The 288,358-nt window shown below is 38.7% G+C and overlaps 1 protein-coding gene across 1 annotated transcript; it reads right to left on the bottom strand.

Moving 5' to 3' along the window:
* Positions 1–76,800: 76,800 nt before the first annotated feature.
* LOC150083781 (EF-hand calcium-binding domain-containing protein 6-like) lies at positions 76,801–284,938 on the bottom strand. Its single transcript, XM_090378599.1, has 17 exons — positions 284,881–284,938; positions 283,959–284,086; positions 262,771–262,890; positions 251,322–251,422; positions 234,299–234,350; positions 213,396–213,532; positions 209,932–210,102; positions 208,750–208,849; positions 193,837–193,985; positions 186,489–186,587; positions 176,658–176,763; positions 172,715–172,897; positions 168,467–168,610; positions 157,473–157,661; positions 126,478–126,711; positions 113,931–114,335; positions 76,801–77,079 (listed from the first exon to the last, which is right to left on the bottom strand). Exons 1-17 carry the CDS (start codon positions 284,936–284,938, stop codon positions 76,801–76,803), a joined length of 2,655 nt encoding a protein of 884 aa, XP_090234725.1.
* Between the last annotated feature and the right edge of the window lie 3,420 nt (positions 284,939–288,358).

Genomic DNA, 288,358 nt, shown 5'->3' with positions numbered 1-288,358 from the left:
AAATGCTCTAAACAAAATTCCCAAAATCGCCACTACAATTAAGCACCCGTTTACTCGAGCAGTAGATTAAAAACAAACAGAAATGAAATACTCACAGTGAATAAAACTATTTACACCCCGTTCTGTTGAAATTCTCAAAAAATAAAAAAGGACACGGAAATGCTCTGACTAAGCACAACATAACACTTATCGACTACAGAAAAAAAAATGCACGGAAATGCTCTCACTGAATGGCAACACAGTCCATTAACCTTATAAGACATTAAATGGAAAAAAAGGGCACGGAAATGCTCGCACAAGCCCCAGCACACAGAAAGCCCTTTAGAAACTTGCCCTCTTATTCCACTTAACCTGAATCACAGCCGGTCAATTCTGCTGCCGGGGGGCTTCGCCATTCGTGAGCGGGCTCATCGACCGTGCACCTAGGTTTTCTAAAAGAGTACTGTCGTACTCAACATTGAGCTTGCCTCGACCATCGGCCGGAAAACTCAGCCAAAAAAAGGACCCAGAAAGTCAACTACTCAAGAGCGACAGGATCAGCTGTGTAGACCAACAGGCACTACTCGCGAACGGGACGGGAGGTCTAGAGACACAGTGAAGCATCGTGCACAAAGACGAATCAACACGCACCACATCGACTGCTCGCCTTCTTTTTCACTTTTGGGGCTTTCAACACCCACCATTTCAAAGCCACATCCACAACCAGCGATTTTAGGCTGCGATGGCTTCCTCTATCTCTCTAGAAAGACCCCGCACCCAGCGATTTTAGGATGCGGTGGCCTATTCTGTTTCGAGACTCGTCCCTTTCATCGGCGGTGTATTTACACCCCGTCTTCGGCACCCTAGGTCGTGCCTTTCTTTAACGGATTAATCCGTTTTTCTCTCTGAAGTGTACACGGGCGGAATGTCACGTTCAGAGCGGCTCCCTCTCTAAGCCGGACAATGCACTGCCTCATTGTCTGTCTGGGACGGTCTGCTTTTTCACCACCCACTTTTTAGCAGTCTTTCGACGGCTGCTATTATCGCTCATTGCCGTCGGCATGTCAATCTGCTCCCCGTCTCCGTACTCTCGTTTCACATCATCGCCTCCGTCCTCCGTCTGAGGCTCACCTCCATCATATATACGAGTGCGAACATCTATAGGTTGCTCTTCCCATACTTCGAGAAAAGAGTCAATGAAAAAGAGTTGAAGAAGTAGCCGTGGACTTCCTCCAAACTGACCCACCTTCCGTCCCCTTGCCTAAAAAGTACGGTCAAAAAATGGCCAAAAGCGTTTTCATTTCAGCCTCAAACTTGATATTCTTATCTCTGCTTTCATTGGAAAGCAGAAATTAGAGGTTGATTGCCTCAAGCGATGTAATCTTATTTTCTCCTTCCGGTAGCGGAATGCAACGGCAGTACTCACTCCGCCGTCGTCCACTGACGGGTACCAGGGCAGTTCTCCCCACAGCTTCTTTTAATTGTTTCAGTGACAGTGACCAAGGCAATTCTCATGCATTCGTAATGCGCTGACGAGGTTCAGTGCTCACGCGCCTCGTTCCCTTAACTTAATCCGCGGCAGTGCTCTTTGCACATCTGCAGTGCTCACGCCGCCGCCATCCACTGACCGGGAGCAGAGGCAGTGCCCGCACACCTTGTTCCGTTCACTGAATCCAGGGGCAGTGCTCTTTGGACGGCACCCCAGCCGTCGGCGCCACTGTCGCCACGTTCCGTTTCATTCAGTAAGGGAACGACCGTTCTGCTTCCACAGGGGGGCCAACGGGAGCGTCACTGAAGCAAGCCGACACGCTACACGCGAACTTTGTACTGTCGCCAGAACGCGGTAGCTTTTTGATTTTTTTTTTTTTTTGATTTTGGTAGTTGTTGGCGCATCGGCTTCTGTGGCCATATTGCACCTCCCAAGGTTTTTGCAGTACTTTGATCCAAGCCCGAGGCGGGAATCGAACCCGCGACCTTTGGGTTGCCGGGCAGGTACTTTACCCACTCGGCTAGCCCGGTCGGCGAACGCGGTAGCGTCAGCAGCTCCAAGCAACCACTACTCCCTATATATACGGGTGCGAAGGTCTTTAGGTTGCTCAGCCAAAGGCTTTTTTTTAAACTATTCGTCGCAGGCCAATAATTTTAGTCTCATTCGATGCAGAACGTTAACCTCACACATAATTGACTGTTAAATTTTACATTTTAAAAAATGATTTTACATTTTTTATACGAAAAAGACAAGGTTCACAAGCATTTTCAGTGGTTTTTCGTGAATAATTTTTAAATTTCATGGAAATCTTCCAAAACAAAGAGCGGCTTTAATTAAGCTCATTATTCCGCTTCGAACGGAACCAAAATATAAAAGAAAAAATAAGGAGAAATGCGAAATCGACGATTTCCGAGCAGCCTCTAGAACTAACTTTTCCCAAAAATGCACGTTCATTTGACATGCCCGTTCTGCTCAACCGAAGGAGAGAAATTCACGAAACACACGGCATTCAAACCGAATAGTGATTCCCTTCACTAATGACAAGTTGAAAAAAGAGTAACTTTGACAGTTTTTTGTAATCGGGAGAAAAAACCGGATTTTTCCAGTTTTTCCTTTACAGTTCTTAAATTTCGTGGGATATATGCGTACAAAAGGTACATTATTACTGTCCTCGACAGTCCACATCGAACCCCACCAAACTTTGTTCAGGGAAATGAAGGCAAAGGCAAACAGCGATTTCGAACCAACCCTGAGAGAGAACTGACTTCAGTAATTCTAAAGCAGGGGTTTTTAACCTTCTTGGTTCCACGGACTCCTTGGCCAGTCAGGAGAATGACACGGACCCCTTCTCAGAATATTTTTAAATGCATAAAATAAAATTTCAAAAAAACCAGTTTAATGAAATAGTTACCAAAATAAAAAAAAAAAAAAAAAACATTATACAGTAATGTGTTTCTTTCTTAACACATTGAATAATACATTACATTTAAAATATAGGAAAATTTTATTTTTTAAGGACATATCAGTGTGAAGACTGTTGTTTATCTTGAATAAGAACATTAAACTGTGATGTGGTATTTGACAAGTCAACACGCATGTCATGTTGGACATCTAATCGATTTCGAATTTTTGTTTTCATTGTTACAAGTGCTGAAAATCCCGATTCGCACAGATATATTGTTGCAAATGGTATCAAAGCTTCCATAGCTCGCTTTACAAGACTAGGATAGGCTTCTCTCAGGGAGCACCACAATTCTCCGAGGCTTTTTTAGGTAAACTCCAATGGTAGTAAGTTTTTTGACTTAAGATTAATGAGTTCATCTTTGGTTACGTCAACATCTTCGTTACAGTTTATATCAGAAAGAACAGGATTTCGGATCCATGGTTCAATTTTCATGGCATCAAGATAGAAATAACTTTTAAAAGAGTTCTGTAATGTTTCCAAGTTCTTCTCTCTCAAAAAAATTGAGAGAGAAGTTTGCATTTGAACTACATCTTGGTAAAGCACTTCCTGCAACAGTGGAAAGTTTGCAAGAATGTCGGTCTCTACTCTCTTCTTCCATATTGGTAACTTAGCCAAGAAAGCTTGTAATATTACAGTTGAATCCATAATGGTGACTTCATGACCTTGAATGGAAAGATTTATCTCATTCGTATGGTGAAAAATATCTGCCAGGTAAGCCAACCCATGGATAAAATCCTTCCTTTCAAAATGTTCCAAGAGCGGGGTTTCTCTTTCTTCCAGAAATAGTGAAACTTGTGCCCTTAGTTCGAACAAGCACTTCGAGATTTGTCCTCTTGAAAGCCAGCGCACTTCTGTGTGGTAGAGAAGCACTTCATATTCTACTCCCATTTCTTGACAAAATCTTTTACTGATACGATGATTCAGAGAACTTCTTTGGATAAAGTTGATAACTTTTATGGCTGTTGACAATACTTCTTTCAGGGTTGTTGGAAAAGTCTTTGCTGCCAGTGATGTCTGTGTAAAAAGCAATGAGTGACAACAACGAGGAGCTTCTTTTTTCACTAAAGTAGCAAAACCAGATGTATTACCAAGCATCGCAGGAGCTCCATCAGTGCAAAAAGAGAAAGAAGTTTTCCTTTCCATTCAAAGTTTCGTTTGTAAAAAAACCTTTTTGCCATTTCGAAAACGTGGACGGCCTTTGTAGTTTCCGAAAGAGACTCACAAAATAAGAATTCTTCTTTGATGGCGTCAGCATGCACATAGCGAACAAAAACAAAGAGTTCGCTACATTGAGAAATGTCTGTAGTTTCATCCAATTGCATACTGAAGGGGAATGGCGAGGCTGCCATTTCCTCGATGACCCGCTTCAAAATATTAAAAGACATATCAACTATTCTAGAATGTATTACATCATTTGAACAGCTTCCAGTTCTTTTTCTATGTTCCAGTCCACAGACCAGTTCGACCATTTCCAGTGCACATGGCTTTACTAAAGTATCTCCAATAGTGTGGGGCTTCTTTTGCTTGGCAATCTGGTAAGCAACTTTATAAGATGCTTCAAGAAAAGGTTTTCGTGAAATAGCAAATCCAAATTTTGGAAGTGTCCCTGCTTGAAAAATTGAGATTTTTTTTGCACGAAAAAAACCGGCATCTTTAGATGCATTTTCAGCATGGACAGACTTGAGATGGCTTTCAGTTTTGCTGGCTTCATATTTCCGTTCGCAAGAATTTTTCCGCAAAAAAAAAAAACACTGCGGTATTTGAGTCCCGTCAAGTTCATCAATGCAAGTGGAACCAAATAATACATAGTTTTCATTATACTTCCTTTTCTTCGACATTTCAACTTAAATTTGGTCTGCAACAAATGTTAAATAATTAATGCAATATTAGCAACTAAGAAAGACATATACGAAGACTGTATGCATGGACAGATACAGGGTGGGGGTGCATAGACGCCTGTAGCACTGCAGGGGCCTCCACCGTTGGACCGGTATACACGCACATAGCGGCGAAAAGGTTAAATTACACACTTCAACTGTTATCTAAACCGTAGGCCGTGTTTGAACATACCTGGTTTACACTCGTAGCCAGCGTGTCTATTCGTGTTCAAAGTGGCCTACTAGGCGCTGATTTGCCGGATAGTCTGTCCACAGCAGGAGTGCGATCTAGTGGCAGGTCTAATAACTGCCGTAATTTCAAAGTAACGATGAGCGTAAGGGATTTTTCGAGATATGCAGTAACTATAATATGATATGAAAATATCTGTTATTTCTATTGGCGACTACAGATACAGCTAATACAATTGTAATTTATTACTTACATTCATAAGTGAAGGAAATTAATGAGTTGATTTTTTTCCCATCCAAGCTCACGGACCCCCTGAAAATCCTTCCACGGACACCCGGGGGTCCGTGGACTCCTGGTTAAGAAACCCTGTTCTAGACGATGCTCGGAAAACGCCGTTTACGCGAACCGTACGAAGTAATTTGACGAAACCATCGGCATTTAACTTCGCTTGCGATGCACTTCATTCTTCCCAGCTTAGAATCGTAATTTCTTTGTAATCCGGCCAAAAAACCACATTTTTCCAGTGTCTCCGGTGGGGCTCCAAAATTTCGCCAACTTCCGCATAAAAAGTTAACATTTTAAGTCGTCTGCTAAGCTGACATCGGATGTTACCAAAACTTTCTCGAAAAAGATGAAACGAAAGATGAAATCAGCGATTTCCGAACAGCGCAGAGAACCGTCTTCAAGTAATTGTAAGTTGCTTGAGAAAAGGCGTTTTCGTGAACGGGCACCGATTTAAAAATGGAAACCGAGATCTAGGAACTGGTTTCGAATCGCTTCCCGATTTTAAAATAGTGCGAAGGGGGCCAGACACTCCCGCCGCACTCTTTTGCTTCTCGAAAATCTTTAAAAAGGGCACCCCCCGCGTTTCCGTGTACTCTACCGCAATCCACCTGTAATTTGTGCAGCCGCGGTGTAATCCGTTGGTGCGCAAAGTGTGTGGCGCGACCCCTCTACCCCTAGAGGGGTTGCGCAAATGTTTTAAATAAATTTATCGTTCTGCGCAGACAGAAACTGAAAACCTGTTGTTACAATTACTTTTTCGACGCTGTACGCGTGCAGATCTTCCTCCTCGAAGTGACCTTACTCCTCGTGTGAGATACGGACGAACCTTCCAGCTTCTGGAATTCTCCTTAATTTGCTCGCTCACCGCGAACACGCAAAAAGCGAATTCTCAGTACAGCGTCTGTTAACACTTCTCGGTACTGTACTAGAAGTCTGTTCGCTCGGTTCCTTTACTGAAATCCCTTTCGCTCTTAATCCGCGCTCGATATCCGACGGCGCAAATTCCGAAATTTCCCGAAACGTACAGCGAGTGTGTTGCGCGCGCGCTTTATTCCGCTTCGTAATTCGGCGCTTTCGTAGCAACTTCACGATGCACGTGTCATTTCTATTACGATCGTTGGTTTTAAGAAGAAAAAAATTCGTATTGTACGTGGACAACTCGGTAATCGGAACAAAAAGGCCGAGGAGTGGCGATAATAATACCGTTGCACGTATCTCAGAAATTAAGAAACATTAAATCGTGAGAGAATTTGTACCCGAACATTGTTTCGAGTGTACCGCAACCACCAATTTCTGGTAGAGAGCCACCATATTGGAATTCGAAAGGAACGAAGAGAATAGAAAAAATGAAGAGGAATTTATGAAGGACGGCTTCACGTCTAGTGTCCTTGATGACGAGCAACGTCCTGTGAGCGTAATACAAACGGTATACAGCTGACTCTCGATTAATCGGGATCAGATTAACCGGAACGAGACTCCAAATTTAAAAAAAATCAGCCAGAAATCAAAAAAATTCAAGAAATAACTAGGATAGGTATAAACAGATATTTTGCAAGTCGTAAATAAGCGACAAGCGGCATTAAAAGTCGTCATTGGGAGATTAGAGTGTAGCTGTTATGATATTAATGGGAGATCAGTGTACCTGGTCGTATATGCAGACGACTTGAAATATTTCATCCCCTCGAGCGACCAAAACACATCTTTACAACGCAACAACGAAATAAACACCAAAATCGCCGAGTTGCAAGAATACCTTAATTGCATGGGGCTCCGACTAAACGAACACAAAGACAGCACAAATTGTTTTCACCAACAAGGTAATAAAGAACCACATATCAATACGTGTGAATGGCAGCGTGGTCAAAAAAGTCAGGACACATATTGATCTTGATCTGAAATGGGACGGAAACCTAAACTTCACACCCCATTTCGGATAATGTAAAGAAGAAAACTTACGCAGCGCTATGGACCTCCAGAGAGGAACTGGTAGGTATCATGAACCCTGACCTTGTAAAACAATATATTTTAAGATGCGTCATCCCCATCCCGCTCTACGCATCTCAGATTTGCTCTTCTGCCTCAGATGCTACCATCGAGGCTTTCCTGGGTTTAGAGTACTGGATGCCGAAAGGGTTAAACAGGATCACTAAGCAGCCATTTACAATCTCAAGGGCTCTTTTATATTAGGCCTTGGTCTCACATAATTGTCACCAAGAACATTCTCACGCTTGCAAAACTGCTGACCGGGAGACTCGATTCGCCGAAAACTGACTACCAGCTGACTCAGCCCCGCAAGACGCAAAGGCGGGCAAAGAGGACACCATCCCCTCCACTCAGTAACGCGCTCACGCAGCTGGGAAGCCTTAAACGATTTTTCTAACACCATTAAGATGTACAACGATCATCAAGCAGACCCAGAAAAGCTTTGCACAGAGAAGAGGTGCACGACTGAAATGTTTCAGAATGCATTACTCCACCTATAAATGTTGAGTGAAGCCCACAGATGAAAACAAAAGAGAATGCAGGAAATGAAGAATGAACTGGTCGGGATTGTTTTTGCTCCGCACCGGTGCTCCTGTTATGTTTATATTGGACGTCTTGTCTTTCTGTTATCTCGCTGTAAATCGCTTTCTATCTGCCTGACATGTAAAAATAAGGCAATGATATTAGTATTAGTAATGGCCGCATGGCGCAAGAAAGCCTATGGCTAATGCTGCTTCCGCCAAAAAAAAAAAAAAAACGAATAAAACAATTATAAAAAAATAATAATACATAAATAATAATAATATGTAATAAAAGAAAAGGAAATTAAACCTATCGTCCTATGCACTTCCCTCACCCGAAGGTGCTGTCCAGATGACCTTTGAACTGTCAGCCTCTACCACCCATGAAGGCAACTTATTCCAGTAATTTATAACTCGCTGGCTAAAATAAAACGTCCTGCAGTCCAATCTAAACATTTCCCCCCGTAACTTGAATTTATGTCCCCTAGTTCTAGCATCATTTATAATCTTGAAAATTTTGTCCTCATTCATTTCACTGATGCCTCTCAGAGCCTTAAACATCTCAAACAAATCTCCTCTAAGGTGTCTAGTTTCCAAACTCTGCAACCCACATATTCGAAGTCTTTCATCATAAGGACGCCCTTTTGCCCGATCTCACCAGGCGAGTTACCCTTCTTTGCACCCTTTCAAGAAGCTCGATGTCTTTCTTTAGGTGCGGTCTCCAAACTTGAACACAGTATTCCAAGTGTGGTCTAACAAAAGTCTTATATAATGGGATTATCACGTCCCTATCTCTACTTGCAAAAGTTCGATAGATCATCGATAGGACACCATGGGCCTTCCTTGCAACCTGTTTACAATGCTCAGAGAATTTCATGTCTGACCGTATCGTAACACCAAAGTCCCTTTCCTCCAGTACTGGGTTTAGTTGAACTCCACCAAGTGAATAAGTTATTTTGGGATTACTGTTTCCCAGGTGTAATACCTTACACTTTGTTGGATTAAAGCACAGCTGCCATTTTTCTGACCATTCCTGAAGTCTATCTAGGTCTCGCTGAAGAAGCTCAGCTTGACAGTGATCATTAACCACTCTACCAATTTTAACATCATCTGCAAATTTAGACATCATGCCCTCTATCCCTTCATCGATGCCATTTATGAAAATTAAAAAGAACAGTGGTCCTAATACTGATCCTTGGGGAACCCCACTTCTTACATCAACCCAATCTGAGGAATAGCCATTTATCACAACCTTCTGCCTCCTGCCCTGAAGCCATCCTTCTATCCATCTGAGGATTTTGCTAGTGATTCCAACCTGTTCCAGCTTATAAAGCAACCGCTCATGTGGGACTGAGTCAAAAGCTTTGCTGAAATATAGATAAGCAAGGTAGAAATTATTCCCTAAACGCAGCTCGTGAGTGACCGTTTCAAAATAGCGAACCAGATTTGTTAAACATGATTTTCCCTTTACAAAACCATGCTGAGTATCCTTGAGAATTTCAATTCTATCCAAATGATCCTGAATTCCACCCTTGATCAATGCCTCCATGATTTTCCCTACTACTGAAGTCAGACTGACAGGTCGATAATTTCCCACTTCACTTTTAGAGCCACCCTTATGTATGGGAGATACATTTGCACTTTTCTAATCCAAAGGAATCTCCCCAGAGTCTAGTGATGCTCGCATAACCAGCCTCAGTGGTTCAATGCACTCGCTTGCCGCCTCTCTCAAGATTATAGGGTATATTCCATCAACTCCAGGAGCCTTACTAGTCTGTAGGCTTGAAAGTTTTTTCATTAAATAATCTTGGGAAATTTCAATATCATTAATTACATATTTTTTAACTTCGCTCCCACAATTTCCCATTGCCACAAAAGGCTTTTCATTTGTAAATATCGATGCAAAATAACTGTTGAGTTCATCTGCAACGGCAGCTGGTGTATTTATTACTATCCCCTTTCCCTTACGTAAAGGTCCGATCTGGTTTGTCCTGCTCTTCTTGGCATTTATATATGTGAAGAATTCTTTATCCCCCCTCTTTGCTCTGTTTGCTAGTGATTTCTCATAAACTGCCTTTGCCTGTCGAACCTTTTCTGTGGCTCTATTACACACCACCTTGTAGCTGTTATAGGCTTCAGTACTTTTTATTGCTCTGTAACGTTTCCATGCCACCTTTTTCTGCTCAAGTAATGTGGCAACTTCACTATTCATCCAACTTGGAACCCTCCTCGTGGAGTATTTTTTTAATGGTATATACGCATTCAAGGCATCTGTGATTAATGTTTTAAAAGCGTACCACAGTTCAATTGTATTCATTCTCTGCGCGATATCTACCCAGTTAATAGAGGCCATGTAGTACCTTAAGGCATCGTAATTTCCTTTTCTGAAATTAAAACCCATTCCTTTGCCTTTTACTTCTGCTACCTCTCTCGTCATCATCCACCGTAGAACTCCGTGATCACTTCCTGCTACTGGTTCCTCTACTGTATATGTACAGTATAGTTAATTAGACAATGTTTAATTTGTATAATTTATTAAGACAACGATATTTATAAATTATAAATGGATAATTATGTATATAACTGATATTTGTATATATGAATGTGCAGCCGCTGGTTAATAGCTGTAAGCGGGTGTCTCTTAGGAGAAAATAATAATAATAATATTATCTTGTAATCCTCGCTGTCTTCACATCCGCCGCTCAAAACAAAAAAAATAAATAAAGAGAGAGAGAGAGAGAGAGAGAAGAAATGTTTAGTTTGTTTTAGTGCGTCGCGTCGATTGTCCTGTTCCGCTGCAGCGCAAAAGGACAAATTTTATTTCGTTATTTATGTCGGGGATGTCGGTATTTTTTTTGTTTGTTTAGAAATCGCGAAAATGACGGGTAAACGCAGAAGAGTTGCGTTTTCAGTTAAACAAAAACTTGAAATTATCCAAACGTTTGAAAACGGTGCATCCGTTAAATGTCTAAGGAATCGTTGTAATAAGGATGTATCAAAATGGCCAAACATTAACAAGTATCGCGCGGAATTCAGATTTGTCAATAATAATGAAGTAGCAATATGTTATTAGTCATTTCCGAGTTACGTAAAACTCGACGAAATGAGAAGTGCTGGAACGTATATCCTACGTATGTCGGGGACTGCTGTATTTTCGGATTAACCGGGAAATCGATTATCCGGAATTTGTTTTTTGCCATCTATTCCGGAAAATCGAGAGTCTACTGTACTAACGAAAGTGTGAAACGTATTAAATTGAAAGACACTTACGTGTGAAACATCCGGAGTTAATAAAAAAAAAAAAAACGAATCCGTTTTCAACTAAACAACTTTCCATTTGAGAAAGAGAGTGAGACAAGTCCGACAGCATCCTTGAACGCTTAAGCCTAAGAATTATTTAACTGCGTTGAAATCAGTGGACATTAACGTTCCAAATGCTGTTCGTCATCTCTCGTTGTCGGTTTGAAAAACAATACCCTGACAGAGACAAGAAGAAAATGATATACAGAAGGAATAATTATCGTTCACTTTATTTTATCCTCTCAGTACGCAGTCGTGATAATTTTCATTCAAATACTTCTTAATGTGCATTGCTGGAAACTTCCAGAAAAGATGGCGTCTCTTTGAAGCTCCTGTACAGAGGCGATTAAAACTTGAAAGCAGTCATTAATGTAAATCGGGATCAGGGGGTAACCACACGGTGGATAAATAAGATTTCGTGTTGTCCAATGAAATGAGGATTAACTGAGAACCTACAACAAGGGACACGGTTATCTGTTTTCAATATTAACTGTATAAAATTTAACGTAGAATAAATTATAATAATTATTATTATTAATATCAATTTATTTCCGAAGAAATGTCCCTTGACAGCTATGCAGCTAGAGGACATCAGTTACATACAGAGATGAAACATAAAATACAGACAAATACATTGTATACAGAGCCAGATACAATATACGGCCTTAAACAGCCACTGGTGAAGATACAAAAACATAAAGTTACAACAAGTACAAAAACATAAAGTTACAACAAGTACAGAAACATAAAGTTACAACAAATAAAAGTGTACGGATTCATCGGAGCGTGGATAGTTCGGCATCACAGAGAGTCCACCTACAGCATGACTAAGGCATACATGTCTGCAAAATGGAAGCTCTGTAGGTTCTGTCATTGCAAAATTTCTCAACGTCTATGGCTAATCTATTAAATACATTTGTATTTGGAAGGAGTTATGTGGAAACACGTTGTCCAGGGAGGACATGCTAGGCAGCTTCGATCTGTATGGGGATGTGTAGGTCTGGCATCTTTTCCTGTCTAACGGTCTGGCGATGATATCAGGTGAGCTCAGTTTTCCGGATAGAAGCTTAAAGAGGGTAAGAAGGTTCCTAGAGATGATCAGATACCTCCAAGGAAGCGTATTAAGATTGGTGACCAGAACAGATTTTGAGATTGTAGGTGTTAGCCCGGCAACCCTATTTAGCCATTTCAAGATCCAGAATTACAGGGAGAGGAACCTGGCTTGGTATGATGAGGGTGCTGAGGACCATATAGTCGAGGCATATAATGGAATTGGGAAAATGCAACGAAGAATGTATTTGATGATAAGGTCCGGGTTATGGAAGTTGGAGATCTCTTGTTTTACTGCCCATAAAGCCGAATATGTTTTCGTTCGAGTGGCATTAAAGTGATGCAAGAAGGTGAGGTCTTTGTCCCAGGTGACACCCAAATCCTTATGTTGGATGACTATTTTAACTGGAGGGTTCGTTTTAATGATGTTCACATCGTTAGTATTTTTCTTCTTGGTGATAGAGAGTTGTGCAGTTTTCTCTTTATTAATGGAGAGCACAATCGCATGAAGGTAGTTTTACAGTTCATGCAGTTGTCGGTTGGAGCTAACAGTAATAGACTGGAGAGACTGGGGACATTTTGTGATGATGAAGAACTTAATATCATCTGCATAGGTGGTAAAATTAGTACGGTTTGATAGGAAGGGTTCTAAAGATGCGGCGAGGAGGGCAGCAGACAGAATCCCCCCTTCTTGGGGGAGCCCTCTGGAGCAGAGAATATGGTGATTATGGTTTTGCCTTCTGATCCATAGGGTCCTGGACTGAAGGAGTTTCCTAAGGAGAACTAGGATGTCGCCAGAGATTTTGAAGTAGTTGAACAGTATGGTACATAATGCATGGGTGGACAAATTGTCAAAGGCCGCCTTAATATCGAGGAACACAATATCCAGTTGCTGTTTTTAGCATTAGCATTAGCATTAGTAGAGGCATTTGATGCAAGAAAGCAAGCTTATGCAGCATCAGCCAAAAAAAAAAACCCACTTCCACTTCACCCCTCTGTTCGTTCAAAATACCTGTCCAGCTGAGCTTTAAACTTATTTAGGCTATCAACCTCCACCACAAGGGATGGAAGTCTGTTGTACCAACCAACCACCCGCTGGCTAAAGGCAAATTTCCGCACGTATATCCTACATCTGTCTTTCCTCAATTTGAATTTATGCCTTCTCAGGTGATTTTTCTGAGCTAGAGGAAGAATCCCATCAGCATTGAGCATGCTTAAACCATTCAAGGCTTTATACACCTCTATCAGATCACCTCGCTGGTGCCTAGTCTCCAGACACTGTAATTTGCAAAACTTAAGCCTTTCTTCGTAAGAGCACCCCTTTGTTCCATTCACTAATCTTGTTGCCCTTCTCTGTACTCGTTCCAGCAGGTCTACATCCTTCTTGAAATGAGGCCTCCAGACCTGTATACAGTACTCTAGGTGTGGCCTGACCATTGCCTTATACAATGGAATAATCACCTCCTTATCCCTGCTGGAAAAATTCCTGTATATCATTGACAATACTCCATGAGCTACTCTTGCAGCCCGTCTGCACTGCTCAGAGAACTTCATATCTGCCTGCACAACCACCCCCCAAGTCCCTTTCATTCTCTACCACTGTCAGTGTAGTACCACAGAGTTGATACGTTGCTCTGGAGTTGCTGTTTCCCATGTGTAGTACTTTATATTTGTCAATGTTAAACTTCATTTGCCACCTCTCAGCCCATCTGCTCAACCTTTCCAGATCCTGTTGCAGCAGCATAGTGTCAGTAGTGTCCTTGACAACCCTGCCAACCTTTGTATCGTCTGCAAACTTGGATATTAAGCTTGATATACCATCATCAATATCATTTATAAATACAGAAAACAATAATGGACCCAACACTGAGCCCTGAGGGACTCCACTAACAACATTAGTCCACGATGAGCAGTGTCCATTGATTACCACTCTCTGTCTTCTCCCCCTCAACCACCCCTTTATTCATAGCAGCAATTTGCCTCCAATGTCACACTGCTCCAATTTGTGTAGCAGTCTTCCATGTGCAACAGTATCAAAAGCCTTTCTAAGATCCAAGTATATAATATCAAAGTTATTCCCTGCATCCAGTTCTTTTGTGACTGCATCATAGTATCCAATCAAGTTGGTCAGGCAAGACTTCCCCTTAACAAAACCATGCTGTGTCTGAGCTATAACTGAAGTCTTGTCTAAATGATCCTGCAGTGCTTCTTTAACCAGTGCCTCCATTAATTTTCCTGGAACAGAAGTTAAGCTCACAGGTCTATAATTACTTGTGTCAGCCTTTGATCCTCCTTTGTGAATTGGGGTCACATTTGCACATTTCCAGTCTATGGGTACCTCCCCTGAGTCCAAGGAAGCTCTCATAATTATGGCTAAGGGTTTGCTTACTTCCTTTGCTGCCTCCTTTAATATAACTGGATAGATCCCATCCACCCCGGGTGCCTTTCTTGTGTTTATCTTCGACAGTTTCTCCTCCACTTTACTCCCAGTTATTTCAAGATTCTGTAGCTTACTGCTAGAGTTGAATACACCTCTGGCATTCCCCTTGCTGAATAACTCCTCATGTGTGAATGTCGATGCAAAATATTCATTTAGTTTGTTAGCTACCTGAGCAGGATCATCAACAGTTGACCCATCAATATCAAGTGGACCAATCTGATTCATCCCCTTCCTTTTAGAGTTTACATAAGTAAAGAACTCTTTGCTGTTTTTCTTTGCTTCCCTTGCCAAGGATTTCTCGTAATCTGCCTTCGCCTGCCTAACCTCCTTTGTAACTTGGTTGCATATCAACTTGTATCTATCATAGGCTTCTGTGTCATGTGTTAATTTGTAAGTATCCCATGCATTTTTCTTCTCTGCCATATGCCTCATTAGTTCATCTGACATCCATTTTGGCCTAAACCTTGAACAATATTTCTTAGTTGGTATGTAAAGCCTAGTAGCTTCCAAGATAAGTTCTTTGAATGCTTCCCATTTTGAATTTGCTGTTGGTAACATCATCAGTTGGTCCCACTGTATAGAATTTAAATACTGTCTCAGTCCATCGTAGTCGCCTTTACGAAAACAATAACCCTTCCCTTTATCCCTAATGGTAGTTACCTCTTTGAGTAAATCCCACTTCAGCACACTGTGATCACTGCCACCTAGTGGTTCATTTATCTGCAGATTCTTAATGCATGAAGAATCACCGCTGATAATCAAATCAAGAGTATTACTCCCTCTAGTTGCCTCCCGACCATGCTGATGTAGAAAACAATCATCCAATAAATCCACAAAAGCCCTGCTAGTGCGTGAGTAACCAGATCCCAAATTCCAGTCAATATCTGGGAAATTAAAATCTCCCATTATAAGACTCTCTGATTTACTGGCTCACGCTATTTCCCTGTACAGTTCCTTATTATACTCATCAGAGTCATTAGGCCTATAGCACACTCCTACTCTCAATTTTGATCTCCCAATGCTTATGTCACACCAAACTGACTCAACACTGCACTGTCCAGCGATGTCGACTGGCTTCACTTCCTTGGTTTTTATGTGTTTCTTAACTAATAGCATAACCCCTCCCCCCTTCCTATCCTGTCTATCCTTTCTGTAGACGTTGTACTCCCCAAATTGCAGTTCTGCATTCCTTATATCTGTGTGACACCACGTCTCTGATATCCCAACCATATCTGCCTTTGATGTCTTGACTAACACTTCACACTCATCAAATTTATTTACTAAACTCCTAGCATTGGTGTACACGCAAGTATACCTGCACCTGTTTCTATTCTTAGCTACCCTAACACAACCCATGTGTTTACTTGTACCGCAATTGCTCCCAGCAGTCTCTGAAATACCATGCATCTTGTTTTTCAGGCTTCTGCTCATTCTAATAGAAGCAGTGCAAGAATCTCTTTCACCTCTTCCAGTGGCTACTGTCAATCTATTGGTCTTTGTCTTCCCCCAAGCTAGCAGTTTTCCGACCCACCTAACACTGCCTCGATAGCATCAGCAAATATTCTTGCACCCTTTCTATTTAAGTGTATCCCATCCCTGTAGAAGCAATCTCTCCTGTTAACAAGTACAGTCCAGGCTGAAAAAAATTCTACCCCTTGAGCCTTGCACATTCTTTCCAGGGCCGAACTGAACGACATGGCTCTCATATCAAGCTTAATGTCCAAGTTTGCAGACGATACGAAGGTTGGCAGGGTTGTTAAGGACACTACTGACACTATGCTACTGCAACAGGATCTGGAAAGGTTGAGCAGATGGGCTGAGAGGTGGCAAATGAAGTTTAACATTGACAAATGTAAAGTACTGCATATGGGAAGCAGTAACCGCAGAGTAACTTATCAACTCCGTGGTACTACACTGATAATGGTAGAGAATGAAAAAGACCTGGTGGTAATTGTGCAGGCAGATATGAAGTTCTCTGAGCGGTGCGGACGGGCTGCAAGAGTAGCTCATGGCGTCTTATCAATGATATACACGAATTTTTCTAGCAGGGATAAGGAGGTGATTATTCCCTTGTATAAGGCAATGGTCAGGCCACACCTAGAGTAGTGTATACATGTCTGGAGGCCTCATTTCAAGAAGGATGTAGAGCTGCTGGAACGAGTACAGAGAAGGGCAACAAGATTGGTGAATGGAACAAAGGGGTGCTCTTACGAAGAAAGGCTTAAGTTTTGCAAATTCCAGTGTCTGGAGACTAGGCACCAGCGAGGTAATCTGATAGAGGTGTATAAAGTCTTGAATGGTTTGAGCATGCTCAATGCTGATGGGATTCTTCCTCTAGCTCAGAATAATCACCTGAGAGAGCATAAATTCAAATTGAGGAAAGACAGATGTAGGATAGATATGCGGAAATTTGCCTTTAGCCAGCGGGTGGTTGGTTGGTGGAACAGACTTCCATCCATTGTTGTGGAAGTTGATAGCCTAAATAAATTCAAAGCTCAGCTGGACAAATATTTCGGAGTGGTGAAATGCGCGAGTTTTTTTTTTTTTTTTTTTTTGTCTGTTTGGCTGATGCTGCAGAAGCTTGCTTTCTTGCATCAAATGACTCTGCTAATGCTAACGCTTTGCACAATTTCGTAGATGCTTCCTCGATTCCTATTGTATTTCTTTTCCAATCAGCCACATGCACCTTCAAATGTGTCCCTCGAATTCTTTTTCCTTCTTTGCTACATGAGTTTTAGCATTGTTATTTCTTTCCGTATCGTCATGAAGCTGGGTACTTTGGGTGTGGCTGACGTTCTGCTGTTCGCAGTCGGTGCTGCTTTGATATTTTTGGTTTGGCTACTACAATTCAAGTTGTTGTTTTTTTAGGATTGGGGGGGGGGGGTTTATTGCAATCTTGCGTTTTAATTTGGTTTCGCTGCGGACAGATTTGAGTTTGCGACACATTCTCGTGTGTTTCATGCAATTAGTTGTGCATTCCGAGACTTCGCTCTTGCTAGGAGATGCCCTTGAAATATCGTGGCTAGTGGAAGATTTGTTCTTTTGGGCGGCGTTACCCTTACTTTCGGGTATGTCGCGGTGGTTGCAATGAGGGATCACTGCGGTGTTTATGCCCGATATTATTATTATTATTATTATTATTAATAGCCATATGGTGCAAGGAAGCCTGAGGCTTATGCTGCACCAGGAAAAAAAAAAGTTCCCGAGTTACCCTGAGAGAGAGAGAGAGAGAGAGAGAGAGAGAGAGAGAGAGAGTCAAAAGTAGAAGGGAATCACCAAGAAAGAGAAGAATGATGATATCCAGCTCAGGACCCTGGGTGTGCCAAGCCCATACTCACCAGATGTGAGCCCCCGGAGTTAAATAGGCGCTTTGCCACTTTGTTCATGTTGCCGAGTACGGCTGTTAGTTAGTGAATGATTCATAATTCTAGTAAGGAATTGATTCTGTGAGTCGGGACTCTCAAGGACGAACAAAGGGGTTTCTTTCAGCTTCAAAACAATCGGCCCACGCAGTGAGAGGAAGCTCACACAGACGACCTTGAGAGAAGGTAATGGGACGGAACCAAAAAGCACGTTGAGCGCTGTTGGCTTTTGATATAGCTAAAATTAAAATCATAAATAACTTTTTACCGGAATCACTTAAAAATCTGGATTGGTGATTTATATTTGATACGTTTAATTCTTTTAACATATTTTATTTTAATATTTTAAAAACCCCAAAATAATTTGTTAATATTCTTTTTTTCTTTCTTTTGACTATAATGCTCATTTACAATCTGTTCGAGATAACGAACATTAAGTAAATCTGATCTGTGACTATGTCCGGCGAAAACACTTCTATCGAGTTTACTGGCAGAGCCGGAACTAGTCAATCCTTGCCTGTGGCAAAACTGTTATAAGTATTCCCCCATTTGTGCAGGGGGTCAATCTCTCAGTAGCGCAGCAAGGGTCATCGAGGCCGTGGGACAACACCTGGCGCCACTGATTGTGGTACATAGATGATTCCTTCAGTTTGCGCCCCTGAAGCTTGGCACCCGGGGGGTATTCACCCCCCCCCCCTTGATACGCGTCTGCAATCTTTATGAATTTATAAAAATTACTATTGCAACGGTCTACAATTTGCATATATTTATTAATAAAATAATACAATGAATATAGCAAAACAAAAATATCAAAGAAGAAGAACTATTGCAAATATTCATTTATATCTACAGAGAATTTAATTCTATATAAATTACAAAGAAAGAAATTAGAAAACCAGACGGTTTGTTTTATATATCTGTTATACAATCATAGAAACAAAATATTGCAAAATGCATAACATAAACTAAAAATATCCAGTGAAGGCGTATTATTTTAATTGAATTTTTCTCGCTTTGAAGAAGAGAGCTCAAGAAGAAGAGAGAAGAAGAAGAGCTTTGAAGAAGCTCTCAAGAAGCTACTGTTACAGGCGGGGTAAGAAAAACTCAGAGCGCTGTTTCTATATTTGGATAAGATTCTATTAGGCAATACTCGTGAACGAATTGGAGAAGTTGTAAAGGGGTTACAGATTTTATATCCTGCAGACAGAAGCGCATTTAACGGCGGGCGAACCGGGCGCACCGGGCGCGCGCCCTGGTCCCCGACTTCTGAAGGGCCCACGCAAAACCCCAACTTTATACGCAAAACCCCAACAAATTAGTTGAACTAATATGTTCAACTATTAGTTCAAAACTTTGTGATTATTATGCTATTATTAATTATATTATACATATATTATATTCAAATTTTATTGGAAATAAAACATTAATAGTACATAATATTTTTTATTTTTTTTGGGTAACATGTATTTTTATTTTCCGTCTCTCTCTTTTTTTCTGCGTCCGGGGCCTCAACCGACCTTAATCCGCTACTGCCTGCAGAATTGATACAACATAATTTTTTAAATATCGCTCGAAATATCAACAGATATTTGAAAAATTTTGTTCGTCCTCCAGTGGTTAGCACGGGAGGACAAACCAAAAAGCTCACAGGTGTGACGTTACAAAACGAGCCACACTTTATAATAGTTTGTAATTGGAATTTCTGTTATTTTCGAAATTTGTAAAATTCTCACAAAATTTCTAGAATCATGAGTATCACGTACAAAGGTAATGCGGTGTTTCTTTAATCCGTTCGTCACATGGAAATTTTCTTCGTTCCAAAGAAACATTTAAATGAAATTACCCAAAGGAATCCAATAAAGAAGATCAAAAAACACAGGTCCCGCTGTAATTGAATAAAAAATGAAGCAAATTTAAAATAAGTGGTCGAATGCACCCTTAAAATGCTTCAACTGGGGCTGGTGCCTCGCTCACCCCACCCTAGTTCCTGCTCTGATTATCAGCTGTGGTTATTCATGCATTAAGAATCTGCAGATAAAAGAACCACTAGGTCGCAGTGATCACAGTGTGCTGAAGTGGGATATACTCAAAGAGGTAACTACCATCAGGGGTAGAGGGAAGGGGTTTTGTTTTCATAACCATGACTACAGAGGTCTCACATAGTTTTTAAATTCTGTACAGTGGGATCAACTGGTGATGTTACCAATGTTGAATTCTAAATGAGAAGCCTTCAGAAACTCAATTTTGGAGGCTACTAAGCTTTTCATTCAAACTAAGAAATGCTGTTCAAGGCAGAAAAGAAAAATGCATGGGATACATATAAAGTATCAGGTAGTACTAGTGGCATGTGATGCAGGAAAGCAAGTGTATGAGCTTATGCAGCATCATCCAAAAAAAAAATTCACACGACCATTCCCTCTAAATTTTTGTCCAGTTTCTCATTAAATTTATTTAACACATCAACTTCCACAACGCCAGATGGAAGTTTGTTGCAGCAATTAACCACCCTCTGGCTAAAGGCAAATTTCCGCACATCTATTCTACATCTGTCTTTTCTTAATTTGAATTTATGCCCCCTTAGGTTCGTAATCTGAACAACTGGAAGGATCCCATCAGAATTCAGCGTGCTCAACCCATTCAAGGCCTTATACACCTCCATCAGATCACCGCACAGGTGTCTAGTTTCCAGCCACTGCAATTCGCAGAACTTAAGCCTCTCTTGGTAAGAGGATCCCCTCATTCCCCTCATCAATCTTGTTGCCCTTCTCTGTACACGCTCAAGTAAATCTACATCCTTCTTAAAATGAGGGCTCCAGATCTGTACGCAGTACTCAAGGCGTGGCCTGACCATTGCCTTATACAGAGGGATAATCACTTCCTTTTTCCTGCTAGCAAAATTCCTATATATCATTGACAAAACCCCATGACCTGCCCTGGCAACCTATCTGCATTGCTCAGAGAACTTCATATCTGACTGCACAATTACTCCCAGGTCTTTTTCATTTTGTACCACCTTAAGTGTAGTACCACACAGTTGGTACGTTTCTCTGGGGTTACTTCTACCCATATGCAGTACTTTGCATTTTTCAATGTTAAACTTCAGTTGCCACTTCTTAGCTCATCTGTCGAAATTATCTAGATCCTGTTGCAGTAGCACACTGCGAGAGGTAACACAGAAGCCTATGACAGATATAACTTGGTCTGTATTCAAATCACAAAGGAGGTTAGGCAGGCAAAGGCAGATTATGAGAAATCTTTGGCAAAGGATGCAAAGAAAAACAGCAAAGAGTTCTTTACTTATATAACTCTAAAAGGAAGTGGATCTGATTGGTCCACTGAACATCGATGAACCTGCTCAAGCAGCGGATAAACTGAATGAGCATTTTGCATCTACATTCAGACATGAGGAGTCATTCAATGAGGGGAGTGCTAGAAGTTTATCAAACGCTAACAGGGGGCTAAGTGATTTTGTAATAACTGAGAGGAAAGAGGAGGAAAAATTGTTGAGGATAAACATAAGAAAGGCACACGGGGTGGATGCGATCTATCCAGTTATATTAAAGGAGGCAGCAAAGGAAGTAAGCAAACCCTTAGCCATAATTATGAGAGCTTCTTTGGACTAAGGGGAGGTACCCATGGACTGGAGTTGTGCAAATGTACCTCCAATTCATAAAGTGGGATCAAAGGGTAACACGAGTAATTACAGACCAGTCAGTTTAAATTGTGTTCAAGGGAAAATAATGGAATCACTGGTTAAAGAAGCATAACTGGATCACCAAGACAAGACTGCAGTAATAGTTAAGACACAGCATGAGTTTGCTAAGGGGAAGTCTTGTCTGACCAATTTAATTGGATACTATGATGTAGTCACAAAGGAACTGAATGCCAAAAATAATTTTGATATCATATATTTGGATTTTCGGAAAGCTTTCGATACTGTTGCACATGGAAGACTGCTGCACAAATTGGAGAGGTATGGTGTAAGCTCGGGCTTACTAAAAAAAAGGGGGGGGGGAGAGAGAATTCCGATTATACTTATCTTATAAAATATTGGATATTATTCCTGAATATAGTTTAGTTATATTCAGCAATCATTTAAATAAATACGCCAAGAATTAGAATAAAATAGAAACGGGTAAGTAATCATTTAAGAAGGAGCGTAAAGGTAAGGAGAAATTCGCAGAAAAGAAAGAGAACTTTGACCCAGAGGTTTCCTCGAAAACTTAACCGTTTTCCTCGAAAAAGGATTAGGGGAAAAAAGGGAACGGTATAGAGATATATACAGGGTGTCTAAAAAATATTGGTACAAACGTTTAGGGGAGGTAGGTAACATCTAAAGGAATGTGAATCGCATAGGAACCCATAACCGGAAACGTCACCGTAAGTCGGTAGATGGCCCTGTTGATCAGTTTGCCAGAGGGAAAATTTCTGGTTTACTCATTCAAGCAGTAGTTGCCGCACGAAGAGCATGCATCGATAAACGAACGGTGAGCTGGCAGACATGCACCTAATTTATGGACTAGCAGAGGACAATGGACGAGCCGCTCAAAGAATTTGTGGAGAACGCTTACCAGAGAGATATGTACCAGACCACCATTTGTTTGCACATGAGCATCAAAATTTGTGCGATTATGGGTCATTTAAAGGTAACAGGAGTAGTGCGGGCAGACCAAGTTCAACGCGAACTCCCACCATGGAAGAAAGTGTGTTGAATGCCATCCAGAATAATCCTACTACCAGCACACGTGCTGCTGCCTCTGCCTTAGGACTGTCTTGTTGCAGTGTACAGCGTGTCTGGCACGACGATTCCTTATACCCCCTTTATCTCCAAAGGGTTCAATTACTGCTCCCTCAAGATCATCCTCCACTTGTGGCTTTTGCGCAGTGGTTTCTCCAAGAGAGTGTTCAAGATTGAATTTTCCAGCCTATGTTTTGTTCACGGATGAGGCTTATTTCACTCGGGAAGGGTTATTCAATCAGCACAATGCTCATGTGTGCGCCCCCATGCGGCACAACATCGCTTTGCAATAAATGTCTGGGCAGGTATGGTCGGCCCATACCTGTTACCATCCCGCATGAACTCCGCTAAATATCGGATCTTTCTTGAACAAGTTCTACCAGGGTTACTTGAAGATGTACCAGCAAATGTGGGACGCAACATTTTGTTTCAACATGACGGGGCGCCTGCCCATTATGGAAGGTGTGTTCGTGACCATTTGAACAAGCGTTTTGGGCGTCGATGGAGTGGCCGTGGTGGACACGTTGCCTGGCCCCCACGCTCACCTGATTTACCGAGCCTTGATTTCTTTCTGTGGGGGCCCTCAAATCTATCATGCTGCTACTGTCAAAGAAACACCAGGTGTGTTCGACTGTGTCTGCCAATCCATGCTGCGTCGGTGTGACGCATGCATCGCGTCTCATGCTGGAACCTTCAAGCATCTGTTGTAACATCATGAAATGCATCCATCTCGTACTTAACTGTTAATATTATGTCAAATAAATGTTTGCCACTAATTATTGTCTTCTGTCATTTCTGCTTCTTGTGCCTCTGCTACTACTTTCCCGTGACGTTTCCGGTTATGGGTTCCTATGCGATTCACATTCCTTTAGATGTTACCTACCTCCCCTAAACGTTTGTAACAATATTTTTGAGACACCTGTATAAAGATTTAGATTTAGATTTTATTGGTGCATTAGCAGCTTTGGCTATAATGCGCCAAGACCACCTGTATAAAGAGAAGGGCGCAAATTTGAGGGGTATTTTGCCCTTTTCGTTGTGTAAATGTGTCTCCATGGTTAGAGAAGTTAGTCCACTTCTCCACTTCTTCCTACTTTATTCTTGCTTAACTTCTTCTCACTTCTAACTATTGGAGAGTCCCTCTGTTGATTCTCCTCTATTCTATCCATTTACTTCCCCAGATCCCAAACTTCTCCCTCTGTATTCCTCTTTTTCCACTTCAGTCTCTTTTTCGGGCACTCTCAGGTGTTATGCCCTGGGCTTGCCCAGCAGGAGATAATTGATCCTGGCCGCCTCCACGTGGCGGGGATGGGGGGGTGAGACGTAGTGACCAGGTGTTACTGCTTCTTATCTGCTAAGAGCCAGGCACCGGCCGATAACATAACAACAGAACACATCATAACACTTACACGACCAACACACTACATACAATTGGCCGGTTTTGGCATAAGCTTCAACACAAGAAGTACAATAGCGGCTTATGGGGGAAACCCTGGGATCCGCCACAACAACACATGAATATCCCCGAATATCCCCCTGTGTAAATGTGTTGGGTGGTATGTGGAGAAGTCCTGTATAGGGTTGTACAAGTCGAAGTTTTGTGGAGTAATGGCGTAAAATGTGAGAAACGGAAACCCGCTAGTTGGGAAATAAAGCCGAAGTTTGTTTTTCGAGGAAAGAGAACAAGAAAACAGGATCCTATAACATCAGAGGTGAGCGGTGGACCTTTAGTTATCAAGGACAGATTAATTTGACAGATTAATGGCTAGTAAGTTGATCACGAAAGTAAGTTACCAATTTTCCTTTCTAATGTCTCCCGCTCTAAATTTATTCGGCATAGAAAAATTTAGTACCAACTGGATCTGCGTGAATGTATTCAGGGTTCCTGAGAATTAATATATGTTTCATAAGAGTATTGTTAAGGATAAAATGTTATATTAACTCTTTAGAAAGCGGTGTTTAATATTGAGATTGCTGGTGTTTCTCCTACGGAGATGGGGTACGTAGTTTGAATTGTAATTGGTGCATACAAGTAAAGTTTAATAACTGTGAAGTGGAGAGGTAGAAATATTCACGTTACTCTACTCAGGAAGACTGTATTTTATATGTATGTGTACACTGATGAGAATTTTGCTTTATAAGGTGATATGTATGATTAAGACCTAACAATATTATTACCTGTATATTAAATTGTTCTTTGATATCAACGTGTTTCGGGAGTAAATTTGTCTTCACTCTACTCTGTATTCTGAAAGGACAAGGAGCTTCCCTGCCGTCAGAGGCCCTAACAGATTTAAAATAAAGTAGGACAGCAGACATTACACAGCAGTGCTTTTGTGAATTGTTATAGGTAAAAGTTGGCTTTAATCAGCCAGTACAAACAATACCCCTACAATGGATAAAGGGATGGTTGAGTGAGAGAAGACAGAGAGTGGTTATCAATGGACACTGCTCTTCTTGAAATAATCTTATTAGTGGAGTTCCCCAGGGTTCATTGTTGGGTCCATTGTTGTTTTCTGTATTCATTAATGATATTGATGAAGGTATATCAGGATTAATGTCCAAGTTTGCAGATGATACAAAGATTGGCAGGGTTGTTAACGTTAGCATTAGCATTAGAATTAGCATTAGTAGTGCCATTTGATGCAAGAAAGCAAGCTTATGCAGCATCAGCCAAAAAAAAAATAATAAATAAATAAAAAAAAATAATAATAAAAAATAACCACTTCAACTTCACCCCTCTGTTCGTTCGAAATACCTCTCCAGCTGAGCCTTAAACTTATTTAGGCTATCAACTTCCACGACAAGGGATGGAAGTCTATTCCAACCACCCGCTGGCTAAAGGCAAATTTCCTCACATCTATCCTACATCTGTCTTTTCTCAATTTGAATTTATGCCCTCTCAGATGATTATTCTGAGCAAGAGGAAGAATCCCATCAGCATTGAGCATGCTCAAACCATTCAAAGCTTTATACACCTCTATCAAATCACCTCGCCGGTGCCTAGTCTCCAGACACTGTAATTTGCAAAATTTAAGCCTTCTTTGTAAGAGCACCCCTTTGTTCCATTCACTAATCTTGTTGCCCTTCTCTGTACTCGTTCCAGCATCTCTACATCCTTCTTGAAATGAGGCCTCCAGACCTGTATACAGTACTCTAGGTGTGGTGTGACCATTGCCTTATACAAGGGAATAATCACCTCCTTATCCCTGCTAGAAATATTCCTATATATCATCGACACCATGAGCTACCCTTGCAGCCAGTCTGCACTGCTCAGAAAACTTCATATCTGCCTGCACAACCACCCCCAGATCCCTTTCATTCTCTACCACTGTCAGTGTAGTACCACAGAGCTGATACGTTGCTCTGGGGTTGCTGTTTCCCATGTGTAGTACTTTACATTTGTCAATGTTAAACTTCATTTGCCACCTCTCACCCCATCTGCTCAACCTTTCCAGATCCTGTTGCAGTAGCATAGTGTCAGTAGTGTCCTTGACAACCCTGCCAACCTTCGTATCGTCTACAAACTTGGACATTAAGCTTGATACACCATCATGAATATCATTTATAAATACAGAAAACAATAATGGACCCAAAACTGAACCCTGAGAGACTCCACTAATAACATTAATCCACGATGAGTAGTGTCCATTGATTACCACTCTCTGTCTTCTACCCCTCAACCACCCCTTTATCCATAGCCGCAATTTGCCTCCAGTGCCACACTGCTCCAATTTCTGCAGCAGTCTTCCATGTGCAACAATATAAAAAGCCTTTCTAAGATCCAAGTATATAATATCAAAGTTATTCCTTGCATCCAGTTCTTTTGTGACTGCATCATAGTATCCAATCAAATTGGTCAGACAAGACTTCCCCTTAACAAAACCATGCTGTGTCTGAGCTATGACTGAAGTCTTGTCTAGATGATCCTGCAGGGCTTCTTTAACCAGTGCCTCCATTAATTTTCCACGAACAGAAGTTAAACTAACAGGTCTATAATTATTCGTGTCACCGTTTGATCCTCCTTTGTGAATTGCGGTCACATTTGCACATCTCTAGTCCATGGGTGCTTCCCCTGAGTCCAAGGAAGCTCTCATAATTATGGCTAAGGGTTTGCCTACTTCCTTTGCTCCCTCCTTTAATATAACTGGATAGATCCCATTGAAACCCCAGGTGCCTTTCTTGTATTTGTCTTCAACAATTTCTCCTCCACTTTACTCTCAGTTATTAGTTATCAGTGTCTGGAGACTAGGCACCAGCGAGGTGATCTGATAGAGGTGTATAAACCCTTGAATGGTTTAAGCATGCTCAATGCTGATGGGATTCTTCCTCTAGCTCAGAAAATTCACCTGAGAGGGAATAAATTCAAATTGAGGAAAGACAGATGTAGGATAGACGTGCGGAAATTTGCCTTTAGCCAGCGGGTGGTTGGTTGGTGGAACAGACTCCCATCCCTTGTGGTGGAGGTTGATAGTCTAAATAAGTTTAAGGCTCAGCTGGACAGGTATTTTGAACGAACAGAGGGGTGAAGTGGAGTGAGTTTTTTTTTTTTTATTTTTTTTGGCTGATGCTGCATAAGCTTGCTTTCTTGCATCAAATGCCTCTACTAATGCTAATGCTAATTAGCAGATTCTCTAGCTTACTGCCAGAGCTGAATACACCTCTGGCATTCCCCTCGCTGAATAACTCCTCATCTGTGAATGTCGATGCAAAATATTCATTTAGTTTGTTAGCTACCTGAGCAGGATCATCAACAGTTGACCCATCGATATCAAGTGGACCCATCTGATTCATCCCCTTCCTTCTAGAGTTTACATAAGTAAAGAACTCTTTGCTGTTTTTCTTTGCATCCCTTGGCAAAGATTTCTCGTAATCTGCCTTCGCCTGCCTAACCTCCTTTGTAACTTGGTTACAGATCAACTTGTATCTATCATAGGCTTCTGTGTCACTTGTTAATTTGTATGTATCCCATGCATTTTTCTTCTCTGCCATATGCCTCATTAGTTCATCTCACATCCACTTAGGCCTAAACCTTGAACAATATTTCTTAGTTGGTATGTAAAGCCTAGTAGCTTCCAAGATAAGTTCTTTGAATGCTTCCCATTTTGCATTTGCTGTTGGTAACATCATCAGTTGGTCCCACTGTATAGAATTTAAATACTGTCTCAGTCCATCGTAGTCGCCTTTACGAAAGCAATAACCCTTCCCTTTACCCCTAATGGTAGTTACCTCTTAATCAAATAAAGAGTATTGCTCCCTCTAGTTGCTTCCCGAACATGCTGATTTAGAAAACAATCATCCAATAAATCCACAAAAGCCTTGCTAGTGTGTGAGTGACCAGCCCCCAAATTCCAGTCAATATCTGGGAAATTACAATCCCCCATTATATGACTCTCTGATTTACTGGCCCACTCTATTTCCCTGTATAGTTTTTTATTGTACTCATCAGAGTCATTAGGCCTATAGCACACTCCTACTCTCAATTTTGATCTCCCAATGCTTATGTCACACCAAACTGACTCGACACTGCACTGTTCACCAGTGTCGACTGGCTTCACTTCCTTGGATTTTATGTATTTCTTAACTAATAGCATAACCCAATAGCATCGTACAGAGAAGGGCAACTAGATTGGTGAATGGGATAAAGGGGTTCTCTTACGAAGAAAGGCTTAAGTTTTGCAAATTACAGTGTCTGGAAACTAGGCACCAGCGGGGTGATCTGATAGAGGTGTACAAAGCCTTGAATGGTTTGAGCATGCTCAATGCTGATGGGATTCTTCCTCTAGCTCAGAAAAATCACCTGAGAGGGCATAAATTCAAATTGAGGAAAGACAGATGTAGGATAGATGTGCGGAAATTTGCCTTTAGCCAGCGGGTGGTTGGTGGGTGGAACAGACTTCCATCCCTTGTCGTGGAAGTTGATAGCCTAAATAAGTTTAAGGCTCAGCTGGACAGGTATTTCGAACGAACAGAGGGGTGAAGTGGAAGTGGTTATTTTTATTTATTGATGTTACTTTTTTTTTTTTTTTTTTTTATTTTATTTTTGGCTGATGCTGCATAAGCTTGCTTTCTTGCATCAAATGCCTCTACTAATGCTAATGCTAATGCTAACCCCTCCTCCCTTCTTACCCTGTCTATCCTTTCTGTAGACACTGTACTCCCCAAATTCCAGTTCTGCATTCCTTATATCTGTGTGACACCGCGTCTCCAAAATCCCCACAATATCTGCCTTTGATGTTTTGAGCAATACCTCAAATTCATCAAATTTATTTACTAAACTCCTAGCATTGGTGCACACGCAAGTATACATGCACCTGTTCTTTTTCTTAGCTACCCTAACACAACCCATGTGTTTATTTGTACGCCAATGATTCCCAGCTGTCTCTGAAATATCCTGCATCTTATTTTCCAGGCTGCGGCTCATTCCAACAGAAGCAGTGCAAGAATCACTTTCACCTCTGCCAGTGGCTATTGTTAATCTATTACACCTTGTATCCCCCCAATCTAGCAGTTTTCCGACTCACCTAACACTGCCTCGATAGCATCAGCAAACATTCTTGCACCCTTTCTATTTAAGTGTATCCGATCCCTGTAGAAGCAGTCTCTCCTGTTAACAAGTACAGACCAGGCTGAAAAAAATTCTACCCCTTGTGCCTTGCACAATCCTTCCAGGGCCGAATTGATCGACAGGGCTCTCATCATATACTCCCTCCTATCGTGTCTGGGCAGAATTGCAGACACTTTCAAATTCAACCCTAATTCACGGCTTTTTTTCAAGAGTGACCTGTACTTTGTTAGGTAATTCCGCCGGTCTCCTACTCTTAATATCATTAGTGCCAACGTGTACAACTATATTATCACCTTTTGTGCCCTTAAAAGATGATATCCGCTCTACAACGTCATCAACCTTTGCCCCTGGCAGACATACCCTGGTCCTGTTCCACCTATCCTTTTTACAAAGCATGTTTCCCGTTTCCCTGACAATAGAGTCACCAACAACTAGTAGTTCCTTTGGGACCAGCGCATTCTGCCTTGGGGGCTGCCGCTGTGTTGTGTGATGACCAAGTGCAAGCTCTGGCATTGGTGTGGGCAGCTGAGAACTCCTTCAAGCTCTCATATAGACCCATAACAATGCTGAGTTGTCACCTGATTTCCTTACACTCCTTGCATCGCGCGCACACACAAAGACATCCCCCATGGCAGTATCATGTCCCGTACCTGACTGCTCCACAAACATCAAGCAAGTAGTGCATTTTAATAGGCTGTGATTCAGAAGGCAACTTCCCCCCCTCAGTTCTGCCCTGAGCCACAGCACTCCCATTAGCTTGAGACTTTTGCTTTGCTGGTCTGGCCAGAATCATGATTTCGATTTAATTTCAATAAAATTTCAATTTCAGTACAAAATTAAAACCCTTCACTTATATCTCAACACAGTTATAACGCTATATTTATGTTTCAGTATCGAGCACCCTTTATATAACTTCGGTATCAAGTTAAGTATTAATTATTTATTTTTTACTAATTATTTATGTTACGTAACCCAAGTCGTTATATGTATAGTGAAAAGTACAATTTAATTGACAATGAAGTTCAACAAGATTAATTATCTGATTAATTTACAATATTATGTACTATACTATTTTAAGCTTATGCTATCTATTTCGAGATATTTTGTATCGCGAAACAATGGCGGCTATTTACAAACAGTAGACACGTGGATTTGATACCCTTTCCGATTCTAAGTAATACTTAATTACGATACTTACTAAGTAAGTATCGTAAATAAGAATATAAAACTACTCCAAATAAGTTAATATGCCAATTTAAGCTAATAAAACAGAAAATAAATCAGAAAAACTTCTCTGTTCCAGGAGCGGCAAAAATGTACGTTAGCACAGGCTACACTTGTTCTTAAAATGATGAGGACACTAATGACCATACGCTGCTGCAACAGGATCTAGAAAAGTTTAGCACATGAGCTGAGAAGTGGCAATTGAAATTTAACATTGACAAATGCAAAGTACTACATATGGGAATCAGTAACCAGCTGTGTGCTACTGCACTCAGGGAAGTGGAAAGTAAAAAAGACCTGGGGGTAATTGTGCATTGAGATACGAAGTTTTCTGAGCAATGCATACAGCCTGCCAGAGCAGGTCATGGAGTTTTGTCAATAATATATAGGAATTTGCTAGCAGAGCCAATGAGGTGATTATCCCTTTGTTTAAGACAATGGTCAGGCCACACCTTGAATACTGCGTGCAGGTCTGGAGGTCTCATTTTAGGAGAGTTGTTCAGCTAATAGAATGAGTACAGAGAAGGACAATGAGATTGGTGAATGGAACAAAGGATTGCAGTTCCCAAGATAGGGATAAATTCTGTTAATTGCAGCATCTGGAGACTAGGTACCTGCGAGGTTATCTGATTGAGGTGTATAATTGGATTTATTATGGGTTTAGTGGATGATTGTTTTCTATAGCAGCATGTTCCAGAGGATGAATTAATAAGACTTTTGGAAGAGAAAAGAAGAAAAATGCATGGGATGCATATAAATTATCAGGAGAGACACAAATCTGCGGCAGATATAAACCAGTCTGTAATCAGGTCACAAAGGAGGTTAGGCAGGCAAAGGCAGATTACATGAAATCTTTGGCAAAGGATGCAAAGAAAAACAGCAAACAGTTCTTTATTTATGTAAACTCTAGAAGGAAGGGGATGAATCAGATTGGTCCACTTAAGATAGATAGTTCGACTATTGATGATCCTGCTCAAGTAGCTGATAAACTGCATGAGTATTTTGCATCTACATTCATACATTAGCAGTTATTCATGGAGGGGAATGCCAGAAGTTTATCAAACTCTCACAGGGAACTAAGTGATTTTGTGATAACTGAGATCAAAGCGAAGGAGAAATTGTTGAAGTTAGATATAAAAAAGGCACTTGGAGCAGATGGAATCTATCCAGTTATAATGAAGGATGCAGCAGGAGAAGTAAGCAAACCCTTAGCAATAATTATGAGAGCATCCTTAGAGTCAGGGAAGGTCCCAATGCACTGGAGATGTGCAACTGTATCCCCAATTCGCAAAGGGGGTTCAAAGGGTGACACAAATAATTAGAGACCTAATAGTTTAACTTCTGTTCGGGGAAAATAATGGAATCAATGGTTAAAGAGGTGATACAGGATCACCTAGACAAGACAGCAGTAATAGTTCACACACAGCATGGATTTGTTCAAGGGAAGTCTTATTTGACTGGATACTACGATGAGGTCACAAAGCAACTGGATGCTAAAAATAATTTTAATATCATGTACTTGGATTTCAGGAAAGCTTTTGATACTGTTGCACATGGAAGACTGCCGTAAAAATTGGAGTGGTATGGCATTAAGGACAGGTTACTGCAATGGATAAAGGAATAGTTGAGTGGGAGATGGCAGAGACTGGTAATAAATGGACACTGCTTTTCGTGGACTAATGTTATTAGCAGAGTCCACCAGGGTTTGGTGCTGGGCCCATTGTTGATTTGTGTATTTATCAATAATATTTTTGAAGATACATCAGGCTTAATGTCCAAGTTTGCAGATGATACAAAGGTTGGCAAGATTAATAACGACACTAAAGGCAGTATGCTACTGCCACAGGATCTACAAAAGTTAGGCAGATTGGCTGAGAAGTCGCAACTGAAGTTTAACATTGACAAGTGCAAAGTACTGCATATGGGTAGCAGTAACCAAGAGAAATGTACCGACTCTGTGGTACTACACTCGGGAAGGTGGAAAAGGAAAAAGGCCTCGGGGTAATTGTGCAATTAGATATGAAGTTCTCTGAGCAGTGCAGATGGGTTGTCAGAGGCAGGTAATGGAGTTTGTGAATGATATAGAGGAATTTTGCTAGCAGAGAGAAAGAGGTGATTATCCCTTTGCATAAGGCAATGGTCAGGCCACACCCTGAGCACTGCGTACAGGTGGAGGCCTCATTTTAGAAAGAATATAAAGTTGCTAGAACGAGTAGAGAGAAGCGCAACATGATTGGTGAGAGGAACAAAGGGGTGTGCTTATGTAGAAAGGCTTAAGTTCTGATATGTGGCAATAAATCAGAGAATCTTATAATGGGGGATTTTAATTTCCCGGATACAGACTGGAATTTCTGGGTTAGTCACTCACACACTAGCATGGCTTTTGTGGATTTATTGGATGATGCTGATGTTTTCTACATCAGCATGTTTGGGAGGCAACTAGAGGAAATAATAATCTTGATCTGATTATCAGTAATTATTCTTCAAGCATTAAGAATCTGCAGATAAAGGAACCCCTAGGTGGCAGTGATCACAGTGTACTAATCTGGGATTTATTCAAAGAGGTAACTACCATCAAGGGTAAAAGAAAGGGTTTTTGCTTTCATAAAGGAGACTACGGAGGGCTGAGACAGTATTTAAATTCTATACGGAGGGACCAACTGATGATGTTACCAACAGCAAATTCAAAATGGGAAGCATTCAAAGAACTTATCTTGGAAGCTACTAGGCTTTACATACCAACTAAGAAATATCGTTCAAGGTTTAGGCCTAAATGGATGTCAAATGAACTAATGAGACATATGGCAGAGAAGAAAAATGCATGTGATACATTTAAATTAATGGGTGAAACGGCAGCCTACGATAGATACAAGTTGATCAGTAACCAAGTCACAAAGGAGGTTAGGCAAGTAAAGGCAGATTATGAGAAATTTTTTGCAAAGGATGCAAAGAAAAACAGCAAAGAGTTCTTTACTTATGTAAACTCTAGAAGGAAGGGGATGAATCAGATTGGTCCACTTGATATTGATGGGTCAAGTGTTGATGATCCTGCTCAGGTAGCTAACAAACTAAATGAATATTTTGCATCGACATTCACACATGAGGAGTTATTGAGCGAGGGGAATGCCAGAGGTGTATTCAACTCTAGCAGTAAGCTACAGAATCTTGAAATAACTGGGAGTAAAGTGGAGGAGAAACTGTTGAAGATAAACACAAGAAAGGCACCTGGGGTGGATGGGATCTATCCAGTTATATTAAAGGAGGCAGCAACGGAAGTAAGCAAACCATTAGCCATAATTATGAGAGCTTCTTTGGAATCAGGGGAGGTACCCATGGACTGGTGATATGCAAATGTGACCGCAATTCACAAAGGAGGATCAAAGGGCGAAAAGTAATTATAGAGCTGTTAGTTTAACTTCTGTTCCAGGAATATTAATGGAGGCACTGGTTAAAGAAGCACTGCAGGATCATCGAGATAAGACTTCAGTTATAGCTCAGACACAGCATGGGTTTGTTAAGGGGAAGTCTTGTCTGACCAATTTGATTGGTCAGACAAGAGTTCAATTGAAGATCTGGTCACAAAGGAATTCGATGCAGGAAACAACTTTGATATTATATATTTGGATCTTAGGAAGGCTTTTGATGCTGTTGCACATGGAAGACTGCTGCACAAATTGGAGCAGTGCGGCATTGGAGGCAAATTGCTGTTATGGATAAAGGGATGGTGGAGTGGGAGAAGACAGAGAGTGGTGATCAATGGACACTGCTCTTCGTGGACTAATGTTATTAGTAGAGTCCCCCAGGTTTAAGTGTTGGGTCCATCGTTACCTTCTGTATTCATTAATGATACTGATAATGGTATATCAGGCTTATTGTCCATGTTTGCAGAGGAGTGGAAGGTTGGTAGGGTTATTAATGACAATACACTGCTGCAGCAGAATATAGAAAAGTTAAGTAGATGGGCTGAGAGGAGGCAAAAGAAGTTTAACATTCACAAATTTAAAGTTCTACATATGGGAAGCAGTAACCTCAGAGTAACTTATCAACACTGTGGTACTACACTGACAGTGGTAGAGAATGAAAATGACCTGGGGGTATTTGTCCAGGCAGATATGAAATTTTCTGAGCAGTGCAGATAGGCTGCAAGAGTAGCTCATGGTGTCGTCTCAATGATATACAGGAATTTTTCTAGCAGGGATAAGGAGGTGATTATTCCCTTTTATAAGGCAATGGTCAGACTATACGGTGAATACTGTGTACAGGTCTGGAGGCCTCATTTTAAGAAGGATGTAGAGTTGTTGGAAAGAGTACAGAGAAGGGCAACAAGATTAGTGAATGGAACAAATGGGTGCTCTTACGAAGAAAGTCTTAAGTTTTTCAGATTACAGTGTTTGGAGACTAGGCATCTGTGAGGTATTCTGATTGAGGTGTACAAAGACTTGAACGGTTTGGGCATGCTCATTGCGGATGGGATTCTTCCTCTTGCTCAGAATTTTCAATCTATGCCCTCCTTAGAGGGAATACATTGAAACTGAGGAAAGGCAGTTGTAGAATAGATGTGTACAAGACTGCCTTTAGCCAACATGTAGTTGATTACTGAAACAGACTTTCATCTGTTCTTGTGGAGGTTGATAGCTTAAATAAATTTAAGGCTGAACGACACAAACATTTGGAGTGACTGAATGGGCAAAATGGAAGAGTTTTTTTTTTTTTGACTGATGTTCCTCTGCTAAATCTATTGCTAACCTCATTGTAACAAAGCTTCTAAAAGCATTGGTATTTTCCAACTCCTTTTTTCAGTGCAGTTTTTTTTTTATGAAAAACTGTTTTAAAACAATCACAACAAAGCAATTTAAAACAACTTATTTAACAAAAATATTAACATACAGTGGATAATGGTACTATGTACATAAACAGAGAAATTTTTTCTATATATATATATACACACACACACACATATAGAGAGAGAAATATGTATAATTTGTCCATGTATATATTTCTGCCAATAAAATGATGCACTTTACTTAAATCCGGACTGTAAATTTAAATGGAACTAAGAAAAGCAACGAGACAATCATAAACACTTTCAATGAATATGATGATTAATGAATTTTTAAGTAAATCCCATATGAATAGACTATGACCACTGCCACCTAGTGATTCTCGTAACTCTGTATTCTTTTACATTAGCAAAGGCACATGATGCAAGAAAGCAAGCTTATCACAGCCAAAAAAAAAAAAAAAAAACGAATCTTCTAATTTCACCAATCCACTCACTCCAAACGTTTGTCTAGTTCTGCTTTGAATCTATTTAAGCTATCAACTTCTACAATGACAGCAATAGCATTAGCATTAGGACAGACATATGATGCAAGAAAGCAAGCTTATGCAACATCAGCCAAAAAAAAAACCCAACATTCTCCCATTTCATGCCTCCTTTCGTTCCAAGTACCTATCCAGCTCAGCCTTAAATTTATTTAGGCTATCAACTTCCACAGCAAAGGATGGAAGTCTGTTCCACCAACCAACCACCCGCTGGCTAAAGGCAAATTTCCGCACATCTATCCTACATCTGTCTTTTCTCAATTTGAATTTATGCCCTCTCAGGTGATTATTCTGAGCAAGAGGAAGAATTCCTTCAGCATTGAGCATGCTCAAACCATTCAAGGCTTTATACATCTCATTCAGATCACCTCACCGGTGCCTAGTCTCCAGACACTGTAATTTGCATAACTTAAGCCTTTCTTCGTAAGAGCAACGCTTTGTTCCATTCACTAATCTTGTTGCCCTTCTCTGTACTGGTTCCAACAGCTCTACATCCTGATTAAAATGGAGCCTCCAGACCTGTATACAGTACTCAAAGTGTGGCCTGACCATTGCTTATACGAGGGAGTAATCACCTCCTTATGCCTGCTAGAAAAATTGCTGTATATCATTGATAAGACGCCATGAGCTACTCTTGCAGCCCATCTGCACTGCTCAGAGAAATTTATATCTGCCTGCACAATTACCCCTAGGTCCTTTTCATTCTCTACCACTGTCACTGTAGTACCACACAGTTCGTGCTTTGCTCTGGGATTGCTGTTTCCCATATATAGTACTTTACATTTGTCAATGTTAAACTTCATTTGCCATCGTTCAGCCCACCTGCTCAACCTTTCCAGATCCTGTTCCAGCAGCATAGCATCAGAGGTGTCCTTAACAACCCTGCCAACTTTTGTATCGTCTGGAAACATGGACATTAAGCTTGATATACCATCATCAATATTATTTATAAATACAGAAAACAATAATGGACCCAACACTGAACCCTGAGGAACTCCACTAATAACATTAGTCCACGATGAGCAGTGTCCATTGATTACCCCTTTCTGTCTTCTCCCCCTCAACCCCCAGCAGCAATTGCCTCCAATGCCACACTGCTCCAATTTGTGCAGCAGTCTTCCATGTGCAACAGTATCAAAAGCCTTTCTAAGATCCAAGTATATAATATCAAAATTATTCCCTGCATCCAGTTCTTTTGTGACTGCATCATAGTATCCAATCAAATTGGTAAGGCAAGACTTCTCCTTAACAAAACCATGCTGTGTCTGAGCAATAACTGAAGTCTTGTCCAGATGATCCTCCAGTGCTTCCTTAACCAGTGCCACCATTAATTTTCATGGAACAGAAGTTAAACTCACAGGTCTATAATTACTTGTGTCAGCCTTTGAACTTCCTTTGTGAATTGTGGTCACATTTCACATCTCCAGTCTATGGGTACCTCCCCCTGAGTCCAAGGAAGCTCTCACAATTATGGCTAAGGGTTTGCTTACTTCCTTTGCTGCCTCCTTTAATATAACTGGATAGATCCCATCCACCCCAGCGGCCTTTCTTGTATTTATCTTCAACAATTTCTCCCCAACTTTACTCTCAGTTATTACAAGATTCTCTAGCTTACTGCCAGAGTTGAATACACCTCTGGCATTCCCCACGCTGAATAACTCTTCATGTGAGTTGTCGCCTGATTTCCTGACATTCCTTACATCGTGCACACACAAAGACATTCCCCTTGGAAGTATCATGTTCTGTCTCTGATTGCTCCACATACATCAAACAAGCAGTACATTTTAAAAGAATTAGCAAAGGCACATATTGCAAGAAAGAAAGCTTATATAGCATCAGCCAAAAAAAAAACTCCCTCATTTCACCCATACACTCGCTCCAAACGTTTGTCAAATTCTGCCTTGAATCTATTTAAGCTATCAACTTCTACAGTGACAGATGGAAGTTTGTTCCAGCAATCAACCACCCGCTGGCTAAAGGCAAACTTCCGCACATCTGTTCTACAACTATCTTTCCTCAATTTGAATTTATGGCCTCTCAGGCTATTATTCTGAGCAAGAGGAAGAATCCCATCCGCATTGAGCATGTTCAAATCATTCAAGGCTTTATACACCTCAATCAGATTACCTCTCCGGTACCTAGTCTCCAGACAGTCATTTGCAAAACGTAAGCTTTCTTCGTAAGAGCAACCCTTTGTTCCATTCACTAATCTTGTTGCCCTTCTCTGTACTCGTTCCAACAGCTCTACATCCTTCTTAAGATGAGGCCTTCAGACCTGTATACAGTACTCAAGGTGTGGCCTGACCATTGCCTGATACAAGGGGATAATCACCTCCTTATCCTTCCTAGAAATCTTCCTGTATATCATTTACAAGACACCATGAGCTACTGTCTCTTGCAGACTGTCTGCACTGCTCAGAAAGCTTTATATCTGCCTCCAAAATTACCCCCCCCAGGTCTTTTTTATTATGTGTCACTATCAGTATGGTACCACAGAGTTGATACGTTACTCTGGGATTACTACTTCCCATATGTAGTAGTTTACATTTGTGAATGTCAAACTTCATTTGCCACCTCTCAGCCCATCTGCTCAACGTTCCCAGATCCTGTTGCAGCAGCATAGCATCAGCAGTGTCCTTAACAACCCTGCCAACCATCGTATCATCTACAAACTTGGACATTAAGCCTTATATACCATCATCAATATCATTTATAAATACAGAAAACAACAGTGGACCCAACACTGAACCCCGGGGGACTCCACTAATAAGATTAGTTGAAGAGAAGTGTTCATTGATTACCACACTCTGTCTTCTCCCACCCAACCATTCCTTTATCCTCACCCAACCATTCCTTTATCCTTAGCAGCAGTTTGCCTCCAATGCCACCCTGCTCCAATTTGTGCAGCAGTCTTCCATGTGCAACAGTATCAAAGGCTTTTCTAAGATCCAAATATATGATATCAAAGTTATTCTTTGCATCCAGGATGCAAAAAATAACTTTGATATCATATATTTGGATCTTAGAAAAGGCTTTGTGACCACATCATAGTAAGTATCTAATCAAATCAGTCAGACAAGACTTCCCCTTAACAAAACCATGCTGTGTCCGAGCTATAACTGAAGTTTTGTCAAGATGATCCTGCAGTGCTTCTTTAACCAGTGCCTCCATTAATTTCCCTGAATGAGAAGTTAAGCTAACAGGTCTGTAATTACCTGTGTCACCCTTTGATCCTCCTCTGTGAATTGGTGTCACATTTGCTCATCTCCCATCCATGGGTACCTGCCCTGAGTCCAGGGAAGCTCTCATAATTATGACTAAGATTTGGCTTACTTCCTTTGCCACTTCCTTCAATATAACTGGATAGATACCATCCACTCAGGTGCCTTTCTTGTATTTATCTTCAACAATTTCTCCTCCACTTTACTTCCAGTTATTACAAGATTATGCTTACTGCCAGATTTTAATACACCTCCGGCATTCCTCTCCCTGAATAACTCCTCATGTGTGAATGTCGATGCAAAATATTCATTTAATTTGTTAGCTACCTGAGCAGGATCATCAACAGTTGAACCATCGATATCAAGTGGACCAATTCATCCCCTTCTGTCTAGAATTTCCATAGGTAAAGAACTCTTTGCTGTTTTTCTTTGCATCCTTTGCCTAAGATATCTCATAATCTGCCTTTGCCTGCCTAACCTCCTTTGTAATTTGGTTACAGACCAGCTGTGATTCAGAGGACAACTGGCCCCCTCAGTTCTCTTGAGCCACAGCACTCCCATTGGCTTCAGTCTTTTGCTTTGCTGCTCTGGTCTGAGTCATGATTTCGATTCAATTTCAAATAAATTTTTGCTTTCAATACAAAATTAATGTGTGAAGGGTCACTGCTGATAACCAGGTCAAGAGTATTGCTTCTTCTTTATCATGCTGCTGTAGAAAACCCATCCAGCAAATTCATAAATGTTTTACTACTGTGTGAATTACTAAACTACAAGTTCCAGTTGATATCTGGAAAGTTAAAATCCCCTCTTACAATTGATTCAAATTTAGTGGCCCACTCTCTATGTCTGTATAATTGGTTTTTATGCACATTACACTTACTAGGCCTATATTGCACTCCACCACTAAGTTTTTTTCAGGTGCTAAATTCACATCAGACTAATCACATTGCAGTGACGAGGTATGTCATTTGGATGCACTGCCATTAGATTTAATATGCTTCTTAACCAAGTAAACTATGTATGCTTCTTAAACTGTTCCCTCTGTTGTCGTAACCGTACACATTATATTCCCCTTATTGAAATTCTGCATGTCTTATGTTGTTTGGCATCGTGTCTCCAATATCTCCAGAATGCCTGCATTTGATGATTCTGCCACAACTTCAAAATCATCCATTTTTTGTTCTATGCTTGCTCGCCTAGCAGTTATGTACATGAGAGTATACACGTGTTTTCTTTTTTTAGGTCAGTAATCTTAATTATTTGGCTCATGTGTTTGTTCCATTAAGAAACCCCAGCAAGCACCTTGGTGTCCCCAACATTTTGTTCCACAGGCTGTTAGATGTAATAACAATAATCGGTTTTAAATGCAAATCTAAAAGGAGGGTTGAAGATATGTGTTTGAAATTTGCATGAAGCCAAACTGCCATTAATTGTTGGTAAAAAAGCAGAATAAATTTAAGGTCTGGGGAAATTGTAAGGAATGAAAAATATTTAATTTTGGATTGCTCCATGTTTTTGTTTATATTTGTGTTTGGTTTTATTTTGTTAGACGCTTTGCTTTTTTGTATTATGGTGCTAATACAAAGGAATCCAACTTTCTTTTGTTTTCCCAGTGTTTTGTCAAAGGAGACTGAATCAGTATTACAATATTAAGTGAATGACTTCCTTAAATAAATACAAAATTTTAAAACAAAAATTAGCAATTGCAGCAAAGTAAACCAAGATTTAACATAAAATGGCACCAAGAACCATAGCAGTTATAAAATGAAATTTACAAGTGATAATACAAGAAAATTTCATAATTAGAAGCAGTAATAGTAAAGGCATGTGAGGCAAGAAAGTAAGCTCAAGTAGCATCAGCCAAAAAAAAAAAAAAAAAAAAACCCATTTTACACATCCATTCCCTCCAAACATTTGTCTGCTTCTTCCTTGAATATATTTAAGCTATCAACTTCTACAATGGCAGATGGAAGTTTGTTCTAGCAATGAACTACCCACTGGATAAAGGAAAATTTCTGCAAAACTATTCTATAATGTCTTTCCTCAATTTGAAATTGTTCCCCCCCACACATATGTAATCTGAGCAAGTGAAAGAATGTCATAAGAATTATACCTGTTCAATCTGTTCAAGGCCTTATACACTTCAATCAGATCACCTTGCAGTGACTAGTCTCCAGGAGCAGCAATTTGCAGAACTGAAGTCTTTCTTGGTAAGGCCACCCCTTCGTTCTGCTCACTAATCTTGTTATCCTTCTCTGTACTCGTGGAGCAACTCTACATCCTTCTAAAATGAGGCCTCCAGACCTGTAAGCAGTACTCAAGGTGTGGCCTGACCATTGCCTTGTACAAAGGGATAATCATCTCCTTTTGCTTGCTAGCAAAATTCCTATATATCATTGACAATACTGCATTACCTGCTCTGGCAGCCTGTCTCAATGCAAGAGTATTTATAAAGATATGTCCAAGCTAAGAAACTTTCCTGGCTTTGTTACATAACAAACAAATTGAGACAAATGCAATTGAGGGATTAGATGAAAAGGGGAATCAGAAATGGATGCCTCTCATAAATGAGATGGGTAACAATGAGTGAAATAGCGAACGGCATGGAAACCAGAGTATGAAAGGGTTCTTTAAATGCTTTCATTGCTCAAATATATTGTTCCTTGTTGCATTCAAATCCTGTTGGATTTATTAAAATGATATTTTTGATTAAGAAACTGTTACAGCATTTGCATGATGGTGTCCATTCCTTTATATGAGATTAGAGTAACTGGTGTAACTTGAAAACTGTTCATAGTGAGACTGTTAAAAATAAAGTAATGCCATGTAAAATGTAGAATTTTAAAACCTTACATTAATTTGTTAATTTAATTGGTGAGTTTTCAGTTAAGAGAACTGTGAGATAAATGATTTACAAAACATTCCAGTAGTTAAGATATAATTGAGACATTGTCAGTTTTTCTGCTCTGTATCAATCACTCATAAAGAATTGGTTCAAACCACGAGTTCATTTCATCTACGAAATTTTATTTGTTGTTTCATGTTGATGAGGCAAATGTTAATGGAATAGAATTTTTAGATTACAATTGTCCTGATTGTTTTTTTTTAAACCAGTAAGCTGATAATAAAAACAGAAGGAGCATAATAAATTCTTATAAGTGTACTTTCAATATAATTTAACATAAATTTAGTATTAGTGGTGGAAAATGATGCATGGAAGTAAGCTTGGGCAGAGTTAGCCAGAAAAAAAATTACTCACCTCAACTGTTCACCCTCTCAAAGGATTTACTGAATTCTTTCTTAAAATTATTTCATCTACCCACTTCAACAACAGATGGCAGTTTGTTTCAACAATCAATCATTTTCTGGCTGAAAGCAATTTTCAGCCATGTACCTTGCAATCATCCTTTTTCAATTTAAGCTTTTTATATTGTCAAGAGTTGTCTGGAAAAGAGTAAACACGCATTGAGCATTTAGTTGAAAATGCATTGCACCCTTCAATCATATATCGTTGTACCTGCCCACGTTTTCAGATGCTGCAGTGTGCAGAACTAAAGTCTTTGATGAAAGCAGTACCCTTCTGTATCCTCTTGCTTTTATCTTTACCTGTTCTTGCCCCATCCTTCTTTCTTTAAATGAGGCTAGAAGAACTGAAAGCAGTCCTGAAGATGTGCCCACACCATTGCCTTACATATAACAATCTCCTAATTGATCCTGACACCAAAAGGAATTCTTATATCGCTCACTGACCCTGAGGAGTTAACTCCAAGCAGCCTATCCGCACTGCTCAGAGAACTTTTTTTTTTTTTTTTTTTTTTTTATGAAAACCCCAAACACGAAAGGTATCAAAACCTATAGTACTTAGTACCGTGCATGGGTTGAAGGAGAAATATGGGGGGGGATACCGGAAACTTTGCTCTAGAGACTAAACATGGGTTTCACCACTTCAAGCCTCCAATAAGCAAAGTGGTGGTATTTCACCGGTCGATGAAAGTCATCTACCAACTTAGTGTTGTATTGCACAATAACTGCTGGGTCTTTTTCTTCTCAACCACCTTGAATGTGGTTTGACTGATCATTGATGCCCTACGCAATATTTCACATTTATTAACGTGAAATGCCCCAACTGCCACTTCTCAGCAAACCTGTCCAACCTTTCTAGGTCTTCTTCGAGCAGTACTCTATACACAGAAAAATAAACAGTACAAAAGAAGTTTTAAATAATATTGCACTTTTTGACATTGTGTATATCAAGTGTAGTATAAATTTGGCTGCACAAGAAAATCAATAGGGTTGTCATCAATATGTCTTCTGAAAGAAATGGAGAGACCAATTATAATTAAAGAGGTTATTAATAAGAATAATACTTTTCTTGTAGGTGAATAATTTTAATTTGTTAAAAAATTGGTGTGCTAAGTTGTTGAGTGGGATTGGACACATGTGAAGGCTAACACTCCTTATGGATTAACAAGAAGTTACTGGTCACACTTCACTTATTTTTTGGGCCACATATCAACTGACACAAAGAACATTTAAGATCCAATATTTTATTATTATTAATAATCCTTTTTCATAAATTAACAATGCTTTGCATAGAAAAATGGGAAGAACAATGAAATAAGCCACGATAAAGAATTGCAAACTTTGGATCACTGATGGGGATTTCGATCTGATGAGTCAGTGATAAAATATTTAGAAAATACAAGAAGTTCTCAAATGAAATGGGACATTACAGTAAGCTCAGTTTGCTGATATCAAAAGTTAAGAATACACTTGTCTGTTAAAAACCTATTACTGATTAAAGGAAATAATAATCGCTTTGAGTATAATTAATAAATCACAAATACTGTTACTCTGAACAAATCAGGTGAGAGACAGAACGATTTTTATTTTATAAACAAGACATAAAGATTATCCTTTTAAATTTGATCGAGTTTGCCTCTTACACTTGACATTATTCTTCTAAAGAATCTCAATTCATAATGTCACGAAAGCCAATTACTGCACTTAAGTAATATTACATACAACAAAATGTTTACTAACTCTATCTGACTCACATAAAATATTGAAATGTCTGTTTTTTTTTTTTTTTTTTTGAGTGGGGGAGAGAGAGAGAGAGAGAGACAGAGATACTATCAGAATTCCAGTTTTCACACAAGAAATACATACTGCATCATAAAGAGGCACTCAGCTTACGGAACATCAATTTGAATTCGGCTGAAGACAAATTGCAATATTTCAGGTTGCTTAAACCAGAACGTCCACGAAACGCACGTGGACCACACTCTTCGACGGATACTTTGAAGATGTCGGGAAAAAAAAATTCCTCTTCTATCATTTCAATCCCTACTACGTATTAACTACAAAACTAAACGTTCTCGTACCTTTCGTTTTTGGGACGTCTTTTCGATTATCCGAAAGAAAGAAAGATAGAAAAAAACAAAAAAAAAAAAACGGTGCGAGGTGTAGAATATTCATCATCCAGTACCCGTGAGAAGGTGACGAACAAATCTATTACGGGTGACCGCAATGCCCATTACGGATACTCGACAGGAGCCAACTAAGTGCACGATGAAACCACGCCATACTTCCATATAAGTTGTGTTCACACTTCTGATTTAACGCGAAAACGAACAGCACTCCTATTTCCTGCTTACTTTTCAACTCCTATTTATTAACGGTCCGGTTCCTGCTTTCCTGTTATTAGTTGTACTCCTTTCATTTCTTAACTCCACATGACCTTTTATGCTATGTCCTCAGTTGCAAGCAGTCGGGTTTTACACATTGTGTCTCGAATGTACCACGTGCTATATAATACAGAAAATTTCAAGTAGCGGATAAAAGTCATCCGCGAAGCAGTCAACCTTCAATCCCATCCCTTCTGTTCTTCTGTAAATCTGTTGGTCCAAGGAACAGACTACCTAAGGAAGACACCGGTACCGAACTGTGGTAGAAAGGTGTTCGGAATGAGAGAGAAAGAGATAAGAGGGCAGCGAACAAATTACTTCAGTTGCCTACGAAAGGTCACTGCTGAGTAGCAGTTGCAAACATTTCAAAAACACTAGCGGGATAATGAAATTGGTAGAGACGAAGCTGCTCTCAAAAGACATTAAAACTTCCCCCTAAATAAAGGGGGAGGGGTGATATGCGACACCATCACACACAGAAAAAATATTAAAAAGAAAAAAATTTCTAACAAAAAGAAATAATGTCAATAAGAGATTGACCTCGCTTCCTGTGATTCACGGACACTGATTCGTGCCGATCTACGAAGAGAACTGACCCCTGAAGTTTCCCACCGGAAAGTGAAAATCCGACAAAGACCAATGTACCAAGTCAGTTCCCAGTGGCGTAGGTGCTCGCTCGGTCGACTGTTCGCGATAACGCTGAAAGGACAGAGAGCACTGCCGCCAGAGAGAACTGTCGCAGGCCCCGTTCTCGTGAAACGAAAGCTAACAGAAGCGGGCGGAAATATAAACAAAGCCCCGGGCGTCGTAGAGCGAGCCATTATCGAATCGCACCAAAGCGACATTTCTCTTTTTCAACCGTAATAAATGACCTCGTGACCGAACGGTAGTTTTTCTGACGGAACGCTGCGGCATGTTTGTAAACGAACTCCCGTCGTATTCGCCTCGAAGAACGGGTAGAGCAACCTAAACACTTTCGCGAGCGTATATATATAGAGTGGTGGCGTCGATGCCAACGTGTTCCCTTCTAACTGAGCAGCGCCCGTGCAGCGTGCTAACTACAGGGCGGGTGCAACGCTACCGTCTGCCCAGACGGGGATGTATCGTTCTTCTTACGGAGAACTACGTTGAAGCGAGCACTACTTCGGTGGCTTGCGCTGGTGTTCTATCAGAGCAGAGATAAGAAAAACAATTTGAAGGCTGAATGAAAACGCTTTTTGCGATTTTCTGACCGTACTTTTATGGCAGGGGGACGGGAAACGGCACAGTTTGTCGGAGGGCTGCGGCTACCTCTTTGTATACGTTCCGATGACCTTTTATCGAAGTATGGGTAGAGCAACCTATAGACCTTCGCACTCCTATACATGAGGGAGGTGATTCTCCAAAGAGAATGGAGGAAGTGGATTGGAACTAGTACGGAGATGGGGGAGCGGGCTCGCACGCTGGCGGCAAGGAGTGAAAATAGCAGTCGTCAACGGAGTGCTCGATAAATAGAAAAGTGAGTGATGAAATGCGAGACCGTCCAACATGGACAATGAGGTGGTGCATTAGTCCAAAAAAAGGGGCGGCTCTGAACGTGACATTCCGCCCGTGTCACGTTAGAGAAAAAACGGATTAATCCGTAAAAGAAACGGCATATCCAAGGGTGCCGATAACGGGGTGAAATATACACCCCGATGAAAGGGACGGTCTCGAAGCCACCGCATCCTAAAATCGCTGGTTGCGGATGGCAAAAGGCTTCGGTAATGTGGGTGCCGAAAGCACAAAAATAAAAAGGAAGGCAAAGAGTAAAAGGGCTTGGCAGAACGAGATGGTGAGAGTAGTTCCGTTTGATGACCATGCTGAAAGCAGCACTCGAATGAATGGCGGGTGTGCTCGTCCGTTTCTCTGCCTCTGGAGTTTCGGCTTGCCTCTAGGCTTCCCGTACCGTTCGCGAAGTAGTGCCCGTTGGTCTACACAGCAGGCCCTGTCGTCCGTTTCGGTGTGTGCCGATCGGGTGGCGTTCTGGGTTCAAATTTCAATTTAAGGAGTTTGCTGCGTTTGCGACCGAGCGCCCAACTTTTTTCGAAGTCGTGAGCGAGGGTCCGAACGAGCACCGTAACGAAGTTACGGTGAGTAAATCTAAGCGCACGGGTCGAGAAGCCCACCGAAAAAGGCGGATGCCCCCGGCAAGCAGGATTGACCGACTCGTGGCTTAGGAGAGATGGGAGGAGGTGACTTTAATTGGGCTTTGTCCTGCATGCCGGGTTCATTGGAGCATTTCCGTGCCCTTTTATTTATTTATTTGTTTTAGTAGTTTCACGAGTAGTTGTGATATTGAAGAGTAGCATTTCCGTGTCCTTTTCCACTGTTTGTTTTCCGAGTAGGAGCATTTCCGTGCCCTTTCGGAAATGCACATAGTAGTGTTCAGTAACGAGAACTATTCAGGATCCGTTGAATCTTTTCGGGAGGGCCATTTTCTGTCGGTCGTGAGTCCTTATGTTCGTCTATCGGTTGCCTCATCCCAACCGTTCTTTAAATTTGGTTTTGGTCAATTTCCAGAGATTGATGCCAAAAGCGGCAAGTGCTGCATTTAAAAGAAGCGTTTTCTTCAAAACTTACGACATGCGATCGAGGGGAGGGCCTCGATCGACGGAACTCTGATGGGTTCGAGAATCGTCATCGTCTAACGTGTACCACCTAATAACTCCATGCCTACAGTTGGAGAATTGCAGTCAGAAAAGGTGCAGCATCGCACGAAGCCAGTCGTTGAAATCAGTTCTCAACGCTTGGCGTCTTTAGGCTTAAAAACAAACCGAGGTTTGCTGTGAAAAGGGGAGTAGTGCTTTCTAACGAACAGTTTCCTTCAATCCTTACGTGAGTCGATCGTTGAGAGGGCACATATCGACGGAGCACTGACCGATGGGAGAATCGTTGTCGTCTAAGGAGTACCGCCTAACTCCGTGCGGACAGTTGGAGAACTGCAGCGAGAGAAGGTTCGGCATCGTACGACGTCGACCGCACACGTCAGTTCTCAACGCTTGGCGTCTTATGGTTTACCAAACAAACTCAGAGTTTGCTCCGAAAAGTCGACACTTGCGTTGAACGAAGCGTTTTCTTCAATTATTACGAAAGTCGATCGAGTAGTGGGCCGACATCGATTGATCACAGTTCCGTCATCGTCGAACGTGCAGCACCTAACTTCGTGCCGACAGTTCGATAACTGCAGTGATGGAAGGATTGGGATGCTTATGAGAAGTCCTTCTTGCGGGGAAAAGGCGGCATTTGTGTTCTAATGAGGGGTTTTCTTAAAAATTTAACGGAAGGAAATTGCGGATATTTCAAATAGTGTGGTTTAGTAGAATTTGTGCAGCTGTCTGTGTGTTGTTCATTCATTTCCCTCAACATGAATTGTTGAGTAGGCGTCCATCCTGCAGTGGGTTGATAATGGCCGCAGTTTACCTTTTTACCACCCTGTGAAATAGGTACAATAATTTGATTACCATGACGCTGATTCTTGTGGGCTCTTTACCATTTATTGATATGCAAATAACTGTTTAGCGACTCGTTGTTGTTATTTGGTTTTTAGGAGCATCAGCAACTAGGGCCATATTGCTCTGTAGCGACTCTTCATTAAACATATACTCAGTGTAGTATTTTGTATACTGCGCCGTGCTACACTGGGACGGCCAGCGACGTCACACACACATACTGCTTCACCGTAGTAGACACTAGCTTCGCTGACCAATAACATCTCCTCTCCGTTTCATGTCACCTCATTCCCTACAGCAATACTCTACAGCAGGAGGTCCCGCACATACTTTGAGTTTTTTTGTGGCCACCAAATACGAAATGTTTCATTTATTTTGTCAATTACGGAAAGGGCGACTCGTCAAAAAATGCAGATATCTGCAGATTATGCAAAAAACGAAATCAACAAAGAGAAAACAAAGGTGTGTACATTAAATGCTCTAAATGCAAATTAAAAATTTGCCAGAGCTGTTCAGGTCTTTCCTACGTAAGCCTGAAAAAATTATCAAGCGCAGCCCGCGCGAAATTCGTTGCATTCTGCTGCCGAAAAAAGCCGGCGAATGGGCAAGGGAGCCCTTTCCACTCACCCTCCGAAACTGCTGCTTGACTCACACCTGATGCCGCCTTGTCCACTGCAGCCAGTGGTGAGCTGTGAATATTTTAACAATGGGCTCGCAGTTTTTCCGACTTTCTACCGAGTAAATTTCATCGGTCACGGAAATGACGTCTTCCACGGCTTCTACTAGAGACGCTTCGCACGGTCGCACTACTAGTAGTGGCCCCGAGTGCCAAGCGAGTGATCATAGCGATATTTCCAAAGTGATTTGAAAGCGTCTTTTCTCTAAGCAATAGATTGTAGAGATTGTTAAAACCCTTTCTTTATAAAGTTATTTAATTTTGCCTTTTTCTAAATAAAGAACTAAGCTTCGTGTCAAGGAAGGATGGAAAGACACCTTTCTTTTATACATATAACCAATTTCTCTAACACACTAACCACTAATCGCTTATCGCTTGGTCACTGGTGGCACCGCTCCTGCCTCCACGTGGCGGGGCTGGTAGCCTGAGTATTAATCTAATACTCAGGGCGAAAAGGAGCAATTATGGATCGATTAATATCACCGACTGTAGAGCTTACGTGCTCGCATGAACTTGAGTCCTCACAAGCAAAAAGAATCAAAAAAGTTGAATCTTCACTTGACCTACCTGCTTTTTTAATTGTACAGTCGTTATCAACGAAACCTCTTAGTAGCTTATCGCCATTTCTTGTGGAGAAAAGCATAGAGGCTGTAGCAGGTACTCCCAAAATTGTCAAACGCCTTTGCTCAGGAGATCTTCTTATAGAGACTTCCAATCCCAGTCATTCTAGACAACTCCTGAAGCAAACGATCTTCAGAGGCCTTCCTATTTCGGTAACCGCGAACAGAACTTTAAACACCTCAAAGGGAGTCCTTTTCGGAATGAGACCTCCTTAATATTTCCGAGGAAGAAATTGCCGAAGAACTTAAAGCACGTGTTGTCGGTGCTAAGAGAATTGTGACCAAACAAGATGGTGTCCTTACACCCACAAGAAATGTTATCCTTACCTTCAGCAGTCCGAATCTCCCAGAATCAGTAAAAGCAGGCTACCTTTCCTGTAAGATCCGACCATATATACCAAATCCACTTCGATGCTTTAAATGCCAGAAGTATGGTCATTCTCAAACAGCATGCCAAGGTAAGACAATCTGTCCCCTGTGTGGCTCATCAGACCATTCCCAAACAACTGAATGTACAGCAGCAACGCCAAAGTGTCCCAATTGCCAGAGTACTCATCCCGCATATTCTAGAACTTGCGAATCATGGAAAATGGGAAAGCAAATAATGAAGTACAAGGTACAGAAAAATGTATCACACCAAGAGGCACGTAAACAGATATTAAATGTGATGCCTGCCAAAACATATTCCAATGCAGTCAAAAACACTAAAGAATTTTCAACACAGACTTATATTACTGTTCCTCCTAAATTATCTCTTGATCAATGGGCTAGACCCATCCTTGCGGATGGTGAGACACTGACAGCAACAAAGACAAAGAGTCCATCAAATTCTACTAATAAAAAGCCATCCAAGCCACAAGACGTTCCCAACTCGGGCACATTATCAAAGGAGAAAGATGTTCATCGTACACAAAATAAACCAACTGAACGAACTATGGAAATCGATGAGAAGTTAGATAATGAAGATGCTGTTCTCCTGCTTCATGCAGATGATGAGATGGATATTACTCGCCCAGTCTTTTCAAAACGAGAGAAATATAAACAGGATCGAGGGAAAAACAAATAATTAGATCAATCCACCTAACCTAAACCCAAGTAATGCAGAAAATTATTCAATGGAATTGTAGAGGACTAAGAAGCAATCTTGACGATTTAAAATACTTAATGCACCAGCATGATCCTGCATGTATTTGTCTACAGGAAACTTATTTATCATCAAATTATACCCCATACTTCTCACGGTATACGCTATATAGATGTGATAGATGTTCTGAGTCTCCAGCAAGAGGAACCATCGAAACCCGTTCAGCTTTCCACTAATCTAGAAGCAGTAGCCGTTCGTATTGTGCTTGTAATTAATCTCACTCTTATCTCTATTTATATTCCACCAAACGTTTCATGTTCCATTGCAGAACTTGACAATTTACTTAAACAACTGCCCCAAACTGTATGCTTTGTAGGTGATCTAAATGCCCATCATCCTTTGTGGGGTTCCTCAAACATAGATCGTAGAGGAAGGATGATCGAAACTGTACTTGATAACCATCACTTAACACTACTGAATACCGGTGTGCATACTCATATCCACTTGAATACAGGTTGAAGCTCTGATCTGGATCTGTCCATATGTTTCTCGTTTATTTATCCTGGCTTTGATTGGACAGTATTAACTGACCTTCACAACAGTGATCACTTTCCTATTATTTGCAAAATACAGACGGATACAAACTATACATCTAACCAAAGAATTACGTGGAATTTTCACCGAGCAAACTGGGAGAAGTTTTCGAAAACAGTACCATTTGACAACCATTTGATTCTTACTGCATCTCTTAATAATGCCACTAGACATATAGCAAAAGAACAAGTTGGAGCTGCTGCCAGCGCAATACCGAAAGAAAACCTTACGAAACAAAGATATAATAGTTTGTGGACAAGGGATTGCTTTCTTGCCAAAAGGAAACAAAACAAAGCTTGGAACATTTTTCGCCGAAATGCTACAATGAAATGCTACCTTATAAACTATAAACGGCTGAAAGCTGAAGCACGCCGAATTCGTAGAAAAGCTAAACAGGATGTGTGGATTCGATTCAGTTCTGCTATCTGCAGAAACACTGACCCCAGAATAATTTGGAGAAAGATTCGTATCCCCAGTGGAAAGTGTCAACAAACCAAAGCCCCAATCCTGTCCTGGAAAGGAATAGATTTTTCTTCTCCAACTGATATTGCAGAGGCTTTAGCAGAAACATTTGCAGTCACCTCATCATCTCAATCTTATGAAGACTCATTTAGATGCAAAAAAATGTCCGTGGAAAAATATAAAATTAACTTTGTTACAAAACAATCTTATTTTTATAACCTTCCGTTCACTATGAATGAACTCAACGAAGCTCTCCAAAATTCTAGAAATAGTTCTGCTGGACCAGATGGCATTTGCTATATAATGCTTCGCCACCTCAACTCAAACTCAAAATCTATACTACTGAAAATTTACAATAGAATCTTTGAGGAGAATCTTTGCCCTGATACATGGCATTAGTCAGTTGTGGTAGCCATAGCGAAACCCGGGAAAGATGCTGCCTCCCCCAATAGTTATCTTCCCATATCTTTGACCAGCTGTTTAGGAAAGATAATAGAAAAGATGGTTCATAGGAGACTTGCCTGGATTGTTGAAGATCAAGATGCTATAACACGCCATCAATTTGGTTTCCGCCGTAATAGGTGTACAACTGATGTCCACATCAAGGTTGAAACTCACATTCGAAATGCTTTTCTTAAAAAACAGCACATGGTAATGATAACTTTCGATATTACCAAAGCATTCGATACAACCTGGAGAGTATAGTGTGTGTAGAGTGTGTTTAGTGTCAAACGGCAGCAGGGGTTCCCCCCATCTCCGCGTGCTATACATTGTGGGTGTGAAACAGAAGACTGTCAATGCCAGAGGTTTAAAAGTATATGGATTGTGTATTTGTGTAGTGTCGTGTACCGTTGTTCATCTGGTCATTTAGCCGCTGGGCCCCTACTGGGACCCAACGTTGCCCCACTCCGCCCCGTGGAGGCAGACCAGGTACACCACTATTATAGTTATTTACTCTGGCAGGTCCTGCCACCTAATTTCCTGAGATTTCAGTGGCAAGGACCTTAAAAAAAAAAAACGCTATAGGTAGGGGTCAGCCAAAACAAAGGGAGTACTAGTTGGGCGATTTGATGTTGTTAAGTTTTTGGGTGTAGGGCTCAAACAATTTGGAGTTGATTCGGACGCTAGTTGTAAGTTAGAGAAGGGGAGTGAGACTGAAGACTGGGGGGAAAAGACAGAGATACGGGGTCCATAGGGAAGATGGAATCCTCCAAGATTTATGCAAACTTGTACTGAGAGGTAACCTGCCTAGATTCATGCATTATAGCCTTAATTGCTAATGCGCCAATAAAACCCAGCCTAGATTCATTCAGAATATTCTTCACCTCAGGACCTTTCAAGTAACATTCCAGAATGAGCTGTCCAAAATTCACACGCAAGAAGAAGGTGTACCTCAAGGATCGATTTTAAGTGCCACACTCTTTGCGTTACGTACCAATAGCATTATACGAGACATCCCAGCCACGGTAGAAGTTTATATGTATGCAGACGATCTTGCTATTTCCTGTCAATCATCGAACATGGCTACCATTGAAAGACAACTACAGATAGCAATAAACAAAATTGAAACTTGGACAGAAAGCAACGGCTATCAAATAACCAAGGGGAAAACAGCAGCAATACACTTCTGTAAATTACGATCGCTTCATTCGGAACCCGTATTAAAACGGAAATGTAAAGAAATACCGATGAGAGACTCCATAAGATTATTGGGTCTGAATTTAGACACCAAATTAAATTTTCGTAATCATGTAACCTATCTACGAACTACGTGCCTGCACAAACTAAACATCCTTCGTGCAGTATCCTCAACATCTTGTGGTGCTGACAGACAGTCATTGGCGAATTTATATCGTGCTTTAATAATAAAACCGAATCCAGAAATATGGGAATCAAGCAGCAGAAAAAGTCGCAAAGAAGAGGTGATGCTTGCGAGATTACGAATTGGCCACACTCACCTTACGCATTATCATCTACTAGCTAATGAGAATCCCACTCTCTGTTTTCAATGCCAAGTTCAGCTTAGTGTCAAACACATCCTATTAGTATGCCCGCGCTTCAGACATTCCAGACTACTTTGCTTCCAAAGTCTGTGTAATAACCAAAATCCACTTACCCTACAACAGATATTAGATAACTCCGCAAATCTAGAGGACTTGTTTAATTTCATTCGGAAAATCCGATTTGACAAACGAATCTGAAAATAGTTACAAAAAAAAAAAAAACCTGGAAAGACACATCTTGGCCTTGATGCCCTTGTGCCTTCAAACCCTTAATCAACAACAACAACAACAACTGCTAGTAGTGTGATTAGAGCGCTTGACGCATTTTTCGTGACTGGTATGATGTCTTGAGTCAGTGGCGGATTTAGGGGTGGTAGTAGTAGTAGTGGCAAGTGATGCAAGAAAGCAAATGTATGAGCTTATGCAGCATCAGCCAAAAAAAAAAAAAAAAAAATCACACCATTCCCTCCAAATGCCTGTCCAGTTCCTCCTTAAATTTATTCAAGCTATCAACTTCCACAACGACAGATGGAAATTTGTTCCAGCAATTAACCACCCGCTGGCTAAAGGCAAATTTCCGCACATCTATTCTACATCTGTCTTTTCTTAATTTGAATTTGTGCCTCCTTAGGTTCGTAATCTGAACAAGTGGAAGGATCCCATCAGAATTCAGCGTGCTCAACCCATTCAAGGCCTTCGAGGTGGACAGATGCGACTTATTATCCCCTTAACCATGCGTATAAGCGAATGTGTAAAACGTTCCTAGGTTTATATAAAAAAAAGCAAAGTTAAAAATCTGGTCGTCATGCTTCGCTTTACGATGATAACTGGATACGACAGTGTCCGGAGTTCTAACTTTTTAGAATTTTTGAATAGTATGACCTCGCAACCATGCTTCCTGAAGTTACTACTGCAGTAAGTTTGATTGCAACAATACAAATATTTGTCGACAATTTCTTTTTTCGTCCCGCATTTTTGTTACATTCCATTGTTAGGTGCCCCTAACAGCTGCGTATGCTGTTTCAACTACTTCAATCGACGCTGTTTTCCAGAGACATTTAGATTCGTTGCAATCGCAAGTATACATCTCTTACTTTAGTTATCCTAAATCCATTGCATTTGTCTTCTAGAAATTATGAAAATCTGTGAATGATCAATAAAATATTTACAATAAGAAAGCTCTTTTATTTCGTAATCGATACATACAAATCAAAATAGCTAAAAGAAACGCGAAGGATATTTCGCATAAACCATCTACTCCGCGTGCTCTACACATGCGCCACTTTTTTATTCGTCCAATTTTTATAATGGATACCAGTAGCGTAGCTACCCTTTTTCGGGCCCGTACTTAATTAATGAAAATTGCAAAAACAGGAGACAGCCAAAGACGCCGGGCCCGGAGGCAATTGCCTTGCCTGCCTACATGGTAGCTATGCCACTGATGGATACATTTTTTTTCACGATAAAATTTTAATATTGAGAATAAAAAATAACACGAAATATTTCCCATATCACAAATAATACAAAAACTATCACAAAACATTCCACAATATAAAAACAAATATTACATAAATAACAAACTTTCTAGAAACAGGACACAAAAAATCACAGATTACATGAAAAAAAATTATTTCACAAATATTCAAGAAAAAAATTATTCTAAAAATTGTCAATTTATTTATTTGTTGTCGATCTCCTGCTTTGCTCAATAGCTCAGCGATGATTACACAGGAATGATTTGACGTAACGATCCGGATCAAATTGAAGCAATGGTTTTCCATTTAGATGTATGGTCATCATAATCTGCAACGCGTTTAATTGTCACAATATTATTCATTGCGCTGGAAGCTCACTCAGCTTCAGCACTGCTACTCGCAAAGGTTTTAAAGATATTTTCTGGCTTTCTTAATTGAAAAGGTAATTTCACTCGATTTTAAAGATAAACTATCTTCGACAAAATCTCTAACATCAACTTATTTTTATTTCATATTTTACCAGAAAACTTAAATTTCTTATTCAGTTTTCACCGTCTTCCCACCGAGACGAAAGTTCTTTCGCATTGAACGATTTCCAATAGCATATGTTTAAAATTTCTTTCAATGGTATCATTATTTTCTTTATTTAATTTAAAATCGTTCTGTTGCATTAATAACTTATCATTTAAGGATAAAACAATGCATTTAATAACTTGTCACGAGGTAATTTTACTGTTCTTACTTTCGATTTTGATTCATTCAAATTATTTCGACTTCAACATGCTCCCAATTTTAGCTTTATAATTTTTTTCAGATTTTTTCAAATGAGCAATAGCATTGATAGTTCGGTATAATAATTAATTTATCAGCTTTTACCATAGTGATTTTGTAAAGCTTCTGAAAGGTAAGAGAGCTCCTGCAGGATGTCGATCATTAGTGCTAAATGGTAAAGAAATTCCAAATTTAAAAGTCGATTTAATAATCCGGAATATTTAACTTGATCCAAAATGTTTGCACAAAGCGGGATAATTCCTCCAACCCACAATTACCGTCTGCAAGCTCAACGTGGCCCGAACACACGCCCCTCGACGTGGGCACCTGTACGTGGTGAGGGGACCTCCCAGTGACGCTGCTGGACTTCCATGCCAGCATCACTGGGATCTAACGCCCATACCTTGGTTCCAGGGTTACATCTTTGGAATCCGGCGTGTGCAGCCGTGCGCCGCGACCCGTGGAATGCGGAAAGGGGGATCCTGGTGGTTGAGGGGCCCAGCCTTAATACACCACTTTGGCCCCTGCTTTGACAAGACGGGAGGTCCCGGACCGGCCCGACTGGGATCAATCGGCGGGTGGTTTTTTACTGCTAGGGTCAACTGCGTTCCAATAAGTCTCCCTCCCTATGGTCCTGGGACGGGATAAAGACTTATTGGTAACGTGGGTATGGTGTTCTAAGCGAACTCGGCGTCCCATTCGTGTACGCAGTACCTGCTAGTTCACGAGTGGGCATCCCCTCATAGGGCTCCGTGGTGGGTGAGGTACTTAGGCATCAGACACTTTCTCTTTACTCATATGAGTAATTTAAATCCCCTTTCTTCTGGGGCCCCAACAAGGCCCCTACCTAATCGAGACGATGACAAAGAAAACACCTCTGCAAAAAGAGCCAGGACTGAGGATACACCACCACCATCAGTGACACCGCTTTTCCTCATTCTCCATTCCATCGGAGAACAGTCAATTGGAAAGATGTTACCCTTATTTATCCAGAAAGGATTAGAAGGGTTGGCAGGTTTACCAAAATCCGTTAAACGACTGCGTTCTGGCGATCTTTTGGTCGAAGCTTACAGCGCAAAACAAGCTGAAAAATTCTTGAATTCTACATCCATAGGGGGAATACCTATCACCGTAACCCCCCCCCCCACACACACACAAAACTCTGAATTCTTCACGTGGTGTTATATCAGAGTGGGACTTTCTTCATGTTTCTGAAGAAGAGATCTGCTCTGAATTGAAAGACAAAGGAGTGACAGCTATGAAAAGAATATCGATACGAAAGGATGGGAATCTCGTCCCCACCCGAGTTCTTATCCTCACGTTCAATACCCCACGGCCTCCAAGTTCCATCAAGGCAGGCTATCTAAACTGCCCAGTGAGGATTTACATCCCAAACCCACTGAGGTGTTTTAGATGCCAAAAATACGGCCACTCACAAACATCTTGTCGTGGTAACCCTGCCTGTGCTCGATGTGGTGTTAAAGACCACGAGAGCAAGGAATGTTCAGCTTCAAAACCGATCTGTATTAATTGCCAAGGAGAGCACCCCGCCTATTCTCGAGCATGCCAGCGGTGGAAGGATGAAAAAGAAATCCAAAAACTGAAAACAGAGCTGAATATTTCCTACCCAGAGGCCAGAAAACGTATCCAACCAATAAATAGCGGGAAACCTTCATATGCTCAGAAGATTTCTGCAAAGTGTACTATCGGTACTCAAACTGAGATGACTATACCACCGAAAGAGTCATTCACTCCGATTGCACGCTATTTATTGAATTAACAAAAGCCCACCAAAAAAACACAATCAGTTGCCACTCCTATATCCGAACCTCCTAGTGCTCCACCACTACCAAAACCAAGTGGTAAAAAAGAGCAAAAACGTTCGGAAGAGTCACCCGTAATACCAGAAACAATGGATGTAGAGAACAAGGAGGTACAGGATGAATCAGTCTTGGAACTCTTTGCGGAGGAAGAAATGGACACGGGACAGCGTCCATTCTTCCCCAAAAAAGATAAAGTCAAGACTGATAAAAGTAAGCCCTCAGCACGTCGGAAGCCGCCAGATGGACCCACCAAGCCAAAATAATGGCTAAATTCCTTGGAATTGTCGTGGATTCCGGCGAAATACTGATGACATCAAGGCCCTCCTGCAAAAGCACGAGCCAGTTTGCTTTTGCTTGCAGGAGACTTATCTAAAGGCAAATGATGATCCCACCATGCATAACATCACAATCTTTCGTAAGGATAGAATTGCGGATGGTCCTGCTCATGGAGGAGTGGCTATCCTTGTGGGTAATCAGACCCCAGTTCAGCCCTTGCTAATTACAGCCAGTATAGAGGCCGTTGCAATTCGCCTTACAGTGGGATTTTTATTAACGGTCTGCTCTATTTATTTGCCACCTGGGACTGACATCTCCCAGGAAGACCTTGATGATCTTTTAACGCAGTTGCCTCCCCTTTTCTTACTTCTCGGGGATTTTAATGGACATAACACTCTGTGGGGTAGTGCTAACATTAATGGAAGGGGACGAGTCATAGAGCGTATGCTCAATGACAATGACCTTTCCCTTCTAAATATTGGAACAAACACCTTCTTCCACATGCCTACCCGTACCTTTTCTGCCATTGATCTTTCTATCTGCTCCCCTTCTCTACTCCCTTCACTCACTTGGGAAGTGGAGGAGAATCCATACGGAAGTGATCACTTCCCTGTGATAACCTTGTTACACAGTGTGAGACCTTGTCTTCCCTTCAGGTTACCACGGTGGAAGATTGATCAGGCTGACTGGTCTGCCTTCCAACATCAGGCAAATTTTGATCTCAGCACCGTCAGTCAGGAGCCGATCAATGATGCAGTAAAGTACATCACAGAAATCATCGTCCAAGCATCTGCGAACGCTGTTCCAAAAACATCTGCCCGGTTTCCACCATTTCCCAAACCTTGGTGGAATTCACAATGCACAGCAGCAAAAAAGGCTCAAAACAAAGCGTGGGGGATATTCCGCCGATATCCTACCACTGTTAATCTAATAGCCTTCAAGCGTGCACGAGCCAAAGCACGCTACATTCGCCGTCAGAGTCAAAAGGAATCATGGATCCGTTTTACAACATCTATTAACCAGGCTACCAATTCTAAGGTATTCTCTAGTATAAAATCCGGAAAATGAAGGGAAAATATATATCCCACCCTTCTTCAATCCTAGATTATAATGGATGCGCTATTGCAGATCCAACTGCAATAGCCAATTCTCTTGGGGAAACTTTCTCCAACACATCTGCAACATCTTCGTATTCCCCAGAGTTCCTGGTCCTGAAACATAAAACTGAAAAGCAGGCCCTTAGTTTTAAGTCCAAGGGCCTCTATCCCTACAACGGGGCATTCACTATAGAGGAACTGGAAAGAGCCCTCACTCTTTCCAATGCAAGTGCTGTTGGACCAGATGGCATCCATTATGAAATGATTAAGCATCTTTCACCAAAATCTATGGATTATCTGCTTCTTCTATATAACAGAATCTTTATTGAAGGGCAGTTTCCGGATTCCTGGAGCAAGTCAATCGTTCTCGCCTTTTCTAAGCCAGGAAAGACTCCAAAAGTCACTACTAATTACCGTCCTATTGCTCTGACTAGCTGTATGTGCAAAATTCTGGAGAGAATGGCTAATTTTCGTTTAATATGGTATTTAGAATGAAATGACTTTCTCTCCAACATCCAGTGCGGCTTCCGAAAAAACAGATCAACTCTTGATCATTTAATTAGACTGGAAACATCCATCCGGGATGCTTTCCTAAAACGAGAACACTTGGTGTCAGTGTTCTTTGACAAGGAAAAAGTGTATGACACAACTTGGAAATTTGGCGTTTTAAAAGATTTGCATAGCCTTGGTCTTAGAAGCCATCTCCCCATTTTTATTAGAAACTTTTTAGCCAATCGATCTTTCCAAGTTCGTGTGGGATCCTCACTCTCTTGTTCCTTTAGCCAAGAGGAGGGAGTTCCACAAGGATCAGTTTTAAGTGTCACGCTTTTTGCCATCAAAATAAATTCCATCACAGAGCAACTTCCTCCAACTGTAAACAGTGCCCTCTATGTTGATAACTTCAGCATATTTTGTAAGTCATGCAACATGAGGGTTATTGAAAGACAACTGCAGAAAGCCATTGATCGCTTTAATTCCTGGGCACTTGCTAATGGCTACAGGTTCTCGCCGGAGAAGACCGTTTGCGTACACTTTTGTCGTAAGCGTAATCTTCATCCTGAACCTGAATTAAGGTTCGGACAAGATGCTATTCTAGTAGCAGCGGACAGAAAATTCTTGGGACTCATATTCGATAAAAAACTGACCTTTCTGGATCACATCCGTCAACTCCGCACAAAGTGCAAACGAGGGCTTAATATTCTCCGCTCGCTCTCCTCTACATCTTGGGGAGCAGACCGATGCACCCTTCTACGGCTTTACCGTGCACTTGTGCCATCCAAATTAGATTATGGGTCCCAGGTATATTCCTCAGCTAGAGACAGTGTCCTTCGATGGCTGGACCCTGTCCATCATCAGGCCCTCCGTATCGCTACTGGAGTATATCGCACATCTCCTGTCCAGAGTTTATACGTCGAAGCAAACGAACAACCGTTATCGCTTCGACTTAAGCAGTTGTCTTTAAAGTACGCTTTAAAACTGAAATCCCTGCCAGACCACCCTACGTGGCTATTCGTTTTTGAGCCACGATGGGAAAATTTGTACAATACCCGTAAGATTGCCAATCGTCCTTTTGGTATTCGTCTCCAAGATCTACTCATAGAACTTAATATCAAGGTAGACAAGGTTACCCAAACACCTAAGCAACCCCTTCCACCCTGGCATGCTCATGTCCCGAAATGTGATTTGTCCCTTCGAATTGGGCAAAGTCGGACACTCCATCATCTATCTACCTGAAGCTTTATTCAGCACACCAAGCTGAACATTCTGACTTCGCGCCAGTTTACACAGACGGTTCGAAGTCAAAATCATATGTGGGATCTGCTGCTGTCTTTACAGACAGCACTTATATTCCCTCTGAATGTAGCATATTTACTGCAGAGCTGCACGCAATTGAGTTAGTCTTGGATCACATTAGTGAATGCCAATACCAACGGTTCGTTTTATATTCCGACTCTCTTAGCATGTTACAGGCTTTAATATCTGTGAGATATAATCCTCATCCAGTTCTGTCTAGTATTCAGCAGAAGATTCACTTCCTCCGTGGACGTGAATATGATATCCGCTTCTGCTGGATTCCTAGCCACATTCTGATTACGGAAAATGGTGTGGCTGATGCCGCAGCCAAACCAGCAATTCCCAATAATAACTGCTGCCTGTCAGTCCCCTATACAGACTACAGGCAAATAATACACGAGAAGATACACTCCCAATGGCAGGATTCGTGGAATAGACAGACTGCGAATAAATTATATTATATAAAGCCTGTAATTGAACCGTGGCAGTCTAGTCTGCGCAGGAATCGTAAGGAGGAAGTTGTTCTTGCCCGGACCCGCATAGGACACAGTCATTTAACTCATTCGATTCTGCTGAGGGCTGATAACCCTCCTATGTATGTGTCCTGTGGCACAATTTTAACGATTAGACACCTTTTAATTGACTGTCCAGATTTTAGCAGCACCCGTTTTACCGCTTTTAATCATCTGACTGAACCTTATACACTCGGTCAGATTTTATCTGACAACGTGTCTGCTGTTTTTAACTATTTTAAATCAATAAAAGTTTTTAATTGTATTTAAAATTTATGTTATTGTTATCTCTTTATTGGTTTATTTTTTATGTACCTGTTATTATATATCTGGACATGGTGGCCTAACTACTTAGGTCACTGAATGTTTTAACTTTTTATAATATGACCGGTATTTGGCGCATTATAGCCTCAGTTGCTGATGCGCCAATACAAACCACACCCAAACACACGACCGATCTTTGTAGTTTCCACATCAAGTTCTTTAGCAATCATCCTTAATCAGTGCTAGTTTTTCGGAGATTGGTGATAGCTATTTTTGTTTTTTAATTATTGCCAGTATGCCATTATATTTTAGAACATTTTCTACACAGTGGAAGGCTCGACAAAGTTTCAAAATCTACCAACATTTCATCTTCGTAAAGTTTATATAATATCTTAGCTGCCTCAATCATCCCCCCCCCCTTCTAGGTTGCTACTGTCACTAGTTCTTTGAATACAGTGCAAATATCGGGTATCATACGGATATTCTGCTACTGTGACCATGTAAACATAGACAGGAGAAATTTACTGGAAGGTATGGATCAATCACTTCTCCGAAAAACATATGCCCGTTTGTCGGAGTAAAGGGGAACCACAACACAGGTTGACCAGAGGCTATAATCCGTGTCGAAAATCTTCCTAAGCCTCTGAATGGATATGGAAAGCATAATGACTAGGGCGACTTCTTGGTATGTGACTGCACAGGTTTACGGACACTACTAACGTTTGGAACGGTAATCCCTTAATTCGCACTTTCTAATTACCTAAAGGCCAGAGGTGAGAACAATTCATACAAAGTTGTCTCTCCTAATCCGTTCGTTACATGGAAATTTTCTTCGTTCAACGGAAACTATTTTAAATGTAATTAACAAGGGGAATCAAAAAAATTCGGTATAAAGAAGTTCGTTAAACAGAGGTCGGACTGTAATTAAATCAAAAATGAAGCAATTTTAAAATACAAAACCGATCGACTGCGCCATTAAAATGCTGGGAATGGAGCCCACCGTAGTTTCGGCTCTGGATACTCAATAATTGCATTCAGGATTTTATTTGTAAAATAAATGATCGTCTCAACAATGGGCTCTCGGGTGCCCACTATAGCTCACCACTGTATATTTCTATACATATATGAGAGATGCCAGTTGGTGTCGTACTAATAATACTAAAAAGAATAAACACACAAGGCATAATAAACCGCAACACGCCCGCCGACGATAGGCCAAACAATACTTATTTGATTGAATAACCAGTAAATGAAAGTGTGGTATGCACAACTGTAGTAATAGCTTCTACTATTCTACACTGTTCGTCTGAGCTTTTGACCCGAGCCCAGATGAAGATGACCATACATATCTAAAGGGATAAGAGCAAGGTTCTCAGACTTGAAATTCCTTGAGAAGAAACTACAGAAGTATCTGTGACCTTAAGAAATAGTTCCACAAGAGGTGATTCACAGGTGTTCACTGAAAAGGACATAAACGGTTTGATTTTCAGTTCGGCTTTGAGGTGGGAGATGCACTTTCAACTTTCCAATTTTTTTTTTTTTTTTTATGAAAACCCCAAACACGAAAGGTATCAAAACCTATAGTACTTAGTACCATGCATGGGTTGAAGGAGAAGTATGGGGGGAGGGGGATGCCGGAAACTTTGGTCTAGAGACTAAACATGGGTTTCACCACTTCAAGCCTCCAATAAGCAAAGTGGTGGTATTTCACCGGTTGATGAAAGTCATTTTGGGTGTTAGATACTAAAGCGAATCTTTCTGGAATGAAATTCTACAGGTAAAATCGATTTCATAACTTACAAACGTGATAGTTTAGTTGTGAATCGTGACACCCTAACAAGCCCTTGAATGGTAACGTGTAGTACTAATGTAGCAGCATCGAAATTATCTCTACACTTAAATATTCTGAAAGCTTAATTTTCTTGCCAAAGCTCCATTTGCTCTTGAAAACTGAAAATTGTATATTTGTCCCTTTTTTAAAATTTATTTTTTCAAACGCCAATGTATATACAAGTGAACATTCAACGTTCTTAAAGTTCTTCTAAAATAGTGTGACTGTTTCTTTGAAGACTCGCCAAGTGTACCTGTAATGATTTGTGTGTGTGTGTTTTTTTTTTTAATTTGGTGTCTTCTCTGTTCTCAGTCCTAACTAAGGTTGCCAGATTTCTATGACTGGGTTAAAGGACACTCAAAAATAATTAATGCTACCACTCTCCAATTCTCACTCCCCCCTCCCCCCAAAAAAGGAAATATGAATGATTTTTTAGTTAATAATTAAACATTTTGTTTATATTTTTTCGATTTTTGTTTAAAAATTAGTTTTCATATTGACTATAAATATTTGCAAATTCTAGTTTAATTTAGAATTTAAAATATTTAATGGTAAACCATGGCTTTCTATGGGGAAGGATATGGATTGATATATAAGGATAATGAATGATATGGATGAACTTCGGCATCATTTTTAATTTTCTCAGAAAAATCTAAACAATTATCTTTAAAATTGAAATAGATCATTAGTTCGCTTTTTATGAGAGAAACTGAACATCTATTTCACCCATCCCTCCACTTCGAGTTCATTACACAAAAAATCCTTTCTAAATTTGCCGAAGTCACCGGCACTGAACACACCAAATGACCTTGAAAATACTGTATTTGAAAGCTAAAAATCAACACTTCAGATTTAAATGCCATTGACTCGAAGTACTGGAACAAGTTTTAAATTGTTTAGAGGTTGAGACAGTTTAATAATTTGTTTTTAGTACTGAAACCTCATAAAATAAGTCATTCATAACCAACTTTAGCTTTTCATTAATTTAAAATATTATGCTACTTCAACAAATGAGTCATAGAACAATCATTTTTAAAGCTTAATTTGCTGAGTTTCAAAAAAGGGGCATTTGATTAAAATTAAATTTCTTTCCTAAATATTTTAATGCAGCATTATAAAATGCTTTGAAATAATTTATTACTGTGCTTTTAACTACAGGGTCTAATATCTGAAAATGGTGATGAACTTGATACCCAAAAAATTCCAGATCAAGATGATTCTTCAGTGAACATTTTAGATCATTCATTAAAAAATACTGTATATATATCACTGGCATACATTTCATTATTTTCAAGCTCTTTTATTGCTTTGCAAATTATTTCGATCGCATACATTGAGAAAAGAAAATATACAGTAGACTCTCGATTTTCCGGGATAGATGGTAAAAAAATATTCCCGGTTAATCGATTTTCCGATTAATCCAAAAATACAGTAAGTACGTTGCAGGACTTCTTACGTAAGTCGAGTTTCACGTAACTCGGGAATGACTAATTATTAAAATATTGCTACTATATCCCCGATCTGCCAAAATTACAAAAACTGCACAATATCCTCAGAAGAATGGAGAAAAATAGTTATATATTTTTAATTAATTCAATTAAAAGCTTTATCTGGAGACAGCGGTGAAGTAGCCAGAGTGACACATAAGAAAAGAAAACAAAAACGCATGTTATTGAACTGTGAAAACTGATATGTATTTCGTAGCCTTGGTTATTATTATAGTTGACCTGCATTGGTGCCGGGGGTTGCAAGATAATAGGCACAATAATCTCCCGATGACGACTTGTTGTCGCTTATTAACGACTTGCAAAACATCTGTTTATACCTACTCTAGTTATTACTTGAATTTTATGATTTCTGGTTGATTTTTTATTTTTATATTTATTTGGAGTCTAAGTGTCTCGGTTAATCCGATCCCGGTAAATCGAGAGTCTGCTGTAATTATATAATTATAGGAACCTCTGTTGAATTTTCATTAATTTTGAAGGTTTTTAAAAAGCTGTTTGGAACAGTCTTTTGCTTTGCTTACAAAATAAAGGCTCAAAGCCTTCCATGAAAGCAAAATTCGTTCTATACATGGTTGTAAAGAAAGCCATATACAATAGTTGGTAGGAGCCTTAAAATTTCCTTAAGCTCTGTTTCGGCAAACTCATGAAATTCTTTAAGGTTATCCCTTCTTTTAGCTGAGACAGAAAAATGACCATATATTTTCAAGACAATATTTTCTATACTATATCTAAATTACCGAAAGTAGCTAAATTATGAATAATGTGAGGATGCCAGTTTGCTTTAATTACGTCTTCATTTAATTTCTTAATAATTTGGAATAAGGATTTATTACTCCAAAAATTACAATTTGCATTGTTTGCACTGAAACTATTTTTTTTTTTTTTTTATGAAAACCCCAAACACAAAAGGTATCAAAACCTATAGTACTTAGTACCGTGCATGGGTTGAAGGAGAAGTACTGGGGGGGGGGGGATGCTGGAAACTTTGCTCTAGAGACTAAACATGGGTTTCACCACTTCAAGCCTTCAATAAGCAAAGTGGCGGTATTTCACAGGTTGATGAAAGTCATCTACCCTTTGCCAATCCAATTCTAAATTACTCATTGAAAGTTTTAGGCATTCAAACATTCTATCTGCACTTTCATCAGCATTTTCAAAAAAAATCAACTAAATAGTTTGTAGGACTAAATTCTTTGTTGAAGAACTGAATCGAAAAAGGAAACATTTTCATATGTATTACATGTGGGAGGCAGTAATCCTACATTAACGTATCAACTCTGTGGTACCACACTGACAGTGGTAGAGAATGAAAAGGACCTGGGGATTGTGCAGGCAGATATGAAGTTTTCTGAGCAGTGCAGACGGTCTGCAAGAGTAGCTCATGGTGTCTTGTCAATGATATACAGGAATTTTTCCAGCAGGGATAAGGAGGTGATTATCCCCTTGTATAAGGCAATGGTCAGACCACACCTTGAGTACTGTATACAGGTCTGGAGGCCTCATTTTAAGAAGGATGTAGAGCTGTTGGAATGAGTACAGAGAAGGGCAACAAGATTAGTGAATGAAACAAAGGGTTGCCTTACGAAGAAAGGCTTAAATTTTGCAAATTACAGTGTCTGGAGACCAGGCACCTGCAGGTGGTTTTTTACTTTTTTTTCAAGCATATTTGGTCTCATCACAAAGGTTTGATGTTCTGGAGGAAAACCGAAAACAGATTTGGAATCACCATCCAAATAACAAGTCCCCTTCTTTATCTCAATCAGATCACCTGCGAGGTGATCTGATTGAGGTGTATAAAACCTTGAATGGTTTGAGCATGCTCAATGCTGATGGGATTCTTCCTCTTGCTCTGAATAATCACTTGAGAGGGCATAAATTCAAATTGAGGAAAGACAGATGTAGGATAGATGTGCGGAAGTTTGTCTTTAGCCAGCAGGTAGTTGGTTGGTGAAACAGACTTCCATCCTTTGTTGTGGAAGTTGATAGCCTAAATAAATAGAAGGTTGAGCTGGACAGGTATTTGAAACAAATGGAGGGGTGAAATGGGAACGTTTTTTTTATTTTTTTTATTTGGCTGATGCTGCATAAGCTTGCATTCTTGCATCATATGCCTCTACTAATGCTAATACCTTTTGTGTTTGGGTTAAAAAAGGGGAGAGGGGAAAGAAACCTCAACAGATGCTCATTAACACACCAAATAATCAAATAACTAAATTACAAAATATCAAGGATATAAATATATTCAAAAATTACAGAAATATGAATGTATAAACAATAATAATAAATAAATAGTAAGTATATTAACATACATTGGCTGAATAGGTATATGCATGGTGTAATCAATGTTGACATTTTCATATATTCGGTCTCATCACAAAGGTTTGATGTTCTGGAGAAAAACCAAAAACAGATTTGGAATCACCATCCAAATAACAAGTCCCCTTTTTTATTTTTATTTATTATTTTTTTGTACCTAATGTTGACCTCTATCACAGAGTAGTAAGATACATAGTCATTTACTCCCAGTGGCACCAGTTCAAGAACCTGAAATTAACGTGGCCATCAAAACCCACAGAACAGTAACATGCATGCCCAATGATAATAAAGTTGATACTATATTTGAAGTAGATTAGTGTTCACTGAGCATAGTAAGTTCGTTTTACATTGCATTTTTTGTTATTATTATTATAATTATTTGTGTAATTGTCTGCTGACATCATGCACAAAAAAAAATGTTCCTCGTGTAATAAATCTGGAGTGCGATTATACAGATTTCCGAAAGAACATTTAAGGTAATTTTTCATAATTGATCCAGAAAATATTTAATGAAATGTTAAGGGGAAAAAACTCACTGAATAGCTAATTGCATTACTTATTACCAATTCATAACTTATTACATTAATTAATATGAATAGTGCATTAATAAATGAAGTAATAGTTTACTGAATAAAGAAATAATTTAAATTTATAGATATAATGACATGACTGGGATGGCGAGTTGACTCTTCCACAATGGGCAGTTCTATAAACATGCCATTCCTGCACATAATTAATCTATATTTTTTTAAAATATCATCCCTAGTTTTGACTTTTTTTTTTTTTTTTTTTTTTTTCAGGCTTACCAACTGGCTGAAAGCAGTTGGAAAGTAAGATAGTATTCAGCATTAAGATAATTATACACCATTAGTATATAATAATGCTAGACTGTGTGGATCTTATTTTTATGATTGGTGTTTGACAAGCACTGAAAGGAAAATCCTTATCAAATTTGCTCGGCCAAATACCGAGTTCTTCCTTCAACTGATTGTAAGGTGTTCACAACCCATGTTTTTCAGCCAGGCCTGGCAGAGAAATATGCTGGCCTATTTAGTTGACAGCTGCAGCTAGCAATGAAATGCGTACACATGTTAATTTTGAAAGTGAGTTTCAAAATTAAAGCAAAAAAACATTGAGGACTATTTCAAGTAAACTTCTCGAAAATAGTTATTTGTTTTGTGTTTTAATATATATTTTTTTGTGTAATATAATGTTCTACATTAAAACTTTACTGCTTTGTACAGTATTTTGTTTACTTACCATGTTCTTTTACTTTTTATCATTTTTACTTTAAAATATTTTATTAATTTAATATAAAAACCAATTCAGTTAAAATTTTGTCATTTAGTAACTTTAAATAAAAACTGGTACGTTAAAGATAGCTTCTGGTTAATCCGAACCAAGTGTGGTCCCATCAAGTCTGGTTTAATGGGGTTCTACTGTATATATATTTTGTACCAGTCTTTTATATACTACTAACTACAAAAATACTTTTACTAATGGATAAGCATTGAGCCTTTTAAGATATTTTCGTTTTGAAGCAAAATTAATCAGAATTGATACATGCCCGGTGTCTTCCACCTTTATAGATGCTGTCTTTTAAATAGATGCCATAATGTCATCTGTTAAAAAGACACATTATTATAAAATTGAATGGATTTCTTAATCCAGGGGTCAGCAACCTGCGGCTCGCAAGCCGCATGCACCTCTTTGAGCATGTAACTGCAGCTCTTTAACTTTTAGCCAATATGAAGCACAATTTGAAATGGAGTTAGAAGACTTAAAAATCAAGCACATGTGGAGTGCAAGGCTAAAATGCCTTAAAACTGAAATCAAGGCTTTGGAGAGGCAAAAGGCTGCCCTTGCAATTCTACACAAATGAGCAATGATAGACGAGTTTTTTTTTTTTTTTTTTTTTTGCTTTTTCAGCAAGACCAATTGTGTTCGATGCATGGAGTAGCTTACCAGACACATACATAAATTTGAAAATATATGCATTTGGACTTTTCTCAGTTTTTGGTTTGGCGAATTTCTACAGGCAAATATTTTCAAACACGAACTATATTAAAAATAAATCAAGGAACCGTCTGAAATTCTAGTCTCTCAGCATGTTTAAAGATGAAAATTACAGCATACTCACCTGATTGAGAGACTCACTCAAGGAGTTCAGCAGTAAAAGTCAAATTAATATGTACCTAATTGGATGTTTCTTACATTTTTTCAGTATTGAAGTATTTTCAGTATTTTTTAATAAAACACCTTCACACTCTTTCCATTTCTTAAACCTCCCTCCTCCTACCAGCTTCAACTGAGGTGTGGCTCTTCACATTCTCTCTCTCTTTTTTTAATTAGATCAAAAATGGCTCGTCACTCAAAAAAAAGGTTGCCGACCCCTGACTTAATCTGTTCCCAGATTAAATCAATCGACTACACTATTAATCCCCAGTCTTTTTCATTGTCCACTAATCTGAGTGTAATACAACAGAGTTGGTACTTCAGTCTGGGATTACTGCTAATCACGGGCTATACTTTGCATTTGTCTAAGTTAAACTTCAGTTGCCACTTAGCAGCCCATCTGCCTAACTTTTCTAGATGCTGTTCAGTAGCAACCGCCATTATTGTCATTAGCCGCCCTGCCAATCTTTGTATCACCTGCAAATTTGGACATTAGCTTTAGTAGTGACATATGATGCAAGAAGGCAAACTTATACAGAATCAGCAAAAATTTCACCTATCCATTCACTCCAAAGGTTTGTCCAGTTCTTCCTTGCTTCTATTTAAGTTATCATCTTAAACAACAATAGATTGAAGTTTGTTCCAGCAATCAACCACTTGTTGGCTAAAGGCAAATTGCAGAACATCTATTATGCAACTGTCCTTCCTTGATTTGAATTTATGCCCACTGAAGTGTGTAATCTGAGCGAGAGGAAGAATCCCATCAGCAATGAGCTTGCTCAAACAATTCATAGCATTATACACCTAAATCAGATCACCTCACAGGTGCCAGGTGCTTAGTATCTAGATGCTGTGATTTGCAGAACTTAAGCCTTTCTTGGTAAGAGCACCCCTTTGTTTCCTCACCAACCTTGTTGTCCATCTCTATACTCATTCCAGCAGCTCTACATCCTTCCTAAAATGAGATCTCCAGACCTGTATGCAGTACTCAATTTAATGTATATTAATACATTAAATTGTTGAATAATGTTTGTTAAAAATTATATACATAATGTAAAAACTTAACAGTAAATTATAAAAATTGTTTTATTTAAAATCCAGAAACAAAAAGATAATTAAAAATAGGCACAGCGGTAACTTCCAGAAGTAGTATTCCATCTAGCTGGACTTTGGAAGCAACTTAATAAGAAGCTAAAGAGAGCAAATTATACTTAGACCTAGCTAGGTAATGGGAAAGCATCAGACCTAATGAGCAGGAGCCAATTAGTGAATAAGTTTTGCAGATTAGCTCTGTTACTCAAAAAGCCTTGCCCCCCACCGATGCTACCATTCAGCAACACCATATATAGCCAAACCTACTTATTTCTGGACAAATAAAAACAATTGTTAGGAGCCCATAATCAGAGAGTTCAGGACCAAGATATTGACGAGGAATATTACAACTTTCTGAAAGTGATAAAGCCCAAGAAACCTATAGGTAAAAAGAAATCCAAAGAAAACAAAATTAGTCAAGAAAGACTTGTCATGATGAACCGAAGGCAACAAATGAAGAGCAAGATAAACACTGACAAGGAGAAAATTTAGTATACTGAGTTATGCAAAGCCATTAGAAAGAGACTCAGAGAGGACATAAGAAGATTTAACACAAGAAAAGTAGAACAAGCATTAAGGGAAAAACAAAGGATTTAAATCAGCAGCCATGAGCAGTAATACAGAAAGACTGCTGAAACTGAAGAATAGCAATGGTGTACTTATAAATAGCAGAGAAGGCATAATTCAAATAGCAGAAGATTACTATAGAGAATTATACAAGGAGCGAGGGAATCGTGCCAGCAGTGAGGAAGATGGATCACAAACTAACAACACATATGACATGTCCGATATCCTTCCCGATGAGGTAGAACATGCATTGAAGAAAATGAAGAATCAGAAAGCCCCAAGGGAAGATTAGCATTAGCAGAGGCATATGACGCAAGAAAGCAAGCTTATGCAGCATCAGCGAAAAAAAAAAAAAAAAACACCACTTCCACTTCACCCCTCTGTTCGTTCCAAATACCTGTCCAGCTGAGACAAACTTATTTAGGCTATAAACTTCCACGACAAGGGATGGAAGTCTGTTCCATCAACCAACCACCCGCTGGTTAAAGGCAAATTTCCTCACGTCTATCCTACATCTGTCTTTCCTCAATTTGAATTTATGCCCTCTCAGGTGATTATTTTGAGCAAGAGGAAGAATCCCATCAGCATTGAGCATGCTTAAACCATTCAAGGCTTTATACACCTCTATCAGATCACCTCGCTGGTGCCTAGTCTCCAGACACTGTAATTTGCAAAACTTAAGCCTTTCTTTGTAAGAGCACCCCTTTGTTCCATTCACCAATCTTGTTGCCCTTCTCTGTACTCGTTCCAGCATCTCTACATCCTTCTTGAAATGAGGCCTCCAGACCTGTATACAATACTCTAGGTGTGGCCTGACCATTGCCTTATACAAGGGAATAATCACCTCCTTATCCCTGCTAGAAAAATTCCTATATATCATCGACAATACACCATGAGCTACTCTTGCAGCCCATCTGCACTGCTCAGAAAACTTCATATCTGCCTGCACAATTACCCCCAGGTCCTTTTCATTCTCTACCACTGTCAGTGTAGTACCACAGAGTTGATATGTTGCTCTGGGGTTGCTGTTTCCCATATGTAGTACTTTACATTTGTCAATGTTAAACTTCATTTGCCACCTCTCAGCCCATCTGCTCAACCTTTCCGGATCCTGTTGCAGTAGCATAGTGTCAGTAGTGTCCTTGACAACCCTGCCAACCTTCGTATCGTTTGCAAACTTGGACATTAAGCTTGATATACCATCATCGATATCATTTATAAATACAGAAAACAATAATGGACCCAATACTGAACCCTGAGGGACTCCACTAATAACATTAGTCTACGATGAGCAGTGTCCATTGATTACCACTCTCTGTCTTCTCCCCCTCAACCACCCCTTTATCCATAGCAGCAATTTGCCTCCAATGCCACACTGCTCCAATTTGTGCAGCAGTCTTCCATGTGCAACAGTATCAAAAGCCTTTCTAAGATCCAAGTATATAATATCAAAGTTATTGCCTGCATCCAGTTTTTTTGTGACTGCATCATAGTATCCAATCAAATTGGTCAGGCAAGACTTCCCCTTAACAAAATCATGCTGTGTCTGAGCTATAACTGAAGTCTTGTCTAGATGATCTTGCAGTGCTTCTTTAACCAGTGCCTCCATTAATTTTCCGGGAACAGAAGTTAAACTAACAGGTCTATAATTACTTGTGTCGCCCTTTGATCCTCCTTTGTGAATTGGGGTCACATTTGCTCATCTCCAGTCCATGGGTACTTCTCCTGAGTCCAAGGAAGCTCTCATAATTATGGCTAAGGGTTTGCTTACTTCCTTTGCTGCCTCCTTTAATATAACTGGATAGATCCCATCCACCCCAGGTGCCTTTCTTGTATTTATCTTCAACAATTTCTCCTCCACTTTACTCTCAGTTATTACAAGATTCTCTAGCTTACTGCCAGAGTTGAATACACCTCTGGCATTTCCCTCGCTGAATAACTCCTTATGTGTGAATGTCGATGCAAAATATTCATTTAGTTTGTTAGCTACCTGAGCAGGATCATCAACAGTTGACCCATCGATATCAAGTGGACCAATCTGATTCATCCCCTTCCTTATAGAGTTTACAATAGATTGAAGTTTGTTCCAGCAATCAACCACTTGTTGGCTAAAGGCAAATTGCAGAACATCTATTCTGCAACTGTCCTTCCTTGATTTGAATTTATGCCCACTGAAGTCTGTAATCTGAGCGAGAGGAAGAATCCCATCAGCAATGAGCTTGCTCAAACAATCGTAAAGAACTCTTAGCTGTTTTTCTTTGCATCCCTTGCCAAAGATTTCTCGTAATCTGCCTTCGCCTGCCTTACCTCCTTTGTAACTTGGTTACAGATCAACTTGTATCTATCATTAGCATTAGCATTAGCATTTGTAGAGGCATTTGATGCAAGAAAGCAAGCTTATGCAGCATCAGCCAAAAAAAAAAAAAAAAAAAAAGTAACATAAATAAATAAAAATAACCACTTCCACTTCACCCCTCTGTTCGTTCGAAATACCTGTCCAGCTGAGCCTTAAACTTATTTAGGCTATCAACTTCCACGACAAGGGATGGAAGTCTGTTCCACCCACCAACCACCCGCTGGCTAAAGGCAAATTTCCGCACATCTATCCTACATCTGTCTTTCCTCAATTTGAATTTATGCCCTCTCAGGTAATTTTTCTGAGCTAGAGGAAGAATCCCATCAGCATTGAGCATGCTCAAACCATTCAAGGCTTTGTACACCTCTATCAGATCACCCCGCTGGTGCCTAGTTTCCAGACACTGTAATTTGCAAAACTTAAGCCTTTCTTCGTAAGAGAACCCCTTTGTCCCATTCACCAATCTAGTTGCCCTTCTCTGTACTCGTTCCAGCAGCTCTACATCCTTCCTGAAATGAGGCCTCCAGGCCTGTATACAGTACTCTAGGTGTGGCCTGACCATTGCCTTATACAAGGGAATAATCACCTCCTTATCCCTGCTAGAAAAATTCCTATATATCATTGACAATACACCATGAGCTACTCTTGCAGCTCGTCTGCACTGCTCAGAGAACTTCATATCTGCCTGCACCACCACCCCCAGGTCCCTTTCATTCTCTACCACTGTCAGTGTAGTACCACAGAGTTGATACGTTGCTCTGGGGTTGCTGTTTCCCATATGTAGTACTTTACATTTGTCAATGTTAAACTTCATTTGCCACCTCGAAGCCCATCTGCTCAACCTTTCCAAATCCTGTTGCAGCAGCATAGTGTCAGTAGTGTCCTTGACAACCCTGCCAACCTTCGTATCGTCTGCAAACTTGGACATTAAGCCTGATATACCATCATCAATATCATTTATAAATACAGAAAACAATAAAGGCCCCAATACTGAACCCTGAGGGACTCCACTAATAACATTAGTCCACGATGAGCAGTGTCCATTGATTACCACTCTCTGTCTTCTCCCCCTCAACCACCCCTTTATCCATAGCAGCAACTTGCCTCCAATGCCACACTGCTCCAATTTGTGCAGCAGTCTTCCATGTGCAACAGTATCAAAAGCCTTTCTAAGATCCAAGTATATAATATCAAAGTTATTCCCTGCATCCAGTTCTTTTGTGACTGCGTCATAGTATCCAATCAAATTGGTCAGGCAAGACCTGCCCTTAACAAAACCATGCTGTGTCCTAGCTATAACTGAAGTCTTGTCTAGATGATCCTGCAGTGCTTCTTTCACCAGTGCCTCCATTAATTTTCCGGGAACAGAAGTTAAACTCACAGGTCTATAATTACTTGTGTCAGCCTTTGATCCCCCTTTGTGAATTGGGGTCACATTTGCACATCTCCAGTCAATGGGTACCTCCCCTGAGTCCAAGGAAGCTCTCATAATTATGGCTAAGGGTTTGCTTACCTCCTTTGCTGCCTCCTTTAATATAACTGGATAGATCCCATCCACCCCAGGTAGATCCCATCCACCCCAGATAGATCCCATCCACCCTATCATAGGCTTCTGTGTCACGTGTTAATTTGTATGTATCCCATGCATTTTTCTTCTCTGCCATATGTCTCATTAGTTCATCTGACATCCACTTAGGCCTAAACCTTGAACAATATTTCTTAGTTGGTATGTAAAGCCTAGTAGCTTCCAAGATAAGTTCTTTGAATGCTTCCCATTTTGAATTTCTGTTGGTAACATCATCAGTTGGTCCCACTGTATAGAATTTAAATACTGTCTCAGTCCATCATAGTCGCCTTTACGAAAGCAATAACCCTTCCCTTTACCCCTATTGGTAATTACCTCTTTGAGTAAATCGCACTTCAGCACACTGTGATCACTGCCACCTAGTGGTTCATTTACCTGCAGATTCTTAATGCATGAAGAATCACTACTAATAATCAAATCAAGAGTATTATTCCCTGTAGTTGCCTCCAGAACATGCCGATGTAGAAAACAATCATGCAATAAATCCACATAAGCCTTGCTAGTGTGTGAGGACAGGCCCCCAAATTCCAGTAAATATCTGGGAAATTAAAATCCCCCATTATAAGACTCTCTGATTTACTGGCCCACTCTATTTCCCTGTACAATTTCTTATTATACTCATCAGAGTCATTAGGCCTATAGCACACTCCTACTCTCAATTTTGATCTCCCAATGCCTATTGTTGCCTAATTTTTTTTATTTCTTGCATTACTGCATTTAATTTTTTATTTTTCACTATTCTCCAAAAATGTACTGATATAATGTGATTGAAAGTGGCATCCAGTTGGAAAACTATTACACTGGCAAGTCATCCAGTTGCAAAACTATTACACTGCTACTGAGATGGGGAAGGATGGTGAAGGTCCCAATGGCTTTGGTATGGTTTAGTATGGTTGTTAAAGATCAAATGAGCCCAATTCAGAAATCTTGTGCAGGAAGGGAGGAAACAGAATATGTTTTATGAAATAAATAAATAAACAAATAACAATAATAAAAATAACCAATAAACCATTTTTTATAATAATTCAAACATAAAATGAATATTATTTACCATTTTATAATGTGAACCACATGACAAGAAGAGTCATATTTGCCTATGCTTAAGACTAAAATTATAACAAGAAAAGGCGATTACAGGATCTATATCACCTTTTCTACCCATATTTACAACAAAAACAAAAATTACAAAAACGTGTCACTTCCAAAATGGTCACCTGTTATAGCCATTAACCTTCAGCTGGCCAATAAAGCAGAATAGAAATGTTACTAAGGTCAGTCAGACCCGGTGCCACTACTATGGGGCTAAATAGTTTTGTAAAGCCACTGTTGTATGAAATGTTCTACTTTCATTATATGAAATGAAAAAGCTTCGTTTACACAGCTTTTTCAGTTTCTGAGCCAAATTTTCCTTAGTTTGTATGCAGTGAATGTGTATATTGAAGATGATTAAAATTCACCACTCTGTGAAAACCATTTTATTGTAGTGTACTATCCAAATGATTATTTTATATATAAATATATAAAAATAGAATTTTTTTAAAGACAAGCTACGTTATTCCTAAGCAAGGTAAAAATCATACACAAAGGAATATTTCCATAGATACTGCTAGAAAATTTAACTATGGAACTTTATTCATCTCACTTCACAAAAATATTTACATAAACAAACAGGCAGTGACTTTGAAATTTGTTAAAAAATCATTCTTCTGCAGTTTAAAGTTATAAATTATACAAATGTTTAATTTTCATGCGTACCATACAAAAACTTTCAGAAAATCTTTATAATTAATAGTACCTTCAAGATTGGGATCAAAATATTCTAATATATGAAATATTTCCTCATCTGAAAAAAAAACACTACTCAGCCGTAGCACAATTTGAAAATCAGTAAAACTTATAACTCCAGTAACTTTAGGATCCATCCTACGAAATCGGTGACGAAGTTCTCTAAAATGCTGTAAAACAGGAATTTTCATAGAAGAAAATGTCTTCACTAAATTTGGTGCTTCTTCAAGAATGGCCTCCTATATTCATAAAAAAATATATAATTAATAATGTCTCTAAATATATAATTAATTGCAGTCAATCAAATCCAATTAATTAGTAATTAATAATGATCTGCAAGAAAGCAAGCTTATAACAGCATCTTTCATTTTCATAGTGATTCCAAAGCAAAAAGGATTGGAATTAATACTGTTCTAGTAACACATATGGGCTGAAGGTTGAGAAGGCAGAAAGTTCTTGTTGAGACATTTGCCTTTAGACTTGAATTTCTGTAGACTGTAATTTTTTGGATATACATGTGAAGGCAGATTATTCCAAACAGAAATAGAAAGAATAAATGATGATAAGGAAAACGTGAGTAGACGCTGATCAACGGATGCACTGGTTTGGAAAAAGGAAATGGAATTACAAATGTTAATTCAGAAGAACAGTGCCCATGGAAATACCTGTACCTACAGAAAAGGCATATGGCAGACACTGAATATCTGTGTGTTAAAGATTGCAAAGAGAATGTAAGTGATGGTTATTAATTAACTTGAATCTCCTCTTCTGGAATAAGGTTACAATTTTCAAACAAGATTTGGAAGTGCCACCACAAATATGAGAACAATATCTCCAGACAGGACTAACTTGTAAAGAGTCAGTAGCTGTATGAAAGAAAAGAATTCCAAGAAAAAAAAAAAAAAAAAAAAAGAGGAAAAAACCTAGTTTTTTTTTTTAATTATTCAGATGAAAGAAAGTAACAAAACTCATGCCAATAAAGCCCAGAAGTTAGTTATTCTTAGTAAAAAATATGTGATGCATTCTGAAATTTTAAGTGCTTTTAAAAATGAGTATGGAGAAAAAGAGCCCTTTTTTTTTGTGCAACAGGAATAGGTTTTCGAACAGGAATGATTCCAGGTGGTGAACTTGAATAATAGATTGTTGATCCCTCCCAGGGTGAACTTCAATATTAGAATGCTGATCCCAAGATGGTGAACTTCAATATTCACCATCTGGGGGTGGGATCAGCATTTCAGTTGGTGAATATTCAACGAGTAGCTGTGTGAAGAGCTGGAGTGTCAAACTGAAAGTGGAATATGGTGTACTATCACAAGTAATAGTTGTGGACAGGATTTCCTGTCAATGGAGGTCATTATCATATAGGAGGAAAAGAGCAGGTGAAAGAATACTGGCTATCTAAGTGGATAAAAAATAGAAGGCAGACAATAAGACACGTGGATGTGTTTTTGTAATGGGGAGCACCTGGAACATTAGTTCATCTCTGCCTCATATCTCTGTGAAGAACAGTACCACTGTAGAAGGGCCAGAAATGAGTAGTGTATTATGTGTGTATGTTCTGTTGTTATGTTCTGGCCTCTTGGCTACGCAAAAGCATTGGTCACCTGAGCAAATGATTCTGGGTACTTGTCCACACCACAGGAAGGTGGGCCAGTCACAATTCAAGAATCTGACCCACCTGATTAAGCAAAAGATGGGCCAGATTCCTCTGGGGGCCCACTCCAGAGGAAGAAAAAAAAAATTTTGTGGTGTTATTTATAAAAAAATAATAATAAAATAAATAAATAATAATAATAATAAATAAAACATTATGCTTCATATTCGTAGATCCTATAACAGTTAACCTCCTTTATAATAGACAATATCTTATCATCAAAACAGGCTTTATACAAATAAACAGATGGCTTAAGTTATACTTTGACCTACAAGTATCCTGAGCTTGTAAAGTGCAATGTTCTATATCATAATCAGTCCAAATGTATGCAGTTCAGTTCAAAGTCAAAACATTAATGTAAATGGCATCTCAAGATATCCACTGGCCTCTAATAGACAATGTGCACAACCTCCAACCAACGATGGTTGCTCCCTATTAATTAGCTCCACCAGCCAAAGGAGTAGCATTATTCACAGCTGTATAACTAATTCTTCTTCTTGTGAAAACATCAAATACAAACTGTTGAAGAGCAACATAAGAATCCTTGTCTCCCACCAGCAAAGTTTCATGCCCACGAGATGGGGTAGAAATAGACAATGAAGAACATCTCTAATGTCATTATATAGTGGACAATCAAATAAAATATGGCTCCAATTTTCATTTTCTCCCATTGATAGGCTTCCATCCTAGAAAGACCAAAACGACATATTGTTTTAATGTCCCGTTAAAAGGAAGGATGTATATAAGTCTAAAGAGAATGAAACAGTTTCTGCTTTGCACAAAAGGTCACCTCGGAGAAGAAAGTCCTAGTAACAGATCTGACAGATGACGTATCCTAGCGGATCCGCCACAGATTTATCATTTCATTCCACAAATGATTGAGTTCTTGCTTAACATCTGAGTGAATATCCAGAACTGCACCCATAAATTCAGTTGATATTTGGTTTTTAACCTATAACAAACATTTCTATAAGCTACATGAAGGTCCAATGGCAATACACCTGCAAGAACCTGTGGTGCAGAAGTTGAAACAGTACGACAAGCTTTTAACATACATAATAATATTGTATGTTGCATAGTAGCCAACTTCAAGTGAAATTTAACAGTTGAATTTAACTTCAAGCGAAATTTAACCCTATGAAACCATACCACTGCAGCATAAGTGGCCATAGGAAGGAATACGGCATTGTAATAGATTCTTATGGTATGTCTAGGAAGTCCCCAGTCTGAACGAGAAATTTTTATAATAACACCGGTGAACCTTCTGATCTTTGTTGTTACATTATTTAAATGAGAGACAAAATTAAGCTTTGAGTCTACAGTATGTCCCTGACATACATAAGAGATACGTTCCAGGACTTCTTATGCAAGTTGATTTTTACGTAACTCGGGAATGACTAACAAAATATTGCTACTATATCCCCGATAAGTCAAAATTACAAAAACTCCATAATATCCTCAGGAAGAATGAAGAAAAATAACTATACCATAACAATTAAAAACTTTATCTAGGGAAAGCGGTGAATTAACCAGAATGGCACATAAGAAAATAAAACATAAAAAGAAGAAAAAACGCATGTTATTGTACTATAAAAACTGATATGCAGTGGCGTAGCTACCATGTAGGCAGGAAAGGCAATTACCTCCATGCTCTGACCCTTTAGGGACCCGGCATCTTTGGCTGTCTCCTGTTTTTGCAATTTTCATTAAGTAGGGGCCCGATGTTCTTTGCCTGCGGGCCTGAAAAAGGGTAGCTACGCTACTGCTGATATGTTTTCGTATGCTGTGTAGGCTTTATAAGGGCTACTAAGGGAATCAAAACCAAAGTGCACATATTTAAGAGAATTGGTCTATACCACGCAATGAATCAAAGTTTATATACTTCAGGTGTAATAACTTAAAATGAACTTGAAGAATTAATAAGACACATTAGTCACAGGGTGTTGTAGGCTGAGTAGAGTTCAGGGAGGTAGTATCTGTTTCATATGCTTTTTATTTCCTCCTCATAAATTTTGCAAAGCAATCTTGAACATTTCTTTCTATTTTTGAGAAATGTTTGGTGTTTTTATCCATTCCTTCAAACCTAGAGACCTTTCTGAATTTTACGAAACATTTCTGCCATTTCCTTTAATTTGAACTGCTTCTTGGGTTGCTCCAGTTCCTCAATGGTTTTGGCTCTCCACTGCTCCTCAACTATTTGCATATTCAACCGGGCTAGGTCTTCTGTTTTTAAATCTTCACCTCATTCATCCACAAGCTCGTCTACATCTCTGTTCTCCCAGACCAGCTAGTACTTCTGGGCTAAGTTTACAATTTCTTTGGCAACAGAAGACATCAGCTCATCATTATTGAAGCCTTCATTGTTAAGCTTGAAATTTTTTAGAAGATTTTTCCAAACTCCGCTCATACAAGTTGTCATATCATTCCAGGCTCTTGAAATGTTGCGTATTCCATCAAGAATATTAAAGGTCTAGAGTGTAATTCTCAGAAGAAATAGCCAATGGGAAGCAATGGGAAATGCAATCCTGCAACACTGTATTCCATATAAGTGATCCCAAGATCCCTGGGGACACTCTCATGAAACTTCTTTAGACATCTCCTGAAATTTAGACTTCACTAAATATGACTTTTCTACACAAAACCGATATTGATTAGAGAACAGCATATTTCTTGACTGAAGAAGATCAGTAACACACAGTCATTAGACACTCTAGCAACTTTCCAAGTTTTGGCAAAAGTGCAATAGACCTATAAGATCTAGGGAATATGATCCAGCACAGTGCGCTGAGAGTTTCTCTAGGGGCTTTCAGAACCTCCCCAGTTCAGAGCCTTTATATCGAAGCTCATGAACTACCTTTACATCCTCGGAGGAAAACATTACTTCTGATGTATGCCGCAAAAATTCGCAGTCTTCCCTCCCACCCTAGTTGGAAATATCTGTATAATACCAAATGGGAGTCATTTTACAACAGTAAGCCAAATGAAAACCGACCTGCTGCACTTAGACTTAAAGAACTCACTCAAGCATGGAATATAGACATCAGCAATATATTTCAGGCCATGACACCTCCTGATCTGCCTTGGACAAATATTTCTGTTAATTACGACGATTATTTTCAACAGTGGGGTAAGAACACCTTGTCGCCCTCCAATCTTGCACAATTACATGAAACTCACTCTTCTAACTCAGAGGCCTGTAAAATCTATACAGATGGATCAAAAACTGAGACCCAAGTAGGTGCTGCAGCAGTCTTCCCTTCATTCACCATTTCTGTTTCATTACCAACAGAATGCAGTATCTTTACTGCTGAGCTTTATGCTATTAATTTAGCTCTTGATCGGATAACTGAATTTTTAATTACGACTACTTTAATATACACTGACTCACTCAGTGCTGTCTCTGCCATAAATACTAATACCAACTCCTCTCACCCTGTAATAAAACAGATTCATTCTAAGTTACTTGCCTGTAAGGAATTGAACCAAACTGTGACATTCTGCTGGATCCCAGGACATTCTGGAATAGCCGCCAATGAAAGAGCAGATCATGCAGCCAAACAAAAGCCTTATCAAAAGCCTTTCTAAGATCCAAGTATATAATATCAAAGTTATTCCCTGCATCCAGTTCTTATGCAGTCACAAAAGAACTGGATGCAGGGAATAACTTTGATATTATATACTTGGATCTTAGAAAGGCTTTTGATACTGTTGCACATGGAAGACTGCTACACAAATTGGAGCAGTGTGACATTGGAGGCAAATTGCTGCTATGGATAAAGGGGTGGTTGAGGGGGAGAAGACAGAGAGTGGTAATCAATGGACACTGCTCATCGTGGACTAATGTTATTAGTGGAGTCCCTCAGGGCTCAGTGTTGGATCCATTATTGTTTTCTGAATTTATAAATGATATTGATGATGGTATATCAAGCTTAATGTCCAAGTTTGCAGATGATACAAAGGTTGGCAGGGTTGTCAAGGACACTACTGACACTATGCTGCTGCAACAGGATCTGGAAAGGTTGAGCAGATGGGCTGAGAGGTGGCAAATGAAGTTTAACATTGACAAATATAAAGTACTACACATGGGAAACAGCAACTCCAGAGCAACGTATCAACTCTGTGGTACTACACTGACAGTGGTAGAGAATGAAAGGGACTTGGGGGGTGGTTGTGCAGGCAGATATGAAGTTCTCTGAGCAGTGCAGACGGGCTGCAAGAGTAGCTCATGGAGTATTGTCAATGATATACAGGAATTTTTCCAGCAGGGATAAGGAGGTGATTATTCCATTGTATAAGGCAATGGTCAGGCCACACCTAGAGTACTGTATACAGGTCTGGAGGCCTCATTTCAAGAAGGATGTAGAGCTGCTGGAACGAGTACAGAGAAGGGCAACAAGATTAGTGAATGGAACAAAGGGGTGCTCTTACAAAGAAAGGCTTAAGTTTTGCAAATTACAGTGTCTGGAGACTAGGCACCAGCGAGGTGATCTGATAGAGGTGTATAAAGCCTTGAATGGTTTAAGCATGCTCAATGCTGATGGGATTCTTCCTCTAGCTCAGAAAAATCACCTGAGAGGGCATAAATTCAAATTGAGGAAAGACAGATGTAGGATAGACGTGAGGAAATTTGCCTTTAGCCAGCGGGTGGTTGATTGGTGGAATCGACTTCCATTCCTTGTGGTGGAGGTTGATAGCCTAAATAAGTTTAAGGCTCAGCTGGACAGGTATTTGGAACGAACAGAGGGGTAAAGTGGAAGTGGGTTTTTTTTTTTTTTTTTTTGGCTGATGCTGCATAAGCTTGCTTTCTTGCATCAAATGCCTCTACTAATGCTAATGCTAACAACCAGAAACCACTATTTCGCAGAATTTTCAAGTTCCATATACAGATTACAAACAGATTATCCATAAAGCATGTTATAACAGCTGGTCATTAATCTGGAATGGTTATCCAGGAAATAAACTCTACCAAATAAGACCAGAACCAAAGCTGTGGCCCTCCAGCTTCCAGAAAAGCAGACGAGAAGAAACAATTTTAGGAAGGCTCAGGATTGGGCATACTCATCTCACTCACCTGTATCTGTTAACTAATGACAGCGCTCCATAATGTACATCATGTCAAGTACAACTGAGCATTCGCCATTTGTTAGTGGACTGTCCCCACTTTCAAACATCCGCTTAGACACTTTTAAATCGTTTACTAATATGCAGACATCAATAAATTTAATGCAGATTCTGGGAGATGATCCTAATAAAAAAGAACTATTTACTTTCCTAAACCGGATAGGAATATATAATAAAATATAGTTATTTCATATTCACCATTAGAAAGACACAATATGGCCCAAGTAGCCTATGTGTCGTTAAACACAACAACAATATAAGATCTAGGATTTAATGCCAGTTTATCTGGTTTTTTAATCAGTTTTAAAAGTACAATTTTCCACATATCAAGAAAGAGACCTTCTTGGAGACATTTATTAAAAAGCAAAAGCAGCACTTGTGGATGCAATTTCAATAATTGCAAAATAAATATATTTTCAATCAGGTCTATCCCAGGACATTTCTTAATATTAAGCTTTTTAGCAACAGAGGTTAACTCATCAATGGTAAATTCTTTTGTCTGGATGTTGGTGGTATAATGTGAATTTTCAACTCGAATATTTGAATGTACAGCAGAATAAGATTATCCACCGGGAATAGTCTGTCAAGAATAACATTAACTGTATTCATCCAATCAGTAATCTCCAGGAAATCTTCCTTCACATAAAGAATGAATCTTATTACGAGATACACAGTCATCTAAAGAATGAATCTTATTATATCTTATAAATAAGACCCCAAGGATTATTATTACTTGAACTTTTGATAAAACTCCTTCCACGTTTCCCGCTTATGTGTGGCAATAGCCTTGACATAATGTTCTTTGAGTGAAATATATATTGAGAGTAAAAATAAGCTACTTCATCAGAATGCCAATCCCTAAGTCAATGCTGATATTTTCGATGGGCTTGATGTACCATTTTCCTTAAAGAAGATAATTCTGAGATCCACCAGGAACAGGTCTTTAAACTAATCTTTTTCTTGCTAGCCAATTTGCATGAGACAATAAGACAAGAGAATTTAAACCAACATGATCAAAAGATATTGGTGAAGGTATATCAGGCTTAATGTCCGAGTTTGCAGATGATACAAATGTTGGCAGGATTGCTATTGACAGTAATGACAGCATGCTACTGCAACAGGATCTAGAAAAGTTGGGCAGATGGGCTGGGAGGTGGTAACTGAAGTTTAACATTGACAAATGCAAAGTATTGCATATGGGTAGGAGCAACCCCAGAGTAACCTACTAAATGTGTGGTACTACACTGAACTGTGTTTTTAGTGGAGAAAGAAACAGAACTGGGGGATAATTGTGCAGTCAGAAATGAAGTTTTCTGAGCAGTGCAGACAGGCTGCAGAGCACATCATTGGGTCTTGTCAATGATATACAATTGCTAGCATGGATAAGGTGGCGATTATCCCCTTGTATAAGGAAGAGGTGAGGCCACACCTTGAGTATAGATACAGGTCTGGAAGCCTCTTTTTAGGAAGAATGTAGAGTTGCTGGAATGAGTACAGAGAAGGGCAACGAGATTGGCGAGAGGGAAAAAAGGTTTGTGCTTACCAAGAATGGCTTAAGTTCTGCAAATTGAAGTGTTTGGAGACTAGACACCTGCGAGGTGATCTGATTGAGTTGTATACGGCTTTGAATGGTTTGAGCAAGCTCAATGCTGATGGGATTCTTCCTCTTGCTTAGATTACACGCTTGAGTAGGCATAAATTCAAATTGAGGAAAGGCAGTTGCAGAATAGATGTGCGGAAATTTGCCTTTAGCCGGCAGGTGGTTGATTGCTGGAACAAACTTTGATTTGTTGTTGTGGAAGTTGACAGTTTAATTAAATTCAAGGAAGTACTGGACAAACTCTTAGAACAAATAGATGAGTGAAATGGGAAGCTTTTTTTTTTTGGCTGATGCTGTATAAGCTTGCTTTCTTGCATCATATGCCTCTACTAATGCTAATGCAAAAGGAACAAAGGTCTTGAGAAATGTTGTTGCACATTTCAGTATCATAAAAAATTACTACCTAGCATTGTCAACTCAGAAAGCTAATTTAGATTTAAAGAGGAAAGAGAAATTTTTAAAAATTTTCTACTTTTCCAAAATATTTGGAAAAGAAGGAAAACAGAAAACATGGGAATCTATATAATAATTTGCTTATGTCCCTCTGTCCAGAACACTCTTTGAACTAAAAAACTCAAAAGACCAAACAAGCTTTTGACCAGATTGCTTTTGCAGTAGGTTTTATTTAGCAGTAAAATTGAAGGGAAAAAAAAAAAAAAAAAAAAAAAAAAACACACAATTTACATTAAAATTTTCTGACTGATTTTCAAAATTTCTATTATTTTTTAACAGTTTCGTTAGTTTTGGATAAATATTTTCCATGGATACACTAGAATAATTGCAATTTTGTCTGTCAATAATTGTAATTTTTTTAGAGGACAATGTAGTCATGCACGTAAAAAATAATCAAATTGCATTTTTAGTCATTTTTTAAAATATATTTTATTACCCAGGTCCATGCCATTGACTCCTTAGCTAGCAGCGAAGGGAGCCAAGGGAGAAGTTTTTGTAATTATTTTGATATTAATTTTTACTTCTCTGAAACAGTTTTGGCAAAATATTTGCCACTAGTGTTCTAGTATTAAAGGAATTTATTATATTAAAAAAAAATAAACAAAAAAAAAAACTCAGCCATAACTGCAAAGTATCATGTTCCTTTAGTATAGCAAAATCAGATTAATGTGATTAAAAATAAAAATTTAACAAATAAAATGAAAATCAATTAGTTTATGTGGTACATGAATAACAAATAGGAGAAAAAAACATCCAAAAGTCACAGGTTATGAGCAACTATAAATCATGTTACATAACATAAACATTAATTAACAAAAATATAAATTATATTGTGTAACAAAAGATTTTCTATTATGCAATATGAATAATATTTTGTTTCTCTAATGAATGACTGCTCTGGAAGAATATCAATAATACCCAGGTACAAGATCTTAGGATGTAACAAGTATAGGGCAATGTGGAGAAAAATCATGAGTCAGGGTTAAATTTGAAAGTGTCTGCAATTCTGCCAAGACACAATAAGAAGGGATACATAGGGAGAACCTTGTTGATCATTTTGGATCTGGAGAGATTGTGATCATGGAGTAGAATTTTTCTCAGCATAGTCTATGCTTGTTACTGCTTCTACAGGGATGCAATACACTTAAATAGAAGGGGTGCAAGAATATGCTGATGCTATCGAGGCAGTGTTAGGTGGGTTGGAAAACTGCTAGCTTGGAGGGGGATACACAGACTAATAGATTAACTTCTGGTACGCAAGGTACCAGTAATTTCAAGGCCTTCTGTGGGTCAGCATGAAACAAGGAAATACATGGGCTGTGTTAGAGTAACTAAAATATAAGAACAGGTGCATGTATACTTGCATGTACACCAATGCTAGGAGCATAGTAAATAAATTTTGATGAATTTGAAGTGCTGGCCAAGTCATCAAATGGAGACATTGTGGGGATATCAGAGACATGGTGTCACTTGGATAAAAGGGATGCATAGTATATAGTGTTTCTTGTCAATTGGCTCAGGGGGTCTCCCAAACTCTTGATGCAAGCATTGTGACTGTACAAACTCTGCAAAGGCCAGATGGTGTGTCTTATTATGTAGTTTGCATCATGTATTGTTGGGGTAGGTTGTTTTGTTGTTCATCCAGCCATTTGGCCAAGGGGCTTGTGGAAACACTACAGTCTCCTAGTTTCCATCCAGCACCATGGGCCAGGCAGTAGAATGTGAAAGGTCTCTGGCTGGGATGAACCCGAAAAAAAAAAAAAAAAAAAAAAAACAACACTGGAAGTTAAGGGATTTCTGTTCTCAACAGTCCCAGAAATAGAATGGGCTAGTACATCAGAATATCTTATAATGGGGATTTTAACTTTCCAGATATTGATGAACTTGTGGATTCATCATTAACACACTTGTGGGACTTTTGTGGATTTCTGGATGACTGTCTTCTGTAGCAGCATATTAGAGAGAAAAGAAGAGATGGCAATACTCTTGTGATGATCAGGAGTGATTATTCATGCATTAAAAATCTGCAGATAAAAGAACCACTAGGTGGCAGTAATCACAGTGCATTGATGTGGGATTTACTTAAAGATGTAACTACTATCAAGGATAAAGGAAAGGGTTGTACTTTTGTACAGTGGTCTCAAGCAGTTTTTAAATTCTATACAGCGGGACCAACTAATGATGTTACCAACAAAAAAATTCTAAATGGGAAAGCATTTGGATAAATAATCATAGAAACTACAGGGCTTTTCATACCAACTAAGAAATACTATTGAAGGCTTAGACCTAAATGGATGTTGGAAGAGCTATTGAGACACATGGCAGAGAAGAAAAATGCATGGAATACATATAAATTATACAGGTAGATACATCTATGGTAGATAGAAACCAGTCTGCAATCAACTCACAAAGGTGGTTAGGCAAGCTAAGGCATATTATGAGAAGTCTCTTACAAAGAACCAATAAAAGCAGGAAAGACTTCTTTAGTTATATTATCCAATGCATGGCTCAAGTGGGACGCTCATCCCTGAGATTGAAGGATTCGTGCTGGCCATCCAAGACCAGGTAATGAACACCAGAAACTATAAAAAATACATCGCAAAGGAGCCCAGAATGTCAGATGACACATGTCGACGATGCCACCAGGCCTCAGAAATGATCCAACACATCACTGCAGGGTGCAAGGTGATCACCCAGAATGAGTACACTCATAGACATGACCAGGTAGCCAGTATAATACATCAGAACTAGCGAGGAAATACCAGTTGACCAAAGGAAATGTACCATACTACATGCACGAACCCCAGGCTGTACTAGAGAACCCAATCCACAAGCTGTACTGGGACCACGCCATAATAACGGATAAGACCATTCTGCACAACAGACTGGACATAACCCTTGTGGACAAGATGGAAAAGGATATCTACCTGATTGACACAGCAGTGCCCAATACTAGCAATGTCCAGAAAACCTATGAGGAAAAAATTAGGAAGTACACGAACCTGAGATGTGGGGTCAAGGAAATGTGGCATATTCAAGAAGTAATGACCATCTCGATCATCGTGTCGACCACCGGTATGGCGCCAAAGACCCTACATAGCAGCCTAGCAGCAACAGGTCTCCCAGAGAACACCTACAAGGAACTCTGAAAGTCGCAATCCTGAACACCTGTAGGATAGTCAGAGAGTTCCTTGACCAACAGTAACACCAGACATTACAACCACCCTGTGTACTTAGTAGCAGTACTCGTCACGGAGTGGAATCCCCCAATCAGCGAGAAAATAATATAAGAACAACAATAATAATAATTGTATAGATTCCATTTCTAGCACACTTCTAGCATCTCCATCCCTAAAATATTCCAGTGTGAAAGTAGATGCAAAATACCTACTGAGTTTGTCCACAAACTGAGCAGGATTATCAATGGTTAATTCATTCATATCTAGTTTTTTTTTATTTAATTTAAAAATTCATTTTTTAATTTAAAATTTACTTTAATTAAAACAAATTTCAAGCTCTGCAGTTCATGTAGCATTTTTAAAGTTTGTATTCTGTACCCTGCCTAACTGTATCATTTTATTCTGTATTCTCTTTCACTGTAATGGGGAAAAAAGATACAGATTAAAATATAAATATTAACTAACAATCAGTATATAATACTGTATACTGATTGTTACATATTATATACAGTATTTAGTAAATAATATTAATTAATATATATCGTTGTATCATAAATACAGCAGACTCTCAATTTACCAGGATTGGTTTAACTGGGACACTTCGAGACTCCAAATAAAAAAAAATAAATAAAAAAAAATCAACCAGAAATCGTAAAATTCAAGTAATAACTAAAATAGGTATAAACAGATATTTTGCAAGTCGTAAATAAGCGACGAGAAGTGGCGTTATAAGTCGTCATTGGGAGATTAATGTGCCTATTATCTTGCTACTCGCGCTGTCTTCACACCCTCGCTCAAAAAAAAAAAAAAAAAAAAAGAGGAACAAATCTTTAGTTTGTTTTAGAGTGTCGCGTCGATTGTTGTGTTCTGTCGCGCTGCAAAAAGACAAATTTTGTTTCGTTATTTATGTCAGGGATGTCGAAATTTTTTTTAATAGTAAATATTTATTTATTTTTTGTTTAGAAATTGCAAAAATGATGGGTAAACGCAAAAGAGTTGTGCTTTCAGTTAAACAAAGACTTGAAATTATTCTAAAGTCTGAAAACGATGCATCCGTTTAACCTCTAATGAATCATTATAATGTTGGTGACCAAACCATATGCGACATTGTAAAAAATAAAGTGAAGATATTAGATTTAAAATTGACATCACAAAAAATAAAGGGAAGCATCGTATTGGACACACGAGTAGTACGTGGTAAGGTTTTTATCTATCGCCATAGTTTTTACGAAGGTTGCTGAACATTTTTCGATACAGTAAATCCCTGACTTACGCAACTACGGATTTACGTAAATTTGTTTTCATTCAATTCTTTTTTTTTTTTTTTAATTTTTAGGATTGTGAAATTTAAAGCAACAAAAAAATAATAATAATAAGCAAGCAATAATGACGATCACGGCATGCACAAATTGCACAAGTGAGGCTGGAGTAACAAGCAAAAATATAGGAAAGAAGAGAATATTCTTACAATTATTTATGGTTTTTTTTTATATGACTGAAGATTTCATTGAAGGGGGGGACACACTTCACCATAATAACGTAAAAACCCACAAAATTCCAGTTATTGGTATTATCACAAATGCAATAAGATTGAGTTTACTACCCGTTTATAATTAGATGCACGAACAGAAAAGCCCAGTAACCTGGAAGGTGCAAATTGTTTAATGGCAGTGACCTCCAGAAATGTGCTTTAGTAAAATGCGAGCTCGCACAGGGTGATAATAGTAAGTTTTCACCTTAACCTTGTGAAGATGTTTACAGAAAATTCATTTTGACCGTTATCATGGTGCCGACTAAGAGAATTACTAAGTGATAGCATTAGTAATCTATCAACAAAAGGAAAGCGATCGATTTGGATCAGAAAATTAAACTAGTAAAGATGTATGAAAAATGGCCAAACATTAACAAGTATCACACTGAATTCAGATTTGTAAATAATAATATAGTAGCAATATGTTACTAGTCATTCCGGAGTTACGTAAAACCCGACGAAGTAAGGAGTCCTGGAACATATCTCTTACGTATGTCGGGAACTTCTGTATTTTTGGATTAACCAGGAAATCGATTATCCAGGATTTGTTTTTTACCATCTATCCTGGAAAATTGAGAGTCTACTGTAATATTGAACTGGATATGAAATGTACTGGTTTAAACCACCTTTAGCTTTAATAACTGTATAAATATGTTGTGGAGAGTTATCTGCCAAATTTTTGGTAAAGACTTATGGTATGATACCCCAGGACTACTCTGTCATGTGTACGAACCTGGGGGGGGGATTCACACCAAATAAGTAACCATGTAGGGGAGGGAGATGTAAAGGCAGCCAGGGAAGCAGATTAGCTGAAAAACATGAGTAAGCTAGGCAATGCAATATAGAAAGATGTTTGAAAGAATGAAAGAAGTTTTGGTGAAAGAGAGTGACCCAGTATGAGAGCAAGAGAGAGTGAATGAGTGTCATGGTAAATGGGAATGAGTGAAGGAGCGAATGTAATTGGCCGAATGAATATAAACTTAACAGTAACTCATATTAGTTTATATACACTATACTAACAAAAAATTATTCTAATACTAGCAATGCAAACAAACCCCCTGTACTTAACAGTAACTCATATTAGTTTATATACACTATACTAACAAAAAATTATTCTAATACTAGCAATGCAAACAAACCCCCTGTATTCCACCCCCCCCCCCCGGGCCTGAATAAAGTTCCAGGGGTCTGCTCCTGAACTGAAGAATAATACAGGTAGGACCCATTTTACGACCCTGTTCCAGCAAAACAAGGTCGTAAAATGAAAAGTCGTAAAACAAGACCAAATTATAATGTAACTGAATGAGATAGGTTCCAAAATTCCCAAGCATGTACTAATATTTCTGTACTTTATAAATAATTAAATATTTTAAACATTTAATGCACGTTTTATTTATACTTATACAGGTCGGCCATCACTAATCCGGTTCCACCACTAATTCGGACATAATTTCCATGAACATAATTTCAAATTTTCCAGGTCACCGCACCGACCTGCCACTGTTTTGGTGGTGGTTGCAGAAAAGCTGTTGGCGTGAACTCAAACAGTGGCAAGCCATTCCTACTTGTTTTTCTGCATTTATTATTATAACCTGCTCACATTTAGTCCCAGCCACGGTTCCAATGCATAAAGGAAGTACCTCTCGTGGTGTAAAGCGCAAACACCGTTCATTGCCCATAACAGATAAAGTTGAACTTCTGAAAAAACTTAACAGCGGTGTGTCTGTGAGAAGTTTAACTCTGCTTAATTGTAAATTCCAGCAATTTCTCTCAGTTCCTCTTATTTTAGTAATTTTCTTTTAGCCATTCCTTTTTAGATCTTTTTATTTATTTTTAATTTTTTTACAACGCACTTGCAGAAAAACACAACACAATATGATGGATAATACAGTGCGCTAATGAACTTGTTTTCACAAAATCTCCAATATTACTGACAAACTTATTGCTGTTTCAGAGTTTATTTTATCGCAATTTGTTTTATTGCAGCACTCGCTGTGCGTGCAATAAACTAATCACAAACGACCTTCATATGTATGCTGTAATAGTGTCATACATATGTGGCCGACACATGGCTTCTCAAGAAATAAAGTAACCTACTGGGCCACATATATGCAACATAAAAAAAATTTTTTTTTTTTTTTTTTTTGATATTTTAAGCGAAAAAACAACAACACTGCCATTACAATATTTATTTTTGAATTACTGATCAAATTATTTGCTAAATATTTTTTGGCCCCTGGGGAATTTTTTTCTTAAACTAGCTTGGCAGTCAACGTGTTAAAGGTAGGATGAGGTGGTTTGTTGTTGGGCAAACTGTATGTGCTGAAATAACCACCTGTGATCCGGCACCCCCACAGGTCCCAACGCAGCCAGATTACTGATAGTCGACCTGTATATAAAACAATTAATAAAATAAAATTTTAACTTACTTTGGTCCTGTGGAGTCATTGCTTCAGTATGTATTTACTTCACTGATATTTTATGTGACAATGGCATAATGGGGTGATATTAATGGGAGGTTCCTGGTTGAGGGTCATTGGGTTCTGAGCATTCCTTACACTTCTTTGTCAAGAACTGTAGTATTGCTGTCTGGCGTGACTTCCTACTTCTTTCTTCCAAGATGTTATAGTAGGGCTTGAACATCATGTTGACACCTCTTTGGGTGACACCTCTTTACACCATGACTCTTCAGAAACTGGTCAACATCATCTGGATCAACATTGTGAATGCCAAAATCCTTAGCCATGCGAGAAATGTCTTTAGCCACTTCCGAAACTGGCACAATCCTTACAAAAATCAACCACTGCTTCAGGCCACAATTTACAACAGATGCCATTCATGCAGCACTGTGGCACTTCCTCCCAGGCAGAATCAATGTTTGTGATGGCATTCAGGATGTTATACGACTTTCAGTAATTCCTCACAGTTATATCAGACTGAACAGCCTCAACAATCCCTTTGAAAGTCGTACACAAATAATATGCTTTAAAGGTTGCAATTACACCCTGGTCCATCGGTTGCAAAAGTGAAGTTGTGTTGGGAGGCAAATACACAACCTCAACTTCCAAATGGTCATTGTAGATTTCTTGGATGTTGGCTGGGTGTCCTGGGGCATCATCCACACCAACATGACTTTGGGAGGCAAGTCATTTGCTGCACAAAACTGAGCAACCTCTGGACAAAAGTACGAGGTGTACCATTCGCTAAAAATTTAGTCTCCCATGCCTCTCCTCACAGGCGATGTACGTCCTACTTACCAATTTTTTCTAACAAAGCCCTGTTTCACCCACATTAAAAACTAAATCAGGGTGGTAGTTGCCTTCGTCTATTAAGCTTTTAAATTCAGAAGGATACTCTTCCGCCATTGCAATGTCAGCACTAGCAGCCTCACCAGACACTTTCACATTGTAAATTTTAGAATGGTTTTTAAACCAATGAAACCACCCTTGGCTGGCCATAAATGTTTCAGTGCTACCAGATTCCTCACATACTTTGTCAAAAAATGACTTCGCCTTGTCCAGAATTATGCCTGTGTAACAGGAACGTTATTTTGGTTCATATCGTCACTCCATAACACTAACATTTTCTCCACTGTCTTACTGCATTCTGGAGGATGACACACTTATTATCCCTGTGTGTGTGCACTTTATTTTATCAACATTGTTCATAATCATTGATACAGTAGAAGACACTAAACTCAAATCGTGACAAATCAAAGCCATTTTCTCCTTAATTGTTAGTGTTTTACACTCTTTTTGCCCCCCCCCCCCCGGCACAGACACTGCCCTACACTTAGAGCTCATGGTTACACAAAAATTATTATTATTATTATTAATGAGAAATAGCACTATAATAACACTGTGTAACCCGTTAACAATTGAGGGAAAATTCACAACGAAACCAACATGGCACACTGAACGTAAACAACTCTCGGCATCGCTATCATTCCACCCACAATGCACCACAAAAAACAAAAGAAACATCTAGTGCATGTTTGGACTCTCAGGTGTTGCCTCAATGTGTTACTGAGTTGCAATTTTTTTCTTTTTTCAATTTTTTCAGGTAATATTTTGAAACAGTCGTTTATGTGAAAAGTCATAAAATGAACAATCGTAAAATGGGACCTACCTGTAGTAAGTTGAGGTGCCCAGAGTGTGCAGTACAGAAAGAAAGAGTTGAACAAATGAAACTAAAGCCAGATGAATGAATGAGAATGTAAATGTGAAAGAGAAAGAACACAAACCATAAAATGTTATAGTGAAGTGTATACTAACCGTAGTTTTTCATTTCCAATAACTTTATTTACTTAACCTTAATCATTATGTATTAGTATATTAATTTACAGTAGACACCATTTCATTCCCCTCCCCCCCTGGTGTGTGAGAAAGAAGATGGATGAGTGGGGGAAAAAATAAATATAACTTGACAGAAAATGTAAGAAAAAGGCACAAAAATAGAATGAAAGTAGTGTGAATGAGGATTATGAGTGCAGCAAGTGTGTCTCTTCCCCCAAATAGGATGATGGGCAGATAGACACCATGCTATGGCTACTTAGCCAGAGTGGTATGGGTTGCTGACACTGGCAGGTGCCTCCGTAGCCAGGTGAGCAGGAGCAGCAGTGCATAGCGCGCACACACTTCTTGAGTAGACCAGGGTTCGAGCTGGTAACCACCAAATATGGAGGATGTGGAAAGGTCAAGGAATGACCACCTCATATCCCTGGAGCAATATGGCCTTAGTTGCTAATGCTCCTAAAAACGAAATAACGAAAACAGCCCCCTGGCCAGTGTGCGATAGAGCACCAATGCAGGCACTCCTACATATGGATCCCATGTAGGAGTGCTATTTGTTCCTACCACCTGGTTTGGTTGATTTCTCCCCCCACCCCCCAACCTGGGTGGCACCCACCCCTCTCACCTGGTGGCTTTTTCCACTACCAGCTATCATATCCTACCCCCCAGAGCAGGATGAGTATCCTGACCTGGGGGGTCTCCCGTTCCCCTCCTTTCACTCGAGTGGGTACCTTCACTACTCGGCGACTCCGTAGCCAGGTGGGAAGGAGCAGCAGTGCATAGCACACGCTTCTTGATTAGACCGGGGTTCGAGCCCGTCATCACCAATTACGGAGGATGCGGAAAGGTCAGGGAATGACCACCGCATATCACGGAGCAATATGGCCTTAGTTGCTAATGCTCCTAAAAAAACCAAATAACAACAACAACAACCTTCACTACTGCCCCTCTATCCTTCTATCACTTTCTCCCCAATACCACCTCCTAACTTTCACTTTTTTTTTTTTTTTTTTTTACTGGGCTCTCCCTGTTTGTAGCCTAAGCTGCCACAGAGTTCGCCTCACCAGTGCTTTACACTCCCTACTGTCCAGCCCACCTGATCATGGTGCTGGACGGAAAACTAGCAGTTTTTGTGTGAAAACACAGGCCTTTAGGCTAATAGGCTGGAAGAACAACACAAACACTCTCTAACCTACGTAAATCTGTCCTTTACAGAGTTTTGTATTCATCACATTGCTTGACACAGAGTTGGGAGAACCCCTGGAGCAGCATTACAATTAACACTATACACTCCATTCCTCCTTCAGAGCAATGGTTTTAAAAATACAGCCTTCTCAAGTATGCCCAAATCAGGTCTCATTTATTCATGCTCTTACTGATCAAAGTGGCACCCAGAAATTAAGCTATATCCACAGTCTAGATGACTAAGCCATGCTATTATGTGGCCAGTTCAGTCTTAAGAGTAGGTAAACAGAAAATTCATACCGAGGACTACCATAATCAAGTATAGATTGGTTTTCCTAAGTGCAGGAAAAATCTGATTTTCTAGAGAGAGCTCTATCATTCTTGCTCAAGGCCAACAAATTTAGATTCCAGTGAGTATAAGGAATCCATCATTCAACCAGGGAGTCCATCAGCATACCATAGGAATGCTTATACACACCTTGGATGGGGAGGCTTGGGTGGATCTGTGACTATTCTGCCTCTGCTTAATGGGCCAATTCCTCCAAAGCTTCATATGGGTAACTGCATATATGTCACCACTGACTAGCCATATAATCCTCTTCAGAAGATAACATCCATCACATCACCACATCTGTTTGATGCAATGTAAGCAAACAACTAGTCTCAGTAGCCACGGTATTTGTCATAAAGCTCACATCAATGGTCAATATCTCCTTGTACAGATTACTGTTGACAAAAGGATGCACACCAGCAGCTTAACAGAGGTATACACTGACAAACTATTAGTGCATATTAGCATTAGTAGAGGCATATGATGCAAGAAAGCAAGCTTATGCAGCATCATAAAAAAAACAAAAACCGCTCCCATTTCACCCCTCCGTTCATTCTGAATAGCTGTCCAGCCTCAGCCTTAAATTTATTTAGGCTATCAACTTCCACAACAAAGGACAGAAGTCTGTTCCACCAACCAACTACCTGCTGGCTAAAGGCAAACTTCTGCACATCTATCCTACATCTGTCTCTGCTCAATTTGAATTTATGCCCTCTCAGGTGATTATTCTGAGCAAGAGGAAGAATCCCATCAGCATTGAGCATACTCAAACCATTCAGGACTTTATACACGTCAATCAGATCACCTCGCAGGTGCCTAGTCTCCAGACACTGTAATTTGCAAAACTTAAGCCTTTCTTCGTAAGAGCAACCCATTGTTCCATTCACTAATCTTGTTGCACTTCTCTGTACTCGTTCCAACAGCTCTATATCCTTCTTCAAATGAGGCCTCCAGACTTGTATACAGTACTCAAGGTGTGGCTTGACCATTGCCTTATACAAGGGGATAATCACTTCTTTATCCTTGCTAGGAAAATTCCTGTATATCATTGACAAGACACTATGAGCTACTTTTGAAACCGTCTGCACTGCTCAGAAACCTACATATCTGTCTGCACAATTACCCCCAGGCCCTTTTCGTTCTCTACCACTGTCAGTGTAGTACCACAGAGTTGATACGTCACTCTGCGGTTGCTGCTTCCCATACGTAATACTTTACCTTTGTCAATGTTAAACTTCATTTCGCACCTCTCAGCTTTTCTAGATCCTGTTGTAGCAGCATAGCATCAGTAGTGTCCTTAACAACCCTGCCAACCTTTGTCTCATCTGCAAACTTGGACATTAAGCTTGATATACCATCATCAATATCATTTATAAATACAGAAAACAACAATAGATCCAACATTGAACCCTGAGGGACTCCACTAATAACATTAGTCCACGATGAGCAGTGTCCATTGATTGCCACTCTGTCTTCTCCCACTCAACCATCCCTTTATCCATAACAGCAATTTGCCTCCAATGCCACACTGCTCCAATTTGTTCAGCAATCTTCCATGTGCAACAGCATCAAAAGCTTTCTAAGATCCAAATATATGATATCAAAGTTATTCCCTGCATCCAGTTCCTTTGTGACCACATCACAGTATCCAATCAAATTGGTCAGGCAAGACTTTCCCTTCACAAAACCATGCTGTGTCCTTGCTATAACTGAAGTCTTGTCTAGATGATCCTGCAGTGCTTCTTTAACCAGTGCCTCCAATAATTTTCCTGGAACAGAAGTTAAACTAACAGGTCTGTAATTACCTGTCTTCCCCTTTGATCCACCATTGTGGATTGGGGTCACATTTGCACATCTCCAGTCCATGGATACTTACTCTAAGTTCAAAGAAGCTCTCATAATTATGGCTAAGGGTTTGCTTATTTCCTTTGCTGCCTCCTTTAATATAACTGGATAGATCCCATCCACCCCGGGTGCCTTTTTTATGTTTATCTTCAACAATTTCTCCTCCACTTTCCTCTCAGTTATTACAAAATCATCTACCTCACTGCCAGAGTTTAACTCACTTCTGGCATTCCTCTCACTGATTAACTCCTCATGCGTGAATGTAGATGCAAAATACTCATTTAGTTTGTTAGCCATCTGAGCAGGATCATCAACAGTTGAACCATTAATATCCAGTGGACCAATCTGATTCATCCCTTTCCTTACATAGGTAAAGGACTCTTTGTTGTTTCTCTTTGCATCCTTTGGCAAAGATTTCTCATAATCTGCCTTTGCCGCCTAATCTTGTTTTTTTCTCTTTGCATTCTTTGGCAAAGATTTCTCATAATCTGCCTTTGCCGCCTAATCTCCTTTGTGACTTTGTTACAGACCAGCTTATATCTATTATAGGCTTGCATGTCACTCATTAATTTTTACGTATCCCATGCATTTTTCTTCTCTGCCATATGTCTCATTAGGTCATCTGACATCCATTTAGGCCTAAACCTTAAACAATATTTCTTACTTGATATGTAAAGTCTAGTAGCTTCCAAGATAAATTCTTTGAATGCTTCCCATTTTGAATTTGCTGTTGGTAACATCATCAGCTGGTCCCACCGCATAGAATTTAAATACCGTCTCAGACCACCGTAGTCGCCTTTACGAAAGCAAAAACCCTTCCCTTTACTCCTGATGGTAGTTACCTCTTTATCCCACTTCAGCACCCTGTGATCACTGCCACCTAGTGGTTACTTTATCTGCAGATTCTTAATGCATGAAGAATTACTACTGATAATCAGATCAAGAGTATTACTTCCTCCAGTTGCCTCCCGAACATGCTGATGTAGAAAACATTCATCCAATAAATCCACAAAAGGCTTGCTAGTGTGTGAGTGACTAACCTACAAATTCCAGTCAATATCTGGGAAATTAAATTCCACATTATAAGACTCTCTGATTTACTGGCCCACTCTATTTCAATGTACAGTTTTTTATTATACTCCTCAGAATCATTAGTCCACACACTCCTACTCTCAATTTTGATCTCCTAATGCTTATGTCACACCAAACTGACTTGACACTGCACTGTCCAGCGATGTCGACTGGCTTCACTTCCTTGGATTTTATGTGTTTCTTAACTAATAGCATAACCCCTCCTCCCTTCCTATCCTGTCTATCCTTCCTGTACTCCAGATTAGCATCACTGGGATCTAACGCCCATACCTTGGTTCCAGGGTTACATCTGTGGAATCCGGCGTGTGCAGCCGTGCGCCGTGACCCGTGGAATGCGGAAAGGGGGATCCTGGTGGTTGAGGGGCCCAGCCTTAATACACCACTTTGGCCCCTGCTTCGACAAGACGGGTGGTCCCGGACCGGCCCGACTGGGATCAATTGGCGGGTGGTTTTTACTGCTAGGGTCAACTGCGTTCCAATAAGTCTCCCTCCCTTTGGTCCTGGGACGTGATAAAGACTTATTGGTAATGTGGGTATGGTGTTCTAAGCGAACTCGGCGTCCCATTCGTGTACGCAGTACCTGCTAGTTCACGAGTGGGTATCCCCTCGTAGGGCTCCGTGGTGGGTGAGGTACTTAGGCATCAGACACTTTCTCTTTACTCCTATGAGTAATTTAAATCCCATTTCTTCTGGGGCCCCAGCAAGGCCCCTACCTAATCGAGATCATGACACAGATAACACCTCTGCAAAAAGAGCCAGAACTGAGGAAATACCACCACCATCAGTGGTGGTATTTCCTCAGTTCTGGAGAATGGAGAATGAGGGAAAGACATCGCTTTCCCTCATTCTCCATTCTACCGGAGAGCAGTCCATTGGAAAGATGTCACCCTTCTTCATCCAGAAAGGATTAGAAGGGTTGGCAGGTTCACCAAAATCTGTAAAAAGACTGCGTTCTGGCGACCTTTTGGTCGAAGCTTCTACCACCAAGCAAGCGGAAAAAATCATAAAGTCTACATCCATAGGGGGAATACCTATCATCGTAACCCCTCACAAAACTCTAAATTCTTCACGTGGTGTCATATCAGACTGGGAACTTCTTCATGTTTCTGAAGAAGAGATCTGCTCTGAATTAAAAGACCAAGGAGTGACAGCTGTCAAGAGAATATCGATACGGAAGGATGGGAAACTCGTCCTTACCCGAGTTCTTATCCTCACGTTTAACACCCCACGGCCTCCAAGTTCCATCAAGGCAGGCTATCTAAACTACCCAGTGAGGATTTATATCCCAAACCCACTGCGGTGTTTTAGATGCCAAAAATACGGCCACTCACAAACATCTTGTCGTGGTAACCCTGCCTGTGCTCGGTGTGGTGTTAAAGACCACGAGAGCAAAGAATGTTCAGCTCCAAAACCGATCTGTGTCAATTGCCAAGGAGAGCACCCCGCCTACTCCAGAGCATGTCAGCGGTGGAAGGATGAAAAAGAGATTCAAAAGTTAAAAACAGAGCTGAATATCTCCTACCCAGAGGCCAGAAAACGTATCCAACCAATAAATAGCGGGAAACCTTCATATGCCCAGAAGGTTTCTGCAAAGTGCACTATTGGGACACAAACTGAGATGACTATACCACCAAGAGAGTCATTCACCCCGATTGCACGCTATTTGTTGAGTTCACAAAAGCCCACCAAAAAAACACAGTCAGTTGCCACTCCTATATCCGTACCAAAACCTACCAAAACTACCAAAACCAAGTGGTAAAGAGCCTCCAGTAATAACAGAAACAATGGATGTAGAGAACAAGGAGGTACAGGATGAATCAGTCTTGGAACTCTTTGCGGAGGAAGAAATGGACACAGGACAAAAAAGATAAAGCCAAGACTGATAAAAGTAAGCCCTCAGCACCTTGGAAGCCGCCTGATGGATCCACCAAGCCAAAATAATGGCAAAATTATTACAATGGAATTGTCGTGGATTCCGGCGAAATACTGATGACATCAAGGCCTTCCTGCAAAAGCACGAGCCAGTTTGCTTTTGCTTGCAGGAGACTTATCTAAAAGCAAATGATGATCCCACCATATATAACATTACAATCTTTCGTAAGGATAGAATTGCGGATGGTCCTGCTCATGGAGGAGTGGCTATCCTTGTGAGTAATCAGACCTACTCCCTTCACTCACTTGGGAAGTGGAGGAGAATCCATACGGAAGTGATCTCTTCCCTGTGATAACCTTGTTACACAGTGGGAGACCGTGTCTTCCTTTTAGGTTACCACGGAGGGAGTTTGATCAGGCTGACTGGAATGCCTTCCAACATCAGGCAAATTTTGACCTCAGTACAGTCAGTCAGTCAGGAATTTAAGATCTTATGATACCATCTGGTTGAAAGGTTGGTGAAAAAACGCTAAGAACGTAATATGAATATACCCAACCTCAGAGGCCTATTTGAGGAGTTATTTCGATGTTACGGCCATCCAATTATGCAATGCATCAGGGAGTTTCAGAGACATAGTGTCAAGGAGGCTAAACAGGAACAACATTTGAGGTTTGCACACCAATGTAAGACACACAAACTTATACCGCGAGGCTTTCTAACAAAGCTACCTTTTGAGGATGAGCGATTATTTAACGTCGCCAGATGGTATCATAAGAAGATCTTAAATATATGGATTGGAAAATTACATAGGGACTTACATAATATTAGGAAAGAAAAAAGACAGTGCTTTGAAGGAATAAGGGATATATTGACACCGATGCACCTATCAGGTGTGATTAGTGTAGTGACAGCTAAAGTAAAGCATATTTCTGATAGCTATAGACGGAGACAAATAGGGAAGTTTGACAGGCTTAAAGAACAAAGTAAGGTGAGAGACAATAATGATAATATTACTAAGGATTTTGTAATTAATATGAGTAATAAACAACTAACTAAAGAGCAGTTGGAGGTCCTAAATCTAGGACCAAAATTTGCCATGGTACCGCCCAGAATACCCGTTGCAGAAATTGCAATGGGTGTGGAAAGGGCCATAAATAAACTTCCCGTAGATATAGCTAATGAAGCTCGAGTGAAAATAGCAGCCATCCTTAGTCAAGCTAAGAATGCTCCTTCCAATCTTAATGTGAAGCAAAAACTAGCACTAAGAAGCCTTAAACAAGATGATAGTATTATAATTTTACCCGCGGATAAAGGCAAAGCAACGGTGGTTCTTAATAAAGAAGTATATAAGAATAAAGCGTTGAGCTTATTAGAAGATCAGACAACCTATAAGGTTATCCAGAAGAGTCCACTTCTTAGTCTGGAGCGACAAGTGAACGGAATGTTGCAGAGTTGGCTTAAATCTAATAAGATTTCTAAAGAACAATATTGGACACTACATGCTACAGGTAGCCAAATGCCAAGGTTTTATGGCTTACCCAAAATCCACAAAGTAGACGTGCCACTCAGACCCATAGTCTCATTTATAGGTAGTCCGACGTATGCACTTTCGGGTTTCCTAGCCAAACTATTGTCTCCACTAGTAGGACTCTCTGAATATAGTATCAAGGATAGTAAAGAATTTGTGCACTTTATTAGGAGCCAGCGTATAGAAGAGGATGAAATTATGATATCATTTGATGTAAAATCGTTATTCACTTGTATTCCTATTGACCATGGAGTGTGGTGTGCAAACATAGTTTTACAGAGGGATACTACCCTAAATACTAGGACGCAACTTAATCCAGAAGATATTAGGAAGGGTATAGAATTGTGCCTCTCAAGTAGCACTATGGTTTTTGATAACATTATATATAAGCAGGTTAATGGTACAGCTATGGGCTCCCCCATTAGCGCAATTATAGCAAATCTAGCTATGGAGGAGCTCGAGACCAGAATATTTAATGCTAGTGTTCTCCCTATGCGCCCCTGGAAAAGGTATGTGGATGATACGTTTACATTTGTTCGGAAGGGGAGTGAAGATCATGTGTTGAATATCTTAAATGGCTTCTCCCAATTCATACAATTTACATCGGAAGTTGAAGATGGAGGAGTTCTGCCGTTCCTGGATGTGTTGGTCTGTAGGGAAGACCAGCAGTTAAAGACAAAAGTCTTTAGAAAAACGATCTGTAAAGGGCAATATACGCATTATAATTCAGCCCTGACCAGCCATCATAGGAACAGTGTGATAAGAACGCTAATTAATAGAGCGAAATCACATTGCAGTAACTCCGATGATAGGAAAGCAGAGTATGAACGTGTCACGGCGGATCTTGCTAAATGTGGTTACCCCCAGAGGATTATAGATAAATTTATTAATGAAAATCAGAGGAGAGATGAATCTTTTATACCAGTATCTACTGCATACATTCCCTATTATCCGGGCTTGACGGATTATATAACTAGAGTATTAAGAAAATATCAGACACACTGTGTGCAGCTTCCGGGACGAAGACTGCGCACAGTTGTGTCTCAAGCTAAGGACCCCATTCAAAAAGAGGATGATAGTGGGGTCGTATATAATATTAGATGCCCGGATTGTGGGGAATGTTATGTAGGGGAGACAAAACGTCGTCTCAAAGATCGTCTGGGGGAACACAAAAAAGCAATAAGAAATGCGGAATATGACAAGTCCGCCGTGGCCGAACATTTTTGGGAGAAGCAGCACCAGATCTCCCCAGACGATGCCACTATCACCGATCGGGCGCATAGGTTCTGGGACCGTAAGTGGTTCGAGAGTTTGCGGATCAGCTCTACAACCAACATTAATAGGGATAGGGGTGTACGGATTCAGCCCCTTTAAGAGACTATTATCCTAAAAAAGGATGAACGGTTCCGTACGACTTCCGTTCGAGCCACTTCCGGTTCCACAATGCAAGAGAACGGAACACGTGAGAATGGAAACATGTGATGCCTACCATTACCCTGCTGATATTTAAAGGTGTACTGAATAATAGAGAGTACTGCTGAAGAAGAAGGCTGGAGCCTTTGAAAGCTACAGGATTTTATCGCTTTTAACTTAGTATATTTTAATGCATTTTAATCTTGTGTTTTAATACTTTTAATATTGTAATACGTATATTAATTTTGTAAATGCAGGTTATTGTAAATATAGTTATCAAGATTTGTTTTGTTTTATTTTATTTTAATTTTATTTATTTTACTCTATGAAAGGTTGGTGAAAAAACGCTAAGAACGTAATATATATACATCCCACCCTTCTTCAATCCTAGATTATAATGGATGCGCTATTGCAGATCCAACTGCAATAGCCAATGCTCTTGGGGAAACATTCTCTAACATCTCCGCAGCATCTTCGTATTCCCCAGAGTTCCTGGTCCTGAAACATAAAATCGAAAAACAGGCACTTAATTTCAAGTCCAATGGTCCTTGAGATTGTCACAGACATTCTCTCAAATATGCCAGACAAGCTGTTCTTGCTACCTGGGAGTCTAAAACGCTGATGGAACTGATATTCGGGTGACACTCAAGTCAAAGTGGACCCAATTTCGGCGAAGTCCGGACGGTCTATGACAGCCAAATCCTCTGCTTGCACCTTCACGATGGTGGGACTGTTAGTAATCCTGGGTATAACCTTCATGCACAAGTACATGGTGGGTGACCACCCAGGTGTGAACCAACGTAAGCAGGGGTCGAAGTGTGGCGCCCACACCACATGGAGGAACGCCGCCCCTCTATGTTACCAGGCAGTACTAGGTGGTAGATGACTCTCATCAACCGGTGAAATACCACCACTTTGCTTATTGGAGGCTTGAAGTGGTGGAACCCATGTTTAGTCTCTAGAGCTAAGTTCCGGCCAACCCTTCCCTATCTCTTCCATCATGCAGTATGATTGATGATTTTTGAGGTTACGATGAATAAATAAATAAATAAATAAATCTTTATTGTGAAGTAGAATTACAGCACAATATCCCATTACGGCGACGAGCGCCAGGGGTTCACATATAGATAACATAAGTACAAATTCAAATGGCTACAAAATATAGCGAACACATACAAAAGGCTACAAAATACAGATTACAAATGCAAAAAGAAATACAAATACATCATAGAAACAAGGAGCTGAACACAAATAAAGAAAAACAAATACAACTTGGAATGTCGTGGCGAGATCCAATATTCCTTACATTTCGAGGGTACAGCTCTAAAACGGTGTTCGCAGGCTGGCCGCTAGTTAGTACACCGGACTGAACCTATTGGTAACTCTCTAGGAAGCTTCCGGATCAGCTAGTGTACAATCTTGCTACCTCTACTCTGCCAGATAGTGACCGGAGGGAGTCCGAGTAGTGTGTATGCGGGGAGCATTGTCGGGGCCACGTTATGTCAAGGATCTGGGTATATTCTTAACACATGTACGCCATATCCAAAAATTTCATTACTTCATACAGCATGTCCCACCCACTTTTTCTTACTATTGAATACACCATGAATTGTCAAAATAATAGAGCAAGCTTATCTGCGAAAAGATCTAAACCTCCCAAGGACTTCCTAATTCATTTCACAAATATACGTGGTCTCAATTCTAATCACAACGATGTCCATTTCCACTTGCAGTCTTCCAAATCCCATGTACTTTTTCTGACTGAATCTCAGTTATCAGTTGATTCAACTACTGCTCATCTCAGATGTCTAAATTATTTGCTGTATGATTCCTTTCGCCTCAAAGGTGGTACTTGGGCATATGTCCATTCTGATATTCCCTGTCAGAGACTTAGCAATTTGGAATCTCCTCTCTTTAATCTTCTCTGGCTTAAAATCTCTCTACCTCATTGTGTAAAAGTCATCTGTTGTCTCTACCGTTCTCCCAACTCCACTAATCACTTGGAGCTCTTTGACTTCCTCTCTTTGCAACTTGACTTTCCCAGTCCAACTTTCCTAACAGTGAGGTAATTTTCCTTGGCGATTTTAACGTTCACAACTCCAGCTGGCTTCCGTTTTCTAGTCACACCGACCCAGCAGGTCGAGATGCTGAGGCTTTTGCAATTACTAATGACCTAGCACAGGTTGTTCATTTACCTACAAGAATACCGGACAATCCTAATCATACAGCCAATAAGCTTGATCTTTGTCTCACAAACAACCCTTCTAAGTACAAGGTTGAAGTGAGAGGTCCTTTAGGTACTTCAGATCACAACTTGGTGATTGTCTTTTCTCCAATGGAACATTTATCTCTTGGCTATTCCCAACCTCGTATTGTTTGGCATTACAAGAATGCAAAATGGGATGACCTGCGAGACTTCTTAAACTAGAGTTTGAACAGGCTAAGAGTAGAAAACTTGCTTCTTGCCCTAATGGTAGCCGAGCATTCTGGTCTCTTGCTAAAGCTATTGGCCGCAACTTTTGCCCATCTCTGCTCCCACCTCTGTCCAAACCAGATGGTTCTGTTGTCACTTCAGCCAAGGATAAAGCTGACCTGCTAGCATCCCATTTTTCTTCGAGCTCATGTATTAATGATCTTGGTAAAACACCTCCCACCATTCCTAACACACTCCATTCAATGCCTCCTGTGGTCTTCCGTCAAAAGGATATCAGAAGGATTTTGATGAATCTTGATGCTAAGAAAGCTCCAGGTCATGATGGTATTTCTCCACTTGTTCTCAAAACCTGTGCTCCTGAACTTACTCCTATTCTTTGCCGCCTTTTTTCACTTTCTTATTCCAAAGGTGTTTTTCCTTCTGCTTGGAAATTTGCTCATATCCAGCCAGTTCCTAAAAAGGGTGACAAATCCCTCCCATCCAATTATCGTCCCATTGCAATTACTTCTACTCTTTCTAAAGTAATGGAGAAATCAATTAACCGCCAACTCTTAAACTACCTAGAAACCTTCCGTCTGATCAACGATCGCCAGTATGGATTCCGTCAGTGTCGATCCACTGGTGATATTCTGGCTTATGTTACCCATTTATGGTCTAATTCAATGGAAAGGTTCGGTGAAACACAAGTAGTTGCTCTTGACATCTCAAAGGCTTTTGATCGTGTTTGGCATAAAGGTCTTCTAAACAAGCTTCCATCTTATGGTTTGCCAACTGTTTTTAGTAATTGGTTATCCAGTTTTCTCTCTGATCGCTCACTGAGGGTGATGGTAGATGGCTCTCTGTCTTCTAACTTCTCCACTAGTGCCGGTGTCCCCCAAGGTTCAGTTCTTTCCCCCACTCTTTTCCTCTTGTATATCAATGACCTTCTTCCATTGACTGGAAATCCTATCCATAGTTTTGCCGATGATAGCACATTGCATTCAACTTTCCATTTTGAGAAACCTTGTCCAGCTCAATCAGCTTCAAGTTCTCGAAAATCTGCTGCCAATTCCTTAAATGCCGATCATCAGGTAATTCTCCAGTGGGGCAAAGACAACTTAATTGATTTCAACCCTTCTAAAACTCAATCTTGTCTTATATCTCGCAAAAAGGATGCTTCTGCTCCTATGCTTATCTTTAGTGACACTCCGATTTCTAGGCAAAATGATATTTCTCTTTTGGGGATTACCCTGACTTCTAATCTCTCTTGGCACAAGCACATTACAAATATTGCTTCCTCTGCATCAAAAAACTTGGTTTTCTCTTTCGCTCTCGGCGTTACTTTTCTCCCAAACAGCTGCTCACTCTGTATAAATCGCAAATCCGCCCTGCCATGGAATATTGTTCCCACATCTGGGGTGGTGCCCCCAAAACCTCTCTCAGGCTTCTTGATTCCATTCAGAAGACGGCAGTTAGGTTAATTAATGATTCATCTCTAACAGAGTCTCTCCACTCGCTTTCTCATAGACGCACTGTTTCTGCTGCATGCCTCTTCTACAGATACTTCCATGGGCACTGTTCTTCTGAATTGGCTTCTATAATTCCTGCTCTCTCTTTCAAAACAGTCCGAACACGTGCCGCCACCAGCCAACATCCATTTACTGTCCAACTTCAAACCCACAGAACCAACTTTTCATCTTCCTCATTTATTCATTCAACTGCCGTTTTCTGGAACAACCTTCCTTCGTACGTATTTCCTGAAAATTACAATCTACAGAAGTTCAAGTCCAGTTTCAACAAATATCTTCTTTCATCTTCTCAACCTCCAACCCAAGCACGGTACTACGTACTATATAGGTTCTAATACCTCTCGTGTTTGGGGTTCACATAAAAAAAAAAAAAAAAAAAAAATCCTTGTGAATCATCTGCAGCTCAACACTGCTTTTAAAGCCTTACAGACTCAGTCATGTTCCTCTGAGGAACTTAGAGTGGAACTGATTGAGGATGGTGTAATCTATCAAGTTCCATAGTTCACATGTTCAAAGCCTCTCCTTATAATGTTCTACCTTTTGCCAGCCTCGCCAGGTGGTTCTCATAAAAAAAAAAAAAAAAAAAAGGGCCTCTATCCCTGCAACGGGGTATTCACTATAGAGTAACTGAAAAGAGCTCTCACTCTTTCCAAAGCATGTGCTGTTGGACCAGACTGCATCCATTATGAAATGATTAAACATCTTTCACCAAAATCTATGGATTATCTGCTCCTTCTATATAACAAAATCTTTATTGAAGGCAGTTTCCGGACTCCTGGCGCAAGGCAATTGTTCTTGCCTTTCCTAAGCCAGGAAAGGATCCAAAAATCACCACCAATTATCGTCCTATTGCTCTGACTAGCTGTCTGTGCAAAATCCTGGAGAGAATGGTTAATTCTCGTTTAATATGGTATCTAGAATCAAATGACCTTCTCTCCAACATCCAGTGCGGCTTCCGAAGGAACCGGTCCACTTTGGACCATCTTATTAGATTGGAAACATCCATCCGGGATGTTTTCCTAAAACGCGAACACTTGGTGTCAGTGTTCTTTGACATGGAGAAAGCGTATGACACAACTTGGAGATTTGGCATCTTAAAAGATCTGCATAGCCTTGGTCTTAGGGGACGACTCCCCATTTTTATTAAAAACATTTTAGCCAATCGATCTTTCCAAGTTCGTGTGGGATCCTCACTCTCTCGTTCCTTTAGCCAAGAGGAGGGAGTACCACAGAGATCAGTTTTAAGTGTCATGCTTTTCACCATCAAAGTAAATTCCATCACAGAACAACTTCCTCCAACCGTAAACAGTGCCCTCTATGTTGATGACTTTAGCATATTTTGTCAGTCATGCAACATGAGGGTTATTGAAAGACAACTGCAAAAATCCATCGATCGCCTTAATTCCTGGGCACTTGCTAATGGCTTCAGGTTCTTGCCAGAGAAGACCGTTTGCATACACTTTTGTCGTAAGCGTAATCTTCATCCTGAACCTGAATTAAGGCTCGGACAAAATGTACGAGTACACAAAATTTTTGGCGTACACAAAATTTTTGGGACTCGTATTTGATAAAAAGTTGACCTTTTTGGATCACATCCGTCAACTCCACACAAAGTGCACAAGAGGGCTGAATATTCTGCGCTCTCTGTCCTCTACATCTTGGGGTGCGGATCGATGCACCCTACTACACATCTACCGTGCACTTGTACGATCCAGAATAGATTATGGGTCCCTGGTATACAATTCGGCCAGAGACAGTGTACTTCGTTGGCTGGATCCTGTCCATTATCTGGCTCTCCGTACCGCTATTGGAGCATATCAAACATCTCCAGTCCAGAGCTTATACGTCGAAGCAAACGAACTGCCGTTATCACTTCGACGTAAGCAGTTATCTCTAAACTACGCTTTAAAACTGAAATCCCTGCCTGACCATCATACGTGGCTATCCGTTTTTGAGCCACGATGGGAAAATTTGTACAACACCCGTAAGACTGCCAACCGACCTTTTGGTATTCGTCTCCAAGAGCTACTCAAAGAACTTAATATCAAGGTAGACAAGGTTGCCCAAACACCGAAGCAACCCCTTCCACCCTGGCATGCTCATTTCCCGGCATGTGACTTGTCCCTTAGAAATTGGGGAAAGTCGGACACTCCATCGTCTGTCTACCTGCAGCTTTATTCAGCACACCGAGCTGAATATTCTGACTTCGTGCCAGTTTACACAGACGGTTCGAAGTTAGAATCATATGTAGTTTCTGCTGCTGTCTTTACAGACAGCACTACATCGGAGCAGATTCCCTCTGAATGCAGCATATTTACTGCAGAGCTGGATGCTATAGAGTTAGCCTTGGATCACATTAGTAAATGCCAATACCAACGGTTCATTTTATATTCTGACTCTCTCAGCGTTTTACAGGCTTTAATATCTGTGAGATATAATCCTCACCCAGTTCTGTCTAGTATTCAGCAGAAGATTCACTTCCTCCGTGAATGTGAATATGATATCCGCTTCTGCTGGATTCCTAGCCACGTTGGGATTAGGGGAAATGATTTGGCTGACACTGCAGCCAAATCAGCAATTCCCAATAATAATCGCTGCCTGCCAGTCCCCTATACAGACTACAGGCAAATAATACATGAAAAGATACACTCCCAATGGCAGGATTCGTGGAATAGACAGACTGCGAATAAATTATATCTTATAAAGCCTGTAATTGAACCGTGGCAGTCTAGTCTGCGCAGAAATCGTAAGGAGGAAGTTGTTCTTGCCCGGACCCGCATAGGACATAGTCAATTGACTCATTCTTTTTTGCTGAGGGCTGATGACCCTCCTATGTGTGAGTCCTGTGGCACAATTTTATCTATTAGATACATTTTAGTTGACTGTCCAGATTTTAGCAATATCCGTTTTACCGCTTTTCACCATCTGACTGAGCCGTATACACTCAGTCAGATTTTATCCGACAATGACAATGTGTCTGCGATTTTTAGCTTTTTGAAAGCAATAAAGGTTTTTAATCGTATTTAAAATTTATATGTTGTTGTTATTTCTTTTATTGATTTATCTTTTTTATATATTTGTTATTAGATCTGGACATGGTGGCCTAATTAATTAGGTCACTAAGATGTTGAATTTTTATATATTACCTGGTCTTGGCGCATTATAGCCCTAGTTGCTAATGCGCCAATAAAATCCAAATCAAATCAAATCAAATCAAACCTTCCTGTACACATTGTACTCCCCAAATTTCAGTTCTGCATTCCTTATATCTGTGTGACACCACGTCTCTGATATTCCAACAATATCTGCCTTTGATGTTTTGAGCAATACCTCAAATTCATCAAAGTTATTTACCGAACTTCTAGCATTGGTGTACATGCAAGTATACATGCACCTATCGTCATGTGTTTACTTGTACTGCAATGACTCCCAGCAGTTTCTGAAATACCCTGCATCTTGTTTTCCAGGCTGCTGCTCATTCCAATAGAAGCAGTGCAAGAATCACTTTCACCTCTGCCAGTTGCTACTGTTAATCTATTAGTCCATGTATCCCCCGCAAGCTAGCAGTTTTCCAATCCCACAACACTGCCTCGATATCATTGGCTAAAGTTTTGCAAATTACAGAGTCTGGAGACTAGGCATCGGCGAGGTGATCTGATAGAGGTGTATAAGGCTTTTGAATGGCTTGAGCATGCTCAATGCCGATGGGATTCTTCCTCTTGCTCAGAATAATCGCCTGAGAGGGCATAAATTCAAATTGAGGAAGGACAGATGTCGGATAGATGTGCGGAAATTTGCCTTTAGCCAGCGGGCAGTTGGTTTGTGGAATAGACTTCCATCACTTGTTGTTGAAGTTGACAGCCTAAACAAATTTAAGGCTCAGCTGGACAGGTATTTCGAACGAACGGAGGGGTGAAATGGGAGTAGTGGTTGTGTTTTTTTTTTTTTTTTTTTTTTTGGTTGATGCTGAATAAGCTTGCTTTCTTGCATCATATGCCTCTACTAATGCTAATGCAAATATTCTTGCAAATTTATATTATACGATAAAGTGGAAGCTGGGAAATTCCTATGCAATTTCCTATGCTATTCAAAAGAGTTAATGAAATTACAAAGGTAATTTCATTAACTCTTTTCAGTGACAAAAGACCGCCCACAACCAGTTAAACCCTCCATAACTATTAAAGAGATATGACTTGCACATACCCATGATGAATAAGGAACAGACCTGGAGTATTCTAACAGGTCTCTCCCTATCTCCACTAAGTTCAGCTGGGATATTTTTGTTATAGGCACAGTTCTCTGTAATGAAGTTTCAGTTCAGACAAGTATTGGCAATTACAGGCAAGTTCAGGGAGAGCACCAAGTGCTCTCCCTTTTAAGTGAAGCCAAATGGAGACAGCTTCTGTAACTATATCATACATTCTATTATTCCCGGGTAGTTGCAAAATGCAGACCAGAAGCACTGTTTGCTCAATCTGTTGATTAATGCTAATTCGGTCACTGGCATTTTTTCACTTGCTCCAAGTGGCAGTCCCGTCAAAGATTCATACTTAGGTGGGATAACCCAATTTCAATGTCAGAGTTGGTTCCAAAATTTCACCAAGTGAAAGGAGTAGCTAGGGATGCAGGTCCAAATCAGAAGCACTCTTCTGAGTTGAGATCTGGGTTTTATGAATACTACAGAAATATCCCAGTGCTACTGTCTATGAACCATAAGCCTTAAAGTTGCATTTTAATACACATGGCAATAGTCCAACAGTCCAGAAGTTGTGCTTTATCTGCATCCATATCTACTCCTTTATGACACATGGCATTAGTGTGATAGAAGGTGCATGGAATTAAGTACCACTTTCATAAAATTTCCATGTGTAAGATCATCACCACAGCACCATCCAATAAGAATATAAAACTAAGCATTCAGTTTCACTCATTGTGACAAGTGAACCAAGATCATACTACACTGAAACAATACTCAGACTGTCACATTTTCACATGAAAATTACACAGTAGGGACAACACATCCAAACTAGAAGTGCTCACCAAGCATTCTCTAGAACCAAATACATCCATAAGACTGGAATAGCAATGCATTGGCATATCAATCCACAATACTGCTTTTAATTGAATCACAGTGCAGCTTTAGACTGTGGATTAATGAAAATTTGTTTAGTCTCTGAACCATGTCAATTGGCACTGTGCACTGAATTTGGTAATCAAGGGCTTATGCAATGCTACTCTGCCATAGAAATTCATGGCATGCAGCATTCTGAAAGTTGTGGAAGTATAAGATTGCCTATGGCTCCATGCAGTTCCAAAAGTAAGCATCTCCAAGTATCCTGTTCATTTATTGGGACTACTACATCATTTCTTAACTGTAGGATCACCCTTATTCTTCTATTTCTCAGCATAATGCAAACAGGCAATTTGGGGATACTTAACTGCTGCAAAATAACATACAATCATTTTTATCATACCACTCTCTTTGTAAGTCCATTATCTCTTTTCAGGGATTTATTCTGATGTAATGTGCTGATCATCTTTATAGTGCAACTGCTTTGCATATTTTCACATCTGATGTACTTTCATCCAATCAAATTGGAATCCCATTATGTTAATTCATTAAAGAGATGGTCTCTCTGTCTCTCTCTTAAAATATGACTTTATCGTCATATACACTCAGTACTTCAATGAATTTTTATCACTCATTTATATATCTAAAAATTAGAAATATATGAATCTTAATACATTCTAGAAATTTTTTATTTTCTTAAATATATATTCTATGGAAAGAAGTGAATGAAAAATGCCTAAAAGAACTTTGATAATGTATACAGGAAAAACAATTTCATACCTTTAAGGCACCTCCGTAGCCAGGTGGGCAGGAGCAGCAGTGCATAGCACACGCTTCTTGAGTAGACCGGGGTTCGAGCCCGTGACCACCAAATACGGAGGATGTGGAAAGGTCAGGGAATGACCACTGCATATCCCCAGAGCAATATGGCCTTAGTTGCTAATGCTCCTAAAAACCAAATAACAACAACAACAACATACCTTTAATTTAACATTTCCTTCAGCTGGCTTTCCTTGTTTTTCAGGAGGCACAATTCTTGTAGGTCGCCTTTCTTGTTCTATTTCATCCAGTCTTTCTCTCCTTCTCCTAAGAAGCTCCGCTTCTTCTTCAGGAAGGATGCCTGGCTCTCCAAGTTTTATATCAGAGATTCTTTTACCAGCAGCTTCTGGTAAAGGAGAGGGACTTTTACCAAGCCTGGAAGATGTTTCAGATAAGGTTTCTATCTGCTGTCCAGGCTCAGTTGAAGCACTATGTTTGGAACTTACAGATGGACTGGGAGAAGAAGGTTCTGCTGATTGTGATTTCTTTTTATACTCTTTAATGAAATCTCTATACTTTAGTTGACCAAATCTGTTCTTTGGAAGTTTGCGCCACAGTGCTCTAAACTATATATAAAAAAAAAGAAGAAAAATTTTTTAAAGGGTTGGACCCTTAATCAGTAAATCCTTAATCTGATCATTAATAAATGAACAGAATTATACTTCTTGATAGAACAAACATAATTATTAATTACACTTCTCTAATTACATATATTAATCATATTCTTTTCTTTATATAATTATATAGCAATTATCTTACTGAGAAGTATTAATTACTTCTAATCTGGCACCAAAGAGAAATCAGTGCATGCAAAAGACATTGCCTTTTCCAACGGTAACTGAAAATAAGGAATACATTTGGAGTTCACTATGTGCTAAATTTTCTATGCTAGTATGAGGAATTAAACTGTTGATCCAATGTGGTTAAAACATTAACCAATGGTGAATTTCATAGAGGTTCTCATAGTATAAAAAAAAATTCAGTCCATTTAATTTTATGTTGCATGGTCAGATCTTTTCATTAACTGAAGCCTTGATGCTTGTCACAGACATTGTTCTGCGTATGACAGCGAAGACACGTAAGCCGGAAGTCAAAAATACTGATTTTGATTCCAACTGATGGAGGGAGGGAGTTTAAGCAGTGTGTATTTGGGAGGCATTGTCAAGGGGCCACGTTACATCAGGGAAATGGGTAAATTCTTGATGTGTGTATGCTATATTCAAAAATTTAATTAATTAATACAACATGCTTCCCCTATCTACTTTAAATTTTATCTACTGAATGCATCACAAATAGTTAAACTAATAGAACAAACTTTTCTGTGAAAAGATCTAAACTTCCCCAAAGCTTCCTCATTAATTTCTCAAATATATGTGGTCTCATCTCCAAACTGTTAAGCCCCACTTACTTTTTCTAGAAGAATCTCAGTTACTGGGTGCCTCACCCATTACTCATCTCAGTTAACTTAATTATTCACTTTGTGATTCCTTTCACTTCAAAGGTGGTATGTGTGCTTACTTCCACCCTGATACAGTAATACCCCGAAGTTATCGGATAGGTGGGTCCGACGAAAATCGCTTAAGTCGAATTCGCGTAAGTCGGGGTACAACTTTGCAATTTATAAATACATATAAATTTTGTTTAATTGGGACCAAGGACTAACAAAAACACTAGTTTAAAAGAAAAATATTTAATAAAATTGCAGTTATTTATACATATTAATACAAATTATGTATTAAAAAAATAAATGAGTTACGTAAAAAAGTTATTTCGATGTCGATGGCTTCATAAAATCTAACAAATTCGTCTGACGGCAGCGCCTTCTTTTTTTCACGCAGAATTTCTTCGTAGCAAGCTAATAATTTTTTATTCCTTGCTTTGTAGTTATAATGCGTTCTTCGTTGGAGTCTGTTTTCTAAAATTTTTAAGCCTTTTCAATTGAGCTGAGACCTTCTGTCAAGCTTGCAATTGTTATGTGCTTTTCTGGTGGAACTAGGTCTGAAGTGTCGGATAATTCAGTGACATTTTGCTTACGCATCTCTATGAGCTCCTCACTATGTGAATCCAACAGCTCGTTGACATCATCACCATTGACTTCCAAATCTAATTGCCTGGCAAGATTAACAACTTGTTCTATCATATGAGCAACATGATCAGTTTTTGGCATTGTTTTCATCTCGTTTTTGAAAAAAAATGGACAAAGTTTCTTCCAGACACCATTCAATTTTTTTTTGTGAATTTCATCCCAAGATTCTTCAACGATTCTTACGGCATCTGAAAAATTGAATTGTTTCCAAAAGTCTTTAACAGATATCTCACTATTTTGTCTTATAGCTTCATTCAGATGTGCAAACGAATGCCTCGTGTAGTAGGCCTTGAATGTTTTGATGACTCCCTGGTCCATCGGTTGAAGCAAGCTGGTTGTGTTTGGAGGCAAAAACACAACTTTCACACGTGGGTCGAAATTAATTAGAGTGGCAGGAGGGTGACCAGATGCACTGTTAATAAGAAGGATCAATTTAAATGGAATCTGTTTAGACTTGCAATAACGTTCGACTTCGGGTATGAAGTGGTGACCAAACCAGTCCTCAGAAAACGGAAGCTGTCACCGAAGCTTTATGATTTGACTTCCAAATCACTGGTAAGCTAATTTTAGATATATTTTTTAAAACTCTTGGGTTTTCGGAGCGATAAATTAAGAGAGGTTTTAACTTGCAGTCACCAGCTGCATTCCCGCCGACCATCATTGTCAATCGGTCTTTGGAAACCTTAAAGCCTGGAAAGTTTTTTTATTCGTGAAAACAATGTAATTTCCGACAAAAGTTGAGCACGAATTCGAATGCACACATATAAATATGACAGTTGGAATGCAAATTCTTGTATATGTGTGCAGCTCATGCGGCAGCAAAGTTGAATTTTGTTCATCTTTTGCTCTCACTCTCCACCGTCGCACCGTATATCGATAGTATATGAAAAACGACCTTGAAGATAGTGGGCGGCAGCGTTGCCAAACAAAAAAAATCAAGAACCGCGTAAGTCGGGGTATTACTGTATTCCTTTTCAGATGCTTCCTCCTAATTAGGAAACTCCTTATTTTCATTTCCTCTGGCTTAAAATCTCTTACCCCACTCTGTCAAATTCATCTCTTGCCTCTATCGTTTCCCCAAATCTACTAACCACTCAGAACTCTTTGACTTCTTTTCTTTCAAACTGGACTTTCTCCATTCAAACCTTCCGAACAGTGAAATAATTTTTCTTGGTGATTTTAATATTCATAACTCCATGTTAGCTCTTCTCTAGGCTTTAGCTTTTCTAGATATATAGACCACAGGTGGACAAAATGCATATACTTTTGCAATTACTAATGACCTCACATAAATTTTCATTTTAACTACCAGAATACCAAACATTCCTAACCACTCATCCAACACTCTGTCTTTCCTTCAGTGTGAAGATGATCTCTTCTCCAATGGAGTCCCCCATTTTTCACTTGATCATTCTCAGCCTCATGTCATCTGGCATTATAAGAATACAAAATGGAATGATCTGTATGAGGTCTATTCCTCTCTTTATTTCTAGTGTTATTGTTTTCAGTCGTCCACCTCAATCTTTGCTTAGATCATGACAGTGAAATTAGTATTAGTAGAGGCATATGATGCAAGAAAACAAGCTTATAGAGCATCACAAAAAAAAAAAAAAAAAAAACCTTCCCATTTCACACACATGGTCACTCCAAACTTTTGTCTGGTTCAGCCTTAGACTTTGATAGCTTAAATTTATTTAAGCTATCAACTTCCACAACAACAAATGGAAGTCTGTTCCAGCAATCCACTACCTGCTGGCTAAAGGCAAACTTCCACACATCTACTCTACAACTATCTTTCCTCAATTTTAATCTACGCCCCCTCAGGTTCTTAATCTCAGAAAATGGAAGTATCTCATCAGCACTGATCCTGCTGAAACCATTCAAGGCCTTGCACACCTCAATCAGATCACCTCACAGGCGCCTAGTCTCCAGATGCTGCAAATTACAGAATTTAAGCCTCTCCTGGCAAGATAACTCCTTTGTTCCTCTCACCATCTTGTTGCCCTTTTCTGTCCTCATTCTAGCAACTCTACATCGTTCCTAAAATGAGGCCTCCAGACCTGTATGCAGTACTCGAGGTGTGGCCTGACCATTGCCTTATACAAAGGTATAATAACCTCCTTGTCTCTGTTAGTAAAATTCCTATATATCATTGACAAAACTCCATGACCTGCTCTGGCAGCCCACCTGCACTGCTCAGAGAATTTCATATCCAACTGCACAATTACTCTCAGATCTTTTTCATTCTCCACCTCCCTGAGTGCAATACCACACAGTTAGTATGTTTCTCTTGGGTTACTGCTACCCATATGCAGTACTTTGCATTTGTCAATATTAAACTTCAGTTGCCACTTCTCAGCCCATTTACCTAACTTTTCTAGATCCTGTTGCAGTAGCATAATGTTTTACTATCATTAACAACCCTGTCAAACTTTGTAAACTCTGCAAACTTGGACATTAAGCCTAATATACCTTCATTGATATCATTAATAAATACACAAAACAACAATGGGCTCAGTACCGAACCCTGGAGGACTCCAATAATAACATTAGTCCACATAGAGCAGTGTCCATTTATTACCACTCTCTGCTGTCTCCCACTCAACCATCCCTTTACCCATTGAAGAAACTTGCCCTTACCGATTACCCATTGAAGCAACTTACTATACCGCTCCAATTTGTACAGCAGTCTTCCATGTGCAACAGTATCAAACGCTTTCCTGAAATCCAAGTATATGATATCAAAATTACTTTTTGCATCCAGTTCCTTTGTGACCACATTTTAGTATCCAATCAAATTGGTCAGACAAGACTTCCCCTTAACAAACCCAGGCTGTTTCTGAACTGCTACTGCAGTCTTGTCTAGGTGATCCTGCATCACCTCTTTAACCAATGATGCCATTATTTTCTTCAGAATAGAAGTTAAACTAACAGGACTATAATTATTTGCGTTACCTTTTGTGAATGGGGGATACATTTGCAGATCTCTAGTCCATGGGGACCTCCCCTGAATCTAAAGATTCGCTCATAATTATGGCTAAGAGCTTTCTTACTTCCCTCTCTGCCTCCTTCAATATAACTGGATAGATTCCATTTGCCTCAGGTGCCTTTTTTATGTTTAACTTCAACAATTTCTCCTCCACTTTGCTCTCTGTTATTACAAAATCATTCAGCTCCCTTAGAGTTTAGTAAACTTCTGTCCTCCCCTTACGCACAGAATTCTTCATGTGTGAATGTAGATGCAAAATACTCATTCAGTTTATCAGATATCTGAAAATAGTAATAATAGTAATAGAGGCATGTGATGCAAGAAAGCAAGCATAGAGCTTATGTAGCATCAGCCAAAAAAAAAAAAAAAAATCACACAACCATTCCCTCTAAAAGTCTGTCCAGTTCCTCCTTGAATTTATTTAAGCTATCAACTTCCACAACAACAACAACAGATGGAAATTTGTACCAGCAATTAACCACCCGCTGGCTAAAGGCAAATTTCTGCACATCTATTCTACAGCTGTCTTTCCTCAATTTGAATTTATGCCCCCTTAGATTCTTAATCTGAGCAAGTGGAAGAATCCCATCAGAATTCAGCATGCTCAACCCATTCAAGGCCTTATACAGCTCAATCAGATAACCTCGCAGGTGCCTAGTCTCCAGCTACTGCATTTTGCAGAACTTAAGCCTCTCTTGGTAAGAGAATCACTTTGTTCCCCTCACAAGTCTTGTTGCTCTTCTCTGTACACACTCAAGCAAATCTACATCTTTCCTAAAATGAGGCCTCCAGACTTGTATGCAGTACTCAAGGTGTGGCCTGACCATTGCCTTATACAAAGGGATAATCACCTCCTTTTCCCTGCTAGCAACATTCCTGTATATCATTGACAAAACCCCATGACCTGCTCTTGCAGCCTCTCTGCATTGCTCAAAAAACTTCATATCTGACTGCACAATTACTCCCAGGTCTTTTCCATTTTCTACCACCCTAAGTTTAGTATCACACAGCTGGTATGTTCCTTTGGGGTTTCTTTTACCCATATGCAGTACTTTGCATTTGTCAATGTTAAACTTCAGTTGCAACTTCTCAGCCCATCTGCCCAAATATTTTAGATCCTATTACAGTAGCACACTGCCATTACTGTCATTAACAACCCTGTAGAATGATCATCTATAAACCATTGATATCAAGTGGATATCTGATTCATCCCCTTCCTTCTAGAGTTTATATAAGTAAAGATCTCTTTGCTGTTTTTATTTGCATCCTTTGCCAAAGATTTATCATAATTTGGACCTCTTCTCTAAGGTGTTTATATAGGTTTTACCTCACAAAATAAGTAGCGTAATTCCTCTGTAATTTCCATTTGACTTTCCATACTTTATATTTTCTAAGGCCATTTCTATCTCAACAACAGCAATATTATCCACAATTCTTTCTTGTTCAGTGCCATCTCCAATTCCTTTATTTAACAAATAAAGGAGTTAGAGACATCAATGCTGTTATTTTGCAGTTCAAACTCTTTATTTAATATGCTAAAATGCCTTTCTGTTAGCTTCTCTTTACCTTTATAATTTTTTATTAGTTTTATAGTTTCTCTACTTCTGAGATTTTTATCGGAATGCCAAAAAATTTTGTAAATTACTGATACGTGTTTTTCATATCTTTCCCAAAATCTTCCCAAGCTTTTTCTTTAACTTCTTTCTTCTTGCTGCTAGGGTAGCTATACAACATGAAGATGATGCCAAGGCAGAGGAATAAAAAACTATTTAGTTTAATAGAGTAAAAAATGGATAGTGTGGAACAGTTGCAATTCAGTTGTTTGGAGTATATATTAAATTATATGTAAGGGTAATATATATATAGATAATAACTAGAGAAAGGGTTAGACTGATGAGTGCAGAGTGTGAAACATCACCAATCAGGCTCCCCCCCCCACACCTCTGAAACTCTACATTTCATTTCAGTACCCATCGAGTAAGTAGAAACTCAAGAGCAAATTAAATATATTAGAATAAATAATCTCTAGTTTTCTTCAATAAAATTTACAGTTTTACAAATGAATCTTACATTCAGCACAGTTCAATACATTTCAGTAAATTTAAACTGTCAATTATTTAACAAATACTATTGTAATCATTTGAAAATTATTAAACTTAAAACCAACAAAGAATAGAAAAATTAATACAGAAAATACACTTAAACAACATTTTAACAGACCTTAAACCTTTCACTCCAACTTTAAAGTTCATTAATTAATAACTATATAATATCGGTGTGTAGATACACCATAGACAACTCTTAAGAAACTACAAAGTAGTTGTTGTAGGCATCATTTGCTCTTTCTCATATTGTGCTCTGCCTTCACAACGAGTTGCCATGATATTGCACTACCTCGAATAAGTAACGCTTCACTAATAGAGAAGACTATTGTTACTTATTCTCAGTGAGTACCACCACCACCCAGACATATTTCAAGGCTATTGGCCTCATCAGTGTACCTGCCCACCCACTGATGATAGGCTTCAATGTTCACTGTCCACTCACAACTCTTAAGAAACTACAAAGTAGTTTCTTAAGAGTTGTCTATGGTGTATCTATACACCGATATTATATAGATATTAAACTCTTAATGTATTATGCCTTGTGCATTTAGTTATTTTAAATATCGTCATACACACCTTTTGGCATCTCTCATATTGTGTGATTATCTTCACAACTGGGTCGTCATTTCTGCAATACCAGGGTACCTGCCCACCCACTGATGATAGGCCAATAGCCTTGAAACATGTCTGGGTGGTGGTACTCACTGAGAATAAGTAACAATAGTCTTCTCTATTAGTGAAGCATTACTTATTCGAGGTAGTGCAATATCATGGCAACTTGTCGTGAAGGCAGAGCACAATATGAGAAAGAGCAAATGATGCCTACAACAACTACTTTGTAGTTTCTTAAGAGTTGTCTATGGTGTATCTACACACCGATATTATATAGATATTAAACTCTTAATGTATTATGCCTTGTGCATTTAGTTATTTTAAATATTAATTAATAAGCACTGTTTTAAAATGTGTTTTTTCACTTTATTAAGTTTGTAACTTGGCAATTCTTGCTTGCCAAAATATTAGACACTGGTATAATATTTCCTTGAATTATAACTTTTGATAAGTTGGCCACCTTTTTGAACATTAACATTTCTGAATTTTTATTTAAATCTGACAGTATTCTGTGGTTGGATTACTAAATAATATAAATCTTACCTTCAAAATGTTGATAAACTTGAATTCATTAGATGTAACATATTTTAGTGCCTTGACTCCCTAGCATTTTACTGTCACTGAGCAATGAATATAACAAGGTTAATCTACTGCTTAATGCTTTAAAGCCATTGCTTTCAAACACTGAACACTTATTCTGTAGTGTACTTATATATTTTAATTCACAAATCACTAAAGCTGGTGTAAAAGTCATTTAGACTTGCAAAAACTATTCTATAAACTTTGTGAACTCTTTTTTTTATAAAATACGAAATTGCAGTAATAATAACATGTTCATTATAAATGAATAATCCTTGCTGAAAGTAAAGATTCCAACTTACTTGTTTTTTTAATTTTTTTTTATTCCCTTTCTTCTCTGTTTATTTAGTTGCTATGCAGTTGCATTCATGTCTGCTGTGCTAATAACAACAGTGGTGAAAATGGGAAACTCCAAATATCACTAGCTTTGGAGTAATAGTAAAGTGTTAAAAGAGTGTGTTATGTTAACTGTACTAGGAAAATGTGCCTTTCTAAATATTAAATACAAGAGAGAGTGTTAATGTACAAATCAACTGAAGCAAATTAACTAAATCAGTGAATACTTTATCAGTAATAGGAAGTACTTACATCATGTAAACATGAAATAATTCAACAATTCTAATAAAAAGCAGGCAACAGAGTTAAAAGTTAAATCAGTCTTTATAAATAATCCATTAGCATTGGATAATAATCAGTTACTGGAATATGGATTCTTTCTCAACAGTTACAGTACTTCTTATTACCAGGACACAATATTCCACTTGGAATGTTGTGTCTAGATATGGAGGTTATACTTAAAAAAATATATATATTAAACGTTTTGCAAAGATAGAAAAATGGCAACATCCTAGTGAGACTGACAAAAAGGTGCCTGTTTAACAAAAGACTTTTTGAAGATGTGAGCTTCAGAGCTTAGTAACTAGTTTTCTTAGTGGGGATCTAAATGATGTTTATAAGGTTTGAGAGGGGACAGTAAAATGAAAGAAGATAATCTTTTTGGTATTAAATGACACTACAATCAAGGAATATAAATTCAAAAAAAAACCATACGCACTCTCAAGCTAATGGTTTTTTCCTTCTCTTTTCCTCAAGGAAACTCGGATTTTTATACTTCAAAACAGGCAAACCAATTGGCATTAGTAGAGGCATTTGATGCAAGAAAGAAAGCTTATGCAGCATCAGGCAAAAAAAAAAAAAAATAAATAAATAAAAATAAAAATAAAACCACTTCCACTTCACCCCTCTGTTCATTCAAAATACCTGTCCAGCTGAGCCTTAAACTTATTTAGGCTATCAACTTCCACGACAAGGGATGGAAGTCTGTTCCACCAACCAACCACTCGCTGGCTAAAGGCAAATTTCCGCATGTCTATCCTACATCTGTCTTTCCTCAATTTCAATTTATGCCCTCTCAGATGATTATTCTGAGTGAGAGGAAGAATCCCATCAGCATTGAGCATGCTCAAACCATTCAATGCTTTATACACCTCTATCAGATCGCCTCGCTGGTGCCTAGTCTCCAGACACTGTAATTTGCAAAACTTAAGCCTTTCTTCGTAAGAGCACCCCTTTGTTCCATTCACTAATCTTGTTGCCCTTCTCTGTACTCGTTCCAGCAGCTCTACATCCTTCTTGAAATGAGGCCTCCAGACCTGTATACAGTACTCTAGGTGTGGCCTGACCATTGCCTTATACAAGGGAATAATCACCTCCTTATCCCTGCTAGAAAAATTCCTATATATCATTGACAATACACCATGAGCTACTCTTGCAGCCCGTCTGCACTGCTCAGAGAACTTCATATCTGCCTGCACAACCACCCCCAGGTCCCTTTCATTCTCTACCACTGTCAGTGTAGTACCACAGAGTTGATACGTTGCTCTGGGGTTGCTGTTTCCCATTTGTAGTACTTTACATTTGTCAATGTTAAACTTCATTTGCCACCTCTCAGCCCATCTGCTCAACCTTTCCAGATCCTGTTGCAGCAGCATAGTGTCAGTAGTGTCCTTGACAACCCTGCCTACCTTTGTATCGTCTGCAAACTTCGACATTAAGCTTGATATACCATCATCAATATCATTTATGAATACAGAAAACAATAATGGACCCAACACTGAGCCCTGAGGGACTCCACTAATAACATTAGTCCACGATGAGCAGTGTCCATTGATTACCACTCTTTGTCTTCTCCCCCTCAGCCACCCCTTTATCCACAGCAGCAATTTGCCTCCAATGTCACACTGCTCCAATTTGTGCAGAAGTCTTCCATGTGCAACAATATCAAAAGCCTTTCTAAGATCCAAGTATATAATATCAAAGTTATTCCCTGCATCCAGTTCCTTTGTGACTGCATCATAGTATCCAATCAAATTGGTCAAGCAAGACTTCCCCTTAACAAAACCATGCTGTGTCTGAGCTATAACTGAAGTCTTGTCTAAATGATCCTGCAGTGCTTCTTTAACTAGTGCCTCCATTAATTTTCCTGGAACAGAAGTTAAACTCACAGGTCTATAATTGCTTGTGTCAGCCTTTGATCCTCCTTTGTGAATTGGGGTCACATTTGCACATCTCCAGTCTGCGGGTACCTCCCCTGAGTCCAAGGAAGCTCTCATAATTATGGCTAAGGGTTTGCTTACTTCCTCTGCTGCCTCCTTTAATATAACTGGATAGATCCCATCCACCCCGGGTGCCTTTCTTGTGTTTATCTTCAACAGTTTCTCCTCCACTTTATTCTCAGTTATTACAAGATTCTCTAGCTTACTGCTAGAGTTGAATACACCTCTGGCTTTCCCCTCGCTAAATAACTCCTCATGTGTGAATGTCGATGCAAAATATTCATTTAGTTTGTTAGCTACCTGAGCAGGATCATCAACAGTTGACCCATCGATATCAAGTGGACCAATCTGATTCATCTCCTTCCTTCTAGAGTTTACATAAGTAAAGAACTCTTTGCTGTTTTTCTTTGCATCCCTTGCCAAAGATTTCTCGTACTCTGCCTTCGCCTGCCTAACCTCCTTTGTAACTTGGTTACAGATCAACTTGTATCTATCATAGGCTTCTGTGTCATGTGTTAATTTGTATGTATCCCATGCATGTTTCTTCTCTGCCATATGCCTCATCAGTTCATCTGACATCCATTTAGGCCTACACCTTGAACAATATTTCTTAGTTGGTATGTAAAGCCTAGTAGCTTCCAAGATAAGATCATATATATAATCATATCTATAATAATACAGATATGGTAATTATGCTCATAGCTCTAACTACTGCAATACAAATTTCATTATTCTTGTTATTTCCACATTTCCAGCATTCAGCACACTTGAATCTAAAATAACTTATACCTCAATCACATCATCTTGTGGGTGTCATTGTCTCCAGTTTCGCAAATCACAAGACTATCTCCTCCTATAAGATTACCTCTTTATACCCCCTGATTAACAGTGTTCTTTGCACCTAGTTAATAATTGATATACCCCCCCCCACTGTAACCACCCAAGAAAGAATAAGGATAGCATTAGCACAGGTTTCCCCCCCACTTCAGTTTCCAGATGATGCATTTTACAGGTTCAGTCTTTCTTGGTAAGGGTACTACCCATTTGTACCCCTGATTAATCTTGTTGCTCTTCTCTGCACCCCCCCCCACTCCAAAAGATCCATACCCTTCCTAAAGTGAGGCTTCCAGACTCCAGTATTGAAGATATCCCCAGCCATTGCCTTATACATTGGGAAAATCACCTCTTTGTCCCAGCTAGCAGAATTCCTGAACATCATTGATATGTAATATATATATATATATATATACAAGGGAAAAAAAAAAAATATATATATATATACCAACTCAGCTGCGCTTTTCAGAGAACTTAATTTATGATCTTTCTCTGCATTTTTTCAAAAAACTTTGAGTTTGATTTAATTTTTAATAATAATCTTGCTTTAATATTCAGTTATAAAGTCAAAACAATAAAAAAATTAGCATTTAAAAACATTTTTATAAATAGGTTTTTCAGTGTTTCAATTTTTGCAAGAAATTGAAAAACTGAAAGAAATATGTTAAATACTTAAAGATATATGAAAACTAAATATGTTCTTCATTCGAAGAACATATTTATTAAAAAGCCTCCTCACATCACCTTTATTTGGAAGTTTTTCAAACTTCCAAATTTCTTGCAAAACCATCTGGAAATTCACTAAAGAGAGTCATAAGGTGCAAAAGTCACAAATAGCAATTCAAGCGTTTTTATAGAGCCAAGCTAAGTGGGCAAAAAGAAGCTACAGAATCAGTTAAAGAATCACAAAAAAAAAAATATATATATATATATATAAAATAAACAAACCTGTTCTTCATTCATTCGAAGAACATATTTATTAAAAAGCCTCCTCACATCATCTTTATATGCAATTCCAACTTTACATATATCAAGAGCAATGAAATCTTTAAGCATCAATTTGTGTCTGGCTCTTACAGCTTCTCTCAGGAATTCTTCAGCCTCTGCTGCTGATAGAGCAGCAGGCTCAGCACTCTTGAAAGGTGCAAGTTTAGTTACTGCCTTAATCCAGTTTTCCATATCCTGATAATAAAAAGGGGACAAAATATTATGTTAGACTGAGAATAATAAAAGATAGTTATGTGAAAAGAATCTTGTAATTATGGAATAACATTCCTCTAAATTTAGATAAGTTTACAAAAAGATGATTTTAATTTGATTAAAACTGATTTATTTATATTAAATTAAATCATATTTCATATAACATCATAACGATGATGGCATATTGATTAATATTTATTACTGAAGAAAATATCTCACAAAAATTTATGCCAGTACACACATTAAGAAAAGAAAAATAGCCAGAAAAGGTTGCATTATATATATATATATATATATATATATAAAATGCAACCTTTTCTGGGGGTCCATCCCTCCCTCCTAAGACGTCTAGTTGCCAAGCTTCTCATTTTTTAAACCATTCATATGGAATATGATCTGCACCTTCTAAACCTATGATCTGCACCTTCTAAACCTTCATTGATTGTTGTTGTTTTTTGGTGCAAGGGCTACTTAGGCCATATTGCACCTATCACCGTTATGAATGTTACATATGCATGGTGATTGTGATGGCACTACTCAAAAACGATCATATAATTCTATCTTTTTCGTAAAATGAAAGAACTCCAGTAGATTAGCGTTGTTACCTATGATGTGGCAGAGTGTCAAAGGTTCTTTAAGGTTTGGCAGAGAGCTAAAAGAGACTTGGCGGGCAGTGGTGTATAAAGTACACTCAATAAGAATATGCTTCATTGTGAGTGGACAGTTGCACTGTGTGCATTGTGGAGGATCATTACCTGTGAGGAGATAAAGGTGCATAAGATGACTGTGGCCAATTCGCACTCTGGTTAGTATCCTTCACCATTCTGGTTGCCCTTCTTTGAATCCTTGCTGGAAGCTCTATGTCTCTCTTCTGGTGTGGCCTCCCCACCTGAACACAATATTCTAAATGCAGTCTCTTATAATCATCTTATATACAAAGGGATCATCATCATCAGCCATTTTCAATCCACTGCAGGATGAAGGCCTCTCCAGCAACTTTCCAGTTCCTTCTGTTTTGAGCACTGGTCATCCATTTACTACTCAAAAACTCATGAATTTCATCTATCCATCTCCGCCTTTGTCTTCCAGGTTTTCTTCTAGCTCCTCTTGGGTACCATTCTGTTATTTTCTTAGTCCATCTGTCATCATGTCTTCGAGCTAAGTGTCCTGCCCAAGACCATTTTAGTTCTTTAGTTTTGATAAGAATGTCCTTTACTTGAGTTTGCTGCCTAATCCATGTGTTTCTCTTCTTATCTAACAGTCTGATTCCCAATATAATTCGTTCCATTCTTCGCTGTGTAGTTCTTAGCTTCTCTTCCATTCTTTTGGTGAGTGCCCAAGTTTCACTTCCATAAGTCATGGTGGGGAGTATACATTGATTCATTATTTTACGTTTCAGACAAACTGGGATATTGCTCTTCAGTATGTGACTATATTTCCTGAATGCTATCCATTCAAAATTTATTCTTCTCTTGACTTCCAGCCATTTATCATTATTACAGCTAATAACTTGTCCCAGATAAGTATATGACTCCACCTTTTCAATTACTGCTCCTTCAATCATTATTTCCCTTTCCGTGGCATACTTGTTCATCATTACTTTTGTTTTAGCCATATTCATCTTTAGTCCAAAATCCTTACTAACTGTGCATAACTGATTAAGATTTTCCTCTAATTCTTTGGGATCATGGCTTATGACCACAATGTCATCTGCAAATCGTAAATGGTTTAGGTACTCTCCGTTCACATTGACTCCTTTCTGCGACCAGTCTAATCTTCTGAAAGCTTCCTCAAGGGCAGCAGTAAACAGCTTCGGAGATATTGTGTCTCCTTGTCGAACTCCTTTCTCGATTTTAAATTTGCTACTGTCTTTGTCTAGTCTAATAAAGGATGTAGCACTCTCATATATTTTCTTCAAAATCATAATATATGGAGTATCTATGCCTTGTCTTTCCAGTGCCCGAAACATTGCCTTATGCTGTATGGAGTCAAATGCCTTTTCATAATCCACAAATGCCAGGCATAATGGTGTTTTATATTCATTTGCTTTCTCCATTAGCTGTGATATTACGTGAAGGTGATCCATAGTTGAGAATCCTGTCCTAAAGCCAGCTTGCTCTTTCGGTTGATTCTCATCAAGTATTCTTTCTAATCTGTTAGTAATGACCCTTGTGAACAACTTGTAGATATGGGATAACAAGCTAATTGGTCTATAATTTCCAATATCTGATTTATCTCCTTTCTTATGCAGCAAAACTATGATTGCATTATTCCACTGCTTAGGCATCGCACCTTTTCTAATGCACTTTGTGAAGAGCCTTGCCAGTATTTGTGTTATGTCTCTTCCTCCCAATTTTAACAACTCTACAGTAACTTCATCTTCCCCCGGGGCTTTCCGATTCTTCATTTTCTTCAATGCATGTTCTACCTCATCAGGAAGAATATCGGGTATGTTGTATGTGTTGCTACTTTGCAATCCATCTTCCCCACTGCTGGTATCATTCCCTCGCTCCTTGTATAATTCTCTATAGTAGTCTTCTGCTATTTGAATTATGCCTTCTCTGCTGTTTATAAGTACACCATCGCTATTCTTCAGTTTCAGTATCATTTGTCTTTCTGTATTACTGCTCATGGCTGCTGATTTAAATCCTTTGTTTTCCCTTAATGCTTGTTCTACTTTTCTTGTGTTAAATCTTCTTATGTCCTCTCTGAGTCTCTTTCTAATGGCTTTGCATAACTCAGTATACTCAATTTTCTCCCTGTCAGTGTTTTTCTTGCTCTTCATTTGTCGTCTTTGGTTCATCATGTAAAGTGTTTCTTGACTAATTTTTTCTTCTTTGGATTTCTGTTTCCCTATAGGTTTCTTGGGCTTTATCACTTTCAAAAAGTTGTAATATTCCTCGTCGATATCTTGGTCCTCAGCAGTCTGCAGAAGCTCATACTTGTTCTTAAGTTCCAGTACATACTGCTTTTTCTCCTCTTCTGTTATCTCAAAGACCTTTGTATTATTTACTCGAGTCAGTTTTTTCCTTTCCTTTCCTACATCTATATCAAGTGTACATCTTACCATTCTGTGATCACCTCCAACATTTACCTTATTCAGGACGGTAACATCAGTCACAATATATCTTCTGTTAGTGAGGATGAAGTCGATTTCATTAGTTGTTAATCCATTTGGACTCTTCCATGTCCACTTTCTGTTCACCCTTTTCTTGAAAAAAGTGTTCATTACTGACATTCCTTGAGATTCTGCAAATTCCACAAGTCTTTCACCTCTTTTATTTCTTTCACCAATTCCAAAATTTCCTATAGTTCCTCTTTCTGCGCTGTTTTGCCTTTTTCCAACCTTAGCATTGAATTCCCCCATAATAATAGTGTAGTGGGTTTTCTGCTCATCTAGAAGACTCTCAATTTCAGTGTACATTTCTTCAACCTCTTCATCATCATGGCTCGATGTTGGTGCATAAATCATTATAATCTTTAGCTTGTACCTCTTAGAAATCTTGAGTATTAGTCTTGACACCCTTGGTGATGTACTTTTGAATTCCAAAATGTTGTTTTTAAAATCTTTATGGACCAGAAACCCAACTCCACCTTCACTCCTTTCACTGTTTCCATTGGTGTACAGCAGATTTCCACTTGATAAACTTATAAGTGATTCATTTCTTCTTCTTGTTTCAGCCAAACCGATGATATTCCAATTCACATTTTCTAATTCCTTTTCCAGCTCTAATATCCTGTCTTCACCGATGAGTGATCGTACGTTATAACAGGCCAAGTTCAATTTCCGTGCATGGCAGCCTGGTCGTACCCAGAGATTCTTAGCACCCTCTGCTTCCACTCTGATCCTCTCGCTGCCGTAAGAGGGAGAGTGAAAGCTGCTGGGGACTGAGGGCCATTTGTATTGTTGTGCTCTCATTGCTGGAGGGTTTGGTCTTTTCCTCTTCACGCTGACCAGGCGTCTTGAAGAGAACCACTCTACACGTTCGTTGCCACCTAAGTGACGTAACAGGGCTTACCATCGAGAAGGTGTGCATGAGTGGATTTTAGGGAGGCAGGCCAACCGGACTTCTCCTAAATCTTCTGTAATAGAGAGATATTGGATCCATCAGTGTTTTAGGCTGAGTGTCTGATAACACACAGGATACCTGTTCCCCTCTAAGCCCCTATATACAAAGGGATAATTACCTCCTTTTCTCTACTTGCAGAGGACCTATATATCATAGATAGACAAGATACCACGTATCTTCCAAGCTGCCTGTTTTCAAAACATAGTAAATTTCACATCTGGCTATAATATAATCCAAAATCTTCATCATCCTGAATCAGTCCTTTCCCCCATAGCTTTAATTAAATTACAGATTTACCAAAGTGCAAAAGGATTAAGCTTGAATTTCCACCTTTCAGCGGCGCCTCCATAGCCAGGTGGGAAGGAGCAGCAGTGCACATATGTTACCAATCTAAGTCATTCTGAAGCAAAAGCCAGATTCTGATTGTTAAACATCATTCTTGCCTTTAAGTCATCTCACCAATGCCATTAATCTGTCTGCAGGTGCAAAAGGACTTCCTCTAACTGTGCAGAGAAATTTCATTTTGATTGTTCCTCTAATTGTGCAGAGTCACTTAGACCCCATGCATCTACATTTGAAAAACTGGCAAAAAAAAATTAAAAGTTGCACACTTTTTTGATTCCAACTTTATTTTGAATTTTTTCTAAACAAAACACAACTGTAAAAATTCCATTCTTTATATTAAAAGCATATAATTTTAATTAATTAAGTTTTGTTAAATTAATTTTTAATTAATTAATTAATGCATATAAGTTTTTAATTTTTGAAATTAAAACTCCCTTTAGACCTGTCAGCAAGCAAAATGCAAATTTTAAAAACCACGTACTTCAACAGATGCCTGCAATTGGATGAGAGCCTGTTACTAACAGGAACACCAGTTGCATGAAACTTAAGTGCACATCAACAGTTTGATTCCAGACGATACGTCAATGTCACAAAGTTATAGAGCATTACTGAGGGAGCCCTTTTGGAGGAAAGTGTACAGCAGTAAACATGGTTTACTATCTATTATTAACAGCTACAAAAACAGCAATCAAACATGCCTGAGGGTGCAGCTACAAAACATTATTACACAGCTCTAAAGCAGAAGCGGGGAGTATAAATTTCCAAAATAAAGAGAACACAAAACAGCAAATTGAAATATACAGGTAAAAATAAAACTAAATAAATAAAAAGAGGAGGGATTAGTCAGATTTAAGCAAACAGGTAGGAGAAAGGTTGAGCGCTAGTATTTCTTCACACAGATTACAGAATCAGTCTTAGAACTTGCATGATGAGTCAATTTTAAGGTTCAGGTAATGGATGAGGTTAGCAATTTCAGTTGCCTCTTGAAGTGTCCAGGGGTGCCAAATATCTCCAGATTTGCTTTGTTGATTGATCTTGCAGTCCTGTTATAGAAGTTGTAGTTTGTATTGCATAGGATGGTTTCAGCAGTGGATGGTTTCTTAAAGCTCTTGTCGGTGTGTTGAAGTTTATTTGTGAGATGAGATGAGGGCAATTAACTGTACCATTTAACAGCTGGTTAAAAAGGAGCAAGTCGGCTTTATCTCTTCTTTTTTCCAGCGTGTCAAGTCCAAAGAATACATACCACTCTTTGTAAGATTTCTCATTGTATTCAAGGCCACTTTTAAAGTAAACGGACGGCCTCCGTAGCCGAGTGGTCAGGAGCCGGAGTGCAGTAGCACACGCTCTTTGAGTAGACCGGGGTTCAAGCCCCCGACTGCTGAATACGGTCGATCTGCCAACCCGCACTGGACCAGCATGGCAGATTATGGTCCATTTCCCTCAGCATGAATTGTTGAGGAGGCTTCCATCCTGCAGTGGGTTGATAATGGCTGCACTTTACCTTTACTGCTCTTTTTTGAATATTTTCAATTTCTGATTTTTGTAAGCTGCATGTGGGAATCAGACCTGTGAGGCAAATTCTAGGGCTGGTTTAACATAAATTTTGTAGAGGAAGATGAAAAGTGCCAATTGATCGAAGTCTCAGTTAATTATTTTAAGGAAACCTAGTTTTTTTGCTAGCTGCCTTCACAATGTTTGAGAAATGGACATCAAAGAAAAGCGATTCTCTAATAAAGATACATAAATTTTTGGCTGTACTAACTTTTTTGATTGCCTTGTTGTTGATACAATAAGAAAAATTAAGTTTTTTTTTTTTTTTTTGTGTGAATTGGTAAAACTCATCAGCTCGCACTTATTTTCATTGACTACCATTTTGTTCTCCTACAGCCACTGAATAACTCGTTGAAGAATTTCATTTAGTTTAGAATGATGCAGTCATTGGTACTGCGAATTGCTTTATAAATTTTTATGTCGTCTGCAAATATGTTAATTTTGATTTGGTAGTCTCCAAGGATACTTGGCAGGTCATTGATATAGATAAGAAATAATAGTGGTCCTAAGGATGAACCCTGTGGGAAACCAATTTCAGGTTTGAAAGGATATGAGATTTTACCTTTAAATGTCACCGACATTTCTCTACCTTCCAAGTAGTTTGCAATCCAGTTTAATGCCTGTTCTCTGAGACCATGGTGATGCAGTTTATTAATTAGTCTCTAATGAACTACCTTTTCGAAGGCTTTGCTTCAACTTTTTCTCCTACGTCAAGCACCTGGGATATATTCGAGACAAACGAAATCATATCTGTGCAGGTGGAATGACCCTTGATAAATCCGTGAGAATAATCTGACAGATTAAGTTTCATAAATTTGAATAGCTTCATTACAATGGATTCAATTATCTTTGAGAGTGTATTTAATTGACAAACTGGTCTGTAGTTGTTGGGTGAGGATGGGTCTCCTTTTTTGTAAAGAGGGGTATCAAAAGCCTTTTTTAGTTGAGCTGGATAGATTCCACTTTCAAAGACAATTTTATTAAATGAAGTAATGGCTTTACAAGTGTGCTTCCACATTTTCTTCCATTAAAACAGTAGGGATACCATCCAGGCATTGTGTGAGGGCCTTTTTCATACTGTAGATTGTGCTCAACAATTCTGCTTGGTTGATTTCAAATACCCTTAGTGTATCAATATAGTTGAGAGGAAAAATTATGTTACCTTCCATCCCGTCGTCTGCTGTATCTGTTTTGTAAATTTTTTCAAAGCTGCTAGCAAGGTAGTCTACCTCAGACAAAGATGGCAAATCATTGGGAATGTCTAGTATGTTTACAGCCGCATTTTGATTTTTTCCTTGAAATAGTTAAATATAGGCTTCATACCTTTTGCCTCAAAGACTCTTCTTTCAACAAAGCCCAAGTATTTGTTGTAGTCCTGTTTTAATGTCATCTTGACCTGTCTTCTTAAGATAGAATATTTATTATAAAGGCATATTTCCTTATTTATCTTAAACCTACTATGCATTTTTCATTTTTTTGCCAGTAGAGATTTTAGTTTCTTAGAGAACCAGTGGGTAATTTGAATCAGGAGCACTGTAGCATGGAACAAGGTTGTTTGTAATTTCGTTAATGATTTGATAAAAGCAGTCCAGTGATTCTTGAGGATCGATTTTTAATAGTAATTCCCAATTACAGACATAATTCATATCAGGCCATTTCACTTTATTGAAATTGAACTTCTGTTTTTGTTCTAAATCCATAACTTTAACTGATCTCTTCTTGATGGAAAAAACCATGGGAATGTGATCTGATTTGAAAAGAATTAGTTGGCTTGAAGACCACTAAAGGAAAGTTGGTGAAGACTAAGTCCAAGTAGTTTTCGTTTCTGGTTGGAAATTCACAGATCTGATTCAAATTTAAAGAAATGAAGATATTTTGAAATCTACCTTTAAGTGTCCAAACATTACTTGGATTAGCATTACATCCATTGTAGGCATGTGGCATATTAAAGTCCCCTTAAACAATTAAATGGTCCATTCTCAGATGTTGATCAAAATTTTGGTCGATACTGTTCTCAAATTCCATCATAAGAGAGTTATCTACAGGTGGTGGAAAGTAGACAAGCATAACATAGCAGGTATAAGGGCCGCTGCCCAGTTGAAGGAAAATACCTTCGATGTTAACCAAAACTTTGATTTTTGAGATAGGAATCTCTTTTTGGCAAATGATCATGAGCCCACCACCTCTCTCTTATCCAGTCTATCCCTATGAATAACAACAAAGCCCGGTTGTCTTTGTTGTTATTCGTAAGGATATATTCACAAAATGTTCATAAATTTGCCACAATTTACAGAGATTCCTGGAATTTTCAATGGAGGAAATCAAAGAATATTTTCAAAAACAGCTATTAGGGGTTTCAACTCTGTGGATTGAAATATTGTCTGGGGTCAAATCGATCCCACAAGACTAACACAGGATTATGGAAGCTCAAGAAAGACGTGGTCCCAATAATGATTCCCGAGGACTCTACTTGCTACACTGGACTACACCAAGGAATGTCTATTCATGATTACTCTCCAGCTTCTATCTGTTTAGCCAGTCGTAGTCCAATAAAGAATCTTACCGGCAATCCCAGTTTTCTCCAGTTTATATAATAGCCATTCAGGAGGAAACATTAATTCCAGAAAACTTTCAGAAAAATTCTGTTAAATTAAATAAAAAGAAACAAATTAACTTCTAGGACACTATCAATAATTCGATAATGTTCTAGAAGTTATAAAACCTATTATTATTTGATTCTCTATAATTCTGCTTACAATTTTAGCTCTATGACACTGAGTGTAATCTTTGCTGGAAAGTAGTGTCTCTAACAACTGGCATGAAACTCACTTAAAATTATTTACGCAGCACTTGGCATTCACAGTGCCTCCTATAAACTTCAGACGAAAAAAGCTATTACTGATAAACAAGTATTTTTGCCATCTGATTCATGGAGGTTAAATTTTAATACATCTGAGAATATTATAGAACCTCCCTACCCGGTCTTCCAGTTAACATTATCTCTTGCGAATGGAGACATTTTTATTTCATTACTACTTTTAGTAATAAAAAAACTGGTTTTTATTGAGTTTAATAAGCCTTGAGATCACATTCCTTAGTGAGTGTAATGAAATATGGTCTCAATGGAATTTAAATAAAGTTAAATATATGTATAAGAAAGAATACTTGATAAGAATCAACCGAAAGAGCAAGATGGCTTCAGGACAGGATTCTCAACTATGGATCATCTTCACGTAATATCAAAGCTAATGGAGAAAGCAAATTAATATAAAACGCCATTATGCCTGGCATTTGTGGATTATGAAAAGGCATTTGACTCCGTATAGCATAAGGCAATATTTCGAAAGACAAGGCATAGATACCCCATATATTATGATTTTGAAGAAAATATATGAGAATGCTACCTCCTTTATTAGACTGGACAAAGACAGTAGCAAATTTAAAATTGAGAAAGGAGTTCGACGAAGAGATACGATATCTCTGAAGTTGTTTACTGCTGCCCTTGAGGAAGCTTTCAGATTTGGGTTTTTTTTTTTTTTTTTTTTTTTAGGAGCATTAGCAACTAAGGCCATATTGCTCCGGGGATATGCGGTGGTCATTCCCTGACCTTTCCGCATCCTCCGTATTTGGTGGGCAGGGGCTCGAACCCCTGTCTAATCAAGAAGCGTGTGCTACACACTGCTGCTCCTGCCCACCTGGCTACGGAGGCGCCAAGCTTTCAGAAGAATAGACTGGTTGTAGAAAGGAGTCAATGTGAATGGAGAGTACCTAAACCATTTACGATTTGCAGCTGATATTGTGATCATAAGCCCCAATCCCAAAGAATTAGAGGAAAATCTTAATCAGTTATGCAGAGTTAGTAAGGATTTTAGACTAAAGATGAATATGGCTAAAACAAAAATAATGATGAACAAGTATGCCATAGAAAGGAATATAATGATTGAAGGTGCAGTAATTGAAAAGGTGGAATTATATACTTTTCTGGGACAAGTCATTAGCTGTAATAATGATAAATGGCTGGAAGTCAAGAGAAGAATAAATTTTGGATGGATAGCATTCAGGAAATATAGTCTCATACTGAGGAGCAATATCCCAATTTGTCTGAAATGCAAAATAATGAACCAATGTATACTCCCCACCATGACTTATGGAAGTGAAACTTGGGCACTCACAAAAAAAATGGAAGAGAAGCTGAGAACTACACAGCGAAGAATGCAATGAATTATATTGGGAATCAGACTGTTAGATAAGAAGAGAAACACATGGATTAGGCAGCAAACTCAAGTAAAGGACATTCTTATCAAAACTAAAGAACTAAAATGGTCTTGGGCAGGACACAGCTCGAAGACATGATGACAGATGGACTAAGAATATAACAGAATGGTACCCAAGAGGAGCTAGAAGAAACCCCTGGAAGACAATGACAGAGATAGACAGATGAAATTCATGAGTTTGTGGGTAGTAAATCGATGACCATTGCACAAAACAAAAGGAACTGGAAAGTTGCTGGAGAGGCCTTCATCCTGCAGTGGATTGAAAATGGCTGATGATATATATAAATATACAATATAAAAATTTAAAAAAATCTTTTTTAAATATTTTATTCATTTTTTAAATAGAGATTTTCTTCCAATCCAGAAAATACATAGCAGATGCTGCTCCTGAAAATTTCTGTATAGGAGGCCTAATACTAGCACAACACTAAATATATAGTGATTGTAAGGAGAACAATTTTCAAATCCACTTAATTTATTTATAAATGAAATATATAAAATATATCAGAAACTTAGGCAGATTCATGGATAAAAGTCAGTTTCAAAGCTGAACTTCAGTGCTAAGTACCCAGGCTCAGCCTTCAGTGGGAGACTGAGGGTGAGATCACCAAGATAATCTGCTCCCACTGAAGAACCAAACACAACAAAAACATACAAATTTTATTTTGTTTCAACAACAATCATTGCAATATCCCAGCTGCAATCCAACAGTATGGAACCAAATCTTCTTCTGTTTTAGATTATATAATATTGGCAGTACAACTCCTATGATTTAAGTTAAAATTATACCTCTGATTTAGTCTGCTAATAATAAACTTTCAAATTTTTACACACTTGTATCACTTTTTCTTTATGGTAGCTTTACAATTTGAGAGATCACTACTTTTCATTAGACCTTGCATCTTTTTTAACACCTATATTTTAAATTATGGATGTAAATTAAGGATGTAATAATGTTAATAGGAATGTTTGCCTATAGCCAAATGCAATATTTAAAAACAGGCTTAGAGAAATTTATTACCTTCATTTTGGAAACATTTGATTGAAGAACCAGTTTCAGATTTTTAAATGTTTGCGTAACATTTAAAAGGAATTAGCAAAAGGCTTTATTCAAGCCAGAAAAAAAAGGAACACGACCAGCCTTTCTGTACATGTGAAGATAATCTGCCTATAACTTATTAATTACCTTAGACTACTTTTTGATTGCTTGAACAAAAAACTTGTAATTCAGAAGTTCTTTTCCTTGAACAGTTTCTTAACAAGTTAAGGAACTTAGGTTTAAGGAAGCTAGTTAAGGACCTCAACACACTGTTGGCTAATTCATTAATTAGAACAATGAAATTTTGCGCACAGATTCACAGAATTTTTTAAAAAATTACAAATTTATCAGTGTAGCCATAATTTTATTTTATTGCATTTTATTTTGGGGGAGGGGGGAAAGATGGAAGAAAACAATGTTAGGATGGTAAGCACAAGAATAGGTCAAAAAAGAAAAAAAAAAAAAAAAATGGTAGCTATGATACTTTAATATTCAGTTGAAGAGGATTTTAATATTCAGTTGATGTCTCATTTTAGCAATCTTGATCCACTTGAGTTAAGCTTGAGATAAACTAATGGCAAGAGGAGACAGCATCAGAGAAATAAAGTCCCATATATTAAATTGAATAAATTCAGGGTAAACATCTTAAACCTATTCTAATTACCTGAAATTTAAGATGGACAAAGGAACACAACCTAACAATTCTTGATAAGCTTGGATATGGAGGTAGTGAGACACAAAGAAATTTTTACATTAAACAATCTCTAATATTGATATCCAATAAATTAATTAAAAAGAGAGAAAATATAGCTGAGAGCTGTTCAAAATAATCAATTTGTCCTTAACCCAGTAGTGGTGGTGGTGGTGCAACCATTATACCAAAAAGGGGTACATAAAAACCATAGTAAAATCACTTTAGATACTACTGCAGTTTATCAAGTTTGACTATATTTAAGAAAGTAAGAAAAAATTCAGATTAGTATTAGTAAAGGTATATGATACAAGAAATCAAGCTTATACAGCTTCAGTGAAAAAAAAAAAAAAAATCTTCTCATTTCACTCATCCACTCGCTCCAAATGTTTGTCGAGCTCTGCCTTGAACCTATTTAGGCTAGCAACTTCTACGACAGATGGAAGTTTGTTCCAGCAATCAACCACCCGCTGGATAAAGGCAAACTTCCGAACATCTATCCTACAACTGTCTTTCCTCAATTTAAATTTATGCCCTCTCAGGAGATTATTCTGAGCTAGAGGAAGAATCCCATCAGCATTGAGCATGCTCAAAACATTCAAGTCATTATACACTTCAATAAGATGACATCAGAGGTGCCTAGTCTTCAGACACTGTAATTTGCAAAACTTAAGGCTTTCTTCATAAGAGCAACCCTTAAAGTTCAATTCACTAATCTTGTTGCTCTTCTCTGTACTCGTTACAGCAGCTCCACATCCTTCTTAAAATGAGGCCTCCAGACCTGTATACAGTACTCAAGATGTGGTCTGACTATTGCCTTATACAAGGGAATAATCACCTCCTTATCCCTGCTAGAAAAATTCCTGTATATCATTGACAAGACACTATATGAGCAACTCTTGCAGACCACCTGCACCGCTCAGAAAACTTCATATCTGACTGCACAATTACCCCCAGGTCCTTTTCATTCTCAACCACCGTCAGTGTAGTACCACACAGTTGATACATTACTTTTATGAAAGCAAAAACCCTTCCCTTTACCCCTGATGGTAGTTACCTCTTTGAGTAAATCCCATTTCAGCACACTGTGAGCACTGCCACCCAGTGGTTCCTTTATCTGCAGATTCTTAATGCATGAAGAATCACTACTGATAATCACATCAAGAGTATTACTCCCTCTAGTTGGCTCCCAAACATGCTGATGTAGAAAACAATCATCCAATAAATCCACAAAAGCCTTGCTAGTGTGTGAGTGATCAACCCACCAATTCCAGTCAATATCTGGAAAATTAAAATCCCCTATTATAAGACACTCTGATTTACTGGCCCACTCTATTTCTCTGTACAGTTGTTTATTATACCCATCAGAATCATTAGGCCTATAACACACTCCTACTCTCAATTTTGTTTGCCCAGTGCTCTGTCCAACCATGTCGACTGGCTGTACTTCCTTGGATAGTATAACCCCTCCTACCTTCCTATCCTGTTTATCCTTCCTGTACACATTGTACTCCCTAAATTCCATTCCTGCATTCCTTATATGTGTGTGACACCATGTCTCTGATATCCCAAGAATATCTGCCTTTGGTGTTTTGACCAACACCTCAAATTCATCAATTTTAAAATTCATCAGATTTTTAATCACTGATTAACTGTTATTAAGGGAATATTATTTTTGGCAGAAATACCTGTTAGGTAGTCCATCACCTCTACTGGGTTAAACTATAAAAGCTCTTTGTGAAGTTAGGTATAAGATACATATAATATTCTAAAGGTTACTGATCAAACAGAGGCGAAGGGTTGGAGGGAATCTGAAAAATTTTCATGAGATAAATAAAGTCCATCTTGAAGAAAGTGAATGAAATGGTTGGAAGAGAAGGATAATTATAAAATGTGAGTGAGATGTTAAGCCTCACTGACATTTTATAGTTAAATTTTTCCTAAATAAATTACATAAATCACTACAAGAGAATTTTCAGAAGTGGAATAACCATGGGAAACCAGCAAGCTGACGTATTATCTCCTTTATTGGACTAAAGCTATCAGAAACCAAAATTAAGTTTGAGAAAAAATAATGTAATGGACTGGAAAGAGAGACTATGCAACTTGTATAGAGAAAAGAAAGCAAAAATATACCCGAGAAAATGTAGATTCATATTAATATTCTTATTAGAAGAAAACACATAGTTATGTTCAGGTGCCAACACCCAATCTCTGCAAGAAAAACTACAAGGCACTCCAGCATGCAAAGGAAGAATGTACTGTTTTCAATAAACCCTCAACTCAAAAATATCTGTGATGTGCAGCTGTAAAAATGAACTAAAAACATGCAAATATGAATATAAGTACCCACACATAACACTTTGGATGGGGGCAGAGCGTTTAATATTTTATTTAAAACCTCAAATATAAAAAGATTTTCTATGATAAAAAGATTTTCATAAAATATAAATTAACCATAATGATATAAAACTTTGAAAAAAAGAAACAACAGTGAGAGTTTTGAATACAATGAAGGACAACAAATAAAAAGGATGCCAAGCAACTATGCAAAAATTATGGAAAACAGCCAAGTTTGAAAAACTGTGCATGGAATGTGTGCCAACATAAGAAAAGAGACTAGAGTAGGCCAGAAAAACTATCATGTGACACTAAAATAATGAAACTGAAATACCATTAGCATTAGTTATGGCAAAGATCCAAGAAAGCCAGCTTATACAGCATCAGCAAAAAAAAAAAAAAAAAAAAAAGACACCTCCCATTTCACCTATTCATTCCCTCCAATAATTTATTTAGTTCTTCCTGGAATTTATTTAAGCTATCAATTTCGACAACAATGCATGGAAGTTTGATCCATCAATCTACCACAAGCTGGCTAAAGGCAAACTTTCACACATCTATTCTGCAACCACCCTTCCCCAATTTGAATTTATCCCCTCATGTGTGGTCTGAACAAGAGGAAGAATCCCATCAGCAATGAGCTTGCTTAATCCATTCAAAGCCTTAAACATCTCAATCATATCACCTTGCAGGTGCCTAGTCTCCACACACTGCAATTTGCAGAACTGAAGGCCAAACATAAAAAAAGGCACCAGGGGTGGATGAGATCCATCCATCATATTAAGAGAGGCAGCAAAGAAGTTAAGCAAGCCTTTAGCCATAATCATGAAAGCATTCTTGACTTAAGGAAGGTCCCTATGGACTGGAGATGTTCAAATATATTCCAAATTCATAAAGGGGGATCACAAAAAGTGACACGAGTAATTACATACCTGTTAGCTTGACATCTGTTCAAGGGAAAATAATGTAGTTAAGGAAGTAATGCAGGACTATCTGGACAAGAACAAAATTATACTGCAGCCGTAGCATGTATTTGTTAAGGGACGGTCTTGTCTAACCAATCTGATAGGTTACTATGATGCAGTGAGTAAAGAACTGAATGCAAAAAATAATTTTTATGTCATATATATGTGGATTTCAGGAAGGCTGAAACGGGTTCTTCAGATTTCTGATTTTCCACAACTACTATTTCATTCACTCTATATAAGGACAGACTTTTTCTGCCTTCTCCCCTTTTCTATTTTGTTGTGACTGCTAGAATATACAATATAGAAGGGTGGTTCAATAAAGAATCACCCTGACCTAGCTGCAGAGGTGCTAGCCTGTTGATTCTTGGCACAGGTTTTAGTCCTTCTCTACATAGCCACCGTGCAGATTTACACACTTTTCCCATCAATGGATGAGGCTACGGATACCGTTTTTGTAGAAGTAGTGAGGTTGGTTTTTGAACCATGACTCTGTTGCAGAAATGAGTGTTTCATTGTCAGGGAAGTGGGTCCCCCGAAGAAATGATTTGAGGGAAGGAAACAAGAAGTCCGATGGTGCAAGATTGGGTGGGTAGGTTGGATGGGGCAGTATTTCATATCCACAAGTGGCCGCTCATGTTGTTGCAATTTCAGAAGTGTGAACTGGGGCACTATCTTGAAGCATTCTCACACCTTTGGACAGATGCCATGCCTACATGTTTTGATTTTCTCCTGTAATTTTGTGAGTAAGTTGGCATAATAGGTGCCTGTAATTGTTCCACCTTTCAGGAAGGTAATCAGTCATTTTTACACCTTTCAGCAAGACCTTTCCTGCTGATGCTTGGACCCTTGCCTTCTTGGAGGGTGGGGAACCATGATGTCACCATTCCATGGACTGCTTTTTACTTTAAGGGTCGAAATGGTGTATCTAACTTCCATCCTGAGTGATTAGACAAGAGAAAAAGTCTTCCTAATTTTTTGGCACAGGACTAACAATTCTTGTTTGTTATTTGGTTTTTAGGAGCATTAGCAACTAAGGCCATATTGCTCCGGGATATGCGGTGGTCATTCCCTGACCTTTCCACATCCTCCGTATTTGGTGGTCACAGGCTCAAACCCCGGTCTAATCAAGAAGCGTGTGCTATGCACTGCTGCTCCTGCCCACCTGGCTACGGAGGCGCCTAACAATTCTTGTGATTTCTGTTGTCGATCAGCTTTCTGGAAACCAGACAATAATCGGGGAATCCATCTTGCACTCAATTTCTGTAAATGGAGTTGGTCATGAAGGACTGTTTCAATAGAGCCCACACTAATCTTCACCTCCTGAGACAATTCATGCACAGATATCCAGCCATCTTCCATGATTAACGACTCCACTTTTCTGATCATGCTGTCATCAATGGCTGAATGGGGACGACCTGGAATGGGCTCATATTCTACCGATGTCCGCCCACACCTAAACTATCTTTGCCAGTGCCTCACAATGCCATAGGATGGGACTTCATCGTTATATACAGCAGTCATCTCCTCGTGGATTTCTTTAGTAGATTTCCCCTTTAAGAACAGATACCGGATTACAGATCTGGCTTCAACTTTGTCCACGATGCTACTTCGTCACACGTTCAACTCTGTAAGAGGAAAAACAAATTAAGACACAGGGCTGAAATTTTACACCTTTAGTACAGAGATATGTAAGATGCTACACACAAAATATCATGACTCTGCGATATGTGGAGGTAGGTGAAGGTGATTCTTTATTGAACCACCCTCATTGTTATGGGGGTTTGATGGTGCATAAGCTACTTTGGCTATAATGCACCACCCTCGTAATATACATCGATGAGCCAAAACATTATGACCAGCGAGTTGTTATGTAAATCGAAGCAACTACAGGTGAACTACGGCGCATGCGTGGGGTAGGACACAGTATAAAAAACACGTACTGAGCTCCGTTAATCAGTGTTACTCTTGTTCTTCAGATGGGAAAGGCAGCGGACTTAAGCGAGTTTGACAAAGGCCAAATTGTAATGGCCAGATGACTGGGTCAGAGTATATCCGAAACAGCATGGCTGGTGGGGTGCTCACATTCAGCCGTGGTTAGTACCTACTGAAAGTGGTCCGAGAAGGGGAAACCCATGAACTGCCGGTGTTGGACGACCATGGCTCATCGATGCTCGAGGTGAGTGAAGGATCTCCTGGGTGGTAAGTGGCAACAGAAGGGCGACTATGGCGCAACACACAAGTAATTGGAATGCTGGTTGTCTGTTTGTTTGTTATTTGGTTTTTAGGAACATTAGCAACTAAGGTCATATTGCTCCGGGGATATGCAGTGGTCATTCCCTGACCTTTCCACATCCTCCGTATTTGGTGGTCACGGGCCCGAACTTCAGTCTAATCAAGAAGCATGTGCTACCCACTGTTGCTCCTGCCCACCTGGCCACGGAGGCAACGGAATGCTGGTGATGGGAGTAATGTGTCACAACACACACACACAGTACATCAAACCCTGCTGAAAATGGGGCTGCACAGAGGCAGGCTGCTCCGAGTGCCCATGCTAACCATGGTTCTCCAGTGACAGTGCCTACAATGGGCACACGAGCGTCGAAACTGGACCTTGAGTGATTGGAAGAAGGTTGTTTGGTCCGATGAATTACGTTTCCTGTTGCACCATGTAGACGGCCAGGTACGTGTGCGTCATTTACCTGGGGAAGTGATGGTGCCTGGATGCACCATGGGATGAAAACAACAGTGGCAGCGGTGGCATGCTTTGGACGATGTTTTACTGGGATATCGGGGGTCCAGTTATCCATTTGCCGGGCACTCTGATGTCTACCATGTACCTAAACATCATTGCTGACCAGGTGCACCCTTTCATGACAACAGTCTTCTCCTCTGGCAGTGCCGTCTTTCAGTAGGATAATGCACCATGCCACACTGCCCGGTTTGTTCATGACTGGCTCTTGGAACTTGACGAAGACTTCCAGGTATTGCTCTGGCCTCCAAATTTCCCAGACATCAATCCCATCGAGGATCTGTGGTTTGTGTTGAAACAGCAACTCCGATCTGCAGTGTCGCAACCACGGATCCTACAGTGGTTGGATCTGTAGGTAAAGGATCTGTTGGTTACGTGCTGGTATCAGATACCACAAGACACATTTAGAAATCTTGTAGTGACCATGCCTCTATGGATTGCTGCTATGGATAAAGGGATGGTTGAGTGGGAGAAGACAGAGTGGTAATCAATGGACACTGCTCTTCGTGGACTAATGTTATTAGTGGAGTCCCCGGGGTTCAGTGTTGGGTCAATTGTTGTTCTCTGTATTCATCAATGATATTGATGATGGAATGTCATACTTAATGTCCAAGTTTGCAGACGATACAAAAATCGGCAGGGTTGTTAATGATCCTAATGACAGTATGCTGCTGCAACAGGATATAGAAAAGTTGAGCAGATGGGCTGAGAGGTGGCAACTGAAGTTTAACATTCACAAATGTAAAGTACTTTATATGGGAAGCCTTGTCAATGAAATATAGGAATTTTGCTAGCAGGAACAGGGAGGTGATTATCCCGTTGTACAAGGCAATGGTCAGGCCACACCTAGAGAATACAGTGTACAGATCTGAAAGCCTCATTTTAGGAAGGATGTCCAGTTTTTAGCATTAGTAGAAGCATATGATGCAAGAAAGCAAGCTTATGCAGCATCAGCCAAAAAAAAAAAAAAAAAACCCCGCTCCCATTTCACCCCTCCGTTGTTCCAAGTACCTGTCCAGCTCAGCCTTAAATTTATTTAGGCTATCAACATCCACAACGAGAGATGGAAGTTTGTTCCAGCAATCAACAACGCACTGGATAAAGGCAAACTTCCGAACATCTATCCTACAACTGTCTTTCCTCAATTTAAATTTATGCCCTCTCAGGAGATTATTCTGAGCAAGAGGAAGAATCCCATCACCATTGAGCATGCTCAAACCATTCAAGGCATTGTACACTTCAATAAGATGACATCAGAGGTGTCTAGTTTCCAGACACTGTAATTTGCAAAATTTAAGCCTCAACTAATAACATTAGTCCACAATGAGCAGTGTCCATTGATTACCACTCTCTGTCTTCTCCCACTTAACCATCCTTTTATCCATAGCAGCAATTTGCCTATAATGCCACACTGCTCCAATTTGTGCAGCAGTCTTCCATGTGCAACAGTATCAAAGCCTTTCTAAGATCCAAATATAGGATATCAAAGTTATTCCCTGCATCCAGTTCCTTTGTGACCACATCATAGTATCCAATCAAATTGGTCAGACAAGATTTCCCCTTAACAAAACCATGCTGTGTTTGATCTATAACTGAAGTCTTGCCTAGATAATCCTGCAGTACTTTTTTAACCAGTGCCTCCATTCATATTCTTGGAACAGAAGTTAAACTAACAGGTCTATAATTACTTGCGTCGCCCTTTGATCCTCCTTTGTGAATTGGTGTCACATTTGCACACCTACAGTCCATGGGTACCTCCCCCGAGTCCAAAGAAGCTCTCATAATTATGGCTAAGGGTTTGCTTACTTCCTTGCTACCTCCTTTAATATAACTGGATAGATCACCATGGGTGCCTTTCTTATGTTTATCTTCAACAATTTCTCCTTCACTTTTCTCTCGGTTATTACAAAATTATCTAGCTCACTGCCAGAGTTTAACTCACCTCTGGCATTCCCCTTCCTGAATAACTTCTCATGGGTGAATGTAGATGCAAAATACTCATTTAGTTTGTTAGCCACCTGAGCAGGATCATCAACAGTTGAACCATCAATATCCAGTGGTCCAATCTGATTCATCCCTTTCCTTCTAGAGTTTACATAGGTAAAGAACCCTTTGCTGTTTTTCTTTGCATCCTTCTCCCAGGATTTCTCGTAATCTGCCTTTGCCTGCCTAACCTCCTTTGTGACTTTGTTACAGACTAGCTTATATCTGTCATAGGCTTCCATGTCATTAGTTCATCTGACATCCGTTTAGGCCTAAAACCTTGAACAATATTTCTTAGTTGGTATGTAAAGCCTAGTAGCTTCCAAGATAAATTCTTTGAATGCTTCCCATTTTGAATTTGCTGTTGGTAACATCATCAGTTGGTCCCACCATATACAATTTAAATACTGTCTCAGACCACCGTAGCCACCTTTACGAAAGCAAAAAACTTTTCAATTTACGCCTGATGGTAGTTACCTCTTTGAATTATCAATGACGCAGTAACGTACATCACAGAAATCATTGTCCAAGCAGCTGCGAATGCTGTTCCAAAAACATCTGCCCGGTTTCCACCATTTCCCAAACCTTGGTGGAATTCACAATGCACAGCAGCAAAAAAGGTTCAAAACAAAGCGTGGGGGATATTCCGCCGATATCCTACCACGACCAACCTTACAGCCTATAAACACGCACGAGCCAAAGCACGCTATATCCGCCGTCAGAGCCAAAAGGTTTGGTTTGGTTTTGGTTTTATTGGCGCATTAGCTACTAGGGCTATAATGCGCCAAGACCATGTCATTAATAAAAATTTAAACTTTCAGTGACCTAACTAGTTAGGTCACCATGTCAAAATAAATAATAACAAAAGTATAAAAGATAAATCAATGGAAAAGAACAATAAAATGTAAATTTTATATGGCAGTAAAAATGTTTATTGATTTTAAAAAGCTAAAAACAGCAGACACATGGTCATTGTCAGATAAAATCTGACTGAGTGTATAAGGCTCAGCCAGATGACTAAAAACGGTAAAGTATAAATCACGTTCATGTCTAAAACGTGGACATACGGTTAAAATGTGATTAATAGATAAAATGGTGTCGCATTGCTCGCACATAGGACAGTCATCTGCCCTCAGCAGAAAAGAATTTGTAAGATGACTGTGTCCTATGCGGAGACGAGCTAGAACAACTTCCTCCTTACGAATCCTGCGCAGACTAGACTGCCACGGTTCAATTACAGGCTTTATACGATATAATTTATTCGCAGTCTGTCTATTCCACGAATCCTGCCATTGGGAATGTACCTTTTGATGTACTATTTGCCTGTAGTCTGTATAGGGGACTAACAGGCAGCGGTTATTATTGGGAATTGCTGATTTGGCTGCGACGTCAGCCAAATCATTTCCCCTAATCCCAATGTGGCTCGGAATCCAGCAGAAGCGGATGTCATATTCACGATCATGGAGAACGTGAATCTTCTGCTGAATGCTAGACAGAACTGGATGGGGATTATACCTCACAGATATTACAGCCTGTAACATGCTAAGAGAGTCGGAATATAAAATGAACCGTTGGTATTGGCATTTACTAATATGATCCAAGGCTAACTCTACAGCGTGCAGCTCTGCAGTAAATATGCTGCATTCAGAGGGAATCTGCTCTGATATAGTGCTGTCTGTAAAGACAGCAGCAGAGCCCACATATGATTCCGACTTCGAGCCGTCTGTGTAGACTGGCGCGAAGTCGGAATATTCAGTTCGGTGTGCTGAATGAAGCTGCAGGTAGACGCATGATGGAGTGTCCGACTTTCCCCAGTTTCTAAGCGACAAGTCGCATGCCGGGACACGAGCATGCCAGGGTGGAAAGGGTTGCTTGGATGTTTGGGCAACCTTGTCTACCTTGATATCAAGTTCTATGAGTAGCTCTTGGAGACGAATACCAAAAGGACGATTAGCAGTCTTACGGGTATTGTACAAATTTTCCCATCGTGGCTCAAAAACGGATAGCCACGTAGGATGGTCTGGCAGGGATTTCAGTTTAAAAGCGTAGTTTAGACACAACTGCTTACGTCGAAGCGATAACGGTGGTTCGTTTGCTTCGACGTATAAACTCTGGACAGGAGATGTTCTATATGCTCCAGTAGCGATACGAAGAGCCTGGTGATGGACAGGATCCAGCCATCGAAGGGCACTGACTCTGGCTGAAGAATATACCTGGGACCCATAATCAAGTTTGGATCGCACAAGTGCACGGTAAAGCCGAAGAAGCGTGCATCGGTCCGCTCCCCAAGATGTAGAGGAGAGCGAGCGGAGAATATTAAGCCCGCGTGTGCACTTTGTGCGAAGTTGACGGATGTGGTGCAGAAAGGTCAACTTTTTATCAAATACGAGTCCCAAGAATTTTGTGTCCGCTGCTACTGGAATAGCATTTTGTCCGAGCATTAATTCAGGTTCAGGATGAAGATTACGCTTGCGACAAAAGTGTACGCAAACGGTCTTCTCCGGCGAGAACCTGAAGCCATTAGCAAGTGCCCAGGAATTAAGGTGATCAATGGATTTCTGCAGTTGTCTTTCAATAACCCTCATGTTGCATGACTGACAAAATATGCTAAAGTCATCAACATAGAGGGCACAGTTTACAGTTGGAGGAAGTTGTTCTGTGATGGAATTGACTTTGATGGCAAAAAGCGTGACACTTAATACTGATCCTTGTGGTACTCCCTCCTCTTGGCTGAAGGGACGAGAGAGTGAGGATCCCACACGAACTTGGAAAGATCGATTGGCTAAAAAGTTTTTAATAAAAATGGGGAGTTGCCCCCTAAGGCCAAGGCTATGCAGATCTTTTAAGATGCCAAATCTCCAAGTTGTGTCATACGCTTTCTCCATGTCAAAAAACACCGACACCAAGTGTTCGCGTTTTAGGAAAGCATCCCGGATGGATGCTTCCAATCTAATAAGATGGTCCAAAGTGGACCGGTTCCTTCGGAAGCCGCACTGGATGTTGGAGAGAAGGTCATTTGATTCGAGATACCATATTAAACGAGAATTAACCATTCTCTCCAGAATTTTGCACAGACAGCTGGTCAGAGCAATAGGACGATAATTGGTGGTGACTTTTGGATCCTTTCCTGGCTTAGGAAAGGCAAGAACGATTGCCTTTCGCCAGGAGTCCGGAAACTGGCCTTCAATAAAAATTCTGTTATACAGAAGGAGCAGACAATCCATAGATTTTGGTGGGAGATGTTTAATCATTTCATAATGGATGCCATCTGGTCCAACGGCACTTGCTTTGGAAAGAGTGAGGGCTCTTTTTAGTTCCAGAATAGTGAAATCCCCATTGTAGAGGTATATGCTCTTAGATTTAAAGCTAAGTGCCTGTTTTTCGATTTTATATTTCAGGACCAGGAACTCTGGGGAATACGAAGATGTTGCCGAGATGTTAGAGAATGTTTCCCCAAGAGCATTGGCTATTGCAGTTGGATCTGCAATAGCGCATCCATTATAATCTAGGATTGAAGAAGGGTGGGATGTATATTTTCCCTTCATTTTCCGGATTTTATCCCAGACTACCTTAGAATTGGTAGACTGGTTAATAGATGATGTGAAACGGATCCATGATTCCTTTTGACTCTGACGGCGAATGTAGCGTGCTTTGGCTCGTGCACGCTTGAAGGCTATTAGATTAACAGTGGTAGGATATCGACGGAATATCCCCCACGCTTTGTTTTGAGCCTTTTTTGCTGCTGTGCATTGTGAATTCCACCAAGGTTTGGGAAATGGTGGAAACCGGGCAGATGTTTTTGGAACAGCATTCGCAGCTGCTTGGACAATTATTTCTGTGATGTACGTTACTGCGTCATTGATAGGCTCCTGACTGACTGTACTGAGGTCAAAATTTGCCTGATGTTGGAAGGCATTCCAGTCAGCCTTATCAAACTTCCACCGTGGTAACCTAAAAGGAAGACATGGTCTCCCACTGTGTAACAAGGTTATCACAGGGAAGTGATCACTTCCGTATGGATTCTCCTCCACTTCCCAAGTGAGTGAAGGGAGTAGAGAAGGGGAGCAGATAGAGAGATCAATGGCAGAAAAAGTACGGGTAGGCATGTGGAAGAAGGTGTTTGTTCCAGTATTTAGAAGGGAAAGGGCATTGTCATTGAGCATGTGCTCTATGACCCGTCCCCTTCCAGTGATGTTAGCACTACCCCACAGGGTATTATGTCCATTAAAATCCCCAAGAAGTAAGAAAGGGGGAGGCAACTGCGTTACAAGATCATCAAGGTCTTCCTGGGAGATGTCAGTCCCAGGTGGCAAATAAATAGAGCAGACCGTTAATAGAAATCCCACTGTAAGGCGAATTGCAACAGCCTCTATGCTGGTTGTAATTAGCAAGGGCTGAACTGGGGTCTGATTATTCAGAAGGATAGCCACTCCTCCATGAGCAGGACCATCCGCAATTCGATCCTTACGAAAGATTGTGATGTTATGCATGGTGGGATCATCATTTGCCTTTAGATAAGTCTCCTGCAAGCAAAAGCAAACTGGCTCGTGCTTTTGCAGGAGGGCCTTGATGTCATCTGTATTTCGCCGGAATCCACGACAATTCCATTGTAGGAATTTAGCCATTATTTTGGCTTGGTGGGTCCATCAGGCGGCTTCCGAGGTGCTGAGGGCTTACTTTTATCAGTCTTGGCTTTATCTTTTTTGGGGAAGAATGGACGCTGTCCGGTGTCCATTTCTTCCTCCACGAAGAGTTGCAAGACTGAATCATCCGGTACCTCCTTTTCCTCTACATCCATTGATTCTCTTAATTTTGGTTGCTCTTTTTTACCACTTGGTTTTGTTAGTGGTGGAGCACTAGGAGGTACGGATATTGGAGTAGCAGCTGATTGTGTTTTTGTGGTGGGTTTTTGTGAACTCAATAAATAGCGTGCAATCGGCGTGAATGACTCTCTTGGTGGTATAGTCATATCTGTTTGTGTACCGATAGTGCACTTCGCAGAAACCTTCTGAGCATATGAAGGCTTCCCGCTATTTATTGGTTGTATGCGTTTTCTAGCCTCTGGGTAGGAGATGTTAAGCTCCGTTTTTAACTTTTGTATTTCCTTTTCGTCCTTCCACCGCTGGCATGCTCGAGAGTATGCAGGGTGCTCTCCTTGGCAGTTAATACAGTTAGGCTTAGGAGCTATACATTCCTTGCTCTCGTGATCTTTAGCACCACATCGAGCACAGGCAGGGTTACCACGACAAGCTGTTTGTGAGTGGCCGTACTTTTGACATTTAAAACACCTCAGTGGGTTTGGAACGTAAATCCTCACTGGGCAGTTTAAGTACCCTGCCTTGATGGAACTTGGAGGCCTTGGGATGTTGAATGTTAGGATGAGAACTCGGGTAGGGACAAGATTCCCATCCTTACGCATGGATATTCGCTTGACAGCTGTTACTCCTTGTTCTTTTAATTCAGAGCAGATCTCTTCTTCAGAAACGTGAAGAAGATCCCACTCTGATATCACACCTCTTGAAGAGTTCAAAGTTTTGTGAGGGGTTGTGATGATGGGTATTCCCCCTATAGATGTGGCTTTCAAAAACTTTTCAGCTTGATTAACATTTGATGCTTCTATTAGAATATCTCCAGAACGCAGCCGTTTTACGGATTTGGGTGAACCTGCCATCCCTTCTAATCCTTTCTGGATGAAGAAGGGTGACATTTTCCCAAGTGACTGCTCTCCGGTGGAATGGAGAATGAGGAAGAGAGGTGTCACAGATGTTGTTTTCTCCTCAGTTCTGGCTCTTTTAGCTGAATTACTTTCGCTCTCATCTAACGATCGATTAGGTAGGGGCCTTGTTGGGGCCCCAGAAGAAGAATTTAAATTACTCATAGGAGTAAAGAAAAAATGTCTGATGCCTAAGTACCTCACCCACCACGGAGCCCTACGAGGGGGCGCCCACTCGTGAACTAGCAGGTACTGCGTACACGAATGGGACGCCGAGTTCGCTTAGAACACCATACCCACGTTACCAATAAGTCTTTATCCCGTCCCAGGACCAAAGGGAGGGAGACTTATTGGAACGCAGTTGACCCTAGCAGTATAGAACCACCCGCCGATTGATCCCAGTCGAGCCGGTCCGGGACCGCCCGTCTTGTCGAAGCAGGGGCCAAAGTGGTGTATTAAGGCTGGGCCCCTCAACCACCAGGATCCCCCTTTCCGCTTCCACGGGTCGCGGCGCACGGCTGCACACGCCGGATTCCAAAGATGTAACCCTGGAACCAAGGTATGGGCGTTATATCCCAGTGATGCTAATCTGGAAATCCAGCAGCATCACTGGGAGGTCCCCTCACCACGTACAGGTGCCCACGTCGAGGGGAGAGCCAAAAGGAATCGTGGATCCGTTTTACATCATCTATTAACCAGGCTACCAATTCTAAGGTAGTCTGGGATAAAATCCGGAAAATGAAGGGAAAATATACATCCCACCCTTCTTCAATCCTAGATTATAATGGATGCTCTATTGCAGATCCAACTGCAATAACCAATGCTCTTGGGGAAACATTCTCTAATATCTCTGCAACATCTTCGTATTCCCCAGAGTTCCTGGTCCTGAAACATAAAATCGAAAAACAGGCACTTAATTTCATGTCCAAGGGCCTCTATCCCTACAACAGGGCATTCACTAGAGAGGAACTGAAAAGAGCCCTCACTCTTTCCAAAGCAAGTGCTGTTGGACCAGATGGCATCCATTATGAAATGATTAAACATCTTTCACCAAAATCTATGGATTATCTGCTCCTTCTATATAACAGAATCTTTATTGAAGGGCAGTTTCCGGTCTCCTGGCGCAAGGCAATCGGTCTTGCCTTTCCTAAGCCAGGAAAGGATCCAAAAATCACCACCAATTATCGTCCTATTGCTCTGACTAGCTGTCTGTGCAAAATGCTGGAGAGAATGGTTAATTCTCGTTTAATATGGTACTTAGAATCAAATGACCTTCTCTCCAACATCCAGTGCGGCTTCCGAAGGAACCGGTCCACTTTGGACCATCTTATTAGACTGGAAACATCCATTCTTCCTAAAATGCGAACACTTGGTGTCAGTGTTCTTTGACATGGAGAAAGCATATGACACAACTTGGAGATTTGGCATCTTAAAAGATCTGCATAGCCTGGGTCTTAGGGGACGACTCCCAATTTTTATTAAAAACATTTTAGCCAATCAATCTTTCCAAGTTCGTGTGGGATCCTCACTCTCTCGTTCCTTTAGCCAAGAGGAGGGAGTACCACAGGGATAAGTTTTAAGTGTCACGCTTTTCGCCATCAAAATAAATTCCATCACAGAACAACTTCCTCCTACCGTAAACAGTGCCCTCTATGTTGATGACTTTGGCATATTTTGTCAGTCATGCAACATGAGGGTTATTGAAAGACAACTGCAAAAATCCATTGATCGCCTCAACTCCTGGGCACTTTCAAATGGCTTCAGGTTCCCGCCGGAGAAGACCGTTTGCGTACACTTTTGTCGTAAGCGTAATCTTCATCCTGAACCTGAATTAAGGCTCGGACAAAATGCTATTCCAGTAGCAGCGGACACAAAATTCTTGGGACTCGTATTTGATAAAAAGTTGACCTTTCTGGATCACATCCGTCAACTCCGCACAAAGTGCACACGCGGGCTTAATATTCTCCACTCGCTCTCCTCTACATCTTGGGGAGCAGACCGATGCACCCTTCTTTGGCTTTACCGTGCACTTGTGCGATCCAAACTTGATTATGGGTCCCAGGTATATTCTTCAGCCAGAGACAGTGCCCTTCGATGGCTGGACCCTGTCCATCACCAGGCTCTTCGTATCGCTACTGGAGCATATAGAACATCTCCTGTCCAGAGTGTATATGTCGAAGCAAACGAACCACCGTTATCGCTTCGACGTAATCAGTTGTCTCTAAAGTACGCTTTTAAATTGAAATCCCTGCCAGACCATCATACGTGGCTATCCGTTTTTGAGCCACGATGGGAAAATTTGTACAATACCCGTAAGACTGCTAATCGTCCTTTTGGTATTCGTCTCCAAGAGCTACTCATAGAACTTGATATCAAGGTAGACAAGGTTGCCCAAACACCGAAGCAACCCCTTCCACCCTGGCATGCTCATATTCCAATATGTGACTTGTCCCTTAAAAATTGGGAAAAGTCGGACACTCCATCGTCGGTCTACCTGCAGCTATATTCAGCACACCGAGCTGAAAATTCTGACTTCGCGCCAGTTTACACAGACGGTTCGAAGTCAGAATCATATGTGGGATCTGCTGCTGTCTTTAGAGACACCACTACATCGGAGCAGATTCCCTCTGAATGCAGCATATTTACTGCAGAGCTGGACGCTATAGAGTTAGCCTTGGATCACATTAGTAAATGCCAATACCAACGGTTCATTTTATATTCTGACTCTCTTAGTGTGTTACAGGCTTTAATAACCGTGAGATATAATTCTCATCCAGTTCTGTCTAGTATTTAGCAGAAGATTCACTTCCTCAGTGGACGTGAATATGATATCCGCTTCTGCTGGATTCCTAGCCACACTGGGATCAAGGGAAATGATTTGGCTGACACCGCAGCCAAATCAGCAATTGCCAGTAATAATCGCTGCCTGTCAGTCCCCTATACAGACTCCAGGCAAAGAATACACGAGAAAATACACCCCCAATGGCAGGATTCGTGGAATAGACAGACTGCGAATAAATTATATCATATAAAGCCTCTAATTGAACCGTGGCAGTCTAGTCTGCGCAGAAATCGTAAGGAGGAAGTTGTTCTTGCCCGGACCCGCATAGGATATAGTCATTTGACACATTCTTTTTTGCTGAGGGCTGATGACCCTCCTATGTCTGAGTCTTGTGGCACAATTTTATCAATTAGACACCTTTTAATCGACTGTCCAGATTTTAGCAATATCCGTTTTACTATTTTTTAATCATCTGACTGAGCCGTATACACTCAGTCAGATTTTATCCGACAATGACCATGTGTCTGCTATTTTTAGTTATTTTAAATCAATAAAGGTTTTTACTTGTATTTAATATTTACATGTTACTGTTATTTCCTTATTGATTTATCTTTTCTACATTTTATACCTTTGTTATTTTATATACTGACATGCTGGCCTAAGTAATTAGGTCTACATTTAGGTCTACATATAGGTCAGTGAAAATTGAAATTTTTATATATGACCTTAGTTTGGCGCATTATAGCCTTAGTAGCTAATGCGCCAATAAAACCAAACAAACAAACGAACATACCTCTTTGAGTAAATCCTACTTCTGCACACTGTGATCGCTGCCACCTAGTGGTTCCTTTATCTGCAGATTCTTAATGCATGAAGAATCACTACTGATAATCAGATCAAGGGTATTACTCCCTCTAGTTGCCTCCTGAACGTGCTGATGTAGAAACAATCATCCAATAAATCCACAAAAGCCTTGCTAGTGAGTGAGTGACCAACCCACAAATTCCAGTCAATATCTGGGAAATTAAAGTCCCCCATTATAAGACTCTCTGATTTACTGTTGTTGTTGTTGTTAGGTTTGTTGGTGCATCAGCAACTGTGGCTATAATGCACTCGGATTTACTGGTCCACTCAATTTCCCTGTACAGTTTCTTATTATACTCATCAGAGTCATTAGGCCTATAACACACTCCTACTCTCAATTTTTATCTCCCAATCCTGAAGTCACACCAAACTGACTCGGCACTGTACTGTCTAGCGATGTCGACTGGCTTCACTTCCTTGGATTTTATGTGTTTCTTAACTAATAACATAACCCCTCCTCCCTTCCTATCCTGTCTATCCTTGCTGTACACATTGTACTCCCCAAATTCCAGTTCTGCATTCCTTATATCTGTGTGACACCACCTCTCTGATATCCCAACAATATCTGAGTTGCTAGAACGAATAAAAAGAAGGGAAACAAGCTTGGTTAGGGGAACAAAGGAGGGCCATTATTAAGAAAGGCTTAAGTTTTGTAAATTGCCTTGCCTGGTACGAGTTGTTTTGGCTGCACACGGAGGACCAACATCATATTTGGTAGGTGGTAATAATGTTTTGGCTCATCGGTGTACATAATATGCAATTTTTCCTTAACCCAAGTCAAATTCAGTGTCACGTGCATCATAACATAATCTACATAAAAAACAAATGACAACTATTTATGCAATAGTTCTTGTGAAAGCTTATCAGAATAGATTAAACAATTACAATTTTATTTTTTGTTACACATATTACCACAATACAGCTTTGAATCATATTAATTAGTGCTATTTTTAAGAACTGCAAATTTAGTTTTTGAACTGAAAGAACAAATGGAAATTCCTGTTCTTGCCTTCCTCCTATTAATCAATTCAGCTCAAGTTTTTTTTTTCTTTTTTTTGGTAGTTGTTGGCGCATCAGCTTCTGTGGCCATAATGCACCTCCCAAGGTTTTTGCAGTACTTTGATCCAAGCCCTAGGCGGGAATCGAACCCGCGACCTTTGGGTTGCAAGGCACGCACTTTACCCACCCGACTAGCCCGGCCGGCTAGCTCAAGTTTTATTAATAAAAAAGTTTTGAGAACTGATCCTAGAATTTTTGAGAAATAAGTTTTGCATGCAAATTTATTACTGATAATGTAACAATCGAATGTTATATATTATTACTGATTTAATACTGTTGCATTTTGAACATGGAAGAAAATAAATATGTACGTACCTCATTTGATTTTTTTGTATAAATTTCCAAGAATTCATAATAATTTAGTCTTTCTCTGAATATTTTCAAATCAGCCAATACTTCTTCAAATTGTTCATCAGTGAGTGGAAAGCAAAAATTATTTAAAACATTCCTTAACTGAGAAGGTGGTATCAGGCCACTAAGATCTAAATCACACGTTAAGAAGGCCTAAAATGTAAAGAATAATAAATACCATTCTTTCATAAATAAAATTTTATCAATAGTTATAAAATTAACTAAGCAATAAATATCTGTAATATTAGAGATATCCCATTGATAAAAACCCACTTACTAGCATTTAGCATTAGCATTAGTTGAGGCATATGATGCAAGAAAGCAGGCTTATATAGCATCAGCCAAAAAAAAAAAAAAAAAAACCCTTCGCATTTCACCCATCTGGTCACTCCAAATGTTTGTCTAGTTCAGCTTTAAATTTAGTTATGCTATCAACTTCCACAACAACAGATGGCTGTTCCAGTAATCAACTACCCGCTGGCTAAAGGCAAACTTCAACACATCTATTCTACAACTCTTTCCTCAATTTGAATCTATGCCCCCTCGGGTTCTTAATCTGAGCAAGCAGAAGTATCCCATCAGCATTGAGCCTGCTCAAACCATTTAAGGCCTTATACACCTCGATCAGATCACTTCACAGATGCCTAGTCTCCAGTTGCTGCTATTTGCAGAACTTAAGCCTTTCCTTCATAAGCACACCCTTTTGTTCCTCTCACCAATCTTGTTGCCCTTCTCTGTACTTGTTCTAGCAACTCTACAGCCTTCCTAAATGAGGCCTCCAGATCTGTATACAGTACTCAAGGTATGGCATGACCATTGCCTTATACAAAGGGATAGTCACTTCCTTGTCTCTGCTAGCAAAATTCCTATATATCATTGACAAAACTCCATGACCTGCTCTGGCAGCCTGTCTGCACTGCTCAGATAACTTCATATATGACTGAACAATTATCCCCAGGTCTTTTTCATTCTCCATCTCTATAAGTGTAGTATCACACAGTTGGTACGTTTCTCTTGGGTTACTGCTACCCATATGGATTACTTTGCATTTATCAATGTTAAACTTCAGTTGCCACTTCTCAGCCCATATGCCTAACTTTTCTAGATCCTGTTGCAGTAGCATACTGCCTTTACTGGCCAACCTTCATGAACATCATTGATAAATATACAAAACACCAATGAGCCCATCATCGAACCCTGGGGAACTCCACTAACAACATTTGTCCACGAAGAGCAGTGTCCATTGATTACCACTCTCTGTCATCTCCCACTCAACCATCCCTTTATCCATTGCAGTAACTTGCCCTTAAGGCCATACCACTCCAATTTGAAAAGCAGTCTTCCATGTGCAACAGTATCAAAAGCCTTTCTAAGATCCAAGTATATAATATCAAAGGTATTCCCTGCATCCAGTTCTTTTGTGACTGCATCATAGTATCCAATCAAGTTGGTCAGGCAAGACTTCCCCTTAACAAAACCATGCTGTGTCTGAGCTATAACTGAAGTCTTGTCTAAATGATCCTGCAGTGCTTCTTTAACCAGTGCCTCCATTAATTTTCCTGGAACAGAAGTTAAGCTCACAGGTCTATAATTACTTGTGTCAGCCTTTGATCCTCCTTTGTGAATTGGGGTCACATTTGCACATTTCCAGTCTATGGGTACCTCCCCTGAGTCCAAGGAAGCTCTCATAATTATGGCTAAGGGTTTGCTTACTTCCTTTGCTGCCTCCTTTAATATAACTGGATAGATCCCATCCACCCCAGGTGCCTTTCTTGTGTTTATCTTCAACAGTTTCTCCTCCACTTTACTCCCAGTTATTTCAAGATTCTGTAGCTTACTGCTAGAGTTGAATACACCTCTGGCATTCCCCTCGCTGAATAACTCCTCATGTGTGAATGTCGATGCAAAATATTCATTTAGTTTGTTAGCTACCTGAGCAGGATCATCAACACTTGACCCATCAATATCAAGTGGACCAATCTGATTCATCCCCTTCCTTCTAGAGTTTACATAAGTAAAGAACTCTTTGCTGTTTTTCTTTGCATCCCTTGCCAAGGATTTCTCGTAATCTGCCTTCGCCTGCCTAACCTCCTTTGTAACTTGGTTGCATATCAACTTGTATCTATCATAGGCTTCTGTGTAGTGTTAATTTGTATGTATCTCATGCATTTTTCTTCTCTGCCATATGCCTCATTAGTTCATCTGACATCCATTTTGGCCTAAACCTTGAACAATATTTCTTAGTTGGTATGTAAAGCCTAGTAGCTTCCAAGATAAGTTCTTTGAATGCTTCCCATTTTGAATTTGCTGTTGGTAACATTATCAGTTGGTCCCACTGTATAGAATTTAAATACTGTCTCAGTCCATCGTAGTCGCCTTTACGGAAGCAATAACCCTTCCCTTTACCCCTAATGGTAGTTACCTCTTTGAGTAAATCCCACTTCAGCACACTGTGATCACTGCCACCTAGTGGTTCATTTATCTGCAGATTCTTAATGCATGAAGAATCACTGCTGATAATCAAATCAAGAGTATTACTCCCTCTAGTTGCCTCCCGAACATGCTGATGTAGAAAACAATCATTCAATAAATCCACAAAAGCCCTGCTAGTGTGTGAGTAACCAGCCCCCAAATTCCAGTCAATATCTGGGGATAATGAAGATAACGACAGCTCAGAAGAATCAGACTCTGAATGTGAAGTGGACTCTGATATTGATTCAGATGCAGATATCAATGGCTCAGAAAATTCAGAAGGAAGTTATGAATAATACCTACTGATAAATACTATTGTTCGATGCAAAAAATAATTTTGATATCATATATTGGATTACCCATCAGGAAAGCTTTTGATACTGTTGCACATGGAAGACTGCTTTTCAAATTGGAAGACTGCTTCACAAATTGGAGCAGTGTGACATTGGAGGCAAACTGCTGCTATGGATAAAGGGGTGGTTGAGGGGGAGAAGACAGAGAGTGGTAATCAATGGACACTACTCATCGTGGACTGATGTTATTAGTGGAGTCCCTCAGGGCTCAGTGTTGGGTCCATTATTGTTTTCTGTACTTATAAATGATATTGATGATGGTATATCGCGCTTAATGTCCAAGTTTGCAGACGATACAAAGGTTGGCAGGGTTGTCAAGGATACTACTGACACTATGCTGCTGCAACAGGATCTGGAAAGGTTGAGCAGATGGGCTGAGAGGTGGCAAATGAAGTTTAACATTGACAAATGTCAAGTACTACACATGGGAAACAGCAACCCCAGAGCAACGTATCAACTCTGTGGTACTACACTGACAGTGGTAGAGAATGAAAGGGACTTGGGGGTGGTTGTGCAGGCAGATATGAAGTTCTCTGAGCAGTGCAGACGGGCTGCAAGAGTAGCTCATGGAGTATTGTCAATGATATACAGGAATTTTTCCAGCAGGGATAAGGAGCTGATTATTCCATTGTATAAGGCGATGGTCAGGCCACACCTAGAGTACTGTATACAGGTCTGGAGGCCTCATTTCAAGAAGGATGTAGAGCTGCTGGAACGAGTACAGAGAAGGGCAACAAGATTAGTGAATGGAACAAAGGGGTGCTCTTACGAAGAAAGGCTTAAGTTTTGCAAATTACAGTGTCTGGAGACTAGGCACCAGCGAGGTGATCTGATAGAGGTGTATAAAGCCTTGAATGGTTTAAGCATGCTCAATGCTGATGGGATTCTTCCTCTAGTTCAGAAAAATCACCTGAGAGGGCATAAATTCAAATTGAGGAAAGACAGATGTAGGATAGACGTGCGGAAATTTGCCTTTAGCCAGCGGGTGGTTGGTTGGTGGAACAGACTTCCATCCCTTGTGGTGGAGGTTGATAGCCTAAATAAGTTTAAGGCTGAGCTGGACAGGTATTTTGAACGAACAGAGGGGTGAAGTGGAAGTGGGTTTTTTTTTTTTTTTTTTTTTTTGGCTGATGCTGCATAAGCTTGCTTTCTTGCATCAAATGCCTCTACTAATACTAATGCTATCCCATACTATATTGTTTTCTGATCCATCGAGAACGTTGGTGACACAACGTTTTTTAAATGAGTGCTGCACTATTCTTTCTGGGATTAGCTTCCAAGCTGTTGATACCCATTCTGCCAATTTTGATGCTGTCACTTTCTCAATTTTGCCAGAATGTGTCAGCAGAAGGTTGTCAGTCAACAGCCAGGATTCATATTCCTTTCTCAAGTAATCCTTAAATGGTTTGTTGACTGAAACGTCGAGTGGCTACAGTTGGCTAGTCACGCCACCAGGAATCACAACCAAGTCATCACATTTTTTGACGTGTTCGGACAAGTATCCACGAAATGCATGAAGTACAGAAGTACTAGCATGCTAGGTCGGTTACAAAGACTGCCAGGATGTCTATTCCACACAACATTTAGCCAGTCTTCTGTAAGCTCTGCCACATCCATCCATTTTTTTGTGCATGCACAATAACATCTTTGGGGAAAATTTCATTCTTCAGTATGGTTTTTCGATTTAAAATTAAATATGGTGGCAACTTTCAACCATCAGCGGTGATGCATAGCATCACAGTGATACGCTGCTTTTAGTAGCCTGTGCTTATAATCTTGATTTCTTTAGCATTGACGATATAATTTCGAGACACATCAAAGAAGACCGGGGTTTTATCAGCATTTCCAATTTGACTAATAGTTTATTTATTTCCTTAATTTCATCACCTGTCGCTGAAAGTTAATCAGCTTCTGTTGAAAGTCTGCAGGAATTTTGATGGATAGATGTTCGGCACCTTAACGATAATCCGCTATGACGCATGAGTCTGTTGCATCAGCCACGACTGCCTTTAAAAATTATTTTCTCTATTCCGAGGGACTTGGCAATTTCTCCGGCTTTCAATTGCATATCTTGTTGAGTGATGGGTAATCCTTTTGTGCATGTCTCCAAAATGTATCACAAAATGTTACAAAACGTATCATAGCTTCATTGACTTCTGAAAATATTCCTTTCTTAGGCCCTATAAAGCACTTGGTTGTTGGTTTCCACGAATATATGGAATTGCAATCATTTCTCCAATGACGAACGTTAACTTCACTATTGTCAAAAGTTCACTAATTATTTTGCATATACAATAACTTTTTGTTTCAATGCGGCTTCGTAGTGTAATCTTTTTGACAACATTTTAATGTGCAATAAGGGATCAAAATGAACGAAATACAATAACTCCACTTCTTACGTACTTTCGAAGATACAAACAAAACTTCCTAGTTTTCGCTGAGTGAGCTCTACTATAATGAAATAACGGTGGCTTCACATTTCCAAAGCACATAAAATCACCCATGATACTTTATATTCTCCAATGGAATTGGAGAATTCAATAACGGTCAAACTTGGAGGCAGGCTTTCCATGTAAAAACAAAATGTGTAGTGCTGTGTGCAAAGCACGGGAAAATTTGAAAAAAAAACTGCAATTGTAAGACGCATCGATTCTAAGATGCACCCCGTTTTTAGAGACGTTAAAATATGGGTAAAAATAAATGCTACTCTACAAGCAGAAAAAAATTGATCCTCATTGATTAACATTCATTGTGGCAATTAACTATGGCAACTTTTAACAATGTGTATTTGATTAGTGAAGAATGTTTGTTTGTTGTTGTTGCTGTTTGTTTGTTATTTGGCTTTTAGGAGCATTAGCAACTAAGGCCATATTGCTCCAGGATATGCAGTGGTCATTCCCTGACCTTTCCCCATCCTCCGTATTTGGTGGTGACGGGCTCGAACCCCGGTCTAATCAAGAAGCGGAAGAATGTTTGATCTGAAATTATTTTACACAAGCCAGTGTTGTCAATGCAAGTGATTGAAATTTTTGTACATGAGCTTTAAGGGCTGTAAATGAAGATAACTACTAAGGATGACATTTTAAGGCATTAAATTTCATATTGATAAAAAAATAATGATCAAGAGTCTAAAAGAGTGAGAAGAAAAAACTGAATTGAAAGCAAAAAAAAAAAAAGAGCCCATTTGAAAAATGCACCACCCAGTATTTTAGCTATTCAGAGTGTTATCTGCTGACAATGGTTTGTGGATTAACACAAGATTTGAGGGATTCTATGAGGCTTTTGGGGGGTAGATTTTATCAGTGTGGCTTGCACATGTAGATAGAAGAAATCAATTTTGTAGAGACTGTATTTGTTTAAACAAAGGTGGTACAAGGGTGTTTCCCAGTATCACTGAGGATACCTTAAGAATTTATGGAAACTGGTAATTGTTTGTGTGTCTGGGGGGAGGGGGATAATAATATTGACACAGGTTTAGCTGATGATGTGGATCAAAATAATGCTTGCACACATCTCAAGAATTCTTGTTTGTTGCAGCAACAGCTGACATAGACAAGATGTTCTGATGGTGGCAACATTTCAAATGAGTGGGAAAATAAAGCTAGGGAAATAATCCTAAATAACTTCAAGGGAGGAGTCAGTGTAGAAACCAACAGAAAGATACTTAGTCTCAACTGTGCCTACAGTAATATCAGGAGTGTTGTAAATAAAATGGGTGAATTCGAACTCCGGGTTAGGACAACTAATGCTCACATAACAGGGATAATGGAAATTTGGTGCCTGGAAATTGGGGATGATGAAATGAAGAGATTCCTTTCGATTGGAGAAGTGGCAATGTATTGGCAATACATAAAGACAGTTCAAAGAGTGAAGTTCGTATGTACAGAATGGGTTAGTCTGATGTCACTGGTAAGGAAAATCTTGAAGGCAATGATTAAGAGTGCAATCCCAGGTCATTTAGATAGAAATGGCATTCTGTAGAACACACACAACATGGTTTTGTTAAGGGAAAGTTATGTTTAACTAACCTGGTAAGTATTTTGAAACAGTTACTCATCAGTTAGATTTGCAGGGTAGCAGACAGAGGGTTATGATTATTGGATATTCCTCAGAGTGGTGTAACATCAGGAGCAGGGTTCCCCAAGGATCGGTTCTGGGACTACCGTTGTTTCTGATTTTCATAAACAACATTGATGAAGGGATAGAATTTCATAAACAACATTGATGAAGTGTTCCAAATACCTGTCCAGCTGAGCCTTAAAATTTATTTAGACTATCAACTTCCACAACAAGGGATGGAAGTCTGTTCCACCAACAACTACCCGCTGGCTAAAGGCAAATTTCCACACATCTATCCTACATCTGTCTTTCCTCAATTTGAATTTATGCCCTCTCAGGTGATTATTCTGAGCAAGAGAAAGAATCCCATCAGCATTGAGCATGCTCAAACCATTCAGGGCTTTATACACCTCTATCAGATCACCTCGCCGGTGCCTAGTCTCCAGACACTGTAATTTGCAAAACTTAAGCCTTTCTTCGTAAGAGCAACCCTTTGTTCCATTCACTCATCTTGTTGCCCTTCTCTGTACTCGTTCTAGCAGCTCTACATCCTTCTTGAAATGAGGCCTCCAGACCTGTATACAGTACTCAAGGTGTGGTCTGACCATTACCTTATACCTGACCATTGCCTTATACAAGGGAATAATCACCTCCTTATTCCTGCTAGAAAAATTCCTGTATATCATTGACAAGACACCATGAGCTACTCTTGCAGCCCGTCTGCACTGCTCAAAGAACTTCATATCTGCCTGCACAATTACCCCCAGGTCCTTTTCATTCTCTACCACTGTCAGTGTAGTACCACAGAGTTGATACGTGGCTCTGGGGTTGCCGTTTCCCATATGTAGTACTTTACATTTGTCAATGTTAAACTTCATTTGGCACCTCTCAGCCCATCTGCTCAACCTTTCCAGATCCTGTTGCAGCAGCATATCATCAATAGTGTCCTTAATAACCCTGACAACTTTGTATCGTCTGCAAACTTAGACATTAAGCCTGATATACCATCATCAATATTATTTATAAATACAGAAAACAATAATGGACCCAACACTGAACCCTGAGGGACTCTACTAATAACATTAGTCCACGATGAGCAGTGTCCATTGATTACCACTCTCTGTCTTCTCCCCCTTAACCACCCCTTTATCCATAGCAGCAATTTTCCTCCAATGCCACATTGCTCCAATTTGTGCAGCAGTCTTCCATGTGCAACAGTATCAAAAGCCTTTCTAAGATCCAAATATATGATATCAAAGTTATTCCCTGCATCCAGTTCTTTTGTGACTGCATCATAGTATCCAATCAAGTTGGTCAGGCAAGACTTCCCCTTAAGAAAACAAATGCTGTGTCCAAGCTATAACTGAAGTCTTGTCTAGATGATCCTGCAGTGCTTCTTTAACCAGTGCCTCCATTAATTTTCCAGGAACAGAATTTAAACTACTTATCTTCTGCATCCATTGTCTCTTGGATTGTAGATACCTGTTCCCCTTTCTTCGGAGTTTGGAAGTGGTGGAGCACCACTGTGTTTTGGAAGTGGTGGAGTGCTAGGAGGTACATATATAGGTGTGGTGGCTGACTGTGATTTTTGGGAACTTAATAAATTGCACACAATGGGGGTAAATGATTCCCTTGGTGGAATAGTCATATCCGTCTGAGTACCAATGGTGCTTTTCCCTGAAGCTTTCTGGGTGTATGAGGGCTTGGTGCTATTTATTGGTTGGATGCATTTTCTGGCCTCCTGAGAGATGTTTAGCTCTGTTTTTAGTTTTTGAATTTCCTTTTCATCCTTCCACCGCTGGCATGCCCGAGAGTATGCAGGGTGTTCTCCTTGGCACTTAGTACAACTTGGCTTTGGAGCTAAACATTCCTTGCTCTCGCGATCTTTGGCACCACAGCGAGCAGAGGCCGGGGTGCTACGACAAGCTGTTTGAGAGTGGGCATACTTTTGGCCTTTAAAACACCTCAGTGTGTTTGGAATATAAATCCTCACTGGGCAGTTTAAATAGCCTGTCTTTATGGAACTTGGAGGCCGTGGGGTGTTGAATGTTAGGATGAGAACTCGGGTAGGGACGAGATACCCATCCTTCTGCATCGATATTCTTTTGACAGCCGCCACTCCTTTGTCTTTAAGTTCAGAGCAGATCTCTTCTTCAGAAACATGAAGAAGGTTCCACTCTGATATGACACTGCGTGAAAAATTGAAACTTTTATGGGGGGTAATGATGATCGGTAATCTCCCTAACGATGTTAGTTTCAGTAGTTGCTGTGCATGTTTTTGGCTTGCAGCCTCAATAAAATGTCTCCAGAACGTAGCCTTTTGTCAGATTTTGGAGAACCTGTCACCCCTTTTAATTCCTTTCTGGATAAAGAAGGGTGACATTTTCCGAGTGCCTGCTCTCCGGTGGAATGGGGAATGAGGAAAAGCGGTGCCACAGATAGTCTAACCTCAGTTCTGGGCCTTTTTGAGCTACAGTTAATGGTATCTTCCGATCAGTTAGGTAGGGGCCTTGTTGGGGGCCCCCAGAAGAAATAGAATTAAAATTATTCATATGAGTAAGATAAAAATTTCCAACGCTCTAAGTACAGGGGGACGCACCACGAAGCCCTATGAGGGGACTCCGACTCGTGAACTAGCAGGTACTGCGTACACGAATGGGACACCAAGTTTGCTTAGGAGCACCATACCCACATTTCCAATAAGCCTTGATCCTGTCCCAGGACCAAAGGGAGGGACTTGTAATGCAGTTGACCCTAGCAGTAAGAACCATCTGCCGATTGATCCCAGTCGGGCCGGTCCGAGACCACCAGTCTTGTCGAAACAGGGGCCAAAGTGGTGTATTAAGGTTAGGCCCCCTCAACCACCAAGATCCCCCTTTCCGAGTTTCCATGGGTCACAGCGCACAGCGGGTTGATGTAACCCTGGAACAAAAGTATGGGTGTTGGATCCCAGTGATGCTAATATGGAAGACCAGCAGCATCACTGGGAGGTCCCTCACCACGTCTAGGGGGTCAAAGAAGGGGTACAATGTCCTGTTGTTTACAAAAATTTACTTTAGATAGTATGAATCAGAGCTGAAATACTCAATATGTTCTACGTTGATAATAATATTAGTAAATTAATAAGAGGGGTTTACCTCAATATAGTACGTGGAACACTTCCGTATGATACCCTCCAGAAATTAAAACGGAAAAAACGAAAAAATCGACAACTTACCGGTACATTAAAGTAAAATATAAATAATTAAAGTAAAATATAAATAATTAAATAATCAATTTAACACAATTCAAAATCAATTCAAAACAATTAAAATTCAAATTAACGCAATTAAAAGAATCTAACGAAAATATTCAAAACGATTTATATTTTACTTTAATGTACCGGTAAGTTGTCGATTTTTTCGTTTTTTCCGTTTTAATTTCTGGAGGGTATCATACGGAAGTGTTCCACGTACTATATTGAGGTAAACCCCTCTTATTAATTTACTAAAAATTTACTTTGTAATGTAACTAATGTAATGTCCTTTACAAATAGCAGACATATTCCCCTCCATAGGTAGCTGTTTGTAATTAGTGTTCCCCTGATATACTTTTTATTGCATCTTTGGGTGAGGAGAGGGACAAATAGTGATTAGTCTCTGATGAGTCCTGTTGTTTATAAACGTTACTCTGCAACTGAATATATCAAGGTGAATATACAGCCAATTTTTAGCTTATTTAACCTCTTGGAAATAGGATAGTAGGATGTACAGTAGATATGAATATATCTACTGTACAATTTCCAATTTTCATATTTCCAATTCCCAGTTTCCAATAGGAAATTGTTATCACATCTCAAATGTCATTTAAAGTCATACCTTTTAAACTAACCCCCGCTCTCCATCATTTTTCAACGTAAAGTGACAAAATGTGATATGGTTCATTAGGGTGAATGGAATACGCTATTGTGCCCTAATAAATAATAAACTGCAAATTTTTTTCTCTAAATTAAAACAGTTTCACTGAAATACTAGTATCATATACTGTTTTATAAAAATGAATATAACAGTAAATATAAGTTTTATATTTACTTACCTTTTCTATGTTTCTAATATTCCTATTAAGAAGAATTCTAATCCTTGATTTTAGTTTCTTACCACTAAGATTCTGATAAGATGAAGGAGCAATTTTTGGAACAAATCCATAACTTTCTGGGGGACGGCGACTTGCCTTTTTAGACTGAAAAATAAGCATTAGCATTAGAAGAGGCATATGATGCAAGAAAGCAAGCTTATGCAGCATCAGCAAAAAAAAAAAAAAAAACCCTCCCATTTCACCCCTCCATTCTTTCCAAATGCATGTCCAGCTCAGACTTAATTTTATTTAGGCTATCAACTTCCACAACAAAAGATGGAAGTCTTTTCCAAACTATCAACCAACCGCTGGCTAAAGGCAAACTTCCGCACATCCATTCTACAACTGTCTTTTCTCAAGTTGAATCTATGCCCCCTCAGGTTCTTAATCTGAACAAGAGTATTCAGCTTGCTCAACCCATTCAAGGACTTATACACCTCAATAAGATCACCTCGCAGGTGCGTAGTTTCCAGGTACTGCAATTTGCAGAGTTTGTTCCTCTCACCAATCTTGTTGCCCTTCTTTGTACTCATTCTAGCAAATCTAGATTCTTCATAAAATGAGGCGTTCAGACCTGTACTGTGTACATTTTATGCCTTGTACAATGGGATAATCACCACCCTGTCCCTGCTAGCAAACTTCCTATATATCATTGACAAGACTCCATTACCTGCCCTGGCAGCCCATCTGCACTGCACAACAAACTTAATATTTGACTGCACAATTACACCCAGGTTTTTTTCCCTTTCCACTTCCCAGATTGTAGTACCACACAGTTGGTATGTTTCTGTTGGGTTAGTGCTACCCATATGCAGTACTTTGTATTGGTCAATGTTAAACTTAAGTTACCACTTCTCAGCCCATTTGCCCAACTTATCCAGATCCAGTTGAAATAGCATACTGTCTTTACTGTCGCTAACAACCCTGCCAACCTTTGTATCATCTGCAAACTTGGACATTAACCCTGATATACCTTCATCAATATCATTGATGAATACACAAAACAACAATGGGCCCAGCACCGAACCATGGGAACTCCACTAATAACATTTGTCCACGAAGAGCAGTGTCCATTGATTACCACTCTCTGTCTTCTCTCACTCAACCATCCCTTTATCTATTGTAGCAACTTATCCTTAATGCCATACCTCTCCAATTTGTACAGCAGTCTTCCATGTGCAACAGCATCAAAAGCTTTCCTAAAATCCAAATATATAATATCAAAATTATTTTTGACATTCAATTCCTTTCTGACCACATCACAGTATCCAATCAAATTGGTCAGACAAGGCCTCTTTTAACAAACCCAGGCTGTGTCTTTACTATTACTGCAGTCTTGTCTAGATGATCCTGCAGTGCTTCTTTAACCAGTGCCTCCATTAATTTCCCTGGAACAGAAGTTAATTACAGACACAGGTCTGTAATTACCTGTGTCACTCACCCTTTGAACCCCCTTTGTGAACTGGTGACACATTTGCACACCTCCAGTCCATGGGGACTTCCCCTGAGTCCAAGGCTAATTATGGCTAATGGTTTGCTTACTTCCTTTGCTGCCTCCTTTAATGTAACCGGATAGATCCCATACACCCCAGGATCCTTCCTTATGTTTAACTTCAACAGTTTCTCCTACACTTTGTTCTCAGTTATTACAAAATCACTTAGCTCCCTGTTAAAGTTTGATAACCTTCTGGCATTCCCCCTCATTGAATAACTCCTCATGTGTGAATGTAGATGCAAAATACACATTCAGTTTATCAGCTATCTGAGCATGATCATCAATAGTCAACCCATCTATGTTAAATGGTTCAATCTGATTCATCCCTTTCATTCTAGAGTTTACTTAAGTAAAGAACTCTTTGATGTTTTTATTTGCATCCTTTACCAAGGATTTCTCATAATCTGCCTTTGCCTGCCTAACCTCCTTTGTGACTTGATTACAGAAAAGTTTATATCTGCCATAGGCTTCTAATGTCACCTGATAATTTATATCCATCCCATACATTTTTCTTCTCTGCCACGTACCACATTAATTCATCTGACATCCATTTAGGCCTGAACCTCTAACAGTATTTTTTAGTTGGAATGAAAAGGCTAGTAGCTTCCAAGATTAAGTCTCTGAAGACTTCCCATTTAGAATTCAATGTTGGTAACATCATCAGTTGATCCCACTATACAGAATTTAAAAACTGTCTGAGATCCCTCTAGTCACCTTTACAAAAGTAAATGCCCTTCCCTTTAGCCTTGATGGTAGTTACATCTTTAAGTAATTCCCATATTAGTACATTGTGATCACTATCACCAGTGGTTCCTTTATTTGCAAATTCGTAATGCATGAATAATCACTGCTGATAATCAGATCAAGAGTATTACTTTCTCTGGTTGCCTCTTGAACATGCTGCTGTAGAAAACAGTCATCCAATAAATCCAAAAAATCTTGCTATTGTGCGAGTGACCAATCCACAAGTTCCAGTCAATATCTAGAAAGTTAAAATCTTCCATAATAAGACATTCTGATTTACTGGCCCACTCTATTTCTCTGCACAATTGCTCATTATACTCACCAGATTTATTAGGCCTATAACACACACCTACTCTCATTTTTCCTTTCCCAGTGCTTAAGTCACACCAAACAGACTCAACATTGCATTGTTCACGAACATCAGTTTGATGAACTTCCTTAGATTTTATGTGTTTCTTAACTAACAGCTAACCCCTCCTCCCTTCCTGTCCTGTCTATCCTTTCTGTACACATTGTACTCCCCAATTTCCAATTCTGCTTATATCTGTGTGACACCACATCTCTGATATCCCAACAATATCTGCCTTTGATGTCTTGGCTAGCACTTCAAGCTCATCAAATTTATTAACTATACTCCTAGAACTGGTGTACATGCAAGTATACATGCACCTGTTTATACTTTTAGTTACCCTAACACAGCCCATGTATTTATTTGTTCCACTATGATTCCCAACAGTCCTGGAAATGTCCATAGCTCGGCTTTCCATGCTGCTACTCATTCTAATAGAATCAGTGCAAGAATCACTTTTGCCTCTGCCTGTGGTCACTGTTAACCTTTTCATCTGTTTTTCTTTAAGCAAAAAAGCTTTAGTAATCACAATAGTTCATCCACATAAAAACTAAAAGTCAAATAATTCTATAACTCAATGAACAGTGTTTATTCATTGAGTTTTATAATTATTACCATAACTATATAAGAAATCATTAATTAATTAGTTAAGAAATTATTACCATAACCTTTCAGGGACATGCTATGATCCTTGTAGCCATTAGGTACTTAATAAGCCCTTTTGTTGATGTTTTTTTTTTCAGTTTATTGAATAGGTAGATGGTTGATCATACTTATCGTGAATAATTTGTTTTGGAAAGCAAAAGGATGTGTAACAGGGCATAACAGCTGATTTTATTACTGTGTTGACCGCAATGCTTTTATTTTTTGTTTGGAGAAATTAAAAATGTTTAATGTGGTGGTAACAATTTTAAATCATTACATGCACATTTTTTCATACTAATCATTATTGTATGCTGAAGAAATTTTCAAGCAATGACAAGCATACTAAAGTAAAACCTTGACTTACGCTACCTCATTTTAACATAAATCTCATATATCGAACAAATATTTTGGTCCTGACAAGTTCAAATGGAGTTTTGTATAAAGAACCTTGTTAGTTCGTAACTTCATCTTTTCATAGCTCTCAATGAAATCAAAAAATATACCCAATGATATAAAAATTAGAAACTTTTCCTTGATTTTTTTTTTTTTATTTGTTTGGGAGGTTTGCTTATATTTAACACAAAGGTGACCAATCAGCATCTGTTTAAACTGAGGGCAGTTAACTAGTTTCAGTTTAAAGTACTGAACTAAAGAGTGATACTCATATGACTTTGCCTCCACGTATATACAATGTGCTGATTCTTGCTCTACATAAATTTAGCCAAGAAGAGTAAGAAAAAAAGTGTTAAATTTTTTTGATTTTTGTCCCCACGCATGCACCATGCCTACTATACATATTGGGTGATATGTTTTTTTTCTTAACACCTTTCATATCAACTGTTGCTCCTTTCTCAGTAGTGTGAATGGGTAAGAACTTTAGAGAATAAAAAAGGCATTAAGAATATGTAATATTTTTTAAATCATATTAACTAAATCATGTCAGGTATAAGAAAAAGAACAGTTTTAAAATCCTCACCCTTGCTAAACTAGCTATATCACTATCAAAGAGCCTTATAAATTCATCACATTTTATCAAGTTTGTGTGATAAGGATCCAGGATTGTTGTAAGTTCTTTGTACTCATCATCTGTTAAAGTAAAATCCAAGCCTTGTTCAACTGCCTTTCTGAACTCAGGTCTGGTTATTTCCCTCCTACCATCCTGATAACAATTTAAAAAAAAAAGAAGAAAAAAAAAGTTAAATATATATTAATAAAAATAAATATAGCAAAATTACTTCAGTATTATACATATTCAGATAATAAATGATTACTTAGAGTTTTCTTAATTAATATTAGTAGATATACTCATTATATGACATGAATGAAATAAACTATTGCTAATGTACATGTAATATAAGTAATTACATTCACTTCCAGTCAGAATGTCAAGAAAAACCTACCTGTCTTAACTGTTTGTCTTCCTATTTCCTACTAACATCTACTTCATTGTTATATTCCAATCAGCGATGAGTGGAGCTTTAGAGCTGATAGCAGTCCCCTCTATTCCATTACAGTGGTTAGAGGGCACTGCTAGCTAGCTGTTGATTTTCAAGCTAGCTTGAACTCACATCATCATAATGTTGCTCATGTCACTAAGCAATCCATCATCTCTTCACCCGTTTAACCACAGGTTGAACAAGGTTCCAGAGGGCACTGCTTTTGGTGCACATATGCAATTTACAGGATTCATATACACAACATCTCATATACACAGATTCATTGAGTACAATACATGCTCTCCAACAAAGACAGACTCCATCACATCCCATTCTCTATCAGATACAAGCTTGTTTGTTTGTTTGTTTGGTTGGTTTTTAGGAGCATTAGCAACTAAGGCCATATTGCTCCGGAATATGCGGTGGTCATTCCTTGACCTTTCCGCATCCTCCGTATTTGGTGGTGACGGGCTCGAACCCCGGTCTAATCAAGAAGCGTGTGCTACGCACTGCTGCTCCTTCCCACCTGGCCAGATACAAGCTCAACTTGTGAAACTTAAAAGCAAAATGAGGCAAGTAAAATTCTGTTGGATCCCAGGACATACAGGCATTGAAGGTAATGAAAGAGCTGATAGAGCAACAAAGAATCCTACAAACACAAACCAAAGGCTTTACAAAGTTCCATATACCGAATACAGACCTATCATAAAACAGTTTCTCCGCAATCAGTGGTTACAAATGTGGCAAAATGAATCAAACAATAAACTGTTTTAAATAAAACATGAACTACAGCCATGGAAAACGAGTCTTTGCAAGAATCGGCACGAAGAAGTCATTATATCAGGACTACGCATTGGACATACACATCTTATGCACAATTATTTACTCACCAAAGCAAATACTCCAGAATGCCTTCACTGTTCTTGTCAACTCACTGTAAAACATCTCCTTATAGAATGTCCACAATACCACATGACGCGACAATCAGCCTTCCATCTCCCTATAAATTTCCAAGATTCTCTGACCTTATCACAAATCCTAGGCGATAACTCCAACATTGAAAATATATTTACTTATTTAAAATTAATAGGATATTTTGACCAGATATAAATCATATTTAAGAAATATAAACGTCCTTGTCACTAAACATTAATAGATAGGCGCAATATGGCCAAAGTTGCTTTTGCGCCAAAAAACCCAACAACAACACCAACCAGCAAAGGAAGTAAGCAAACCCTTAGCCATAATTATGAGAGCTTCCTTGGACTCCCCATGGACTGGAGGTGTGCAACGGTATCACCAATTCACAAAGGGGGTTCACAAAAGGTGACACAAGTAGCTACAGACCTGTTAGTTTAACTTGTGTTCCGGGAAAATAATGGAACATCTGATTAAAGAAGCATTGCAAAATCATCTAGACAAGACTGCAGTAATAGTTAAGACACAGCATGGGTTTGTTAAATGGAGGTCTTGTCTGACCAATATGATTGGATACTATAATGTGGTCACAAAGGAACTGAATGTCAAAAATAATTTTGATATCATATACTTGGATTTCAGGAAAGCTTTTGATACTGTTGTACATGGAAGACTGCTGTACAAATTGGAGAGATATGGCATTAAGGATAAGTTGCTACAATGGATAAAGGGATGGTTGGGTGGGAGAAGACAGAGAGTGGTAATCAATGAACAGTGCTCTTCTTGGTAAAATGTTATTAGTGTAGTTCCCCAGGGTTCGGTGTTGGGCCTATTGTTGTTTTGTATATTTATCAATGATATTGATGAAGGTATATCAGGTTTAATGTCCAAGTTTGCAGATGATACAAAGGTTGGCAGGGTTGTTAATGATAGTAAAGACAGTATGCTACTCCAACTGGATCTAGATAAGTTTGAAAAATGGGCTGAGAAGTGGCAACTGAAGTTTAATATTGACAAATGCAAAGTACTGCACATGGGTAGCGATAACCGAAGAGAAACATACCAATTGCGTGGTACTACACTCAGGGAAGTGGAAAGTGAAAAAGACTTGGGGGTAATTGTGCAGTCAAATATGAAGTTAGCTGACAGTGCAGACAGGCTGCCAGGGCAGGTCATGGAGTCTTGCCAATGATATATAGGAATTTTGCTAGCAGGGACAGGGAGATGATTATCCCGTTATACAAGGCAATGGTCAGGTCACACCTTGAGTACTGTGTACAGGTCTGGATGCCTCATTTTAGGAAGGATGTAGAGTTGCTAGATTGAGTACAAAGAAGTGCAACAAGATTGGTGAGGGGAACAAAGGGGTGCTCTTACCAAGAAAAGGCTTAAGTTCTGCAAATTGCAGTGCCTGGAGAGTAGGCACCTGCGAGGTAATGTCATTAAGGTGTATAAGGCCTTGAATGGGTTGAGCAAGCTGAATGCTGATGGGATTCTTTCTCTTGCTCAGACTAACCTGAGGGGGTAGTTTCAAATTATTATTATTATGATTATTAGCCATATGGTGCAAGGAAGCCTGAGGCTTATGCTGCACCAGCCATAAAGAGAGAGAGAGAGAGAGAGAGAGAGAGGCAGAAATAGAAGGGAATCACCAAGAAAGCAAGAAAGGGAAGAATGATGATATCCAGCTTAGGATCCTGGGTTTTCCAAGCCCATACTCACTAGATGTGAGCCCCCTTGGGATAATTTGAAGAAAGACAGTTGCAGAATAGATGTGCGGAAATTTGCCTTTAGCCAGCAAGTAGTTGAGTGGTGGAACAGGCCTCCATCTTTTGTTCTGGAAGCTAATAGCCTAAATAAATTTAACGTTGAGCTGGACAGGCATTTGGAATCAATGGAGGGGTGAAATGGGGGTGTGTTTTTTTTTTTTTTTTTGGCTGATTCTGCATAAGCTTGTTTTCTTGCATCGTATGCCTCTACTAATGCTAATAATTATACAGGGTTATTCAAAATGAAGTTCGGGGTTTCAAACAATTCCTGTACACACATGAGCAGACATAGGAAGAAAGAAATATTTCCAGAATGCAAGTATAGTAATGAAGTTTTTTTACATACCTCATAAATGTTCAATATGCGAGCCTTTAGTGAAATCGTCCAAAATCGCACATTCTGCTTATTCACTTTCCCCGACAAATAGAAGGTCGATTCATCAGAAAAAATCACTCTGTCAGCAAAGTGGCATTGCACAACGGTAACAGATTTACTTACATGAAACTCCAACACAGTAAAAGCTTTCTCATTACATTCCAAAGCCATGTCGCAACAGAGCAGAACTGCCGTCACAGGCAAAAAAATTCTGAAACCCCGGACTTCATTTTGAATAACCCTGTATAATCACATAATCCTTTTAACGTGAGTGTTGAGAGAATTCTACTCTTCTGCTGCAAAACTGCTATTTTAGCAGCAAATTTCATTCAAATCACCAAGTATTGAACAGTCTGACAATAAATAAATTAATAAAATATTAAAACTCTACAGAAGAAGTTTAATTAACTTAATACTTACTTTGTCAAAAGTTGTAAATACTGTTTTCATACGTGCTTCTGGACAAAGAACATGTTTTTTGATTCGATCTATAACAGTTAAACACTTTTCAAGTGTTAGTTTTTCTCTATAAAATAAATAAAAAAATCATCACCTCATTACATACTATCTCAAAGGTTGTCAAAAGCTTAAATGACAGGATGACATAACAGTTTACAAAATTTAAGTGCTATTCTTTGCTGCTGCTCTTCCTGAAACCTGAAAAAAAATATATTAAATAATGTGTTTTCTGTTTAAATTTTATTTTCTTATCCTATTTCAACATAACTGATTCATTAACAGGTATATGCATGTAATCAAAGTTTTTGGATTGTAGCTTTCATTTTATTTTAATTCAATTGGCAGTAATTGCTTGAGCTCTAATAGAAACTCCTACATTTTTGGCACTGCTGAATGCATCTCTAATTTGGTTTTGTATTTATTTGAAGTGTAGGTTATAGCTATTTATTACTGGATCATGATGATGTGAAACTCTCCTCCCCTTTAGTGAGAACATTGGTTTGCAAAAGAGAAAAAAAGCCATACGGTGGCTTTTTTCCTGAGAAATACAGAAGCGGTGATGAGGGGAAACAGCAGGCATGTGGTTTCTGCTTACTCTGCTGTGACTATTCAAGATTTTAAAAAAATCTTGAATAGTCACAGCAGAGTAAGCAGGAACATTGCTGCTCTGGAGAAACCAATCCTGAGAGCACCACTTCTTGGTAGGTTTTGTCACATTACTTCCCAAAGATGCTGTCGAACATCTTTTTAGAAATCTGATCCTCAGATTGCCCCTATGTGGCCAATTCTTGGGGCACAATTACCGCAATGTCAAATAACACAATGAACATTCTCTTCATAGTGGAATGAACCTGTATGGCATTCTTCAGGTGCAGTAATTATGGAATCCTAACTGTGAAAACTTTGTTTATGTCAAGGTCATTACCTGTAAAACCATGTTTCATCATCCTGTAATGATCTCAGAAAGGAACTGTAGATCTGATTATTTCACAAGTCTGATACCCATGAATACAATTCTGCTTTTGCTTGTTCAGCTAATTCATCTTGCTAACTAAGAGTTCTGTTCAGAGGCTAGCAGACTTGACTGTCATAAGGAAACACACCTTGTCTTAGGAATTTACAATAGAAAGTCAGGTGGCCACCAAAGTATGTTTGTAATTTACTAAATTTATACACAAAATCATTCAACTTCTATGAGTGTATTAAATATTTCAAGTTGTAACACTTCATTGGTTGGTATTGGCATACAAATCAGCTCAATGGTGCAATGAGTAAACTTACTCATTGTTGTACCATCATTACTCATTGTGCTAACATGTTCTTTTATAATGCATTTTATAGCATCAACTAGTTTTGACATTCATGATACTGCCTCTATACTTGTCTCTCAATGGTCTTTTGCGATTATGATTCACAAGAATGTAGTCTTCATTAATTTATTGACAGAGGGCATTGTTTTGCTCATATAAGTAGTTGAAAATGCATGATTTCTTATTTTTTTAAATAAATTTTTAATTATATTATTTTTAATAAACTAAGTTATTTTATTGCTTTCTAACATATAGCATATGATATGCACTGGAAATGAAACCTGCCGTGTTTTTTTTTTTTTTTTTTTTAATATATTTGGATAACTGAATGATTACAGCAAATTATCCTTACTATGGCTGCATTCTTTAAGAAAATTAAGAAAAATTTCCACCTTTTTATAAAAACATTGTTTTTGCAAGAAGATGGAGAACAACTGCAGTTTAACAGTGAGACTGGGTAGGGGTTAAACTGAGCCAAAAAGAATGATTCTCCTTTGAAATCCAGAGAATGGGCAGCAATGGTAACAACATGAAAAGAAGTTCAGAATTACAATTATCATATATCAAGTTTAACAGAGGCAACATATTTATAAAATGCTATCAAAGGAAGGTCACATACAGATGCCTTACAAACACAAAGATTTTGAAATTTTTAAATCCAGCCCCAGTGAAAAATGTATATTCAGGAGAAGATCAATGCACAGTGCAAGACTATTTCATTGATATACAGAGAAAGTTATAATGTGAATGCTAATGGTCTTTAGAACAGACACTATATGAAAAGCTAAGGAATTTATGTATCAGTCATAAAAGAAATAAATAACAAAAAAATAACAAACAATACCAAAAAAAAAACAAAACAAAAAACACTGAGCTTCTCTAAAAGGTCCAAAGGAGGGCAATACACCTGGCGAGGCTGGCAAAAGGTAGAACATTATAAGGAGAGGCTTTGAACATGTGAACTATGGAACTTGATAGATTACACCATCCTCAATCAGTTCCACTCTAAGTTCCTCAGAGGAACACGACTGAGTCTGTAAGGCTTTAAAAGCAGTTTTGAGCTGCAGATGATTCACAAGGATTTTTTTTTTTTTTTTTTTTATGTGAACCCCAAACACGAGAGGTATTAGAACCTATATACGTAGTACCGTGCTTGGGTTGGAGGTTCAGAAGATGAAAGAAGATATTTGTTGAAACTGGACTTGAACTTCTGTAGATTGTAATTTTCAGGAAATACGTATGAAGGAAGGTTGTTCCAGAAAACGGCAGTTGAATGAATAAATGAGGAAGATGAAAAGTTGGTTCTGTGGGTTTGAAGTTGGACAGTAAATGGATGTTGGCTGCACGTGTTCGGACTGTTTTGAAAGAGAGAGCAGGAATTATAGAAGCCAATTCAGAAGAACAGTGCCCATGGAAGTATCTGTAGAAGAGGCATGCAGCAGAAACAGTACGTCTATGAGAAAGCGAGTGGAGAGACTCTGTTAGAGATGAATCATTAATTAACCTAATTGCCCTCTTCTGAATGGAATCAAGAAGCCTGAGAGAGGTTTTGGGGGCACCACCCCAGATGTGGGAACAATATTCCATGGCAGGGCGGATTTGCGATTTATACAGCGTGAGCAGCTGTTTGGAAGAAAAGTAACGCCGAGAGCGAAAGAGAAAACCAAGTTTTTTAGATGCAGAGGAAGCAATATTTGTAATGTGCTTGTGCCAAGAGAGATTAGAAGTCAGGGTAATCCCCAAAAGAGATATATCATTTTGCCTAGAAATCGGAGTGTCACTAAAGACAAGCATAGGAGCAGAAGAATCCTTTTTGAGAGATATAAGACAAGACTGAGTTTTAGAAGGGTTGAAATCAACTAAGTTGTCTTTACCCCACTGGAGAATTACCTGAAGATCGGCATTTAAGGAATTGGTAGCAGATTTTCGGGAAGTTGAGCTGATTGAGCAGGACAAGGTTTCTCAAAATGGAAAGTTGAATGCAATGTGCTATCATCGGCAAAACAATGGATAGGATTTCCAGTCAATGGAAGAAGGTCATTGATATACAAGAGGAAAAGAGTGGGGGAAAGAACTGAACCTTGGGGGACACCGGCATTAGTGGAGAAGTTAGAAGACAGAGAGCCATCTACCATCACCCTCAGTGAGCGATCAGAGAGAAAACTGGATAACCAATTACTAAAATTTGATAAAACCCAGTGATAAGAACCTGATGATCTAATTTATTTATTTATGTCTTATGTCCCAGTAGCTGTCCATGCCATGAGATGCTAAGCCACAACTATACACACTGTCTTTATTAGACTAAATCCTGCACCCACAGGAAGTAGTGCAAGTTCTGTGGGTGCCACAGGGAGCCCAACTAATGCAATTTTTTTTTTTTTTAAATTAGCAAACAAGTTGATCAAAAAACTGCCTGAGAGGGACAGTAATATGTATGAATCTTCAAATTTCTCTTATTCATTTTCAATTTTTTTTTTTTTTTTTTTTTTACTTATACAATAAATACAATGTTTTTACAATAAATAACTTTACTTATTTATTCTGAATTTTAAGTTTATTTTCTTTTCATTTGTCTTTTATTATTAATTTTGTAGTATGTAAGCAGCAGCATCACTGCTTCAGCATTTCTTGTTGCAGCACGCAACTGTTCCTTTAATGTGGTATAATTTTATACTGTTGCACATGGAAGACTACTGTACAAATTGGAGAAGTATGGCATTAAGGGCAAGTTGCTGCAATGGATAAGAGAATGGTTGAGTGGGAGAAGACAGAGTGGTAATCAATGAACACTGCTCTTCATGGACTAATGTTATTAGTGGAGTCTTCCAGGGTTTGTGTTGGGCCCAGTGTTGTTTTCTGTATTTATCAATGATACTGATGAAGGTATACCACGGTTAATGTCTAAGTGTGCAGATGATGCAAAGGTGACAGGGTTGTTAATGACAGTAATGATAATACACTACTGCAACAGGATCTAGAAAGGATGAGCAGATGGGCTGACAGGTGGCAATTAAAGTTTAACATTGACAAATGCAAAGTACTGCATATGGGTAGCAATAACTGCAGAGTAACGTACCAACTGTGCAGTACTACACTCAGGGTAGTAGAGAATGAAAAGGGCCTGGGGGTAATTGTGCAGTCAGATACGAAGTTTTTTGACAGTGCAGACAGGCTGCAAGAGTAGCTCATGGTGTTTTGTCAATGATATACAGAAATTTTGCTAGCAGAGATAAGGAGGTGATTGTTCCCTTGTATAAGGCAATGATCAAGCCACACCTTGAGTACTGCATACAGGTCTGGAGACCTCATTTTAGGAAGTATGCAGAGCTGCTGGAATAAGTACAGAGAAGGGCAACGAGATTGGTGAGTGCAACAAAAAGGTTGGTGTTACCAAGAAAGACTTCAGTCCTGCAAATTGCAGCTTCTGGAGACTAGATACCTGCGAGGTGATCTAATTGAGGTGTATAAGGCATTGAATGGTTTGAGCAAGCTCAATGCTGATGGGACTCTTCCTCTTGCTCAGATTACTCACCTGAGGGGATATAAATTCAAAGTGAGGAAAGACAATTGTCGAATAGATGTGCAGAAATTTGCCTTTAGCCAGCAGGTGGTTGATAGTTGGAACAAACTTCCATCTGTCGTAGTGGAGGTCGAAACTTTAAGTTCAAGGAAGAACTAGACAAGCATTTGGAGTGAATGGATGGATGGGTGAAATGATAAGGGATTTTTTTTTTTTTTTTTGGCTGATGCTATAAAGCTTGCTTTTTTTAATCATATGCCTTTACTAATGCTAACAGTGTGTAATTTAGTAAATCAATAAAAAAACATATGCATTTTGGGAGTTTTAAAAAGCATTTTCAAGATGTGTTTTAATTTAGAGAGCTGATTTGGACTTTTTTCATAGTAAAAACTGTACAAATTTTGATCACAGTAGAAACTTCAAAGACTTCTTTGAAGTTCTTGTGCTCATCATAATATCACAAAAGACTACTTTGGTCACAAGACCTTCAAAGATTTCTTTGAAGTTCTTGTGATTGAAGTGATCTTTCATGACGGTGATATAGCAAAGACAGCTGACAATGAACAAGTGATAAGAAAATACCACAAAATGTTTGACTCTATTATGTACATATTTCCATTTTGGAAATAAATATAATAATACGAATATAGGTTTTGAGTTCTTTATTATCTTTAAACAAAAACAACTTTGGAATAATCTACATTTCTACAATGACCACTGTTATACCTCATGCAAATATTAAGATAGTTTATTTAGCTATTAAATAATCACTATACATTAAAGTAACATTTCAGAACCTTGCCAGAACCCATCCTCAGACCATACACAGGCTGTTTTTTAAGGAAAAAAAGAATAAACTAAAGTACTATAATGTTAAAATTAATATTACATATACAAAACTTCAAGTGGACAATTACTATATAAAATTTATGCAATAATACATTACATATTATTTATTACATTATACATTATTAGTTTTTTACTTATTCTATTCCATTTGAATAACTGGAAATTAAGGTTAATCAGAATTTCTTACCTGTTGCCAGGATCTTGCTTGCTCAAAGTCTCAATTCTGACTGCACATCCTGGCAAGAGGTGCAGTCAACTGTTTATTTATAAATGAGGTTTTCTAATTAATTGTCCAATAGCAGGATGCCATATAGGATTGAGCCATTGATTTTTTCTCAAGATGCATGGACCCAAAGCTCATCCTCAGCTCCTCTGTGGGTTGTAGTGCTCCCTCTATCCAGAGGTGGTGGTGGTGGCGTTTAAGATTAGGGTGTTCTTCAATATTTGGAGTTTTCTTTCGTGTTTATTCAGGTCTTTTTTTATTGTCTTTTTAAATATGTTAAAGTATTGTCGTTAAATTCAACAGTTTGTTTTATGTTAGCATTAAGCATTAGCATTAGTAGAGGCATATGATGCAAGAAAGCAAGCTTATGCAGCATCAGCCAAAAAAAAAAAAAAAAAAAAAAAAGTTCCCATTTCCCCCCTCTGTTTATTCCAAATACCTGTCCAGCTCAGCCTTAAATTTATTTAGGCTATCAACTTCCACAACAAAGGATGGAAGTCTGTTCCACCAACCAACTACCCGCTGGTTAAAGGCAAACTTCCGCACATCTATCCTACATCTGTCTTTTCTCAATTTGAATTTAATTAATTCAATTTGAATTAAAAAATCTTGTTTTGATTTAGATGTTTCCTTTCAAATTAATAGAGGAAGCACAAGTATTAAGGATATTGGTGGTCTTTGGGTCTTCAATGAGCTGATAACATATAGAATTTTGAACAATGGAATTGCAGACCCATTAAAAAACTTGACATATATTACAAAAAATAACTTGATGTCGCCATTTCCTAAGCTTTGAGAATTTTTCTGTATATTCCTGTTTTGATTTGAACTTATGCCCTCTCAGGTGATTATTCTGAGCAAGAGGAAGAATCCCATCAGCATTGAGCATGCTCAATCCATTCAAGGCTTTAACTTTCAACCAAGATGTCATTTTCATTTATTTCTACCTCTTTCACAATATGGAAATTAGGTACTGGTTGTTTTTCAAGGTGTGCTGGTTCTTCGATATTACTTGTGAGAAGAGTTGTATAAGCCATTTTGAGATCTTCTGTCAGAAATTTGCGACTGATGACTGGGAAACCTGGTTTATGGACTTTAATGTTTGCAAAGAGAGCTGGTGCTTCTGAGCTACTAGGATTCAATTTCTTGTGAAGTTCTTCATCTATATACTTTGGTTGAGCATAGATTTTAGTTTCTGTTTCACTTTCTTGATTGGTAGGATCATTTTTCAATTTTTTGTAGGTGCTGGAGTCTTTCAGCAGTTCTTCAACTTTATCACTGTAGTCCTTCATGTCCATGATAGCCGTGATGATGTTTGCTTTATCTGCTTTTGATATGAGGATGGTTTTGTCTTTCTTCAGGTTTGTTAATGCTCTTCTTTTGCAGGTTGTTAAATTGTTTATTCTCATGTAGATGTTCTTTTAGCCTTGTGTTCTGAAATAACTGTATGGAAGTGAGGTTAATGTAATCACTGGCATCGTCATCCCAGATGTTCCCCACACTGTTGAGGAGTTGGGTCAGGAATTTAAGTGTAGAGACATGGGTTGGTGTGGGTTTGAAATTTAAACCTTTATTTAGTGCACGTTAGTCAAAGCTGAAATAAAACCAGCACTCACCTCATGATCCATTTAGTTGCATGAATTATATAAAAAAGGGGGTATGGGAAAGCCTCAGAATAACAACTAAAATCATAAGTTAAAAATTAAAATTAAGCTCAGAGGAGGAAGAGGTGCACCACATCATCCTCTAGCTGTCAGTTTTGAAAAGTAAAACTGTAAAGTTATGTTTAAATGAGAATAAGGCCAATAGTCCTGAACAATGGACTTTTATTAAAAACATCTTCAGTTGGCACATTTTTCTTAGTGCCAACTGAAGATGTTTTTAATGAAAGTCCATCTTTCAAGACTATTGGCCTTATTCTCATTTAAACATAACTTTACAGTTTTTCTTTTCAAAACTGACAGCTAGAGGATGATGTGGTGCACCTCTTCCTCCTCTGAGCTTAATTTTAATTTTTAACCCAAGATTTTTAACTTATGATTTTAGTTTTTAATCTGAGGCCTTCCCATACCCCCTTTTTTTATATAATTCATGCAACTAAACGGATCATGAGGTGAGTGCCGGTTTTATTTAAGCTTTGACTAAAGTGCATATTTTCCGTCTTAACTTTCAGCATTTTAAGCTCTTGCTATTTTTAATTATAACCTTTATTTAATATATTTACTTCCACTGCAGGCAGGGTTCTAGAACTTAAGTTAACGATATCATTGGAAGTTCAAGATTATGTCAAGGGTGAGTGCTATCATAGGATGGGATGCAAGGGAACAATTTCTTGCAAGGGAGCAATTACAGAATATGAGATTTGAAATTTTACCATTGAGATGATTTGCTAGGTCTATGTGTGTTTTAGTAGATCTAACAGTTATTAATCTATTCATGTTAGAAAAATTGTTTTCTGTGAGGACTGAACTTAAATCTGCTAAATTTTTGTTAAATGTATTTGTAAGTACTGTTCAATCATCAGCCAAAAAAAAAGTCTAATCTAACTTGCATAACGACACTACATAATAATTTTATTCAAGTTATGTTAATGATCTTAGCCAAAAAGTTGTTTTTAGTGGGGTCTTTTATATTTAAATTAGCCAGGACAAGCTTTTTTCGTGGCATGTGATAAGATATTTGAGTCTACACTTTAGTTTGGTTATTTTAACACTAAGATTTTAAAATTCACAAATTTGATGGACTGTGGTTAGTCCGTACTTGGAACTAATTTGGAGAAAGACATACATGGTGATTTCCATAGAGGTCTCCTGAAAGAGGCCTCTGAGGTCGGGAAAACTCATGTCTAAGAATATATAAATTCATACACCGACCATTGAATAAAATTTAAAATTTAATATGACTACAATTTTTACAAAAAAAAAAAAAAAAAATATATATATATATTTACAATAAACTATTACGGAATGCTAAAAACTGTAATAAAAAAGATCATTTACAATAAAATCTGCTAAAATATAAAACATTAAAAGCGCTAAAAATCTGAAGCTTTCGGGAGCGTCAGCTCCCTTCTTCAACAGTGATATAACTTCCTGCAACATCTCCTTAAGTAGCAGGCTCACGGTACCTCCACACGTGGTATTTCTCCACGTGGTTCAATCGGCACATGGTCAGAACTGGAAGCGGAAATGTCTCGGGAACATGGCAAAGAAAATCGTTCATCCGACCTTAATATAATTGTTTCAAAGATAGGATTTTCAAAGATATTAATCCTATCTTTGAAACAATTATATTAAGGTCGGATGAACGATTTTCTTTGCCACGTTCCCGAGACATTTCCGCTTCCAGTTCTGACCATGTGCCGATTGAACCACGTGGAGAAATACCACGTGTGGAGGTACCATGAGCCTGCTACTTAAGGAGATGTTACAGGAAGTTATATCACTGTTGAAGAAGGGAGCTGACGCTCCCGAAAGCTTCAGATTTTTAGCGCTTTTAATGTTTTATATTTTAGCACATTTTATTGTAAATGATCTTTTTTATTACAGTTTTTAGCATTCCGTAATAGTTTATTGTAAATATATATATATTTTTTTTTTTTTTTTTTTTGTAAAAATTGTAGTCATATTAAATTTTAAATTTTATTCAATGGTCGGTGTATGAATTTATATATTCTTAGACATCCATAGAGGTCATTATAGAAATCTAGATTCCATGGAAAACCACCACATAACGTCCATCTCCAACTATAATAAAAACAACTTTGTTATAGTTTCATTCACAGAACATTTAGATAACATATTTGTTTTTCATTACTAAGTCTAGTGAAACCAATATATACAAATCTTAATCTAATGAGTGTTCTTTCTGAAAAATAAAGAACCGACCTTGATTCCAAACGTGCCAGAAATGGATCCGGTTGACAGAACCTTTCAAGAAAGTCATGCCAATGTATTCTTTTTGATGGAGGGATATCTATTTCAAAACTAGAAAATAACAAAAAATCAAAGTAAAAAAATTATTTAGAATCAATACTAGAATAATAAAAATAGTTTAATAATTCTTAATAATAGAATAACTATAAATAAATTATAAGTATCAGATATACATACAGGTAGTTCTCCACTTTATGAGTTAATTCATTCCTAGCGCTCGCTTGTAAAGCAAAAACTCGTAAAGAGGGAATTTATTTCCCATACATTAAGGTTAAAAATAGGCGTTACATTCTCAACAATGAAATTAGTTAGCTAATTAGTTTATGTTTAAACAATGATTGATTTATCAAAAGAAATGAAAACGTAGCATGTAAAAGCAAGCAAATTATATTAATAGAGAAATTATTTACGATTTACAAATGTTAAAGAATGTTTATTCTTCATCATTATCAACTAAATGCACACTCGTTGATTGCTCATTATTGGCTCGGCACTTGGTTTGTTGCACAAGGAGTCGTCTTTTTCAGAAATGTTTCAAGAGGCGTTTGTTTCCAAGGTAATCTCTTTTAATTATAAATTTCACGATTGCATGTATAAGCATTTTTTAACGGCACACACAAATTGCATCTAACAGGATTCGCGTAGAATAACAAGTTTACGAAGCTTAAAAAAAAAAGGAATGAAGAGAATATTCTGAAAATTTATTTGTGTTTTTTATATTTTATTGAAGATTTCGGTGAAGGGAAAACACATTTCACCATAATAACGTAAAAACCCACGCAATTCCAGCTTTCGCAAATGCAAGAAGATCGAGTTTACTACCTGTTTATAATTGCATGCAGTAACAAAAAAGCCCAATAAACTGGAAAGTGCAAATTGTTTTTATTGTTTTATGGTAGTGACCTCCAGAAATGTGTTTTAGAAAAATATCACAAAGGCTTTCAAATATTGATTCTTCACAAAGGCTTTCAAAATTGATAATAGAACATATGATAACGATGAAAGTGTAGTGCATTTTAGTGATTTGAATTGGTAACTAATACAATTTACAAACCACGCTCACTACCTTTTATATGGCCTTAAGGTCATGTTCGTGACCTTAAAAATGACATTTTAGAGAGATAAATAGCTTAGTTGTATAACTAAGCTATTTTTACTGTATAGTGAAAATTTCGAATTTCCAAGATCTTGAAGCGAATTACCAAAAAAGAATTTGTTATTGGGTTCACATTACAATATTTTAATGATATGATGGTGTCTCTGGAACAGATTAATATCGTAAAGTTGGGTACACTGTATTGTATAGCTACGCATGTGGTTTGGAATGCGGTATTTATGAAAATTTAACATTCATTTTTTGCAATTAATGTTCTGTTTTTTCGATTTTGTTGATACTTGATACTTGGGAAGAAAAAAAACTCGTAAACCCGGGAACTCGTAAAGCAAGAACTGCCTGTACTTTTCAATTACTAGTCCACAGCAAAAATATCTTACTAAATTAGTATTATTTGTAGCAAATGATGCAAGAAAGCATCAGCCAAAAGAAAACTTTCACATCACCTGTCCATTCCATGTAATAGTTTATGTAATTCTTGTATATATTCAAACTATCCACTTCCACAACAACAATATGATATTGATACTGATCATGGTATATCAAGCTTAATGTCCAAGCTTGCAGACAATACGAAGGTTGGCAGGGTTGTTAAGGACACTAATAACAGTACGCTGCTGCAACAGGTTTGTTTGTTATTTGGTTTTAAGGAGCATTAGCAACTAAGGCCATATTGCTCCGGGAAATGCGGTGGTCATTCCCTGACCTTTCCACATCCTCCGTATTTGGTGGTGATGGGCTCGAACCCCGGTCTAATCAAGAAGCGTGTGCAACGCATGCTGCAACAGGATCTATAAAAGTTGAGCAGATGGGCTGAGAGGTGGCAAATGAAGTTTAACATTGACAAATGTAAAGTACTACATATGGGAAGCAGTAACTTCAGAGTAACATATCAACTCTGTGGTACTACACTGACAGTGATAGAGAATGAAAAGGACCTGGGGGTAATTGTGCAGGCAGATATGAAGGTTTCTGAGCAGTGCAGATGGTTGGTCTGCAAAAGTAGCTCATGGTGTCTTGTCAATGATATACAGAAATTTTTCTAGCAGGGATAAGGAGGTGATTATTTGCTTGTATAAGGGAATGGTCAGGCCACACCTTGAGTACTGTATACAGGTCTGGAGGCCTCATTTTAAGAAGGATGTAGAGCTGTTGGAATGAGTACAGAGAAGGGCAACAAGATTAGTGAACGGAACGAAGGGTTGCTCTTACGAAGAAAGGCTTAAGTTTTGCAAATTACAGTGTCTGGAGACTAGGCACCTGCGAGGTGATCTGATTGAGGTGTATAAAGCCTTGGATGGATTGCTCAATGCTGATGGGATTCTTCCTCTTGCTCAGAATAATCACCTGAGAAGGCATAAATTCAAACTGAGGAAAAAGTTGTTTTTCCTCAATTTGAAAAACGGAAGTTTGCCTTTAGCCAGTGGGTAGTTGGTTGGTGAAACAGACTTCCATCCTTTGTTGTGGAAGTTGATAACCTAAATGAATTTAAGGCTGAGCTGGACAGGTATTTGGAATGAATGGAGGGGTGAAATGGGAGTGTTTTTTATTATTTTTTTTTTTTTGGTTAGCTTGCTTTCCTGCATAAGCTTGCATTCTTACATCATATGTCTCTACTAATGCTAATAGGTGGAAGTTTGCTCCAACAATCAACCACCCAATGGCTGAAAGAAAACTTCCACACATCTATTCTGCAACCATCCTTCCTCAATTTGAATTCATCCTCCTCATGTGTGTGTAGTCTGAGCAGGTGGAAGAATCCCATCAGCACCGAATTTGCCAAATCAATTCCAAGGCTTAAATATCCCCAATCAGATCACATTATGAGTGTCTAGTCTCCAGATGCAGCAATATACAGTACTGCCACCTTTCTTGGTAAGACCACCCCTTTCTACCCTTTGCCAATGTCAATGCCCTTCTGTGCACCCAATCTAGCAGTTCTACATCCTTCCTAAAATGAAGAATCCAGACCAGTATGTAGTACTCAAGATATGGCCTGACCATTGCCTTATACAATGAGACAATCACCTCCTCATCCCTCCTAGCAAAATTCATATATGTCATTGGCAAAACACAATGAACTGCCCTGGCAGCCTATTTGCATTTCTCAGAGAACTTCATATCTGACTGCACAATTAACACCAGGTCATTTTCATTTTCCACTACCTTGAGTGTAGTACTACATAGTTGATACATTTAATCTGGTATTACTGCTGACCGTATTAAGTACCTTGCATTTTTTAATGTTAAACATTAACTGACATTCTTCAGCCCATTTTCCTAATCTTTCTAGATCTTGTTCAGTAGCATACATGATTACTGTGACTAACCACCCTGCCAACCTTCATATCATCTGCAAACCTAGACATTAAGCCTCATATATTTTCATCATTATCATTAATAAATACAGAAAACAACAATGGGCTCAGACCCAAACCCTGTGAGATGCCACTAATAACATTATTCCACAAAGAGCAGTGTCCATTGATAACCACTCTCTGTCTTCTCCCACTCAACCATCCTTTTATCCATAGCAGTCACTTGCCCAGTGAGAGCATAGCTGCTCCAAATTGTACAGCACTCTTTTATTTGCAACGGTGTCAAAAGCTTTTTTGAAATTATTTTTTGCATCCAGTTCCTGTTTTACTGCATCACAGTATACAATCAAATTTGTCAGAAAACAGTGCCCGTAAACATATCCACGCTGTATACCAAAGTATAATTCACTCTTGTCTATATGATCACTCATTACTTCTTTATCGAGTGACTCCATCATTTTACCTGGAACAGAAGTTAAGTTAACAAGTCTGTAAATTATTTGTGTCACTGTTTGATCCCCTCTTTGTGCATTGTGGTTACACTGTTACATCCCCAGTTCATAGATCTGGCGCCTCCATAGCCAGGTGGGCAGGAGAAGCAGTGCATAGCACACGCTTCTTGATTAGACCGGGGTTCGAGCCCATGACCACGAAATACGGAGGATGTGGAAAGGTCAGAGAATGACCACTGCATATTCCCGGAGCAATATGGCCTTAGTTGCTAATGCTCCTAAAAAAACAAATAACATAACATAGAGATCTACTTCGAATCCAAGGATGCTCTCATAATTATGGCTAATGGTTTGCTTACCTCCTTTGCTGCCTCCCTGAATATCGTCATCCACCCAGGTCCCTTTCTTAAGTTTAACTTCAAAAATTTCTCTTCCACTTTCCTCTCAGTTATTAAAAAATCATTTAGCTCCCTGTAAGTGTCTGATAAACTTCTGGATTTCCCTTCCATAAATAATTTTGCAGGAGTGAATGTAGATGCAAAATACCTATTGCTGTCAGCAACCTGAGCAGAATCATCAACAGTTAAATCATCAATATTAATTAGACCAATCTGATTCATCCCCTTCCTTCTAGAGTTTACATAACTAAAGAAGTCTTTTCTGTTTTTCTTTGCATCCTTTGCTAAAGACTTCTAATAATCCGACTTAGCCTGCCTAAACTCTTTTGTGCCTTCATAACAGACTAGTTTATATCTGCCATAGGCTTCTGTATCACCTGATAATTTATATGCATCCCACACATTTTTTGTTTTTGCCAAAAGTAGTAGTAATAGTATTCACCATAAAGTGCAAGGAAACCACAGGCTTTTGCTGCAGTGCAAAAAAAAAAAAACCCCACAAATAGATAAGAAAACACAAATTATATCCTTCCCTCCTCACACATGTAAGTATCCAATTGACCTTTGAATTTATTCAACCTGTCAGCCTCAACTACCTGCGAATCTCATCAGTTATCTAACATCCATTTAGGTTTAAGCCTTGAACAGTATTTCTTAGTTGATATGAAAAGCCTAGTCGTTTCTACGATTATTTCCCTGAATGCTACCCATCTAGGATTTGCTGATGCTATCATCATGTTGTTTCCAGTGGACAGAATTTAAAAACTGTTTTCTTAAATGGTGACTACAGTGGTAGTCTCTTTTACAAAAAGCAAATCCTTCACTTTTCCGTTGATGGTAGTCACATCTTCAAGTAAATCCCACATAAATTCATTGCTATTACTGCCACCTAGTGGTCCTTTTATCTGCAGATTCTTAATGCATGAAGAATCACTGCTGATAATCAGATCAAAATATTTATTGCTCTCTCTCTCTCTCTCTCTCTCTCTCTCTCTCTCTCTCTCTCTCTCTCTCTTGTTGCCTTTCTAACATGCTGCTGCTGCTGCTGTAGAAAACAGTCCTTCAATAAATCCAAAAAAGTCTTAATAGTGTGTGAGTGCCCCATTACAAGACATTATAATTTGCTGCCCACTCTCTGTAGAGTTGTTCATTTTACTCATCACAGTCATTTGGCCTATAACCCACACCAACTCTCATTTTTGTTTTCCCAGTGCTTATGTCACACCAAACTGAGTCAATATTGTATTGGCCACCCATGCCAGCTGGATGCACTGCCTCAGATTTTATGTATTTCTTAAATAAAACATAACTCCACCTCCTGTCCTGTCTCTTCTTTCTAAATACACTGTACTCAACATATTCAAATTATGCATCCCTTATATCTGAATGACATATCTCTGATATACTCACAATGTTAGCATTTGATAACTTGAATGGCTCTTCAAATTTATCAAATTCATCTATTATGTTCCTAGCATTGGTGTACATGCAAGTATACATGCACCTGTTCTTACTTTTTGTTACCTTAACACAGTCCATATATTTCCTTGTCCCATGATGACCCACAACAGGCCTTGATATCCCCAGTACCTTGCTTTCCAGGCTACTTCATGTTCCAATAGAAGCAGCGCAAGAATCACTTTCACTTCTGCTTTTGTTGATCCATTAGGCTGTGTGGGGGGAGAGAGAGAGAGGGGGCAGTCTTTTCTGTTAACAAGCACAGACCACACTGAGAAAAACTCTACCCAATGAGCCTTGAACAACCTCTCCAGGACCAAACTCTCGTCATGTACTCCCTCCTATCAAGTCTGGGCAGAATTGCAGATTCTTTCAAATTTAACCCTGACTTGTGACTTTTTCTCAACATTGCTCTGTACTTGTCAAGTAAGTCCTCTGATCTACTATTAATGTCAATGTCATTAGTACCAACATGCACAATAATATCAACTTTTGTGCCCTTAAAAGATTACTTATATTGTATCTTTGGATGTTAATTTGCAGAGCTTCTGACTACAAGTAGTTAAATCCCTTGACTACGGGAGAGTTAAAGCTAGTTATAAGAGCAATGGTTTTAGCTCTTTTAGAGTGAAGAGATAAGTGATATTGGATATCTCTTTATTGTGATGTGCCTTTTGACGTTAAACAGGTTTTTACTGGCTTAATTCCAAAAATTTTGTAATGAAAAACCGCCATGCAAAAAGCGTTATGAAAATTTATTACAGTTTAATTTATCAGGAACAAATTTAATGAAATTTTGCACAGAGCTTCATCTTAGCTCTATACTAGAGGAAAAACTTTCAAAGCTCTAAAAATTGTAGTAGTTTTTCCAGGATAGTGGAAAATATGAACATGTGATCAAGCAAAATTTCTCATGTAATAAACGGGATAATGTGGATGCATCGAATATCATTGGAAAGCTAAGGAATTTAGAAACAGAAATATTAAGGTTTTAAGATACAAAAAACTTTCGTAAACTGAGAAATGTGTTAATTCGAAAAAGCATCTGGTTTCAAGTCACCTGGTGTTTTCAGATTGAATGTAATTTTTTTCTTTACAATTAAACTCTGAGGCTGGAAAAAGAGTTCTGCACATTTATGAAAATATTCTTCGACTTGGACATGTCATCAGACCTTTCAATAAATACTACACATAATGGAACAACTATAGATGGTGTATTTAGTCGTGAACTAAAATCTCTTCAATATAAAAATTATATATCTTACTTTAGTCATCACAGACCAATACTTTCAGTAACCAATATGTAATTATTATCAATAAAATAAAAACATTGTTATATTATTATCCATGAATTTTATTAATAACTCAAAATTTAAACGTTTTTAAAGCCTACCGATGACTCTTAAATGTAAAACACGTTAAATATGCTAGCGGCAGGACACATTATGTACCTAGTACAGAATTTTTTAATGTATTTTGTTACCCATTTTTATTGAAACTGGAATTCATGAATAAACTTAAATTCTTTAAAATTGGCCCTTTTTTTTTTCTTTCAATTACCGATCCATCAGCTGTTCAAATAATCCCGAAGAAAGAGCCACCACAAAGAAGTTTAGTACAGCCTGGAAGTCATTTACATGTATTGAACCTGTATCCTCTTGATCGAAGAACTGACATGCCCTTTGTATAACCTCTCCTTTCTTTTGAAGCTAAGTAAAAATGAAAGAACATCTGTAAGTACAACAATGAGCATTTTAAGTTCAGAATTATTTCCTTACTTACATACATTTTAATAAAAAAATATTTTTGATTAAACAACAGAAGAGATCTCAGGCATCAGGTATACTCGTATTGATAAAAATATTGCCACCACTGACTTAAACGTTAAATGAATCAATTTAAAAATAAAAATAAATAGGCATTAAATTAATAGTGAATAAATACATGGTGCAGCAATTAAAAGTGGTAAGAATAACTACACGGAACAACAAATTTTGGGTCATGTCTTGTTCTGGGCATGAAAGTAAATTTACTTTATAGATTTTGGGGTGCTAAACACTGAAATAGTGCTTAAAATGGCAGATTGGCTCTTGTTTTCAAAAAAAGTAGTTTTTTATATTTATACAAGGTATTTTTTATTTATATGGCAGTAAGATGTAGCTATGAACATACCTGTATCAAACATGGGACCTTTTTGCCTTTTGCTTGTATTCAGCTTTGGGAGCATCCCTTTCACCATCCAACAATAACTGACTAACGTGGCAGCACTCTATTTGCTTTTATACCATTAGCATTAGCATAGGCATATGATGCAAGACAGCAAGCTTATGCAGAATCAGCCAAAAAAAAAAAAAAAAAAATCCACTCCCATTTCACCCCTCTGTTCATTCGATATGGCTATCAACTTCCACAACAAAGGATGCAAGTCTGTTCCACCAACCAACTACCTGCTGGCTAAAGGCAAATTTCCGCACATCTATCCTACATCTGTCTTTCCTCAATTTGAATTTATGCCCTCTCAGGTGATTATTCTGAGCAAGAAGAAGAGTCCCATCGGCATTGAGCATGTTCAAACCATTCAAGGCTTTATACACCTCTATCAGATCACCTCACGGGTGCCTAGTCTCCAGATCTTTCCAGTATCTTTCTTCCATTGCTGCAATGTCTTGATGGAAGTGCTCACCATGTTCATTGCTAATGGCACCAAAGTTTTGGCAAGAAGAAATACAGGTATGCATGCTAGAAATGCATCTTCGATGACATGTTGCCCAGTTTTTTGTAAGACGTAATGAGATCTTCCACAAGCTGCCTGTAGTTGTCAATTTTAATGTTTCCTAGAAAACCAGTTGAAATATTTCAAAAGGTTTCCATGCTGATTTCTCACTATCACTAAGGACACATTTGAACTGTTTATCTTTGAAAAGTTGCCTTATTTGTGAACCAATGAAAATGCTTGCCTTAACCTTCTCCGTACTGTCTTGGGAATTTCTTTTGAAAGTATGTGAATGCAGGAACGTTAACTTCCAAAGCCTTCACAAAATTTTTCATGAGCCTCCAGTTTGATGTGGAGTGGTGGAAGCAAAACTTTATTTGGATCTACCAGAGGTTCAAATGTTATGTTCTTCATTCCAGGTGTTAATGATTTTCATTGAGGCCAACTCCTCTTCTTGTAGTGCATATCCTTGGCATGACAATCCCACTCGCAGAGAAAGCAATACTTAGTATAACCCTTTTGTAGTCCTAATAAAATGGTGATTACCTTTAAATCACCACATATCTGCCACTCATACATCTGATAGTATACACCTAACAGGATGTTCGTTTGCATGTGTTTCTTTTATGTGGACGGCATATGCAAGAAGTACTGAAGGAAGCATATTTCCATTGTGTAATAATACAGCCATAAGGCTAACCTTATAAGCATTTATAAATAGTTGCCATTCTTCAGGAACGTGCCTCATGTTCACTGATGTCATTAGACCATCAATATCCTTACAAACAGTGAGTTCACCTTCTGTTTGATAGAATTTATCATAATCTTTATTTTGAGTACAAAAGGTTGTCACTTTCACAGAATGATCTAGAATATTCCACTGTTGTAGTCTCGAGGCCAAAAGCTCTGCCTTATTCTTTGGCAGTTCGAGATCCCTGATGAGGTCATTAAACTCACTTTCTGTGATCTTATGTGGTTCAGAAGGATAAAGGTTTGGACAAAATGGTGGATCCCTTGACATAGATGCCTGCTGTATCCCTTGGGGGATCCCTTGACACTGATGCCTTCTTTGTATATATCAAGTTGATGTTCATCAGTGTCTTCATCTTCATCAGAGTGTAAAAAAAAAAACAGTTGGGTAGTTTAGGAATAGGTAGTACTTCACCTTCAGGCATGGGACAAATTGCAGATGGTACATGAGTATGTCACTGTCCACTTTTTCTTCACTGTCATCCCTTTTCTATACGGGGCATCATACAGAAGTAAGTCTGTGATGCGATTTGTTGACTCCCTCCATATTGGTTTTTGAGTCTTTGAGTCTGCTGACGAGGCTACTAGTGACGGTCGTGTTCAAAGCCGCTAAGTGGATTTTTCTTATTTATTGATTTGAAATTATTGTTTTTCTAAAACATTTGATTTAAATTTAGTAGTATAACATTATTTTGTGATTTTTTGATTAATTTGGTGTATTTATTCTTTTCTCGGCCTTGTAAAAGTATCGGTAAGGGTTTCCATGTGTTCGTAACTACCGTTCGTAACTACCGCTACGGTTAGTAACTTTCCCGCCATTGTGATACCGTACTAGATATACCGTAGGTTATATACCGTACTAGATAGCGTTAGTGGAACTTCGTTAGCAGTTAAATTGTACGTTTAAATAAATACATATAACGACTTAGATTACAAACGTAATATAATTAATAACATAACATAATTAATTAATAAATTAATAGAATCATGACTCAGACCAGAGCAGCAAAGCAAAAGGCTCAAGCTAATGGAAGTGCTGTGGCTCAGAACAGAACTGAGGGGGGCAGTTGTCCTCTGACTCACAGCCTTATAAAATGCACTGTTTGCTTGATGTTTGCAGAGCAATCGGGTACGGGACATGATACTGCCAAGGGGGATGTCTTTGTGTGTGCGCGATGCAAGGAGTGTATCGATATCAGGCAACAACTCGGCGTTCTTGTGGGCCTATATGAGAGCTTGAAGGACAGGGTGGATGCCCTCGAAGAAACTAAATGAAGGGGCCCATCAAGCTCTCAGCTGCCCACATCAACGCCAGAGCTTGCACTTGGGCATCGCGTGACACAGAGACAACCCCTAAGGCAGAATGCGCTGGTCCCGAAAGAACTAGTAGTTGTTGGTGACTCTATTGTCAGGGAAACGGGGAACATGCTTTGTAAAAAAGATAGGTGGAACAGGACCAGGGTATGTCTGCCAGGGGCAAAGGTCGATGACGTTGTAGAGCGAATATCATCTTTTAAGGGCACAAAAGGTGATATAGTTGTACACGTTGGCACTAATAATATTAAGAGTAGGAGACCGGCAGAATTACTTAACAAGTACAGGTCACTGTTGAACAAAAGCCGAGAATTAGGGTTGAATTTGAAAGTGTCTGCAATTCTGCCCAGACACAATAGGAGGGAGTATATGATGAGAGCCTTGTCGATCAATTCGGCCCTGGAAAGATTGTGCAAGGCTCAAGGGGTAGAATTTTTTTCAGCCTGGACTGTACTTGTTAACAGGAGAGATTGCTTCTACAGGGATGGGATACACTTAAATAGAAAGGGTGCAAGAATATTTGCTGATGCTATCGAGGCAGTGTTAGGTGGGTCGGAAAACTGCTAGCTTGGGGGGAGACAAAGACCAATAGATTGACAGTAGCCACTGGCAGAGGTGAAAGAGATTCTTGCACTGCTTCTATTAGAATGAGCAGAAGCCTGAAAAACAAGACGCATGGTATTTCAGAGACTGCTGGGAGCCATTGCGGTACAAGTAAACACATGGGTTGTGTTAGGGTAGCTAAGAATAGAAACAGGTGCAGGTATACTTGCGTGTACACCAATGCAAGGAGTTTAGTAAATAAATTTGATGAATTTGAGGTATTGCTCAAAACATCGAAGGCAGATATTGTTGGGATATCAGAGACGTGGTGTCACACAGATATAAGGGATGCAGAACTGCAATTTGGGGAGTACAACGTCTACAGAAAGGATAGACAGGATAGGAAGGGAGGAGGGGTTATGCTATTAGTTAAGAAACACATAAAAACCAAGGAAGTGAAGCCAGTCGACATCGCTGGACAGTGCAGTGTGGAGTCAGTTTGGTGTGACATAAACATTGGGAGATCAAAATTGAGAGTAGGAGTGTGCTATAGGCCTAATGACTCTGATGAGTATAATAAGGAACTGTACAGGGAAATAGAGTGGGCCAGTAAATCAGAGTGTCTTATAATGGGAGATTTTAATTTCCCAGATATTGACTGGAATTTGGGGGCTGGTTACTCACACACTAGCAGGGCTTTTGTGGATTTATTGGATGATTGTTTTCTACATCAGCATGTTCGGGAGGCAACTAGAGGAGTAATACTCTTGATTTGATTATCAGCAGTGATTCTTCATGCATTAAGAATCTGCAGATAAATGAACCACTAGGTGGCAGTGATCACAGTGTGCTGAAGTGGGATTTACTCAAAGAGGTAACTACCATTAGGGGTAAAGGGAAGGGTTATTGCTTCCGTAAAGGCGACTACGATGGACTGAGACAGTATTTAAATTCTATACAGTGGGACCAACTGATGATGTTACCAACAGCAAATTCAAAATGGGAAGCATTCAAAGAACTTATCTTGGAAGCTACTAGGCTTTACATACCAACTAAGAAATACTGTTCAAGGTTTAGGCCAAAATGGATGTCAGATGAACTAATGAGGCATATGGCAGAGAAGAAAAATGCATGGGATACTTACAAATCAACACATGACACAGAAGCCTATGATAGATACAAGTTGATATGCAACCAAGTTACAAAGGAGGTCAGGCAGGCGAAGGCAGATTACGAGAAATCCTTGGCAAGGGATGCAAAGAAAAACAGCAAAGAGTTCTTTACTTATGTAAACTCTAGAAGGAAGGGGATGAATCAGATTGGTCCACTTGATATTGATGGGTCAAGTGTTGATGATCCTGCTCAGGTAGCTAACAAACTAAATGAATATTTTGCATCGACATTCACACATGAGGAGTTATTCAGCGAGGGGAATGCCAGAGGTGTATTCAACTCTAGCAGTAAGCTACAGAATCTTGAAATAACTGGGAGTAAAGTGGAGGAGAAACTGTTGAAGATAAACACAAGAAAGGCACCCGGGGTGGATGGGATCTATCCAGTTATATTAAAGGAGGCAGCAAAGGAAGTAAGCAAACCCTTAGCCATAATTATGAGAGCTTCCTTGGACTCAGGGGAGGTACTGATAGACTGGAAATGTGCAAATGTGACCCCAATTCACAAAGGAGGATCAAAGGCTGACACAAGTAATTATAGACCTGTGAGCTTAACTTCTGTTCCAGGAAAATTAATGGAGGCACTGGTTAAAGAAGCACTGCAGGATCATTTAGACAAGACTTCAGTTATAGCTCAGACACAGCATGGTTTTGTTAAGGGGAAGTCTTGCCTGACCAACTTGATTGGATACGATGATGCAGTCACAAAAGAACTGGATGCAGGGAATAACTTTGATATTATATACTTGGATCTTAGAAAGGCTTTTGATACTGTTGCACATGGAAGACTGCCACTCAAATTGGAGCAGTGTGACATTGGAAGCAAATTGCTGCTATGGATAAAGGGGTGGTTGAGGGGGAGAAGACAGAGAGTGGTAATCAATGGACACTGCTCATCGTGGACTGATGTTATTAGTGGAGTCCCTCAGGGCTCAGTGTTGGGTCCATTATTGTTTTCTGTATTTATAAATGATATTGATGATGGTATATCGGGCTTAATGTCCAAGTTTGCAGACGATACAAAGGTTGGCAGGGTTGTCAAGGACACTACTGACACTATGCTGCTGCAACAGGATCTGGAAAGGTTGAGCAGATGGGCTGAGAGGTGGCAAATGAAGTTTAACATTGACAAATGTAAAGTACTACATGGGAAACAGCAACCCCAGAGCAACGTATCAACTCTGTGGTACTACACTGACAGTGGTAGAGAATGAAAGGGACTTGGGGGTGGTTGTGCAGGCAGATATGAAGTTCTCTGAGCAGTGCAGACGGGCTGCAAGAGTAGCTCATGGAGTATTGTCAATGATATACAGGAATTTTTCCAGCAGGGATAAGGAGGTGATTATTCCATTGTATAAGGCGATGGTCAGGCCACACCTAGAGTACTGTATACAGGTCTGGAGGCCTCATTTTAAGAAGGATGTAGAGCTGCTGGAACGAGTACAGAGAAGGGCAACAAGATTAGTGAATGGAACAAAGGGGTGCTCTTACGAAGAAAGGCTTAAGTTTTGCAAATTACAGTGTCTGGAGACTAGGCACCAGCGAGGTGATCTGATAGAGGTGTATAAAGCCTTGAATGGTTTAAGCATGCTCAATGCTGATGGGATTCTTCCTCTAGCTCAGAAAAATCACCTGAGAGGGCATAAATTCAAATTGAGGAAAGACAGATGTAGGATAAACGTGCGGAAATTTGCCTTTAGCCAGCGGGTGGTTGGTTTGTGGAACCGACTTCCATCCCTTGTGGCGGAGGTTGATAGCCTAAATAAGTTTAAGGCCCAGCTGGACAGGTATTTTGAACGAACAGAGGGGTGAAGTGGAAGTGGGGTTTTTTTTTTTTTTTTTTTTTTTTTTGGCTGATGCTGCATAAGCTTGCTTTCTTGCATCAAATACCTCTACTAATGCTAATGCTAATGCTAATATCATGGGCAGCACTGCAAAAGGCATAAAACGCCCCTTTCGATTCACCAACACGTTGAGTTTTGATGAACAGGTAGTGCAGCATATGTGTGGGGCCCAGTTCTTGTCCTGGCACCTACTTTACACCCAAAGTACAAGAAGTAGGCCTCTTTTTATGGCTCGAATTAAGAGACGCTTTCTTGAGGCTAACATGACTTCTCCACATATGTAACAGAAGTCATCCAGACTATTCAAACAATTACAGGGCATATTAATCTTACATGACACAAATACTGTGCAAAAAATAGGAATCTCACAGAGAACAACTGTTAACTGAGAACAAATCACCCAGTACCTAGCTATATTCGAGGATTCCTGCAGCAGAGTTGAAAACACATTTGAAGCGACAACTTATTACGTGAGGCAGAATGAGGCGACAGTTGCTGACCACATGATAAGAGCGTGGTAGTACTGAAACTGTGGTATTGCCATCCATTTTGCTAAGAGTCTTAGTTGATAATGTAGAGTAACTCATATGAGATCCCAACTGTAATTTGAAAACAAGAGGCAATCAACAAATTTTAATGTGATTTTCGTGATCAGCAGCATAAAATTAGTCAAGATTGGGTATTTTCATTTTTGTAACATTTTACATGTTGACCAGTGCTATACATTAAATAGAAATAGAATAAAAGCAATAAAATAATCATCATATGAGGGTGGTTATGAGTCATATGGGTTTCTTTTTAAACCTAGACTGAAGCAGCAACAACAACAACAACAGCCATTCTTATACCTCAGAAGTTACAAACGGATATAGGACAATATGCGCATTGAGTGGATGCCCATAAGACAGAAAAAAAAAAAAAAAATCATCCTCAGCCATTCAGTCATCAGTCTGTGAACCAGTGCATGCTGACTACTCATTCAATTATCAATCCGCCATCTCTCATCACTATGCAGAATAACGGCCTCCATAATAGAATGTATGCAAGTCCCAGAACTTCAATTAATGGGCCCCATGACAGCTATATGGAGGATCTCTAACCATGTAAAATGGACGTGCATTATGAGCCATATCCAATATTTTAATGTTCATCAGGCAGTTAAGATTATAGTGCTGCTCAACAGCAGTGCTGCTAAAATTGGCTCAGAAAATAGGCTCCACATGCACAGAAACACGATCACATAATCTGTGCTTAGTTTCACCAAAGTAACCTACCCAACAATCCAGATAGGCAATATGGTATACCACCACTGAATGATGCAACAATGGATGGGGTTGATTTTATCCTAGGCATAACCGATTGCAATCTTCTGCCAGGAAGCTGTGCACATCCACTATGATAACCTAGTAAAATCCTGGCAAAATGAGTGGAGACACCCGGATAGCAGGAGATATATAAGCAGTGGTGATACATGACTTGTCACACCAAGGAGGAGAATCAACTTTATTACATTGGATTCTTATTCTATCCATAACATGAGGGGTGTAGTCGCATTTGAACAAATCCACCTGAATTCTAGAAAATTCAGCCTCTCTGTCAGTGATGTTGCCCATATGTGACCAAGCTCGGCGGAACAAAGCTCTCACCGTACTATACAAGTGCCATGGGGCATGAGCCGATTTATAGTTGGTAAAGTGACCCTGGCATATAGGTTTCCTATATACCGATGTAACCAACTAGCCATCTCCTCATGTGCCGAACCAAGATTAGCATTAGCATTAGTAGAGGCATTCGATGCAAGAAAGCAAGCTTATGCAGCATCAACCAAAAAAAAAAAAAAAAAACCCACTTCCACTTCACCCCTCTGTTCGTTCAAAATACCTGTCCAGCTGAGCCTTAAACTTATTTATGCTATCAACCTCCATCACAAGGGATGGAAGTCTGTTCCACCAACCAACCACCCACTGGCTAAAGGCAAATTTCCGCACGTCTATCCTACATCTGTCTTTCCTCAATTTGAATTTATGCCCTCTCAGGTGATTTTTCTGAGCTAGAGGAAGAATCCCATCAGCATTGAGCATGCTTAAACCATTCAAGGCTTTATACACCTCTATCAGATCACCTCGCTGGTGCCTAGTCTCCAGACACTGTAATTTGCAAAACTTAAGCCTTTCTTCGTAAGTGCACCCCTTTGTTCCATTCACTAATCTTGTTGCCCTTCTCTGTACTCGTTCCAGCAGCTCTACATCCTTCTTGAAATGAGGCCTCCAGACCTGTATACAGTACTCTAGGTGTGGCCTGACCATTGCCTTATACAATGGAATAATCACCTCCTTATCCCTGCTGGAAAAATTCCTGTATATCATTGACAATACTCCATGAGCTACTCTTGCAGCCCGTCTGCACTGCTCAGAGAACTTCATATCTGCCTGCACAACCACCCCCAAAGTCCCTTTCATTCTCTACCACTGTCAGTGTAGTACCACAGAGTTGATACGTTGCTCTGGGGTTGCTGTTTCCCATGTGTAGTACTTTACATTTGTCAATGTTAAACTTCATTTGCCACCTCTCAGCCCATCTGCTCAACCTTTCCAGATCCTGTTGCAGCAGCATAGTGTCAGTAGTATCCTTGACAACCCTGCCAACCTTTGTATCGTCTGCAAACTTGGACATTAAGCTTGATATACCATCATCAATATCATTTATAAATACAGAAAACAATAATGGACCCAACACTGAGCCCTGAGGGACTCCACTAATAACATTAGTCCACGATGAGCAGTGTCCATTGATTACCACTCTCTGTCTTCTCCCCCTCAACCACCCCTTTATCCATAGCAGCAATTTGCCTCCAATGTCACACTGCTCCAATTTGTGTAGCAGTCTTCCATGTGCAACAGTATCAAAAGCCTTTCTAAGATCCAAGTATATAATATCAAAGTTATTCCCTGCATCCAGTTCTTTTGTGACTGCATCATAGTATCCAATCAAGTTGGTCATACAAGATATCGAAAAATGGGAGAGCATTCACTGCCTCCATTTTCATTGTAAAAGAAATGTACTTTGACAGAGAACTGAGGTATTGGAATAACAGCTCCTTGGGACTCTGGGGAATGACTGCAAATATATCATCCAAACATCTGCACCAGACAACTTCCTGGTAGAAGACTGCAATTGGTTATGCCTAGGATAAAATCTACCCTTCCACTGTTGAATTGTTCAATGGTGGTATATCATATTGCTTTCCCAGAATGTAGTGTAGGTTACATGGGCTAAACTGAGTGCAGGCTATGTGATCGTGTTTCTGAGTATGAGGAACTATTCAGGCAATTTTAGCAGCTCTGCTGTCATGGAGCATTATTCAGTTGAACAGCACTATAATCTCCCCCCCCCAAGACAAACACTCAAATATTGAATGCGGTTCATAATGCACACCATCTTGCATGGGTAGAAGCCCTCCACACAGCTGTCGCAGGTCCTATTAATCGTAATTCTTCAACCCGCATACATCCTATAACAGAACCCATTATTCTGCATACTGATGATAGACAGCAGGTAGAAAATCAACAGAGTAGTCATCGTGTACTGCATTCAGAAACTGATGGTTAAATTGGTAAGGAATGTTGATCTATGTTAGCGTGCTTCTTCCTCTTCCCTTCCTTTCCTTTTTTTCTTTTTCTGTCTACCAGGCTGCATGCACATATTGTCATATATCTGTTTGTAACTGCTGGGGAATAAGAATGGCTGTTGTCATTGCTTACGGACTACTAGATTAACAGTAGCTGCTGGCAGAGGTGAAAGTGATTCTTGCACTGCTTCTATTGAAATGCAATTGAGCAGCAGCCTGGAAAGCAAGGCAATTTAGATTTCCAGGAATGCTGGGAGTCACAGTGGAACAAGTAAATACATGGGCTGTGTTAAGGAAACAGGTGCATATATACTTGCATGTACACCAATGTTAGGAGTGTAGTTAATAAATTTGATGAGCTTGAAGGGCTAGTCAAGACATCAAAGGCAGATATTGTTGGGATATCAGAGATGTGGTGTCACACAGACATAAGCAGTACAGAATTGGAATTTGGGGAGTACAATGTGTACAGAAAGGATAGACAGGATAGGAAAGGAGGAGTGATTATGCTATTAGTAAAGAAACACATAAAATCCAAGGAAGTGAAGCCAGTCGACATCGCTGGACAGTGTAGTGTCGAGTCAGTTTGGTGTGACAAGCATTGGAGATCAAAATAGAGAGTAGGAGTGTGCTATAGGCCTAATGCCTCTGATGAGTCTAGTAAGAAACTGTACAGGGAAATACAGACTCATCCCAGAGTCGTATAATGGGGGATTTTAATTTTCCAGAGATTGACTGGAATTTGTGGGTTGGACACTGACACACTAGCAAGGCTTTTGTGGATTTATTGGATGATTGTTTTCTACATCAGCATGTTCGGGAGGCAACTAGAGGGAGTAATACTTTGATTTGATTATCAGTAGTGATTCTTCATGCATTAAGAATCTGCGGATAAAGGAACCACTAGGTGGCAGTGATCACAGTGTGCTGAAGTGGGATTTACTAAAAGAGGTATCTACCATCAGGGGTAAAGGGAAGGGTTTTTGCTTTCGTAAAGGTGACTACGGTGGTCTGGGACAGTATTTAAATTCTATACGGTGAGACCAACTGATGATGTTACCAACAGCAAATTCAAAATGGGAAGCATTCAAAGAAATAATCTTGGAAGCTGCTAGGCTTTTCTTACCAACTAAGAAATATTGTTCAAGATTTAGACCTAAATGGATGTCAGATGAACTAATTAGACATGTGGCAGAGAAGAAAAATGCATGGGATACATATAAATTAACAGGTGACACAGAAGCCTTTGTTAGATATAAGCTGGTCTGTAACCAAGTCACAATGGAAGTTAGGCAGGCAAAGGCAAATTACGAGAAACCTTTGGCAAAGGATGCAAAGAAAAACAGCAAAGAGTTCTTTACTTATGTAAACTCTAGAAGGAAGGGGATGAATCAGATTGGTCCACTTGATATCGATGGTTCAACTGTTGATGATCCTGCTCAGGTAACAAACTAAATGAAAATTTTGCATCTACATTCACACATAAGGAGTTATTCAGGGAAGGGAATGCCAGAGATGTATTGAACTCTAGCAGTAAGCTAGATAATCTTGTAACAACTGAGAGTAAAGTGGAGGACAAATTGTTGAAGATAAACATAAGAAAGGCACCTGGGGTGGATGGAATCTATCCAATTATATTAAAGGAGGCAGCAAAGGAAGTAAGCAAACACTTAGCCATAATTATGAGAGTTTCCCTCGACTCAGGGGAGGTACCCATGGACTGGAGATGTGCAAATGTGAACCCAATCCACAAAGGAGGATCAAAGGGAGACACAAGTAATTACAGACCTGTTAGTTTAACTTCTGTTCCAGGGAAATTAATGGAGGCACTGGTTAAAGAAGCATTGCAGGATCATCTAGACAAGACTTCAGTTATACCTCGGACACAGCATGGGTTTGTTAAGGGGAAGTCTTTTCTGACTAATTTGATTGGATACTATGATATAGTCACAAAGGAATTGGATGCAAAGAATAACTTTGATATCATATATTTGGATCTTAGAAAAAGCCTTTGATACTGTTGCACATGGAAGACTGCTGCAGAAATTGGAGCAGTGTGGCATTGGAGGCAAATTGCTGCTATGGATAAAGGGATGGTTGAGTGGGAGAAGACAGAGAGTGGTAATCAATGGACACTGCTCTTCGTGGACTAATGTTATTAGTGGAGTCCCTCAGGGTTCAGTGTTGGTCCATTGTTGTTTTATGTATTTATTAATGATATTGATGATGGTATATCAGGCTTAATGTCTAAGTTTGCAGAAGATATGAAGGTCGGCATTGTTGTTAATGACACTAATAACAGTACGCTGCTGCAACAGGATCTAGAAAAGTTGAGCAGATGGCAGAGAAGTGGTGGCAACTTTTAATATTGACAAATGTAAAGTATTACATATGGGAAGCAGTAATCCCAGAGTAACGTATCAACTCTGTGGTATCACACTGACACTGGTAGAGAATGAAAAGGACCTGGGGGTAATTGTGTAGGCAGATATGAAGTTTTCTGAGCAGTGCAGACGGTCTGCAAGAGTAGCTCATGGTGTCTTGTCAATGATATACAGGAAATTTTTCTAGCAGGGATAAGGAGGTGATTATCCCCTTGTATAAGGCAATGGTCAGGCAACACACCTTGAGTACTGTATACAGGTCTGGAGGCCTCATTTTAAGAAGGATGTAGAGCAGTTGGAACGAGTACAGAGAAGGGCAACAAGATTAGTGAACAGAACAAAGGGTTTCAAAGAAAGGCTTAAGTTTTGTAAATTACAGTGTCTGGAGACTAGGCACCTGCAAGGTGATCTGATTGAGGTGTATAAAGCCTTGAATGGTTTGAGCAAGCTCAATGCTGATGGGATTCTTCCTCTTGCTCAGAATAATCACCTGAGAGGGCATAAATTCAAATTGAAGAAAGACGGTTGTAGGATAGATGTGCGGAAGTTTGTCTTTAGCCAGTGGGTGGTTGATTGCTGGAACAAACTTCCATTTGTCGTTGTAGAAGTTGATAGCTTAAATAGAATCTAGGCAGAACTTGACAAATATTTGGAGCAAGAGGATGGGTGAAATAAGGGTTTTTTTTTTTTTTTTGGCTGATGCTATATAAGCTTGCTTTCTTGCATCATGTGCCCTTTGTAATGCTAATGCTAATAATGTTAATGCCAAAACACATATCCCGTTTAACTAGTTCAGCATTGGAATACTCTAAACTTAGCATATTTGTAATCTGAAATTTTAGAATTCAAGAATAAATAAATTTTCTAATATCACTCAAGTGAAATGTCTTCTTTTCATGTACTTTTATAAGCCCTCCCTGCAAGAGTAATGTCCATTTCTCAACTAATAACTGATTATTGTTTTCTTTAATAGTTCTTCCCCACATGAATGAGTTACAAGAGAGAGAGAGAGAGAGAGAGAGAGAGAGAGAGAGAGAGAGAGAGAGAGAGAGAGAGAGAGAGACAGAGAGAGAGAGAGAGAGAGAATACTTGACTGAATGCTTGTCAAAGATAACCTCAAGCTCTCTCTCTCTCTCTCTCTCTCTCTCTCTCTCTTTCCTTCTGTGATAACCCTCTATTCCTAGGTTCTTCTTCCACACTCATGCAGTAAAATTGTTTGGTGTTGCTTTGTATGAAAACTTCTTACAGAGAACTAATATAATACCTTCACTCAAAAAAGCTCTGAGGGTGTTCAGAGGTATGAACTCAACCTTTATTGATCTCACAACAGAGAAACCATCAGGAACTTCATTTCAGTTCAATCATAGGATACACCCTTAATAACTAACTGGTTAACTAATAAGATACACCCTTAATAACTAACTGGCATCCATGGCAGTCTACACTGAAGACTCTTTGGAAACTACAATTCTGGATCCTAAAGTTGGTCAAAAATTGGATTCACCAGCCTTACAGCACATCTCTTAACAACCTCTGTTACACTGTGGCCCAACACATAAGCATATGTGCAGAAGCTCACAATGGGACTAAAACTCTGCTCTGTTGTCTATGAGTTCATCATCATTTCAGAGAGTGTGGAATGGAGAATCCTAGAAAGAGCTCATAGAAGCTCTCCAGTGCTTTTTTAAACCTGCAGAAGCTCTTAACCTTCAAGAAATGCTTTCTAATGTAATCATCGATGATCCAAATTACTTTCTGATATTGACTTTGATCAGTCTCCAAGGATTCGGCTTATTGAGATGACTGACATAAATAATTTTTCAAATTTTTGCACTATGCCAGTAAATGTTACTAGATTTTACTCCTGATTATTTAGTAATGTCACATTACTTCATGACTAACTTTTGATTTCATATTGTAGTTCGTTATTTTATTGTGTTTAGGATAATGTAGAATTTTGTAATTGTCTGTTTATGTGTATGTTATGTTACTATATATCCAAACGAAATCTTATAGATTCTCCCCTCCACACACACACTTCCTGTAGTGTCCAGTAATGTGGCCTGTAAATTATTTTTGGTGATTAATGAACTTTATTTATTACGCATTTAAAAAAAAATCTAACCTCTTTGCGAAAAATTTTGTCAATCTCTTCTAATGGAAGACCTTGAATAGAAGGATCATTTTTGCCTTCCAAAGCAGCTCTTCTCTGCCGCTGTTGTAACCTACGGAGAACAATGTTTACTGAAACATATATAATTCATTTAAACTGTATTTTAATAATATTATTACTAAGAATAATTTAATTTTTTTCATAATTATTTGTGATATTATCATGTCACAAATATAAGTACATTTGTAACATGATAGTAAAAGTAATAATGATAAAAATATAGAATAATAAAAGCAAAATACGTGGTAAGATAAAACTACTAACAGCCCTGTTTACAATTTCATCTATTCATAATAAACGAATCAACTTGAAGAAAATATCATAGTGCAGAAGCTTCTACATATGTTACACATGTGGGCACTATTATGTGTAAACTCTTGGCAACTTGCCAATAAAGATTATTTATTTACATAACATGTGCAATGATATATGTTGAAGTTAGATAAATCTTATAAAAAAATAGGAAGAACAGTTATTAATTTAAAAAAGCTAGATATTTACCTTTGGTTATGCATCCTGTGAATGCTATTAATATTATCATGACAATATATGTAAAACAGGAAACAAGAAGTAAATTCTGTTTACTCTTTTACTGTTATATACATTATAATTTTCTTAGATTCCAACATAAATAAGAGTAAAAGCCATTTTGTCTTCACTACATGGAGCCAAAATGACTACTGTAATCTAAGTCTGGAGGACAGATATCAGCTAATAGGTATGATACAATATCTTAAATTTAAATGGTATTTTTAGAGTGCCTAACCATTGGCTACCCAGCTTTATTTAGAAATAGAATACTAACAAATGGCACAAAGGAGAATGCAGACTGAGATGTGGTGATTGAACTGATATATAAAATACGGGTAATTAGGATAAGTTTTGGATGCTAATCTCTTGTTGTAAATTTCAGTCTAATGAAAGTTTGAATCATAGAGCTGTTTATTCTTTTTCAGTATCATGTGGTATTTCTGGATATGTAAGTATATGTGTGACATAATATAAATTGAAGAATATTGAAAAATATGGGATTTTACCACAACCTTACATAGTGATGCTGTAAAAAAAAGTTGATAATACAATAATGCACCAGAAATTAAAATTTACTATTATACTTCTGTACATCAAACTTACCGAAGCATTTCTGTGAAATCATCAGCCTGTTTTTCCATCCAAACCAAAGCTCTAGCTACAGTTTCTCTGGGCATATATTTTTGATACCGCTCTACATTAACACCAAGTTTAACCAGGAAATCCTTATAACATATTAATCCAAGATTCTGTCTGTCATAACGATTCCATAGTCTGAAATCAGTAATTTATAATAGTATTTGTATTAACAGTATAGTAAATAACAGATGATATTACAAATTATAACAATAATTATCAATTATAAATTACTATATAAATTAGTATTATGGTATAAATTTACAAGTATAAAATTGTACATAATAAAGCATATATACATATATATATATGTATATAGTTCTCTGCATATATACACATTAAAAATAAGACACTTTCTGATGTCACTATGACCCTAAACAGAATGTTGAGAATTTTTTTTTTTTTTTTTGTAGATTCATTTTTTTAAAATATATATATATTTTTTTTTATGAAAATTCCAAACATAAAAGGTATTAGAACCAACTGAAGGCTGAGAAGACATGATACTTGTTGAAACTGGACTAGAATTTCTGCAGATTGTAATTTTTGCAAAATACCAGTGAAGGAATGCTGTTCTAGAGAAAAGAAACAGAGGGGATGAATAAGAAGAGAAAAAGCTCATTCTGTGAGTTTGGAGGTTGGACAGTCAGTGCAAGTTGACTATTTGCAGCATGTGTTCAGAAATATTTGGAAGAGATCATGGGAATTACAGATGCTATTTCAGAAGAAAGCACCCATGGAAGTGAAGTATCTGCAGAAAATGAATGCAGCAGAAACAGAATGTCTATGAGACAGACAGTGGAGAGACTTTGTAAGAGATAAGTCACTAAGTAACCTGTCCATTTTTGAACAGAGTCCAGAAGCTTGAGAAAGGTTTTGGGGATACCCAAATCTACAATATGAAATATTGCCTTGATACAGAAAAATATTCTAATGCTAGGATAGATTTTAGATTTGTACAGAATGAGTAGTTGGTTAGAATAAAAGTAATGCTGAAAACAAAACAAAAAAAAAAAAACACTTTTGATGTACAGGAAACAATATTTGTAATGTGCTTATGCCAAGAGAGATTAATAAAGATACTACTTGAGATACTAATAGAGATACTTGATATCTAACGTAGACACTTTTTTGTAAGAATATCTAAAGTAGATGCTTTTTTGTAAAAAATAAGACAGGACTAAGTTTCAGAAGAGTTCAAGCTAAATAAATTTTATTTGTCTCATTGGAGAACTACCTGAAGATAAGCATTTAAGGAATTGGTAGATATTCAAGCAAAGCTGTTTATGTAGTGAAAGGTTTCTAAAACTGGAAAGTAGAAGACCATATTTTCTGATCTATCATCAGAAGAAGTATGGAGAAGATTGATTTCCAGTCAGTGAAAGAAGGTCATTAATACACAAGAGGAAACCAGTAAGAGAGAAAGACAACCTTGGCGAATACCAGCATCAGTGGAAAAGTTAGAATACAGAGCCATTTACATCAATCACGTAAATGGCTCTGCATTCTGTGAGTGGTCAGAAAGAAAAGTGAATATCCAAGTGCAAAAACAATCAGCAATCTATAAGATGGGAGCACTTTTAGAAGAGCTTTAGAAATGTCAAAAGCAACTGCTTGAGTTCCACCAAACTTTTCTATTGAATCTCTCTCTCTCTCCAAAGATGAGTAACGTAAGACAGGTCCACCATTATGGCCCTGAAACGGAGAGACAGTCGATGGAGTGGCACCATCAAAATTAACAGTGCATGGAGAAGTTCAAAAGCCAGTTTTCTGTTGGTAAAGTCATGGCAACAGTGTTTTGGGGTAAAGATGGGGTCTTGTTTGTGGACTTCTTGGAGTGTGGCACCACAATCAACTCAGATCGATATGCAGAAACATTGAAAAAGTTGAAGGCCTGCATCCATAGCATTCGACCAGACAAAAACCTTACTAAGGTTCTTTTCCATGACAACACATGACCCCACACTAGTCTGCGCATGATGGAAGCCACTGCAAAACTGGGGTGCACTGTTCTTCCTCATCCCTCTCATAGCTCAGTTCTTGTACCTTCTGGCTATCATCATTTCAGCCTGCTGAACGATGTACTCCAGGGAACCCATTTTGTGGACCACAACCAACTCAAGCACAGTGTTCGTAATGCTCTCCGGAGCAAGAGTAAGGACTTTTACAGGATTGGAATACAGCATCTGACTGAAGGAAATGATGGTGACTTTGTAGGAAAATAACTGTGTATTTATTAATGATTGAGGATTAATTGATGTAAAGGGTATAGTTGTAGGAATTAAATTTTTTGAGGAAAAAATAGGAGGCATTACTTTCGTACTGTTTCTCGTATTAAAGTAGTAGCATGCATACACACACATACAAAATCAAACTTCAGGGAACTCAAACGGAAAATGGCTAAAACCAACTCCACCATATTACCCTGTTCAAAGAAGTCATCAGGTTACCTGCAAGAAGAATTAGGCCCATAAGTGGCATAAGTGGAACAGGAGCCTTGTGGCCACTTATAGCCACAAGGTACCTGTTCCACTATTTTAATTGGGTACAATCCAATCTTTCAATTGGATACAATCTTGATCCTGTTCCACTCTTTTAATTGGGCCCAATCACCAGCTGGACTCAATTTTTCTCACTACTTCAAGTTCACCTCCAAGGAAAACCCCTCCTCCAACCAGACAGAAGTCTTGTCTCAACTCAGGTTAACATGGATAGTTGCCATCCCTTGTTCAAGAGATCAGCTTGTATAACTACCAGAAGCAGCATGTTTGGAGGATATTCTGGTGAACCATGAAAACAGCAAAATTCCTCTTTGTAGCTATCTGGTTAGGGCAATTTTTTTTTTTTTTTTTCTAAATGACTATTTGGCTGTCCATTAAGCTCAGTTCACTTAATATAGCAGATGACAGGATCCTTCCAATTAAATCCACAAGAACCAACAAATTTTTGACAGAATAATAAGAAGAATAATAATAGAATAAGGAGCTAGACAAGAAATAAGAATAACAACTAAGCTTCACAACCATTTTTGCTCCCATCGAGTTTGTGAACGTCATGTTTATCACAACATACACACATATATATTTTTAAGTAATTGTTAATTTAAACATATGATAACCTAAATTGAAATGTATAGATGTATGATGTGTATTTCAGTGTGCCACAACACAGGTCAGTGGTGCTCCACATTCAGCACTCTTCTTTAATAATGAGTACAGACCAAAAAAAGCACCCCCAAGCTTCCAGATTAAACTTATATGCTATTTGACAAAATATACAAGAAACACTAATCTAGAAGGGCAGAAACAACAATGGATATTTTCAAAATGCAAAAAATGATATATGATTTAAGGTTTCTGAAAGAAACTTGGAGGCCACAATGTAAATGGGCCAGCAGATGCTAATTAATAACAACATTAACAAATACCTACTCATTAAACTGGGAATCATTCAACTTGAAAGAGTAAGTTTCGAGCACCTTTCTTAATTCTTTCTTCTGAATCATTCCATCCTTATTATAATCATGTAACCACATAGCTTTAACTACATTTCTTAGTTCTGGAGTCAGCTAAATGAACAGTAAATATATGCATATACAAAAGAAGTTTACAGACCAACAAAGCAAATCTTTCAAAAAATGCTATGTGATATCAAAAATATAAACTTTATATTGGAATAACATAATATACACACACATACAGGATGAGATGAAACAACTTAATCAAATATAAAAATACAGGAAATCATATAATGGCATGAAATGGCTTATAAGGCTTTTCTTCTGTGAAACACTTCAAGTTTCTGAGGAACAAGTCTCTTGAACTTTTCAAGGAATGGCTTCAGGCTAAAATGGTGTATTTCAGAGGTTCTCAGAAATGATAATTCTGTGTGATTTGTTTCCACAAACAAAGTATACAACTGATGTTATCAGGCTTTGCAAACAAAATTAAAATTAAATACCAAACTACCCACACAGGGAGACTGCATACCAGCGGTACAAGAAGTTCTGTGAATAGTGTGCAAAAGAAATCATCCTGACTAAGGAGGTGGAAGCCAGAAACATCAAAGGCCAATGTGGCAGCATATTTATTGCTAGCCTAGAAAAGTTGATCAATTACACTGACTTGTGACCAATGCTAGTAACAAACTGTAGCTGCATGAAGAAACTTAGAATGACACTCGGAACATGTAATACAGGTTCTATGTGTCACTAATAAGCAACGATGGCTGATCTTTAGCAATAACAAGTTAGAGTATATGGAGGAGGAAAATTTAATGAATTTTTTTACATGCTTAGTAACGAGGCTGTTTCACTTGAATATTAAGGTAAAACACAAAATATCCATTGGTAAGTGAATTGGAAGTGTACAATCCATTTCATAGTTCCCCATGTTCCACAGCCCTGACAATTCATATTTTATTCCCTGAAGATTTCTGAAGGAATGGGTAACACTCTCTACTTCATTTGCACATCACAAGATTGACAAAGATACCGTAGCATATATGGGAAGAATTAAATGAATTAGAAGAAACAGGCTGCCTGCAAGATAACTAAAGAAACTAATACTGAACACTTGTAGATGAAACCTGAAATACCTACTTTATACTTGAAGTAGTTTACTTTACACTTCAAGTATAAAGTAGATTTTATGCTATTGAGATTTCCTGTATTTCTGTGTTATTTGATTAAAGTTGGACCTTCAACCAGGTCTTGGCCTACCTTGTGTATCAGCTATATATAATTATTATCTGACCAAAAAACATATGGATATCCCCCTCCCTCATACACAGCCAAAAGTAATCCATGTATCACTACAGACAATCATCCAAGACAGCTTAGTTGGCATGCTACATTTCCACCTATCCACGACTCAATCAAGGCTGTAGTTAGCCAGTCTCAGAAGGGAGGGTGTGGGGTTTTCTTCCAGTGAGTTATGCAAATTGGCCAATGAACATTCTTCTACAAACATAACGTAATAAATTCATAAGAGCATATGCTTCTAGGCCATTAATAGTGCCCATAAAGCAAAACACACCAGTTCTACAGGAAGCAGCTATAATCAGTTACTCTATTGCCAAAGAAATGGAAAATATATTGTGTAAGAAGGATAAGTATAATACAACATGGATATGTAGTGTACTGTTGTCAATGACAGTATGCTACTGCAAAGGATCTAGAAAAGTTAGAAATATGAGCTGAGGTGTGGCAAATGAAGTTTAACATTGACAAATGCAAAGTACTTCATATGGGTAGCAGTAACCCCAAAGTAACATACCAAATGTGAGTACTAAATTCAGGGTGGTGGAAGGATGAAAAAGACCTGGCGGTAATTGTGCGGTCAGATATGAAGTTTTCTGGGCAGTGCAGACAGACTGCCAGGGCAAATCATGGAGTTTTCTCAATGACATACAGGAATTTTGCTAGCAGTGATAAGTTGTTATCCTTAGGTATAAGACAATGGTCAGTTCACACCTTGAGTACTGCATACAGGTCTGGAGGCCTCATTTTAGGAAGGATGTAGAGCTGCTGGAAGGAGTAGAGAAGAAAAGAGCAATGAGATTGCTGAGGGGAACAAAGGGGGTACTCATACCAAGAAGGGCTTAAGTTATGCAAACTGCAGCATCTGGAGACTAAGCAAGCTTAATTATCTTGCTCAGATTATGAACTTGAGGGGGGAATAAATTCAAATTGAGGAAAGACAGTTGTAGAATAGATGTGTGTAAATTTGCCTTTAGTCAGCAGGTGGATGATTACTGGAACAAACTTCCATCTGTTGTTGTGGAAGTTGATTAATAAATTCAAGGAAAAACTGGACAAACTTTTGGAGCAAATGGATGGATGAAATGGGAAGGGGGTTTTTTTGTTTTGTTTTTTTTTTTTGGCTGATGCTGTATAAGCTTGCCTTCTTGCATAATATCCCTCTACTAATACTAATGTCTGCCCAGACAAAAGGTGATATTGATGCACATGCCAGTACTAATGGTATTAAGAAGAGTAAAACTTGAACTTGAGAAAAAGTTGCAAATCAGGATTAAGTTTAAAGTGTATAAATTCTGGACAGATTAAGAGGAAAGACATCATGTGAGCCTTATCAAATAATTTGGCCCTGGAGAGACTGCAAGGCTCATGATCCTCCGCATTCGACAGAGCAGCAAAATTTTTCTCAGCTTGGTCTTTGTTTGTTAACGGAGACTGATTTTACATGGTTACACTTGAATAGAAGGATTTCAAGAATATTTGCTGATGATTTTGAGGCAGTGTTACATAGGTCAGAAAACTACCAAAACACTGTAGTGGGAAATTACCGACTGGTCAGTCTAACTTTAGTAGTAGCAAAAATCTGGAGGCAATGATCGAGGGTGGAATTCTGAAGGATACACAGCATGGTTTTTTAAAGGGAAAATCATGTTTAACAAATTCAGTTAGCTATTTTACCACAGTCACTCATGAGCTGGATTTAGGAAATAATTTCAACATTGTTTATTTGGATTTCAGCAAAGCATTTGACTCAGTCCAACACAAGTGGTTACTACAGGGATGGGATACACTTAAATAGAAAGGGTGCAAGAATATTTGCTGATGCTATCGAGGCAGTGTTAGGTGGGTCGGAAAACTGCTAACTTGGGGGGAGACAAAGACCAATAGATTGACAGTAGCCACTGGCAAAGGTGAAAGAGATTCTTGCACTGCTTCTATTAGAATGAGCAGAAGTCTGAAAAACAAGATGCATGATATTTCAGAGACTGCTGGGAGCCATTGCGGTACAAGTAAACACATAGGTTGTGTTAGGGTAGCTAAGAATAGAAACAGGTGCAGGTATACTTGCGTGTACACCAATGCTAGGAGTTTAGTAAATAAATTTGATGAATTTGAGGTATTGCTCAAAACATCAAAGGCAGATATTGTTGGGATATCAGAGACGTGGTGTCACACAGATATAAGGGATGCAGAACTGGAATTTGGGGAGTACAACGTCTACAGAAAGGATAGACAGGATAGGAAGGGGGGAGGGGTTATGCTATTAGTTAAGAAACACAAAAACCAAGGAAGTGAAGCCAGTCGACATCGCTGGACAGTGCAGTGTGGAGTCAGTTTGGTGTGACATAAGCATAGGGAAATCAAAATTGAGAGTAGGAGTGCGCTATAGGCCTAATGACTCTGATGAGTATAATAAGAAACTGTACAGGGAAATAGAGTGGGCCGGTAAATCAGAGAGTCTTATAATGGGAGATTTTAATTTCCCAAATATTGACTGGAATTTGGGGGCTGGTCACTCACACACCAGCAGGGCTTTTGTGGATTTATTGGATGATTGTTTTCTACATCAGCATATTCGGGAGGCAACTAGAGGGAGTAATACTCTTGATTTGATTATCAGCAGTGATTCTTCACGCATTAAGAATCTGCAGATACAGGAACCACTAGGTGGCAGTGATCACAGTGTGCTGAAGTGGGATTTACTCAAAGAGGTAACTACCATTAGGGGTAAAGGGAAGGGTTATTGCTTCCGTAAAGGCGACTACGATGAACTGAGACAGTATTTAAATTCTATACAGTGGGACCAACTAATGATGTTACCAACAGCAAATTCAAAATGGGAAGCATTCAAAGAACTTATCTTGGAAGCTACTAGGCTTTACATACCAACTAAGAAATATTGTTCAAGGTTTAGACCTAAATGGATCTCAGATAAACTAATGAGGCATATGGCAGAGAAGAAAAATGCATGGGATACTTACAAATTAACACATGACACAGAAGCCTATGATAGATACAAGTTGATATGCAACCAAGTTACAAAGGAGGTTAGGCAGGCGAAGGCAGATTACGAGAAATCCTTGGCAAGGGATGCAAAGAAAAACAGCAAAGAGTTCTTTACTTATGTAAACTCTAGAAGGAAGGGGATGAATCAGATTGGTCAACTTGATATTGATGGGTCAACTGTTGATGATCCTGCTCAGGTAGCTAACAAACTAAATGAATATTTTGCATCCACATTCACACATGAGGAGTTATTCAGCGAGGAGAATGCCAGAGGTGTATTCAACTCTAACAGTAAGCTACAGAATCTTGAAATAACTGGGAGTAAAGTGGAGGAGAAACTGTTGAAGATAAACACAAGAAAGGCACCCGGGGTGGATGGGATCTATCCAGTTATATTAAAGGAGGCAAAGCAAGTAAGCAAACCCTTAGCCATAATTATGAGAGCTTCCTTGGACTCAGGGGAGGTACCCATAGACTGGAAATGTGCAAATGTGACCCCAATTCACAAAGGAGGATCAAAGGCTGACACAAGTAATTATAAACCTGTGAGGTTAACTTCTGTTCCAGGAAAATTAATGGAGGCACTGGTTAAAGAAGCACTTCAGGATCAATTAGACAAGACTTCAGTTATAGCTTGGACACAGCATGGTTTTGTTAAGGGGAAGTCTTGTCTGACCAATTTGATTGGATACTATGATGCAGTCACAAAAGAACTGGATGCAGGGAATAGCTTTGATATTATATACTTGGATCTTAGAAAGGCTTTTGATACTGTTGCACATGGAAGACTGCTACACAAATTGGAGCAGTGTGACATTGGAGGCAAATTGCTGCTATGGATAAAGGGGTGGTTGAGGGGGAGAAGACAGAGAGTGGTAATCAATGGACACTGCTCATCGTGGACTAATGTTATTAGTGGAGTCCCTCAGGGCTCAGTGTTGGGTCCATTATTGTTTTCTGTATTTATAAATGATATTGATGATGGTATATCAAGCTTAATGTCCAAGTTTGCAGACGATACAAAGGTTGGCAGGGTTGTCAAGGACACTACTGACACTATGCTGCTGCAACAGGATCTGGAAAGGTTGAGCAGATGGGCTGAGAGGTGGCAAATGAAGTTTAACATTGACAAATGTAAAGTACTACATATGGGAAACAGCAACCACAGAGCAACGTATCAACTCTGTGGTACTACACTGACAGTGGTAGAGAATGAAAGGGACTTGGGGGTTGTTGTGCAGGCAGATATGAAGTTCTCTGAGCAGTGCAGGCGGGTTGCAAGAGTAGCTCATGGAATATTGTCAATGATATACAGGAATTTTTCCAGCAGGGATAAGGAGGTGATTATTCCCTTGTAAAAGGCAATGGTCAGGCCACACCTAGAGTACTGTATACAGGTCTGGAGGCCTCATTTCAAGAAGGATGTAGAGCTGCTGGAACAGAGAAGGGCAACAAGATTAGTGAATGGAACAAAGGGGTGCTCTTACGAAGAAAGGCTTAAGTTTTGCAAATTACAGTGTCTGGAGACTAGGCACCAGCGAGGTGATCTGATAGAGGTGTATAAAGCCTTGAATGGTTTGAGCATGCTCAATGCTGATGGGATTCTTCCTCTAGCTCAGAATAATCACCTGAGAGGGCATAAATTCAAATTGAGGAAAGACAGATGTAGGATAGACGTGCGGAAATTTGCCTTTAGCCAGCGGGTGGTTGGTTGATGGAACAGACTTCCATCCCTTGTAGTGGAGGTTGATAGCCTAAATAAGTTTAAGGCTCAGCTGGACAGGTATTTTGAACGAACAGAGGGGTGAAGTGGAAGTGGTTTTTTTTTTTTTTTTTTGGCTGATGCTGCATAAGCTTGCTTTCTTGCATCAAATGCCTCTACTAATGCTAGACACCATGTACTTCCCGGTGATTTATCAGCTGGAACAGGTTGGAATCACAGGGAAAATCCTTAGATGGATAGCTGGATGGCTTCAGGGCAGGATGCAGAGCGTTGCAATAAAAGGTTATTCACAAAGGCGTCCACAAAAATTTTCCAGAGGGGGCAAAGCTTGGAGACAAATAATTACATCAATAAATTTTTATTTAATTTTTTTGGGTTTTTTTTTTCACAAGTGGATTATAGAATACTGTATTGCATCAATACAAAAACACATACATAATGTATATAAATTTACAATATAAAGGAAACAAGAATTAATATATATATATATATATAATTTCAATAATCACGCATCGTATAAGAATTGAATTCTCCGTCTATCGCTTGCAAACCTATTGATGATATTTTCAATAAATTTCTTCTTTACCGCTTCCTCTTCTAGTTTCTTCCTGTGCACACTAATCATACATAAGCCTGATAAACGAGTTTCTGAGATAGTGGACCCTAACCACGTTTTCACACATCTCAAGGTGCTGAAACTTCTTTCAATGGTACAGGTCGTAACAGGTAATGTCATACCAATAGTTATTGCCGAATTAATAGAAAGGGAATAGTCACAATGTTCCAAAACTTCTGGTAAAGTTTGGGGAATATCAGTCAAATTTATACATTTTTTATACCACGCTGCTGCCCCTATTTCTAAATATTGTAAATTATATTTTTCGCTTACTTTTTTGACATTATTTTGGGACTTCATTTTATCTATTTTTAGAGCATTCTTGGGATGAAACTGAAATACTGAAAATGCTATTTTGTTATCCGAGGAAAATCTTGATTTTAAAGATGAAATTAAAGAATCTAAGTATGGGATAAATACTGATTGCCGATAATAGTCTTCAGGTGTGATTCAAGGACAATTGTATCTATATTTCTGTATGGAACATCGTCTAGGTATTTCTATTTTTATTGTTAAATTTTTAGCCATATCTAGTGAAAGTTTATAAATCTCTTCAAATTTTTCCCTATGAAATGCAAATATTTTATGTAAGTCCTCAATATGTTGGTGAGTGGCTAGTAAATCTACATCTATGGGTTACTGGTTCGAGAATAGCAGAATATTTTGATATTATATTTAAACAAATAATAAACATTGAAATACTACATGATGTTACTAAGCGATGTGCTTCTTGATGTATTGTTCCTGTCCAGTTCATAGAAATTTCTTCTAATATATTGAAAATTCTTTAAAAAACCCAATATACTTTAATATTTCGAAGTCCATCTAGTTTCTGAAAGTAAAGGAATTGTTGGCACGATGGCTCTTCATTTTGGACTTTCTCTAAAAAATTTTACTATAGATTTTATAATTTCTATTGTCCGGCAAACTTCTGGTACGATGTTTTGGTTATTCACAACTAGATTTAATCTGTGAGAAGCACAATGTACGTAAGTGGCTTTTGGATATATATTTTTGTCTGGGCTTGAACACCAGCTTTCTTTCCTGCCATACTTGCATAGCCATCGTATCCTTATTCAATTAATTTGTTCATGTCCAAACCATATTCAGTACATTTATTTAAAATAGCAGAATTAATACTTTTCACATCCATATCATAGTTTTGTAAATCCTAAAAAATTCTTCCCTTATATTTTTATTTTTGTCAACAAACCTAATGCCAAGTGAAAGCTGCTCTATCCCAACAATATCTGCAGTTTCATCAGCTAAGATTGAAAATCCAATAGATTTATTTGCAGCAGACACAATGCTTTCTCGTATTTCCATTTCACAAAGTTCTATTAGTTGATGTTCAGTTCTTACAGAAGTGTACCGGGTATTTGCAGGAGCTATCATCAAATGATCTTTTAAAATTAAGTCTCCCGCTTCGATCCGAAATTGAAATAAATCATGTAAATTTCCAGAATCACTCCTTTTCCCCTGTAACGGCAAATAATGTGTGGCACAAAATACAATGGCTGATAAAATAGAACCTAATTTAATTCTAACAGACTCTATAGTTTTTTGTATTGATTTATCAATTTGACAAAATTATATCTTTTTTTCTGGATGTTTGTGGATTGTTATAAAATTCTGTGCATCAATAGCAGCTTCTTTGTGCCATTGAGATGGCATGTGATTTCTGGCGGCTTGGTTAGAATCTTTATATTTTATAAATGTGCCTTGACAGCCCCAATGTACTTTTGGTACAAACAAAATGCAATATTTGCAAAACACACCTTTTTGTAGTTTTGAATAACACAACCATGGTGAGTATTCCTCTAACCAAGCAAATCTAAACTGTCTCTTTCCAGAAGAATCTTTTTTGAAAAAACAGTCCTTGTTGGGAACTTAAGTATTAGAAAGGATTTCAAATTTTAAAATTGGTGTTATAGCGGAAACTCCAACGTAAGAACCAATATCATATTCTAATAAATTATTTGATGAAATTGACTCGACAGAGTCATTTTGAATCGATGTTCTGGGAATTGGATCAACTTGTGTATCTAAAGGCATACATTTTCCTGCTCAATTTCACGTCTTTTTGCATTTTGCAAAAATAATTCCTTATATCCATTCTGAAAGAGGGGAAACACAAATAAGAAAATGTATTTTTAGAATAAAACTATAAATATATTATTTTCATTTTACATCAATTTTAATGATCTTTAATTCTGGGAAAAAAAAAGTATTTGGAATTAATACAGTTTTTAGCACAATTTCATATATAAAAAAATTGACCGGCATATTTTATTAAAAATCAACTAATTAATTAATCCAAAAATTCTAAATTAAATTATTTCAGTTTAAAAGCAAAAAAAATCATAAAACTAACAAGTAAAATAATATTAAATTACATACACTTGCTTTTAAAAATGTATGTGTCTTTTTAAATTTTTTTCACTATAAATTTACAATTCGCACTTCACTCAGTGACTCACTAGACACAGAGGACAAACGAACTGGTCGTTGTTCACAACAGTAATGAACATTTTTTTTTACAAATCAGAAAAAGATGAACCAAAAACAGGAGCATATTTTTTATTGCTGCAATAGATGAAACACGTGTTCTATGGTTACCCCACCGAGGGCCAAAACTGGCCAACCTATAATAAAATTTTAAGGCAGACAAAGCGTCCCATGGTCGAGGGTGTAAGGTTACATATCTCAATCACTTTAACGATTATAATATGTGAAATTTTTTACTTGATCCCAGGAGGGGGCAAGTTTCCCATTTGTTCCCCTCTGCGAACGCCCATAGTTATTCATCAGATTGGGTTAATGTAAGAAGTGAGGTTCCCAAAGGATCAGTATTGGGACCATTGTTGTTTTTGATTTTCTTAAATGACATCCATGAAGGGATAGAAGGTGTAATGTCTAAATTTGCAGATAATGTAAAGATCGATAAAGTAGCTAATGATCACCGCCAAGCAGAGCTTCTTCAGAGTGATCTAGATAAATTTATTCGCACTTCACTCAGTGAAGTGCGAATTGTAAGAAAAGTGGCAGATATGCTTTATTTTGCAAAATGCAAGGTCTTACACCGGGGGAACAGCAACCCCAAAATAGTTTACATACTTGGTGGAGTTTAACTAAAGTCAGTAGCAGAAGAAAGGGACTTAGGAGTCACAATACGGTCAGACATGAAGTTCTCTGAGCATTGTAGATAGGTTGCAAGGAAAGTCAATGGTGTCCTATCGAAGATTTAGAGAACATTTGCTAGTACAGATAAGGATGTCATAATCCCACTATATAAGGCTATTGTTAGACCACACTTGGAATACTGTGTTCAAGTGTGGAGACCACAACTAAAAAAAAAATATATCGAGCTTCTTGAAAGGGTCCAAATATGGGTAACTCACCTGAGTAGATTGGAAAAATAGTGGTAATTTAATTTTTTCAATAAAATGTTTGAATGAGTTAAAGATATCGACCTCTAGTTCTTTCTTTTAACGAAACCATACCCAGCAGTTCTACTCTAGTGACAGAATCATCGAAAACCATACGAATAAAAACAAGCAACTGAGCTGTATCACTGACAACTGTAGATTCATCCAGTTGTAAAGAAAAGGACACGCATTTAGCAATATCAGCATGCAATTGTTCGCTCACATTTTTATTCATTTTTTCGATGCGTCGCATCACAGTATTTCGAGATAATTGCAGATCTTGAAGGGCACTTTTAATTTCATTTTTGTTCTTAATTTTCAAAAAGAGAATCTGTTATTTCTAAAAATGAGTCTTTGGTGAATTGACCATCAGAAAATGATTTGCATTTTTTTGCAAAAAGATCACTTTAAATGATGCTACAGTTACTGCTTTAGATTGTAAATTAGGTGTGATGAAGAAATTTTGTTGCACGAATAATCTGGATTTAAGTTCTAATTTATTTTTTCTAAGGTCACTATTCAGCGGAAAATGCGATTGGTATTTACCATGGAGTGCGTTGAAGTGCCTTTCAAAATTTCCTCTTTTGGGAATAGCCATGGAAGCATTGCAAATCAAACAGCAACATTTTTCTTTCACCATTACAAAAAAAGGTATTCTAGTTCCCACTCTTGATGAAAATGATACATTTTACTCTTTTTCGTAGTATTCATTTTAAATCAAAGGGTATTAAATTAACATATAAGTACTGTCCAGTTCAGCAAAAGCAATGCTTATCGATTAAAACAATTGCGCGAACCAGAAAAATATTCTGTCTGAACAGCTAACGTAGGATAATTGATGAAGAGGATTCCCGAATGAAGAATTTGTTTCCAAAATAATCGGAAAAACACACCACCGTTTATTGCTCTGTTTGGTTATATCCTTATAGGAATCAGTTTTGAATGCCTTTGTGATATTTCTCTAAAGCTGTTTCTGGAGGTCACGACCATAAAATAATAAAAACAATTTGCACTTTCTGTTAGTGCAATCTAATTATAAACGGGTAGCAAACTCAATCTTATTGCATTTGCAATAATACCGACAGCTGGAATTTTGTGGTATTTTACGTTATTATGGTGAAATGCTTTTCCTTCAATGAAATCTTCAATCATGCAAAAAAAACCAAAAAAAAATAAATAAATTTCAAAATCTGCTCTTCATTCCTATTCTTGAAGCTTTGTAAAAAAAAAAATAAATAAATAAAAAAATAAAGCGCAGGTAGCGAAACCCGCTACGCAATATAAAATTTTGGTAGTATACCTGACCGCGCAAATCAAGGGATGACTGTATATTTAAAATATATCGCGATCGACTCGTTGGCCACCTATATATCATTGACAAGACCCCATAAGCAGCTCTGGGAGAATGTCTGCACTGCACTGCTCTGAAAAAGTCATATGTGACTACACAATTACCCCCAGGTCTTTTTTATTCTCCACTAACCTGAGTGTAGTACCGCACAGTTGGTACCTTATTATGGGGTTATTGCTACCCGTATGCAGTACTTTGCAATTGTCAATGTTAAACTTCAGTTGCCACCTCTCAGCCCATCTACCCAACTTTTCTAGATCCGGTTGCAGCAGGAGCATACTGTCATTAACAGTTCTGCTAACCTTTGTATCACTACAAACTTGGACATTAAACCTGATATACCTTCATCAATATCACTGATAAATATATAAAACAACAATGGTTCCAACACCGAACCCTGTGGGACTCCACTAATAACATTGGTCCACGAAGTTTAGTGTCCATTGGTTACCACTCTCTGTCTTCTCGCATTCAACTATCCATTTATCCATAGCAGTAACTTGCCCTTAATGCCACACTGCTCCAATTTGTACAGCATTCTCTTATGTGCAACAGTATCAAAAGCTTTTCTGAAATTCAAGTATATTATATCAAAATTATTTTTTGCATCCAGTTCCTTTATGACCACATCGTAGTATCAATCAAAATGGTGAGACAAGACTTCCCCCTTAACAAACCCATGCTGTGTCTGAACTATAACTGCAGTCTTATCTAGATGATCCTGCATTGCTTCTATAACCAATGACTTCATTATTTTCCACAAAACAAAAGTTAAACTTCTGTTCCAGGGAAAATAATGGAGCCACAGACTCAATTATTTTCTACTCACAGGTCTGTGGAATCACAAACTTGTGAGTGGAAAATAATGGAGTTACAGGTCTAATTACTCATGTCACCCTTCGATCCCCCTTTGGGAATTTGGGATAGATTTGCACATCTCCAGTTCATGGGAATGGAGTGTGCAAACTGGATGCACTGCCTCCCCTGAAACCAAGGATGCTCTCATAATCAAAGCTAAGGGTTTTCTTACTTCCTTTTCTGCCTCCTTTAATATAACTGGACAGATCCCATCCACCCCAGGTGCCTTTCTTGTGTTTAACTTCAACAATTTCCCCTCCACTTTACTCAGTTATTACAATATTCTTTAGCTCCCTCTTAGAGTTTGATAAACTTCTGGCCTCCACTTCCCTACAGAATTCCCCATGTGTGAATGTAGATGCAAAATACTCATTTAGTTTGTCAACTACCTGAGAAGGATCAACAGTTGAACCATCAATATCAAGTGGACCAATCTGTTTCATCCCCTTCCTTCTAGAGTGTATATAAATAAAAACATCTTTGCTGTTTTTCTTTACATCCTTTGCCAAAGATTTCTCATAATCTGCCTTCGTTTGCCTAAACTGCTTTGTGACTTGATTACAGACTAGCTTATATCTACCATAGGCTCCTGTGTCACCTGATAATTTATTGCTTACATACAAAAAATAAAAATCAAAGCTGTGATTTTTGTTGGATTTCAAATTCACAAGCTGCTGCTGGGCTCTGTATTTGAAGACTCCATGAATCAAACTGAAATGCTTGGACTGGCTATAAAAATGTAATATGCAATTTTTTTGGTAAACAATAAACACCCATATATGACATGATCAGAAGTGAAATGTTGGAGCAATTCAGAAAACTTGGTTGCAATAAGCGTTTTAAGGAACACTTCTTAACATGCATTCTTTGGGGTAAGATTCTTTGAGATATCAAAAATAAATGGAAAAGTTACCAAGGGGGTATGGAATGTCAGTAATATGGTCGACTACTACTGCTGGATTGCTAAAAGAGAAACAGCCACAAAACAAGCTGCCTCAGGAATTCAAAAAATTACAAAGATTAACCCACTTTAGCATACAAGAAAACCAGTTTTTTGCAAACTGGTTCTCTTGGTTTTGCAAGAAAATACCGAGAAAAGTAGCAAAGAATTCTTTGCCTATATTAACATTAGAAGGAAAGCATTCAACTACCCTGGCTGGCTGACTAGATATGAATGGTAGAAAACTACTGATGATCTTTCAGGTTTCTGACAAACTGAATAAATATTTTTAACCCAAAGGCTAGATATGAAAAATACTAGAAATATCCCATAACCGGAAAACAAATAATTTTTGACAACTAAGAAGAGTATGGAAGAGGAATTGTTGTAAATAAAAGTAAATAAGGCAGCTGGGGCTGATGGAAGCTATCAGGTCAGATTAAAAGAAGCAGAAGATAAGCAAAATTTTGGCCATAATCATAAGAGCATTAAATATGTTCACAAAGGGATGAAATGAGTAATTACAGACCTGTAAGCTTGAGTTCTCTTCAGCATTGATTAGTTAAAGGGAGATCTCATCTTTCAATTTGACAAACTACTATGATGATGTAATAAAGGAACTGGTTGCAAAAAATAATTTGAGCATCATACGTTGGTGACTCCATTGTCAGGGAAATGGGGAACACGCTTTGTAAAAAGGATAGGTGGAACAGGACCGGGGTATGTCTGCCAGGGGCAAAGGTTGATGACGTTGTAGAGGGGATATCATCTTTTAAGGGCACAAAAGGTGATATAGTTGTACACGTTGCCACTAATGATATTAATAGTAGGAGACTGGCAGAATTAATTAACAAGTACAGGGCACTGTTGAAAAAAAGCCGTGAATTAGGGTTGAATTTGAAAATGTCTGCAATTCTGCCCAGACACGATAGGAGGGAGTATATGATGAGAGCCTTGTCAATCAATTCGGCCCTGGAAAGATTGTGCAAGGCTCAAGGGGTAGAATTTTTTTCAGCCTGGTCTGTACTTGTTAACAGAAGGGACTGCTTCTACAGGGATGGGTTACACTTAAATATAAAGGGTGCAAGAATATTTGCTGATGCTATCGAGGCAGCGTTAGGTGTGTCGGAAAACTGCTAGCCTGGGGGGGGGATACAAGGACTAATAGATTAACAGTAGCCACTCGCAGAGGTGAAAGTGATTCTTGCACTGCTTCTATTGGAATGAGCAGAAGCCTAGAAAACAAGATGCAGGATATTTCAGAGTCATTGCGGTACAAGTAAACACATGGGTTGTGTTAGAGTAGCTAAGAAAAAGAACAAATGCATGTATACTTGTGTGTACACCAATGCTAGGAGTTTGGTAAATAAATTTGATGAATTTGAGGTATTGCTCAAAAACATCAAAGGCAGATATTGTTGAGCTATCAGAGACGTGGTGACACACAGATATAAGGAATGCAGAACTGCAATTTGGGGAGTACAATGTGTACAGAAAGGATAGACAGGATAGGAAGGGAGGAGGGGTTATGCTATTAGTTAAGAAACACATAAAATCCGAGGAAGTGAAGCCAGTCGACATCGCTGGACAGTGCAGTGCCGAGTCAGTTTGGTGTGACATAAGCATTGGGAGATCAAAATTGAGAGTAGGAGTATGCAATAGGCCTAATGACATCTGATGAGTATAATAATTAACTGTACAGAGAAATAGAGTGGGCCAGTAAATCAGAGAGTCTTATAATGGGGGATTTTAATTTCCCAGATATTGACTGGAATTTGTGAGTTGGTCATTCACACATTAGCAAGGCTTTTGTGGATTTATTGGATGATTGTTTTCTACATTATCATGTTCGGGAGGCAACTAGAGGGAATAATACTCTTGATCTGATTATCAGTAGTGATTCTTCATGCATTAAGAATCTGCAGATAAAGGAACCACTAGGTGGCAGTGATCACAGTGTGCTGAAGTGGGATTTACTCAAAGAGGTAACTACCATCAGGGGTTAAGGGAAGGGTTTTTGCTTTCATAAAGGCAACTATGATGGTCTGAGACAGTATTTAAATTCTGTACAGTGGGACCAACTGATGATGTTACCAACAGCAAATTCAAAATGGGAAGCATTCAAAGAACTTATATTGGAAGCTACTAGGCTTTACATACCAACTAAGAAATATTGTTCAAGGTTTAGACCTAAATGGATCTCAGATAAACTAATGAGACATATGGCAGGGAAAAAAAATGCATGGAATACATATAAATTAATGGGTGACATGGAAGCCTATGATATAAGCTGGTCTGTAACCAAGTCACAAAGGAGATTAGGCAGGAAAGGCAGATTATGAGAAATCCTTGGCAAATGATGCAAAGAAAAACAGAAAAGAGTTCTTTACTTATGTAAACTCTAGAAAGAAAGGGATGAATCAGATTGAACCACTGGATATTGATGGTTCAACAGTTGAGGATCCTGCTCAGGTGGCTAACAAATTAAATCAGTATCTTGCATCTACATTCACACATGCATCATGAGGAGTTATTCAGGAAGGGGAATGCCAGAGGTGAAGTAAACTCTGGCAGTGAGCTAGATGATTTTGTAATAACTGAGAGGAAAGTGGAGGAGAAATTGTTGAGGATAAACATAAAAAAGGCACCTGGGGTGGATGGGATCTATCCAGTTATATTAAAGGAGGCAGCAAAGGAAGTAAGCAAACCCTTAGCCATAATTATGAGAGCTTCTTTGGACTCAGGGGAGGTACCCATAGACTGGAGATGTGCAAATGAGACCCCAATTCACAAAGCAGGATCAAAGGCTGACACAAGTAATTATAGACCTGTGAGTTTAACTTCTGTTCCAGGAAAATTAATGGAGGCACTGGTTAAAGAAGCACTACAGGATCATCTAGACAAGACTTCAGTTATAGCTCGGACACAGCATGGTTTTGTTAAGAGAAAGTCTTGCCTGACCAATTTGATTGGATACTTTTATGCAGTCACAAAAGAACTGGATGAAAGGAATAACTTTGGTATTATATATTTGGATCTTAGAAAGGCTTTTGATACTGTTGCACACGGAAGACTGCAACACAAATTAGAGCAGTGTGGCATCGGAGGCAAATTGCTGCTATGGATAAAGGGATGGTTGAGGGGGAGAAGACAGAGAGTGGTAATCAATGGACACTGCTCATCGTGGACTAATGTTATTAGTGGAGTCCCTCAGGGTTCAGTGTTGGGTCCATTATTGTTTTCTGTATTTATAAATGATATTGATGATGAGATATCAAACTTAATGTCCAAGTTTCAGACGATACAAAGATTGGCATTGTTGTTAAGGACACTACTGACGCTATGCTGCTGCAACGGGATCTGGAAAAGTTGAGCAGATGGGCTGAGAGGTGGCAAATGAAGTTTAACATTGACAAATGCAAAGTATTACATATGGGAAACAGCAACCCCAGAGCAACGTATCAAACTCTATGGCACTACTCTGACAGTGGTAGAGAATGAAAAGGACATGGGGGTAATTGTGCAGGCAGATATGAAATTCTTTGAGCAGTGCAGACGGGCTGCAAGAGTAGCTCATGGTGTCTTGTAAATGATATACAGGAATTTTTCTAGCAGGGATAAGGAGGTGATTATTCCCTTGTATAAGGCAATGGTCAGGCCACACCTTGAGTACTGTATACAGGTCTGGAGGCCTCATTTCAAGAAGGATGTAGAGCTGCTGGAACGAGTACACGAAGGGCAACAAGATTAGTGAACAACAAGATTAGTGAATGGAACAAAGGGTTGCTCTTACGAAGAAAGGCTTAAGTTTTGCAAATTACAGTGTCTGGAGACTAGGAACCGGCAAGGTGATCTGATAGAGGTGTATAAAGCCTTGAATGGTTTGAGCATGCTCAATGCCAATGGGATTCTTCCTCTTGCTCAGAATAATCACCTGAGAGGGCACAAATTCAGATTGAGGAAAGACAGATGTAGGATAGATGTGTGGAAAAATGATCCATCAACCAACTACCCTTTAGCTAGCGGGTAGTTGGTTGGTGGAACAGACTTCCATCCTTTGTTGTGGAAGTTGATAACCTAAATAAATTTAAGGCTCAGCTGAACAGGTATTTTGAACGAACGGAGGGGTGAAATGGGAGCGTTTTTTTTTTTTCCGCTGATGCTGCATAAGCTTGCTTTGTTGCATCATATGCTTCTACTAATGCTAATGCTTCTGAATCTGTGAAAGCTCTAGTTGTTCTCAAACTGCTTTTGATAAGAAGCATGATCCATCCCATCCCTTCTATCTTGTCTATCATTGCTAAATACAAATTTACATACCACAGTGAAACTCATCATTTGTTGGTGCCATTACATTTACATTATCCCAATTATGTCAGCATTAGAGACAGGGGTATGGAAAATATCACATTCATGAAAGTAGTTAGGACGAAGTGTTCTTTAGTACCCTGACATCCTATATGTTATTAGAAACTACAGAGATGCACTGGTGCCCAGTCATTAGTTGTGGCTCATATAATGAAGAGTGTTTTGTGCTCAAAGTCAGGTCTTCAATCCTGAGAATTTTAAACTAGTGATTTCGACTGCTTTCTGTGCCTGTGTGTTACCAAGGCCAATTTGCCCACTTCTGAGGAAAGAGAACTCCATTATAGATTATAATGTGAGTAGCAGAATATGTTTCAAGATGGTGGCTAAAACTAAAAAAAGCACATCATGACAGTATCTCTCCACTTATAATATGAAAATTTTATTAGGATAAGCTTTTAAAACAGAGTTTCTAAATGAGTTGGGGTGGTAATTACAGTTTAGCAGTAGTCTTCTTTAAATGGAATGGCAATTGAAATATACACATTCCCATCTGGATACCCTAATAAAAACTAAACTGCGTAAACCAAAATTCTAAGTGGGTTATGCTTTTAATTCAAATAGTATCCACCTTGTTTCAGCAGATCAAAATAAAATCAATTACTACTTTAGTTTCTCAATCCAATCTAACTGTGATGCCATTAGACAATATCAGTGGATTTACAGTATTGCCATGCTAGGAACAAAACTCCTCAGAGAAATAAAAGTATTTTCTTAAGTGTACTGAGGCACCAGAGGATACCAGAGCTATCCAAGAATTTTCTCAATATCTTCAAAGGTTCTGTTTGACCCTGATTAGTAGCAGAAACTTGAGGTGACCATGTAGCACTATCAGTGGATTAGCAGAAAACTGAAACTGCCTATTATTTAGCAAGTTTAGCAGTTAATATCTTTCTTATGCTGATTGCAAGAGAACTTATTACTTTTGCAATTCCCATATAAAGTCTAACATTTTGCCATTATCAAGTTTTGCTTTCCTATACATTACTCACTTTTGACATGAACAATTTACGGCATCAATTTTTCTTGTAAATGAAATAAATTTTTAAAAAATATTTTAACTGCAAACGATAACTGCTTTTCTAAACCTTTAACTAATAGCTCAAAAAAATATAATCTCACCCAACCACAGCAGAAATTGTAATACTATTATAATGTTAATGCTGAGACCACCATATGGCAGCATCAGAAGTGAAAGTATTAACTCAACTGTTGTGTTCAGAAGCATTTATTAATATATTTCTGCATAGATAATGTACCTATAAAAAAGTAAAAAAGTAAAGTGCAGCCATTATCAACCCACTGCAGGATGGAAGCCTCCTCAACAAATCATGCTGAGGGAAATGGACCATAATCTGCCACGCTGGTCCAGTGCGGGTTGGCAGATCGACCGTATTCAGCAGGCAGGGGCTTGAACCCCGGTCTACTCAAAGAGCGTGTGCTACTGCACTCCCGCTCCTGCCCACTCGGCTACGGAGGCCGTTATATACCTATCTATATAACTATAGTGCAACAAAAAAACCACACACATAGGTGTATATAACTATAGTGCAACAAAAAAACCACACACACAGGTGAAGAATATGAAATTCAGAGTGTTTCTCAGATTTGCAAAAAAACTATACCAAAATTAATACTCATTCCTTTGTAATAATATTATATACCTATTATGAAACAACTTTTTTGTTGTATTACTGATAATACAACTAACACTTTTAAAATGAAAATAAAACTCAAACAAAATTTTCAATTCTCACAAAAATAACATTATGATGTTTTGTGTTGTTAATGGTTTAGGTTCTGGACAACAACAAAATGGCCATTTAAAAGTAAGCAATTTCAACATTTTCATAATTCTTATTAGCATTAGCATTAGTAGAGGAATACGATGCAAGAAAGCAAGCATATTCAGAATCAGTCAAACCCCCCCCCCAATTTCACCCCTAAATTTTTTCCAAATGCCTGTCCAGCTCAGCCTTAAATTTATTTAAGCTATCAACTTCCACAACAAAAGATGGAAGTCTGTTCCACCAATTAACCAACCGCTGGCTAAAGGCAACCTTGCACATCCATTCTATAACTGTCTAAAAGTTATTTTACATATAATGATAGTAGCTACCACAATATAGGCATTTGGCTAGTCTGACAGCACCAGTCAATGTGTAAAGTTATTAATAATATATAAATAAAAAAATATAAATATAATTTATAATGCAGCTTACAAACATTTTTTCCCCTCCTGAAATAATCTGATTTTACAAAAGAGACTTCTGAAATTTAGAAATGAAAAGTATTTGGCTAAGATAATACAGTTGTGCCCTCGTATTCGCTGATTCGGTTACCTGCGGTTAACCACGGAAAAAAAATGAAAAACTTAACTCAAGTACTACTCGCATACAATACGATGCTTCCCTTTATTTTTTATGATGTCGATTTTAAATTGAATAGCTTCCCTTTATTTTTTACAATGTCATGTATGGTTTGGTCACCAACATTATAATGGTGCTTTAGAGATTTAACGGATGAATGTTTTCAAACTTTTGAAAAATTGAAAGTTTTTGTTTAATTTGAAAGCACAACTCTTGCGTTTGCCCATCATTTTTGCAATTTCTAAACAAAAAAAAAAGATAGTTACAATAAAAAAAAAAAAAAAAATTTCAACATTCCTGACATAAATAACAAAACAAAATTTGTCATTTTGCAATGCGACAGAACTCAACAATCGACGCGACACACTAAATCAAACTAAACATTTGGTCTCTTTTTTTTTTGTTTTTAGCGGTAGGTGTGAAGACAGCGGGAGTTGCAAGATAATAGGTACATAATCTCCCAATGACGACTTATAACACTGGTTCTTGTCACTTATTTACAACTTGCAAAATAAATTTTACAAAATTTTATGATTTCTGGTTGTTTTTTTTTTTTTTATTTGGAGTCTTGAAGTGTCCCGGTTAATCAAATCCCGGTAAATTTGAGAGTCTGCTGTACTTTATTATTACCATATTTAATGTTGGTAATGTCTTACTGTGTGTTTAATTTATCAATTAAACTTTATTATACGTATGTATGTACAAGAAAATCACGTTATATATGGGGTCAGCAGGTGTTCACTTATATCTGCGGTTTCAGCCATCCACGGTAGGTCTTGGAATGTATCCCCTGTGGATACGGGGGTCTTACTGTATATTTTAAATTCAGAAAAAACTGAACTTTACAGAACTTCAAAACTATAAAATAAGTAGTGTTATTTTCACTTTTTTTTAAAACAAGATTAATTTACTTACTTACCTTACACCTAATACGAAGTTCAAGTTCATCAAGAGGAATTTGATCGGGCATGCTATAAAGAAAGGAAACAACAGAAAAAATCAGTTTATATATATATTTTAATTTCTTAACTCTCAACTTCAAACTGATTATTTGATATTCAATACTCATAAGAATTTTTTTTTCAATTTTTTCAAATTTTAATTTGGAATTACATAAGTTAGAGATACATTGTAGTACAGTGTTTGAAAAAGCTATTCATAGTTATGTAATTTCAGTAAGAGAGTAGTTAGTCATCATCATCATCTGTCATCGTTCTGCTATTCCATGGGTCAGCATATGAAGTCTCACCACCATGCCCTGTCCGTGTACTTCTCTCCGTCGTTGATTTCACTCCAGTTTCCTTCTCACAATGACATTGGTCTTTATCATGTCTTGCCATCTCATTCTTGGTCTCTCCCTTCGTCTTTTTTCTCTCAATTGTAAATCAAACATTCTTCTTGGAAAAAAGACTCTCATTCATCCTCTTGATATGTCCAAACCATTTCAAAACAGGACCTTTCAAACCTATTCTGGAGTTTTTCAACCTGAATTCTCTCCCTAATAACATCATTCCTGATATTGTTTTTCCAGCTATGCCCCTCACAAATCTCATTTCTGCATCCTGAATTCTGCTTTCATCCTTTTTCCTCACACTCCAAGTTTCCTGTTCCCCTTCTTGAAGAGCAGTTAGTATAATAGTAATATATGATGCAAGGAAGCAAGCTTAAACAGCATGAGTCAAAAAAAAAAAAAAAAAAATTTCCAGTAATTTGTTTAATACTTCCTTAAATTTATTCAGTCTGCACATTTAGAGTACAAAGTAGCAGTGTACTTTGGCTCGCGGAAGAACCGAAGGTGGGCAATTCTCCAATGCATCGCAGCCTAAAAAAATGTGCGAAAGGAAAGGATGCAAGAATATTTGCTGATGCTATCGAGGCAGTGTTAGGTGGGTTGGGAAAACTGCTAGCTTGGGGAGACTAACAATAGCCACAGGCAGAAGCGAAAGCAATTCTTGCACTGCTTCTATTGTAACGAGCAGCAGCATAGAGAGCAAGTTTCTGAGGACTTCAAGAGCTCCTGTGAGTCATCATGGAACAAGTAAATACATGGGCTGTGTTAGGGTAACTAAGAGTAAGAACAAGTGCATGTACACTTGTTCTTACTCTTATAAGAACAAGTGCTAGAAGTATAGTAAATAAAACTGATGAATTTGAAGTACTGTTCAAGACATCAAAGGTAGTCATTGTTGTGATATCAGAGATGTGGTGTCACACAGTATATCTGTGTGACACCACATCTCTGATATAAGGAATGCAGAATTGGAGTTTAGGGAGTACAATGTGTACAGAAAGGACAGACAGGGTAAGAAGGGAGGAGGAAAGGGATGAGTAGGAGTATGGGTAGGAGTACACTGGGAAAGGGATGAGTAGGAGTATGGGTAGGAGTATGAGTAAGGGATGAGTAGGAGTATGTTATAAGCCTAGTGACTCTCATGAGTGCAATGTACAGTTGTGCAGAGAAATAGAATTGGCCAGAAAATCAGACTGTGTTGTAATGGGAGATTTTAACATATTGACTGGAACTTGTGAATTGGTGACTAGCACACTAGCAAGACTTTTGTGGATTTATTTGAGGATTGTTTTCTACAGTAACACATTCAAGGGGCAACCAGAGGGAGTAATACCCTTGATCTGATTATCGGCAGTGATGATGCATGCATTAGGAATCTGCAGATAAAGGAACCACTAGGTGACAGTGACCACAGTGTACTGATATGGGATTTACTTAAAGATGTAATTACGATCGAGGGTAAAGGGAAGGGTTTTTATTTTCGTAAAGGTGACAGTTTCGAAATTCTGTAGAGTGGGATCAACTGATGATGTTACCAACATTGAATTCTAAATGGGAAGCCTTCAGGGACTTAATCTTGGAGGCTACTAGGCTTTTCATACCCACTAAGAAATACTGTTCAAAGTTCAGGCTTAAATGGAAGTCAGATGAATTAATGAGGCTCGTGGCAGAGAAGAAAAATACATGTGATGTGTATAAATTATCAGACGACACAGAAGCTTACGACAGATATAAGCTAGTCTGTAATCTTTTTAGCATTAGCATTAGTAGAGGCATACGATGCAAGAAAGCAAGCTTATTCAGCATCAGCCCAAAAAAAAAAAAAAAAACCCTCTCCCATTTCACCCCTCCGTTCGTTCGAAATACCTGTCCAGTTGAGCTTTAAATTTGTTTAGGCTATCAACTTCAACAACAAGTGATGGAAGTCGGTTCCACCAACCAACCACCCGCTGGCCAAAGGCAAATTTCCGCACATCTATCCGACATCCGTCCTTCCTCAATTTGAATTTATGCCCTCTGAGGTGATTATTCTGAGAAAGATGAAGAATCCCATTGGCATTGAGCATGCTCAAACCATTCAAGGCCTTATACACCTCTATCAGATCACCTCGCCGGTGCCTAGTCTCCAGACTCTGTAATTTGCAAAACTTAAGCCTTTCTTCGTAAGAGCAACCCTTTGTTCCATTTACTAATCTTGTTGCCCTTCTCTGTACCCGTTCCAGCAGCTCTACATCCTTCTTGAAATGAGGCCTCCAGACCTGTATACAGTACTCAAGATGTGGCCTAACCATTGCCTTATACAAGGGAATAATCACCTCCTTATCCCTGCTAGAAAAATTCCTGTATATCATTGACAAGACACCATGAGCTACTCTTGCAGCTCGTCTGCACTGCTCAGAGAACTTCATATCTGCCTGCACAATTACCCCCAGGTCCTTTTCATTCTCCACCACTGTCAGTGTGGTACCGCAGAGTTGATACGTTGCTCTGGGGTTACTGTTTCCCATATGCAGTACTTTACATTTGTCAATGTTAAACTTCATTTGCCACCTCTCAGCCCATCTGCTCAACCTTTCCAGATCCTGTTGCAGCAGCATAGCGTCAGTAGTGTCCTTGACGACCCTGCCAACCTTTGTATCATCTGCAAACTTGGACATTAAACTTGATATCCCATCATCAATATCATTCATAAACACCGAAAACAACAACGGACCCAACACTGAACCTTGAGGAACTCCACTAATAACATTAGTCCACGTTGAGCAGTGTCCATTGATTACCACTCTCTGTCTTCTGCCACTCAACCATCCCCTTATCCATAGCAGCAATTTGCCTCCAATGCCACACTGCTCCAATTTGTGCAGCAGTCTTCCATGTGCAACAGTATCAAAAGCCTTTCTAAGATCCAAATATATAATATCAAAGTTATTCCCTGCATCCAGTTCTTTTGTGACTACATCATAGTATCCAATCAAATTGGTCAGGCAAGACCTGCCCTTAACAAAACCATGCTGCGTCTGAGCTATAACTGAATTCTTGTCTAGATGATCCTGCAGTGCTTCTTTAACCAGTGCCTCCATTAATTTACCTGGAACAGAAGTTAAACTAACAGGTCTATAATTACTTGTGTCAGCCTTTGATCCTCCTTTGTGAATTGGGGTTACATTTGCACATCTCCAGTCTATGGGTACCTCCCCTGAGTCCAAAGAAGCTCTCATAATTATGGCTAGGGGTTTGCATACTTCCTTTGCTGCCTCCTTTAATATAACTGGATAGATCCCATCCACCCCAGGTGCCTTTTTTATGTTTATCCTCAACAATCTCTCCTCCACTTTCCTCTCAGTTATTACAAAATCATCCAGCTCACTGCCAATGTTTACTTTACCTACATCATTCTCCTTCCTGAATAACTCCTCATGCGTGAATGTAGATGCAAAATACTCGTTTAGATTGTTAGCCACCTGAGCAGGATCCTCAACTGTTGAACCATCAATATCCAGTGGACCAATCTGATTCATCCCTTTCCTTCTCGAGTTCAAGTATGTAAAGAACTCTTTTCTGTTTTTCTTTGCATCCTTTGCCAAGGATTTTTCGTAGTCTGCCTTTGCCTGCCTAATCTCCTTTGTGACTTGGTTACAGACCAACTTATATCTATCATAGGCTTCCATGTCACCCATTAATTTATATGTATCCCATGCATTTTTCTTCTCTGCCACATGTCTCATTAGTTCATCTGACAACCATTTAGGCCTAAACCTTGAACAATATTACTTAGTTGGTATGTAAAGCCTGGTAGCCTCCAAGATTAGTTCCTTGAATGCTTCCCATTTTGAGTTTGCTGTTGGTAACATCATCAGTTGGTCCCACTGTATAGAATTTAAATACTGTCTCAGACCATCATAGTCGCCTTTACGAAAACAAAAACCCTTCCCTTTACCTCTGATGGTAGTTACCTCCTTGAGTAAATCCCACTTCAACACACTGTGATCACTGCCACCTAGTGGTTCATTTATCTGCAGGTTCTTAATGCATGAAGAGTCACTACTGATAATCAGATCAAGAGTATTGCTCCCTCTTGTTGCCTCACGAACATGCTGGTGTAGAAAACAATCATCCAATAAATCCACAAAAGCCTTGCTAGTGTGCGAGTGACCAACCCACAAATTCCAGTCAATATCTGGGAAATTAAAATCCCCCATTATAAGACTCTCTGATTTATTGGCCCACTCTATTTCCCTGTACAATATCTTATTATACTCATCAGAGTCATTAGGCCTATAGCGCACTCCTACTCTCAATTTTGATTTCCCTATGCTTATGTCACACCAAACTGATTCGGCACTGCCCTGTCCATCGATGTCGACTGGCTTCACTTCCTTGGACTTTATGTGTTTCTTAATTAATAGCATAACCCCTCCTCCCCTCCTGTCCTGTCTATCCTTTCTATACACATTGTATTCCCCAAATTCCAGTTCCGCATTACTTATATCTGTGTGACACCACGTCTCTGATATCCCAACAATATCTGCCTTTGATGTTTTGAGCAATACCTCAAATTCATCAAATTTATTTACCAAACTCCTAGCATTGGTGTACACGCAGGTATACATGCACCTGTTTCTATTCTTAGCTACCTAACACAACCCATGTGTTTACTTGTAACGCAATGACTACCAGCAGTCTCTGAAATATCCTGCATCTTGTTTTTCAGACTTCTGCTCATTTCAATAGAAGCAGTGCAAGAATCACTTCCACCTCTGCCAGTGGCTACTGTTAATCTATTAGTCCTTGTATCCCCCCCAACTAGCAGTTTTCCGACCCACCTAACACTGCCTCGACAGCATCAGCAAAAATTCTTGCACCCTTTCTATTTAAGTGTATCCCATCCCTGTAGAAGCAATCTCTCCTGTTAACAAGTACAGTCCAGGCTGAAAAAAATTCTACCCCTTGAGCCTTGCACAATCCCTCCAGGGCCGAATTGATCGACAAGGCTCTCATCATATACTCCCTCCTATCGTGTCTGGGCAGAATTGCAGACACTTTCAAGTTCAACCCTAATTCACGGCTTTTTTTCAGCAGTGACCTGTACTTGCTAAGTAATTCCGCCGGTCTCCTACTCTTAATATCATTCGTGCCAACGTGTACAACTATATCACCTTTTGTGCCCTCAATCAAGTCACAAAGGAGGTTAGCCAGGCAGATTACAAGAAATCTTTGGCAAAGGTACAGCAAAGAGTTTTGCTGTGAAGAAAGGGGATGAATCAGATTGGTCCACTTAACATAGATGGTTCGAATATTGATGATCCTGCTCAAGTAGCTGAAAAACTGAATGAGTATTTTGCATCTACATTCACACATGAGGAGTTATTCAAGGAGGAGAATGCCAGAAGTTTATCAAACTCTAACAGGGAGCATGATTTTGTGATAACTGAGAACAAAGTGGAGGAGAAATAGTTGAAGTTAAACATAAAAAAGGCACCTGAGGCAGATGGAATCTATCCAGTTATAATGAATGAGGCAGAAAGGGAAGGAAGCAAACCCTTAGCCATAATTATGAGAGCATCTCCTTAGAGTCAAGAGAGGTCCCCATGGACTGGAAATGTGCAAATGTATCCCCAATTCACAAAGGGGAATCGACCGGACTAGCCAGGTGGGTAAAGTGCCTGCCTGGCAACCCAAAGGTCACAGGTTCGAATCCTGCCTTGGGCTTGGATCAGAGCAAAATTCAAAAATTTTGGGAGGTGCATTATGGCCACAGAAGCTGATGTGCCAACAACTAAAAAAAACAAAAAAAAAAAAAACAAAGGGGGATTTAATTACAGACCAGTTAGTTTAACTTCTGTTCCGGGTAAAATAATGGAGTCACTGGTTAAAGATGCATTGCGGGATCATCTAGACAAGACTGCAGCAATAATTTTAATTAATTTACCGGTTCAACCATATTTCTTGAATGAACTGTCTCTGGCCGTACATCTTTAAAGATATTCTGCAACGGAAAATGTTCTTGCTTGATTGTGCTTAGCAGCGAGGATTAGGAAGAAAATTAAATGAAAATACTTTATCTGACATATACACATATCACACTTTGTAAGATAAGACGTTTGTTCAGTTATTACTATTTAAGTTACTACTATTATAAAAAAAAAGTTAAAATAATAAGTTATTACAGTAGACTCTCAAATTTCCAGGATAGATGGTAAAAAACAAATCCTGGATAATCGATTTCCCAGTTAATCCAAAAATACAGACGTCCTGACATACATAAGAGATACGTTCAGGACGACTTATTTGTCGAGTTTACGTAACTCGGGAATGACTAGTAACATAATTGTACTGTATTATTATTGACAAATCTGAATTCAGAGCGATACTTGTTAATGTTTCACCATTTTCATACATTCTTATTATTTTAATTTTTTGATCCAACTCGATCGCTTTCCTTTTCTTCATAGATTTACTAGTACCGTTGTCACTTATTCTCTTAGTCGGCACCACGATAACGGTCAAAATGAAATTTTCTGTAAAGAACTTCACAGGGTTAAGGCAAAAACTCACTAGTATCACCCTGCGCAAACTCACATATTACTAAAGCACATTCTGAAGGTCAACAAAAAAACAATAAAAACAATTTGTACTTTCCGTTTTATTGGGCAGTAAGTGCAATTCTGTTAGTGCAATTCATACTGATAGCTGGAATTCTGTGGATTTTCACGTTATTATGGTGAAATGTTTGTCCCCTTCAGTGAAATCTTCCGTCATATATAAAAAAAACCATAAATAATTGTAAGAATCTTCTCTTTTTTCCCTATTTTTTTGCTTGTTACTCCTCACTTGTGCAATCTGTGCATGCTGTGATCATCGTTATTGATTGCTTATTATTATTATTTTTTTGTTGTTTTAAATTTTACAATCCTAAAAAAAAAAAATAATAAATAAAACTAAAAATTGAGTGAAAACAAATTTACATAAATCCGTAGTTGTGTAAGTCGGGGACTTACTGTATCGAAACATGTTCAGCAACCTACGTAAAAAATATGGCAATATATAAAAAACTTACCATGTACTACTCATGTGTCCAAAATGATGCTTCCCTTTATTTTTTGCGATGTTAATTTTAAATCTAATAGCTTCCCTTTATTTTTTACAATGTCGCATATGGTTTAGTCACCAACGGTATAATGGTTCCTTAGAGATTTAACGGATGCACCGTTTTCAAACTTTTGAATAATTTCAGGTCTTTGTTTAACTGAAAGTGCAATTCTTTTGCATTTACCCATCATTTTCGTGATTTCTAACAAAAAAAAAAAAAAAAAAAAATATATATATATATATATATATATATATTTACTATGTTGTTGTTGTTATTTTGGTTTTTAGGAGCATTAGCAACTAAGGCCATATTGCTCCGGGATATGCGGTGGTCATTCCCTGACCTTTCCGCATCCTCCACTTTTTGGTGGTGACGGGCTCGAACCCCGGTCTAATCAAGAAGCGTGTGCTACGCACTGCTGCTTCTTCCCACCTGGCTATGGAGGCGCCTTATATTTATTTACTATAAAAAAAATTTCGAGATCCCTGACATAAATAACGAAACAAAATAACAGGCACATTAATCTCCAAATGACGACTTATAACGCCACTTCTTGTCACTTATTTACGATTTGCAAAACATCTGTTTATAGCTATTCTAGTTATTACTTGAATTTTATGATTTCTGGTTGATTTTTTTTTTTTTAATTGGAGTCTTGAAGCGTTCCAGTTAATCCGATCCTGGGAAATCGAGAGTCTGCTGTACTATTATAAAAATGAAGTTTCCCACAGTTATATAAAAAATAGGGTGTACTGTTGTTATGTACTGGTTCTTAGTCCCATATAACATGGTTTCGAATTACACGAGATTTTGTAGGAACCAAATTAGCATTAGCATTAGTAGAGGCATTTGATGCAAGAAAGCAAGCTTATGCAGCATCAGCCAAAAAATAAATAAAAATAAAAAATAAAAATAAATAAATAAAAATAAATAAATAAAAAATAAATAAATAAATAAAAAATAAATAAATTAAATAAAAAATAACCACTTCCACTTCACCCCTCTGTTCGTTCGAAATACCTGTCCAGCTGAGCCTTAAACATATTTAGGCTATCAACTTCCACGACAAGGGATGGAAGTCTATTCCACCAACCAACCACCCGCTGGCTAAAGGCAAATTTCCTCACGTCTATCCTACATCTGTCTTTTCTCAATTTGAATTAATGCCCTCTCAGGTGATTATTCTGAGCAAGAGGAAGAATCCCATCAGCATTGAGCATGCTGAAACCATTCAAGGCTTTATACACCTCTATCAGATCACCTCGCCGGTGCCTAGTCTCCAGACACTGTAATTTGCAAAACTTAAGCCTTTCTTCGTAAGAGCACCCCTTTGTTCCATTCACTACTCTTGTTGCCCTTCTTGAAATGAGGCCTCCAGACCTGTATACAGTACTCTAGGTGTGGTCGGACCATTGCCTTATACAAGGAAATAATCACCTCCTTATCCCTACTAGAAAAATTCCTATATATCATCGACAATACACCATGAGCTACTCTTGCAGCCCGTCTGCACTGCTCAGTAAACTTCATATCTGCCTGCACAACCACCCCCAGGTCCCTTTCATTTTCTACCACTGTCAGTGTAGTACCACAGAGTTGATACGTTGCTCTGGGGTTGCTGTTTCCCATATGTAGTACTTTACATTTGTCAATGTTAAACTTCATTTGCCACCTCTCAGCCCATCTGCTCAACCTTTCCAGATCCTGTTGCAGTAGCATAGTGTCAGTAATGTCCTTGACAACCCTGCCAACCTTCGTATCATCTGCAAACTTGGACATTAAGCTTGATATACCATCATCAATATCATTTATAAATACAGAAAACAATAATGGACCCAATACTGAACCCTGAGGGACTCCACTAATAACATTAGTCCACGATGAGCAGTGTCCATTGATTACCACTCTCTGTCTTCTCCCCCTCAACCACCCCTTTATCCATAGCAGCAATTTGCCTCCAATGCCACACTGCTCCAATTTGTGCAGCAGTCTTCCATGTGCAATAGTATCAAAAGTCTTTCTAAGATCCAAGTATATAATATCAAAGTTATTCCCTGCATCCAGTTCTTTTGTGACTGCATCATAGTATCCAATCATATTGGTCAGGCAAGACTTCCCCTTAACAAAACCATGCTGTGTCTGAGCTATAACTGAAGTCCTGTCTAGATGATCCTGCAGTGCTTCTTTAACCAGTGCCTCCATTAATTTTCCAGGAACAGAAGTTAAACTAACAGGTCTATAATTATTTGTGTCACCCTTTGATCCTCCTTTGTGAATTGGGGTCACATTTGCACATCTCCAGTCCATGGGTACTTCCCCTGAATCCAAGGAAGCTCTGATAATTATGGCTAAGGGTTTGCTTACTTCCTTTGCTGCCTCCTTTAATATGACTGGATAGATCCCATCCACCCCAGGTGCCTTTCTTGTATTTATCTTCAACAATTTCTCCTCCACTTTACTCTCAGTTATTACAAGATTCTCTAGCTTACTGCCAGAGTTGAATACACCTCTGGCATTCCCCTCGCTCAATAACTCCTCATGTGTGAATGTCGATGCAAAATATTCATTTAGTTTGTTAGCTACCTGAGCAGGATCATCAACAGTTGACCCATCGATATCAAGTGGACCAATCTGATTCATCCCCTTCCTTCTAGAGTTTACATAAGTAAAGAACTCTTTGCTGTTTCTCTTTGCATCCCTTGCCAAATATTTCTCGTAATCTGCCTTCGCCTGCCTAACCTCCTTTGTAACTTGGTTACAGATCAACTTGTATCTATCATAGGCTTCTGTGTCACGTGTTAATTTGTATGTATCCCATGCATTTTTCTTCTCTGCCATATGTCTCATTAGTTCATCTGACATCCACTTAAGCCTAAACCTTGAACAATATTTCTTAGTTGGTATGTAAAGCCTAGTAGCTTCCAAGGTAAGTTCTTTGAATGCTCCCCATTTTGAATTTGCTGTTGGTAACATCATCAGTTGGTCCCACTGTATAGAATTTAAATACTGTCTCAGTCCATCGTAGTCGCCTTTACGAAAGCAATAACCCTTCCCTTTACTCCTAATGGTAGTTACCTCTTTGAGTAAATCCCACTTCAGCATACTGTGATCACTGCCACCTAGTGGTTCATTTACCTGCAGATTCTTAATGCATGAAGAATCACTACTGTGTTTGTGAAGAATCACAAATACTGTGTTATACGAGGGTTATCTGTATTGCACTTCCTGAGTTGTTTTTTTTTTTTTTTAATGCCTGGATCCTATAAAAATGTCATGCTCTGAGTGCTTCAAAAAAACTTTTGGGCTAAAATTATACTTCCATTTATGTTGTAATATATGTCTTTTTTTTATATACAGTAAATCCCCACATACGTAAGAGATACGTTCCAGGACTTCTTATGTAAGTCGAGTTTTACGTAACTCGGGAATGACTACTATATTCGAGGAATATAGTAGCAGTATAAAATATTGCTACTATATACCTCATATGCCAAAATTACAAAAACCACATAATATCCTCAGAAGAATGAAGAAAAATAGTTATATATTTTTAATTAATTAAATTTAAAACTTTTTTCCCCTTTTATGAAAACATAAAAGGGGAAAAAAAAAAATACATGTTATTTTACTGTAAAAACTGATATGCATTTCGTAGCCTTATTAAAGTTGACTTCATTGGTGCCAATCCCTTCACTGCTTCTTGTATTCTGTCTTTGTTCTTTATTATTGTGTTCACTGTTGACACTGACAAATCTAAATCCCGCACAATACTTCTTAATGGTTGACTATTTTCATACATCCTTATTATTTTAGTTTTCTGATCCAAATCGATCGATTTTCTTTTCTTGATAGATTTACTTGTACCGCTGTCATTTATTCTCTTAGTTGGCACCATGATAACAGTCAAAATGAAATTTTCTGTAAAGAACTTCATAGGGTTAAGGCAGACAGACTATTATTACCTCATACAAGCTCACATTTTACTAAACCAGATTTCTGGAGGTCACTACCAAAAAACCAATTTGCAGTTTCTGGTTTATTGGGCTATTCTGTGTGCAATTCATTATAAACGGGTAGTAAACTCAATCTTATGGCATTTGCAATGATACAGATAGCTGGAATTCTGTTGGTTTTTTTGTTATTATGGTGAAATGTCCCTTTAACTGAAATCTTCAGCTCTATAAAAAAAATATAAATAAACTTTCAGAATCTTCTCTTCATTCCTATTTTTTAAGCTTCATAAACTTGTTACTCCATATCCTACTTGCGCAATTTGTGTGTGCTGTGTTCATTGTTATTAATTGCTTATTATTTTTTTTTTACTGTTTTAAATTTTACAATCCTAAAAAAAAAAAAAATTGAGTGAAAAAAAAATTTACTTAGTCCAAAGTTACATAACTTGGGCTTACATAAGTCTGGGACTTACTGTATATATTTTTCAGCACAATTAATATATTTTTATTTTTTTTATATATTTTTCAGAGCACAATTAAGAAAAGTTTCTTTAAAAGGTCATGAATGCTCTTGGTAGTCAAATAACTGAACATTTTTTTTTAATTTCTGTAAGAATCCATTGGTTTTTTTCACAGCAGGATAGTAAAACAGAATTCTAACTGGAAAAAAAAAAAAGGACACACATGTAATTTTTCAAATATTGTATACTTAATGGTTCTAACAATTTTATAAAATGAAAAATGGAAATGACTAACAGCATCTAATATATATTCAGTAAACCCCCGCTATTTGCGGTATCTGTATTCGCGGTTTCGCGATCGCCGATTTAATATAAAATGAAACCTAAAAAAAATGTGAATTTCAAAGCGCCGTGAATATTTTCCGCCATAAAAAAACATGGGCGTGGCTAAAATTATCTTCCCCGGTCAAAACAGCGCTCAGTGGGTGGGGGGAGAGGGGTGACAAAATTGCAAGCGTGGATGTTTCTCGCTAATCCTTGTTCAGTATGTGTTATGCGCTTGTCATGGAAGGTTTCATCGTTTGTTTTTAATTTATATGCTTATAAATTGAATAAATTTATCAATTTATAAATTGATATGATTAAAAAATGATAAATCTACCGTTTGGCAGTGTAAAACAGACTTTTTCGAGTGTGTGTTAACAGAAGAAAGTGACTTTATTGTGGACAAGTTCTTTCTAACCCCTACAAAAATATGGCTACGAATAACAAGAGAAATGTGAAAATATCAAAGAAGGTGATGACATTAGCAAATAAAATTGAGTTATTAGATAAAATTTCTAATGGTGAAAGTGTCTCCTCAGTGGCAAAACATTATAAAATCAATGAGTCAACGGTACGATCAATCAAGAAATCGGAAGAAAATATCCGCCGTAGTGTCCGTGAAAACATGCTAACTGCTTCAAAAATTTGCTCTGTAACTCGTGATGTTAAATTAGAAAAAATGGAAAAAGCTTTAAATCTGTGGAAAGAAGAACGAACTCAAAATAAAATTCCGTTAAGTTCATTCATTATTCGTGAAAAGGCAAAACTCCTTTATTTAGCGAAACTGGTGATAGCACTGGTGGGATAAGTTTTTTAGCTAGCAAAGGCACTGGTTTGAAAGATTTGTTTGAAATTTCTAATAAATATTACATTTAATATTAAATTGTTTCTTATTTTCATTTCAATGTCATATGCTTGCATTTCACTATGTACTGTCTATGTACATAGTCATATTATGAAGGTACATATAATGCATACATAGACAAAATTTTAGACTAGTTTTTCTTATATATTTCATACTTTGGAACGGAACCACTTTATTACTATAGGAGCCATAACTCAGTATTCGCGTTTTCGGTATTCGCGATATTTCTCAGAAATGTAACCCTCGCGAATAGCGGGGGTTTACTGTATATGTATATATATATATATATATATTTTTTTTTTTTTTTTTAAATATTTATATATGTAATATATAAGCAGAAATACATGGACAACATTAATTTCAAAATTTCACACACTTAAAATTTTATCAAATTCAAAATGAAAGTGGCTGATTAGTTCATGTTTAAACTTTATATTTATACAATTATCTTTTTTTTTTAAAGTAAACATGGACATAATATCACTACAATGTCCATGATTGATCATTTGACCAGTATTTTAAATTCTTTAAGTCTATTCACTATACTATTAGCATTACACAAGTATAAATGCACTGCTTTTACTCTTAGTAACCCTAACACAACTAGTATGTTCTCCTGTTCCATGAGGACCATTTCGGCAGGCCTAGAGATTCCAAACAAATGCAAGGTACCGTATATGGGTAGCGGTATTCTCAGACTAACATACGAACTGTGTGCTATCAGTCAGGATAGGGGAGAATAAAAATCTTGGATAATTGTACAGGCATATATGAAGTTCTCTGAGCAGTGCAAATGGGCTGCTAGGTCAGCTCATGGAGTTTTATCAATGATTATCCTGTTGCATAAGGCAATGGTTAGACTGTGCCTCAAATACTACATACAGAGCTGGAAGCCTCACTTTGGGAAGGAGGTGGATCTATTCAAATGTGCAGAGAACAGCAATGAGATTAGTGAGGGGGGAACAAAAGGATGCTTTTAAGGATGCCTTAGCCATAATTATGAGAGCTTCCTTGGACTCAGGGGAGGTACCCATAGACTGGAAATGTGCAAATGTGACCCCAATTCACAAAGGAGGATCAAAGGCTGACACAAGTAATTATAGACCTGTGAGCTTAACTTCTGTTCCAGGAAAATTAATGGAGGCACTGGTTAAAGAAGCACTGCAGGATCATTTAGACAAGACTTCAGTTATAGCTCAGACACAGCATGGTTTTGTTAAGGGGAAGTCTTGCCTGACCAACTTGATTGGATACTATGATGCAGTCACAAAAGAACTGGATGCAGGGAATACCTTTGATATTATATACTTGGATCTTAGAAAGGCTTTTGATACTGTTGCACATGGAAGACTGCTTTTCAAATTGGAGTGGTATGGCCTTAAGGGCAAGTTACTGCAATGGATAAAGGGGTGGTTGAGGGGGAGAAGACAGAGAATGGTAATCAATGGACACTGCTCATCGTGGACTAATGTTATTAGTGGAGTCCCTCAGGGCTCAGTGTTGGGTCCATTATTGTTTTCTGTATTTATAAATGATATTGATGATGGTATATCAAGCTTAATGTCCAAGTTTGCAGACGATACAAAGGTTGGGAGGGTTGTCAAGGACACTACTGACACTATGCTGCTGCAACAGGATCTGGAAAGGTTGAGCAGATGGGCCGAGAGGTGGCAAATGAAGTTTAACATTGACAAATGTAAAGTACTACACATGGGAAACAGCAACCCCAGAGCAACGTATCAACTCTGTGGTACTACACTGACAGTGGTAGAGAATGAAAGGGACTTGGGGGTGGTTGTGCAGGCAGATATGAAGTTCTCTGAGCAGTGCAGACGGGCTTCAAGAGTAGCTCATGGAGTATTGTCAATGATATACAGGAATTTTTCCAGCAGGGATAAGGAGGTGATTATTCCATTGTATAAGGCAATGGTCAGGCCACACCTAGAGTACTGTATACAGGTCTGGAGGCCTCATTTCAAGAAGGATGTAGAGCTGCTGGAACGAGTACAGAGAAGGGCAACAAGATTAGTGAATGGAACAAAGGGGGTGCTCTTACGAAGAAAGGCTTAAGTTTTGCAAATTACAGTGTCTGGAGACTAGGCACCAGCGAGGTGATCTGATAGAGGTGTATAAAGCCTTGAATGGTTTAAGCATGCTCAATGCTGATGGGATTCTTCCTCTAGCTCAGAAAAATCACCTGAGAGGGCATAAATTCAAATTGAGGAAAGACAGATGTAGGATAGACGTGCGGAAATTTGCCTTTAGCCAGCGGGTTGTTGGTTGGTGGAACAGACTTCCATCCCTTGTGGTGGAGGTTGATAGCCTAAATAAGTTTAAGGCTCAGCTGGACAGGTATTTTGAACAAACAGAGGGGTGAAGTGGAAGTGGGTTTTTTTTTTTTTTTTTTTTTTTGGCTGATGCTGCATAAGCTTGCTTTCTTGCATCAAATGCCTCTACTAATGCTAATGCTAATGCTCTTACCAAGAAAGGCTTCAGTTCTGCAAACTGCAGTATCTGAAGAAGTCTCTGGATGCCAAAGTTACAAGGAGATCTGATTGAGGTGTTTAAGGCTTTCACTGAATTAAATAAACTCAATGCAGATGGCATTCTTCTTCTTCTTGTTCAGAGTACACACATGACAGGACATAAAATTCAAACGGAGGAATGATGGTCGCAGCACAGATGTGCAGAAGTTTGCCTTCATCCAGCAAGTAGCTGTTTTTTGGAACAGGTAAACATAAAATCTTGCACCAGTCCACGAATTAAATGATAACTCCCCTCGTATTTTAAAAGAAGTCCTATTGTTAACTGCTAGGAAAAAAATTACACACGTGGCTTTAAAAGTTCTGAAAGGAATGCTATTATAATGCATATAATTCTTCCCTTTAACATTTAAGTTCTGAAGAGAGTTATATGAAAATCAGTATTTCCAACTTATATGACAAAAAAGAAAGGGGAAAAACTATTGCATTATGACTAATATTCTAATGTTAGAGGGAGAAGTTTTGCACTAACCAGGAAAAAAAAATTTCAGGGATAAAATTTCAAGACCATCTGATTTTAATATGGGGTGGAAGAACCTTAATCCACAAATGCTAGTAGTGTTAGGATTCTTCATTGCACCCACTTCTTTTATAGCCTGCTGGTGACATCTGAAACATGTGTAAAGCTTTGTTACAATTTTGAGCTTCCCTAACTTTTAATTTGTTTTAATATTATTAAGCTCACATGCTTAATTTAATGAACTAAAGGAAAATTTAGCAAATTGCAGTGTCTGGAGACTATGCATCTGCAAGGAGAGCTGATTGAAGTGTTTAAGATCATGAATGGATTGAGTGGGCTTAATGTCAATACAATTCTTCCTCTTGTTCAGACTACACACATAAGGGGCATAAATTCAAACAGAAGAAGGATGGTTACATGTTGGATTTGCATACATTTTCCTTCAGCCAGAGGGTGGTTGATGTTTGGTACAAACTTCCACCTAGGGTTGTAGAGGTGATTGTGTAATTTGAATAAATTCAAGGAAGAACTAGATAAACTGTTAGAGGGGATGGATAGGTGAAATGGAAAGTGTTTTTTATTTTTTATTTTTGCTGATGATTTATAATCTTGCTTTCCCGCATCATTTGCCACTAACATTACAAGTAAAACTTCAGTCCTTTCTCATACAAGGCTGTCACAGTTTCTCTCTTAATTAAAGTTTCATTTAACTCTTATTATATTCCTTCCCTGTTCATTACAGTTGTTGGGTAAGCTCTGTAAATACATAAAGAATTTTGTAATTTATCTGAACTAAAGTAATAGTTATAAAAAGTTATCTTGCCACCAGTTACCAAATAGTAACAACTCCATTTCTAACCTGGTGTTCATTAGGTGAATTATATTTACGGGAAAAACACTCTGCCCAACATCATATTTCAACAACTTTATTTTATATGTATCACAAAACACTCACCTTTCAACAGCAGCACTATCATCGACAGCCATTCCTTCCAGTCCTGTAATCTGTTTAAGGAAGTCAATGTACTTCACTTTTCCTTTCTGGTCTGTAGGAACCTAAAATATTCAATGAAACTTTATAAATAATGAAATTCTACATTATTTTGATTCTCTAATAAGGCAGCTTAGCTACAGTGCCAAAATCTCATAATTGTGTCATTGTAAAAGAACAGTTACAAGCTACGACCTGTATAAAAATTGGAAATAAAAGTTTAAAAGTTAGCCTAATAATGATAACCCAAAATCAAGATTCATATGACAAACCACAATGGATGTACAAGAAAGAGAATCTGCTTAGGATGCCATGATCATTTTCAGACTAAAAGAAGCATACTTTGGATTATATACTACAGGCTAAAAACAAATGCTAAGCTTTTAGTCTGCAGCCATTTCAGCCTGTTATATTTTATTGCTACTTTTTGTTGAACCTCTAATTAAAGCAAAACAGAGGAGAAACTGAAACATCAGCCAAAAGGGGAAAAAAAAAAAAAACCACGACACCTGCCATTTTGCCTATTCATTCCCACCAATGGTTTGTCTGGTTCTTCCAGTTAAATTAAGAGAGGCACCAAAGAAAGTAAGAAAACCCTTAGCCATAATTATGAGAGCATCTTTGGATTTAGGGGAGGTCCTTGTGAACTGGATGTGGATGTATCCCCAATTCACAAAGGGGGGAGGATCAAAGGGTAACATGAGTAATTTCAGACCTGTTAGCTTAACTTCTGTGCCAGGGAAAATAATGGAGTCACTGGTTAAAGAAGTAATGCAGGACCATCTAGATAGGAGTGCAGTTATACATTAGTCATGGCATGGGTTTGTTAAGGGGAGATCTTGTCTGACCAGGTTGATTGGATACTATGCTATAATGATAACGGAACTGCATGCAAAAAAAAAAAAAAAAATTTGATATCATATACTTGGATTTCAGGAAAGATTTTGATACTGTTGCACATAATAGACTGCTGTAAAAATTAGAGCAGTGTGACATTAAGGGAAAGTTACTGTTGTGGATAAAGGGATGGTTCAGTGGGAGAAGACACAGTATGGTTATTAACAGTTATTATAATCACTAGAGATAATCCAGACATTCACACAGTCTGCTAAAAAAATTACTTAACTAAAATAATCACTGGTATATAAAAAGTGAGGTGCAGAGCAAGGACCACAGGTTAAGTTATTAATGCATACAAATAAAACAACAAATATATTAATTTAATTTAATTAATTTATTATGAAATTAAAATTTTCTGGGAGGGGAGGCCTCACCCTTGCTCCAAAATATCAAAGACTAAGAAGACCTGTTACAGACAAATCACAGAGTTCCACTAATGAACTTCTCATTGGGAACTAGATGACTGCATGATCACTGTAAATGATAGATGGGATATCATTGTTTAACTGTAAAACATGGTGCATCCCTTTGAAAAAGGGGCACAGTCCTATTACAACAGTTGCATCCGTGGGCTCAAGTGATGTTGCAACAGACAGTAGGTGTGAAAATATATCTCCAATCTACAAAGGCAGTGCAAAGATGAAATTAGTAATTACACACATCTAAGTTTAATTAATTTCTGCAGCAGAAAAAATTATAGAGACCATGATTACTGGCTCATTATGACAACAAATTCAATTTGCAGGAAAATTAATATAATTCAATTTTAAACTTAACATAAACATTACAATGAATAAAAAAAAAACCACAGGCTTTTTGGTTCTACAAAAGTTGATTCCAAAATTTAGCAAACACTCCACAATAATCAACCATGGCAACATGAACGTCCAAGACCAAAATATATCATCATCATCAGCCATTTTCAATCCACTGCAGGATGAAGGCCTCTCTAGCAACTTTCCAGTTTTGTACAATGGCCATCCATTTACTACCCACAAACTCATGAATTTCATCTGTCCCTCTCCATCGTTGTTGACAATGGCCATCCATTTACTACCCACAAACTCATGAATTTCATCTGTCCATCTCCATCGTTGTCTTCCAGGTTTTCTTCTAGCTCCTCTTGGGTACCATTCTGTTATTCTCTTAGTCCATCTGTCATTATGTCTTTGAGCTATGTGTCCTACCAAGACCCTTTTAGTTCTTTAGTTTTGATAAGAATGTCCTTTACTTGAGTTTGCTGCCTAATCCATGTGTTTCTCTTCTTATCCAAGTTTCACTTCCATAAGTCATGGTGGGGAGTATACATTGGTTCATTATTTTACGTTTCAGACAAATTCGGATATTGCTCCTCAGTATATGACTATATTTCCTGAATGCTATCCATCCAAAATGTATTCTTCTTTTGACTTCCCGCCATTTATCATTATTACAGCTAATGACTTGTCCCAGATAAGTATATGACTCCACCTTTTCAATTACTGCTAATTCAATCATTATATCCCATTCTATGGCATACTTGTTCATCATTACTTTTGTTTTAGCCATTTTCATCTTTAGTCCAAAATGCTTACTAACTCTGCATAACTAATTAAGATTTTCCTCTAATTCTTTGGGATCATGGCTTATGACCCCTTATGTCATCTGCAAATCGCAAATGGTTTCGGTACTCTCCATTCACATTGACTCCTTTCTCTGACCAGTCTAATCCTCTGAAAGCTTCCTCGAGGGCTGTAAACAACTTCGGAGATAATGTGTATCCATGTCGAACTCCTTTCTCAATTTTAAATTTCCTACTGTCCTTGTCTAGTCTAATAAAGGAGGTAGCGTTCTCATATATTTTCTTCAAAATCAAAATATATGGGATATCTATGCCTTGTCTTTCCAGTGCCTGAAACATTGCCTTATGCTGTATGGAGTCAAATGCCTTTTCATAATCCACAAATGCCAGGCATAATAGTGTTTTATATTCATTTGCTTTCTCCATTAGTTGTGATATTATGTGAAGGTGATCCATAGTTGAGAACCCAGTCCTAAAGCCAGCTTCCTCTTTTAGGTTTTTTTTTTTTTTTTTTTTTTTTTATGAAAACCCCAATCACGAGAGGTATTAGAACCTATACTACTTAATACCGTGCTTGGGTTGGACATTGAGAAGACGAAAGAAGATATTTGCTGACATCAGACTTGAACTTCTGTAGACTGTAATTTTTAGGAAATATGTATGAAGGAAGGTTGTTCCATAAAACGGCAGTTGAATGAATAAAGAAGGAAGATGAAAAGTTGGTTCTGTGAGTTTGAAGGTGGACAGTAAATGGATGTTGGCTGGTGTCGACATGTGTTCGGACTGTTTTGAAAGAGAAAGCGGGAATCACAGAAGCCAATTCAGAAAAACAGTGCCCATGGAACTAAAGGAGGCAGCAAAGGAAGTAAGCAAACCCTTAGCCATAATTATGAGAGCTTCCTTGGACTCAGGGGAGGTACCCATAGACTGGAAATGTGCAAATGTGACACCAATTCACGAAGGAGGATCAAAGGCTGACACAAGTAATTATAGACCTGTGAGCTTAACTTCTGTTCCAGGAAAATTAATGGAGGCACTGGTTAAAGAAGCACTGCAGGGTCATTTAGACAAGACTTCAGTTATAGCTCGGACACAGCATGGTTTTGTTAAGGGGAAATCTTGCCTGACCAATTTGATTGGATACTATGATGCAGTCACAAAAGAACTGGATGCAGGGAATAGCTTTGATATTATATACTTGGATCTTAGAAAGGCTTTTGATACTGTTGCACATGGAAGACTGCTACACAAACTGGAGCAGTGTGACATTGGAGGCAAATTGCTGCTATGGATAAAGGGGTGGTTGAGGGGGAGAAGACAGAGAGTGGTAATCAATGGACACTGCTCATCGTGGACTAATGTTATTAGTGGAGTCCCTCAGGGCTCAGTGTTGGGTCCATTATTGTTTTCTGTATTTATAAATGATATTGATGTATATCAAGCTTAATGTCCAAGTTTGCAGACGATACAAAGGTTGGCAGGGTTGTCAAGGACACTACTGACACTATGCTGCTGCAACAGGATCTGGAAAGGTTGAGCAGATGGGCCGAGAGGTGGCAAATGAAGTTTAACATTGACAAATGTAAAGTACTACACATGGGAAACAGCAACCCCAGAGCAACATATCAACTCTGTGGTACTACACTGACAGTGGTAGAGAATGAAAGGGACTTGGGGGTAGTTATGCAGGCAGATATGAAGTTCTCTGAGCAGTGCAGACGGGCTGCAAGAGTAGATCATGGAGTACTGTCAATGATATACAGGAATTTTTCCAGCAGGGATAAGGAGGTGATTATTCCCTTGTATAAGGCAATGGTCAGGCCACACCTAGAGTACCGTATACAGGTCTGGAGACCTCATTTCAAGAAGGATGTAGAGCTGCTTGAACGAGTACAGAGAAGGGCAACAAGATTAGTGAATGGAACAAAGGGGTGCTCTTATGAAGAAAGGCTTATGTTTTGCAAATTACAGTGTCTGGAGACTAGGCACCAGCGAGGTGATCTGATAGAGGTGTATAAAGTCTTGAATGGTTTGAACATGCTCAATGCTGATGGGATTCTTCCTCTAGCTCAGAATAATCACCTGAGAGGGCATAAATTCAAATTGAGGAAAGACAGATGTAGGATAGATGTGCGGAAATTTGCCTTTAGCCAGTGGGTGGTTGGATGGTGGAACAGACTTCCATCCCTTGTAGTGGAGGTTGATAGCCTAAATAAGTTTAAGGCTCAGCTGGACAGGTATTTTGAACGAACAGAGGGGTGAAGTGGAAGTGGGGTTTTTTTTTTTTTTTTTTGGCTGATGCTGCATAAGCTTGCTTTCTTGCATCAAATGCCTCTACTAATGCTAATGCTAATATGATATTGAAGACTTATGGAACAATGTTGTCCATAAACTGAACTATACTTTTTTTCCTTTAATATCCTTTCAGTTGTTTCCGACAAACCTGGAAAGGTACAAGTGTCTACTTTTAAGAAATATGGTTTCTTTTGAGTAATTGAAGTAAGGGATTATCAGCGCATAATTTCTCATTTATTTATATATTTACCCCCCCAGGGGCTCACATCTTGTGAGTATGGGCTTGGCACATCCCGTGTACTAAGCTGGATATCATCATTCTTCTCTTTCTTGGTGATTCCCATCTACTTCTGACTCACTCTCTCTCTCTCAGGGTAACTCGGGAAATTTTTTTTTTTTTTGGTTAGTGCAGCATAAGCCTCAGGCTTCCTTGCACTATGTTGCTAGTAATAATAATAATAATAATAATAATCTGTAGAAAAGGCATGCAGCAGAAACAGTACGTCTATGAGAGATTCTGTTAAAGAGGAGTCATCAATTAACCTAACTGCACTCTTCTGAATGGAATCTAGAAGCCTGAGAGAGATTTTGGGGGCACTACCCCATATGTGGGAACAATATTCCATTGTAGGGCGGATTTGTGATTTATACAGAGTGAGCAGCTGTTTGGAAGAAAAGTAACGCCGAGAGCGAAAGAGAAAACCAAGTTTTTTAGATGCAGAGGAATCAATATTTGTAATGTGCTTGTGCCAAGAGAGATTAGAAGTCAGGGTAATCCCCAAAAGAGATATATCATTTTGCCTAGAAATCGGAGTGTCACCAAAGATAAGCACAGAAGCAGAAGAATTCTTTTTGCGAGATATAAGACAAGACGAGTTTCAGAAGGATTGAAATCAACTAAGTTGTGTTTGCCCCAATGGAGAATTACCTGGAGATCAGCATTTAAGGAATTGGTAGTGGATATTCGAGAAGTTGAAGCTGATTGAGCAGAGCAAGGTTTCTCAAAACTATGGATAGGATTTCCAGTCAATGGAAGAAGGTCATTAATATACAAGAGGAAAAGAGTGGGGGAAAGAACTGAACCTTGGGGCACACCAGAATTAGTGGAGAAGTTAGAAGACAGAGAGCCATCTACTATCACCCTCAGTGAGTGATCAGAGAGAAAACTGGATAACCAATTACAAAAAAACAGTTGGCAAACCATAAGATGGAAGCTTGTTTAAACGACCTTTATGCCAAACATGACTGAAAGCCTTTGAGATGTCAAGAGCAATTGCTTGGGTTTCACCGAACTTTTCCATTGAATTTGTCCATAAATGGGTAACATAAGACAGAATACCAACAGTGGATCGACACTGACAGAATCAATACAGAATCCATACTGGCGATCGGTGATCAGATGGAAGGGTTCTAGGTAGTTTAAGAGTTGGTGGTTAATTAATTTCTCCATAACTTTAGAAAGAGTAGAAGTAATTGCAATGGGATGATAATTGGATGGGAGGGATTTGTCACCCTTTTTAGGAACCGAGCTTTCTTAGCATCAAGATTCTTTAAAATCCTTCTGACTTCCTTTTGACAGAAGACCACAGGAGGCATTGAATGGAGTGTGTTAGGAATGGTGGGAGGTGTTTTTCCAAGATCATTAATACATGAGTTGGAAGAAAAATGGGATGCTAGCAGGTCAGCTTTATCCTTGGCTGAAGTGACAATAGAAACATCTGGTTTTGACAGAGGTCGGAGCAGAGATGGGCAAAAGTTGAGGCCAATAGCTTTAGCAAGAGACCAGAATGCTCGGCTACCATTATGGCAAGAAGCAAGTTTTATACTCTTAGCCTGTTCAAAATTAGTTTGGACTGATTAATAACTGCTTTACAATTGTTGCGAGCTTTGGTGAAGGCAGAAAATGAAACTGAAGAATTGGAAACAAGCCAATTACAATATGCAACATTCTTCTCTTGAACCGCATTAGCAAATTTATTGGAAAACCAAGGTTTAGATAACAGACGAGATTTTAAAGTGGAGTGTGGAATAAAGGATTCCATTCCTAAAAGAATAATTTCACTGACACGATCTGAGCAAACGCTGACATCAGAAGTTTTGAAACAGTAATCCAACAAAGGAAAAGAAGAAAAGAAATCTCGCAGGTCATCCCATTTTGCGTTCTTGTAATGCCAAACTACATGAGGCTGGGAATAGCCATGAGATAAAGGCTCCATTGGAAGAGACAATCACCAAGTTGTGATCTGAGGTGCCTAAAGCACCACTCACTTCAAGCGTGTACTTAGAAGGGTTGTTTGTGAGCAAAAGATCAAGCGTGTTGGCTGTATGGTTAGGATTGTCCGGTGTTCTTGTAGGTAAATGAACAATCTGTGCAAGGTCATTAGTAATTGCAAAAGCCTCAGCATCTCGACCAGCTGGGTCAGTGTGACTAGAAAACAAATGCCAGCTAGAGTTGTGAACATTAAAATCACCAAGGAAAATTACTTCACTGTTAGGAAAGTTGGACTGGAGAAAGTCAAGTTGCAAAGAGAGGAAGTTGAAGAGCTCCAAGTGATTAGTGGAGTTGGAAGAACGATTAGAGACAACAGATGAATTTCACAGAATGAGGTAGAGAGATTTTAAGCCAGAGAAGATCGAAAAGAGAAGATTCCAAATTACCAAGTCTCTGACAGGGAATATTGGAATGGACATATGCACAAGTACAACCTTCGAGGCAAAAGGATTCATACAACGAATAATTTGGGCAACTAAGATGAGCAGTAGTTGAATCAACTGATAACTGAGATTCTGTCAGAAAAAGTACATGGGGTTCGGCAGACTGCAAGTGGAAATGTACATCATTCAGATTAGAATTGAGACCACATATATTTGTGAAATGAACTAGGAAGTGTTTGGGAGGTTTAAATCTTTTCACAGATAAGCTTACTCTATTAGTTTGACAATTCATGGTGTATTCAATAGTAAGAAAAAGTGGGGGGGGACATGCTATATGAAGTAATGAAATTTTTCCATATGGCGTACATATGGTAAGAATATGCCCAGATCCTTGACATAATGTGGCCTCGACAATGCTCCCGGCATACACACTACTCGGACTCCCTCCAGTCACTATCTGGTAGAGTAGAGGTAGCAAGATTATACACTAGCTATCTGGAAGCCTCCTAGAGAGTTACCAATAGGTTCAGTCCGGTGTACTAACTAGCGGCTGGCCTGCGAACCCCGTTTTAGAGCTGTACCCTCAAAATGTAAACAAGAGTGGATCTCGCCATGATGTTCATCATAACCTCAAAAGTCAACAGTCAAAAGTCATCTAAAACATCTGTTGTGTTATGGTTGGTTGATATGTTGTTTAATGGCACAAGAGCTGCTAAGGCCATATTGTGCCTGATTCTATTCGGTAGTGCAATTACCAGTTAAAATCTGTAAAATAATCCCGTCTGCTTTAAGAAATAAAAGAACTCAGCTAGATTTGCATTGTCTCCAATCAGATGTGGTAACATCAAAGGTTCTTGCAGATGTGAAAGCGATTTGAAAATTTTGTTTCGATAATTATTATAATGATTGCAATTTATTAGAATATGCCTCACCGTAAGTGTAGTCTGACAAAATGTACAAATAGGCAGATCTTCCCCCTTGAGGAGATAAATATGGGTTAGATACGTATGCCCAATACGCATCCTAGCCAGGATCACCTCCTCTTGCCTATTTGATCGCATACTTGAGGGCCACAACTTAGGTTCCTGTTTAAATTGAAGCAGTTTATTGCTGTACTGAGCCTGCCAGATTTGCAACCATTGCTCTTCACACACGTTTTTTATAACTGATTTGTCGTCTGTGTATGGCACTTGGTAGTTAGGAGATCTTACATTGATTGGATGTTTAGTGGCTTGATCTGTGTATTCATTTCCTTTGATGCCTACATGGCCTGGTATCCAACAGAAACTGACTGATTGGTTTACAGCTTGTAAAGCAATAATCTGTGATCTAATTTGCTTCAAGACGGGGTTGGATTGGTTTGGATGGATTTTATTGCACTCAGAGAATCGGAGTAGATAATTCGCTTCCTGGACAGATTAATCACGTGATCCAGAGCTATTTTAATCGCCCACAGTTCAGCAGAATAGATGCTGCATTCCTTTGGAAGGGACACAGAAGTAGAAAAGATAGAAGAAACTGCCGCTGTGCCCACTGTCATACTTGTTTTCGAGCCATCGGTATATATTTGAAGACACCGAGAATTTTCTGCGACATGTGCAGCATGGAGTTTCCTGATGGTAAGGTCTGCTGCTTGCTTTTTCCCCCATTGTTGGAATGAGAAGTCACAGACCAGTGTATAATCAGACCACGGAGGGTCGTGATTGCTCATTTCCTGAAAGACATTACCCATACTAGATTCCAACATTGTGTTAACTGTAGCAACCTTATCCCAATAGGCTTGTTTTCGTTAGGTTTGTTTTGATAAAATGTGGTCCATTGGGGCTCAAATAAATATGGAAAGATAGGATGAAAAGGAAGACTCCGTATTTTTGCTGCATAGTTGAAGATCAACATTTTCCTCCGAAGATGGAGTGGAGGTTCGTGTGCATCTATACATAGACTCTGTACAGGGGATGTTCTGAATGCTCCTAAAGCAGTTCTTAGGGCACTGTGATGGATAGTGTCTAGCCGAGTTAGTGCACTTTTCCTGGCAGAGTTATCAGCCATGACAGATACGAATGAAGCTTCTTTAATTGCTCTTTTTATTTAATTCCAGCATATTTGCCACAAACAGTCAAGAATATCATTCCGAATAGTTTTTGAAATGCCTCTAAATACTGCATTACTTTCTAAATGGTGCTTTAAATTGGAATCTAATGTACAGGAGAAATTTATTAATCCTCTGAATACTCCTGAATTTTTAGAATCGTCTTTTTCATCACGTCCATGTAAAGGAATTCCAAACTATCCACAAAATTTAATGCAGTCTATTATTTTAGATAATACCTCATGATTCTTGGTAACTTTTCTGTTATGTTTGCAGATCGAAAGTTTGTAGGCCTCACTAAGCTGTTCTTTAATCTTTACGCTTCCTAAAAGTGATAGTGAAATCATATTATCAATATGTTTCTTCGAACTCTCATGTTTTAGAGTTTTTATTTCATTCTGTTTACGTTTGTAAATCCACTTTTTGTCCACGTTAACCCCGGGGGCTCACACCTAGTGAGTATGGGCTTGGCAAACCCAGGGTCCTGAGCTGGATATCATCATTCTTCTCTTTCTTGGTGATTCCTTTCTACTTCTCTCTCTCTCTCAGGGGGTAACTTGGGAATTTTTTTTTTGGCTGGTGCAGCATAAGCCTCAGGCTTCCTTGTACCATATGGCCATTAATAATAATAAATAATAACAATACCCTCCAAACAGGAAACATGGAAAACAAAACAATGCATTTTTAACTTCACAACCACAAAGCAAACTTTTCTTTTGGTACCATTCAGTTTTAAAACTGCAAATATATTTCTTATTATTACTTATTTCCCGCTGAGAAATGTGAATCTTCAGTGTGGGCGGCCTTTTTTAATCGCATTTTTTTCTTGGAGAGAATTGTGAAAAGCTAAGTTTCTGAAGTTTATTCACTGTCATGTGATTTAATTCATGGGGAAGCATGGAGGCTATGATCAAATCAAATTTCACAAAATCGTGTGTCGTAGAAATAATGTTTTACTTACACATCCACTCGTAATATAACTTCAACTTATCAAGTTCAATTCACAATTAAGCTATAATCACAAATTACACTGTTGAATGTTGAGTATTGACTTAACACTGATATTATTTAGTTACTTAATGGGAATTCGGGCGAATAACAAAAAAGACATCGACATTGTGGCCACACACCCATCATGGTCAATAATGAAACCTGCACTGCACACTTTACAGTGACTTTGATTCGTTTCACCTATAAAAAACGTATATTGGCAAGTTGCCAATGGCAACCAACTACCAGATGTTCATGGGAATGCAAAATGTGTCACTGCCTGGCGCACAGTGAGGTCCTACAGGTAATTAAACTTCAAAGTTTGAAACAATTTCGTGTTTTTATTTGTTTATTATTGAAATGATTACTGGAAATAGAGGGTGTGCATATTTTATGCGAGTCCTGTTAATAAAAATATTCATTGCATTGCATTGTTCTTCATAAAATTTCATATACCTTCATTCACTGTATATATATATTTAAATAGCTGGGATGCTACAGTGCCATTGGACGAGCCGCCTCTGATTACCATAGAAAGGGACTTCAATTTCATGCATTTATTCTTTTCTTTTGTTTTTTTGTTTTATGTAGACTCCAAACCTGAGAGGCTATCTGAACCTATAAATACCATGCATGGACCAAGAAGACTGATACTTATTGATGTTTAACTTGAATTTCTATAGATTATATATTTTAGGAAATACCTTAATATTTTCTGAAAACTATCATCTAAAAATTGAAATCCAACAAGAAAAGTTTGCCTAAGTTTGGAGACAAAATGTGAATGGATGTTTATCAGATGATACACATAAGCAGTTTGGGAAGAAACAGATAGAATTTAAGACCGTACTTTTTCAGAAGAATATTGACTGAGGAAAGTAAAATTTCTGAGTAGGGTTAAAAAAACAAAAAATAGGACTTACTGTTACAGCTAAACTATTAAACTGCTCTGCAGTAAGTGGGAGACAAAATGTCCTCAACACTTGCTTTAATTGGGAACGGAGAACTCTTCCTGTACCTCGCTGATCAAAATTTTTAAAGGCCTAAAAAGAGAAACCATACAGTTTTTAAAATTAATATCATGCTATTAAATGATATAAGTATCAATAAAAACCTATTTTTTTTCATATCATATGATAAAAGAGTGTATTAATATATAAACATATATATTTTTATATATTCATATATTTTATGTTAACAACTATAAAATAATTGCTTGTTAGGGTTTCTAGCTGTCCACTTCATCGTTTCTGAAAAGTAATTTTCTCACTAAATTTTTGAAATTGCTAGTTTGAGCAGAAATATATTAATATTAGTATCAATCAGGCTAAATAATTCATGTAAATGATCTTATTTTGTATCAGCAAAAAAAAAAAAAAAAAAAAAAATTCAATTACAAATTTGCCCATTTCTAAAAAGTAATAATCAAATACTACCAATGATTCAACTACCTTGGGAGGCAATTTATTCCAGTGATTGACAACATACTGCCCAAAGCTAACAATCTATTGCTCCCCAAAATTTTATATTTGGGCACCCTTGTTTCACCAGCAATGCAATGTAGTGTGGAAGAACAGAAGAGATTTAAAGTAAACAATGCAAAGGGAAACATGGGTAATCTCTGTTAATGTCACCTATGTTTTCCTTTGTGTAATGCATATGGGTAACTGTAACTCCAAAAAAAGGTACTGCATATGGTAGAAGTAACTCCAGAAAATCATACCAATTGTGTGGCGCCACACTCAGGGAAGTGGAGAATCAATTCTGAAGGTAATAGTGCAGTCAGTTGTGTTCTCTCAGCAGCACATAGGCTGCTGGGACAGCTCATGGGGTTTTGTAAATGATAAACAAGTTTTTGCCAGTAAGGATAAGGAAGTCATTATCCGGTTGGACAAGACAATGGTTAGGCTACATCTTGAATATTGCATATAGGTCTTCTGGAAGCCTCATTTTAGGATGAATGTGGATCTGTTGGAACAGGTGCAGAGAAGAGCAATGATATCAGTTAGGGAAACGGAAACAAAAGGGTTCTCCTACCAAGAAAGGCTTTAGTTCTATAAACTGCAAAGTCTGGAGACTAAGCAACTGCAAGGAGATCTAGTTAAGGCTTTGCATGGTTCAAGGGACATACCTAAAATTTCCAACCCTGGCCAAGGAATTCTCCAGATCTGAATCAAATTGAGAATGTTTGGTGTATGTTAATAAGGATGGTCAATAAGGGTATTATCCAGTGGATATGGGTGGCCTGTTTAGTGTGACAATTAGCACTGGGGGGAAAAAATGAAAGTAGGAGTGTGTAATAGGCCTAATGACTGTGATGAGCATAACAGACATATAGAGAGGGTCAGTAAACCAGAATATCTTATAATGGGAGATTTAAAATTGCAGATACTGACTGGACAATATCAAGACTTTTGTGGATTTACTGGATGACTGTTTCCTACACCAGCATGTTAGACAAGCAACAAGAGAAAACAATACTCTAGATCTTATAATCAGCAGTAACACTTTGTGCATTAAGAATCTGCAGATAATTGACCCACTAGGTGGCAGTAATCACAAATTATTGATGTGGGATTTATTTAAGACGTAACTACGGACAAAAGCAGGGGAAAGTGTTTTGCTGTTGTAAAGGTGACTAAAGCAGTCTCAGATAGTTTTTAAATTCTGTACAATGAGACCAACTGATGAAGTTACAAAAAGCAAATTCTAAATGGGAAGCATTCAGAGATGTTATCATAGAAGCTACTAGATTTTTTTTTATATCAACTAAGAGATACAATTCGGAGCACAGACCTAAACGGATGTCAGATGAACTGATGAGACTTGTGGCAGGGAAGAAAAATGCATGGAATTCATATAAATTGTCAGATGATACAGATGTATGGAATAGATATAAACTGGTCTTAAATCAAATCACAAAGGAGGTAGAGCAAGCAAGACAGATTACGAGAAGTGTCTGGTAAAGAATGCAAAGAAAAACAGTGAAGATTTCTTTATTTAGGTAAAGAGTAAAAGGAAGGGGATTAATCACGATGGTCCACTATATATCAATGGATTAATTGTTGATTATCCTGCTCAGGTTGCAGGCAAACAGAATGGGTGTTTTGCATCTAAGTTAGCATTAGCATTAGCATTAGTAGAGGCATTTGATGCAAGAAAGCAAGCTTATGCAGCATCAGCCAAAAAAAAAAAAAAAAAAAAAACCCACTTCCACTTCACCCCTCTGTTCGTTCAAAATACCTGTCCAGCTGAGCCTTAAACTTATTTAGGCTATCAACCTCCACCACAAGGGATGGAAGTCTGTTCCACCAACCAACCACCCGCTGGCTAAAGGCAAATTTCCACACGTCTATCCTACATCTGTCTTTCCTCAATTTGAATTTATGCCCTCTCAGGTGATTTTTCTGAGCTAGAGGAAGAATCCCATCAGCATTGAGCATGCTTAAACCATTCAAGGCTTTATACACCTCTATCAGATCACCTCGCTGGTGCCTAGTCTCCAGACACTGTAATTTGCAAAACTTAAGCCTTTCTTCGTAAGAGCGTAAGTTCACATACAAGAAATTTTTTAGGGATGGGATGCCAGAAATGAGTCAAATTCTGGCAGGGAGCTGAATGATTTTGTGATAACTGAAAGGAAAGTAGAGGAGAAAATTTGAAGATAAACGTAAAAAAGGCACCTGGGGGGATATTAGAGGAGGCAGAAAAAGAAATAATCAAAACTTTAGTCACAATTATGAGAGCACAATTATCAAAATAATTAAAAAATTATTTTGATATCATGTACTTAGATTTCAGAAACGCTTCTGATACCGTTGCACATAAAAGGCTGCTGTACAAACTGGAGCAGAGTGGCATTAAAGAGCAAGGGGGAAGGTTGAGAGAGAGAGAGGGGGGGGGAGGCATTGTCCTTCTTCAAGTAATGTTATTATCACAGTAGTGCCCAGACTTCTGCGCCGGACCCATTGTTGTATTCTATATTTATTAATTATACTGATGAAAGCAAATCAGGCTTAATGTTTAAGCTTGCTGATGATATGAAGATTGTCAGGGTAGTTAATCACAGTAAGCAAGGTATGCTACTGAAACAAGACCTAGATAAATGAGGTAAATGGGCTGACAAGTAGCAAATGAAGTTTAATATTGACAAATGCAAAGCACTTCACATGGGAGCAGTAATCCCAAATTAATGTACCAACTGTGTTGTACTGGGTAGCAGAATATGAAAAAGATCTGGGGGTAACTGTGTACTCAAATATGAAGTTCTCTGAGCAGTGCAGAAGGCTGCCAACACAGCTCATGGGAATTTTGTCAATGACATATAAAGGAATTTTGTCAGCTGGGATAAGGAGGTGATTATTCCATTGTATAAGGCAATTAAATAATTACCATTTTAGGAAGAATGTGGGTATGTTTAAATTTCAGATTAGAGCAACAAGATTGGTTTTGGGAGCAAAAGGGTGCTTTTACCAAGAAAGCTTCTATTTTTGCAAATTTCAGCATCTGGAGACTAGGCACCTGTGAGGAGATCTGATTGAAGGATTCCATCAATGCTGATGGAATCCTTCCTCATGCTTAGACTACACAAAAGGCAAAAATTCAAACTGAAGAATAGTTGTAGGATAGTTAGTTAGTTATTTGGTTTTTAGGAGCATTAGCAACTAAGGCCATATTGCTCCGGGATATGCGGTGGTCATTCCCTGACCTTTCCGCATCCTCCGTATTTGGTGGTGACGGGCTCGAACCCCGGTCTAATCAAGAAGCGTGTGCTACGCACTGCTGCTCCTTCCCACCTGGCTACGGAGGCACGTTGGTTGTAGGATAGATGTGTAGATTAGGTGTAGGACAGATGTGTAGAAATGAATTGTATGAACTGAATGTGTAGAAATGAAAACGAATTGTATGGATATGTATGAACTGAATGTGTAGAAATGAAAATGAATTGAAGATGTAGAAAACACACAAAAGGAAAAAATTCAAATTGAGGAAGGATGGTTGTAGGATAGATGTGTAGAAATTTGCCTTTGGCCAGAAGGGAGTTTGTTGGAACAAACTCCCATCTGGTATTGTAGAGATGGGTATTTTGAATAAATTCAGGGAAGAAGTAGACAAATGTTAGAGGGGATGGGCAAGTGAAATGGAAAATGTGGTTTTGTGTTGTGTTTTTTTTTTTTTTGGCTGATGCTGTAGTATGTAAGATTGCGTTCTTGCATCATTTGCCACCACTATTTATAATAAGTCTGACTTCACAGTTCCCAACCAACTACAGTACAAAAGTAAGCAAACATCCTGATGAAAGTATGATCAAATCTAGAGCTAGACTCACTCAAACACCTAGTGGAGTCCATATCACAATGTGTACAACATATAATATGGGTACAAGGTGGCCCTAGCAAATACTGAATAAAGGCTTCTAATGTTGTTGCCAGTGGCTGTATGTTTTCTACACCTGCCATTCCTAATATGCATGTGTGTGTGTGTGGATGAAGGAGTTAAAATACTGTGTGTGTGTGTGTGTGTGTGTGTGTGTGTGTGTGTGTGTGTGTGTGTGTGTGTGTGTGTGTGTGTGTGTGTGTGTGCGCGCGAAAATAATTGATAAGACATGTCAAGGTGACATTGGGGAAGTCGTAGAAAAGTTGGGCAGATGGGCTGAGAGGTGGCAAATGAAGTTTAACATTGGCAAATATAAAGTAATACATATGGGAAGCAGTAACCCCAGAGTAACGTATCAACTCTGTGGTACTACACCGACAGTGGTAGAGAATGAAAAGGACCTGGGGGTAATTGTGCAGGCAGATATGAAGTTTTCTGAGCAGTGCAGATGGTCTACAAGAGTAGCTCATGGTGTCGTGTCAATGATATACAGGAATTTTTCTAGCAGGGATAAGGAGATGATTATCCCCTTTTATAAGGCAAAGGTCAGGCCACACCTTGAGTACTGTATACAGGTCTGGAGGCCTCATTTTAAGAAGGATGTAAAGATGTTGGAACGAGTATAGAGAAGGGCACAAAACTAATGAATGGAACAAAAGGTTGCTCTTACGAAGAAAGGCTTAAGTTTTGCAGATTACAGTATTTGGAAACTAGGCACCTGCGTGTTGATCTGATTGAGGTGTATAAAGCCTTGAATGGTTTTGAGCATGCTCAATGCTGATGGGATTCTTCTTCTTGCTCAGAATAATCACCTGACAAGGCATAAATTCAAATTGAGGAAAGACAGTTGTAGGATAGATGTGCGGAAGTTTGCCTTTAGCCAACGGGTAGTTGATTGGTGGAACAGACTTCCATCTTTTGTTGTGGAAGTTGATAGCCTAAATAAATTTAAGGCTGAGCTGGACAGGTATTTGGAAAGAACGAAAGGGTGAAATCGGAGCGTTGTTTTTTTTTTTTTCTCGGCTGATGCTGCATAAGCTTGCTTTCTTGCATCGTATGCCTCTATTAATGCTAATGCTAAGTCATGTTTTTCTTAGGATTTCAATGATTTACAAAGCTTTCATATTAGGAGATCCTTCTCAAAGAAATTAACTTATTTTTTGTTCTGATACTGATCACAAATGTACACAAACATAAGCAGAAAAATTCTATCAAAAGCTGGCCTACATCTGAATCATCAGTTAAGTGCTTTGATTGAGAGATTATAAGAGCTCAGTTTTCATCTCTGAATAATTATTATTGAATACACTTTTTGTAATTTCAGTTTAATTTTTAAGTAGGGCATTTTAAAAGCAACTCATCAGTGATATATTTTAAATATTTATTTATTCATGACTTACTGTTATAGAAAAGAAGTGTTAGCATATTAGGTAAAACATAATGGTGAGAATATTCAGGAATATTTATCATCATTACTCACCAATGCATTACAGAGATTAAAGCACAGGAATCAACATTAGCTGTTGAGAGTTCAACAGAGAGAACCAGGGTTCAGTGTTGGGCCCATCGTTGTTCTCTATATTTATCAATGATATTGATGAGTTATATCAGGCTTAATATCCAAGTTTGCAGATGATGCAAAGGTTTTAGGATTGTTAATGAAAGTAATGATAGTGCTGCAACAGGACCTAGAAAAGTTAGGCAGATGGACCGAGAAGTGGCAACTGAAATTTAACACTGACAAATGCAAAGTACTGCATATGGGTAGAAGTAACCCCAGAGTAACTTACCAACTGTGGGTACTACACTAAGGGTAGTGGAAAATGAAAATGATCTGGGGTAATTGTATACTCAGATATGAAGTTCTCTGACCAGTACAGACAGGCTGCCAGGACAGCTAATGGGGTTTTGTCAATGATATATATACATTAATTTTGCTAGCAGGGATAAGGGGCACTTCCGTAGCCAGGTGGGCAGGAGCAGCAGTGCGTAGCACACACTTCTTGATTAGACCGGGGTTCGAGCCCGTGACCACCAAATACAGAGAATGCGGAAAGATCAGGAAATGACCACCGCATATCCCCGGAGCAATATGGCCTTAGTTGCTAATGCTCCTAAAACCAAATAAACAACAACAAACAAACAGGGATAAGGAGGTGAATATCCCATTGCATAAGGCAATTGTCAGGTCACATCTTGGGTACTGCATACAATAACAAAAGTAATAAAAGCTTTCCTGAAATCCAAATATATGATATCAAAATAATTTTTTTGCATCCAGTTCCTTTGTGACTGCATCATACACTGGTGTGCAAAACTTAAGGACCAACACTATTTCCAAAGGTTACAACCACAAAATCAAATGAAACAGCCAGTGGTGATTTGCATAATTGTGGCCGTTAAGTAGAAAGCTGGTGCATATGCAAAAATCTGAATCGTGATGAGAGGGCTCAACATAAACAGATAAAAGCAGCAGTTCAGCAGTATATGTGTAAATTACGAAATGGTGAGCACAACTGTTTTCGATTGGTTTCATACAGTGCTACAGACAATGAAATGGCAAGTAGATATCTGGATGACTTTATCCGGGGTCGAATAAAGTGTAGAGTCGCCTGGTGCTTCCTTGAGCTTCCCAATCATCCAGATTGGGAAGCTCAAGGAAGGTCGAAGTGCGAGGAGTGTGGCTGCAAAGTTCGGTATCGCCCATAGCATCATCTCACATGAATGGTCGGTCTTCAGAACCACAGGTACAGCTTTTCAAAAGACCAGTGGTGGTCGTCCACGAAAAACAACACCCAATGATGACCACTATATACTCCTACAGGCCAAGAGGGACTGACACCAGACAGCGGGATCCATTACAAACCAGCTGCAAATGGACACAGTTTACTGTAGCCAGGCGACTCCACAAAGGTGGACTGTTTGCCCAACAGCCGGAATGATGTGTCCCTTTAACACCTGCCCATCAGAGACACCGTTTGCAGTGGTGCATCGAACACAAGGACTGGACAGCAGCACAATGGGGTAAGGTACTCTTTACTGATGAGAGTAGATTCAGTCTCAGCAGCGATTCTGCATGTCAGCTGATCTGGTGAGAGGTTGGCACACGGTATCACCCTGGAAACATCACTGAAAGGGATTGATATGGCAGTCGAGGTATTCTCGTCTGGGGAAGCGATATCATGGATGGATGTACACAACTCCAGATACTGGAAGGCGGTACTGTAACTGGTGCACGCTATTGTACTGAGGTAATCATCCCCAATGTAGCCTGTTCCAAGATGCTATTGGCCCCGAGTTCATATTTATGGATGATAATGCCACACCCCATCGCACTGCAGCTGTTGATATGCTTTTGGAAAGTGAGGACGTTGTTAGTATGGATTGGCCTGCCCATTTCCCGCGCCGATCTAAATCCCATCAAACACATGTGGGACGCTCTGGGGAGATGCCTAGCAGCACGTCCACACCCACCAGAAAATGTTCACCAGCTGAAAATGGCACTGACAGGAATGGACGATGTTACCGCAAGAACTTATCAACAACATTGTTCTAAGCATGGACAGGTGGTGCTACTGTTATTGTTATTTTTGGTTTTTAGGAGCATTAGCAACTAAGGTCATATTGCTCCGGGGATATGCGGTGGTCATTCCCTGACCTTTCCGCATCCTCCGTATTTGGTGGTGACGGGCTCGAACCCCGGTCTAATCAAGAAGCGTGTGCTACGCACTGCTGCTCCTTGGCTAAGGCACCAACAGGTGGTGCAAAGCCTGTATCAACATTAGGGAGTGGCCATATCTCCTACTGAGGACCGCCTCTTCCCTTTATTCCATCTTTGGCAGTGATGCATCTATTTCATGGCAGCCTGTACTATGCTGCCATTTTTGAATAAAGTCTCTCTGTACCGTTTTGTTTGTAAAAAACCTCCCCGTGGTTAGGGACGGGAACTATGCTGATCAGGATACATAGACCTGGTCCAAATGTATTGCTCCTCAGAATAGGCTAAGTGGTCACAAGTTTATTTTGAGTTAAAAATTGAGTTCTAAATTTTAATTTTATAAATAAATTGTTACCTAAGATTCAGTTGCCAGGAAAATAAGATCCTAGCCATAGATGTGCTACGGCACCGGTAATGGTAGGATCCGGTATTTCTAATGTAATGTAATGTACCGTTTTGTTCTGGGAATAGCCCTTGATACAACCAACACCTTCAATGATGAAAGAAAAAGAATAGCCACAAAGCTCCATGAGCTATGGCAAACAAAGTGGGAGCAGGAAACCAGAGGTCTGGTTACATTAGCATTAGTAGAGGCATTTGATGCAAGAAAGCAAGCTTATGCAGCATCAGACAAAAAATAAATAAATAAACGTTACCAAACGGTTTCTGCCACGGGTGTCAATGGTTAGCCCAAAGTCACCTAAGTGGTATGCCCCTGGACTTTTTACAACATTTATATTGACAGGTCCCAGCTCCCTAAAGGCAAAACTAACCTCCTTAGGCCTGACCGATGACCCAAACTGCGCCTGTGGCGAAAGTGAAGACTGTGCACACATTCTATATGAATGTATAATATATGACATCCCCAGAACAGAGCTAATAGCACAGATTGGTCCCCTTCCCAGGGGAGAAGAACATCTGTTCATCATAGAAGAGCAAAATTATAAAGGTTTTACATCTTTCACACAGAAAGTATTCGAAATGCGCAGAATAATCCAAAGAATGGCAATTCAGCCCCCTAGCAATTAAATAATAATAGTAAAATTGCCCAAGTTTCCCACCACACCCAGATGATGACTTAAAAACTGTTAGGATAGCAGTATTCTGCGCCCTGACGGAAACCTGACATAACAAAACTCCCCAGGACTACCCTGCCAGTGTAGGAACCTGGGGCCCCACACCAAATAAGTAACATGTAGGGGATGGAGATGTACAGGCAGCCAGGGAAGCAGATTAACTGAAAAATATCAGCAAGCTAGTAGCAAGGAGATGCAATGTAGAATGAAAGAAGAATGAATGAATGAATGAATGAAAATGAAAGATAGAATAAATAGGCTGGGCACTGAGTGAACTAGGAATTATGGTAAAAGGGAATAAATGGCAGTTTTGGTGAAAGAAAGAGTGACCTAGCATGAGAGAAAGAGAGAGAGTGAATGGGAATGAGTTGAAGAGCAAATGTAATTGGCCAAAAGAATACAAAGTTAAAAATAACTTACATTACTTTATATATACTGTACCAACAAACATTTACTAACCACATAAACACTATCACTGCATTCTCCCCTGGCCTGCAAAAAAAAACAACTTGCGGCTAGGCCTGCACCACAACTGAAGAATAACAGTAAGTTGAGGTGCCCAGAGAGTGCAGTGCAGAAAGTAAGAGTCGAATAAATGAGATGAGAGCTAGAAGAATGAATAAAAGTGTAAGCGTGTGAGAAAAAGAACACAAACCATAAATGCTACAGTTAAGTACACACTAACCCTAGTTTTAATTAGTATTTAAATTTACACTACACATCATTGCATCCCCTCCTGGTGTGTGAGAAAAAGATGAGTTGAGTGAAAAAAAAAAAAAATATATATATATATATATATATAAAAAACTTGGGAAAAAATTATAAAATAAGAAAAAAGTATTAAAAAAAAAAAAAAAAAAGAATGCAAGTAGAGCGAGAATGCAAATTATGAATGAAGTAAATGTGTGTCTCTTCCACCCCCTCGCCTGTTGGGTTCCCCACTGCCAGCTAATATATCCCCCTGGAACAGGATAAGCAGCTTGACCTTCATACCGGATTTGACACTGCTTGGACATGACACCGACAAAGACATTCTGCGGCTTTGCTGTCAACACGCCATTGGCGATCTGAACTGGGTACTCTAACCTGGTTCCCTTTAAAACCCCATCTCCGGGCAGGGGAGGGAGGAGACTGATCTCTGTCTCCTCTCCTCCCTGCCTACCCCCCATACTTCACCTGGTGGGGCTCATCTCCACTGACCCCTTTGGGGATGCCTACTTTATCGTCCCTATTCTTCTATCTGGTTTCCCCCAGTCTTCAGTCTCCCCCCCTTCTCTCACTAAATCGACCGAGTACACCCTTAACAATGCCGCCAAATTCTAATCAACGTCTAAATTCTACCGACTTCGTGTAAATCTCTAAGACAACTAACACTATTAGCTTTTATCTAGCGTATAGCCTCATATGTCTAAATTTAATAACATCAAAATTTTGCCCGACCTATTAGGCCTTTAACACATCTCTTCAGCGTTCAACCCCAACCAGCGATTTCCTAACAGCAATCCCATTAAGCATTAATGTCAAATGCATATTTTTTTTCTTTTTTTTTATAGGTCCTAGCCACTGAAATCCCAGGAAACTAGGTGGCAGGACCTGCTAGAGCAATTTGTTGTGATACTGGATACACCCGGCTAGCCTCCACGTGGCAAGGTAGGGGCAACGTCGGGGCCCCCTAGGGGCCTGGCGGCCAATAAGCCAGACAAACAATGGGCACAACATATCACACTGCACAGACACGGCCCACACACTTTCAAGTCTCTGGCTTGACAGTGTACTGTCCTCGATACAGCGAAACACACGCGGAGATGGGAGAAATCCCAGCTGCCGTCTGGCACGAACATACCTTGTACCGTTTTGTTTCTGTGGTTGTCGCTGCCTTTAAATAACATCATTTCTGTACCTCACAAGGTTCCTTTGGTATGCTTTTCCCATATCCAGGCCACTCCTATGAGAAGTTACAGCTGAAAACCTGACTGGTCCTTAAGTTTTGCACACCAGTGTAATATCCAATCAAGTCAGTCCAACAAGCTTCCCCCTTAAGTAATCCATGCTGTGACTGAGGTATAGCTGCACTCCTGTCTAGATGGTCCTACATTACTTCTTTAACCAGTGACTCCATTATTTTCCCTGGAACAGAAGTCAAGCTAAGAGATTTGAATTCACTAGGAACTTCCCTGAATCCAAGGATGCTCTCATAATTATGGCTATCAATTTGCTTAGCTCATTTGTTGCATCCCTTAAAATAACTGGATAGATCTCATCCATCTCAGGTGCCTTTCTTAAGTTTAATCTCAAGAATTTCTCTTAGTTATTACAAAATCCTTACCTCTCTGTTGGTGTTTGATAAACTCCTGGCAGCCACTTCCCTAAAGAATTCCTCATATGTGAATGTAAATGCAAAATACTCATTCAGTTTGTCAACAACCTGAGCAAGATCAGCAACAGTTAAACCACCAATATCAAGTGGACCAATGTGATTATACCCTTCCTTCTAATGTTTACACAAGTAAAGAAATCTTTACTGTTTTTCTTTGTATCCTTTGCCAAAGATTTCTCATAATCTGCCTTAGCTTGCCTAAGGCAGATTATGAGAAATCTTTGGTTACTTGATTACAGACTATTTTATATCTACTATGAGATTCTGTACCACCTTATAATTTTTATGCATCTCATGCATTTTAATTAATCAATGCATTTTAATTAATTATTTTAATTTAATTAAGAGTAGGAGACCGGCAGAATTACTTAACAAGTACAGGTCACTGTTGAAAAAAAGCCGTGAATTAGGGTTGAATTTGAAAGTGTCTGCAATTCTGCCCAGACACGATAGGAGGGAGTATATGATGAGAGCCCTGTCGATCAATTCGGCCATGGAAAGATTGTGCAAGGCTCAAGGGGTAGAATTTTTTTCAGCCTGGTCTGTACTTGTTAACAGGAGAGACTGCTTCTACATGGATGGGATTAGGGCTTGCATAAAACCGAGAAATTTCAAAACCAAGTTTAACCGAAGTTTACTTTTAAAACCGGTTTTAAAACCGATTATCTCAGGCTTAGGGAAAATAATTAAAAGCTTATAATACAGGTATTTATTTTATCTTGGGTAGATTGTACGAATCGTAATCAAATCTTTTAAACAAAGTCTATCACCTCTCATAGTAGAAAAAATAAAAAAAATTAAAATGCTCCAAAAAAGTAATCAGCCTGAGATTACACAAAATTACAAATTGTATTCAAATCCTTTGAATAAAAACTATCTTCTCGTATAGTAAGTATTCTTTTTTCTGAAAATGATCCTTTAAAAAACACAGTATATTAAGCATTTTTCCTGATAGACTTGGCCTTACTTTTGTGTTAAAGAGACCAGTGATCGAAAACACTCTCTCAGATTGGACACTTGGTTTAATGGTCAGCAGTGCTCTATAAACTTTCTCCAGCTTTTCACTTCTACTGCTAGTTGCCTCCAAAATTTTAAATTCTTTGCTGATTTCCAATTCACTCGGATATTTTGAAGCCTCTTCAGTTAATCTCTTTATTACACTATCATACTCTCACACGAGTGTATCTCCAACATCGGAACTAGACGAGTCTTTGTTTTCTTCTAAAAGAACAGTTCATTTATTTTCAGTTTCTTCATTCAACGCTAAGACTCCTTCAGAATGTTTTGCAAATAATCTCTGATAAATCTCTTCAGCACGCTTTTTCAAAACTTGCTTACTTGGAAAATCAAAAGTTCTTGAATGTGAATCTTCTTTCCTAAACTTTTTGGGGTTGTGTATATAGCTCAGCAAAGCCACAATTTGGCAATTTCGTCTTGCATTGTAACACTGCAAAAGGCTTTGGTGAAACTTTAAAGCAAATGGATTTTCTGCTGTATCAAGCTTAGCAAGCAGAAATTCTATTGAAGACTGCTTTAAGTAAGTCTCTATCTTCTGAGGTTACAGACTTCAGAATCATTTCAACTGGTCGCAAAGTTTCACGTAGCAATTCAAGTGTTTTCCAGTCATCGTCAGACACAGCTTCAGTTGACAGTACTGCACATAGAGCATTTGGAATTCAATTTTTCAATTTCAAAAATCTCTCAATCATATAGAATGTGCTATCCCATCTAGTCTTGCAATCTAATATAAATTTATATTCTTTCCCATTAAATTTTGCTTTAACAAAATTTTGTAATATGTCATTTTTGGTAGGCGATTTTCGAAAAAGCTTGCAAATTTTTCTAACTTTGTTAATAGTTTGTGCAACATTGGCCATTGGATTGAAGAAACAAATGAGCTCATCGGTAAAGTCGGTTTGATAAAGCATGCCTTGCTGGCTTTCTTCATCATCACTACTTTCCTCATTATTTTCATTTTCTTCATTGTCTTTGAGAGACTCAGAGACTGTGGCACCATAATTGATTGCTTTTTCATAAAATACATCTATAACTGACAGATGTATACAATGGGCTTAATCAAAATGATTAGGCGTAATTTGTTTGCCAAACTTAATCATCATTGCTGCTCCATCGGTGGTGCAGGCAACAATATCCTCATCCAAGTTCAAACCAAATTCCTTCAAGTGTCCCTTCACAATCTGCTCAGTTCTTCTGCTATCAAGTGAACCATTAATCTCAATAAGACCTAACGACCAATGATTGTCTTTTGAATGCACATTTATATTCATATACTTTTTATTTTGTATAGACGTATATTCGTCTAGAGTCAATGAATACCATTTACCCAAAACCAATGAATTTTTGAAATGCTGAATGAGTTCTTTCTTAGTTTTATAATAATTCAGAACCATATTTTTAATTCCATTCACTGAGGCTGGTGGTAATCTATCGTATTTATTTCTCTGAAGGTGAAGGCTTGATTCTATAAACTCACTCTTGGAAACTGAATTAAAAGAAAATCCATCTAAAGCGGCAAATTTTGAAATCTCTTCTTCCATAGATTTTTTAACGATAAGTTTTCTAATGTTCTTACCATTTTTATGGGAGGTTCACTGTTATCTTGTTTAATGTCAGTCTGATGCATTTTCTTTAAATGCAACATTAAAGATGATGTAGATCCTCCAGACAACTTCATTATCTTCTGAAATTTCGAACATTGTGCTTCATCTTTGCTTTTTCGAGCAAAATAATTCCATACATTTGATTTCATCTTAGACAAATTAAAAGTAATAAATATTAATTAGTAGGAATTTATATCAACGACAATTTTAAATAAAAATATTGAAGACAACAAAGGCACAATACTATGCGTCACTCCCGCAAGCACTGAATGAAGAGTCTAAACGAGGCAAGTTTCAAATTTTTCACGAAAGAAATTTTTTATTTATTTACTCGCAATTTTTTTTTTCCCCAATTAAATCTATTATATTTTCAAAATTACATAAAAGCTAAATTTGGTGAAGCTGCTTTTTGGAGAACATTTGATCGCAAATTTAATAGGAATAAAGAAGCAAAAAACTTTCTACGATTGAAATTTGATGCAATATTCAGCGAATCTGTTTCTAGTGGGTAACCATCAATAAGGTGCGTTCCATAACTTGCCTGGCGAACTTGATAGATGGAACAGAGAAATGTTCAGCATTTTCTTTTACGCTATCGCTCCGACTCGCTCAGTCGTAAATGAGTACACCTGCATCGTGCCATGATACAGGTGGGAAGATAAAAGGTACCCTCCTAGATTTGAGCCACTTGCCCGTGATATTCGTACCTTAAAATAAAATAAAATAAAAAAACATGTTTAAAACATAAAGCAGTTGAACAATCCAGACAAACGAACAAACAAAAGAAAATGTGCGTAACAAAAAACTATATTCGAGGGCTAACTAAGAAAATATTCGAATCCGGTTTTAGAAGCTCGGTTTCGGTTTTAACAACTCAATATGAAAACCGGATTTAACCGGTTTATAAAACCGGTTTGCAAGCCCTAGATGGGATACACTTAAATAGAAAGGGTGCAAGAATGTTTGCTGATACTATCGAGGCAGTGTTAGGTGGGTCGGAAAACTGCTAGATTGGGGGGATACAAGGACTAATAGATTAACAGTAGCCACTGGCAGAGGTGAAAGTGATTCTTGCACTGCTTCTATTGGAATGAGCAGCAGCTTGGGAAATAAGATGCAGGATATTTCAGAGACTGCTGGGCGTCATTGGGGTACAAGTAAACACATGGGTTGTGTTAGGGTAGCTAAGAAAAAGAACAGGTGCATGTATACTTGCGTGTACACCAATGCTAGGAGTTTGGTAAATAAATTTGATGAATTTGAGGTATTGCTCAAAGCATCAAAGGCGGATATTGTTGGATATCAGAGACGTGGTGTCACACAGATATAAGTAATGCAGAACTGGAATTTGGGGAGTACAATGTCTACAGAAAGGATAGACAGGATAGGAAGGAGGAGGGGTTATGCTATTAGTTAAGAAACACATAAAATCCAAGGAAGTGAAGCCAGTCGACATCGCTGGACAGTGCAGTGTCGAGTCAGTTTGGTGTGACATAAGCACTGGAAGATCAAAATTGAGAGCAGGAGTGTGCTATAGGCCTAATGACTCTGATGAGTATAATAAGAAACTGTACAAAGAAATAGAGTGGGCCAGTAAATCAAAGAGTCTTATAATGGGGGATTTTAATTTCCCAGATATTGACTGGAATTTGTGGGTTGGTCACTCACACACTAGCAAGGCTTTTGTGGATTTACTGGATGATTGTTTTCTAAATCAGCATGTTCGGGAGGCAACTAGAGGGAGCAATACTCTTGATTTGATTATCAGTAGTGATTCTTCATGCATTAAGAATCTGCAGATACAGGAACCACTAGGTGGCAGTGATCACAGTGTGCTGAAGTGCGATTTACTCAAGGAGGTAACTACCATGAGGGGTAGAGGGAAGGGTTACTGCTCTCGTAAAGGCAACTACGGTGGTCTGAGACAGTATTTAAATTCTATACAGTGGGACCAACTGATGATGTTACCAACAGAAAACTTAAAATGGGAAGCATTCAAAGAACTTATCTTGGAAGCTACTAGGCTTTACATACCAACTAAGAAATAATGTTCAAGGTTCAGGCCTAAATGGATGTCAGATGAACTAATGAGACATATGGCAGAGAAGAAAAATGCATGGGATACATATAAATTAACATGTGACACAGAAGCCTATGATAGATATAAGTTGATCTGTAACCAAGTTACAAAGGAGGTTAAGCAGGCGAAGGCAGATTACGAGAAATCTTTGGCAAGGGATGCAAAGAAAAACAGCAAGGAGTTCTTTACTTATGTAAACTCTAGAAGGAAGGGGATGAATCAGATTGGTCCCCTTGATATCGATGGTTCAACTGTTCATGATCCTGCTCAGGTAGCTAACAAACTAAATCAATATTTTGCATCTACATTCACACATGAGGAGTTATTCAGGAAAGGGAATGCCATAGATGAAGTAAACACTGGCAGGAAGCTAGATGATCTTGTAATAATTGAGAGTAAAGCGGAGGAGAAATTGTTGAAGATAAATACAAGAAAGGCACCTGGGGTGGATGAGATCTATCCAGTTATATTAAAGGAGGCAGCAAAGGAAGTAAGCAATCTGTTAGCCATAATTATGAGAGCTTCGTTGGACTCAGGGGAGGCCCACAGACTGGAGATGTGCAAATGTGACCCCAATTCATAAAGGAGGATCAAAGGCTGACACAAGTAATTATAGACCTGTGAGTTTAACTTCTGTTCCAGGAAAATTAATGGAAGCACTGGTTAAAGAAGCACTGCAGGATTATCTTGACAAGAATTCAGTTATAGCTCAGATATAGCATGGTTTTGTTAAGGGAAAGTCTTGCCTAACCAATTTGATTGGATACAATGATGTAGTCACAAAAGAATTGGATGCAGGGAATAACTTTGATATTATATATTTGGATCTTAGAAAGGCTTTTGATACTGTTGCACATGGAAGACTGCTGCACAAATTGGAGCAGTGTGGCATTGGTGGCAAATTGTTGCTATGCATAAAGGGATAGTTGAGTGGCAGAAGACAGAGAGTGGTAATTAATGGACACAGCTCATCGTGGACTAATGTTATTAGTGGAGTCCCTCAGGGTTCAGTGTTGGGTCCATTGTTGTTTTCTGTATATATAAATAATACTGATGATGGTATATCAGGCTTAATGTCCAAGTTTGCAGACGATACAAAGGTTGGCAGGGTTGTTAAGGACGCTACTGATGCTATGCTGCTGCAACAGGATCTGGAAAGGTTGAGCAGATGGGCTGAGAGGTGGCAAATGAATTTTAACATTGACAAATGTAAGGTGCTACATATGGGAAACAGCAACCCCAGAGCAGCGTATCAACTCTGTGGTACTAGACTGACAGTGGTAGAGAATGAAAAGGACCTGGGGGTAATTGTGCAGGCAGATATGAAGTTCTCTGAGCAGTGCAGACGGGCTGCAAGAGAAGCTCATGGTGTCTTATCAATGATATACAGGAATTTTTCTAGCAGGGATAGGGAGGTGATTATTCCCTTGTATAAAGCAATGGTCAGGCCGCACCTTGAGTACTGTATACAGGTCTGGAGGCCTCATTTCAAGAAGTATGTAGAGCTGCTGGAACGAGTAAAGAGAACAGCAACAAGGTTAGTGAACGGAATGAAGGGTTGCTCTTACGAAGAAAGGCTTAAATTTTGCAAATTACAGTGTCTGGAGACTAGGCACCGGTGAGATGATCTGATAGAGGTGTACAAAGCCTTGAATGGTTTGAGCATGCTCAATGCTGATGGGATACTGCCTCTTGCTCAGAATAATCACTTTAGAGGGTATAAATTCAAATTGAGGAAAGACAGAGGTAGGATAGATGTGCGGAAATTTGCCTTTAGCCAGCGGGTAGTTGGTTGGTGGAACAGACTTCCATCCCTTGTTGTGGAAGTTGATAGCCTAAATAAATTTAAGGCTCAGCTGGACAGGTATTTCGAACGAATGGAGGGGTGAAGTGGAAGGGGTTTTTTTTTTTTTTTTTGGCTGATGCTGCATAAGCTTGCTTTCTTGCATCATATGCCTCTACTAATTCTAATTCTCTGCAATGAGCCTTGCTAGTTCATCTGATATCTATTTAGATCTATACTTTGAATAGTATATTAGCTGGTACAAATGCATATTGGCTTCTATGATTATTTCTTTGAATGCTTCCATTTAAAATTTCCTCATTTAAAATTAGCTGATTAAAATTAGGTTACCTTAGAGAGGATCTTATTGATGTTTATATGGTTCTGACTGGGGGTAAGAGAAATATGAATTTTTCTGCGTTTAAATAACAAGTAATTAATCACTGGAATAAGTTCCCTCCACAGGTACTTGACAAAGACGATTTGAGAAAATTTAAAGGCCTCCTAAATCATTACCGTGGGAGGAGGGGAACCACTTAGTGTGGTGTTTTTTGTTTTTTTGTCTGGCTGGCATAGCAAAGCATTTGACTTCTTTGCACTCTACTGCCAGTATTAATACTAAAACTAACTCAAGTAAGGAAACAGCTGATCTCATGCTTGTAATAAGTGAAGTAATATTACTTTATTCTTAAATACTTGTAATAATTAAGAATAAAAGGAGCGAATATTGTTTAGACCAATTATATGCAGTTTAGGGTCTGGACAGAAGGTGTCCCTCTTGTCCTTAGCCTGGCTTTGTATACAGTCAGGATCTATTTCAAGTAGGAAGGATCTGCTGGAATGGATATAATAATATGAATTTCTAGCACAATTGAACGGTAGTCAATTTATTTTTAATAATTGCAATTTTATAAAACCCATTATTGCTTAGATTTTTTTGGTATTTCATAATTTCAACTATACTTACTGTGGTTGTGTACCAAAGAAAGATACGATTCAGAAAAAGGAGTTGCGAGCTTGAATCACACATAATGGACAGTCAAGTTGATAAATCATATCCAGCTAAGCTGAGCATGGCATAGCATTAGATTTAAAATTTAAATCCTGTCCATTTTCATATACAGTCAAACTTGGTTATAAAGAGCACGGAAATAACGAGATCACGGCTGTAACGAGCAAAAAGCCATAATGATTTAAATTTATGCGTATTCCCATACAATCGCTCACTGTTATAATGAGCATACTACACAGATACGTCGTACAAATTTTGGTAACTATGCAAACATTCTTAATTGCTCGGAGTTGAAAAAACCCAATTCTTGGAATAGAAAAAAATGAAAAGGGCGACTTAACTTTTATGACCACCTGCAACGCATTAACCTTGACCTTTCGGGGACGGGGACTATACAATAGTGCATTGGTGTTCTGCTTGTCGCATTACCCTATTTACAGATTGTCTTGTATTCACTGAACCATAAATTTATTTCGGGACTTCTAAGAATTTTGTTTGTTTGTTTGTTTTTTGGTTTTTAGGAGCATTAGCAACTAAGGCCATATTGCTCCAGGGATATGCGGTGGTCATTCCTTGATCTTTCCGCATCCTCCGTATTTGGTGGTGATGGGCTCGAATCCGGGTCTAATCAAGAAGCATGTGCTACGCACTGCTGCACCTGGCTATGGAGATGCCACAAGAATTTTGTATGCATTTCGAGACTTCTCAAGAATTTTGTCAATGGAATGTCTAAGAACTTTGTATGCAGATCACTTTACTGTCATTTTAAATAAAATCAGTTAGAAACGTACCCTCCCTTTCTTCCTTCCTTCGGAAACATGTCTACTAACAAAAGAAAGTGTCTCTCAATTCGCAAAAAGGTCGAAATTATTCGTGAGTTAAATTTTGGTAACTATGCAAACATTCTTAATTGCTCGGAGTTGAAAAAACCCAATACTTGGAATAGAAAAAAATGAAAAGGGCGGCTTAACTTTTATGACCACCTGCAATGCATCGGATTAGCGGTCGGTTGATAACCTTGACCTTTCGGGGACGGGAACTATACAATAGTGCATTGGTGTTCTGCTTGTCACATTACCCTATTTACAGATTGTCTTGTATTCACTGAACCATAAATTTATTTTGGGACTTCTAAGAATTTTGTATGCATTTCAAGACTTTTCAAGAATTTTGTCAATGGAATGTCTAAGAACTTTGTATGCAGATTACTTTACTGTCGTTTTAAATAAAATCAGTTAAAAACGAACCCTTCCTTCCTTCGGAAACATGTCTACTATCAAAAGAAAGTGTCTCTCGATTCGCAAAAAGGTCGAAATTATTCGTGGGTTAGAACATGGTGCAAAAAATGTTGAAGTGTGTAAAATGTTTTTGTCCTCTTCAACAGCAATGACATTGTGGAAGAATAAACATGTTTACATATTGGCACTGGTAAAGAACAACCGATAAAAAAAAAAAAATTAGAAATTGCGAAGTTACAAATGCCGATGAAGCATTATCAATAGACAATCAGATCTTGGAGGCCCAAGCAGATAAATCTGCTAAACAATTTGGACATGATGATTTTGTATGTAACAACAGTTGGCTGGATCGATTTAAAAACCGAATACAAGCATATTAATACAAATTATATGTAGGTATTTACTAATACTGTATTATATTTTTCTCTCTAATATTTCTTTTGTTTTTTGAATCTATCTTTTTATCAAGTTATTGAGAATTAAAAAAAATTAGGAGGCAGATTTAACTCATCACTGATATAATGAGTAACGGTTATAATGAAGAAATTTTGTCGGTCCCTTGATGTTCGTTATAACCAAGTTTGACTGTACTTAATTTTAATAAAATGCATTACTGTTATCATTACAACTGCTGCTAGTTTCCAGCCTGTTTATACTTCATAATAAAAATGAAATTTTGATTCTTAATTTAAAAAAATTATTAACTACAAACAGAACAACAAGGAAGCAAAGGTATAAATTTTATTAATAATTATTTTATTCTTAAACAACAGAAAATTTATATAATAAAATTAAGTTTCTACAGTGTTCTCATAATACATTTAACTAACCTTCAATATATCTTTATACCTAAGCTTCATCTGTTCAGTTATAACTGACTTTATATCATTCAGCGTAAGATTGGGATTTGGACAATAAGTTGGAAATGAACGAAAAGAAGACAATTCTGAGATTGAAGCTGAAAATATAAAACAAAAGTTCAATTTATATAATAAAGCACACATTAATTAGAATATTCAAGACTGGCTATAAATGATAACTTTGATACTCACTACGTCCTTTACGTTCAGATATCAAAAACTTCATTAAACGTTTTATCATAAGAGCAAAGTATTTATAAAGATTGGAAGGGAGTAAAGAGTTGGGATCTTAGTTTCGATCTAAACTTTCAAATTGATAGAACAGGTTTTTCACTTCCCCCAGCCTCTCAACTTCTATAGAAATGCTTTGCTTCCTTATGTTAATAAATAACCTTGCTATTCTTTGCTATACCTTTTCAGCAAATCCATATCTTTCCACAAACCACAGTTTCCAAACCATATATACAATGTTCAAAGCCTCTATATAAAGGAATAATTACAACTTTATCCAGGCGCCTCCGTAACCAGGTGGGAAGGAGCAGCAGTGCATAGCACACGCTTCTTAATTAGACCGGGGTTCGAGCCCGTCACCACCAAATAAGAAGGATACGGAAAGGTCAGGGAATGACCACCACATATCCCGGAGCAATATGGCCTTAGTTGCTAATGCTCCTAAAAACCAAATAACAAACAAACAACTTTATCCCTACTAGCAAAGTTCATATACATTTTGATGTTGTAGCAATCAAATTTTGTACATTTTGTGGCTGACATCAAGTTCTCTCTCTCTACTGCCCACAGTAGACATAACTTGATGTCAGACTGCAGAATGTTTCTATACATCAAACAAAATGAACATGATTTAAGAGAGAATTTAAGACAACCAACTTACTAGATAACAAATTGACACGAAAAAGTGTCTTCATAGATTCAAGATAGAAAGCATACATGGCAAGGAAATTAAGACTAATAACATCACTATACAGTTATGTGTGAGTGTGAGAGAGAGAGAGGTGGAGGGGTCTTTTATTGCACCACCTTCAATTGCGACAGTTACATGATTGGATCGTGTTACAATGTCCCTTCACGGCCAAAAGTTAAAACCCCCAAGGCAGAATGCCCTGGTCCCACAGGAACTAGTAGTTGGTGATTCTATTGTCAGGGAAACGGAGAACATGCTATATAAAAAGGATAGGTGGAACAAGACCAGGGTATGTCTGCCAGGGGCAAAGGTTGATGATGTTGTAGAGCTTGTTAAAGGCAAATTTCTGTACATCTATTCTAAAACTATCTTTCCTCAGTTTGAATCTGTGCACCCTGAGGTTCTTAATCTGGCAAGATGAAGAATCCCATCAGCATTCAACTTGCTCAACCCATTCAATGACTTATACACGTCAATCAGATCACCTAGCAGGCGCCTACTCTCCAGGCACTGCAATTTGCAGAACTTAAGAATTTCTTGGTAAGAGCACCCCTTTGTTCCCCTCACCAATCTTGTTGCCGTTCTTTATACTTGTTCTAGCAACTCTACATCCTTCATAAAATGAAGCCTCCAGACCTGTACACAGTACGCTAAGTGTGGCCTGACCACACTTAGCGTACTGTGTACAGTGCCTTGTTTAACGGGATAATCACCTCCATGTCCCTGCTAGCAAAATTGCTATATATCATTGACAAGACTCCATGACCTGCACTGGCAGCCCGTCTACACTGTTCAGCAAACTTCATATTTGACTGAACAATTATCCCCAGGTCTTTTTCATTTTCCACTTCCCTGAGTCTAGTACCACACAGTTGGTACGTTTCTCTTCGGTTATTGCTACCCATATGCAGTACTTTGCATTTGTCGATGTTAAACTTCAGTTACTACTTCTCGGGTCATTTGTACAACTTATCTAGATCCAATTGGAGTAGCATATTGCCTTTACTCTAATTACAACCCTACCAAACTTTGTATCATGTGCAAACTTGGACATGAAACCTGACATACCTTCATCAATATCATTAATAAATATACAAAACAACAATAGGCCCAACACCGAACCCTGGGGAACTCCACTAATAACATTTATCCCCAAAGAACAGTGTCCATTGATTACGACTCTCTGTCACCTCCCACTCAACCAACACTTTATCCATTGTAACAACTTACCCTTAATGCCATACCTCTCCAATTTGTAAGCAGTCTTCCATGTGCAACAGTATCAAAAGCATTCCTGAAATCCAAGTATATGATATCAAAATTATTTTTGGTATTCAGTTCCTTTGTGACCACATCATAGTATCCAATCATCAAATTGGTCAGACAAGACCTCCTTTAACAAACCCATGCTGTGTCTTAACTATTACTACAGTCGTGTCTGAATGATAATGCAATGCTTCTTTAACCAGTGATTCCATTATTTTCTGAGGAACAAAAGTTAAACTAACAGGTCTACAGTTACTTTGGAGCAAAGTGGAGGAGAAATTGTTGAAGTTAAACATAAGAAAGGCACCTGGGGCACTTTTATTATGTTTAACTTCAATAATTTAACCCCGGGGGCTCACATCTGGTTAGTATGGGCTTGGCAAACCCAGGGTCCTGAGCTGGATATCATCATTCTTCTCTTTCTTGGTGATTCCTTTGTACTTCTCTCTCCCTTTCTCTCACTCTCTCTCTCTCTCTCTCTCTCTCGGGGTAACTCGGGATTTTTTTTTTTTTTTTTGGCTGGTGCAGCATAAGCCTCAGGCTTCCTTGTACCATATGGCTAATAATAATAATAATAATAATAATAAATAATTTTAATTTCAACAACTATTAAAGGAGGCAGCAAAGGAAGTAAGCAAATTCTTGGCCATAATTATGAGAGCATCCTTGGACTCAGGGGAAGTCCCCTGAGTTCAAGGATGCTCTCATAATTATGACCTCGGACTGGAGATGTACAAATATATCTCCAATTCACAAACGGGGATCGAAGGGTGACACAAGTAATTACAGACCAGTTAGTTTAACTTCAGTTCTGGGTAAAATAATGGAGTCACTGGTTAAAGATGCATTACAAGTTCATCTAGACAAGACTGCAGCATGGGTTTGTTAAGGGAAAGTGTTGTCTGACAAATTTGATTATATATTATGATGTGGTTACAAAGGAACTGGATGCAAAAAATAATTTTGATATCATATATTTGGATTTCAGGAAAGCTTTTGACACTGTTGTGCATGGAACACTAATAAACAAATTGGAGCAGAATGGTATTAAGGGTAAGCTGCTACAATGGATAAAAGGATGGTTGACTGTGAGGAGACAGAGGATGGTAATCAATGGGTGCTACTCTTTGTGGACTAATGTTATTAGTGGAGTTCCAAAGGGTTTGGTGTTGGGTCCACTATTGTTTTGTATATTTATCAATGATATTGATAAAGGAATATCAGGATTAGTGTCAAAGTTTGCAAATGATACAAAGGATGGCAGGGTTGTTAATGACAGTAATGGCAATGTGCTACTGCAGCAGGATCTAGAAAACTTGGGAAGATGGGCTGAGAAGTGGCAACTGAAGTTTAACATTGACAAATGCAAAGTACTGCATATGGGTAGAAGTAACCCTAGAGAAACGTACCAACTGTGTGGTACTACATTTAGAGTGGTAGAAAATGAAAAAGACCTGGGAGTAATTGTGCAGTCAGATATGAAGTTTTCTGAGGAATGCAAACAGGCTGCCAGAGAAGATCATGGGTTTTTGTCAATGATATATAGAAATTTTGCTAGCAGGAAAAAGGAGGTGATTGTCCCTCTGTTTAAGGTAATGGTCAGGCCACGCCTTGAGTACTGTATACAAGTGTGGAGGCCTCATTTTAGGAAGGATGTCGATTTGCTTCAGCATGTACAAAGAGCAACAAGACTGGTGAGAGGAACAAAGGGGTACGCTTGTGAAGAAAGGCTTAAGTTCTGCAAATGGCAGCAGTTGTAGGCTAGGCATCTGCGAGGTGATCTGATTGAGGTGTACAAAGCCTTGAATGGGTTGAGCACACTGAATTCTTCCACTTGTTCAGATTAAGAACCTAAGGGGGCATAAATTCAAATTGAGGAAAGACAGCTCTAGAACAGATGTGTGGAAATTTGCCTTTAGTAGGTTAAATAAATTTAAGGAGGAACTGAACAAACATTTAGAGGGAATGGTTGTGTGAATTTTTTTTTTTTTTTTTTTTTTTGGCTGATGCTACAAAAGCTCATATGCTTGCTTTCTTGCATCACATGCCACGATTACTACTTATGTCACCTTTTGAATCCCCTTTGTGAATTGGTGATGCATTTGCACACCTCCAGTCCATGGAGATCTACCCTGAGTCCAAGTAAGCTCTCATAATTATTGCTAAGGGTTTGCTGCCTCCT

This window comes from Mastigoproctus giganteus, chromosome 7 (assembly GCF_048544385.1).
Source record: "Mastigoproctus giganteus isolate SK-2022 chromosome 7, ASM4854438v1, whole genome shotgun sequence".
Taxonomy (NCBI): Eukaryota; Metazoa; Arthropoda; class Arachnida; order Uropygi; family Thelyphonidae; genus Mastigoproctus; species Mastigoproctus giganteus.
This window is presented reverse-complemented; position numbering and strand designations above follow the sequence as displayed.

Bases quoted from the DNA above. Each gene is read 5' to 3' on its own strand.
- LOC150083781 (XM_090378599.1), bottom strand. From the start codon at position 284,938: ATGTATGCTTTCTATCTTGAATCTATGAAGACACTTTTTCGTGTCAAT. The intron at 262,891-283,958 runs GTTAGTTAAATG...TTCTCTTTTTAG, and splicing joins GGTATAAAGATATATTGAAG to GCCTTTAAAAATTTTGATCA. The intron at 77,080-113,930 runs GTATGTTGTTGT...TTATGAATATAG, and splicing joins AAGGAAATGTTAAATTAAAG to GAGGCCATTCTTGAAGAAGC.